Source organism: Pimephales promelas, chromosome 7 (assembly GCF_988280905.1).
Source record: "Pimephales promelas chromosome 7, fPimPro1.hap1.1, whole genome shotgun sequence".
Lineage (NCBI taxonomy): Eukaryota > Metazoa > Chordata > Actinopteri > Cypriniformes > Leuciscidae > Pimephales > Pimephales promelas.
This window is the reverse complement of record NC_142775.1, coordinates 19,595,980-19,867,852: the sequence shown is the minus strand read 5'-3', so window position 1 is coordinate 19,867,852 and position 271,873 is coordinate 19,595,980. Positions and strand designations below refer to the sequence as shown.

The 271,873-nt window shown below is 39.4% G+C and overlaps 5 protein-coding genes across 33 annotated transcripts in view; 3 read left to right on the top strand and 2 right to left on the bottom strand.

Annotated features, from left to right (window-relative positions):
- LOC148978330 (uncharacterized) overlaps positions 1 to 8,843 on the top strand; it is a 143,220-nt gene extending 134,377 nt beyond the window's left edge. For 14 of the 16 annotated variants that reach the window (XR_016169279.1, XR_016169278.1, XR_016169276.1 and 11 more), the window contains 2 exons: positions 7,213 to 7,346; positions 7,434 to 8,843. Coding sequence is in view for 12 of the 16 variants with exons in the window: in XM_089133196.1 (XP_088989322.1) it covers positions 7,213 to 7,346; positions 7,434 to 7,726 (427 nt within the window). In the remaining 4 variants the exon portion in view is untranslated. Of the gene's footprint in view, positions 1 to 7,209; positions 7,347 to 7,433 lie in introns of all 16 variants that reach the window. The other 2 variants (XR_016169277.1, XM_089133197.1) reach the window with 2 other exon arrangements.
- Positions 8,844 to 18,577: 9,734 nt separating this feature from the next.
- On the top strand, positions 18,578 to 20,176 carry LOC148978329 (SCAN domain-containing protein 3-like). The gene has a single exon (XM_089133646.1). It carries the CDS (start codon positions 18,578 to 18,580, stop codon positions 20,174 to 20,176), a length of 1,599 nt encoding a protein of 532 aa, XP_088989772.1.
- Positions 20,177 to 121,424: 101,248 nt separating this feature from the next.
- On the bottom strand, positions 121,425 to 135,561 carry tmtc4 (transmembrane O-mannosyltransferase targeting cadherins 4). Of its 5 annotated transcripts, none has more exons than XM_039655835.2 (18): positions 135,118 to 135,561; positions 134,816 to 135,011; positions 134,146 to 134,261; positions 133,418 to 133,634; positions 132,638 to 132,722; positions 132,398 to 132,492; positions 132,163 to 132,255; positions 131,923 to 132,084; positions 131,088 to 131,290; positions 128,669 to 128,843; positions 128,416 to 128,547; positions 128,067 to 128,146; positions 127,311 to 127,418; positions 127,066 to 127,207; positions 124,855 to 124,969; positions 122,059 to 122,171; positions 121,871 to 121,940; positions 121,425 to 121,648 (listed from the first exon to the last, which is right to left on the bottom strand). In XM_039655835.2, the coding sequence occupies exons 2-18, from the start codon at positions 134,975 to 134,977 to the stop codon at positions 121,500 to 121,502; spliced, it is 2,217 nt and encodes a 738-aa protein (XP_039511769.2). In that variant the 5' UTR covers positions 134,978 to 135,011; positions 135,118 to 135,561; the 3' UTR covers positions 121,425 to 121,499. The 5 variants fall into 5 exon arrangements, with proteins under 5 accessions (XP_039511769.2, XP_039511767.2, XP_039511770.2 ...); XM_039655833.2 differs by having other exon boundaries at positions 134,816 to 135,015; positions 135,118 to 135,558; XM_039655836.2 differs by having other exon boundaries at positions 135,372 to 135,508.
- A 1,270-nt stretch (positions 135,562 to 136,831) lies between these two features.
- On the top strand, positions 136,832 to 169,822 carry LOC120466845 (phospholipase D1). Of its 7 annotated transcripts, none has more exons than XR_016169275.1 (28): positions 136,832 to 137,056; positions 137,916 to 138,027; positions 139,296 to 139,460; positions 142,492 to 142,622; positions 142,876 to 143,021; positions 143,318 to 143,435; positions 144,331 to 144,396; positions 145,044 to 145,102; positions 145,192 to 145,284; positions 145,787 to 145,939; positions 147,287 to 147,436; positions 147,705 to 147,788; positions 149,792 to 149,873; positions 150,031 to 150,141; positions 152,288 to 152,497; positions 156,025 to 156,247; positions 156,449 to 156,577; positions 156,768 to 156,893; positions 158,530 to 158,648; positions 164,406 to 164,519; positions 164,683 to 164,793; positions 165,829 to 165,914; positions 166,017 to 166,130; positions 166,431 to 166,480; positions 166,611 to 166,745; positions 167,471 to 167,643; positions 168,020 to 168,134; positions 169,412 to 169,547. XR_016169275.1 is itself a non-coding variant. In XM_039655484.2 (28 exons), exons 3-28 carry the CDS (start codon positions 139,316 to 139,318, stop codon positions 169,634 to 169,636), a joined length of 3,246 nt encoding a protein of 1,081 aa, XP_039511418.2. In that variant the 5' UTR covers positions 136,834 to 137,056; positions 137,916 to 138,027; positions 139,296 to 139,315; the 3' UTR covers positions 169,637 to 169,822. The 7 variants fall into 7 exon arrangements, 6 of the variants coding, with proteins under 6 accessions (XP_039511422.2, XP_039511418.2, XP_039511416.2 ...); XM_039655484.2 differs by having other exon boundaries at positions 136,834 to 137,056; positions 156,028 to 156,247; positions 167,471 to 167,624; positions 169,412 to 169,822; XM_039655482.2 differs by having other exon boundaries at positions 136,835 to 137,056; positions 137,969 to 138,027; positions 167,471 to 167,624; positions 169,412 to 169,822.
- Positions 165,661 to 270,468, bottom strand: nalcn (sodium leak channel, non-selective). 4 transcript variants are annotated; one of them, XM_089133182.1, is made up of 47 exons: positions 270,337 to 270,468; positions 266,684 to 266,775; positions 266,464 to 266,525; positions 265,718 to 265,858; positions 264,996 to 265,178; positions 263,015 to 263,098; positions 262,764 to 262,903; positions 262,554 to 262,682; positions 260,106 to 260,260; positions 256,901 to 257,043; positions 256,476 to 256,580; positions 247,873 to 247,959; positions 237,497 to 237,628; positions 232,774 to 232,941; positions 228,191 to 228,382; positions 226,989 to 227,126; positions 221,807 to 221,881; positions 203,077 to 203,213; positions 202,437 to 202,578; positions 202,071 to 202,144; positions 197,693 to 197,794; positions 197,487 to 197,556; positions 197,309 to 197,400; positions 196,804 to 196,926; positions 196,562 to 196,618; positions 195,758 to 195,878; positions 193,740 to 193,871; positions 193,169 to 193,336; positions 192,663 to 192,767; positions 192,463 to 192,569; positions 187,972 to 188,092; positions 187,788 to 187,886; positions 187,608 to 187,701; positions 180,061 to 180,167; positions 179,902 to 179,976; positions 179,613 to 179,732; positions 179,021 to 179,089; positions 178,782 to 178,930; positions 178,458 to 178,551; positions 178,107 to 178,239; positions 176,604 to 176,719; positions 174,619 to 174,776; positions 174,248 to 174,398; positions 173,574 to 173,723; positions 173,362 to 173,476; positions 170,760 to 170,879; positions 165,661 to 165,900 (listed from the first exon to the last, which is right to left on the bottom strand). In XM_089133182.1, exons 3-47 carry the CDS (start codon positions 266,503 to 266,505, stop codon positions 165,887 to 165,889), a joined length of 5,229 nt encoding a protein of 1,742 aa, XP_088989308.1. In that variant the 5' UTR covers positions 266,506 to 266,525; positions 266,684 to 266,775; positions 270,337 to 270,468; the 3' UTR covers positions 165,661 to 165,886. The 4 variants fall into 4 exon arrangements, with proteins under 4 accessions (XP_088989308.1, XP_088989306.1, XP_039511425.1 ...); XM_089133180.1 differs by lacking the exon at positions 165,661 to 165,900 and having other exon boundaries at positions 170,010 to 170,879; XM_039655491.2 differs by lacking the exon at positions 165,661 to 165,900 and having other exon boundaries at positions 170,010 to 170,879; positions 173,362 to 173,473.
- Positions 270,469 to 271,873: the final 1,405 nt, after the last annotated feature.

The window sequence follows — 271,873 nt, the reverse complement described above, 5'->3', positions numbered from 1 at the left end:
TCTCCTTTGCAAATAAGTTGTCAGAACCTGTCTTTTCAAAGGCCAAAGCCAAGGGTGCTAACAAAGGCATTGGCTGTCTGTATCCACATAGTAACTATACATCAAAAAAAAAAAAAAAAAAGAAACTGGTCCAGGGCCTAATTAAAGGGAGAGATGAGAGTCTTCTGGCGTTAGCTCACAATAAGGGGCCGCGGCAAATCAATGGATACCCAACACTATTATTATCATCAACAGCAGTGAATTCAGGGTGATTTGACAGGGACAAAAAGACATTAAAGACAAGTCCAGGAAACTCCAGACACCTGCGTGGTTGAACAGTGACACTGTGGACAAACTGTTTGGCAAACAACATGTTCTGTGTGCTGGGGGGATTTTAAACTTATTTGTTCCAGTATTTAAAATAATAATAATAATAACTAGTTATTTTTTTCTAAGTTGCTGGGATCTCGCTGGTTACAGTATACATGGTGTATTTGTAAGGACATAAGTGAAGCTTTGTGTGTGTTTGAGGTAGTTAGTCTCAGTTTAGCTGAACCGGGTTGCTTTAAAAACATGACCTCTTGAATTCACTCTAATTCTTGTGTCTAGGATTGGGCATTACTCTTTTAGGTAGCTACTTAAAAATTGAATTTGACATACATTTATGCATATAACATGAGCATTTAAAATTGGTTTCTTTCATGAAAGTACAAGGCAGCAATGTGTTTAGGTGGCCCGTTTGATAATATTTTGGCTTGGTTTCACAGACAGGGCTTAGATTAAGCAAGGATTAGGCTTTAGTTCAATTGACTGTTCGCAAAAGCCAGGCCCCCTAGTTATTTGTATTATGTCCATCAAACAAATGGTCAAACATGACCACCGCGACAGATTGCCATGACAGGAAGAGGCATACCTGTGCGTGTCTGTGACCTTTTTTTGGAGCAACACCTCCGCGATATCCTCCAGATCGAGGCACAAGGGGTCACAGTATGCAATATTCAAAATATAAAAATACTCAATGAAGAAGACACGATTACTATCGAAGCTAATGCCTACCGGTCTCAAGCGAAATCTGAGAAACACCATGACCTATACCTCAAATTCAACCAGCACAGCCTTGAAGAAGATTTTATAAGCTGGTTCAGTGCCAAATGGTCTGGAGTTGGAAATATATAACTCGCACTGCATATTTAGTAATTTTGCCTGAGATACAGAATCATACAATCGCTTTAACAAGCAGGTTGTTCTTTAACTTACCACGGCAACCGCTTGCGTGTCATGCTGAATGTGATTTTCATGTTTAAAAAGTGTGTACCAAGTTGCAGATAACCATACATTGATTATTTCTTTTCATTACGATATTGATATATGAACTGATGTTGTCAAGTAAGCTTCATGCTTTCCCCGTTGCGAACGTGCACTTCTCTAAACTGTAGCCACGGGTGCTGCACTGCTAGTTGGTTGCTGCTCATTTTCCCCCGAAAATATCATGTTAACAACAACCCTTTAGAAAACATAATTCCTTTGTGGATCCTCTTGATCTGCTTTCATATTGCTTTGACTATGTTAATCTCAGTGTCTCAGTCTCACATAAGCTGCACGCGAGTTAACCATGTTCGACACATTTAACTGGGATTGTGGCCGTCCACACTGTGTTTTCGGCTTTGGAAATTTCTCCAGACAATCTCTCGGGGTACCTAGTGTCTGATTTACAAACGCTGTGGGCTCATCGCTTCACCATCTTGCTTAGAGTCAATGTTTGACGGACCTGCTCACATAGTAACGGTTGCTATGATGTGTGATTGGACAATGGCTGTTTTGGGGGAGGGGCAGGCGGAAGGTCAATTAGGACATTTACCCCCGGTTTTACAGGCTTCATCCCAGACTAAAATGCATTTGAGCTGTTTCAAATGAAAGCAACTTGCATCTTAAACTATGTCAGTGCCATTGTTTTATCTCAAGATGCACATCAGTAATGTACATTTTTCAGTGGTGGAATGAAACGAAGTACAAATACTTTGTTACTTTACTTAAGTACATTTTTCACGTATCTTTACTTTACTTAAGTAGAATAAATAGCGCATACTTTTTACTTTTACTTCGTTACATTTTGCAGCAATTATCATACTTTCTACTCCACTACATTTCTACAACTTCTGTTACATTTTCATTACATTTTCTGATCAGTTTTTCCCCTGCCAAAACGTAATCTGACCGTCTGTCCGTTGCACGTTTGTCTCACCAGTGACGTTTGGTTGCCATAGAGCCTCCATTTTTGCACTCAGGTCTAAGTCCCATGGCCCTCTATCAGAATCCAGAGTTTCAAGAAGATTGGAGAAACTTATTTTTTTGCACAAAAAAAAAAAAAAAACGACAGGGGTAACACTGTCGTTATTTTGGGGGGGTCGAAATTTTGAGTTTCTCTGATCTTCTTGAAACTCTGGATTCTGATAGAGGGCCATGAGACTTAGACCTGAGTGCAAAAATGGAGGCTCTAGACCCTTCCAGAGCTGAGATATTGAGATACCACGTAGCATTTATGCCATTATAAATATCTCAATATCTCAGCTCTGGAAGGGTCTAGAGCCTCCATTTTTGCACTCAGGTCTAAGTCCCATGCTCCTCTATCAGAATCCAGAGTTTCAAGAAGATTGGAGAAACTTATTTTTTTGCTCAAAAAAAAAAAAAAAAACCCTGTCGTTTTTTTGGGGGGGTCGAAATTTTGAGTTTCTTTGATCTTCTTGAAACTCTGGATTCTGATAGAGGGCCATGAGACTTAGACCTGAGTGCAAAAATGGAGGCTCTAGATATATCAACCCGGTCACACTAAATGCGTCTCGCACGCAATTTATACGCAAAAATTATTTTTTACATGCATAGGAAACGCATCGTGTGTAATATACGTTTGGTTAGGATTATGGCAAGCCAAGAGGTTCAGAATTACACCATAAATTAATCGCGTTTACTGCCATAGTTATTAACATATGGTAAGGATAAGCATGATGTGTATATTGCCTAATTGCATGCTTGTTTCAGAAATGGTGACATTTTTTTTCCATCATTATTGAACATCATTACAGGAGTTTAGGTTGAATGAGTTAGAATTAAATGTTTTATTAATCATTAGAAAATAGACATTAAGAAAATTAAATGCAAGTACTTTTACTTTTAATACTTAAAGTACATTTAAAATCAGGTACTTTTTACTTAAGTATGGTTGTCATTGTGTTACTTCTACTTTTACTAAAGTAAATATTTATCTGGTTATTTGTACTTTTACTTAAGTACTGAGATTCAGTACTTCCTCCACCACTGACATTTTTTTCAATGCATTTTTATAAAAGCTATTTATATGCCCTAATTTTACTGAGGCCTAATCCTCCCTGTAAAACTGTAAAAAAAAATATATACTGGTGTGCATCTTAAGACAAATCAATGGCAATTGCTTTCAGTTATAACAGCACAAACATGCGTTTTAGTCAGGAATAGGCTTAAACCTATGTCTGAGAAACTTGGAGTTAGTCATAGAATGAAATTCAAGAGCACCGAATCAACCTTGCTGAATTCTTTTTTCTGATCATCTTATCTAGTCCAAAGCCTAACACATTAATATGCATATGGAGTTCAGATTTGTCCAGCATAAAAAAAATAAAAAATAAAAAATAAAAAATAAATAAAAATCAAGCTTAATTTTAGCTAATGTTTTGTTTGTGAATATACCATAATTCAAGCATAAATTTAATACGGTGAATCATACCTTCAAACCAGGTGTTGATGACTGCAGGGAGGGAGTCACAGGGTGTTAGACACCACGTACCCCACGCAGGTGGTCATTGGTGCCCCCTGAGGTGTGCACAGCCTTGTTTAAACACTTTCTTCACTCCATGGTCCTTTCATCTGTTTTCACTGTTCCTCCCTTCCATATGACGAAGCCATCTTCTCCCTCTGTATTTCCTCGCTGCTTCTGTTCTCACTGGCCCTCCTCTCTTTTGTTCCATTTGTTTTTCTGTGAAGTGGTACATGAGATACCCTGGTTGCTACAGTAATGATGTTTTAAGCCTTGTGTACCTGAACTAACCCTTGTTTACCTTTGACTGTACACAGGCATATATATATATATATATATATATATATATATATAGCCTATATATTTACATTTATTTATTTAGCTGACGCTTTTATCCAAAGCGACTTACAATTGCTATATATGTCAGATGTTGCATGCCTCTTGAGCAAATAGGGGTTAAGTGTCTTGCTCAGGGATACATTGGTGTCTCACATTGGATTCGAAACTGGATCTCGAACCAAAGGCATGTGTCTTATCTACTGCATTATATACACAAGATTATTAATACAGAATCATGAATCACAGTATTCTATATGAAGAGTTCAGATGCAAAAGCCTCTAAGTGCCATTTGAAATTTTCTTCTAAAATTATCATTTTTATCAAGCTTGTATATTTAAGTTCAGTAATTTCACTTAAATGGCAATGAAGATTACCTATTAATTGTCATTTAAGTGAAATTACTGAACTTAAATACACAAGCTTGATCAAAATGGTCATTCTAGAACAAAATTTCAAATGGCACTTAGAGGCTTTTGCATCTGAACTCATCATATATATATATATATATATATATATATATATATATATATACTGGCCCTCCTTCCAGAATTAGCTGAACATATTTTTAAGTTTTGATATTAATTTGATATTCTGTTCTAAAGGAAAAGTCAGACATTTTGAGTGACACAATTTTCAGGTCAAGGATGCAAATTATTTTGGCCACTTTTTAGTTAGTTTTTTTTTTTTTTCTTTAAATCTCAAGATTACTAAAATAATCTTGAGATTTGAACACATGCCTCTGCGTTCATGGTTGACATAATTTACGGATCACATGAATCAAATCTTTTTTGGAAATCTGTCAAAAGTTATTTAGGTATATTGGGTATTACTGTAGTTGCCCCTTTCTTTCAAGTTTGTCACTAGTCTAATGACTTTTCAGCTTTTTGAGGTTAACTTAAATGTCCCTGTGGTGTAACAATTTTTCAATGGAGTAAAATGTCATAAAAATCATATGCATAATTATGCAAGAAACAGAAAAAAAATTGTTTAAAATATAATTTAAGTCACTGCTTAACCTTTAATGGCTATCTGTGTGCATTTTTCCTAATAAAGGAGGTTATTTCTAATAACCGAAGACCCTTTGTTTCTTTCACGTCTTTGTTGTTCATCACTGTGTTGAGTAGGCTACATATGGACACACACACATTACATCTGGTATTCATGCTTCACCACCCTTTTGAAGTGTCTTTCTCTTAAATTAAAAAATAAATAAAGTGTTACTAAAAAATTAATAAAAACCCCGCACTGTAAACTTATCAAGGAAAGTAGCGCTAGGCTTGTTGAGGAGTATTGAAAGCCATGTCATCTCCATATGGTTCATATGATAATTCCTCTATCTACCATCTACAACTCTCTCTCTCTCCTCCATGTTCTCGCCCGTGGCTACGTTTCTATCTCTGCATCAATTAGCGCTGTGATTAATACAACAAGCAAGCAGTTTAGAGGTAATGGCAGACAATTAACATCTCATTGCACCATAAAGGACTATGCTAACTACCCTGGCCACTGCTTTTCTCTGCCTGGAATTGAAATAAGTGTTTGTCTTCATTCGTACACTATCTAATGTGAAGCGGGCCCAATTTGTATGCCACAACACCATTAATCTAATTAGAGCGAGCTGAGAATGAATTCACGTCCCTCCAAAGAGAATGAATGCAGCGTTGTCACTGTTATTTAGCGCTGTGCCACCGTGCCACTTACAGCGGCTCTCTCGAAAATGAACCGTCTTCAGTGTGCGTACTGAGACTTGTTGCTGTTTTTTTTTTTTCCCCCTGCACCTCTCCACATCCTCTCGCTCACTCTAATTATTAGAACATTGCAAATACAACTGTGCACATCAGTGAATAGAGCCATAGCTGTGCTGTCATGGGCATTGCAGGAGAAAAAGTCCTTGGAGTGCAGTTGAATTAAATGATGCATTCTGATTGACAGCTACCTTGAGACTGGGCTGATGGAGTTGTCAAGGCAGAATGCTAACAGGCTGCCACTGCTCTGCCTGCTAGCACACACACACACACTAGCACACTGTGCTTTGAACAAAAGCACTCGTGGGTAAGTATAATCACACAATATATATTTGAAGGTTATTGGGGTGTGCCAAAGTTAACAAATGAAAACTGCTCCACCAATTAAAGAGCAACCAATTAAAAATAGCCTGGTGTTCATTCCGTACCATGCTAAATAATAATAAAAAAAAGCTCTTTATCTTTTTCTAAGGGCTTTCTAAACCTCATGTCATTCCAAATCCAAATATGTCTTTATTTCTTCTGCAGAACACAAACTATGTCCTTGGGAAGAATTGTTGGTGTTTGCAGCAGAGCAGTATTTCTAAATATCTTCATGTAAATCTGACATGTAAAAAGAATAATAGGGATTTATTGATGTATATGCAGGTTACTGGTGCCTTAACCAAAGTGCTTAAATGAATTAAGAGAGATGCTTTGGTTTCCCATGAGAGAATCCTGTGACTGTTCAAATAACCTTCATGGAGGATTTTGAAACCATATGAAACTTTTTTATTTCACAGGAACATAAAAAGCAGATTGAACAACAAGCAGTGGAATTCTGAAATTCTCTGGGCCCTCCTGTGACCTATGAGACAGGGCTCCCAACCACAAGTAGTGATGTCATGCACAAGGGGTCTTGATGGTTTTTGATCAAGGACTTTCAATATAACGATAGTAATAGGGACTATTACTATCGATCTAAACTAAGAGGCAGCAGTACTTTACAGTATTTTTAAATTCAGGTTATTAATAATGACATAGTTAACTAATATTCATTTGAACTAATACAGTTTAAAATGTCATGTTGTAAAAGAATGTTATGAATTAAAAATGAACTGAACTCTGAAAACAAGTCTAAATCTGCACAAAATATGTCTCTGTGAAATACATAAACAAAAATTGTATGAATGTCATTAATATAAATGTTCTTTTTTAATTCATGTTCATTCATAAAATAATTGTTATAAATGAACATTAACATTCAAGATTAATACATTCATGCATGTGTAAATACAGTCTGCATAAATTTACAGTATATAGGATTTAGATAGTGTAGAAATTGAAGTCCTATTATAACTGACTCATAATGTTGTTAGCAGGCCTCCTGCACAGCATGAACTGAAGGGGCCACCTGTACACCCTGGAAGGCTTCTACCTCAGTCTCCTGCTCAGAAGTCACCCAGTCCAGTGGTCACAGAGAAACTAGGGATAAAGACAGAAATCAATGAACAAGGTGAGAGACCCTTTTGGTTCATGTGATCCGGTGTCTTTAATGTTAACTGTTGGCTGTGTAACAGTCCCTTGATCATGTGTACACCAGGTCAAGGGTCACGGCAGCCTGCGAGTGACCACCCAGCCTCTTCATTCAGTTTCCGGACCTCAAGTGACCCCCCTTTTTCTTCTTTCTTTCATTTTCTGGCCCCTCCTCACAGCAACACTGGTTTTCATCTCTTGAAACAAAAGCTAACTGTTTTGCTCAGCGCTAGATCAAGGGCCTCCTTTTTCCTCCAGGAGAGGTGGAAAAACAAACATGTGTACGCCGATACCTTCTGTCGCTTCCAGATTCACATCTGCAAGCTCCACTACTCTTCAGCTCCTCCACCCAGCTGTTGAGAGCCTGCGCACACATACACATAATATCCCATAGGACAGGCCTGTTTATCAGCCAGCCTGCCAACCACATGATGGATCCTACCACGAGCATCAAACGTGAGACTCAGGAGGGTGGTAGCACGGGTTAGACCCCTGCATGAACCTACGGACCAGGCCTGGACGCTCACTCTGAGCTGTGGACACAAATGTGTACAGATGCCCTGGAGATAATGGCATTGTTTGTACTGAGACTGTGATTCCCCCATTAGGTGTTCCAGCTTTGATGAGAACATTTCATCTCATCAGAATGGCTGATCAATTGGAAGTCCTGTACACTTTTCTAAACACACATGATCGGCTCTGTTGGATCTGACGTACAATGGCATGTTTTGATCAGGTCTTTGATCCCAGACACCATCAGTTGTCATCTCTTGTCTCTAAACAGTGGTCTGCCACTTTTGATTTAAAGTCATGCACTGGCAAAGAACAAAGTATTACAGTATGTGAGGTTTTACATGATCAACTAGTATCACCAGAAATACAAACAAATGATTTTTCCTTATGCTATACACTAAATACTTGGTTAGCTAGCTTACATTTTGAGGGAAGGGCAATTTAGTGCAATTAAGTGTCTTCTAAAGCATATTGTGTTGGAAAGAAAAGTCTTTTGTGTATGCCAAAAGTCCCCGGATGGTCTTTTTGGTCAAACACTTACACTTTATAGAGAAATGTCCACCACACTTTTCCTCAAGGTACATTGTCTTGTTGCTCTTTTGTGTGAACTACTTGATGTAATGTATAGAGTAATGTAGAAGTAAGAAAAATGGGACAGTCTGTTTATTTATGAATGTTTTACTGAATAACAGTATGGCTATTCTACCTCACCAGCATAAACCAGCCTGGAAAAGCATTGGGATACTGACGACTTGATTTTTTTTTTTTTTTTTTTTAACCAGCACCATTTATTCCTCATTCTTTCACCTTCCACTCAATCTCGTCCTCCTTTAGTGTATTTGAATGAGCTCTGCTTTTCCACAAGCAGTCCATCCTTGGTGGGCTGCGTCTCCAGTGTGCTTTTTAATCCAGAGTGTCTTGATGCAGAGAGAGTCCGGCAGAGTAAAGTTTCATTCTAATTTGGTCAAGTCTCATGGTGTTGCATTTCAATCGGCCTGCAATCACAAAGTGACTATTCAACAGTATTGAACAAAACACTCTCTTACCTCAATGTTCCATGTCTCTGAGGATGATCATGAAGAGATCATTCCTTTTTTCAAACTGTACAGTACCTTATTATGGCTATTTTGAAAGTGAATGTTAGCCTATATGTGAACACAGACTATAAATGGCCCAATCTAGCATAATTATATGCTATCTATTCATACAATTACAGCTGGAGAGACTGACTTGCAAATGATTAAGTCGAGAAGTGAAAGTGACAAGTGGAGGTTTTTTATTTGATTCTTCCAATTGTATCTGGCCAGTAATCTCTCCTGGACAGCCAACACTTTATCATTGCATGTTCACACCGCTCATAAGAAAAACAAATGAGCAGACAGATCTCTTTTGATATCAAAAAGAATAGGCCTATGGCTAGCTGGGGCTGCAGCATGCATTATTAGCAACATTTACCAGAGCATTACCCTCCAGTATCGTCATAAAATATAGAACGCTTTGATAAATACTAAACAAGTGATCAGATGTGCATCAGAGATAGGTTGCCATCTTCTGGATTTTCTGCAAAACTTCACCAGACCTGCAAATGACGTTTCTGTCATTTCCCGCACCTGGCCTGTGCTGTAATTAATGTTTTGACAATCGAGGTGAGTCTTGGAATATTTATATTAAGAGAGCCAACAGAGGAGGATGGAGATACAGTGTCAGTAATATGTCGAATGTTATTAGAACTTTTAAGAGAACATTCTGGGAACAAAAAGAAAACTACTCGCTGAAAATGTTGTAAGAACGTCAGGGAATAATGTTCTAACAATGTTAGCACTAAACATATTTAGAATGTTTTTAGAGAATGTTATTAAAAACTTTTAAGAGAACATTTTAGGAACAAAAAGAAAACTACCCGCTGAAAACATTATTAGAAGACTGCATGGTAATAATCTCAGAACATTTTTAGAACAAAAAAATTCTATAGCTGGGATAGTCCACTTTGGAAAATGTGTAGATGTCACGGTTTAACCCCCTCAAACGTGAAACTTACACGTTTGCGTTAACACGCTCCATTGGAGAGATATCGGATGTTTATTCGCCTCTGCCATAACGATCTATTGGTTTTCATTAAACCGAGAAAATGGAATTTTGTTTTATTTACGATCACTGAGAAATGTTCTATTATTTAAAATGCAAAAAAAAAAAAAAAAAAAAAACATTTATTATTTTCAAGGTGAAAAGGATCCACGCCGAAGAAAACGTCTAAATGTCACGTTTTTAATGAAGCAGCCTAATGAGTAAAATGTCTATTTTTCCGGCGTCCCCCAGCTCCTTGTTTAAGTAAAAGGTACGCTAAAACAACGTATTACATCGACGTTAAACCACGTTAACCGTGTTAACCATAACCTTTTAAATACTCGACCTAGTTCCATTGCTTAGCAACGGGAAGAAACTCCTGTAACTTCAGTGCCCAACCCGTATCACAACAAGACGTGAAATAATGACGTTGGTCCACTTTGGAAAACGTGTAGATGTCACGGTTTAGTTTAAACTCAAAACCATAAATAGGGATATACTGCCCTCTTGTGTCAAATTATATTTCTATATTTATTTTTCCAACAAACAAAGCCAAACCTGCAATAAAACCCAGTCCAATACACCCTTGAACTCAACAGGTGCAGTGGCTCAGTTGAAAAAGCGTTGGGCTTTAATCAAGAAGACCTGAGTTCAATTCCCATACTTGCGTTAAATTGTTGTGATTATATCAAACAAAGTGGCCTAAACAATATTTCTTCAAACCGGTATTGTGAGACGCAAGTTGGTCCACTTTTGAAAACGTGTAGATGTCACGGTTTAAACCCCCACAAACGTGAAACTTACACTTAAAACTTACCATCAAAACCTATTGGTTTTCATTAAACCGAGAAAAATGGAATTTTCTTTTATTGACGATCACTGAGAAATGGTCTATTATTTAAAATGCAAAAAAAAAAAAAAAAGAAAAAAAAAAGCATTTATTATTTTCAAGGTGAAAAGGATTCATTTGCCTGGGTCCACGCCGAAGAAAACGTCTAAATGTCACATTTTTAATTAAGCAGCGTAAATAGTCCACTTTGGAAAATGTGTAGATGTCAGGTTTTCATTAAACCGAGAAAAATGGAATTTTGTTTTATTTACGATCACTGAGAAATGTTCTATTATTTAAAATGCAATATATATATAAATATATATATATAGTTCAGATGCAAAAGCCTCTAAATGCCATTTGAAATTTTTTTCTTTAATGATGATTTTTATCAAGCTTGTATATTTAAGTTCAGTGATTTCACTTAAATGGCAATGATAATTACCTATTAATTGTTATTTAACTGAAATTACTGAACTTAAATGTACAAGTTTGATAAAACTCGTCATTAAAGAAGAAAATTTCAAATGGCATTTAGAGGCTTTTGCATCTGAACTCTTCATATATAAATACAATTTTCAAGGTGAAAAGGATTCATTTGCCTGGATGCACGCTGAAGAAAACGTCTAAATGTCACTTTTTTAATGAAGCAGCCTAATGAGTAAAATGTCTATTTTTCCGGCGTCCCCCAGCTCCTTGTTTAAGCAAAAGGTACGCTAAAACAACGTATTACATCGACGTTAAACCACGTTAACCGTATTAACCATAACCTTTTAAATACTCGACCTAGTTCCATTGCTTAGCAACGGGAAGAAACTCCTGTAACTTCAGTGCCAAACCCGCATCACGACAAGACGTGAAATAATCACGTTGGTCCACTTTGGAAAACGTGTAGATGTCACGGTTTAGTTTAAACTCAAAACCATAAATAGGGCTATACTGCCCTCTTGTGTCAAATTATATTTCTATATTTATTTTTCCAACAAATAAAGCCAAACCTGCAATAAAACCCCTTCCAATACACCCTTGAACTCAACAGATGCAGTGGCTCAGTTGATAAAGCGTTGGGCTTAAAGAGAAACTCAATTTTTCACCGGAAAAAAAAAACGTAAGGGGTACCACTGTCGTTTTTTTTTTTTTTCGGGCCGAATATTTGAGTTTCGATATCTCAGCTCTGCAAGGGGCTAGAGCCTCCATTTTTGCACTCAGGTCTAAGTCTCGTGGCCCTCTATCAGAATCCAGAGTTTTGGGAAGATTGGAGAAACTTAATTTTTCACCCAAAAAAAAAAAAACGTAAGGGGTACCACTGTCATTTTTTTTTCGGGCCGAATTTTTGAATTTTGAATTTTGATATCTCAGCTCTGGAAGGGGCTAGAGCCTCCATTTTTGCGCTCAGGTCTAAGTCTCATGGCCCTCTATCAGAATCCAGAGTTTTGGGAAGATTGGAGAAACTCAATTTTTCACCCCCAAAAAAAAAACGTAAGGGGTACCACTGTCGTTTTTTTTTCGGGACGAATTTTTGAGTTTCGATATCTCAGCTCTGGAAGGGGCTAGAGCCTCCATTTTTGCACTCAGGTCTAAGTCTCATGGCCCTCTATCAGAATCCAGAGTTTTGGGAAGATTGGAGAAACTTAATTTTTCACCCAAAAAAAAAAAAACACGTAAAGGGGTACCACTGTGGGGTTTTTTTCGGTCCGAATTTTTGAGTTTCGATATCTCAGTTTTGGAAGGGGGTAGAGACTCCATTATTGCACTCAGGTCTAAGTCTCATGGCCCTCTATCAGAATCCAGTGGTTTCGGAAGATTGGAGAAACTTAATTTTTCACCCAAAAAAAAAAAAATGTAAGGGGTACCACTGTCGTTTTTTTTTTGGGCCGAATTTTTGAGTTTCGATATCTCAGCTCTGGAAGGGGCTAGAGCCTCCATTTTTGCACTCAGGTCTAAGTCTCATGGCCCTCTATCAGAATCCAGAGTTTTGGGAAGATTGGAGAAACTTAATTTTTCACCCAAAAAAAAAAAACGTAAGGGGTACCACTGTCGTTTTTTTTTTTTTCGGGACGAATTTTTGAGTTTCGATATCTCAGCTCTGGAAGGGGCTAGAGCCTCCATTTTTGCACTCAGGTCTAAGTCTCATGGCCCTCTATCAGAATCCAGAGTTTTGGGAAAATTGGAGAAACTTAATTTTTCACCCCCCCAAAAAAAAACGTAAGGGGTACCACTGTCGTTTTTTTTTTTCGGGACGAATTTTTGAGTTTCGATATCTCAGCTCTGGAAGGGGCTAGAGCCTCCATTTTTGCACTCAGGTCTAAGTCTCATGGCCCTCTATCAGAATCCAGAGTTTTGGGAAGATTGGACAAACTTAATTTTTCACCCAAAAAAAAAAAACGTAAGGGGTACCACTGTCGTTTTTTTTTCGGGACGAATTTTTGAGTTTCGATATCTCAGCTCTGGAAGGGGCTAGAGCCTCCATTTTTGCACTCAAGTCTAAGTCTCATGGCCCTCTATCAGAATCCAGAGTTTTGGGAAGATTGGAGAAACTTAATTTTTCACCCAAAAAAAAAAACACGTAAGGGGTACCACTGTGGGTTTTTTTTCGGTCCGAATTTTTGAGTTTCGATATCTCAGTTTTGGAAGGGGGTAGAGCCTCCATTATTGCACTCAGGTCTAAGTCTCATGGCCCTCTATCAGAATCCAGTGGTTTCGGAAGATTGGACAAACTTAATTTTTCACCCAAAAAAAAAAAATGTAAGGGGTACCACTGTCGTTTTTTTTTTGGGCCGAATTTTTGAGTTTCGATATCTCAGCTCTGGAAGGGGCTAGAGCCTCCATTTTTGCACTCAGGTCTAAGTCTCATGGCCCTCTATCAGAATCCAGAGTTTTGGGAAGATTGGAGAAACTTAATTTTTCACCCGAAAAAAAAAAAACGTAAGGGGTACCACTGTCGTTTTTTTTTTCGGGCCGAATTTTTGAGTTTCGATATCTCAGCTCTGGAAGGGGCTAGAGCCTCCATTTTTGCACTCAGGTCTAAGTCTCATGGCCCTCTATCAGAATCCAGAGTTTTGGGAAGATTGGAGAAACTAAATTTTTCACCCGAAAAAAAAAAACGTAAGGGGTACCACTGTCGTTTTTTTTTTTCGGGCCGAATATTTGAGTTTCGATATCTCAGCTCTGGAAGGGGCTACAGCCTCCATTTTTGCACTCAGGTCTAAGTCTCATGGCCCTTTATCAGAATCCAGAGTTTTGGGAAAATTGGAGAAACTTAATTTTTCACCCCAAAAAAAAAAAACGTAAGGGGTACCACTGTCGTTTTTTTTTTTTCGGGACGAATTTTTGAGTTTCGATATCTCAGCTCTGGAAGGGGCTAGAGCCTCCATTTTTGCACTCAGGTCTAAGTCTCATGGCCCTCTATCAGAATCCAGAGTTTTGGGAAGATTGGACAAACTTAATTTTTCACCCAAAAAAAAAAAACGTAACCACTGTCGTTTTTTTTTTTTTTCGGGACGAATTTTTGAGTTTCGATATCTCAGCTCTGGAAGGGGCTAGAGCCTCCATTTTTGCACTCAGGTCTAAGTCTCATGGCCCTCTATCAGAATCCAGAGTTTTGGGAAGATTGGAGAAACTTAATTTTTCACCCGAAAAAAAAACAAAAAACGTAAGGGGTACCACTGTCGGTTTTTTTTCGGGCGGAATTTTTGAGTTTCGATATCTCAGCTCTGGAAGGGGCTAGAGCCTCCATTTTTGCACTCAGGTCTAAGTCTCATGGCCCTCTATCAGAATCCAGAGTTTTGGGAAGATTCGAGAAACTTAATTTTTCACCCAAAAAAAAAAAACGTAAGGGGTACCACTGTCATTTTTTTTTCGGGCCGAATTTTTGAATTTTGATATCTCAGCTCTGGAAGGGGCTAGAGCCTCCATTTTTGCGCTCAGGTCTAAGTCTCATGGCCCTCTATCAGAATCCAGAGTTTTGGGAAGATTGGAGAAACTCAATTTTTCACCCCAAAAAAAAAACGTAAGGGGTACCACTGTCGTTTTTTTTTCGGGACGAATTTTTGAGTTTCGATATCTCAGCTCTGGAAGGGGCTAGAGCCTCCATTTTTGCACTCAGGTCTAAGTCTCATGGCCCTCTATCAGAATCCAGAGTTTTGGGAAGATTGGAGAAACTTAATTTTTCACCCAAAAAAAAAAAAAACACGTAAAGGGGTACCACTGTGGGGTTTTTTTCGGTCCGAATTTTTGAGTTTCGATATCTCAGTTTTGGAAGGGGGTAGAGCCTCCATTATTGCACTCAGGTCTAAGTCTCATGGCCCTCTATCAGAATCCAGTGGTTTCGGAAGATTGGAGAAACTTAATTTTTCACCCAAAAAAAAAAAAATGTAAGGGGTACCACTGTCGTTTTTTTTTTGGGCCGAATTTTTGAGTTTCGATATCTCAGCTCTGGAAGGGGCTAGAGCCTCCATTTTTGCACTCAGGTCTAAGTCTCATGGCCCTCTATCAGAATCCAGAGTTTTGGGAAGATTGGAGAAACTTAATTTTTCACCCGAAAAAAAAAAAACGTAAGGGGTACCACTGTCGTTTTTTTTTTGGGCCGAATTTTTGAGTTTCGATATCTCAGCTCTGGAAGGGGCTAGAGCCTCCATTTTTGCACTCAGGTCTAAGTCTCATGGCCCTCTATCAGAATCCAGAGTTTTGGGAAGATTGGACAAACTTAATTTTTCACCCAAAAAAAAAAAACGTAACCACTGTCGTTTTTTTTTTTTTTTCGGGACGAATTTTTGAGTTTCGATATCTCAGCTCTGGAAGGGGCTAGAGCCTCCATTTTTGCACTCAGGTCTAAGTCTCATGGCCCTCTATCAGAATCCAGAGTTTTGGGAAGATTGGAGAAACTTAATTTTTCACCCGAAAAAAAAACAAAAAACGTAAGGGGTACCACTGTCGGTTTTTTTTCGGGCGGAATTTTTGAGTTTCGATATCTCAGCTCTGGAAGGGGCTAGAGCCTCCATTTTTGCACTCAGGTCTAAGTCTCATGGCCCTCTATCAGAATCCAGAGTTTTGGGAAGATTCGAGAAACTTAATTTTTCACCCCAAAAAAAAAAACGTAAGGGGTACCACTGTCATTTTTTTTTCGGGCCGAATTTTTGAATTTTGATATCTCAGCTCTGGAAGGGGCTAGAGCCTCCATTTTTGCGCTCAGGTCTAAGTCTCATGGCCCTCTATCAGAATCCAGAGTTTTGGGAAGATTGGAGAAACTCAATTTTTCACCCCAAAAAAAAAACGTAAGGGGTACCACTGTCGTTTTTTTTTCGGGACGAATTTTTGAGTTTCGATATCTCAGCTCTGGAAGGGGCTAGAGCCTCCATTTTTGCACTCAGGTCTAAGTCTCATGGCCCTCTATCAGAATCCAGAGTTTTGGGAAGATTGGAGAAACTTAATTTTTCACCCAAAAAAAAAAAAAACACGTAAAGGGGTACCACTGTGGGGTTTTTTTCGGTCCGAATTTTTGAGTTTCGATATCTCAGTTTTGGAAGGGGGTAGAGCCTCCATTATTGCACTCAGGTCTAAGTCTCATGGCCCTCTATCAGAATCCAGTGGTTTCGGAAGATTGGAGAAACTTAATTTTTCACCCAAAAAAAAAAAAATGTAAGGGGTACCACTGTCGTTTTTTTTTTGGGCCGAATTTTTGAGTTTCGATATCTCAGCTCTGGAAGGGGCTAGAGCCTCCATTTTTGCACTCAGGTCTAAGTCTCATGGCCCTCTATCAGAATCCAGAGTTTTGGGAAGATTGGAGAAACTTAATTTTTCACCCGAAAAAAAAAAAACGTAAGGGGTACCACTGTCGTTTTTTTTTTTCGGGCCGAATTTTTGAGTTTCGATATCTCAGCTCTGGAAGGGGCTAGAGCCTCCATTTTTGCACTCAGGTCTAAGTCTCATGGCCCTCTATCAGAATCCAGAGTTTTGGGAAAATTGGAGAAACTTAATTTTTCACCCAAAAAAAAAAAACGTAAGGGGTACCACTGTCGTTTTTTTTTTTTCGGGACGAATTTTTGAGTTTCGATATCTCAGCTCTGGAAGGGGCTAGAGCCTCCATTTTTGCACTCAGGTCTAAGTCTCATGGCCCTCTATCAGAATCCAGAGTTTTGGGAAAATTGGAGAAACTTAATTTTTCACCCCCCAAAAAAAAAACGTAAGGGGTACCACTGTCGTTTTTTTTTTTCGGGACGAATTTTTGAGTTTCGATATCTCAGCTCTGGAAGGGGCTAGAGCCTCCATTTTTGCACTCAGGTCTAAGTCTCATGGCCCTCTATCAGAATCCAGAGTTTTGGGAAGATTGGACAAACTTAATTTTTCACCCAAAAAAAAAAAACGTAACCACTGTCGTTTTTGTTTTTTTTCGGGACAAATTTTTGAGTTTCGATATCTCAGCTCTGGAAGGGGCTAGAGCCTCCATTTTTGCACTCAGGTCTAAGTCTCATGGCCCTCTATCAGAATCCAGAGTTTTGGGAAGATTGGAGAAACTTAATTTTTCACCCGAAAAAAAAACAAAAAACGTAAGGGGTACCACTGTCGTTTTTTTTTCGGGCCGAATTTTTGAGTTTCGATATCTCAGCTCTGGAAGGGGCTAGAGCCTCCATTTTTGCACTCAGGTCTAAGTCTCATGGCCCTCTATCAGGTTCCAGAGTTTTGGGAAGATTCGAGAAACTTAATTTTTCACCCAAAAAAAAAAAAACGTAAGGGGTACCACTGTCGTTTTTTTTTTCGGGACGAATTTTTGAGTTTCGATATCTCAGCTCTGGAAGGGGCTAGAGCCTCCATTTTTGCACTCAGGTCTAAGTCTCATGGCCCTCTATCAGAATCCAGAGTTTTGGGAAGATTGGACAAACTTAATTTTTCACCCCCAAAAAAAAACGTAAGGGGTACCACTGTCGTTTTTTTTTCGGGACGAATTTTTGAGTTTCGATATCTCAGCTCTGGAAGGGGCTAGAGCCTCCATTTTTGCACTCAGGTCTAAGTCTCATGGCCCTCTATCAGAATCCAGAGTTTTGGGAAGATTGGAGAAACTTAATTTTTCACCCAAAAAAAAAAAACACGTAAGGGGTACCACTGTGGGTTTTTTTTCGGTCCGAATTTTTGAGTTTCGATATCTCAGTTTTGGAAGGGGGTAGAGCCTCCATTATTGCACTCAGGTCTAAGTCTCATGGCCCTCTATCAGAATCCAGTGGTTTCGGAAGATTGGAGAAACTTAATTTTTCACCCAAAAAAAAAAAATGTAAGGGGTACCACTGTCGTTTTTTTTTTGGGCCGAATTTTTGAGTTTCGATATCTCAGCTCTGGAAGGGGCTAGAGCAGGGCTATTCAATTGGCGGCCCGCGGGCCACATGCGGCCCGAAAGCAATGTCCAAATGGCCCAGCCCGTGGTTCCGTCAAAAACGCACCCCCCCTACATAAATTCATAAAGTAGTACAGACCACGTTGCCCGTAAAACGCAAACAATACAGAGCGTGCTGGTAGTAGCCTAGATTATTTTCAATATGTCTTTCTCAACACTGAAACGTAAAATTGCCAATGAAAACCGTCAGTTTAACCCTGCTTGGACTGAAAAATACTTGTTTATTTTACCGCCACACCCAAACGCCAAACCGATGTGTTTAATTTGTAATGAGTGCGTTGCCGTACTTAAAGATTACAATGTGCGGAGGCACCACGTTGAGAAACACCAGACTTTCCGCACAAATTTTCCCGAGGGATCTCAAGAGAGGGCTGCAAAAGTGCAGAGTTTGATTGCATCTTACAACCGGAGCAGTTCTACCATGGTGCGGTCATTCACAGCCCAAGAGAGAGCCACCGCAGCATCACTTCGTGTGTCCTGGATATTGGCAAAAAAGAAAAGGCCATTCACAGACTCGGAAACTGTGAAGGACTGTATGCTTGCCGTCGTGGATGAGGTGATAAATGACGATAAAATTAAAACGAGCGTGGCATCTGCTATTAAAAACGTACCACTGTCAGATACTTCCAACATTCGTAGGGTTGAAATTCTTGCTGCAGATGTGTATGAAACGCTGTTAGGAGACCTGATGAAAGCTGATACTATGTCTATAGCAGTAGATGAGTCCACAGACAAAACTGATACTGCTCAGCTGTGCATATATGTCCGGTTTTTTGACGGCACATGCTTCCGAGAGGAGCTGCTCGGCCTACTGCCGTTAGAAGGACACACAACGGGCGAAATAGTCTTTGGGAAAATTTCCGCTTTTTTTAAAGACAATGGTCTGGATATGACCCGTGTGTGCATGCTTGTGACAGATGGGGCTCCATCCATGACAGGGAAAGTGAACGGTTTGGCAGCGCGTTGGTCCACTGTTGCACCTCAGTTGATCTCCTTACACTGCATTGTCCATCAGGCGGTGTTATGCGCAAAATTAAGCGGGGCACTCAAAACGACAATGGACAGTGTGATGGCTATAATTAATTTTATTCGCTCCACATCAAGCCTCCAACACCGCTTATTCCGCATGCTGCTGTCAGAAATGTCCGCTGAGCACCACGACCTGCTTTTGCATAATGACGTGAGGTGGCTGTCTAAAGGCAAAGCACTCGAACGCTTCTGTGGTCTCAGAGAGGAGATCGTAACTTTCATCCGCAGCAGCAAGCAAAAGAAGGCTGAAGCACACTTGAGTCGCATACTAGATGACAACTTCATGGCCGATGTTTGCTTTCTGAGCGACATATTCAAACACCTGAATGATCTAAATTTGGCACTACAAGGCAGAGACAAAACTGTCATTGACCTTGTGGAACAGATGCGCGCATTCCAAGTTAAACTGGACATTTTTGCAACTGATTTGAGCACAGGCCGAATGCTGCATTTTCCGACACTCCGCACGCGCATCTCATCCCCCGCACAAATTACGGATGTAATGACAGATTTCATTGCGAAGTTGAAAAATAACTTTGCTGGTCGATTGGATGGACTTGTTCTGCCCACAGAGGTGGCCGTTTTTGTCAGAGACCCGTTCACTGTTGCTATAGAAGGGGACTTATCCGCCAGAGCAAAGGAAGTGGTTCCTTCCATTGACGAGGGACAATTTGAACTTGAACTTGCTGACATGCAGTCATCTGTTACCATGGCACAGGAGCTTCGTACTAACGGACATGCAGTGTTTTGGACTAATATCAACGTACATCAGTTCCCTAACATTAAGAAAGTAGCGATCGTCATGCTCAGTATGTTTGGATCAACATACACATGTGAGTCAAGTTTTTCACACATGAACTCCATAAAAAGCAACTCTCGTTGTTCCCTGACTGACAGTACTCTCCACCAATGCCTTCGGATTGCATTGACAACTTACGAGCCTAAAGTCACTGCTCTCGTTCAAAACAAAAAATGTCACTTCTCCCACTAAGTCAGCAGGTTAACTGTAGCCTGCATCAATATAATGTGGGATGTGTAGCAAAGGCATACCTAATATCAAATGTGTTGATTTTATATGTTCCTGCAAAATGTGCAGTAGTAAAGCTTTTTTACATGTGTCAGTTATAGTTGTGAATACCATGCACTTTTAATTTTATGCACTTTAAGATGTTCCTGGGTCAAATGTGATCGAGATGTTTATTTTGTTTCAAAAGGAAACGTAATGTTATTGCTAATGTGAATAGCCTACTACTGTGCACTATTTTGTTTTTATTACTTTATGATCAGATAGGTCAGATATGTAGGTATGTGTAGGCAAGAGGTGCCTAGGTTATTTTTTATTTTTATTTTTCATTTGTAAGCGGAAAAAGTTTCTGAAAAGACCTCAGATTCTGTTCAGGTCTTTCATTGTTTTTATGCACATTTTGCTGTGCAAACTGACCAAAGTTAAAAGAGAAACAATGAATAAACCTTACATGTTTTTTAACAAATTTGTTTGTGTTAGTTTAAAAAAAATTCATTACGAGCTGCTTCGCCGTTGAAATAACTGGCCCAGTTAACCTTCTTGGTTTGAAAATCTGGCCCAACTGAATTTGTAATTGAATAGCCCTGGGCTAGAGCCTCCATTTTTGCACTCAGGTCTAAGTCTCATGGCCCTCTATCAGAATCCAGAGTTTTGGGAAGATTGGAGAAACTTAATTTTTCACCCGAAAAAAAAAAAACGTAAGGGGTACCACTGTCGTTTTTTTTTTCGGGCCGAATTTTTGAGTTTCGATATCTCAGCTCTGGAAGGGGCTAGAGCCTCCATTTTTGCACTCAGGTCTAAGTCTCATGGCCCTCTATCAGAATCCAGAGTTTTGGGAAGATTGGAGAAACTAAATTTTTCACCCGAAAAAAAAAAAACGTAAGGGGTACCACTGTCGTTTTTTTTTTTCGGGCCGAATATTTGAGTTTCGATATCTCAGCTCTGGAAGGGGCTACAGCCTCCATTTTTGCACTCAGGTCTAAGTCTCATGGCCCTTTATCAGAATCCAGAGTTTTGGGAAAATTGGAGAAACTTAATTTTTCACCCCAAAAAAAAAAAACGTAAGGGGTACCACTGTCGTTTTTTTTTTTCGGGACGATTTTTTGAGTTTCGATATCTCAGCTCTGGAAGGGGCTAGAGCCTCCATTTTTGCACTCAGGTCTAAGTCTCATGGCCCTCTATCAGAATCCAGAGTTTTGGGAAGATTGGACAAACTTAATTTTTCACCCAAAAAAAAAAAAACGTAACCACTGTCGTTTTTTTTTTTTTCGGGACGAATTTTTGAGTTTCGATATCTCAGCTCTGGAAGGGGCTAGAGCCTCCATTTTTGCACTCAGGTCTAAGTCTCATGGCCCTCTATCAGAATCCAGAGTTTTGGGAAGATTGGAGAAACTTAATTTTTCACCCGAAAAAAAAACAAAAAACGTAAGGGGTACCACTGTCGGTTTTTTTTCGGGCCGAATTTTTGAGTTTCGATATCTCAGCTCTGGAAGGGGCTAGAGCCTCCATTTTTGCACTCAGGTCTAAGTCTCATGGCCCTCTATCAGATTCCAGAGTTTTGGGAAGATTGGAGAAACTTAATTTTTCACCCAAAAAAAAAAAACGTAAGGGGTACCACTGTAATTTTTTTTTTCGGGCCGAATTTTTGAGTTTCGATATCTCAGCTCTGGAAGTGGCTAGAGCCTCCATTTTTGCACTCAGGTCTAAGTCTCATGGCCCTCTATCAGAATCCAGAGTTTTGGGAAGATTGGACAAACTTAATTTTTCACCCAAAAAAAAAAAACGTAACCACTGTCGTTTTTTTTTTCGGGACGAATTTTTGAGTTTCGATATCTCAGCTCTGGAAGGGGCTAGAGCCTCCATTTTTGCACTCAGGTCTAAGTCTCATGGCCCTCTATCAGAATCCAGAGTTTTGGGAAAATTGGAGAAACTTAATTTTTCACCCAAAAAAAAAACGTAAGGGGTACCACTGTCGTTTTTTTTTTTTCGGGACGAATTTTTGAGTTTCGATATCTCAGCTCTGGAAGGGGCTAGAGCCTCCATTTTTGCACTCAGGTCTAAGTCTCATGGCCCTTTATCAGAATCCAGAGTTTTGGGAAAATTGGAGAAACTTAATTTTTCACCCCAAAAAAAAAAACGTAAGGGGTACCACTGTCGTTTTTTTTTTTCGGGACGAATTTTTGAGTTTCGATATCTCAGCTCTGGAAGGGGCTAGAGCCTCCATTTTTGCACTCAGGTCTAAGTCTCATGGCCCTCTATCAGAATCCAGAGTTTTGGGAAGATTGGACAAACTTAATTTTTCACCCAAAAAAAAAAAAACGTAACCACTGTCATTTTTTTTTTTTTTCGGGACGAATTTTTGAGTTTCGATATCTCAGCTCTGGAAGGGGCTAGAGCCTCCATTTTTGCACTCAGGTCTAAGTCTCATGGCCCTCTATCAGAATCCAGAGTTTTGGGAAGATTGGAGAAACTTAATTTTTCACCCGAAAAAAAAACAAAAAACGTAAGGGGTACCACTGTCAGTTTTTTTTCGGGCCGAATTTTTGAGTTTCGATATCTCAGCTCTGGAAGGGGCTAGAGCCTCCATTTTTGCACTCAGGTCTAAGTCTCATGGCCCTCTATCAGATTCCAGAGTTTTGGGAAGATTGGAGAAACTTAATTTTTCACCCAAAAAAAAAAAAAAAAACGTAAGGGGTACCACTGTAATTTTTTTTTTCGGGCCGAATTTTTGAGTTTCGATATCTCAGCTCTGGAAGGGGCTAGAGCCTCCATTTTTGCACTCAGGTCTAAGTCTCATGGCCCTCTATCAGAATCCAGAGTTTTGGGAAGATTGGACAAACTTAATTTTTCACCCAAAAAAAAAAACGTAACCACTGTCGTTTTTTTTTTTTCGGGACGAATTTTTGAGTTTCGATATCTCAGCTCTGGAAGTGGCTAGAGCCTCCATTTTTGCACTCAGGTCTATGTCTCATGGCCCTCTATCAGAATCCAGAGTTTTGGGAAGATTGGAGAAACTCAATTTTTCACCCGAAAAAAAAAACGTAAGGGGTACCACTGTCGTTTTTTTTTTTTGGGCCGAATATTTGAGTTTCGATATCTCAGCTCTGGAAGGGGCTAGAGCCTCCATTTTTGCGCTCAGGTCTAAGTCTCATGGCCCTCTATCAGAATCCAGAGTTTTGGGAAGATTGGAGAAACTTAATTTTTCACCCAAAAAAAAAAAAAAAACGTAAGGGGTACCACTGTCGTTTTTTTTTTCGGGCCGAATTTTTGAGTTTCGTTATCTCAGCTCTGGAAGGGGCTAGAGCCTCCATTTTTGCACTCAGGTCTAAGTCTCATGGCCCTCTATCGGAATCCAGAGTTTTTAGAAGATTGGAGAAACTTAATTTTTCACCCAAAAAAAAAACAAAAACGTAAGGGGTACCACTGTCGTTTTTTTTGTTTTTTTTTCGGGCCGAATTTTTGAGTTTCGATATCTCAGCTCTGGAAGGGGCTAGAGCCTCCATTTTTGCACTCAGGTCTAAGTCTCATGGCCCTCTATCAGAATCCAGAGTTTTGGGAAGATTGGAGAAACTAAATTTTTCACCCGAAAAAAAAAAAAACGTAAGGGGTACCACTGTCGTTTTTTTTTTTCGGGCCGAATATTTGAGTTTCGATATCTCAGCTCTGGAAGGGGCTAGAGCCTCCATTTTTACGCTCAGGTCTAAGTCTCATGGCCCTCTATCAGAATCCAGAGTTTTGGGAAGATTGGAGAAACTTAATTTTTCACCCAAAAAAAAAAAAAAAACGTAAAGGGTACCACTGTCGTTTTTTTTTTTCGGGCTGAATTTTTGAGTTTCGTTATCTCAGCTCTGGAAGGGGCTAGAGCCTCCATTTTTGCACTCAGGTCTAAGTCTCATGGCCCTCTATCAGAATCCAGAGTTTTGGGAAGATTGGACAAACTTAATTTTTCACTCAAAAAAAAAAAAAAACGTAAGGGGTACCACTGTCGTTTTTTTTTTTTCGGGACGAATTTTTGAGTTTCGATATCTCAGCTCTGGAAGGGGCTAGAGCCTCCATTTTTGCACTCATGTGCAAGTCTCATGGCCCTCTATCAGAATCCAGAGTTTTGGGAAGATTGGACAAACTTAATTTTTCACCCAAAAAAAAAAACGTAACCACTGTCGTTTTTTTTTTTCGGGACGAATTTTTGAGTTTCGATATCTCAGCTCTGGAAGGGGCTAGAGCCCCCATTTTTGCACTCAGGTCTAAGTCTCATGGCCCTCTATCAGAATCCAGAGTTTTGGGAAGATTGGAGAAACTTAATTTTTCACCCAAAAAAAAAACGTAAGGGGTACCACTGTCGTTTTTTTTTTCGGGATGAATTTTTGAGTTTCGTTATCTCAGCTCTGGAAGGGGCTAGAGCCTCCATTTTTGCACTCAGGTCTAAGTCTCATGGCCCTCTATCAGAATCCAGAGTTTTGGGAAGATTGGAGAAACTTAATTTTTCACCCCAAAAAAAAAAAAAACGTAAGGGGTACCACTGTCGTTTTTTTTTTTTCGGGCCAAATTTTTGAGTTTCGATATCTCAACTCTGGAATGGGCTAGAGCCTCCATTTTTGCACTCAGGTCTAAGTCTCATGGCCCTCTATCAGAATCCAGAGTTTTGGGAAGATTGGAGAAACTTAATTTTTCACCCAAAAAAAAAAACGTAAGGGGTACCACTGTCGTTTTTTTTTTGGGACGAATTTTTGAGTTTCGATATCTCAGCTCTGGAAGGGGCTAGAGCCTCCATTTTTGCACTCAGGTCTAAGTCTCATGGCCCTCTATCAGAATCCAGAGTTTTGGGAAGATTGGAGAAACTTAATTTTTCACCCGGAAAAAAAAAAACGTAACGGGTACCACTGTCGTTTTTTTTTCGGGCTGAATTTTTGAGTTTCGATATCTCAGCTCTGGAAAGGGCTAGAGCCTCCATTTTTGCGCTCAGGTCTAAGTCTCATGGCCCTCTATCAGAATCCAGAGTTTTGGGAAGATTGGAGAAACTTAATTTTTCACCCAAAAAAAAAACGTAAGGGGTATGTACCACTGTCGTTTTTTTTTTTCGGGCTGAATTTTTGAGTTTCGATATCTCAGCTCTGGAAGGGGCTAGAGCCTCCATTTTTGCACTCAGGTCTAAGTCTCATGGCCCTCTATCAGAATCCAGAGTTTTGGGAAGATTGGAGAAACTTAATTTTTCACCCAAAAAAAAAAAACGTAAGGGGTACCACTGTCGTTTTTTTTTCGGGCCGAATTTTTGAGTTTCGATATCTCAGCTCTGGAAGGGGCTAGAGCCTCCATTTTTGCACTCAGGTCTAAGTTGCATGGCCCTCTATCAGAATCCAGAGTTTTGGGAAGATTGGAGAAACTTAATTTTTCACCCGAAAAAAAAAAAAAAAACGTAAGGGGTACCACTGTCGTTTTTTTTTTTTCGGGCCGAATTTTTGAGTTTCAATATCTCATCTCTGGAAGGGGCTAGAGCCTCCATTTTTGGACTCAGGTCTAAGTCTCATGGCACTCTATCAGAATCCAGAGTTTTGGGAAGATTGGAGAAACTTAATTTTTCACCCGAAAAAAAAAAAAAAACGTAAGGGGTACCACTGTCGTTTTTTTTTCGGGCTGAATTTTTGAGTTTCGATATCTCAGCTCTGGAAAGGGCTAGAGCCTCCATTTTTGCGCTCAGGTCTAAGTCTCATGGCCCTCTATCAGAATCCAGAGTTTTGGGAAGATTGGAGAAACTTAATTTTTCACCCAAAAAAAAAAAACGTAAGGGGTACCACTGTCGTTTTTTTTTCGGGACGAATTTTTGAGTTTCGATATCTCAGCTCTGGAAGGGGCTAGAGCCTCCATTTTTGCACTCAGGTCTAAGTCTCATGGCCCTCTATCAGAATCCAGAGTTTTGGGAAGATTGGAGAAACTTAATTTTTCACCCGAAAAAAAAAAAAAAACGTAAGGGGTACCACTGTCCTTTTTTTTTTTTCGGGCCGAATTTTTGAGTTTCAATATCTCATCTCTGGAAGGGGCTAGAGCCTCCATTTTTGGACTCAGGTCTAAGTCTCATGGCCCTCTATCAGAATCCAGAGTTTTGCGAAGATTGGAGAAACTTAATTTTTCACCCGAAAAAAAAAAACGTAAGGGGTACCACTGTCGTTTTTTTTTTGGGCTGAATTTTTGAGTTTCGATATCTCAGCTCTGGAAAGGGCTAGAGCCTCCATTTTTGCGCTCAGGTCTAAGTCTCATGGCCCTCTATCAGAATCCAGAGTTTTGCGAAGATTGGAGAAACTTAATTTTTCACCCGAAAAAAAAAAACGTAAGGGGTACCACTGTCGTTTTTTTTTTTGGGCTGAATTTTTGAGTTTCGATATCTCAGCTCTGGAAAGGGCTAGAGCCTCCATTTTTGCGCTCAGGTCTAAGTCTCATGGCCCTCTATCAGAATCCAGAGTTTTTGGAAGATTGGAGAAACTTAATTTTTCACCCAAAAAAAAAACGTAAGGGGTATGTACCACTGTCGTTTTTTTTTCGGGCTGAATTTTTGAGTTTCGATATCTCAGCTCTGGAAGGGGCTAGAGCCTCCATTTTTGGACTCAGGTCTAAGTCTCATGGCCCTCTATCAGAATCCAGAGTTTTGCGAAGATTGGAGAAACTTAATTTTTCACCCGAAAAAAAAAAACGTAAGGGGTACCACTGTCGTTTTTTTTTTGGGCTGAATTTTTGAGTTTCGATATCTCAGCTCTGGAAAGGGCTAGAGCCTCCATTTTTGGACTCAGGTCTAAGTCTCATGGCCCTCTATCAGAATCCAGAGTTTTGCGAAGATTGGAGAAACTTAATTTTTCACCCGAAAAAAAAAAACGTAAGGGGTACCACTGTCGTTTTTTTTTTGGGCTGAATTTTTGAGTTTCGATATCTCAGCTCTGGAAAGGGCTAGAGCCTCCATTTTTGCGCTCAGGTCTAAGTCTCATGGCCCTCTATCAGAATCCAGAGTTTTGGGAAGATTGGAGAAACTTAATTTTTCACCCAAAAAAAAACGTAAGGGGTATGTACCACTGTCGTTTTTTTTTCGGGCTGAATTTTTGAGTTTCGATATCTCAGCTCTGGAAGGGGCTAGAGCCTCCATTTTTGCACTCAGGTCTAAGTCTCATGGCCCTCTATCAGAATCCAGAGTTTTGGGAAGATTGGAGAAACTTAATTTTTCACCCAAAAAAAAAAACGTAAGGGGTACCACTGTCGTTTTTTTTTTCGGGCCGAATTTTTGAGTTTCGATATCTCAGCTCTGGAAGGGGCTAGAGCCTCCATTTTTGCACTCAGGTCTAAGTCGCATGGCCCTCTATCAGAATCCAGAGTTTTGGGAAGATTGGAGAAACTTAATTTTTCACCCGAAAAAAAAAAAAAAACGTAAGGGGTACCACTGTCGTTTTTTTTTCGGGCTGAATTTTTGAGTTTCGATATCTCAGCTCTGGAAAGGGCTAGAGCCTCCATTTTTGGACTCAGGTCTAAGTCTCATGGCCCTCTATCAGAATCCAGAGTTTTGGGAAGATTGGAGAAACTTAATTTTTCACCCGAAAAAAAAAAAAACGTAAGGGGTACCACTGTCGTTTTTTTTTCGGGCTGAATTTTTGAGTTTCGATATCTCAGCTCTGGAAAGGGCTAGAGCCTCCATTTTTGCGCTCAGGTCTAAGTCTCATGGCCCTCTATCAGAATCCAGAGTTTTGGGAAGATTGGAGAAACTTAATTTTTCACCCAAAGAAAAAAAACGTAAGGGGTACGTACCACTGTCGTTTTTTTTTCGGGCTGAATTTTTGAGTTTCGATATCTCAGCTCTGGAAGGGGTTAGAGCCTCCATTTTTGCACTCAGGTCTAAGTCTCATGGCCCTCTATCAGAATCCAGAGTTTTGGGAAGATTGGAGAAACTTAATTTTTCAACCGAAAAAAAAAACAAAAAACGTAAGGGGTACCACTGTAATTTTTTTTTTCGGGCCGAATTTTTGAGTTTCGATATCTCAGCTCTGGAAGGGGCTAGAGCCTCCATTTTTGCACTCAGGTCTAAGTCTCATGGCCCTCTATCAGAATCCAGAGTTTTGGGAAGATTGGAGAAACTTAATTTTTCAACCGAAAAAAAAAACAAAAAACGTAAGGGGTACAACTGTCGTTTTTTTTTTTCGGGCCGAATGTTTGAGTTTCGATATCTCAGCTCTGGAAGGGGCTAGAGCCTCCATTTTTGCACTCAGGTCTAAGTCTCATGGCCCTCTATAAAAATCCAGAGTTTTGGGAAGATTGGAGAAACTTAATTTTTCACCCAAAAAAAAAAACGTAAGGGGTACCACTGTCGTTTTTTTTTTTTCGGGCCGAATTTTTGAGTTTCGTTATCTCAGCTCTGGAAGGGGCTAGAGCCTCCATTTTTGCGCTCAGGTCTAAGTCTCATGGCCCTCTATCAGAATCCAGAGTTTTGGGAAGATTGGAGAAACTTAATTTTTCACCCAAAAAAAAAAAAACGTAAGGGGTACCACTGTCGTTTGTTTTTTTCGGGACGAATTTTTGAGTTTCGTTATCTCAGCTCTGGAAGGGGCTAGAGCCTCCATTTTTGCACTCAGGTCTAAGTCTCATGGCCCTCTATCAGAATCCAGAGTTTTGGGAAGATTGGACAAACTTAATTTTTCACCCAAAAAAAAACAAAACGTAAGGGGTACCACTGTCGTTTTATTTTTCGGGACGAATTTTTGAGTTTCGATATCTCAGCTCTGGAAGGGGCTAGAGCCTCCATTTTTGCACTCAGGTCTAAGTCTCATGGCCCTCTATCAGAATCCAGAGTTTTGGGAAGATTGGAGAAACTTAATTTTTCACCCAAAAAAAAAAAAAAAAAACGTAAGGGGTACCACTGTCGTTTTTTTTTTTCGGGCTGAATTTTTGAGTTTCGATATCTCAGCTCTGGAAGGGGCTAGAGCCTCCATTTTTGCACTCAGGTCTAAGTCTCATGGCCCTCTATCAGAATCCAGAGTTTTGGGAAGATTGGAGAAACTTAATTTTTCGCCCAAAAAAAACAACGTAAGGGGTACCACTGTCGTTTTTTTTTTCGGGACGAATTTTTGAGTTTCGTTATCTCAGCTCTGGAAGGGGCTAGAGCCTCCATTTTTGCACTCAGGTCTAAGTCTCATGGCCCTCTATCAGAATCCAGAGTTTTGGGAAGATTGGACAAACTTAATTTTTCACCCAAAAAAAAAAAACGTAAGGGGTACCACTGTCGTTTTTTTTCGGGCTGAATTTTTGAGTTTCGATATCTCAGCTCTGGAAGGGGCTAGAGCCTCCATTTTTGCACTCAGGTCTAAGTCTCATGGCCCTCTATCAGAATCCAGAGTTTTGGGAAGATTGGAGAAACTTAATTTTTCACCCAAAAAAAAAAAAACGTAAGGGGTACCACTGTCGTTTTTTTTTCGGGACGAATTTTTGAGTTTCGATATCTCAGCTCTGGAAGGGGCTAGAGCCTCCATTTTTGCACTCAGGTCTAAGTCTCATGGCCCTCTATCAGAATCCAGAGTTTTGGGAAGATTGGAGAAACTTAATTTTTCACCCAAAAAAAAACAAAAACGTAAGGGGTACCACTGTCGTTTTTTTTTCGGGCTGAATTTTTGAGTTTCGATATCTCAGCTCTGGAAGGGGCTAGAGCCTCCATTTTTGCACTCAGGTCTAAGTCTCATGGCCCTCTATCAGAATCCAGAGTTTTGGGAAGATTCGAGAAACTTAATTTTTCACCCAAAAAAAAAAACGTAAGGGGTACCACTGTCGTTTTTTTTTCGGGCTGAATTTTTGAGTTTCGATATCTCAGCTCTGGAAGGGGCTAGAGCCTCCATTTTTGCACTCAGGTCTAAGTCTCATGGCCCTCTATCAGAATCCAGAGTTTTGGGAAGATTGGAGAAACTTAATTTTTCACCCCAAAAAAAAAACGTAAGTGGTACCACTGTCGTTTTTTTTTTTTCGGGCCGAATTTTTGCGTTTCGATATCTCAGCTCTGGAAGGGGCTAGAGCCTCCATTTTTGCACTCAGGTCTAAGTCTCATGGCCCTCTATCAGAATCCAGAGTTTTGGGAAGATTGGAGAAACTTAATTTTTCACCCGAAAAAAAAAAAAACGTAAGGGGTACCACTGTCGTTTTTTTTTCGGGCTGAATTTTTGAGTTTCGATATCTCAGCTCTGGAAAGGGCTAGAGCCTCCGTTTTTGCGCTCAGGTCTAAGTCTCATGGCCCTCTATCAGAATCCAGAGTTTTGGGAAGATTGGAGAAACTTAATTTTTCACCCAAAAAAAAAAAAAACTTAAGGGGTACCACTGTCGTTTTTTTTTCGGGCTGAATTTTTGAGTTTCGATATCTCAGCTCTGGAAGGGGCTAGAGCCTCCATTTTTGCACTCAGGTCTAAGTCTCATGGCCCTCTATCAGAATCCAGAGTTTTGGGAAGATTGGAGAAACTTAATTTTTCACCCGAAAAAAAAAAAAAAACGTAAGGGGTACCACTGTCGTTTTTTTTTTTCGGGCTGAATTTTTGAGTTTCGATATCTCAGCTCTGGAAAGGGCTAGAGCCTCCATTTTTGCGCTCAGGTCTAAGTCTCATGGCCCTCTATCAGAATCCAGAGTTTTGGGAAGATTGGAGAAACTTAATTTTTCACCCAAAAAAAAAAAAAAACTTAAGGGGTACCACTGTCGTTTTTTTTTCGGGCTGAATTTTTGAGTTTCGATATCTCAGCTCTGGAAGGGGCTAGAGCCTCCATTTTTGCACTCAGGTCTAAGTCTCATGGCCCTCTATCAGAATCCAGAGTTTTGGGAAGATTGGACAAACTTAATTTTTCACCCAAAAAAAAAAAACGTAAGGGGTACCACTGTCGTTTTTTTTTTTTCGGGCCGAATTTTTGAGTTTCGATATCTCAGCTCTGGAAGGGGCTAGAGCCTCCATTTTTGCGCTCAGGTCTAAGTATCATGGCCCTCTATCAGAATCCAGAGTTTTGGGAAGATTGGAAAAACTTAATTTTTCACCCAAAAAAAAAAACGTAAGGGGTACCACTGTCGTTTTTTTTTCGGGCCGAATTTTTGAGTTTCGTTATCTCAGCTCTGGAAGGGGCTAGAGCCTCCATTTTTGCGCTCAGGTCTAAGTCTCATGGCCCTCTATCAGAATCCAGAGTTTTGGGAAGATTGGAGAAACTTAATTTTTCACCCAAAAAAAAAAAAAAACGTAAGGGGTACCACTGTCGTTTTTTTTTTTTCGGGCCGAATTTTTGAGTTTCGATATCTCAGCTCTGGAAGGGGCTAGAGCCTCCATTTTTGCACTCAGGTCTAAGTCTCATGGCCCTCTATCAGAATCCAGAGTTTTGGGAAGATTGGAGAAACTTAATTTTTCACCCAAAAAAAAAAAAAAACGTAAGGGGTACCACTGTCGTTTTTTTTTTTTTCGGGCCGAATTTTTGAGTTTCGATATCTCAGCTCTGGAAGGGGCTAGAGCCTCCATTTTTGCACTCAGGTCTAAGTCTCATGGCCCTCTATCAGAATCCAGAGTTTTGGGAAGATTGGAGAAACTTAATTTTTCACCCAAAAAAAACAACGTAAGGGGTACCACTGTCGTTTTTTTTTTTCGGGCCGAATTTTTGAGTTTCGATATCTCAGCTCTGGAAGGGGCTAGAGCCTCCATTTTTGCGCTCAGGTCTAAGTATCATGGCCCTCTATCAGAATCCAGAGTTTTGGGAAGATTGGAGAAACTTAATTTTTCACCCAAAAAAAAAAAACCTAAGGGGTACCACTGTCGTTTTTTTTTCGGGCCGAATTTTTGAGTTTCGTTATCTCAGCTCAGGAAGGGGCTAGAGCCTCCATTTTTGCACTCAGGTCTAAGTCTCATGGCCCTCTATCATAATCCAGAGTTTTGGGAAGATTGGAGAAACTTAATTTTTCACCCAAAAAAAAAAAAACGTAAGGGGTACCACTGTCGTTTTTTTTTTTCAGGACGAATTTTTGAGTTTCGTTATCTCAGCTCTGGAAGGGGCTAGAGCCTCCATTTTTGCACTCAGGTCTAAGTCTCATGGCCCTCTATCAGAATCCAGAGTTTTGGGAAGATTGGACAAACTTAATTTTTCACCCAAAAAAAAAAAAAACGTAAGGGGTACCACTGTCGTTTTTTTTTTCGGGCTGAATTTTTGAGTTTCGATATCTCAGCTCTGGAAGGGGCTAGAGCCTCCATTTTTGGACTCAGGTCTAAGTCTCATGGCCCTCTATCAGAATCCAGAGTTTTGCGAAGATTGGAGAAACTTAATTTTTCACCCGAAAAAAAAAAACGTAAGGGGTACCACTGTCGTTTTTTTTTTGGGCTGAATTTTTGAGTTTCGATATCTCAGCTCTGGAAAGGGCTAGAGCCTCCATTTTTGCGCTCAGGTCTAAGTCTCATGGCCCTCTATCAGAATCCAGAGTTTTGCGAAGATTGGAGAAACTTAATTTTTCACCCGAAAAAAAAAAACGTAAGGGGTACCACTGTCGTTTTTTTTTTTGGGCTGAATTTTTGAGTTTCGATATCTCAGCTCTGGAAAGGGCTAGAGCCTCCATTTTTGCGCTCAGGTCTAAGTCTCATGGCCCTCTATCAGAATCCAGAGTTTTTGGAAGATTGGAGAAACTTAATTTTTCACCCAAAAAAAAAACGTAAGGGGTATGTACCACTGTCGTTTTTTTTTCGGGCTGAATTTTTGAGTTTCGATATCTCAGCTCTGGAAGGGGCTAGAGCCTCCATTTTTGGACTCAGGTCTAAGTCTCATGGCCCTCTATCAGAATCCAGAGTTTTGCGAAGATTGGAGAAACTTAATTTTTCACCCGAAAAAAAAAAACGTAAGGGGTACCACTGTCGTTTTTTTTTTGGGCTGAATTTTTGAGTTTCGATATCTCAGCTCTGGAAAGGGCTAGAGCCTCCATTTTTGGACTCAGGTCTAAGTCTCATGGCCCTCTATCAGAATCCAGAGTTTTGCGAAGATTGGAGAAACTTAATTTTTCACCCGAAAAAAAAAAACGTAAGGGGTACCACTGTCGTTTTTTTTTTGGGCTGAATTTTTGAGTTTCGATATCTCAGCTCTGGAAAGGGCTAGAGCCTCCATTTTTGCGCTCAGGTCTAAGTCTCATGGCCCTCTATCAGAATCCAGAGTTTTGGGAAGATTGGAGAAACTTAATTTTTCACCCAAAAAAAAACGTAAGGGGTATGTACCACTGTCGTTTTTTTTTCGGGCTGAATTTTTGAGTTTCGATATCTCAGCTCTGGAAGGGGCTAGAGCCTCCATTTTTGCACTCAGGTCTAAGTCTCATGGCCCTCTATCAGAATCCAGAGTTTTGGGAAGATTGGAGAAACTTAATTTTTCACCCAAAAAAAAAAACGTAAGGGGTACCACTGTCGTTTTTTTTTTCGGGCCGAATTTTTGAGTTTCGATATCTCAGCTCTGGAAGGGGCTAGAGCCTCCATTTTTGCACTCAGGTCTAAGTCGCATGGCCCTCTATCAGAATCCAGAGTTTTGGGAAGATTGGAGAAACTTAATTTTTCACCCGAAAAAAAAAAAAAAACGTAAGGGGTACCACTGTCGTTTTTTTTTCGGGCTGAATTTTTGAGTTTCGATATCTCAGCTCTGGAAAGGGCTAGAGCCTCCATTTTTGGACTCAGGTCTAAGTCTCATGGCCCTCTATCAGAATCCAGAGTTTTGGGAAGATTGGAGAAACTTAATTTTTCACCCGAAAAAAAAAAAAACGTAAGGGGTACCACTGTCGTTTTTTTTTCGGGCTGAATTTTTGAGTTTCGATATCTCAGCTCTGGAAAGGGCTAGAGCCTCCATTTTTGCGCTCAGGTCTAAGTCTCATGGCCCTCTATCAGAATCCAGAGTTTTGGGAAGATTGGAGAAACTTAATTTTTCACCCAAAGAAAAAAAACGTAAGGGGTACGTACCACTGTCGTTTTTTTTTCGGGCTGAATTTTTGAGTTTCGATATCTCAGCTCTGGAAGGGGTTAGAGCCTCCATTTTTGCACTCAGGTCTAAGTCTCATGGCCCTCTATCAGAATCCAGAGTTTTGGGAAGATTGGAGAAACTTAATTTTTCAACCGAAAAAAAAAACAAAAAACGTAAGGGGTACCACTGTAATTTTTTTTTTCGGGCCGAATTTTTGAGTTTCGATATCTCAGCTCTGGAAGGGGCTAGAGCCTCCATTTTTGCACTCAGGTCTAAGTCTCATGGCCCTCTATCAGAATCCAGAGTTTTGGGAAGATTGGAGAAACTTAATTTTTCAACCGAAAAAAAAAACAAAAAACGTAAGGGGTACAACTGTCGTTTTTTTTTTTCGGGCCGAATGTTTGAGTTTCGATATCTCAGCTCTGGAAGGGGCTAGAGCCTCCATTTTTGCACTCAGGTCTAAGTCTCATGGCCCTCTATAAAAATCCAGAGTTTTGGGAAGATTGGAGAAACTTAATTTTTCACCCAAAAAAAAAAACGTAAGGGGTACCACTGTCGTTTTTTTTTTTTCGGGCCGAATTTTTGAGTTTCGTTATCTCAGCTCTGGAAGGGGCTAGAGCCTCCATTTTTGCGCTCAGGTCTAAGTCTCATGGCCCTCTATCAGAATCCAGAGTTTTGGGAAGATTGGAGAAACTTAATTTTTCACCCAAAAAAAAAAAAACGTAAGGGGTACCACTGTCGTTTGTTTTTTTCGGGACGAATTTTTGAGTTTCGTTATCTCAGCTCTGGAAGGGGCTAGAGCCTCCATTTTTGCACTCAGGTCTAAGTCTCATGGCCCTCTATCAGAATCCAGAGTTTTGGGAAGATTGGACAAACTTAATTTTTCACCCAAAAAAAAACAAAACGTAAGGGGTACCACTGTCGTTTTATTTTTCGGGACGAATTTTTGAGTTTCGATATCTCAGCTCTGGAAGGGGCTAGAGCCTCCATTTTTGCACTCAGGTCTAAGTCTCATGGCCCTCTATCAGAATCCAGAGTTTTGGGAAGATTGGAGAAACTTAATTTTTCACCCAAAAAAAAAAAAAAAAAACGTAAGGGGTACCACTGTCGTTTTTTTTTTTCGGGCTGAATTTTTGAGTTTCGATATCTCAGCTCTGGAAGGGGCTAGAGCCTCCATTTTTGCACTCAGGTCTAAGTCTCATGGCCCTCTATCAGAATCCAGAGTTTTGGGAAGATTGGAGAAACTTAATTTTTCGCCCAAAAAAAACAACGTAAGGGGTACCACTGTCGTTTTTTTTTTCGGGACGAATTTTTGAGTTTCGTTATCTCAGCTCTGGAAGGGGCTAGAGCCTCCATTTTTGCACTCAGGTCTAAGTCTCATGGCCCTCTATCAGAATCCAGAGTTTTGGGAAGATTGGACAAACTTAATTTTTCACCCAAAAAAAAAAAACGTAAGGGGTACCACTGTCGTTTTTTTTCGGGCTGAATTTTTGAGTTTCGATATCTCAGCTCTGGAAGGGGCTAGAGCCTCCATTTTTGCACTCAGGTCTAAGTCTCATGGCCCTCTATCAGAATCCAGAGTTTTGGGAAGATTGGAGAAACTTAATTTTTCACCCAAAAAAAAAAAAACGTAAGGGGTACCACTGTCGTTTTTTTTTCGGGACGAATTTTTGAGTTTCGATATCTCAGCTCTGGAAGGGGCTAGAGCCTCCATTTTTGCACTCAGGTCTAAGTCTCATGGCCCTCTATCAGAATCCAGAGTTTTGGGAAGATTGGAGAAACTTAATTTTTCACCCAAAAAAAAACAAAAACGTAAGGGGTACCACTGTCGTTTTTTTTTCGGGCTGAATTTTTGAGTTTCGATATCTCAGCTCTGGAAGGGGCTAGAGCCTCCATTTTTGCACTCAGGTCTAAGTCTCATGGCCCTCTATCAGAATCCAGAGTTTTGGGAAGATTCGAGAAACTTAATTTTTCACCCAAAAAAAAAAACGTAAGGGGTACCACTGTCGTTTTTTTTTCGGGCTGAATTTTTGAGTTTCGATATCTCAGCTCTGGAAGGGGCTAGAGCCTCCATTTTTGCACTCAGGTCTAAGTCTCATGGCCCTCTATCAGAATCCAGAGTTTTGGGAAGATTGGAGAAACTTAATTTTTCACCCCAAAAAAAAAACGTAAGTGGTACCACTGTCGTTTTTTTTTTTTCGGGCCGAATTTTTGCGTTTCGATATCTCAGCTCTGGAAGGGGCTAGAGCCTCCATTTTTGCACTCAGGTCTAAGTCTCATGGCCCTCTATCAGAATCCAGAGTTTTGGGAAGATTGGAGAAACTTAATTTTTCACCCGAAAAAAAAAAAAAACGTAAGGGGTACCACTGTCGTTTTTTTTTCGGGCTGAATTTTTGAGTTTCGATATCTCAGCTCTGGAAAGGGCTAGAGCCTCCGTTTTTGCGCTCAGGTCTAAGTCTCATGGCCCTCTATCAGAATCCAGAGTTTTGGGAAGATTGGAGAAACTTAATTTTTCACCCAAAAAAAAAAAAAACTTAAGGGGTACCACTGTCGTTTTTTTTTCGGGCTGAATTTTTGAGTTTCGATATCTCAGCTCTGGAAGGGGCTAGAGCCTCCATTTTTGCACTCAGGTCTAAGTCTCATGGCCCTCTATCAGAATCCAGAGTTTTGGGAAGATTGGAGAAACTTAATTTTTCACCCGAAAAAAAAAAAAAACGTAAGGGGTACCACTGTCGTTTTTTTTTTTCGGGCTGAATTTTTGAGTTTCGATATCTCAGCTCTGGAAAGGGCTAGAGCCTCCATTTTTGCGCTCAGGTCTAAGTCTCATGGCCCTCTATCAGAATCCAGAGTTTTGGGAAGATTGGAGAAACTTAATTTTTCACCCAAAAAAAAAAAAAAACTTAAGGGGTACCACTGTCGTTTTTTTTTCGGGCTGAATTTTTGAGTTTCGATATCTCAGCTCTGGAAGGGGCTAGAGCCTCCATTTTTGCACTCAGGTCTAAGTCTCATGGCCCTCTATCAGAATCCAGAGTTTTGGGAAGATTGGACAAACTTAATTTTTCACCCAAAAAAAAAAAACGTAAGGGGTACCACTGTCGTTTTTTTTTTTTCGGGCCGAATTTTTGAGTTTCGATATCTCAGCTCTGGAAGGGGCTAGAGCCTCCATTTTTGCGCTCAGGTCTAAGTATCATGGCCCTCTATCAGAATCCAGAGTTTTGGGAAGATTGGAAAAACTTAATTTTTCACCCAAAAAAAAAAACGTAAGGGGTACCACTGTCGTTTTTTTTTCGGGCCGAATTTTTGAGTTTCGTTATCTCAGCTCTGGAAGGGGCTAGAGCCTCCATTTTTGCGCTCAGGTCTAAGTCTCATGGCCCTCTATCAGAATCCAGAGTTTTGGGAAGATTGGAGAAACTTAATTTTTCACCCAAAAAAAAAAAAAAACGTAAGGGGTACCACTGTCGTTTTTTTTTTTTCGGGCCGAATTTTTGAGTTTCGATATCTCAGCTCTGGAAGGGGCTAGAGCCTCCATTTTTGCACTCAGGTCTAAGTCTCATGGCCCTCTATCAGAATCCAGAGTTTTGGGAAGATTGGAGAAACTTAATTTTTCACCCAAAAAAAAAAAAAAACGTAAGGGGTACCACTGTCGTTTTTTTTTTTTTCGGGCCGAATTTTTGAGTTTCGATATCTCAGCTCTGGAAGGGGCTAGAGCCTCCATTTTTGCACTCAGGTCTAAGTCTCATGGCCCTCTATCAGAATCCAGAGTTTTGGGAAGATTGGAGAAACTTAATTTTTCACCCAAAAAAAACAACGTAAGGGGTACCACTGTCGTTTTTTTTTTTCGGGCCGAATTTTTGAGTTTCGATATCTCAGCTCTGGAAGGGGCTAGAGCCTCCATTTTTGCGCTCAGGTCTAAGTATCATGGCCCTCTATCAGAATCCAGAGTTTTGGGAAGATTGGAGAAACTTAATTTTTCACCCAAAAAAAAAAAACCTAAGGGGTACCACTGTCGTTTTTTTTTTCGGGCCGAATTTTTGAGTTTCGTTATCTCAGCTCAGGAAGGGGCTAGAGCCTCCATTTTTGCACTCAGGTCTAAGTCTCATGGCCCTCTATCATAATCCAGAGTTTTGGGAAGATTGGAGAAACTTAATTTTTCACCCAAAAAAAAAAAAACGTAAGGGGTACCACTGTCGTTTTTTTTTTTCAGGACGAATTTTTGAGTTTCGTTATCTCAGCTCTGGAAGGGGCTAGAGCCTCCATTTTTGCACTCAGGTCTAAGTCTCATGGCCCTCTATCAGAATCCAGAGTTTTGGGAAGATTGGACAAACTTAATTTTTCACCCAAAAAAAAAAAAAAACGTAAGGGGTACCACTGTCGTTTTTTTTTTCGGGCTGAATTTTTGAGTTTCGATATCTCAGCTCTGGAAGGGGCTAGAGCCTCCATTTTTGCACTCAGGTCTAAGTCTCATGGCCCTCTATCAGAATCCAGAGTTTTGGGAAGATTGGAGAAACTTAATTTTTCACCCAAAAAAAAAAAAAAACGTAAGGGGTACCACTGTCGTTTTTTTTTTTTCGGGCCAAATTTTTGAGTTTCGATATCTCAGCTCTGGAAGGGGCTAGAGCCTCCATTTTTGCACTCAGGTCTAAGTCTCATGGCCCTCTATCAAAATCCAGAGTTTTGGGAAGATTGGAGAAACTTAATTTTTCACCCAAAAAAAAAAACGTAAGGGGTACCACTGTCGTTTTTTTTTCGGGACGAATTTTTGAGTTTCGATATCTCAGCTCTGGAAAGGGCTAGAGCCTCCATTTTTGCACTCAGGTCTAAGTCTCATGGCCCTCTATCAGAATCCAGAGTTTTGGGAAGATTGGAGAAACTTAATTTTTCACCCAAAAAAAAAAAAACGTAAAGGGTACCACTGTCGTTTTTTTTTTTCGCGCCGAATTTTTGAGTTTCATTATCTCAGCTCTGGAAGGGGCTAGAGCCTCCATTTTTGCACTCAGGTCTAAGTCTCATGGCCCTCTATCAGAATCCAGAGTTTTGGGAACATTGGACAAACTTAATTTTTCACCCAAAAAAAAAAAAACGTAAGGGGTACCACTGTCGTTTTTTTTTTTTCGGGACGAATTTTTGAGTTTCGATATCTCAGCTCTGGAAGGGGCTAGAGCCTCCATTTTTGCACTCATGTGTAAGTCTCATGGCCCTCTATCAGAATCCAGAGTTTTGGGAAGATTGGAGAAACTTAATTTTTCACCCAAAAAAAAAAACGTAACCACTGTCGTTTTTTTTTTCGGGACGAATTTTTGAGTTTCGATATCTCAGCTCTGGAAGGGGCTAGAGCCTCCATTTTTGCACTCAGGTCTAAGTCTCATGGCCCTCTATCAGAATCCAGAGTTTTGGGAAGATTGGAGAAACTTAATTTTTCACCCAAAAAAAAAACGTAAAGGGTACCACTGTCGTTTTTTTTTTTCGCGCCGAATTTTTGAGTTTCATTATCTCAGCTCTGGAAGGGGCTAGAGCCTCCATTTTTGCACTCAGGTCTAAGTCTCATGGCCCTCTATCAGAATCCAGAGTTTTGGGAAGATTGGACAAACTTAATTTTTCACCCAAAAAAAAAAAAAAACGTAAGGGGTACCACTGTCGTTTTTTTTTTTTCGGGACGAATTTTTGAGTTTCGATATCTCAGCTCTGGAAGGGGCTAGAGCCTCCATTTTTGCACTCATATGTAAGTCTCATGGCCCTCTATCAGAATCCAGAGTTTTGGGAAGATTGGACAAACTTAATTTTTCACCCAAAAAAAAAACGTAACCACTGTCGTTTTTTTTTTCGGGACGAATTTTTGAGTTTCGTTATCTCAGCTCTGGAAGGGGCTAGAGCCTCCATTTTTGCACTCAGGTCTAAGTCTCATGGCCCTCTATCAGAATCCAGAGTTTTGGGAAGATTGGACAAACTTAATTTTTCACCCAAAAAAAAAAAAACGTAAGGGGTACCACTGTCGTTTTTTTTCGGGCTGAATTTTTGAGTTTCGATATCTCAGCTCTGGAAGGGGCTAGAGCCTCCATTTTTGCACTCAGGTCTAAGTCTCATGGCCCTCTATCAGAATCCAGAGTTTTGGGAAGATTGGAGAAACTTAATTTTTCACCCGAAAAAAAAAAAAAAAAACGTAAGGGGTACCACTGTCGTTTTTTTTTTTTCGGGCCGAATTTTTGAGTTTCAATATCTCATCTCTGGAAGGGGCTAGAGCCTCCATTTTTGCGCTCAGGTCTAAGTCTCATGGCCCTCTATCAGAATCCAGAGTTTTGGGAAGATTGGAGAAACTTAATTTTTCACCCAAAAAAAAAACGTAAGGGGTACCACTGTCGTTTTTTTTTTCGGGCCGAATTTTTGAGTTTCGATATCTCAGCTCTGGAAGGGGCTAGAGCCTCCATTTTTGCACTCAGGTCTAAGTCTCATGGCCCTCTATCAGAATCCAGAGTTTTGGGAAGATTGGACAAACTTAATTTTTCACCCAAAAAAAAAAAAAACGTAAGGGGTACCACTGTCTTTTTTTTTCGGGCTGAATTTTTGAGTTTCGATATCTCAGCTCTGGAAGGGGCTAGAGCCTCCATTTTTGCACTCAGGTCTAAGTCTCATGGCCCTCTATCAGAATCCAGAGTTTTGGGAAGATTGGAGAAACTTAATTTTTCACCCGAAAAAAAAAAAAAAAACGTAAGGGGTACCACTGTCGTTTTTTTTTTTTCGGGCCGAATTTTTGAGTTTCGATATCTCAGCTCTGGAAGGGGCTAGAGCCTCCATTTTTGCACTCAGGTCTAAGTCTCATGGCCCTCTATCAGAATCCAGAGTTTTGGGAAGATTGGACAAACTTAATTTTTCACCCAAAAAAAAAAAAACGTAAGGGGTACCACTGTCTTTTTTTTTCGGGCTGAATTTTTGAGTTTCGATATCTCAGCTCTGGAAGGGGCTAGAGCCTCCATTTTTGCACTCAGGTCTAAGTCTCATGGCCCTCTATCAGAATCCAGAGTTTTGGGAAGATTGGAGAAACTTAATTTTTCACCCGAAAAAAAAAAAAAAAAACGTAAGGGGTACCACTGTCGTTTTTTTTTTTTCGGGCCGAATTTTTGAGTTTCGATATCTCAGCTCTGGAAGGGGCTAGAGCCTCCATTTTTGCACTCAGGTCTAAGTCTCATGGCCCTCTATCAGAATCCAGAGTTTTGGGAAGATTGGAGAAACTTAATTTTTCACCCGAAAAAAAAAAAAAAAAACGTAAGGGGTACCACTGTCGTTTTTTTTTTTTCGGGCCGAATTTTTGAGTTTCGATATCTCAGCTCTGGAAGGGGCTAGAGCCTCCATTTTTGCACTCAGGTCTAAGTCTCATGGCCCTCTATCAGAATCCAGAGTTTTGGGAAGATTGGAGAAACTTAATTTTTCACCCAAAAAAAAAAACGTAAGGGGTACCACTGTCGTTTTTTTTTCGGGCCGAATTTTTGAGTTTCGATATCTCAGCTCTGGAAGGGGCTAGAGCCTCCATTTTTGCACTCAGGTCTAAGTCTCATGGCCCTCTATCAGAATCCAGAGTTTTGGGAAGATTGGAGAAACTTAATTTTTCACCCAAAAAAAAAAACGTAAGGGGTACCACTGTCGTTTTTTTTTCGGGCCGAATTTTTGAGTTTCGATATCTCAGCTCTGGAAGGGGCTAGAGCCTCCATTTTTGCACTCAGGTCTAAGTCTCATGGCCCTCTATCAGAATCCAGAGTTTTGGGAAGATTGGACAAACTTAATTTTTCACCCAAAAAAAAAAAAAACGTAAGGGGTACCACTGTCTTTTTTTTTCGGGCTGAATTTTTGAGTTTCGATATCTCAGCTCTGGAAGGGGCTAGAGCCTCCATTTTTGCACTCAGGTCTAAGTCTCATGGCCCTCTATCAGAATCCAGAGTTTTGGGAAGATTGGAGAAACTTAATTTTTCACCCGAAAAAAAAAAAAAAAAACGTAAGGGGTACCACTGTCGTTTTTTTTTTTTCGGGCCGAATTTTTGAGTTTCGATATCTCAGCTCTGGAAGGGGCTAGAGCCTCCATTTTTGCACTCAGGTCTAAGTCTCATGGCCCTCTATCAGAATCCAGAGTTTTGGGAAGATTGGAGAAACTTAATTTTTCACCCAAAAAAAAAAACGTAAGGGGTACCACTGTCGTTTTTTTTTCGGGCCGAATTTTTGAGTTTCGATATCTCAGCTCTGGAAGGGGCTAGAGCCTCCATTTTTGCACTCAGGTCTAAGTTGCATGGCCCTCTATCAGAATCCAGAGTTTTGGGAAGATTGGAGAAACTTAATTTTTCACCCGAAAAAAAAAAAAAAACGTAAGGGGTACCACTGTCGTTTTTTTTTCGGGCTGAATTTTTGAGTTTCGATATCTCAGCTCTGGAAAGGGCTAGAGCCTCCATTTTTGCGCTCAGGTCTAAGTCTCATGGCCCTCTATCAGAATCCAGAGTTTTGGGAAGATTGGAGAAACTTAATTTTTCACCCGAAAAAAAAAAAACGTAAGGGGTACCACTGTGGTTTTTTTTGGGGGGCCAAATTTTTGAGTTTCGATATCTCAGCTCTGGAAGGGGCTAGAGCCTCCATTTTAGCACTCAGGTCTAAGTCTCATGGCCCTCTATCAGAATCCAGAGTTTTGGGAAGATTGGAGAAACTTAATTTTTCACCCAAAAAAAAAAACGTAAGGGGTACCACTGTCGTTTTTTTTTCGGGACGAATTTTTGAGTTTCGATATCTCAGCTCTGGAAGGGGCTAGAGCCTCCATTTTTGCACTCAGGTCTAAGTCTCATGGCCCTCTATCAGAATACAGAGTTTTGGGAAGATTGGAGAAACTTAATTTTTCACCCGAAAAAAAAAAAACGTAAGGGGTACCACTGTCGTTTTTTTTTCGGGCTGAATTTTTGAGTTTCGATATCTCAGCTCTGGAAAGGGCTAGAGCCTCCATTTTTGCGCTCAGGTCTAAGTCTCATGGCCCTCTATCAGAATCCAGAGTTTTGGGAAGATTGGAGAAACTTAATTTTTCACCCAAAAAAAAAACGTAAGGGGTATGTACCACTGTCGTTTTTTTTTCGGGCTGAATTTTTGAGTTTCGATATCTCAGCTCTGGAAGGGGCTAGAGCCTCCATTGTTGCACTCAGGTCTAAGTCTCATGGCCCTCTATCAGAATCCAGAGTTTTGGGAAGATTGGAGAAACTTAATTTTTCACCCAAAAAAAAAAACGTAAGGGGTACCACTGTCGTTTTTTTTTTTCGGGCTGAATTTTTGAGTTTCGATATCTCAGCTCTGGAAGGGGCTAGAGCCTCCATTTTTTCACTCAGGTCTAAGTCTCATGGCCCTCTATCAGAATCCAGAGTTTTGGGAAGATTGGAGAAACTTAATTTTTCACCCAAAAAAAAAAACGTAAGGGGTACCACTGTCGTTTTTTTTTTCGGGCCGAATTTTTGAGTTTCGATATCTCAGCTCTGGAAGGGGCTAGAGCCTCCATTTTTGCACTCAGGTCTAAGTCGCATGGCCCTCTATCAGAATCCAGAGTTTTGGGAAGATTGGAGAAACTTAATTTTTCACCCGAAAAAAAAAAAAAAACGTAAGGGGTACCACTGTCGTTTTTTTTTTTCGGGCCGAATTTTTGAGTTTCAATATCTCATCTCTGGAAGAGGCTAGAGCCTCCATTTTTGGACTCAGGTCTAAGTCTCATGGCCCTCTGTCAGAATCCAGAGTTTTGGGAAGATTGGAGAAACTTAATTTTTCACCCGAAAAAAAAAAAACGTAAGGGGTACCACTGTCGTTTTTTTTTTCGGGCTGAATTTTTGAGTTTCGATATCTCAGCTCTGGAAAGGGCTAGAGCCTCCATTTTTGCGCTCAGGTCTAAGTCTCATGGCCCTCTATCAGAATCCAGAGTTTTGGGAAGATTGGAGAAACTTAATTTTTCACCCAAAGAAAAAAAACGTAAGGGGTACGTACCACTGTCGTTTTTTTTTCGGGCTGAATTTTTGAGTTTCGATATCTCAGCTCTGGAAGGGGCTAGAGCCTCCGTTTTTGCACTCAGGTCTAAGTCTCATGGCCCTCTATCAGAATCCAGAGTTTTGGGAAGATTGGAGAAACTTAATTTTTCAACCGAAAAAAAAAACAAAAAACGTAAGGGGTACCACTGTAATTTTTTTTTTCGGGCCGAATTTTTGAGTTTCGATATCTCAGCTCTGGAAGGGGCTAGAGCCTCCATTTTTGCACTCAGGTCTAAGTCTCATGGCCCTCTATCAGAATCCAGAGTTTTGGGAAGATTGGAGAAACTTAATTTTTCAACCGAAAAAAAAAACAAAAAACGTAAGGGGTACAACTGTCGTTTTTTTTTTTTCGGGCCGAATGTTTGAGTTTCGATATCTCAGCTCTGGAAGGGGCTAGAGCCTCCATTTTTGCACTCAGGTCTAAGTCTCATGGCCCTCTATCAAAATCCAGAGTTTTGGGAAGATTGGAGAAACTTAATTTTTCACCCAAAAAAAAAAAACGTAAGGGGTACCACTGTCGTATTTTTTTTCGGGACGAATTTTTGAGTTTCGTTATCTCAGCTCTGGAAGGGGCTAGAGCCTCCATTTTTGCGCTCAGGTCTAAGTCTCATGGCCCTCTATCAGAATCCAGAGTTTTGGGAAGATTGGAGAAACTTAATTTTTCACCCAAAAAAAAAAAACGTAAGGGGTACCACTGTCGTTTGTTTTTTTCGGGACGAATTTTTGAGTTTCGTTATCTCAGCTCTGGAAGGGGCTAGAGCCTCCATTTTTGCACTCAGGTCTAAGTCTCATGGCCCTCTATCAGAATCCAGAGTTTTGGGAAGATTGGACAAACTTAATTTTTCACCCAAAAAAAAACAAAACGTAAGGGGTACCACTGTCGTTTTATTTTTCGGGCTGAATTTTTGAGTTTCGATATCTCAGCTCTGGAAGGGGCTAGAGCCTCCATTTTTGCACTCAGGTCTAAGTCTCATGGCCCTCTATCAGAATCCAGAGTTTTGGGAAGATTGGAGAAACTTAATTTTTCACCCAAAAAAAAAAAAAAAACGTAAGGGGTACCACTGTCGTTTTTTTTTTCGGGCTGAATTTTTGAGTTTCGATATCTCAGCTCTGGAAGGGGCTAGAGCCTCCATTTTTGCACTCAGGTCTAAGTCTCATGGCCCTCTATCAGAATCCAGAGTTTTGGGAAGATTGGAGAAACTTAATTTTTCACCCAAAAAAAACAACGTAAGGGGTACCACTGTCGTTTTTTTTTTTTCGGGACGAATTTTTGAGTTTCGTTATCTCAGCTCTGGAAGGGGCTAGAGCCTCCATTTTTGCACTCAGGTCTAAGTCTCATGGCCCTCTATCAGAATCCAGAGTTTTGGGAAGATTGGACAAACTTAATTTTTCACCCAAAAAAAAAAAACGTAAGGGGTACCACTGTCGTTTTTTTTTTTTTCGGGACGAATTTTTGAGTTTCGATATCTCAGCTCTGGAAGGGGCTAGAGCCTCCATTTTTGCACTCAGGTCTAAGTCTCATGGCCCTCTATCAGAATCCAGAGTTTTGGGAAGATTGGACAAACTTAATTTTTCACCCAAAAAAAAAAAAAAAACGTAAGGGGTACCACTGTCGTTTTTTTTTCGGGACGAATTTTTGAGTTTCGATATCTCAGCTCTGGAAGGGGCTAGAGCCTCCATTTTTGCACTCAGGTCTAAGTCTCATGGCCCTCTATCAGAATCCAGAGTTTTGGGAAGATTGGAGAAACTTAATTTTTCACCAAAAAAAAAAAAAAACGTAAGGGGTACCACTGTCGTTTTTTTTTTCGGGCTGAATTTTTGAGTTTCGATATCTCAGCTCTGGAAGGGGCTAGAGCCTCCATTTTTGCACTCAGGTCTAAGTCTCATGGCCCTCTATCAGAATCCAGAGTTTTGGGAAGATTCGAGAAACTTAATTTTTCACCCAAAAAAAAAAAACGTAAGGGGTACCACTGTCGTTTTTTTTTCGGGCTGAATTTTTGAGTTTCGATATCTCAGCTCTGGAAGGGGCTAGAGCCTCCATTTTTGCACTCAGGTCTAAGTCTCATGGCCCTCTATCAGAATCCAGAGTTTTGGGAAGATTGGAGAAACTTAATTTTTCGCCCCAAAAAAAAAACGTAAGTGGTACCACTGTCGTTTTTTTTTTTTCGGGCCGAATTTTTGAGTTTCGATATCTCAGCTCTGGAAGGGGCTAGAGCCTCCATTTTTGCACTCAGGTCTAAGTCTCATGGCCCTCTATCAGAATCCAGAGTTTTGGGAAGATTGGAGAAACTTAATTTTTCACCCGAAAAAAAAAAAAAAACGTAAGGGGTACCACTGTCGTTTTTTTTTCGGGCTGAATTTTTGAGTTTCGATATCTCAGCTCTGGAAGGGGCTAGAGCCTCCATTTTTGCACTCAGGTCTAAGTCTCATGGCCCTCTATCAGAATCCAGAGTTTTGGGAAGATTGGACAAACTTAATTTTTCACCCAAAAAAAAAAAAAACGTAAGGGGTACCACTGTCGTTTTTTTTCGGGCTGAATTTTTGAGTTTCGATATCTCAGCTCTGGAAGGGGCTAGAGCCTCCATTTTTGCACTCAGGTCTAAGTCTCATGGCCCTCTATCAGAATCCAGAGTTTTGGGAAGATTGGAGAAACTTAATTTTTCACCCGAAAAAAAAAAAAAAAAACGTAAGGGGTACCACTGTCGTTTTTTTTTTTTCGGGCCGAATTTTTGAGTTTCAATATCTCATCTCTGGAAGGGGCTAGAGCCTCCATTTTTGCGCTCAGGTCTAAGTCTCATGGCCCTCTATCAGAATCCAGAGTTTTGGGAAGATTGGAGAAACTTAATTTTTCACCCAAAAAAAAAACGTAAGGGGTACCACTGTCGTTTTTTTTTTCGGGCCGAATTTTTGAGTTTCGATATCTCAGCTCTGGAAGGGGCTAGAGCCTCCATTTTTGCACTCAGGTCTAAGTCTCATGGCCCTCTATCAGAATCCAGAGTTTTGGGAAGATTGGACAAACTTAATTTTTCACCCAAAAAAATAAAAACGTAAGGGGTACCACTGTCTTTTTTTTTCGGGCTGAATTTTTGAGTTTCGATATCTCAGCTCTGGAAGGGGCTAGAGCCTCCATTTTTGCACTCAGGTCTAAGTCTCATGGCCCTCTATCAGAATCCAGAGTTTTGGGAAGATTGGAGAAACTTAATTTTTCACCCGAAAAAAAAAAAAAAAAAAAACGTAAGGGGTACCACTGTCGTTTTTTTTTTTTCGGGCCGAATTTTTGAGTTTCGATATCTCAGCTCTGGAAGGGGCTAGAGCCTCCATTTTTGCACTCAGGTCTAAGTCTCATGGCCCTCTATCAGAATCCAGAGTTTTGGGAAGATTGGACAAACTTAATTTTTCACCCAAAAAAAAAAAAAAACGTAAGGGGTACCACTGTCTTTTTTTTTCGGGCTGAATTTTTGAGTTTCGATATCTCAGCTCTGGAAGGGGCTAGAGCCTCCATTTTTGCACTCAGGTCTAAGTCTCATGGCCCTCTATCAGAATCCAGAGTTTTGGGAAGATTGGAGAAACTTAATTTTTCACCCGAAAAAAAAAAAAAAAAACGTAAGGGGTACCACTGTCGTTTTTTTTTTTTCGGGCCGAATTTTTGAGTTTCGATATCTCAGCTCTGGAAGGGGCTAGAGCCTCCATTTTTGCACTCAGGTCTAAGTCTCATGGCCCTCTATGAGAATCCAGAGTTTTGGGAAGATTGGAGAAACTTAATTTTTCACCCAAAAAAAAAAACGTAAGGGGTACCACTGTCGTTTTTTTTTCGGGCCGAATTTTTGAGTTTCGATATCTCAGCTCTGGAAGGGGCTAGAGCCTCCATTTTTGCACTCAGGTCTAAGTTGCATGGCCCTCTATCAGAATCCAGAGTTTTGGGAAGATTGGAGAAACTTAATTTTTCACCCGAAAAAAAAAAAAAAAAACGTAAGGGGTACCACTGTCGTTTTTTTTTTCGGGCTGAATTTTTGAGTTTCGATATCTCAGCTCTGGAAAGGGCTAGAGCCTCCATTTTTGCGCTCAGGTCTAAGTCTCATGGCCCTCTATCAGAATCCAGAGTTTTGGGAAGATTGGAGAAACTTAATTTTTCACCCGAAAAAAAAAAAACGTAAGGGGTACCACTGTGGTTTTTTTTGGGGGGCCAAATTTTTGAGTTTCGATATCTCAGCTCTGGAAGGGGCTAGAGCCTCCATTTTTGCACTCAGGTCTAAGTCTCATGGCCCTCTATCAGAATCCAGAGTTTTGGGAAGATTGGAGAAACTTAATTTTTCACCCAAAAAAAAAAACGTAAGGGGTACCACTGTCGTTTTTTTTTTCGGGACGAATTTTTGAGTTTCGATATCTCAGCTCTGGAAGGGGCTAGAGCCTCCATTTTTGCACTCAGGTCTAAGTCTCATGGCCCTCTATCAGAATCCAGAGTTTTGGGAAGATTGGAGAAACTTAATTTTTCACCCGAAAAAAAAAAAACGTAAGGGGTACCACTGTCGTTTTTTTTTCGGGCTGAATTTTTGAGTTTCGATATCTCAGCTCTGGAAAGGGCTAGAGCCTCCATTTTTGCGCTCAGGTCTAAGTCTCATGGCCCTCTATCAGAATCCAGAGTTTTGGGAAGATTGGAGAAACTTAATTTTTCACCCAAAAAAAAAACGTAAGGGGTATGTACCACTGTCGTTTTTTTTTCGGGCTGAATTTTTGAGTTTCGATATCTCAGCTCTGGAAGGGGCTAGAGCCTCCATTGTTGCACTCAGGTCTAAGTCTCATGGCCCTCTATCAGAATCCAGAGTTTTGGGAAGATTGGAGAAACTTAATTTTTCACCCAAAAAAAAAAACGTAAGGGGTACCACTGTCGTTTTTTTTTTTCGGGCTGAATTTTTGAGTTTCGATATCTCAGCTCTGGAAGGGGCTAGAGCCTCCATTTTTTCACTCAGGTCTAAGTCTCATGGCCCTCTATCAGAATCCAGAGTTTTGGGAAGATTGGAGAAACTTAATTTTTCACCCCAAAAAAAAAACGTAAGGGGTACCACTGTCGTTTTTTTTTTCGGGCCGAATTTTTGAGTTTCGATATCTCAGCTCTGGAAGGGGCTAGAGCCTCCATTTTTGCACTCAGGTCTAAGTCGCATGGCCCTCTATCAGAATCCAGAGTTTTGGGAAGATTGGAGAAACTTAATTTTTCACCCGAAAAAAAAAAAAAAACGTAAGGGGTACCACTGTCGTTTTTTTTTTTCGGGCCGAATTTTTGAGTTTCAATATCTCATCTCTGGAAGAGGCTAGAGCCTCCATTTTTGGACTCAGGTCTAAGTCTCATGGCCCTCTGTCAGAATCCAGAGTTTTGGGAAGATTGGAGAAACTTAATTTTTCACCCGAAAAAAAAAAAACGTAAGGGGTACCACTGTCGTTTTTTTTTTCGGGCTGAATTTTTGAGTTTCGATATCTCAGCTCTGGAAAGGGCTAGAGCCTCCATTTTTGCGCTCAGGTCTAAGTCTCATGGCCCTCTATCAGAATCCAGAGTTTTGGGAAGATTGGAGAAACTTAATTTTTCACCCAAAGAAAAAAAACGTAAGGGGTACGTACCACTGTCGTTTTTTTTTCGGGCTGAATTTTTGAGTTTCGATATCTCAGCTCTGGAAGGGGCTAGAGCCTCCGTTTTTGCACTCAGGTCTAAGTCTCATGGCCCTCTATCAGAATCCAGAGTTTGGGGAAGATTGGAGAAACTTAATTTTTCAACCGAAAAAAAAAACAAAAAACGTAAGGGGTACCACTGTAATTTTTTTTTTCGGGCCGAATTTTTGAGTTTCGATATCTCAGCTCTGGAAGGGGCTAGAGCCTCCATTTTTGCACTCAGGTCTAAGTCTCATGGCCCTCTATCAGAATCCAGAGTTTTGGGAAGATTGGAGAAACTTAATTTTTCAACCGAAAAAAAAAACAAAAAACGTAAGGGGTACAACTGTCGTTTTTTTTTTTTCGGGCCGAATGTTTGAGTTTCGATATCTCAGCTCTGGAAGGGGCTAGAGCCTCCATTTTTGCACTCAGGTCTAAGTCTCATGGCCCTCTATCAAAATCCAGAGTTTTGGGAAGATTGGAGAAACTTAATTTTTCACCCGAAAAAAAAAAAACGTAAGGGGTACCACTGTCGTTTTTTTTTTCGGGCCGAATTTTTGAGTTTCGTTATCTCAGCTCTGGAAGGGGCTAGAGCCTCCATTTTTGCGCTCAGGTCTAAGTCTCATGGCCCTCTATCAGAATCCAGAGTTTTGGGAAGATTGGAGAAACTTAATTTTTCACCCAAAAAAAAAAAACGTAAGGGGTACCACTGTCGTTTGTTTTTTTCGGGACGAATTTTTGAGTTTCGTTATCTCAGCTCTGGAAGGGGCTAGAGCCTCCATTTTTGCACTCAGGTCTAAGTCTCATGGCCCTCTATCAGAATCCAGAGTTTTGGGAAGATTGGACAAACTTAATTTTTCACCCAAAAAAAAAACAAAACGTAAGGGGTACCACTGTCGTTTTATTTTTCGGGCTGAATTTTTGAGTTTCGATATCTCAGCTCTGGAAGGGGCTAGAGCCTCCATTTTTGCACTCAGGTCTAAGTCTCATGGCCCTCTATCAGAATCCAGAGTTTTGGGAAGATTGGAGAAACTTAATTTTTCACCCAAAAAAAAAAAAAAAAACGTAAGGGGTACCACTGTCGTTTTTTTTTTCGGGCTGAATTTTTGAGTTTCGATATCTCAGCTCTGGAAGGGGCTAGAGCCTCCATTTTTGCACTCAGGTCTAAGTCTCATGGCCCTCTATCAGAATCCAGAGTTTTGGGAAGATTGGAGAAACTTAATTTTTCACCCAAAAAAAACAACGTAAGGGGTACCACTGTCGTTTTTTTTTTTTCGGGACGAATTTTTGAGTTTCGTTATCTCAGCTCTGGAAGGGGCTAGAGCCTCCATTTTTGCACTCAGGTCTAAGTCTCATGGCCCTCTATCAGAATCCAGAGTTTTGGGAAGATTGGACAAACTTAATTTTTCACCCAAAAAAAAAAAACGTAAGGGGTACCACTGTCGTTTTTTTTTTTTCGGGACGAATTTTTGAGTTTCGTTATCTCAGCTCTGGAAGGGGCTAGAGCCTCCATTTTTGCACTCAGGTCTAAGTCTCATGGCCCTCTATCAGAATCCAGAGTTTTGGGAAGATTGGACAAACTTAATTTTTCACCCAAAAAAAAAAAAAAACGTAAGGGGTACCACTGTCGTTTTTTTTTCGGGACGAATTTTTGAGTTTCGATATCTCAGCTCTGGAAGGGGCTAGAGCCTCCATTTTTGCACTCAGGTCTAAGTCTCATGGCCCTCTATCAGAATCCAGAGTTTTGGGAAGATTGGAGAAACTTAATTTTTCACCAAAAAAAAAAAAAACGTAAGGGGTACCACTGTCGTTTTTTTTTTCGGGCTGAATTTTTGAGTTTCGATATCTCAGCTCTGGAAGGGGCTAGAGCCTCCATTTTTGCACTCAGGTCTAAGTCTCATGGCCCTCTATCAGAATCCAGAGTTTTGGGAAGATTCGAGAAACTTAATTTTTCACCCAAAAAAAAAAAACGTAAGGGGTACCACTGTCGTTTTTTTTTCGGGCTGAATTTTTGAGTTTCGATATCTCAGCTCTGGAAGGGGCTAGAGCCTCCATTTTTGCACTCAGGTCTAAGTCTCATGGCCCTCTATCAGAATCCAGAGTTTTGGGAAGATTGGAGAAACTTAATTTTTCACCCCAAAAAAAAAACGTAAGTGGTACCACTGTCGTTTTTTTTTTTTCGGGCCGAATTTTTGAGTTTCGATATCTCAGCTCTGGAAGGGGCTAGAGCCTCCATTTTTGCACTCAGGTCTAAGTCTCATGGCCCTCTATCAGAATCCAGAGTTTTGGGAAGATTGGAGAAACTTAATTTTTCACCCGAAAAAAAAAAAAAAACGTAAGGGGTACCACTGTCGTTTTTTTTTCGGGCTGAATTTTTGAGTTTCGATATCTCAGCTCTGGAAGGGGCTAGAGCCTCCATTTTTGCACTCAGGTCTAAGTCGCATGGCCCTCTATCAGAATCCAGAGTTTTGGGAAGATTGGAGAAACTTAATTTTTCACCCGAAAAAAAAAAAAACGTAAGGGGTACCACTGTCGTTTTTTTTTTTCGGGCCGAATTTTTGAGTTTCAATATCTCATCTCTGGAAGAGGCTAGAGCCTCCATTTTTGGACTCAGGTCTAAGTCTCATGGCCCTCTGTCAGAATCCAGAGTTTTGGGAAGATTGGAGAAACTTAATTTTTCACCCGAAAAAAAAAAAACGTAAGGGGTACCACTGTCGTTTTTTTTTTCGGGCTGAATTTTTGAGTTTCGATATCTCAGCTCTGGAAAGGGCTAGAGCCTCCATTTTTGCGCTCAGGTCTAAGTCTCATGGCCCTCTATCAGAATCCAGAGTTTTGGGAAGATTGGAGAAACTTAATTTTTCACCCAAAGAAAAAAAACGTAAGGGGTACGTACCACTGTCGTTTTTTTTTCGGGCTGAATTTTTGAGTTTCGATATCTCAGCTCTGGAAGGGGCTAGAGCCTCCGTTTTTGCACTCAGGTCTAAGTCTCATGGCCCTCTATCAGAATCCAGAGTTTGGGGAAGATTGGAGAAACTTAATTTTTCAACCGAAAAAAAAACAAAAAACGTAAGGGGTACCACTGTAATTTTTTTTTTCGGGCCGAATTTTTGAGTTTCGATATCTCAGCTCTGGAAGGGGCTAGAGCCTCCATTTTTGCACTCAGGTCTAAGTCTCATGGCCCTCTATCAGAATCCAGAGTTTTGGGAAGATTGGAGAAACTTAATTTTTCAACCGAAAAAAAAAACAAAAAACGTAAGGGGTACAACTGTCGTTTTTTTTTTTTCGGGCCGAATGTTTGAGTTTCGATATCTCAGCTCTGGAAGGGGCTAGAGCCTCCATTTTTGCACTCAGGTCTAAGTCTCATGGCCCTCTATCAAAATCCAGAGTTTTGGGAAGATTGGAGAAACTTAATTTTTCACCCGAAAAAAAAAAAACGTAAGGGGTACCACTGTCGTTTTTTTTTTCGGGCCGAATTTTTGAGTTTCGTTATCTCAGCTCTGGAAGGGGCTAGAGCCTCCATTTTTGCGCTCAGGTCTAAGTCTCATGGCCCTCTATCAGAATCCAGAGTTTTGGGAAGATTGGAGAAACTTAATTTTTCACCCAAAAAAAAAAAACGTAAGGGGTACCACTGTCGTTTGTTTTTTTCGGGACGAATTTTTGAGTTTCGTTATCTCAGCTCTGGAAGGGGCTAGAGCCTCCATTTTTGCACTCAGGTCTAAGTCTCATGGCCCTCTATCAGAATCCAGAGTTTTGGGAAGATTGGACAAACTTAATTTTTCACCCAAAAAAAAAACAAAACGTAAGGGGTACCACTGTCGTTTTATTTTTCGGGCTGAATTTTTGAGTTTCGATATCTCAGCTCTGGAAGGGGCTAGAGCCTCCATTTTTGCACTCAGGTCTAAGTCTCATGGCCCTCTATCAGAATCCAGAGTTTTGGGAAGATTGGAGAAACTTAATTTTTCACCCAAAAAAAAAAAAAAAAACGTAAGGGGTACCACTGTCGTTTTTTTTTCGGGCTGAATTTTTGAGTTTCGATATCTCAGCTCTGGAAGGGGCTAGAGCCTCCATTTTTGCACTCAGGTCTAAGTCTCATGGCCCTCTATCAGAATCCAGAGTTTTGGGAAGATTGGAGAAACTTAATTTTTCACCCAAAAAAAACAACGTAAGGGGTACCACTGTCGTTTTTTTTTTTTCGGGACGAATTTTTGAGTTTCGTTATCTCAGCTCTGGAAGGGGCTAGAGCCTCCATTTTTGCACTCAGGTCTAAGTCTCATGGCCCTCTATCAGAATCCAGAGTTTTGGGAAGATTGGACAAACTTAATTTTTCACCCAAAAAAAAAAAACGTAAGGGGTACCACTGTCGTTTTTTTTTTTTTCGGGACGAATTTTTGAGTTTCGTTATCTCAGCTCTGGAAGGGGCTAGAGCCTCCATTTTTGCACTCAGGTCTAAGTCTCATGGCCCTCTATCAGAATCCAGAGTTTTGGGAAGATTGGACAAACTTAATTTTTCACCCAAAAAAAAAAAAAACGTAAGGGGTACCACTGTCGTTTTTTTTTCGGGACGAATTTTTGAGTTTCGATATCTCAGCTCTGGAAGGGGCTAGAGCCTCCATTTTTGCACTCAGGTCTAAGTCTCATGGCCCTCTATCAGAATCCAGAGTTTTGGGAAGATTGGAGAAACTTAATTTTTCACCAAAAAAAAAAAAAACGTAAGGGGTACCACTGTCGTTTTTTTTTTCGGGCTGAATTTTTGAGTTTCGATATCTCAGCTCTGGAAGGGGCTAGAGCCTCCATTTTTGCACTCAGGTCTAAGTCTCATGGCCCTCTATCAGAATCCAGAGTTTTGGGAAGATTCGAGAAACTTAATTTTTCACCCAAAAAAAAAAACGTAAGGGGTACCACTGTCGTTTTTTTTTCGGGCTGAATTTTTGAGTTTCGATATCTCAGCTCTGGAAGGGGCTAGAGCCTCCATTTTTGCACTCAGGTCTAAGTCTCATGGCCCTCTATCAGAATCCAGAGTTTTGGGAAGATTGGAGAAACTTAATTTTTCACCCAAAAAAAAAAACGTAAGTGGTACCACTGTCGTTTTTTTTTTTTCGGGCCGAATTTTTGAGTTTCGATATCTCAGCTCTGGAAGGGGCTAGAGCCTCCATTTTTGCACTCAGGTCTAAGTCTCATGGCCCTCTATCAGAATCCAGAGTTTTGGGAAGATTGGAGAAACTTAATTTTTCACCCGAAAAAAAAAAAAAAACGTAAGGGGTACCACTGTCGTTTTTTTTTCGGGCTGAATTTTTGAGTTTCGATATCTCAGCTCTGGAAGGGGCTAGAGCCTCCGTTTTTGCGCTCAGGTCTAAGTCTCATGGCCCTCTATCAGAATCCAGAGTTTTGGGAAGATTGGAGAAACTTAATTTTTCACCCGAAAAAAAAAAAAAACGTAAGGGGTACCACTGTCGTTTTTTTTTTCGGGCTGAATTTTTGAGTTTCGATATCTCAGCTCTGGAAAGGGCTAGAGCCTCCATTTTTGCGCTCAGGTCTAAGTCTCATGGCCCTCTATCAGAATCCAGAGTTTTGGGAAGATTGGAGAAACTTAATTTTTCACCCAAAAAAAAAAAAAACTTAAGGGGTACCACTGTCGTTTTTTTTCGGGCTGAATTTTTGAGTTTCGATATCTCAGCTCTGGAAGGGGCTAGAGCCTCCATTTTTGCACTCAGGTCTAAGTCTCATGGCCCTCTATCAGAATCCAGAGTTTTGGGAAGATTGGACAAACTTAATTTTTCACCCAAAAAAAAAAAACGTAAGGGGTACCACTGTCGTTTTTTTTTTCGGGCCGAATTTTTGAGTTTCGATATCTCAGCTCTGGAAGGGGCTAGAGCCTCCATTTTTTGCGCTCAGGTCTAAGTATCATGGCCCTCTATCAGAATCCAGAGTTTTGGGAAGATTGGAGAAACTTAATTTTTCACCCAAAAAAAAAAAAACCTAAGGGGTACCACTGTCGTTTTTTTTTCGGGCCGAATTTTTGAGTTTCGTTATCTCAGCTCAGGAAGGGGCTAGAGCCTCCATTTTTGCACTCAGGTCTAAGTCTCATGGCCCTCTATCAGAATCCAGAGTTTTGGGAAGATTGGAGAAACTTAATTTTTCACCCAAAAAAAAAAAAACGTAAGGGGTACCACTGTCGTTTTTTTTTTCGGGATGAATTTTTGAGTTTCGTTATCTCAGCTCTGGAAGGGGCTAGAGCCTCCATTTTTGCACTCAGGTCTAAGTCTCATGGCCCTCTATCAGAATCCAGAGTTTTGGGAAGATTGGAGAAACTTAATTTTTCACCCAAAAAAAAAAAAAACGTAAGGGGTACCACTGTCGTTTTTTTTTTTTCGGGCCAAATTTTTGAGTTTCGATATCTCAGCTCTGGAAGGGGCTAGAGCCTCCATTTTTGCACTCAGGTCTAAGTCTCATGGCCCTCTATCAGAATCCAGAGTTTTGGGAAGATTTGAGAAACTTAATTTTTCACCCAAAAAAAAAAACGTAAGGGGTACCACTGTCGTTTTTTTTTCGGGACGAATTTTTGAGTTTCGATATCTCAGCTCTGGAAGGGGCTAGAGCCTCCATTTTTGCACTCAGGTCTAAGTCTCATGGCCCTCTATCAGAATCCAGAGTTTTGGGAAGATTGGAGAAACTTAATTTTTCACCCAAAAAAAAAAAAACGTAAGGGGTACCACTGTCGTTTTTTTTTTTCGGGACGAATTTTTGAGTTTCGTTATCTCAGCTCTGGAAGGGGCTAGAGCCTCCATTTTTGCACTCAGGTCTAAGTCTCATGGCCCTCTATCAGAATCCAGAGTTTTGGGAAGATTGGACAAACTTAATTTTTCACCCAAAAAAAAAAAACGTAAGGGGTACGTACCACTGTCGTTTTTTTTCGGGCTGAATTTTTGAGTTTCGATATCTCAGCTCTGGAAGGGGCTAGAGCCTCCATTTTTGCACTCAGGTCTAAGTCTCATGGCCCTCTATCAGAATCCAGAGTTTTGGGAAGATTGGAGAAACTTAATTTTTCACCCAAAAAAAAAAAAACGTAAGGGGTACCACTGTCGTTTTTTTTTTTCGGGCCAAATTTTTGAGTTTCGATATCTCAGCTCTGGAAGGGGCTAGAGCCTCCATTTTTGCACTCAGGTCTAAGTCTCATGGCCCTCTATCAAAATCCAGAGTTTTGGGAAGATTGGAGAAACTTAATTTTTCACCCAAAAAAAAAAAACGTAAGGGGTACCACTGTCGTTTTTTTTTCGGGACGAATTTTTGAGTTTCGATATCTCAGCTCTGGAAGGGGCTAGAGCCTCCATTTTTGCACTCAGGTCTAAGTCTCATGGCCCTCTATCAGAATCCAGAGTTTTGGGAAGATTCCAGAAACTTAATTTTTCACCCAAAAAAAAAAAAACGTAAGGGGTACCACTGTGTTTTTTTTTCGGGCCGAATTTTTGAGTTTCGATATCTCAGCTCTGGAAGGGGCTAGAGCCTCCATTTTTGCACTCAGGTCTAAGTCTCATGGCCCTCTATCAGAATCCAGAGTTTTGGGAAGATTTAAGAAACTTAATTTTTCACCCAAAAAAAAAAAAACGTAAGGGGTACCACTGTCGTTTTTTTTTTCGGGACGAATTTTTGAGTTTCGATATCTCAGCTCTGGAAGGGGCTAGAGCCTCCATTTTTGCACTCAGGTCTAAGTCTCATGGCCCTCTATCAGAATCCAGAGTTTTGGGAAGATTGGAGAAACTTAATTTTTCAACCGAAAAAAAAAACAAAAACGTAAGGGGTACAACTGTCGTTTTTTTTTTTTCGGGCTGAATGTTTGAGTTTCGATATCTCAGCTCTGGAAGGGGCTAGAGCCTCCATTTTTGCACTCAGGTCTAAGTCTCATGGCCCTCTATCAAAATCCAGAGTTTTGGGAAGATTGGAGAAACTTAATTTTTCACCCAAAAAAAAAAACGTAAGGGGTACCACTGTCGTTTTTTTTTCGGGCCGAATTTTTGAGTTTCGTTATCTCAGCTCTGGAAGGGGCTAGAGCCTCCATTTTTGCGCTCAGGTCTAAGTCTCATGGCCCTCTATCAGAATCCAGAGTTTTGGGAAGATTGGAGGAACTTAATTTTTCAACCAAAAAAAAAAAAACGTAAGGGGTACCACTGTCGTTTTTTTTTTTCGGGACGAATTTTTGAGTTTCGTTATCTCAGCTCTGGAAGGGGCTAGAGCCTCCATTTTTGCACTCAGGTCTAAGTCTCATGGCCCTCTATCAGAATCCAGAGTTTTGGGAAGATTGGACAAACTTAATTTTTCACCCAAAAAAAAAAAAACGTAAGGGGTACCACTGTCGTTTTTTTTTTTTTCGGGCCGAATTTTTGAGTTTCGATATCTCAGCTCTGGAAGGGGCTAGAGCCTCCATTTTTGCACTCAGGTCTAAGTCTCATGGCCCTCTATCAGAATCCAGAGTTTTGGGAAGATTGGAGAAACTTAATTTTTCACCCAAAAAAAAAAAAAAAACGTAAGGGGTACCACTGTCGTTTTTTTTTCGGGCTGAATTTTTGAGTTTCGATATCTCAGCTCTGGAAGGGGCTAGAGCCTCCATTTTTGCGCTCAGGTCTAAGTATCATGGCCCTCTATCAGAATCCAGAGTTTTGGGAAGATTGGAGAAACTTAATTTTTCACCCAAAAAAAAAAAACCTAAGGGGTACCACTGTCGTTTTTTTTTCGGGCCGAATTTTTGAGTTTCGTTATCTCAGCTCAGGAAGGGGCTAGAGCCTCCATTTTTGCACTCAGGTCTAAGTCTCATGGCCCTCTATCAGAATCCAGAGTTTTGGGAAGATTGGAGAAACTTAATTTTTCACCCAAAAAAAAAAAAACGTAAGGGGTACCACAGTCGTTTTTTTTTTCGGGACGAATTTTTGAGTTTCGTTATCTCAGCTCTGGAAGGGGCTAGAGCCTCCATTTTTGCACTCAGGTCTAAGTCTCATGGCCCTCTATCAGAATCCAGAGTTTTGGGAAGATTGGACAAACTTAATTTTTCACCCAAAAAAAAAAAAACTTAAGGGGTACCACTGTCGTTTTTTTTTCGGGCTGAATTTTTGAGTTTCGATATCTCAGCTCTGGAAGGGGCTAGAGCCTCCATTTTTGCACTCAGGTCTAAGTCTCATGGCCCTCTATCAGAATCCAGAGTTTTGGGAAGATTGGAGAAACTTAATTTTTCACCCAAAAAAAACAACGTAAGGGGTACCACTGTCGTTTTTTTTTTTCGGGCCGAATTTTTGAGTTTCGATATCTCAGCTCTGGAAGGGGCTAGAGCCTTCATTTTTGCGCTCAGGTCTAAGTATCATGGCCCTCTATCAGAATCCAGAGTTTTGGGAAGATTGGAGAAACTTAATTTTTCACCCAAAAAAAAAAAAACCTAAGGGGTACCACTGTCGTTTTTTTTTTTCGGGACGAATTTTTGAGTTTCGTTATCTCAGCTCTGGAAGGGGCTAGAGCCTCCATTTTTGCACTCAGGTCTAAGTCTCATGGCCCTCTATCAGAATCCAGAGTTTTGGGAAGATTGGACAAACTTAATTTTTCACCCAAAAAAAAAAAACGTAAGGGGTACCACTGTCGTTTTTTTTTTCGGGCTGAATTTTTGAGTTTCGATATCTCAGCTCTGGAAGGGGCTAGAGCCTCCATTTTTGCACTCAGGTCTAAGTCTCATGGCCCTCTATCAGAATCCAGAGTTTTGGGAAGATTTGAGAAACTTAATTTTTCACCCAAAAAAAAAAAAAAAACGTAAGGGGTACCACTGTCGTTTTTTTTTTTTCGGGCCAAATTTTTGAGTTTCGATATCTCAGCTCTGGAAGGGGCTAGAGCCTCCATTTTTGCACTCAGGTCTAAGTCTCATGGCCCTCTATCAAAATCCAGAGTTTTGGGAAGATTGGAGAAACTTAATTTTTCACCCAAAAAAAAAACGTAAGGGGTACCACTGTCGTTTTTTTTTTTTCGGGCCAAATTTTTGAGTTTCGATATCTCAGCTCTGGAAGGGGCTAGAGCCTCCATTTTTGCACTCAGGTCTAAGTCTCATGGCCCTCTATCAAAATCCAGAGTTTTGGGAAGATTGGAGAAACTTAATTTTTCACCCAAAAAAAAAAAACGTAAGGGGTACCACTGTCGTTTTTTTTTCGGGACGAATTTTTGAGTTTCGATATCTCAGCTCTGGAAGGGGCTAGAGCCTCCATTTTTGCACTCAGGTCTAAGTCTCATGGCCCTCTATCAGAATCCAGAGTTTTGGGAAGATTCCAGAAACTTAATTTTTCACCCAAAAAAAAAAAACGTAAGGGGTACCACTGTGTTTTTTTTTCGGGCCGAATTTTTGAGTTTCGATATCTCAGCTCTGGAAGGGGCTAGAGCCTCCATTTTTGCACTCAGGTCTAAGTCTCATGGCCCTCTATCAGAATCCAGAGTTTTGGGAAGATTTGAGAAACTTAATTTTTCACCCAAAAAAAAAAAAACGTAAGGGGTACCACTGTCGTTTTTTTTTTCGGGACGAATTTTTGAGTTTCGATATCTCAGCTCTGGAAGGGGCTAGAGCCTCCATTTTTGCACTCAGGTCTAAGTCTCATGGCCCTCTATCAGAATCCAGAGTTTTTGGGAAGATTGGAGAAACTTAATTTTTCAACCGAAAAAAAAACAAAAAACGTAAGGGGTACAACTGTCGTTTTTTTTTTTTCGGGCCGAATGTTTGAGTTTCGATATCTCAGCTCTGGAAGGGGCTAGAGCCTCCATTTTTGCACTCAGGTCTAAGTCTCATGGCCCTCTATCAAAATCCAGAGTTTTGGGAAGATTGGAGAAACTTAATTTTTCACCCAAAAAAAAAAACGTAAGGGGTACCACTGTCGTTTTTTTTTCGGGCCGAATTTTTGAGTTTCGTTATCTCAGCTCTGGAAGGGGCTAGAGCCTCCATTTTTGCGCTCAGGTCTAAGTCTCATGGCCCTCTATCAGAATCCAGAGTTTTGGGAAGATTGGAGGAACTTAATTTTTCAACCAAAAAAAAAAAACGTAAGGGGTACCACTGTCGTTTTTTTTTTTTCGGGACGAATTTTTGAGTTTCGTTATCTCAGCTCTGGAAGGGGCTAGAGCCTCCATTTTTGCACTCAGGTCTAAGTCTCATGGCCCTCTATCAGAATCCAGAGTTTTGGGAAGATTGGACAAACTTAATTTTTCACCCAAAAAAAAAAAAAACGTAAGGGGTACCACTGTCGTTTTTTTTTCGGGCCGAATTTTTGAGTTTCGATATCTCAGCTCTGGAAGGGGCTAGAGCCTCCATTTTTGCACTCAGGTCTAAGTCTCATGGCCCTCTATCAGAATCCAGAGTTTTGGGAAGATTGGAGAAACTTAATTTTTCACCCAAAAAAAAAAAAAAAACGTAAGGGGTACCACTGTCGTTTTTTTTTCGGGCTGAATTTTTGAGTTTCGATATCTCAGCTCTGGAAGGGGCTAGAGCCTCCATTTTTGCACTCAGGTCTAAGTCTCATGGCCCTCTATCAGAATCCAGAGTTTTGGGAAGATTGGAGAAACTTAATTTTTCACCCAAAAAAAACAACGTAAGGGGTACCACTGTCGTTTTTTTTTTTTCGGGCCGAATTTTTGAGTTTCGATATCTCAGCTCTGGAAGGGGCTAGAGCCTCCATTTTTGCACTCAGGTCTAAGTATCATGGCCCTCTATCAGAATCCAGAGTTTTGGGAAGATTGGAGAAACTTAATTTTTCACCCAAAAAAAAAAAACCTAAGGGGTACCACTGTCGTTTTTTTTTCGGGCCGAATTTTTGAGTTTCGTTATCTCAGCTCAGGAAGGGGCTAGAGCCTCCATTTTTGCACTCAGGTCTAAGTCTCATGGCCCTCTATCAGAATCCAGAGTTTTGGGAAGATTGGAGAAACTTAATTTTTCACCCAAAAAAAAAAAAACGTAAGGGGTACCACTGTCGTTTTTTTTTTTCGGGACGAATTTTTGAGTTTCGTTATCTCAGCTCTGGAAGGGGCTAGAGCCTCCATTTTTGCACTCAGGTCTAAGTCTCATGGCCCTCTATCAGAATCCAGAGTTTTGGGAAGATTGGACAAACTTAATTTTTCACCCAAAAAAAAAAAAACGTAAGGGGTACCACTGTCGTTTTTTTTTCGGGCTGAATTTTTGAGTTTCGATATCTCAGCTCTGGAAGGGGCTAGAGCCTCCATTTTTGCACTCAGGTCTAAGTCTCATGGCCCTCTATCAGAATCCAGAGTTTTGGGAAGATTGGAGAAACTTAATTTTTCACCCAAAAAAAACAACGTAAGGGGTACCACTGTCGTTTTTTTTTTTCGGGCCGAATTTTTGAGTTTCGATATCTCAGCTCTGGAAGGGGCTAGAGCCTCCATTTTTGCGCTCAGGTCTAAGTATCATGGCCCTCTATCAGAATCCAGAGTTTTGGGAAGATTGGAGAAACTTAATTTTTCACCCAAAAAAAAAAAACCTAAGGGGTACCACTGTCGTTTTTTTTTCGGGCCGAATTTTTGAGTTTCGTTATCTCAGCTCAGGAAGGGGCTAGAGCCTCCATTTTTGCACTCAGGTCTAAGTCTCATGGCCCTCTATCAGAATCCAGAGTTTTGGGAAGATTGGAGAAACTTAATTTTTCACCCAAAAAAAAAAAACGTAAGGGGTACCACTGTCGTTTTTTTTTTTCGGGACGAATTTTTGAGTTTCGTTATCTCAGCTCTGGAAGGGGCTAGAGCCTCCATTTTTGCACTCAGGTCTAAGTCTCATGGCCCTCTATCAGAATCCAGAGTTTTGGGAAGATTGGACAAACTTAATTTTTCACCCAAAAAAAAAAAACGTAAGGGGTACCACTGTCGTTTTTTTTTTCGGGCTGAATTTTTGAGTTTCGATATCTCAGCTCTGGAAGGGGCTAGAGCCTCCATTTTTGCACTCAGGTCTAAGTCTCATGGCCCTCTATCAGAATCCAGAGTTTTGGGAAGATTGGAGAAACTTAATTTTTCACCCAAAAAAAAAAAAACGTAAGGGGTACCACTGTCGTTTTTTTTTTTTCCGGCCAAATTTTTGAGTTTCGATATCTCAGCTCTGGAAGGGGCTAGAGCCTCCATTTTTGCACTCAGGTCTAAGTCTCATGGCCCTCTATCAAAATCCAGAGTTTTGGGAAGATTGGAGAAACTTAATTTTTCACCCAAAAAAAAAAAACGTAAGGGGTACCACTGTCGTTTTTTTTTTCGGGACGAATTTTTGAGTTTCGATATCTCAGCTCTGGAAAGGGCTAGAGCCTCCATTTTTGCACTCAGGTCTAAGTCTCATGGCCCTCTATCAAAATCCAGAGTTTTGGGAAGATTGGAGAAACTTAATTTTTCACCCAAAAAAAAAAAAAACGTAAGGGGTACCACTGTCGTTTTTTTATTTCGGGACGAATTTTTGAGTTTCGTTATCTCAGCTCTGGAAGGGGCTAGAGCCTCCATTTTTGCACTCAGGTCTAAGTCTCATGGCCCTCTATCAAAATCCAGAGTTTTGGGAAGATTGGACAAACTTAATTTTTCACCCAAAAAAAAAAAAAACGTAAGGGGTACCACTGTCGTTTTTTTTTCGGGCCGAATTTTTGAGTTTCGATATCTCAGCTCTGGAAGGGGCTAGATCCTCCATTTTTGCACTCAGGTCTAAGTCTCATGGCCCTCTATCAGAATCCAGAGTTTTGGGAAGATTGGAGAAACTTAATTTTTCACCCAAAAAAAAAAAAAAAACGTAAGGGGTACCACTGTCGTTTTTTTTTTCGGGCTGAATTTTTGAGTTTCGATATCTCAGCTCTGGAAGGGGCTAGAGCCTCCATTTTTGCACTCAGGTCTAAGTCTCATGGCCCTCTATCAGAATCCAGAGTTTTGGGAAGATTGGAGAAACTTAATTTTTCACCCAAAAAAAACAACGTAAGGGGTACCACTGTCGTTTTTTTTTTCGGGCCGAATTTTTGAGTTTCGATATCTCAGCTCTGGAAGGGGCTAGAGCCTCCATTTTTGCGCTCAGGTCTAAGTATCATGGCCCTCTATCAGAATCCAGAGTTTTGGGAAGATTGGAGAAACTTAATTTTTCACCCAAAAAAAAAAACCTAAGGGGTACCACTGTCGTTTTTTTTTCGGGCCGAATTTTTGAGTTTCGTTATCTCAGCTCAGGAAGGGGCTAGAGCCTCCATTTTTGCACTCAGGTCTAAGTCTCATGGCCCTCTATCAGAATCCAGAGTTTTGGGAAGATTCGAGAAACTTAATTTTTCACCCGAAAAAAAAAAAAACGTAAGGGGTACCACTGTCGTTTTTTTTTTCGGGCTGAATTTTTGAGTTTCGATATCTCAGCTCTGGAAAGGGCTAGAGCCTCCATTTTTGCGCTCAGGTCTAAGTCTCATGGCCCTCTATCAGAATCCAGAGTTCTGGGAAGATTGGAGAAACTTAATTTTTCACCCAAAAAAAAAAAAAAACTTAAGGGGTACCACTGTCGTTTTTTTTTCGGGCTGAATTTTTGAGTTTCGATATCTCAGCTCTGGAAGGGGCTAGAGCCTCAATTTTTGCACTCAGGTCTAAGTCTCATGGCCCTCTATCAGAATCCAGAGTTTTGGGAAGATTGGAGAAACTTAATTTTTGACCCAAAAAAAAAAAAAAAAACGTAAGGGGTACCACTGTCGTTTTTTTTTTCGGGCTGAATTTTTGAGTTTCGATATCTCAGCTCTGGAAGGGGCTAGAGCCTCCATTTTTGCACTCAGGTCTAAGTCTCATGGCCCTCTATCAGAATCCAGAGTTTTGGGAAGATTGGACAAACTTAATTTTTCACACAAAAAAAAAAAAAAAAGTAAGGGGTACCACTGTCGTTTTTTTTTTCGGGACGAATTTTTGAGTTCCGATATCTCAGCTCTGGAAGGGGCTAGAGCCTCCATTTTTGCACTCAGGTCTAAGTCTCATGGCCCTCTATCAGAATCCAGAGTTTTGGGAAGATTGGAGAAACTTAATTTTTCACCCAAAAAAAAAAAAACGTAAGGGGTACCACTGTCGTTTTTTTTTTTTCGGGCTGAATTTTTGAGTTTCGATATCTCAGCTCTGGAAGGGGCTAGAGCCTCCATTTTTGCACTCAGGTCTAAGTCTCATGGCCCTCTATCAGAATCCAGAGTTTTGGGAAGATTGGAGAAACTTAATTTTTCACCCAAAAAAAAAAACGTAAGGGGTACCACTGTCGTTTTTTTTTTTCGGGACGAATTTTTGAGTTTCGTTATCTCAGCTCTGGAAGGGGCTAGAGCCTCAATTTTTGCACTCAGGTCTAAGTCTCATGGCCCTCTATCAGAATCCAGAGTTTTGGGAAGATTGGACAAACTTATTTTTTCACCCAAAAAAAAAAAACGTAAGGGGTACCACTGTCGTTTTTTTTTTCGGGCTGAATTTTTGAGTTTCGATATCTCAGCTCTGGAAGGGGCTAGAGCCTCCATTTTTGCACTCAGGTCTAAGTCTCATGGCCCTCTATCAGAATCCAGAGTTTTGGGAAGATTGGAGAAACTTAATTTTTCACCCAAAAAAAAACAAAAACGTAAGGGGTACCACTGTCATTTTTTTTTTTTCGGGCCAAATTTTTGAGTTTCAATATCTCATCTCTGGAAGGGGCTAGAGCCTCCATTTTTGCACTCAGGTCTAAGTCTCATGGCCCTCTATCAGAATCCAGAGTTTTGGGAAGATTGGACAAACTTAATTTTTCACCCAAAAAAAAAAAACGTAAGGGGTACCACTGTCGTTTTTTTTTCGGGCTGAATTTTTGAGTTTCGATATCTCAGCTCTGGAAGGGGCTAGAGCCTCCATTTTTGCACTCAGGTCTAAGTCTCATGGCCCTCTATCAGAATCCAGAGTTTTGGGAAGATTGGAGAAACTTAATTTTTCACCCAAAAAAAAAAAAACGTAAGGGGTACCACTGTCGTTTTTTTTTTTTCGGGCCAAATTTTTGAGTTTCGATATCTCAGCTCTGGAAGGGGCTAGAGCCTCCATTTTTGCACTCAGGTCTAAGTCTCATGGCCCTCTATCAGAATCCAGAGTTTTGGGAAGATTTGAGAAACTTAATTTTTCACCCAAAAAAAAAAACGTAAGGGGTACCACTGTCGTTTTTTTTTCGGGACGAATTTTTGAGTTTCGATATCTCAGCTCTGGAAGGGGCTAGAGCCTCCATTTTTGCACTCAGGTCTAAGTCTCATGGCCCTCTATCAGAATCCAGAGTTTTGGGAAGATTGGAGAAACTTAATTTTTCACCCAAAAAAAAAAAAACGTAAGGGGTACCACTGTCGTTTTTTTTTTTCGGGACGAATTTTTGAGTTTCGATATCTCAGCTCTGGAAGGGGCTAGAGCCTCCATTTTTGCACTCAGGTCTAAGTCTCATGGCCCTCTATCAAAATCCAGAGTTTTGGGAAGATTGGAGAAACTTAATTTTTCACCCAAAAAAAAAAAACGTAAGGGGTACCACTGTCGTTTTTTTTTCGGGACGAATTTTTGAGTTTCGATATCTCAGCTCTGGAAGGGGCTAGAGCCTCCATTTTTGCACTCAGGTCTAAGTCTCATGGCCCTCTATCAGAATCCAGAGTTTTGGGAAGATTCCAGAAACTTAATTTTTCACCCAAAAAAAAAAAAACGTAAGGGGTACCACTGTGTTTTTTTTTCGGGCCGAATTTTTGAGTTTCGATATCTCAGCTCTGGAAGGGGCTAGAGCCTCCATTTTTGCACTCAGGTCTAAGTCTCATGGCCCTCTATCAGAATCCAGAGTTTTGGGAAGATTTAAGAAACTTAATTTTTCACCCAAAAAAAAAAAAACGTAAGGGGTACCACTGTCGTTTTTTTTTTAGGGACGAATTTTTGAGTTTCGATATCTCAGCTCTGGAAGGGGCTAGAGCCTCCATTTTTGCACTCAGGTCTAAGTCTCATGGCCCTCTATCAGAATCCAGAGTTTTGGGAAGATTGGAGAAACTTAATTTTTCAACCGAAAAAAAAAAACAAAAAACGTAAGGGGTACAACTGTCGTTTTTTTTTTTTTCGGGCTGAATGTTTGAGTTTCGATATCTCAGCTCTGGAAGGGGCTAGAGCCTCCATTTTTGCACTCAGGTCTAAGTCTCATGGCCCTCTATCAAAATCCAGAGTTTTGGGAAGATTGGAGGAACTTAATTTTTCAACCAAAAAAAAAAAAACGTAAGGGGTACCACTGTCGTTTTTTTTTTTCGGGACGAATTTTTGAGTTTCGTTATCTCAGCTCTGGAAGGGGCTAGAGCCTCCATTTTTGCACTCAGGTCTAAGTCTCATGGCCCTCTATCAGAATCCAGAGTTTTGGGAAGATTGGACAAACTTAATTTTTCACCCAAAAAAAAAAAAAACGTAAGGGGTACCACTGTCGTTTTTTTTTTTCGGGCCGAATTTTTGAGTTTCGATATCTCAGCTCTGGAAGGGGCTAGAGCCTCCATTTTTGCACTCAGGTCTAAGTCTCATGGCCCTCTATCAGAATCCAGAGTTTTGGGAAGATTGGAGAAACTTAATTTTTCACCCAAAAAAAAAAAAACGTAAGGGGTACCACTGTCGTTTTTTTTTCGGGCTGAATTTTTGAGTTTCGATATCTCAGCTCTGGAAGGGGCTAGAGCCTCCATTTTTGCGCTCAGGTCTAAGTATCATGGCCCTCTATCAGAATCCAGAGGTTTGGGAAGATTGGAGAAACTTAATTTTTCACCCAAAAAAAAAAAACCTAAGGGGTACCACTGTCGTTTTTTTTTCGGGCCGAATTTTTGAGTTTCGTTATCTCAGCTCAGGAAGGGGCTAGAGCCTCCATTTTTGCACTCAGGTCTAAGTCTCATGGCCCTCTATCAGAATCCAGAGTTTTGGGAAGATTGGAGAAACTTAATTTTTCACCCAAAAAAAACAACGTAAGGGGTACCACTGTCGTTTTTTTTTTTCGGGCCGAATTTTTGAGTTTCGATATCTCAGCTCTGGAAGGGGCTAGAGCCTCCATTTTTGCGCTCAGGTCTAAGTATCATGGCCCTCTATCAGAATCCAGAGTTTTGGGAAGATTGGAGAAACTTAATTTTTCACCCAAAAAAAACAAAGTAAGGGGTACCACTGTCGTTTTTTTTTTTCGGGCCGAATTTTTGAGTTTCGATATCTCAGCTCTGGAAGGGGCTAGAGCCTCCATTTTTGCGCTCAGGTCTAAGTATCATGGCCCTCTATCAGAATCCAGAGTTTTGGGAAGATTGGAGAAACTTAATTTTTCACCCAAAAAAAAAAAAACCTAAGGGGTACCACTGTCGTTTTTTTTTTTCGGGACGAATTTTTGAGTTTCGTTATCTCAGCTCTGGAAGGGGCTAGAGCCTCCATTTTTGCACTCAGGTCTAAGTCTCATGGCCCTCTATCAGAATCCAGAGTTTTGGGAAGATTGGACAAACTTAATTTTTCACCCAAAAAAAAAAAACGTAAGGGGTACCACTGTCGTTTTTTTTTTCGGGCTGAATTTTTGAGTTTCGATATCTCAGCTCTGGAAGGGGCTAGAGCCTCCATTTTTGCACTCAGGTCTAAGTCTCATGGCCCTCTATCAGAATCCAGAGTTTTGGGAAGATTGGAGAAACTTAATTTTTCACCCAAAAAAAAAAAAAAACGTAAGGGGTACCACTGTCGTTTTTTTTTTTTTCGGGCCAAATTTTTGAGTTTCGATATCTCAGCTCTGGAAGGGGCTAGAGCCTCCATTTTTGCACTCAGGTCTAAGTCTCATGGCCCTCTATCAAAATCCAGAGTTTTGGGAAAATTGGAGAAACTTAATTTTTCACCCAAAAAAAAAAACGTAAGGGGTACCACTGTCGTTTTTTTTTTTTCGGGCCAAATTTTTGAGTTTCGATATCTCAGCTCTGGAAGGGGCTAGAGCCTCCATTTTTGCACTCAGGTCTAAGTCTCATGGCCCTCTATCAAAATCCAGAGTTTTGGGAAGATTGGAGAAACTTAATTTTTCACCCAAAAAAAAAAAACGTAAGGGGTACCACTGTCGTTTTTTTTTCGGGACGAATTTTTGAGTTTCGATATCTCAGCTCTGGAAGGGGCTAGAGCCTCCATTTTTGCACTCAGGTCTAAGTCTCATGGCCCTCTATCAGAATCCAGAGTTTTGGGAAGATTGGAGAAACTTAATTTTTCACCCAAAAAAAAAAACGTAAGGGGTACCACTGTGTTTTTTTTTCGGGCCGAATTTTTGAGTTTCGATATCTCAGCTCTGGAAGGGGCTAGAGCCTCCATTTTTGCACTCAGGTCTAAGTCTCATGGCCCTCTATCAGAATCCAGAGTTTTGGGAAGATTTGAGAAACTTAATTTTTCACCCAAAAAAAAAAAAACGTAAGGGGTACCACTGTCGTTTTTTTTTTCGGGACGAATTTTTGAGTTTCGATATCTCAGCTCTGGAAGGGGCTAGAGCCTCCATTTTTGCACTCAGGTCTAAGTCTCATGGCCCTCTATCAGAATCCAGAGTTTTTGGGAAGATTGGAGAAACTTAATTTTTCAACCGAAAAAAAAACAAAAAACGTAAGGGGTACAACTGCCGTTTTTTTTTTTTCGGGCCGAATGTTTGAGTTTCGATATCTCAGCTCTGGAAGGGGCTAGAGCCTCCATTTTTGCACTCAGGTCTAAGTCTCATGGCCCTCTATCAAAATCCAGAGTTTTGGGAAGATTGGAGAAACTTAATTTTTCACCCAAAAAAAAAAACGTAAGGGGTACCACTGTCGTTTTTTTTTCGGGCCGAATTTTTGAGTTTCGTTATCTCAGCTCTGGAAGGGGCTAGAGCCTCCATTTTTGCGCTCAGGTCTAAGTCTCATGGCCCTCTATCAGAATCCAGAGTTTTGGGAAGATTGGAGGAACTTAATTTTTCAACCAAAAAAAAAAAACGTAAGGGGTACCACTGTCGTTTTTTTTTTTTCGGGACGAATTTTTGAGTTTCGTTATCTCAGCTCTGGAAGGGGCTAGAGCCTCCATTTTTGCACTCAGGTCTAAGTCTCATGGCCCTCTATCAGAATCCAGAGTTTTGGGAAGATTGGACAAACTTAATTTTTCACCCAAAAAAAAAAAAACGTAAGGGGTACCACTGTCGTTTTTTTTTCGGGCCGAATTTTTGAGTTTCGATATCTCAGCTCTGGAAGGGGCTAGAGCCTCCATTTTTGCACTCAGGTCTAAGTCTCATGGCCCTCTATCAAAATCCAGAGTTTTGGGAAGATTGGAGAAACTTAATTTTTCACCCAAAAAAAAAAAACGTAAGGGGTACCACTGTCGTTTTTTTTTCGGGACGAATTTTTGAGTTTCGATATCTCAGCTCTGGAAAGGGCTAGAGCCTCCATTTTTGCACTCAGGTCTAAGTCTCATGGCCCTCTATCAAAATCCAGAGTTTTGGGAAGATTGGAGAAACTTAATTTTTCACCCAAAAAAAAAAAAAAACGTAAGGGGTACCACTGTCGTTTTTTTATTTCGGGACGAATTTTTGAGTTTCGTTATCTCAGCTCTGGAAGGGGCTAGAGCCTCCATTTTTGCACTCAGGTCTAAGTCTCATGGCCCTCTATCAGAATCCAGAGTTTTGGGAAGATTGGACAAACTTAATTTTTCACCCAAAAAAAAAAAAAAACGTAAGGGGTACCACTGTCGTTTTTTTTTCGGGCCGAATTTTTGAGTTTCGATATCTCAGCTCTGGAAGGGGCTAGATCCTCCATTTTTGCACTCAGGTCTAAGTCTCATGGCCCTCTATCAGAATCCAGAGTTTTGGGAAGATTGGAGAAACTTAATTTTTCACCCAAAAAAAAAAAAAAACGTAAGGGGTACCACTGTCGTTTTTTTTTTTTCCGGCCAAATTTTTGAGTTTCGATATCTCAGCTCTGGAAGGGGCTAGAGCCTCCATTTTTGCACTCAGGTCTAAGTCTCATGGCCCTCTATCAAAATCCAGAGTTTTGGGAAGATTGGAGAAACTTAATTTTTCACCCAAAAAAAAAAAACGTAAGGGGTACCACTGTCGTTTTTTTTTCGGGACGAATTTTTGAGTTTCGATATCTCAGCTCTGGAAAGGGCTAGAGCCTCCATTTTTGCACTCAGGTCTAAGTCTCATGGCCCTCTATCAAAATCCAGAGTTTTGGGAAGATTGGAGAAACTTAATTTTTCACCCAAAAAAAAAAAAAACGTAAGGGGTACCACTGTCGTTTTTTTATTTCGGGACGAATTTTTGAGTTTCGTTATCTCAGCTCTGGAAGGGGCTAGAGCCTCCATTTTTGCACTCAGGTCTAAGTCTCATGGCCCTCTATCAGAATCCAGAGTTTTGGGAAGATTGGACAAACTTAATTTTTCACCCAAAAAAAAAAAAAAACGTAAGGGGTACCACTGTCGTTTTTTTTTCGGGCCGAATTTTTGAGTTTCGATATCTCAGCTCTGGAAGGGGCTAGATCCTCCATTTTTGCACTCAGGTCTAAGTCTCATGGCCCTCTATCAGAATCCAGAGTTTTGGGAAGATTGGAGAAACTTAATTTTTCACCCAAAAAAAAAAAAAAACGTAAGGGGTACCACTGTCGTTTTTTTTTTCGGGCTGAATTTTTGAGTTTCGATATCTCAGCTCTGGAAGGGGCTAGAGCCTCCATTTTTGCACTCAGGTCTAAGTCTCATGGCCCTCTATCAGAATCCAGAGTTTTGGGAAGATTGGAGAAACTTAATTTTTCACCCAAAAAAAACAACGTAAGGGGTACCACTGTCGTTTTTTTTTTCGGGCCGAATTTTTGAGTTTCGATATCTCAGCTCTGGAAGGGGCTAGAGCCTCCATTTTTGCGCTCAGGTCTAAGTATCATGGCCCTCTATCAGAATCCAGAGTTTTGGGAAGATTGGAGAAACTTAATTTTTCACCCAAAAAAAAAACCTAAGGGGTACCACTGTCGTTTTTTTTTCGGGCCGAATTTTTGAGTTTCGTTATCTCAGCTCAGGAAGGGGCTAGAGCCTCCATTTTTGCACTCAGGTCTAAGTCTCATGGCCCTCTATCAGAATCCAGAGTTTTGGGAAGATTCGAGAAACTTAATTTTTCACCCGAAAAAAAAAAAAAACGTAAGGGGTACCACTGTCGTTTTTTTTTTTCGGGCTGAATTTTTGAGTTTCGATATCTCAGCTCTGGAAAGGGCTAGAGCCTCCATTTTTGCGCTCAGGTCTAAGTCTCATGGCCCTCTATCAGAATCCAGAGTTCTGGGAAGATTGGAGAAACTTAATTTTTCACCCAAAAAAAAAAAAAAACTTAAGGGGTACCACTGTCATTTTTTTTTCGGGCTGAATTTTTGAGTTTCGATATCTCAGCTCTGGAAGGGGCTAGAGCCTCAATTTTTGCACTCAGGTCTAAGTCTCATGGCCCTCTATCAGAATCCAGAGTTTTGGGAAGATTGGAGAAACTTAATTTTTCACCCAAAAAAAAAAAAAAAACGTAAGGGGTACCACTGTCGTTTTTTTTTTCGGGCTGAATTTTTGAGTTTCGATATCTCAGCTCTGGAAGGGGCTAGAGCCTCCATTTTTGCACTCAGGTCTAAGTCTCATGGCCCTCTATCAGAATCCAGAGTTTTGGGAAGATTGGACAAACTTAATTTTTCACACAAAAAAAAAAAAAAAAAGTAAGGGGTACCACTGTCGTTTTTTTTTTCGGGACGAATTTTTGAGTTCCGATATCTCAGCTCTGGAAGGGGCTAGAGCCTCCATTTTTGCACTCAGGTCTAAGTCTCATGGCCCTCTATCAGAATCCAGAGTTTTGGGAAGATTGGAGAAACTTAATTTTTCACCCAAAAAAAAAAAACGTAAGGGGTACCACTGTCGTTTTTTTTTTCGGGCCGAATTTTTGAGTTTCGATATCTCAGCTCTGGAAGGGGCTAGAGCCTCCATTTTTGCACTCAGGTCTAAGTCTCATGGCCCTCTATCAGAATCCAGAGTTTTGAGAAGATTGGACAAACTTAATTTTTCACCCAAAAAAAAAAACGTAAGGGGTACCACTGTCGTTTTTTTTTTTCGGGCTGAATTTTTGAGTTTCGATATCTCAGCTCTGGAAGGGGCTAGAGCCTCCATTTTTGCACTCAGGTCTAAGTCTCATGGCCCTCTATCAGAATCCAGAGTTTTGGGAAGATTGGAGAAACTTAATTTTTCACCCAAAAAAAAAAACGTAAGGGGTACCACTGTCGTTTTTTTTTTTTGGGACGAATTTTTGAGTTTCGTTATCTCAGCTCTGGAAGGGGCTAGAGCCTCAATTTTTGCACTCAGGTCTAAGTCTCATGGCCCTCTATCAGAATCCAGAGTTTTGGGAAGATTGGACAAACTTAATTTTTCACCCAAAAAAAAAAAACGTAAGGGGTACCACTGTCGTTTTTTTTTTCGGGCTGAATTTTTGAGTTTCGATATCTCAGCTCTGGAAGGGGCTAGAGCCTCCATTTTTGCACTCAGGTCTAAGTCTCATGGCCCTCTATCAGAATCCAGAGTTTTGGGAAGATTGGAGAAACTTAATTTTTCACCCAAAAAAAAACAAAAACGTAAGGGGTACCACTGTCATTTTTTTTTTTTCGGGCCAAATTTTTGAGTTTCAATATCTCATCTCTGGAAGGGGCTAGAGCCTCCATTTTGGACTCAGGTCTAAGTCTCATGGCCCTCTATCAGAATCCAGAGTTTTGGGAAGATTGGAGAAACTTAATTTTTCACCCAAAAAAAAAACGTAAGGGGTATGTACCACTGTCGTTTTTTTTTCGGGCTGAATTTTTGAGTTTCGATATCTCAGCTCTGGAAGGGGCTAGAGCCTCCATTGTTGCACTCAGGTCTAAGTCTCATGGCCCTCTATCAGAATCCAGAGTTTTGGGAAGATTGGAGAAACTTAATTTTTCACCCAAAAAAAAAAACGTAAGGGGTACCACTGTCGTTTTTTTTTTTCGGGCTGAATTTTTGAGTTTCGATATCTCAGCTCTGGAAGGGGCTAGAGCCTCCATTTTTTCACTCAGGTCTAAGTCTCATGGCCCTCTATCAGAATCCAGAGTTTTGGGAAGATTGGAGAAACTTAATTTTTCACCCCAAAAAAAAAACGTAAGGGGTACCACTGTCGTTTTTTTTTTCGGGCCGAATTTTTGAGTTTCGATATCTCAGCTCTGGAAGGGGCTAGAGCCTCCATTTTTGCACTCAGGTCTAAGTCGCATGGCCCTCTATCAGAATCCAGAGTTTTGGGAAGATTGGAGAAACTTAATTTTTCACCCGAAAAAAAAAAAAAAACGTAAGGGGTACCACTGTCGTTTTTTTTTTTCGGGCCGAATTTTTGAGTTTCAATATCTCATCTCTGGAAGAGGCTAGAGCCTCCATTTTTGGACTCAGGTCTAAGTCTCATGGCCCTCTGTCAGAATCCAGAGTTTTGGGAAGATTGGAGAAACTTAATTTTTCACCCGAAAAAAAAAAACGTAAGGGGTACCACTGTCGTTTTTTTTTTCGGGCTGAATTTTTGAGTTTCGATATCTCAGCTCTGGAAAGGGCTAGAGCCTCCATTTTTGCGCTCAGGTCTAAGTCTCATGGCCCTCTATCAGAATCCAGAGTTTTGGGAAGATTGGAGAAACTTAATTTTTCACCCAAAGAAAAAAAACGTAAGGGGTACGTACCACTGTCGTTTTTTTTTCGGGCTGAATTTTTGAGTTTCGATATCTCAGCTCTGGAAGGGGCTAGAGCCTCCGTTTTTGCACTCAGGTCTAAGTCTCATGGCCCTCTATCAGAATCCAGAGTTTGGGGAAGATTGGAGAAACTTAATTTTTCAACCGAAAAAAAAAACAAAAAACGTAAGGGGTACCACTGTAATTTTTTTTTTCGGGCCGAATTTTTGAGTTTCGATATCTCAGCTCTGGAAGGGGCTAGAGCCTCCATTTTTGCACTCAGGTCTAAGTCTCATGGCCCTCTATCAGAATCCAGAGTTTTGGGAAGATTGGAGAAACTTAATTTTTCAACCGAAAAAAAAAACAAAAAACGTAAGGGGTACAACTGTCGTTTTTTTTTTTTCGGGCCGAATGTTTGAGTTTCGATATCTCAGCTCTGGAAGGGGCTAGAGCCTCCATTTTTGCACTCAGGTCTAAGTCTCATGGCCCTCTATCAAAATCCAGAGTTTTGGGAAGATTGGAGAAACTTAATTTTTCACCCGAAAAAAAAAAAACGTAAGGGGTACCACTGTCGTTTTTTTTTTCGGGCCGAATTTTTGAGTTTCGTTATCTCAGCTCTGGAAGGGGCTAGAGCCTCCATTTTTGCGCTCAGGTCTAAGTCTCATGGCCCTCTATCAGAATCCAGAGTTTTGGGAAGATTGGAGAAACTTAATTTTTCACCCAAAAAAAAAAAACGTAAGGGGTACCACTGTCGTTTGTTTTTTTCGGGACGAATTTTTGAGTTTCGTTATCTCAGCTCTGGAAGGGGCTAGAGCCTCCATTTTTGCACTCAGGTCTAAGTCTCATGGCCCTCTATCAGAATCCAGAGTTTTGGGAAGATTGGACAAACTTAATTTTTCACCCAAAAAAAAAACAAAACGTAAGGGGTACCACTGTCGTTTTATTTTTCGGGCTGAATTTTTGAGTTTCGATATCTCAGCTCTGGAAGGGGCTAGAGCCTCCATTTTTGCACTCAGGTCTAAGTCTCATGGCCCTCTATCAGAATCCAGAGTTTTGGGAAGATTGGAGAAACTTAATTTTTCACCCAAAAAAAAAAAAAAAACGTAAGGGGTACCACTGTCGTTTTTTTTTTCGGGCTGAATTTTTGAGTTTCGATATCTCAGCTCTGGAAGGGGCTAGAGCCTCCATTTTTGCACTCAGGTCTAAGTCTCATGGCCCTCTATCAGAATCCAGAGTTTTGGGAAGATTGGAGAAACTTAATTTTTCACCCAAAAAAAACAACGTAAGGGGTACCACTGTCGTTTTTTTTTTTTCGGGACGAATTTTTGAGTTTCGTTATCTCAGCTCTGGAAGGGGCTAGAGCCTCCATTTTTGCACTCAGGTCTAAGTCTCATGGCCCTCTATCAGAATCCAGAGTTTTGGGAAGATTGGACAAACTTAATTTTTCACCCAAAAAAAAAAAACGTAAGGGGTACCACTGTCGTTTTTTTTTTTTCGGGACGAATTTTTGAGTTTCGTTATCTCAGCTCTGGAAGGGGCTAGAGCCTCCATTTTTGCACTCAGGTCTAAGTCTCATGGCCCTCTATCAGAATCCAGAGTTTTGGGAAGATTGGACAAACTTAATTTTTCACCCAAAAAAAAAAAAAAACGTAAGGGGTACCACTGTCGTTTTTTTTTCGGGACGAATTTTTGAGTTTCGATATCTCAGCTCTGGAAGGGGCTAGAGCCTCCATTTTTGCACTCAGGTCTAAGTCTCATGGCCCTCTATCAGAATCCAGAGTTTTGGGAAGATTGGAGAAACTTAATTTTTCACCAAAAAAAAAAAAAACGTAAGGGGTACCACTGTCGTTTTTTTTTTCGGGCTGAATTTTTGAGTTTCGATATCTCAGCTCTGGAAGGGGCTAGAGCCTCCATTTTTGCACTCAGGTCTAAGTCTCATGGCCCTCTATCAGAATCCAGAGTTTTGGGAAGATTCGAGAAACTTAATTTTTCACCCAAAAAAAAAAAACGTAAGGGGTACCACTGTCGTTTTTTTTTCGGGCTGAATTTTTGAGTTTCGATATCTCAGCTCTGGAAGGGGCTAGAGCCTCCATTTTTGCACTCAGGTCTAAGTCTCATGGCCCTCTATCAGAATCCAGAGTTTTGGGAAGATTGGAGAAACTTAATTTTTCACCCCAAAAAAAAAACGTAAGTGGTACCACTGTCGTTTTTTTTTTTTCGGGCCGAATTTTTGAGTTTCGATATCTCAGCTCTGGAAGGGGCTAGAGCCTCCATTTTTGCACTCAGGTCTAAGTCTCATGGCCCTCTATCAGAATCCAGAGTTTTGGGAAGATTGGAGAAACTTAATTTTTCACCCGAAAAAAAAAAAAAAACGTAAGGGGTACCACTGTCGTTTTTTTTTCGGGCTGAATTTTTGAGTTTCGATATCTCAGCTCTGGAAGGGGCTAGAGCCTCCATTTTTGCACTCAGGTCTAAGTCGCATGGCCCTCTATCAGAATCCAGAGTTTTGGGAAGATTGGAGAAACTTAATTTTTCACCCGAAAAAAAAAAAAACGTAAGGGGTACCACTGTCGTTTTTTTTTTTCGGGCCGAATTTTTGAGTTTCAATATCTCATCTCTGGAAGAGGCTAGAGCCTCCATTTTTGGACTCAGGTCTAAGTCTCATGGCCCTCTGTCAGAATCCAGAGTTTTGGGAAGATTGGAGAAACTTAATTTTTCACCCGAAAAAAAAAAAACGTAAGGGGTACCACTGTCGTTTTTTTTTTCGGGCTGAATTTTTGAGTTTCGATATCTCAGCTCTGGAAAGGGCTAGAGCCTCCATTTTTGCGCTCAGGTCTAAGTCTCATGGCCCTCTATCAGAATCCAGAGTTTTGGGAAGATTGGAGAAACTTAATTTTTCACCCAAAGAAAAAAAACGTAAGGGGTACGTACCACTGTCGTTTTTTTTTCGGGCTGAATTTTTGAGTTTCGATATCTCAGCTCTGGAAGGGGCTAGAGCCTCCGTTTTTGCACTCAGGTCTAAGTCTCATGGCCCTCTATCAGAATCCAGAGTTTGGGGAAGATTGGAGAAACTTAATTTTTCAACCGAAAAAAAAACAAAAAACGTAAGGGGTACCACTGTAATTTTTTTTTTCGGGCCGAATTTTTGAGTTTCGATATCTCAGCTCTGGAAGGGGCTAGAGCCTCCATTTTTGCACTCAGGTCTAAGTCTCATGGCCCTCTATCAGAATCCAGAGTTTTGGGAAGATTGGAGAAACTTAATTTTTCAACCGAAAAAAAAAACAAAAAACGTAAGGGGTACAACTGTCGTTTTTTTTTTTTCGGGCCGAATGTTTGAGTTTCGATATCTCAGCTCTGGAAGGGGCTAGAGCCTCCATTTTTGCACTCAGGTCTAAGTCTCATGGCCCTCTATCAAAATCCAGAGTTTTGGGAAGATTGGAGAAACTTAATTTTTCACCCGAAAAAAAAAAAACGTAAGGGGTACCACTGTCGTTTTTTTTTTCGGGCCGAATTTTTGAGTTTCGTTATCTCAGCTCTGGAAGGGGCTAGAGCCTCCATTTTTGCGCTCAGGTCTAAGTCTCATGGCCCTCTATCAGAATCCAGAGTTTTGGGAAGATTGGAGAAACTTAATTTTTCACCCAAAAAAAAAAAACGTAAGGGGTACCACTGTCGTTTGTTTTTTTCGGGACGAATTTTTGAGTTTCGTTATCTCAGCTCTGGAAGGGGCTAGAGCCTCCATTTTTGCACTCAGGTCTAAGTCTCATGGCCCTCTATCAGAATCCAGAGTTTTGGGAAGATTGGACAAACTTAATTTTTCACCCAAAAAAAAAACAAAACGTAAGGGGTACCACTGTCGTTTTATTTTTCGGGCTGAATTTTTGAGTTTCGATATCTCAGCTCTGGAAGGGGCTAGAGCCTCCATTTTTGCACTCAGGTCTAAGTCTCATGGCCCTCTATCAGAATCCAGAGTTTTGGGAAGATTGGAGAAACTTAATTTTTCACCCAAAAAAAAAAAAAAAAACGTAAGGGGTACCACTGTCGTTTTTTTTTCGGGCTGAATTTTTGAGTTTCGATATCTCAGCTCTGGAAGGGGCTAGAGCCTCCATTTTTGCACTCAGGTCTAAGTCTCATGGCCCTCTATCAGAATCCAGAGTTTTGGGAAGATTGGAGAAACTTAATTTTTCACCCAAAAAAAACAACGTAAGGGGTACCACTGTCGTTTTTTTTTTTTCGGGACGAATTTTTGAGTTTCGTTATCTCAGCTCTGGAAGGGGCTAGAGCCTCCATTTTTGCACTCAGGTCTAAGTCTCATGGCCCTCTATCAGAATCCAGAGTTTTGGGAAGATTGGACAAACTTAATTTTTCACCCAAAAAAAAAAAAACGTAAGGGGTACCACTGTCGTTTTTTTTTTTTTCGGGACGAATTTTTGAGTTTCGTTATCTCAGCTCTGGAAGGGGCTAGAGCCTCCATTTTTGCACTCAGGTCTAAGTCTCATGGCCCTCTATCAGAATCCAGAGTTTTGGGAAGATTGGACAAACTTAATTTTTCACCCAAAAAAAAAAAAAACGTAAGGGGTACCACTGTCGTTTTTTTTTCGGGACGAATTTTTGAGTTTCGATATCTCAGCTCTGGAAGGGGCTAGAGCCTCCATTTTTGCACTCAGGTCTAAGTCTCATGGCCCTCTATCAGAATCCAGAGTTTTGGGAAGATTGGAGAAACTTAATTTTTCACCAAAAAAAAAAAAAACGTAAGGGGTACCACTGTCGTTTTTTTTTTCGGGCTGAATTTTTGAGTTTCGATATCTCAGCTCTGGAAGGGGCTAGAGCCTCCATTTTTGCACTCAGGTCTAAGTCTCATGGCCCTCTATCAGAATCCAGAGTTTTGGGAAGATTCGAGAAACTTAATTTTTCACCCAAAAAAAAAAACGTAAGGGGTACCACTGTCGTTTTTTTTTCGGGCTGAATTTTTGAGTTTCGATATCTCAGCTCTGGAAGGGGCTAGAGCCTCCATTTTTGCACTCAGGTCTAAGTCTCATGGCCCTCTATCAGAATCCAGAGTTTTGGGAAGATTGGAGAAACTTAATTTTTCACCCCAAAAAAAAAACGTAAGTGGTACCACTGTCGTTTTTTTTTTTTCGGGCCGAATTTTTGAGTTTCGATATCTCAGCTCTGGAAGGGGCTAGAGCCTCCATTTTTGCACTCAGGTCTAAGTCTCATGGCCCTCTATCAGAATCCAGAGTTTTGGGAAGATTGGAGAAACTTAATTTTTCACCCGAAAAAAAAAAAAAAACGTAAGGGGTACCACTGTCGTTTTTTTTTCGGGCTGAATTTTTGAGTTTCGATATCTCAGCTCTGGAAGGGGCTAGAGCCTCCGTTTTTGCGCTCAGGTCTAAGTCTCATGGCCCTCTATCAGAATCCAGAGTTTTGGGAAGATTGGAGAAACTTAATTTTTCACCCGAAAAAAAAAAAAAAACGTAAGGGGTACCACTGTCGTTTTTTTTTTCGGGCTGAATTTTTGAGTTTCGATATCTCAGCTCTGGAAAGGGCTAGAGCCTCCATTTTTGCGCTCAGGTCTAAGTCTCATGGCCCTCTATCAGAATCCAGAGTTTTGGGAAGATTGGAGAAACTTAATTTTTCACCCAAAAAAAAAAAAAACTTAAGGGGTACCACTGTCGTTTTTTTTCGGGCTGAATTTTTGAGTTTCGATATCTCAGCTCTGGAAGGGGCTAGAGCCTCCATTTTTGCACTCAGGTCTAAGTCTCATGGCCCTCTATCAGAATCCAGAGTTTTGGGAAGATTGGACAAACTTAATTTTTCACCCAAAAAAAAAAAACGTAAGGGGTACCACTGTCGTTTTTTTTTTCGGGCCGAATTTTTGAGTTTCGATATCTCAGCTCTGGAAGGGGCTAGAGCCTCCATTTTTTGCGCTCAGGTCTAAGTATCATGGCCCTCTATCAGAATCCAGAGTTTTGGGAAGATTGGAGAAACTTAATTTTTCACCCAAAAAAAAAAAAACCTAAGGGGTACCACTGTCGTTTTTTTTTCGGGCCGAATTTTTGAGTTTCGTTATCTCAGCTCAGGAAGGGGCTAGAGCCTCCATTTTTGCACTCAGGTCTAAGTCTCATGGCCCTCTATCAGAATCCAGAGTTTTGGGAAGATTGGAGAAACTTAATTTTTCACCCAAAAAAAAAAAAACGTAAGGGGTACCACTGTCGTTTTTTTTTTCGGGACGAATTTTTGAGTTTCGTTATCTCAGCTCTGGAAGGGGCTAGAGCCTCCATTTTTGCACTCAGGTCTAAGTCTCATGGCCCTCTATCAGAATCCAGAGTTTTGGGAAGATTGGAGAAACTTAATTTTTCACCCAAAAAAAAAAAAAACGTAAGGGGTACCACTGTCGTTTTTTTTTTTTCGGGCCAAATTTTTGAGTTTCGATATCTCAGCTCTGGAAGGGGCTAGAGCCTCCATTTTTGCACTCAGGTCTAAGTCTCATGGCCCTCTATCAGAATCCAGAGTTTTGGGAAGATTTGAGAAACTTAATTTTTCACCCAAAAAAAAAAACGTAAGGGGTACCACTGTCGTTTTTTTTTCGGGACGAATTTTTGAGTTTCGATATCTCAGCTCTGGAAGGGGCTAGAGCCTCCATTTTTGCACTCAGGTCTAAGTCTCATGGCCCTCTATCAGAATCCAGAGTTTTGGGAAGATTGGAGAAACTTAATTTTTCACCCAAAAAAAAAAAAACGTAAGGGGTACCACTGTCGTTTTTTTTTTTCGGGACGAATTTTTGAGTTTCGTTATCTCAGCTCTGGAAGGGGCTAGAGCCTCCATTTTTGCACTCAGGTCTAAGTCTCATGGCCCTCTATCAGAATCCAGAGTTTTGGGAAGATTGGACAAACTTAATTTTTCACCCAAAAAAAAAAAACGTAAGGGGTACGTACCACTGTCGTTTTTTTTCGGGCTGAATTTTTGAGTTTCGATATCTCAGCTCTGGAAGGGGCTAGAGCCTCCATTTTTGCACTCAGGTCTAAGTCTCATGGCCCTCTATCAGAATCCAGAGTTTTGGGAAGATTGGAGAAACTTAATTTTTCACCCAAAAAAAAAAAAACGTAAGGGGTACCACTGTCGTTTTTTTTTTTCGGGCCAAATTTTTGAGTTTCGATATCTCAGCTCTGGAAGGGGCTAGAGCCTCCATTTTTGCACTCAGGTCTAAGTCTCATGGCCCTCTATCAAAATCCAGAGTTTTGGGAAGATTGGAGAAACTTAATTTTTCACCCAAAAAAAAAAAACGTAAGGGGTACCACTGTCGTTTTTTTTTCGGGACGAATTTTTGAGTTTCGATATCTCAGCTCTGGAAGGGGCTAGAGCCTCCATTTTTGCACTCAGGTCTAAGTCTCATGGCCCTCTATCAGAATCCAGAGTTTTGGGAAGATTCCAGAAACTTAATTTTTCACCCAAAAAAAAAAAAACGTAAGGGGTACCACTGTGTTTTTTTTTCGGGCCGAATTTTTGAGTTTCGATATCTCAGCTCTGGAAGGGGCTAGAGCCTCCATTTTTGCACTCAGGTCTAAGTCTCATGGCCCTCTATCAGAATCCAGAGTTTTGGGAAGATTTAAGAAACTTAATTTTTCACCCAAAAAAAAAAAAACGTAAGGGGTACCACTGTCGTTTTTTTTTTCGGGACGAATTTTTGAGTTTCGATATCTCAGCTCTGGAAGGGGCTAGAGCCTCCATTTTTGCACTCAGGTCTAAGTCTCATGGCCCTCTATCAGAATCCAGAGTTTTGGGAAGATTGGAGAAACTTAATTTTTCAACCGAAAAAAAAAACAAAAACGTAAGGGGTACAACTGTCGTTTTTTTTTTTTCGGGCTGAATGTTTGAGTTTCGATATCTCAGCTCTGGAAGGGGCTAGAGCCTCCATTTTTGCACTCAGGTCTAAGTCTCATGGCCCTCTATCAAAATCCAGAGTTTTGGGAAGATTGGAGAAACTTAATTTTTCACCCAAAAAAAAAAACGTAAGGGGTACCACTGTCGTTTTTTTTTCGGGCCGAATTTTTGAGTTTCGTTATCTCAGCTCTGGAAGGGGCTAGAGCCTCCATTTTTGCGCTCAGGTCTAAGTCTCATGGCCCTCTATCAGAATCCAGAGTTTTGGGAAGATTGGAGGAACTTAATTTTTCAACCAAAAAAAAAAAAACGTAAGGGGTACCACTGTCGTTTTTTTTTTTCGGGACGAATTTTTGAGTTTCGTTATCTCAGCTCTGGAAGGGGCTAGAGCCTCCATTTTTGCACTCAGGTCTAAGTCTCATGGCCCTCTATCAGAATCCAGAGTTTTGGGAAGATTGGACAAACTTAATTTTTCACCCAAAAAAAAAAAAACGTAAGGGGTACCACTGTCGTTTTTTTTTTTTTCGGGCCGAATTTTTGAGTTTCGATATCTCAGCTCTGGAAGGGGCTAGAGCCTCCATTTTTGCACTCAGGTCTAAGTCTCATGGCCCTCTATCAGAATCCAGAGTTTTGGGAAGATTGGAGAAACTTAATTTTTCACCCAAAAAAAAAAAAAAAACGTAAGGGGTACCACTGTCGTTTTTTTTTCGGGCTGAATTTTTGAGTTTCGATATCTCAGCTCTGGAAGGGGCTAGAGCCTCCATTTTTGCGCTCAGGTCTAAGTATCATGGCCCTCTATCAGAATCCAGAGTTTTGGGAAGATTGGAGAAACTTAATTTTTCACCCAAAAAAAAAAAACCTAAGGGGTACCACTGTCGTTTTTTTTTCGGGCCGAATTTTTGAGTTTCGTTATCTCAGCTCAGGAAGGGGCTAGAGCCTCCATTTTTGCACTCAGGTCTAAGTCTCATGGCCCTCTATCAGAATCCAGAGTTTTGGGAAGATTGGAGAAACTTAATTTTTCACCCAAAAAAAAAAAAACGTAAGGGGTACCACAGTCGTTTTTTTTTTCGGGACGAATTTTTGAGTTTCGTTATCTCAGCTCTGGAAGGGGCTAGAGCCTCCATTTTTGCACTCAGGTCTAAGTCTCATGGCCCTCTATCAGAATCCAGAGTTTTGGGAAGATTGGACAAACTTAATTTTTCACCCAAAAAAAAAAAAACTTAAGGGGTACCACTGTCGTTTTTTTTTCGGGCTGAATTTTTGAGTTTCGATATCTCAGCTCTGGAAGGGGCTAGAGCCTCCATTTTTGCACTCAGGTCTAAGTCTCATGGCCCTCTATCAGAATCCAGAGTTTTGGGAAGATTGGAGAAACTTAATTTTTCACCCAAAAAAAACAACGTAAGGGGTACCACTGTCGTTTTTTTTTTTCGGGCCGAATTTTTGAGTTTCGATATCTCAGCTCTGGAAGGGGCTAGAGCCTTCATTTTTGCGCTCAGGTCTAAGTATCATGGCCCTCTATCAGAATCCAGAGTTTTGGGAAGATTGGAGAAACTTAATTTTTCACCCAAAAAAAAAAAAACCTAAGGGGTACCACTGTCGTTTTTTTTTTTCGGGACGAATTTTTGAGTTTCGTTATCTCAGCTCTGGAAGGGGCTAGAGCCTCCATTTTTGCACTCAGGTCTAAGTCTCATGGCCCTCTATCAGAATCCAGAGTTTTGGGAAGATTGGACAAACTTAATTTTTCACCCAAAAAAAAAAAACGTAAGGGGTACCACTGTCGTTTTTTTTTTCGGGCTGAATTTTTGAGTTTCGATATCTCAGCTCTGGAAGGGGCTAGAGCCTCCATTTTTGCACTCAGGTCTAAGTCTCATGGCCCTCTATCAGAATCCAGAGTTTTGGGAAGATTTGAGAAACTTAATTTTTCACCCAAAAAAAAAAAAAAAACGTAAGGGGTACCACTGTCGTTTTTTTTTTTTCGGGCCAAATTTTTGAGTTTCGATATCTCAGCTCTGGAAGGGGCTAGAGCCTCCATTTTTGCACTCAGGTCTAAGTCTCATGGCCCTCTATCAAAATCCAGAGTTTTGGGAAGATTGGAGAAACTTAATTTTTCACCCAAAAAAAAAACGTAAGGGGTACCACTGTCGTTTTTTTTTTTTCGGGCCAAATTTTTGAGTTTCGATATCTCAGCTCTGGAAGGGGCTAGAGCCTCCATTTTTGCACTCAGGTCTAAGTCTCATGGCCCTCTATCAAAATCCAGAGTTTTGGGAAGATTGGAGAAACTTAATTTTTCACCCAAAAAAAAAAAACGTAAGGGGTACCACTGTCGTTTTTTTTTCGGGACGAATTTTTGAGTTTCGATATCTCAGCTCTGGAAGGGGCTAGAGCCTCCATTTTTGCACTCAGGTCTAAGTCTCATGGCCCTCTATCAGAATCCAGAGTTTTGGGAAGATTCCAGAAACTTAATTTTTCACCCAAAAAAAAAAAACGTAAGGGGTACCACTGTGTTTTTTTTTCGGGCCGAATTTTTGAGTTTCGATATCTCAGCTCTGGAAGGGGCTAGAGCCTCCATTTTTGCACTCAGGTCTAAGTCTCATGGCCCTCTATCAGAATCCAGAGTTTTGGGAAGATTTGAGAAACTTAATTTTTCACCCAAAAAAAAAAAAACGTAAGGGGTACCACTGTCGTTTTTTTTTTCGGGACGAATTTTTGAGTTTCGATATCTCAGCTCTGGAAGGGGCTAGAGCCTCCATTTTTGCACTCAGGTCTAAGTCTCATGGCCCTCTATCAGAATCCAGAGTTTTTGGGAAGATTGGAGAAACTTAATTTTTCAACCGAAAAAAAAACAAAAAACGTAAGGGGTACAACTGTCGTTTTTTTTTTTTCGGGCCGAATGTTTGAGTTTCGATATCTCAGCTCTGGAAGGGGCTAGAGCCTCCATTTTTGCACTCAGGTCTAAGTCTCATGGCCCTCTATCAAAATCCAGAGTTTTGGGAAGATTGGAGAAACTTAATTTTTCACCCAAAAAAAAAAACGTAAGGGGTACCACTGTCGTTTTTTTTTCGGGCCGAATTTTTGAGTTTCGTTATCTCAGCTCTGGAAGGGGCTAGAGCCTCCATTTTTGCGCTCAGGTCTAAGTCTCATGGCCCTCTATCAGAATCCAGAGTTTTGGGAAGATTGGAGGAACTTAATTTTTCAACCAAAAAAAAAAAACGTAAGGGGTACCACTGTCGTTTTTTTTTTTTCGGGACGAATTTTTGAGTTTCGTTATCTCAGCTCTGGAAGGGGCTAGAGCCTCCATTTTTGCACTCAGGTCTAAGTCTCATGGCCCTCTATCAGAATCCAGAGTTTTGGGAAGATTGGACAAACTTAATTTTTCACCCAAAAAAAAAAAAAACGTAAGGGGTACCACTGTCGTTTTTTTTTCGGGCCGAATTTTTGAGTTTCGATATCTCAGCTCTGGAAGGGGCTAGAGCCTCCATTTTTGCACTCAGGTCTAAGTCTCATGGCCCTCTATCAGAATCCAGAGTTTTGGGAAGATTGGAGAAACTTAATTTTTCACCCAAAAAAAAAAAAAAAACGTAAGGGGTACCACTGTCGTTTTTTTTTCGGGCTGAATTTTTGAGTTTCGATATCTCAGCTCTGGAAGGGGCTAGAGCCTCCATTTTTGCACTCAGGTCTAAGTCTCATGGCCCTCTATCAGAATCCAGAGTTTTGGGAAGATTGGAGAAACTTAATTTTTCACCCAAAAAAAACAACGTAAGGGGTACCACTGTCGTTTTTTTTTTTTCGGGCCGAATTTTTGAGTTTCGATATCTCAGCTCTGGAAGGGGCTAGAGCCTCCATTTTTGCACTCAGGTCTAAGTATCATGGCCCTCTATCAGAATCCAGAGTTTTGGGAAGATTGGAGAAACTTAATTTTTCACCCAAAAAAAAAAAACCTAAGGGGTACCACTGTCGTTTTTTTTTCGGGCCGAATTTTTGAGTTTCGTTATCTCAGCTCAGGAAGGGGCTAGAGCCTCCATTTTTGCACTCAGGTCTAAGTCTCATGGCCCTCTATCAGAATCCAGAGTTTTGGGAAGATTGGAGAAACTTAATTTTTCACCCAAAAAAAAAAAAACGTAAGGGGTACCACTGTCGTTTTTTTTTTTCGGGACGAATTTTTGAGTTTCGTTATCTCAGCTCTGGAAGGGGCTAGAGCCTCCATTTTTGCACTCAGGTCTAAGTCTCATGGCCCTCTATCAGAATCCAGAGTTTTGGGAAGATTGGACAAACTTAATTTTTCACCCAAAAAAAAAAAAACGTAAGGGGTACCACTGTCGTTTTTTTTTCGGGCTGAATTTTTGAGTTTCGATATCTCAGCTCTGGAAGGGGCTAGAGCCTCCATTTTTGCACTCAGGTCTAAGTCTCATGGCCCTCTATCAGAATCCAGAGTTTTGGGAAGATTGGAGAAACTTAATTTTTCACCCAAAAAAAACAACGTAAGGGGTACCACTGTCGTTTTTTTTTTTCGGGCCGAATTTTTGAGTTTCGATATCTCAGCTCTGGAAGGGGCTAGAGCCTCCATTTTTGCGCTCAGGTCTAAGTATCATGGCCCTCTATCAGAATCCAGAGTTTTGGGAAGATTGGAGAAACTTAATTTTTCACCCAAAAAAAAAAAACCTAAGGGGTACCACTGTCGTTTTTTTTTCGGGCCGAATTTTTGAGTTTCGTTATCTCAGCTCAGGAAGGGGCTAGAGCCTCCATTTTTGCACTCAGGTCTAAGTCTCATGGCCCTCTATCAGAATCCAGAGTTTTGGGAAGATTGGAGAAACTTAATTTTTCACCCAAAAAAAAAAAACGTAAGGGGTACCACTGTCGTTTTTTTTTTTCGGGACGAATTTTTGAGTTTCGTTATCTCAGCTCTGGAAGGGGCTAGAGCCTCCATTTTTGCACTCAGGTCTAAGTCTCATGGCCCTCTATCAGAATCCAGAGTTTTGGGAAGATTGGACAAACTTAATTTTTCACCCAAAAAAAAAAAACGTAAGGGGTACCACTGTCGTTTTTTTTTTCGGGCTGAATTTTTGAGTTTCGATATCTCAGCTCTGGAAGGGGCTAGAGCCTCCATTTTTGCACTCAGGTCTAAGTCTCATGGCCCTCTATCAGAATCCAGAGTTTTGGGAAGATTGGAGAAACTTAATTTTTCACCCAAAAAAAAAAAAACGTAAGGGGTACCACTGTCGTTTTTTTTTTTTCCGGCCAAATTTTTGAGTTTCGATATCTCAGCTCTGGAAGGGGCTAGAGCCTCCATTTTTGCACTCAGGTCTAAGTCTCATGGCCCTCTATCAAAATCCAGAGTTTTGGGAAGATTGGAGAAACTTAATTTTTCACCCAAAAAAAAAAAACGTAAGGGGTACCACTGTCGTTTTTTTTTTCGGGACGAATTTTTGAGTTTCGATATCTCAGCTCTGGAAAGGGCTAGAGCCTCCATTTTTGCACTCAGGTCTAAGTCTCATGGCCCTCTATCAAAATCCAGAGTTTTGGGAAGATTGGAGAAACTTAATTTTTCACCCAAAAAAAAAAAAAACGTAAGGGGTACCACTGTCGTTTTTTTATTTCGGGACGAATTTTTGAGTTTCGTTATCTCAGCTCTGGAAGGGGCTAGAGCCTCCATTTTTGCACTCAGGTCTAAGTCTCATGGCCCTCTATCAAAATCCAGAGTTTTGGGAAGATTGGACAAACTTAATTTTTCACCCAAAAAAAAAAAAAACGTAAGGGGTACCACTGTCGTTTTTTTTTCGGGCCGAATTTTTGAGTTTCGATATCTCAGCTCTGGAAGGGGCTAGATCCTCCATTTTTGCACTCAGGTCTAAGTCTCATGGCCCTCTATCAGAATCCAGAGTTTTGGGAAGATTGGAGAAACTTAATTTTTCACCCAAAAAAAAAAAAAAAACGTAAGGGGTACCACTGTCGTTTTTTTTTTCGGGCTGAATTTTTGAGTTTCGATATCTCAGCTCTGGAAGGGGCTAGAGCCTCCATTTTTGCACTCAGGTCTAAGTCTCATGGCCCTCTATCAGAATCCAGAGTTTTGGGAAGATTGGAGAAACTTAATTTTTCACCCAAAAAAAACAACGTAAGGGGTACCACTGTCGTTTTTTTTTTCGGGCCGAATTTTTGAGTTTCGATATCTCAGCTCTGGAAGGGGCTAGAGCCTCCATTTTTGCGCTCAGGTCTAAGTATCATGGCCCTCTATCAGAATCCAGAGTTTTGGGAAGATTGGAGAAACTTAATTTTTCACCCAAAAAAAAAAACCTAAGGGGTACCACTGTCGTTTTTTTTTCGGGCCGAATTTTTGAGTTTCGTTATCTCAGCTCAGGAAGGGGCTAGAGCCTCCATTTTTGCACTCAGGTCTAAGTCTCATGGCCCTCTATCAGAATCCAGAGTTTTGGGAAGATTCGAGAAACTTAATTTTTCACCCGAAAAAAAAAAAAACGTAAGGGGTACCACTGTCGTTTTTTTTTTCGGGCTGAATTTTTGAGTTTCGATATCTCAGCTCTGGAAAGGGCTAGAGCCTCCATTTTTGCGCTCAGGTCTAAGTCTCATGGCCCTCTATCAGAATCCAGAGTTCTGGGAAGATTGGAGAAACTTAATTTTTCACCCAAAAAAAAAAAAAAACTTAAGGGGTACCACTGTCGTTTTTTTTTCGGGCTGAATTTTTGAGTTTCGATATCTCAGCTCTGGAAGGGGCTAGAGCCTCAATTTTTGCACTCAGGTCTAAGTCTCATGGCCCTCTATCAGAATCCAGAGTTTTGGGAAGATTGGAGAAACTTAATTTTTGACCCAAAAAAAAAAAAAAAAACGTAAGGGGTACCACTGTCGTTTTTTTTTTCGGGCTGAATTTTTGAGTTTCGATATCTCAGCTCTGGAAGGGGCTAGAGCCTCCATTTTTGCACTCAGGTCTAAGTCTCATGGCCCTCTATCAGAATCCAGAGTTTTGGGAAGATTGGACAAACTTAATTTTTCACACAAAAAAAAAAAAAAAAGTAAGGGGTACCACTGTCGTTTTTTTTTTCGGGACGAATTTTTGAGTTCCGATATCTCAGCTCTGGAAGGGGCTAGAGCCTCCATTTTTGCACTCAGGTCTAAGTCTCATGGCCCTCTATCAGAATCCAGAGTTTTGGGAAGATTGGAGAAACTTAATTTTTCACCCAAAAAAAAAAAAACGTAAGGGGTACCACTGTCGTTTTTTTTTTTTCGGGCTGAATTTTTGAGTTTCGATATCTCAGCTCTGGAAGGGGCTAGAGCCTCCATTTTTGCACTCAGGTCTAAGTCTCATGGCCCTCTATCAGAATCCAGAGTTTTGGGAAGATTGGAGAAACTTAATTTTTCACCCAAAAAAAAAAACGTAAGGGGTACCACTGTCGTTTTTTTTTTTCGGGACGAATTTTTGAGTTTCGTTATCTCAGCTCTGGAAGGGGCTAGAGCCTCAATTTTTGCACTCAGGTCTAAGTCTCATGGCCCTCTATCAGAATCCAGAGTTTTGGGAAGATTGGACAAACTTATTTTTTCACCCAAAAAAAAAAAACGTAAGGGGTACCACTGTCGTTTTTTTTTTCGGGCTGAATTTTTGAGTTTCGATATCTCAGCTCTGGAAGGGGCTAGAGCCTCCATTTTTGCACTCAGGTCTAAGTCTCATGGCCCTCTATCAGAATCCAGAGTTTTGGGAAGATTGGAGAAACTTAATTTTTCACCCAAAAAAAAACAAAAACGTAAGGGGTACCACTGTCATTTTTTTTTTTTCGGGCCAAATTTTTGAGTTTCAATATCTCATCTCTGGAAGGGGCTAGAGCCTCCATTTTTGCACTCAGGTCTAAGTCTCATGGCCCTCTATCAGAATCCAGAGTTTTGGGAAGATTGGACAAACTTAATTTTTCACCCAAAAAAAAAAAACGTAAGGGGTACCACTGTCGTTTTTTTTTCGGGCTGAATTTTTGAGTTTCGATATCTCAGCTCTGGAAGGGGCTAGAGCCTCCATTTTTGCACTCAGGTCTAAGTCTCATGGCCCTCTATCAGAATCCAGAGTTTTGGGAAGATTGGAGAAACTTAATTTTTCACCCAAAAAAAAAAAAACGTAAGGGGTACCACTGTCGTTTTTTTTTTTTCGGGCCAAATTTTTGAGTTTCGATATCTCAGCTCTGGAAGGGGCTAGAGCCTCCATTTTTGCACTCAGGTCTAAGTCTCATGGCCCTCTATCAGAATCCAGAGTTTTGGGAAGATTTGAGAAACTTAATTTTTCACCCAAAAAAAAAAACGTAAGGGGTACCACTGTCGTTTTTTTTTCGGGACGAATTTTTGAGTTTCGATATCTCAGCTCTGGAAGGGGCTAGAGCCTCCATTTTTGCACTCAGGTCTAAGTCTCATGGCCCTCTATCAGAATCCAGAGTTTTGGGAAGATTGGAGAAACTTAATTTTTCACCCAAAAAAAAAAAAACGTAAGGGGTACCACTGTCGTTTTTTTTTTTCGGGACGAATTTTTGAGTTTCGATATCTCAGCTCTGGAAGGGGCTAGAGCCTCCATTTTTGCACTCAGGTCTAAGTCTCATGGCCCTCTATCAAAATCCAGAGTTTTGGGAAGATTGGAGAAACTTAATTTTTCACCCAAAAAAAAAAAACGTAAGGGGTACCACTGTCGTTTTTTTTTCGGGACGAATTTTTGAGTTTCGATATCTCAGCTCTGGAAGGGGCTAGAGCCTCCATTTTTGCACTCAGGTCTAAGTCTCATGGCCCTCTATCAGAATCCAGAGTTTTGGGAAGATTCCAGAAACTTAATTTTTCACCCAAAAAAAAAAAAACGTAAGGGGTACCACTGTGTTTTTTTTTCGGGCCGAATTTTTGAGTTTCGATATCTCAGCTCTGGAAGGGGCTAGAGCCTCCATTTTTGCACTCAGGTCTAAGTCTCATGGCCCTCTATCAGAATCCAGAGTTTTGGGAAGATTTAAGAAACTTAATTTTTCACCCAAAAAAAAAAAAACGTAAGGGGTACCACTGTCGTTTTTTTTTTAGGGACGAATTTTTGAGTTTCGATATCTCAGCTCTGGAAGGGGCTAGAGCCTCCATTTTTGCACTCAGGTCTAAGTCTCATGGCCCTCTATCAGAATCCAGAGTTTTGGGAAGATTGGAGAAACTTAATTTTTCAACCGAAAAAAAAAAACAAAAAACGTAAGGGGTACAACTGTCGTTTTTTTTTTTTTCGGGCTGAATGTTTGAGTTTCGATATCTCAGCTCTGGAAGGGGCTAGAGCCTCCATTTTTGCACTCAGGTCTAAGTCTCATGGCCCTCTATCAAAATCCAGAGTTTTGGGAAGATTGGAGGAACTTAATTTTTCAACCAAAAAAAAAAAAACGTAAGGGGTACCACTGTCGTTTTTTTTTTTCGGGACGAATTTTTGAGTTTCGTTATCTCAGCTCTGGAAGGGGCTAGAGCCTCCATTTTTGCACTCAGGTCTAAGTCTCATGGCCCTCTATCAGAATCCAGAGTTTTGGGAAGATTGGACAAACTTAATTTTTCACCCAAAAAAAAAAAAAACGTAAGGGGTACCACTGTCGTTTTTTTTTTTCGGGCCGAATTTTTGAGTTTCGATATCTCAGCTCTGGAAGGGGCTAGAGCCTCCATTTTTGCACTCAGGTCTAAGTCTCATGGCCCTCTATCAGAATCCAGAGTTTTGGGAAGATTGGAGAAACTTAATTTTTCACCCAAAAAAAAAAAAACGTAAGGGGTACCACTGTCGTTTTTTTTTCGGGCTGAATTTTTGAGTTTCGATATCTCAGCTCTGGAAGGGGCTAGAGCCTCCATTTTTGCGCTCAGGTCTAAGTATCATGGCCCTCTATCAGAATCCAGAGGTTTGGGAAGATTGGAGAAACTTAATTTTTCACCCAAAAAAAAAAAACCTAAGGGGTACCACTGTCGTTTTTTTTTCGGGCCGAATTTTTGAGTTTCGTTATCTCAGCTCAGGAAGGGGCTAGAGCCTCCATTTTTGCACTCAGGTCTAAGTCTCATGGCCCTCTATCAGAATCCAGAGTTTTGGGAAGATTGGAGAAACTTAATTTTTCACCCAAAAAAAACAACGTAAGGGGTACCACTGTCGTTTTTTTTTTTCGGGCCGAATTTTTGAGTTTCGATATCTCAGCTCTGGAAGGGGCTAGAGCCTCCATTTTTGCGCTCAGGTCTAAGTATCATGGCCCTCTATCAGAATCCAGAGTTTTGGGAAGATTGGAGAAACTTAATTTTTCACCCAAAAAAAACAAAGTAAGGGGTACCACTGTCGTTTTTTTTTTTCGGGCCGAATTTTTGAGTTTCGATATCTCAGCTCTGGAAGGGGCTAGAGCCTCCATTTTTGCGCTCAGGTCTAAGTATCATGGCCCTCTATCAGAATCCAGAGTTTTGGGAAGATTGGAGAAACTTAATTTTTCACCCAAAAAAAAAAAAACCTAAGGGGTACCACTGTCGTTTTTTTTTTTCGGGACGAATTTTTGAGTTTCGTTATCTCAGCTCTGGAAGGGGCTAGAGCCTCCATTTTTGCACTCAGGTCTAAGTCTCATGGCCCTCTATCAGAATCCAGAGTTTTGGGAAGATTGGACAAACTTAATTTTTCACCCAAAAAAAAAAAACGTAAGGGGTACCACTGTCGTTTTTTTTTTCGGGCTGAATTTTTGAGTTTCGATATCTCAGCTCTGGAAGGGGCTAGAGCCTCCATTTTTGCACTCAGGTCTAAGTCTCATGGCCCTCTATCAGAATCCAGAGTTTTGGGAAGATTGGAGAAACTTAATTTTTCACCCAAAAAAAAAAAAAAACGTAAGGGGTACCACTGTCGTTTTTTTTTTTTTCGGGCCAAATTTTTGAGTTTCGATATCTCAGCTCTGGAAGGGGCTAGAGCCTCCATTTTTGCACTCAGGTCTAAGTCTCATGGCCCTCTATCAAAATCCAGAGTTTTGGGAAAATTGGAGAAACTTAATTTTTCACCCAAAAAAAAAAACGTAAGGGGTACCACTGTCGTTTTTTTTTTTTCGGGCCAAATTTTTGAGTTTCGATATCTCAGCTCTGGAAGGGGCTAGAGCCTCCATTTTTGCACTCAGGTCTAAGTCTCATGGCCCTCTATCAAAATCCAGAGTTTTGGGAAGATTGGAGAAACTTAATTTTTCACCCAAAAAAAAAAAACGTAAGGGGTACCACTGTCGTTTTTTTTTCGGGACGAATTTTTGAGTTTCGATATCTCAGCTCTGGAAGGGGCTAGAGCCTCCATTTTTGCACTCAGGTCTAAGTCTCATGGCCCTCTATCAGAATCCAGAGTTTTGGGAAGATTGGAGAAACTTAATTTTTCACCCAAAAAAAAAAACGTAAGGGGTACCACTGTGTTTTTTTTTCGGGCCGAATTTTTGAGTTTCGATATCTCAGCTCTGGAAGGGGCTAGAGCCTCCATTTTTGCACTCAGGTCTAAGTCTCATGGCCCTCTATCAGAATCCAGAGTTTTGGGAAGATTTGAGAAACTTAATTTTTCACCCAAAAAAAAAAAAACGTAAGGGGTACCACTGTCGTTTTTTTTTTCGGGACGAATTTTTGAGTTTCGATATCTCAGCTCTGGAAGGGGCTAGAGCCTCCATTTTTGCACTCAGGTCTAAGTCTCATGGCCCTCTATCAGAATCCAGAGTTTTTGGGAAGATTGGAGAAACTTAATTTTTCAACCGAAAAAAAAACAAAAAACGTAAGGGGTACAACTGCCGTTTTTTTTTTTTCGGGCCGAATGTTTGAGTTTCGATATCTCAGCTCTGGAAGGGGCTAGAGCCTCCATTTTTGCACTCAGGTCTAAGTCTCATGGCCCTCTATCAAAATCCAGAGTTTTGGGAAGATTGGAGAAACTTAATTTTTCACCCAAAAAAAAAAACGTAAGGGGTACCACTGTCGTTTTTTTTTCGGGCCGAATTTTTGAGTTTCGTTATCTCAGCTCTGGAAGGGGCTAGAGCCTCCATTTTTGCGCTCAGGTCTAAGTCTCATGGCCCTCTATCAGAATCCAGAGTTTTGGGAAGATTGGAGGAACTTAATTTTTCAACCAAAAAAAAAAAACGTAAGGGGTACCACTGTCGTTTTTTTTTTTTCGGGACGAATTTTTGAGTTTCGTTATCTCAGCTCTGGAAGGGGCTAGAGCCTCCATTTTTGCACTCAGGTCTAAGTCTCATGGCCCTCTATCAGAATCCAGAGTTTTGGGAAGATTGGACAAACTTAATTTTTCACCCAAAAAAAAAAAAACGTAAGGGGTACCACTGTCGTTTTTTTTTCGGGCCGAATTTTTGAGTTTCGATATCTCAGCTCTGGAAGGGGCTAGAGCCTCCATTTTTGCACTCAGGTCTAAGTCTCATGGCCCTCTATCAAAATCCAGAGTTTTGGGAAGATTGGAGAAACTTAATTTTTCACCCAAAAAAAAAAAACGTAAGGGGTACCACTGTCGTTTTTTTTTCGGGACGAATTTTTGAGTTTCGATATCTCAGCTCTGGAAAGGGCTAGAGCCTCCATTTTTGCACTCAGGTCTAAGTCTCATGGCCCTCTATCAAAATCCAGAGTTTTGGGAAGATTGGAGAAACTTAATTTTTCACCCAAAAAAAAAAAAAAACGTAAGGGGTACCACTGTCGTTTTTTTATTTCGGGACGAATTTTTGAGTTTCGTTATCTCAGCTCTGGAAGGGGCTAGAGCCTCCATTTTTGCACTCAGGTCTAAGTCTCATGGCCCTCTATCAGAATCCAGAGTTTTGGGAAGATTGGACAAACTTAATTTTTCACCCAAAAAAAAAAAAAAACGTAAGGGGTACCACTGTCGTTTTTTTTTCGGGCCGAATTTTTGAGTTTCGATATCTCAGCTCTGGAAGGGGCTAGATCCTCCATTTTTGCACTCAGGTCTAAGTCTCATGGCCCTCTATCAGAATCCAGAGTTTTGGGAAGATTGGAGAAACTTAATTTTTCACCCAAAAAAAAAAAAAAACGTAAGGGGTACCACTGTCGTTTTTTTTTTTTCCGGCCAAATTTTTGAGTTTCGATATCTCAGCTCTGGAAGGGGCTAGAGCCTCCATTTTTGCACTCAGGTCTAAGTCTCATGGCCCTCTATCAAAATCCAGAGTTTTGGGAAGATTGGAGAAACTTAATTTTTCACCCAAAAAAAAAAAACGTAAGGGGTACCACTGTCGTTTTTTTTTCGGGACGAATTTTTGAGTTTCGATATCTCAGCTCTGGAAAGGGCTAGAGCCTCCATTTTTGCACTCAGGTCTAAGTCTCATGGCCCTCTATCAAAATCCAGAGTTTTGGGAAGATTGGAGAAACTTAATTTTTCACCCAAAAAAAAAAAAAAACGTAAGGGGTACCACTGTCGTTTTTTTATTTCGGGACGAATTTTTGAGTTTCGTTATCTCAGCTCTGGAAGGGGCTAGAGCCTCCATTTTTGCACTCAGGTCTAAGTCTCATGGCCCTCTATCAGAATCCAGAGTTTTGGGAAGATTGGACAAACTTAATTTTTCACCCAAAAAAAAAAAAAACGTAAGGGGTACCACTGTCGTTTTTTTTTCGGGCCGAATTTTTGAGTTTCGATATCTCAGCTCTGGAAGGGGCTAGATCCTCCATTTTTGCACTCAGGTCTAAGTCTCATGGCCCTCTATCAGAATCCAGAGTTTTGGGAAGATTGGAGAAACTTAATTTTTCACCCAAAAAAAAAAAAAAACGTAAGGGGTACCACTGTCGTTTTTTTTTTCGGGCTGAATTTTTGAGTTTCGATATCTCAGCTCTGGAAGGGGCTAGAGCCTCCATTTTTGCACTCAGGTCTAAGTCTCATGGCCCTCTATCAGAATCCAGAGTTTTGGGAAGATTGGAGAAACTTAATTTTTCACCCAAAAAAAACAACGTAAGGGGTACCACTGTCGTTTTTTTTTTCGGGCCGAATTTTTGAGTTTCGATATCTCAGCTCTGGAAGGGGCTAGAGCCTCCATTTTTGCGCTCAGGTCTAAGTATCATGGCCCTCTATCAGAATCCAGAGTTTTGGGAAGATTGGAGAAACTTAATTTTTCACCCAAAAAAAAAACCTAAGGGGTACCACTGTCGTTTTTTTTTCGGGCCGAATTTTTGAGTTTCGTTATCTCAGCTCAGGAAGGGGCTAGAGCCTCCATTTTTGCACTCAGGTCTAAGTCTCATGGCCCTCTATCAGAATCCAGAGTTTTGGGAAGATTCGAGAAACTTAATTTTTCACCCGAAAAAAAAAAAAAACGTAAGGGGTACCACTGTCGTTTTTTTTTTTCGGGCTGAATTTTTGAGTTTCGATATCTCAGCTCTGGAAAGGGCTAGAGCCTCCATTTTTGCGCTCAGGTCTAAGTCTCATGGCCCTCTATCAGAATCCAGAGTTCTGGGAAGATTGGAGAAACTTAATTTTTCACCCAAAAAAAAAAAAAAACTTAAGGGGTACCACTGTCATTTTTTTTTCGGGCTGAATTTTTGAGTTTCGATATCTCAGCTCTGGAAGGGGCTAGAGCCTCAATTTTTGCACTCAGGTCTAAGTCTCATGGCCCTCTATCAGAATCCAGAGTTTTGGGAAGATTGGAGAAACTTAATTTTTCACCCAAAAAAAAAAAAAAAACGTAAGGGGTACCACTGTCGTTTTTTTTTTCGGGCTGAATTTTTGAGTTTCGATATCTCAGCTCTGGAAGGGGCTAGAGCCTCCATTTTTGCACTCAGGTCTAAGTCTCATGGCCCTCTATCAGAATCCAGAGTTTTGGGAAGATTGGACAAACTTAATTTTTCACACAAAAAAAAAAAAAAAAAGTAAGGGGTACCACTGTCGTTTTTTTTTTCGGGACGAATTTTTGAGTTCCGATATCTCAGCTCTGGAAGGGGCTAGAGCCTCCATTTTTGCACTCAGGTCTAAGTCTCATGGCCCTCTATCAGAATCCAGAGTTTTGGGAAGATTGGAGAAACTTAATTTTTCACCCAAAAAAAAAAAACGTAAGGGGTACCACTGTCGTTTTTTTTTTCGGGCCGAATTTTTGAGTTTCGATATCTCAGCTCTGGAAGGGGCTAGAGCCTCCATTTTTGCACTCAGGTCTAAGTCTCATGGCCCTCTATCAGAATCCAGAGTTTTGAGAAGATTGGACAAACTTAATTTTTCACCCAAAAAAAAAAACGTAAGGGGTACCACTGTCGTTTTTTTTTTTCGGGCTGAATTTTTGAGTTTCGATATCTCAGCTCTGGAAGGGGCTAGAGCCTCCATTTTTGCACTCAGGTCTAAGTCTCATGGCCCTCTATCAGAATCCAGAGTTTTGGGAAGATTGGAGAAACTTAATTTTTCACCCAAAAAAAAAAACGTAAGGGGTACCACTGTCGTTTTTTTTTTTTGGGACGAATTTTTGAGTTTCGTTATCTCAGCTCTGGAAGGGGCTAGAGCCTCAATTTTTGCACTCAGGTCTAAGTCTCATGGCCCTCTATCAGAATCCAGAGTTTTGGGAAGATTGGACAAACTTAATTTTTCACCCAAAAAAAAAAAACGTAAGGGGTACCACTGTCGTTTTTTTTTTCGGGCTGAATTTTTGAGTTTCGATATCTCAGCTCTGGAAGGGGCTAGAGCCTCCATTTTTGCACTCAGGTCTAAGTCTCATGGCCCTCTATCAGAATCCAGAGTTTTGGGAAGATTGGAGAAACTTAATTTTTCACCCAAAAAAAAACAAAAACGTAAGGGGTACCACTGTCATTTTTTTTTTTTCGGGCCAAATTTTTGAGTTTCAATATCTCATCTCTGGAAGGGGCTAGAGCCTCCATTTTGGACTCAGGTCTAAGTCTCATGGCCCTCTATCAGAATCCAGAGTTTTGGGAAGATTGGAGAAACTTAATTTTTCACCCGAAAAAAAAAAAAAAAACGTAAGGGGTACCACTGTCGTTTTTTTTTTCGGGCTGAATTTTTGAGTTTCGTTATCTCAGCTCTGGAAGGGGCTAGAGCCTCCATTTTTGCACTCAGGTCTAAGTCTCATGGCCCTCTATCAGAATCCAGAGTTTTGGGAAGATTGGACAAACTTAATTTTTCACCCCAAAAAAAAAAAAAACGTAGTCAGAATATGAGTCTGATACCGCTCCGTACCCTTACGTTTTTTTTTTTTTTGGGTGAAAAATTAAGTTTCTCCAATCTTCCCAAAACTCTGGATTCTGATAGAGGGCCATGAGACTTAGACCTGAGTGCAAAAATGGAGGCTCTAGCCCCTTCCTGAGCTGAGATAACGAAACTCAAAAATTCGGCCCGAAAAAAAACCGACAGTGGTACCCCTTACGTTTTTTTTGGGGGGGTGAAAAATTAAGTTTCTCCAATCTTCCCAAAACTCTGGATTCTGATAGAGGGCCATGATACTTAGACCTGAGCGCAAAAATGGAGGCTCTAGCCCCTTCCAGAGCTGAGATATCGAAACTCAAAAATTCGGCCCGAAAAAAAAAAACGACAGTGGTACCCCTTACGTTTTTTTTTTTTTTGGGTGAAAAATTAAGTTTGTCCAATCTTCCCAAAACTCTGGATTCTGATAGAGGGCCATGAGACTTAGACCTGAGTGCAAAAATGGAGGCTCTAGCCCCTTCCAGAGCTGAGATATCGAAACTCAAAAATTCGGCCCGAAAAAAAAAAACGACAGTGGTACCCCTTACGTTTTGTTTTTTTTTTTTGGGTGAAAAATTAAGTTTTTCCAATCTTCCCAAAACTCTGGATTCTGATTGAGGGCCATGAGACTTAGACCTGAGTGCAAAAATGGAGGCTCTAGCCCCTTCCAGAGCTGAGATATCGAAACTCAAAAATTCAGCCCGAAAAAAAAATCCACAGTGGTACCCCTTACGTTTTTTTTTTTTTGGGTGAAAAATTAAGTTTGTCCAATCTTCCCAAAACTCTGGATTCTGATAGAGGGCCATGAGACTTAGACCTGAGTGCAAAAATGGAGGCTCTAGCCCCTTCCAGAGCTGAGATAACGAAACTCAAAAATTCGTCCCGAAAAAAAAAAACGACAGTGGTACCCCTTACGTTTTTTTTTTTGGGTGAAAAATTAAGTTTCTCCAATCTTCCCAAAACTCTGGATTCTGATAGAGGGCCATGAGACTTAGACCTGAGCGCAAAAATGGAGGCTCTAGCCCCTTCCAGAGCTGAGATAACGAAACTCAAAAATTCGGCCCGAAAAAAAAACGACAGTGGTACCCCTTACGTTTTTTTTTTTTGGGTGAAAAATTAAGTTTCTCCAATCTTCCCAAAACTCTGGATTCTGATAGAGGGCCATGAGACTTAGACCTGAGTGCAAAAATGGAGGCTCTAGCCCCTTCCAGAGCTGAGATATCGAAACTCAAAAATTCGGCCCGAAAAAAAAACACAGTGGTACCCCTTACGTTTTTTTTTTTTGGGTGAAAAATTAAGTTTCTCGAATCTTCCCAAAACTCTGGATTCTGATAGAGGGCCATGAGACTTAGACCTGAGTGCAAAAATGGAGGCTCTAGCCCCTTCCAGAGCTGAGATATCGAAACTCAAAAATTCGGCCCGAAAAAAAAAAACGACAGTGGTACCCCTTACGTTTTTTTTTTTGGGTGAAAAATTAAGTTTCTCCAATCTTCCTAAAACTCTGGATTTTGATAGAGGGCCATGAGACTTAGACCTGAGTGCAAAAATGGAGGCTCTAGCCCCTTCCAGAGCTGAGATATCGAAACTCAAACATTCGGCCCGAAAAAAAAAAAACGACAGTGGTACCCCTTACGTTTTTTTTTTTTTTTTCGGTTGAAAAATTAAGTTTCTCCAATCTTCCCAAAACTCTGGATTCTGATAGAGGGCCATGAGACTTAGACCTGAGTGCAAAAATGGAGGCTCTAGCCCCTTCCAGAGCTGAGATATCGAAACTCAAACATTCGGCCCGAAAAAAAAAAACGACAGTGGTACCCCTTACGTTTTTTTTTTTTTTTTTCCGTTGAAAAATTAAGTTTCTCCAATCTTCCCAAAACTCTGGATTCTGATAGAGGGCCATGAGACTTAGACCTGAGTGCAAAAATGGAGGCTCTAGCCCCTTCCAGAGCTGAGATATCGAAACTCAAAAATTCGGCCCGAAAAAAAAAACACAGTGGTACCCCTTACGTTTTTTTTTTTTGGGTGAAAAATTAAGTTTGTCCAATCTTCCCAAAACTCTGGATTCTGATAGAGGGCCATGAGACTTAGACCTGAGTGCAAAAATGGAGGCTCTAGCCCCTTCCAGAGCTGAGATATCGAAACTCAAAAATTCGGCCCGAAAAAAAAAAAACGACAGTGGTACCCCTTACGTTTTGTTTTTTTTTTTTTGGGTGAAAAATTAAGTTTTTCCAATCTTCCCAAAACTCTGGATTCTGATTGAGGGCCATGAGACTTAGACCTGAGTGCAAAAATGGAGGCTCTAGCCCCTTCCAGAGCTGAGATATCGAAACTCAAAAATTCAGCCCGAAAAAAAAATCCACAGTGGTACCCCTTACGTTTTTTTTTTTTTGGGTGAAAAATTAAGTTTGTCCAATCTTCCCAAAACTCTGGATTCTGATAGAGGGCCATGAGACTTAGACCTGAGTGCAAAAATGGAGGCTCTAGCCCCTTCCAGAGCTGAGATAACGAAACTCAAAAATTCGTCCCGAAAAAAAAAAACGACAGTGGTACCCCTTACGTTTTTTTTTTTGGGTGAAAAATTAAGTTTCTCCAATCTTCCCAAAACTCTGGATTCTGATAGAGGGCCATGAGACTTAGACCTGAGCGCAAAAATGGAGGCTCTAGCCCCTTCCAGAGCTGAGATAACGAAACTCAAAAATTCGGCCCGAAAAAAAAACGACAGTGGTACCCCTTACGTTTTTTTTTTTTGGGTGAAAAATTAAGTTTCTCCAATCTTCCCAAAACTCTGGATTCTGATAGAGGGCCATGAGACTTAGACCTGAGTGCAAAAATGGAGGCTCTAGCCCCTTCCAGAGCTGAGATATGGAACTCGGAGACCAAGGCCCGAAAAAAAAACACAGTGGTACCCCTTACGTTTTTTTTTTTTGGGTGAAAAATTAAGTTTCTCGAATCTTCCCAAAACTCTGGATTCTGATAGAGGGCCATGAGACTTAGACCTGAGTGCAAAAATGGAGGCTCTAGCCCCTTCCAGAGCTGAGATATCGAAACTCAAAAATTCGGCCCGAAAAAAAAAAACGACAGTGGTACCCCTTACGTTTTTTTTTTTGGGTGAAAAATTAAGTTTCTCCAATCTTCCTAAAACTCTGGATTTTGATAGAGGGCCATGAAGACTTAGACCTGAGTGCAAAAATGGAGGCTCTAGCCCCTTCCAGAGCTGAGATATCGAAACTCAAACATTCGGCCCGAAAAAAAAAAAAACGACAGTGGTACCCCTTACGTTTTTTTTTTTTTTTTTCGGTTGAAAAATTAAGTTTCTCCAATCTTCCCAAAACTCTGGATTCTGATAGAGGGCCATGAGACTTAGACCTGAGTGCAAAAATGGAGGCTCTAGCCCCTTCCAGAGCTGAGATATCGAAACTCAAACATTCGGCCCGAAAAAAAAAAACGACAGTGGTACCCCTTACGTTTTTTTTTTTTTTTTTCCGTTGAAAAATTAAGTTTCTCCAATCTTCCCAAAACTCTGGATTCTGATAGAGGGCCATGAGACTTAGACCTGAGTGCAAAAATGGAGGCTCTAGCCCCTTCCAGAGCTGAGATATCGAAACTCAAAAATTCGGCCCGAAAAAAAAAACACAGTGGTACCCCTTACGTTTTTTTTTTTTTGGGTGAAAAATTAAGTTTCTCGAATCTTCCCAAAACTCTGGATTCTGATAGAGGGCCATGAGACTTAGACCTGAGTGCAAAAATGGAGGCTCTAGCCCCTTCCAGAGCTGAGATATCGAAACTCAAAAATTCGTCCCGAAAAAAAAACGACAGTGGTACCCCTTACGTTTTTTTTTTGGGTGAAAAATTAAGTTTCTCGAATCTTCCCAAAACTCTGGATTCTGATAGAGGGCCATGAGACTTAGACCTGAGTGCAAAAATGGAGGCTCTAGCCCCATCCAGAGCTGAGATAACGAAACTCAAAAATTCGTCCCGAAAAAAAAAAACGATAGTGGTACCCCTTACGTTTTTTTGTTTTTTTTTTCGGTTGAAAAATTAAGTTTCTCCAATCTTCCCAAAACTCTGGATTCTGATAGAGGGCCATGAGACTTAGACCTGAGTGCAAAAATGGAGGCTCTAGACCCTTCCAGAGCTGAGATATCGAAACTCAAAAATTCGGCCCGAAAAAAAAAAACACAGTGGTACCCCTTACGTTTTTTTTTTTTTGGGTGAAAAATTAAGTTTGTCCAATCTTCCCAAAACTCTGGATTCTGATAGAGGGCCATGAGACTTAGACCTGAGTGCAAAAATGGAGGCTCTAGCCCCTTCCAGAGCTGAGATATCGAAACTCAAAAATTCGTCCCGAAAAAAAAACGACAGTGGTACCCCTTACGTTTTTTTTTTGGGTGAAAAATTAAGTTTCTCGAATCTTCCCAAAACTCTGGATTCTGATAGAGGGCCATGAGACTTAGACCTGAGTGCAAAAATGGAGGCTCTAGCCCCTTCCAGAGCTGAGATGTCGAAACTCAAAAATTCGTCCCGAAAAAAAAAACGACAGTGGTACCCCTTACGTTTTTTTTTGTGGGTGAAAAATTAAGTTTCTCGAATCTTCCCAAAACTCTGGATTCTGATAGAGGGCCATGAGACTTAGACCTGAGTGCAAAAATGGAGGCTCTAGCCCCTTCCAGAGCTGAGATATCGAAACTCAAAAATTCAGCCCGAAAAAAAAAACGACAGTGGTACCCCTTACGTTTTTTTTTTTTTTTTTTGGGTGAAAAATTAAGTTTGTCCAATCTTCCCAAAACTCTGGATTCTGATAGAGGGCCATGAGACTTAGACCTGAGCGCAAAAATGGAGGCTCTAGCCCCTTCCAGAGCTGAGATAACGAAACTCAAAAATTCGGCCCGAAAAAAAAACGACAGTGGTACCCCTTACGTTTTTTTTTTTTGGGTGAAAAATTAAGTTTCTCCAATCTTCCCAAAACTCTGGATTCTGATAGAGGGCCATGAGACTTAGACCTGAGCGCAAAAATGGAGGCTCTAGCCCCTTCCAGAGCTGAGATAACGAAACTCAAAAATTCGGCCCGAAAAAAAAACGACAGTGGTACCCCTTACGTTTTTTTTTTTGGGTGAAAAATTAAGTTTCTCCAATCTTCCCAAAACTCTGGATTTTGATAGAGGGCCATGAGACTTAGACCTGAGTGCAAAAATGGAGGCTCTAGCCCCTTCCAGAGCTGAGATATCGAAACTCAAAAATTTGGCCCGAAAAAAAAAAAACGACAGTGGTACCCCTTACGTTTTTTTTTTTTTTTTTGGGTGAAAAATTAAGTTTCTCCAATCTTCCCAAAACTCTGGATTCTGATAGAGGGCCATGAGACTTAGACCTGAGTGCAAAAATGGAGGCTCTAGCCCCTTCCAGAGCTGAGATATCGAAACTCAAAAATTCAGCCCGAAAAAAAAACGACAGTGGTACCCCTTACGTTTTTGTTTTTTTTTTGGGTGAAAAATTAAGTTTGTCCAATCTTCCCAAAACTCTGGATTCTGATAGAGGGCCATGAGACTTAGACCTGAGTGCAAAAATGGAGGCTCTAGCCCCTTCCAGAGCTGAGATAACGAAACTCAAAAATTCGTCCCGAAAAAAAAAACGACAGTGGTACCCCTTACGTTTTTTTTTTTGGGTGAAAAATTAAGTTTCTCCAATCTTCCCAAAACTCTGGATTCTGATAGAGGGCCATGAGACTTAGACCTGAGCGCAAAAATGGAGGCTCTAGCCCCTTCCAGAGCTGAGATAACGAAACTCAAAAATTCGGCCCGAAAAAAAAACGACAGTGGTACCCCTTACGTTTTTTTTTTTTGGGTGAAAAATTAAGTTTCTCCAATCTTCCCAAAACTCTGGATTCTGATAGAGGGCCATGAGACTTAGACCTGAGCGCAAAAATGGAGGCTCTAGCCCCTTCCAGAGCTGAGATAACGAAACTCAAAAATTCGGCCCGAAAAAAAAACGACAGTGGTACCCCTTACGTTTTTTTTTTTGGGTGAAAAATTAAGTTTCTCCAATCTTCCCAAAACTCTGGATTTTGATAGAGGGCCATGAGACTTAGACCTGAGTGCAAAAATGGAGGCTCTAGCCCCTTCCAGAGCTGAGATATCGAAACTCAAACATTCGGCCCGAAAAAAAAAAACGACAGTGGTACCCCTTACGTTTTTTTTTGTGGGTGAAAAATTAAGTTTCTCCAATCTTCCCAAAACTCTGGATTCTGATAGAGGGCCATGAGACTTAGACCTGAGTGCAAAAATGGAGGCTCTAGCCCCTTCCAGAGCTGAGATATCGAAACTCAAAAATTTGGCCCGAAAAAAAAAAAACGACAGTGGTACCCCTTACGTTTTTTTTTTTTTTTTGGGTGAAAAAATACGTTTCTCCAATCTTCCCAAAATTCTGGATTCTGATAGAGGGCCATGAGACTTAGACCTGAGTGCAAAAATGGAGGCTCTAGCCCCTTCCAGAGCTGAGATATCGAAACTCAAAAATTCAGCCCGAAAAAAAAACGACAGTGGTACCCCTTACGTTTTTGTTTTTTTTTTGGGTGAAAAATTAAGTTTGTCCAATCTTCCCAAAACTCTGGATTCTGATAGAGGGCCATGAGACTTAGACCTGAGTGCAAAAATGGAGGCTCTAGCCCCTTCCAGAGCTGAGATAACGAAACTCAAAAATTCGGCCCGAAAAAAAAACGACAGTGGTACCCCTTACGTTTTTTTTTTTTGGGTGAAAAATTAAGTTTCTCCAATCTTCCCAAAACTCTGGATTCTGATAGAGGGCCATGAGACTTAGACCTGAGCGCAAAAATGGAGGCTCTAGCCCCTTCCAGAGCTGAGATAACGAAACTCAAAAATTCGGCCCGAAAAAAAAAACGACAGTGGTACCCCTTACGTTTTTTTTTTGGGGTGAAAAATTAAGTTTCTCCAATCTTCCCAAAACTCTGGATTCTGATAGAGGGCCATGAGACTTAGACCTGAGCGCAAAAATGGAGGCTCTAGCCCCTTCCAGAGCTGAGATAACGAAACTCAAAAATTCGGCCCGAAAAAAAAAACGACAGTGGTACCCCTTACGTTTTTTTTTTTTTGGGTGAAAAATTAAGTTTCTCCAATCTTCCCAAAACTCTGGATTCTGATAGAGGGCCATGAGACTTAGACCTGAGTGCAAAAATGGAGGCTCTAGCCCCTTCCTGAGCTGAGATAACGAAACTCAAAAATTCGGCCCGAAAAAAAAACGAAAGTGGTACCCCTTACGTTTTTTTTTTTTTGGGTGAAAAATTAAGTTTCTCCAATCTTCCCAAAACTCTGGATTCTGATAGAGGGCCATGATACTTAGACCTGAGCGCAAAAATGGAGGCTCTAGCCCCTTCCAGAGCTGAGATATCGAAACTCAAAAATTCGGCCCGAAAAAAAAAACGACAGTGGTACCCCTTACGTTTTTTTTTTTTAGGTGAGAAATTAAGTTTGTCCAATCTTCCCAAAACTCTGGATTCTGATAGAGGGCCATGAGACTTAGACCTGAGTGCAAAAATGGAGGCTCTAGCCCCTTCCAGAGCTGAGATATCGAAACTCAAAAATTCGGCCCGAAAAAAAAAAACGACAGTGGTACCCCTTACGTTTTTTTTTTTTTGGGTGAAAAATTAAGTTTGTCCAATCTTCCCAAAACTCTGGATTCTGATAGAGGGCCATGAGACTTAGACCTGAGTGCAAAAATGGAGGCTCTAGCCCCTTCCAGAGCTGAGATATCGAAACTCAAAAATTCAGCCAGAAAAAAAAAAACGACAGTGGTACCCCTTACGTTTTGTTTTTTTTTCGGGTGAAAAATTAAGTTTCTCCAATCTTCCCAAAACTCTGGATTCTGATAGAGGGCCATGAGACTTAGACCTGAGTGCAAAAATGGAGGCTCTAGCCCCAGAGCTGAGATATCGAAACTTAAAAATTCGTCCCGAAAAAAAAAAACGACAGTGGTACCCCTTACGTTTTTTTTTTTTGGGGTGAAAAATTAAGTTTGTCCAATCTTCCCAAAACTCTGGATTCTGATTGAGGGCCATGAGACTTAGACCTGAGTGCAAAAATGGAGGCTCTAGCCCCTTCCAGAGCTGAGATAACGAAACTCAAAAATTCGTCCCGAAAAAAAAAAACGACAGTGGTACCCCTTACGTTTTTTTTTTTTAGGTGAGAAATTAAGTTTGTCCAATCTTCCCAAAACTCTGGATTCTGATAGAGGGCCATGAGACTTAGACCTGAGTGCAAAAATGGAGGCTCTAGCCCCTTCCAGAGCTGAGATATCGAAACTCAAAAATTCGGCCCGAAAAAAAAAAAAACGACAGTGGTACCCCTTACGTTTTTTTTTTTTTGGGTGAAAAATTAAGTTTGTCCAATCTTCCCAAAACTCTGGATTCTGATAGAGGGCCATGAGACTTAGACCTGAGTGCAAAAATGGAGGCTCTAGCCCCTTCCAGAGCTGAGATATCGAAACTCAAAAATTCAGCCCGAAAAAAAAAAACGACAGTGGTACCCCTTACGTTTTGTTTTTTTTTCGGGTGAAAAATTAAGTTTCTCCAATCTTCCCAAAACTCTGGATTCTGATAGAGGGCCATGAGACTTAGACCTGAGTGCAAAAATGGAGGCTCTAGCCCCAGAGCTGAGATATCGAAACTTAAAAATTCGTCCCGAAAAAAAAAAACGACAGTGGTACCCCTTACGTTTTTTTTTTTTGGGGTGAAAAATTAAGTTTGTCCAATCTTCCCAAAACTCTGGATTCTGATTGAGGGCCATGAGACTTAGACCTGAGTGCAAAAATGGAGGCTCTAGCCCCTTCCAGAGCTGAGATAACGAAACTCAAAAATTCGTCCCGAAAAAAAAAAACGACAGTGGTACCCCTTACGTTTTTTTTTTTGGGTGAAAAATTACGTTTCTCCAATCTTCCCAAAACTCTGGATTCTGATAGAGGGCCATGAGACTTAGACCTGAGCGCAAAAATGGAGGCTCTAGCCCCTTCCAATGCTGAGATAACGAAACTCAAAAATTCGGCCCGAAAAAAAAACGACAGTGGTACCCCTTACGTTTTTTTTTTTTTGGGTGAAAAATTAAGTTTCTCCAATCTTCCCAAAACTCTGGATTCTGATAGAGGGCCATGAGACTTAGACCTGAGTGCAAAAATGGAGGCTCTAGCCCCTTCCAGAGCTGAGATATCGAAACTCAAACATTCGGCCCGAAAAAAAAAAAAAACGACAGTGGTACCCCTTACGGTTTTTTTTTTTTTTTCGGTTGAAAAATTAAGTTTCTTCAATCTTCCCAAAACTCTGGATTCTGATAGAGGGCCATGAGACTTAGACCTGAGTGCAAAAATGGAGGCTCTAGCCCCTTCCAGAGCTGAGATAACGAAACTCAAAAATTCGTCCTGAAAAAAAAAACGACAGTGGTACCCCTTACGTTTTTTTTTTTGGGTGAAAAATTAAGTTTCTCAAATCTTCCCAAAACTCTGGATTCCGATAGAGGGCCATGAGACTTAGACCTGAGTGCAAAAATGGAGGCTCTAGCCCCTTCCAGAGCTGAGATATCGAAACTCAAAAATTCGGCCCGAAAAAAAAACACAGTGGTACCCCTTACGTTTTTTTTTTTTGGGTGAAAAATTAAGTTTCTCGAATCTTCCTAAAACTCTGGATTCTGATAGAGGGCCATGAGACTTAGACCTGAGTGCAAAAATGGAGGCTCTAGCCCCTTCCAGAGCTGAGATATCGAAACTCAAAAATTCGTCCCGAAAAAAAAAACGACAGTGGTACCACTTACGTTTTTTTTTTGGGTGAAAAATTAAGTTTCTCCAATCTTCCCAAAACTCTGGATTCTGATAGAGGGCCATGAGACTTAGATCTGAGTGCAAAAATGGAGGCTCTAGCCCCTTCCAGAGCTGAGATATCGAAACTCAAAAATTTGGCCCGAAAAAAAAAAACGACAGTGGTACCCCTTACGTTTTTGTTTTTTTTTTGGGTGAAAAATTAAGTTTCTCCAATCTTCCCAAAACTCTGGATTCCGATAGAGGGCCATGAGACTTAGACCTGAGTGCAAAAATGGAGGCTCTAGCCCCTTCCAGAGCTGAGATATCGAAACTCAAAAATTCAGCCCGAAAAAAAAACGACAGTGGTACCCCTTACGTTTTTTTTTTTTTTGGGTGAAAAATTAAGTTTGTCCAATCTTCCCAAAACTCTGGATTCTGATAGAGGGCCATGAGACTTAGACCTGAGTGCAAAAATGGAGGCTCTAGCCCCTTCCAGAGCTGAGATATCGAAACTCAAAAATTTGGCCCGAAAAAAAAAAAACGACAGTGGTACCCCTTACGTTTTTGTTTTTTTTTGGGTGAAAAATTAAGTTTCTCCAATCTTCCCAAAACTCTGGATTCCGATAGAGGGCCATGAGACTTAGACCTGAGTGCAAAAATGGAGGCTCTAGCCCCTTCCAGAGCTGAGATATCGAAACTCAAAAATTCAGCCCGAAAAAAAAACGACAGTGGTACCCCTTACGTTTTTTTTTTTTTTGGGTGAAAAATTAAGTTTGTCCAATCTTCCCAAAACTCTGGATTCTGATAGAGGGCCATGAGACTTAGACCTGAGTGCAAAAATGGAGGCTCTAGCCCCTTCCAGAGCTGAGATATCGAAACTCAAAAATTCGTCCCGAAAAAAAAACGACAGTGGTACCCCTTACGTTTTTTTTTTTTGGGTGAAAAATTAAGTTTCTCCAATCTTCCCAAAACTCTGGATTCTGATAGAGGGCAATGAGACTTAGACCTGATTGCAAAAATGGAGGCTCTAGCCCCTTCCAGAGCTGAGATATCGAAACTCAAAAATTCGGCCCGAAAAAAAAAAACCGACAGTGGTACCCCTTACGTTTTTTTTTTTTTTTTCGGTTGAAAAATTAAGTTTCTCAAATCTTCCCAAAACTCTGGATTCTGATAGAGGGCCATGAGACTTAGACCTGAGTGCAAAAATGGAGGCTCTAGCCCCTTCCAGAGCTGAGATAACGAAACTCAAAAATTCGGCCCGAAAAAAAAAACGACAGTGGTACCCCTTACGTTTTTTTTTTTTTTTTTTCGGGTGAAAAATTAAGTTTCTCCAATCTTCCCAAAACTCTGGATTCTGATAGAGGGCCATGAGACTTAGACCTGAGTGCAAAAATGGAGGCTCTAGCCCCTTCCAGAGCTGAGATATCGAAACTCAAAGATTCGTCCCGAAAAAAAAACGACAGTGGTACCCCTTACGTTTTTTTTTTTTTGGGTGAAAAATTAAGTTTCTCAAATCTTCCCAAAACTCTGGATTCTGATAGAGGGCCATGAGACTTAGACCTGAGTGCAAAAATGGAGGCTCTAGCCCCTTCCAGAGCTGAGATAACGAAACTCAAAAATTCGGCCCGAAAAAAAAAACGACAGTGGTACCCCTTACGTTTTTTTTTTTTTTTCGGGTGAAAAATTAAGTTTCTCCAATCTTCCCAAAACTCTGGATTCTGATAGAGGGCCATGAGACTTAGACCTGAGTGCAAAAATGGAGGCTCTAGCCCCTTCCAGAGCTGAGAAATAGAAACTCAAAGATTCGTCCCGAAAAAAAAACGACAGTGGTACCCCTTACGTTTTTTTTTTTTGGGTGAAAAATTAAGTTTCTCAAATCTTCCCAAAACTCTGGATTCTGATAGAGGGCCATGAGACTTAGACCTGAGTGCAAAAATGGAGGCTCTAGCCCCTTCCAGAGCTGAGATATCGAAACTCAAAGATTCGTCCCGAAAAAAAAACGACAGTGGTACCCCTTACGTTTTTTTTTTTTGGGTGAAAAATTAAGTTTCTCAAATCTTCCCAAAACTCTGGATTCTGATAGAGGGCCATGAGACTTAGACCTGAGTGCAAAAATGGAGGCTCTAGCCCCTTCCAGAGCTGAGATAACGAAACTCAAAAATTCGGCCCGAAAAAAAAAACGACAGTGGTACCCCTTACGTTTTTTTTTTTTTTCGGGTGAAAAATTAAGTTTCTCCAATCTTCCCAAAACTCTGGATTCTGATAGAGGGCCATGAGACTTAGACCTGAGTGCAAAAATGGAGGCTCTAGCCCCTTCCAGAGCTGAGAAATAGAAACTCAAAGATTCGTCCCGAAAAAAAAACGACAGTGGTACCCCTTACGTTTTTTTTTTTTGGGTGAAAAATTAAGTTTCTCAAATCTTCCCAAAACTCTGGATTCTGATAGAGGGCCATGAGACTTAGACCTGAGTGCAAAAATGGAGGCTCTAGCCCCTTCCAGAGCTGAGATATCGAAACTCAAAAATTCGGCCCGAAAAAAAAACACAGTGGTACCCCTTACGTTTTTTTTTTTTTGGGTGAAAAATTAAGTTTCTCGAATCTTCCCAAAACTCTGGATTCTGATAGAGGGCAATGAGACTTAGACCTGAGTGCAAAAATGGAGGCTCTAGCCCCTTCCAGAGCTGAGATATCGAAACTCGAAAATTTGGCCCGAAAAAAAAAAACGACAGTGGTACCCCTTACGTTTTTTTTTTTTTTTTGGGTGAAAAATTTAGAGGCTTTTGCATCTGAACTCTTCATATATATATATATATATATATATATATATGAAGAGTTCAGATGCAAAAGCCTCTAAATGCCATTTGAAATTTTCTTCTTTAATGATGATTTTTATCAAACTTGTATATTTAAGTTCAGTAATTTCACTTAAATAACAATTAATTGGTAATTATCTTTGCCATTTAAGTGAAATCACTGAACTTAAATATACAAGTTTGATAAAAATCATCATTAAAGAAGAAAATTTCAAATGGCTTTTAGAGGCTTTTGCATCTGAACTCTTCATATATATATATACTCGACCTAGTTCCATTGCTTAGCAACGGGAAGAAACTCCTGTAACTTCAGTGCCCAACCGTATCACGACGTGAAATAATCACGTTGGTCCACTTTGGAAAACGTGTAGATGTCACGGTTTAGTTTAAACTCAAAACCATAAATAGGGCTATACTGCTCTCTTGTGTCAAATTATATTTCTATATTTATTTTTCCAACAAATAAAGCCAAACCTGCAATAAAACCCCTTCCAATACACCCTTGAACTAAACAGATGCAGTGGCTCAGTTGATAAAGCGTTGGGCTTTAATCAAGACGACCTGAGTTCAATTCCCATACTTGCTTAAATTGTTGTGATTATATCAAACAAAGTGACCTAAACAATATTTCTTCAAACCGGTATCGTGACAAGACGTGAAATAATCACGTTGGTCCACTTTTGAAATTGAAAACGTGTAGATGTCACGGTTTAAACCCCCTCAAACGTGAAACTTACACTTAAAACTTACCATCACGACCTATTGGTTTTCATTAAACCGAGAAAAATGGAATTTTCTTTTATTGACGATGGTCTATGGTCTATTATTTAAAATTCAAAAAAAAAAAAAAAAACCCGTATCACGACAAGACGTGAAAGAATCACGTTTGTCCAATTTGGAAAACGTGTAGATGTCACGGTTTAACCCCCTCAAACGTGAAACTTACACCTTTGCATTAACACGTTCCAGTGGAGAGATACCGCGGATGTTGACATATTCTACACGCAATCGTCACTGAATCCTTTTCACCTTGAAAATAATAAATGTTTTTTGCATTTTAAATAATAAAACATTTCTATTATTCGTCAATAAAACAAAATCCCATTTTTCTCGGTTTAATGAAAACCAATAGGTCGTTATGGCAGAGGCCGGCGATTGCGTGTAGAACATCCAGGTATCTCCACTGGAACGTACGTGTAAGTTTCACGTTTGAGGGGGTTAAACCGTGACATCTACACGTTTTCCAACGTGAACCAACGTGATTATTTCACGTCTTGTAGTGATACCGGGTTGCCACCCGTTACCTCAGCGCTTGGTGAATCATGCTGTGGGTGGACTTTAATTAGCATCGCTCGCGCTGGAGTCAGCCGTCAGCCGGTGACAAGAGGAGCAAATCTCGAGCTCGGACTCGGAGCGTGTGCTTGCCTGTGTGAGTGTGTTCTGTGCGACTGAGTCTGGTGTGAAGGTGTCTGCTGAGTAAGTCTGTGACCACGCTGAGTCGGCTGTGGCCCCAGGAAGTGCCAGAAGACAGCGCTGGCGTCCTGCGTTCAGCACTGTGGTGGTAGTGTCCGTCGGGCTGGGAGACGCAGAGAGAACACAACCCCTCTGGCCCTGCTCACTCGTGTCTGACTGAGCTGAGCTGCCAGGCTAGCAGAGCACCTTGGCGCCTCCAAAATATGTTTCTCCAAGCCTGCGGTGAGAAAGAGGCCTCCTTTTCTCAATGTGTGAACGTTGTTATTGTTTTCATAATTTTACCAATCAATAGATTACACAGAGAACTGCCAGCTTACATTATGAGTGTTTTGCTGACTTCATTTTTTTTTTTTTTTTGTGAAGGATTTGACTTTGTGAAGGCTTTTACATTTGTAGTTGTAGATATGTTATATTGTCGCTACAAAAAGTAAAAATGTAAAGAAAGTATTCTGAAAAACTTAACCTCCTCTTTGAAGTCTTCAGCAAGTCTACCGAAATTCAGTCGTCCCCAGATCCACTGAAACAAATGACATTCAATACCTCAATGAACATATTTTAATAGTCCTCTATTATGAAATAGATCTATTATAATAAACTATAATCTAGGCTATCAAATTTAAATAACAATAAAATAATATTAATGGCAACTACAGTCAAGATTTGTGTTACTTGAAATATTTCACTTTCATGTTCAGTTTCATATCAGTTTTCTGTAATTGGAGATAGGTTTAAAATAGACATTCAGCACTGACAAATTCTGAATCGAATAATAAAAAATATGCTAAATTAAATTTCTATCATATTTTACATAAACCTTTCTGTTAATAAATTGTTTACATTTGACATTTTGCCCAATAGTGGATGATTTATATAGGTTCAGATAGGTTCCTGTCATTTATCCATGCAATTGATTTTTTTCTGTCCATTGTAGGACTTCAGATACTGGCATGTGGGCTGCATTATTGTTCTATGAATGCTACATCTCATAATATCTGCTTTTTAAGCAGAAAATTCAGCTGTCGCACTGAAGTCCGTCGGGCCCTCAAAGTCTTTCAGAAAGTCTTGATTTGATTGCTGTTTATTCCTTCCTTTTGCGTGTTTTCCCTGTGTTTTTAATCATTTAATGGACTGTGAAACCAAGACACAGAGTGACACTGTTCCTTTTTGTATTTTAGAACAGGTTACTTCATTTTTCTTGTCTTTTTGGAAAAAATGAGTAATTTATCTGGTCCATGACTTCTCCCTGAGACCACCCATCATTAACTCTTTTATGCTCTTTCATGAACATGAACACGTTGTAATCTATTTTGAATGTTTATTCACACTCTTAACATTGAACTTATTTTCTTATTTATATTGGTGCAGCTTTTAATCATTGTTATTAAAACGCCTTTCCATTTCTACATGACTGCAGTTCGTATCAGCCTCATTTGCCCTCTGATGATTGACAGGCTGTTGACAGGAGTATTGCCGTAGTATTTAGCGGGGTCTCGGACCCCCCGCTGCTAAAGTGAATTTTATGGAGTCGTCGGTCAGTCACACACATAAAGCAAAGTCAAAGCAGTCTCTAAATTCATGCAAATGAATGTATTTTACATCCTGTCATGTGCGATATGCCACTTGATTGCTTTGTTGAGAGAAAAGAAAAAAACAAAGGGTGCACGGAGAGTCAAGAGGACAATGTGGCCCGTGGTCTCTCCCAGCCCCGACGCAGGGGCCCAGGCCGTGTGGAGTATATCATCAGACCTAATTTACAATCTATGGATTCCACCGGGTGGAACAGGGGCAGATAAGAAGTAGTTAAGCGCTTGGCTAGCAATGCTTAGCATTCAGTCGGAGGGGAATCTGTTGTGGTTATCTAATGCCTGCAATTATGACTTATTAATGAAGAGATTAGCCAGTGGAGTGAACAGAGAAATAAACATGTAACTCTTTCACAGGGTTATGAAGAACAAATGAACACATTAAAGCAAATAAGGCAAAGCAATTAAGACTGGATTGAGATGGTAGGCCTTTAATTATTTTATTTTTATAAAAAAAAAATATTTAGTGATGCATGTATGAAATATAAAGTATGATTCATATATATTGGATTGAAATGGTAGGCTTTTAATTATTTTTATTTTTTTCAAAAGGTAGTGTGAGCACTAATTTTACCCTTACTATGTTATATTATCTAACATTATGAATTCAAATTGGAATACTTTTCATGTTATATCTTCAAACATGCAGAGGCACAGAATTATAATAGTCTACCAACAGATGGAAAGAATGCTCATTTAGTAAATGGCTTTCTGATTTTACATGTAAATGCTTTGGCTCTGATGTTATACATCTGCATAATTAGCCTTTTTAGTAATAAGAACACAGTGAGTGAGACATTAATTAGACCCATTTAAATGTTTGGGAATCAAATAGTGCATTAACACAGAAAGCAGGGCCTCCTTGGCTCCAGTTTGACTGTTTATTTGTTTAGATATGTGTTAATTATTTAACACTTCCTCCCCTTGTATTCTTCCTTTTTGATATGCTCATGAAAGTTTTCAGTCAGTGTCGTTTGTTCAGGATTTTGAACAGAATACAAGATTATGGTTTTATTAGTGGTCAAATAGCATTATTTGTATTAGTATAATTTCATGTCATTCAATTTTTTTATGAAATAATATTATCTAATTTTTTTGTTTGAGTTTCACAGTTTGGTCATTCTGATTTTTTAGACAGACTTTTATTACATTACAGTTATTTTAAATAAATACATATTCTGATAGGCTTTTTATTTTATTTTTGTTAGACATAGACATTTTAAAAAAGCTTTTCATAAAAATGTCTAATTTTATATTTTTGTAGCTATTTTTTTAATAAGTAGTAAGACATCTTATTTCATAGAAGAGATATTTTTTTGGAAGTGAGGTTTTGCCTTTTTTTTTTTTTTTTTAGGAGAGATTGTGCAAGTAGTTTGTTGGACAGCACTGCCCCCAGTGTTCAGTTCTTGAATTGCAGACTTGTTTAGCAGAAATGCATTGCATAATTTGTTGGCCTTTATTAATTCTCTGTAGGCTGATTTTTTTTTTCTCTCTTTTTTAAACCAAGCATAGTTTCATTCATACAGATCTAGTATTTAATTAATTAAAAAGTGTCATAATGAATACATTCCTTAAAACATTTAAGAGCTGCTTTATTAAATCTACACTCTAAAAATGCTGGGTTGTTTCAACCCAGATTTGGGTCAAATATGGACAAACCCAAATGTTGGGTTAAAAATGTAATTAAAAAATGTACAGTTGAAAGTGAAAGTTGAAGTTGGGTTCAAATTTTAAATTACTTTTTTAACCCAACATTTGGGTTTGTCCATATTTTACCCAAATTTGGGTTGAAACAACCCAGCATTTTTAGAGTGTATTAAATGTGAGTTTTGAATAATAAATAAATAAATTAAAAAACATTTGCATTTGCTATTTTTTTACATAATGGTATATATGGAGAAAAATAATTGTACTTTAAGCTTGATGCTTAATCATAATCCAGCAACTCTGATCGAGAATGTTTAAAATGGAAGAAAAATAAAGGTCCAATTAAAGGATTTTCACTTTGTGGTGCAGGCAGCAGGGTTCTGAGCAATTGACCTTGCTGGGTAGTTGCTCAGCAGCAGAAGGTAATAGTGGGGTGGACCCCCTTTACCCTCAGAGCCTTCTGTTAAATTTGGCAGAAAAACACCGGGCCCAAGTAGGAACAAAGACAAACCTTTCCACATAGAATAGGGAAAGGCTTTGAGAAGAATGGTCCAATTTGACCCAATCTTCTAACCAATTTGGTGCCCTCTCTTGCAACGGAAACATTTGGCCTGAAATTACCAGAATCGAACCAAGGCTCCTCATATGCATTCCCTCTATGGCAGATGTTGCGTATTAATTGGCATGTGTGCGGCTGTGACCCAGGGTCCCTAACTGTGGGTTTAAATGACTTATCTATTATTTGTTGTAACTCGGCCGACTCGGTAGGCACTTCCAGACGTGGTGTTTCACGCTTTGCGGTTTCCAGTGTCGGCGTGGGCTTTTGGGGGAGCCCAGTGTTTCAGTGGTGATGTCGTAACAGCAGGTAAGCTCTAAACACCATCTATCAGGCACCCATCCTCTCCTCTCACACGGCCGGAGCTGTGACTGATGGACCTGTCTGTAGTATGGATGTTTAGCGCAGTGGCAAGCCATATGCCACTGGCACCGTTTCCTCCTCGCTGCCCTCGCTGAGCTAAAGAGGGGTGGTGCTGAGAGAGAGACCAAGAAAAACACACAGACACAAAGAACGCAAAGAAGCCCTCCGCGATTGACATGAGACAAATACCTTTCTCTGATTTCTGGAAAACAAGATGATAAGAAATTACCCAACAGCCATTCCATTCGATCCTGTTCCGCCCTTTTCACCCCCATCCGCCTCAAAGCCTAAAAAGCAAAGGATATTGTGTTTTTAATAACAGTGAGAGAGCTCTGATGTATTTTTCCATCTGTTCAGAGCGGCCCACCGCCCGGCCGAGTGGCCGCCCCCTTGTGAGAGGAGCACAGCTGTTACTGTAAACCTTGTCCAGAGAGCAGCTCACACCCCTCTGCACCTCTAAAGGATCAAATGAACAAGTTTGGCTCGGTGCAGTCAGCCTTTGCAGCTGCAATTTCAAACCTCTTTAAATAATTTTTCATGCTTACCAGAAATGAATAATGCACACATTAACTGGTGCCAGTTAATAAATTTCCATCTCAGTGCACCATTTTTTTTTTTCAGTAAGATCCAGAGCATCTCATTTTGTTGTGCAAAACAGCTAAGAGGGCTCCCTCATTCTCTCCCTGAGGAAATACTGTTTTTTTGTTTTGTTTTGTTGTTTTGAAACAACCAGACTGCGCTGTAAAAAAAATATTGTTGGTTTAACTTAAAAAAAAAAAAAAGTAACCTGGTTGCCTTAAAAATTTAAGTTCATTGAAATGGAAAAATTGAGTTAATACAATGGAGGAGATTGATTTAATAATCAGAAACTCGAAATATGATGTTATCTGAATACATAAATTATCTAAATTGATTTGACAAAAGAAAAAATGTTGTTATTACAAATCATGAAAATAAATATATATTTTTTTACTTTTATACTGGCATTTATACTTTTGTTTTATGGTATTAAGTTGTCAACTAGATCAATATGGTGACCCTCATTTTTTGTTCTATGTAAAAAAAAAAGGTATTTTTCAAAGTTGTAAGAAAGGTATGAAATTTAACATTATTTTCTCTGAATTCATCCAGAAATACATCAAATGCAATCATTTGAATAACCTAAATGTATTAAAATTGATTTAGATATTTAGATATGGGGGCTTAAAGGCTCCCAAAATATAGAAAAAGAATGATTTCTTTGATTTGAATTACAAATTTTGATTATTATTTCTTAAAAATATTTTAGTCAAAGGTAGGCTATGTTTTTCTAGAAAATACTATTTCAGTCTTTTTTTTTTTTTTAGCCATTTAGTTAGTTTGAGTTTAACTGAATAAAATAAATACATAAGGAATCAGAAAATATTTAAAAAAAAAAATACACCCAAGCATGTCTAAACTTGTTTCATGTCTCAAGGACTTGTGAATGACAGGGCAGTGTTGGCAGAAAATGTCCATGATATTAATTCAACAAACCCAGACCAGCAGCTGGCTTCAATGGCCTCTACTTGCCCATCGCGAACAATTAATCACAGTAGGGCAGAGGTGGACGCAGGGACTGGTGGTGGTGGTGGCGGTGGCATCGCGTGTGACAATCAGTCCTTTTTTAAAATGCTGGGCAGTGTATCGCTGTAATTCGTGGAGTGCTCCTCAGAGCGGGGCAGCGACAGTGTCAGGCAAGATGCTCCCTAATGAGTGCCATCCTAATAATCACACGTATGCGTGAATCCTGACCCGGTGTCAGAGGAGCGGATGTACCGTGCCGGACGGCGGCTACCGTTCTGGGAAGATCTGCAAAATGTACATCAATTAGACTGGAAGTCGGAGAGCCGACATCACAACCCATTAGTTTTGTTTAAAGGACTGCAGGGTGGGCCAGGGAGCATGTTAGAAGAGCAACATTGACAACATCCTGTCAGATTGATTAGCAGTCTGTCAGAAGAGCTCTGAGGTGTAAAATGTGATTCAGGGCTTGTTCATCTAAACATACTGTGGGGCCAAGCAGCTAATAACGTTCACAAAGCGGCACGTGTCAAGTGCTACACTACGAGCTAGCCAAAGTGCTGAAGCTTAAATAAACCTCACGTCACTGACTGAAAAAAAAAAAAAAAATCTCCTTGTTTTCTCTTTACTGAGTCTGGTAATACTACAGACTCTTGGAATCAAGGGATCACAGACAACTCCTAGAACTGCTGGTGTGGAAACGACGAAGCTTAGCCTAATTGTTACGGGTTTGAATTGGAGAAGGGGTCTCAAATGAAATTGATTCATAATGGTTTGATAGATAACGTCAAAATATGGAAAATGTTTTCTATCTCATTTAGTCACTTAGTTAAAACATCCTAGAGCCATTTTATACAGTATAAAGCACCTCAGATCAGGAATTAATGAAATGCTGAGATATCCTTATAGCAACATACTTTGAGTATAGGTTAAAATTAGCACGCTTCATAAGTCATGATTTTTTTTACAGGTTTAAAAAAAAATCAAGCAGCAGAGCTGTTTTTCACATATAGCCCTGTGTTTGTTGTTGTTAACTCACTGTATTTTTCAAGAACCAACGGACCCCCTATCCATGCAATTTAGTACAACTGTTCACTTTCTCTGAGACTATAGGGATAGCTCCAATAGATTCCACACTTTTAAACTCAGTAATGTGTAAAAACAGAACTGACACAGTAATCCTATGCAACACTATGAAAATATTGCGGGTACATCATGTGTGAAATTCAAGCAAAGATGGAAAGACAGCTGTGCTATATCTATGCTGCATATGTCTATGCACTAATGACGCTGGAACCTGGGGGCGCCAAGTCCCCAAATTCTCCGGACTTGCCGCCCCCAGGTTCCAGCGTCATTAGTGCATAGATATATGAAGCATAGATATATACACAGCTGTGCAGCTGCAAATGCATTTTACATCTATGCTTCAGTAAATCGAGTAAAAGGAGCTTCCGAAAACAAGTGTAAGCTATGATGGTGGCAAGGAACCCAAACTCCATCTGTGACAAAAATGGAGAGGAAAAACCTTAAGAGATGATTGTTACACGGAAGAAATGACCCATGAAATTCATACATTATGCCATATTATAATGCACCTAATACTCGACAATAATTGTCAATATCAGAGTTAGGGGTTAGGGTTAGCTATCTCTGCTGCTAATACATTTTCAACTAGCAGAATAATAATGCATCACGATGCACATAGTTGACTGCTTGTATGTTGTGAGAAATGTGTGTGATCTGTGTTATGTACTTGATGCTCTTAACTAATTGCCCCTTGTGAGATTAATAAAGTTGATAAAAAGTAAAGTAAATAGTCTCACTTTTAGTTACGTCTTAACTATTATAATATTTCAAAGGGCAAAACATGAACTTTAACCATTGGCTTTACTTTTTTAATCAGCTGTCAATTCAGCGTGATGGCAGTAGCATAGGACAAAGCGCTTATGCGCATCCCGAGTGGAGAATGATGCGCTTAAAGCCACATGGAGTTACAGTCGAGTCCGCATTGATGCAAGCTCTACAGCACACTTCTTTTCAACAGTCAAAGCGGGGGTTACGTTTTTGCACGTCGTGCAGAATAATCCTAAAGGCACCAAGGTGTCGGTGCCACCGGCTTTATATATATATATATATATAGCTGCGAGCAACAATGAAGGGCCAAAGCCGGCGGTACCGCCATCCCGGTGCCTTTAGGTAACTAAAAGGCACCAGTGTTGCGGTGCCACCGGCTTGGGCCCGCAATCGCTGCTCGCAGCTATATATATATTTTTTGTTGTTCTAAAGAGTGATTCTAGTAATACCTTTGTCTATATATTATATTTGAAGGCTAATATTTCAGATCTAAGGATGGTATCGTTAGAACCAACAACCCTGTCATCTTAGCAGCATCATCTTTGCGATCCTTGGTCTTCAAAAGTGTCCCGTTGGCTAGAGGAAGCAGGTGAAAAAATAAAAGCACGATGCACTTTAAACTAAGGAGACTTGTTGACTGAAGTTGTCTCGAGGTCAGCCCTCGCTCAGCTCACTAACTTTCAAGAGCAGCCAGCATGTGTGAGATGCCCCTAGGGACTGCGTTCCATCTCCTTTGAAGCCCCCATTCTGAGCTTCACTGTTTTCTTTGCTGTCATGGCTGCCGGCTTCCTACTTCGGGTGACCCTACTGGCCCCGGCCTCGGCACTTCAGAACAGTGACTCGCAAAACACCTTTCCGACATTAACAACAGAGGACTTGGAGGAACAAAAGGCCATGATCCAGTCCTTGAGACACATATGTCAGATACCAAACAAGGCGTGTAAACAAACATGCTAACAAAAACCATTGGCCTATTATAACAGTGTGTGTGACTCATGGTAACTCAACATTTTAAAACGCAATTTACTGCAATGTCCTCAGTGGGGTACGTTCTTGGTGAATAGCCAAGAGTAACATACTTTGCAATTACAAAGTGTAACAGACTAATAAATAGAGGCACAGCTGACATAACATGAGGTCAAAGATGAAAGTCAAGATAGTGGATATGTTCCATATGTCTTGAGACTACAGTTACACGTGACAAACTCATTTGAGCCGGTTAAGAGACCGCAGCCTTGACCTTAAAAAGACTACAATGTGGCCAGAATCGAAGCAACCATGTGAGGTGGGAATATTCATAATAGACAAAAGTAAACATTAATTAGGTGAATTAATTTATTTAGTTATGTAGAGGCCGTACAAAGACTTCTGTGGCATGCAGTTATCAAAAACAATGTTATCCAACAGTCCTTTGCTTCTGTTCTATTTTGCGTTTCAGCATGTTGTAGTTTTCCTTGGTCCCTGGAGCGCTGGGATCCAGTCGAAGAGACAATTCATAGTGCCGCTTTGCCAAGTCTAGTTTTCCCCAACGGTGATAAAGAACAGCTGCGGGAACACAAAAAAGACCTGTCACTTAAATCAAGGGACTGTACAGTAAGTCAGCATCGGTCCCCAGTGAATGGGAGACGAATCATAGCCACTTCGCTTTGTTTACTGATTCAATCGCACCGATTTATCCCTGTATCGTGTAACATTGCAGGAGTCAAAACTTACACAACTGTTTTTCGTGACAATACTGAAGTGTCAGCGGGATCCTGGGAGACTTACCAAGATTACCATGGCAACTGGCAACGTTTGGGTTGATCTTCAGAGCGTTAAGAAAGAATCCCTCCGACTCCTGGGAGCAAAAGGAACATTGGTTATTATAAAGTTCCTTCTGTGTCAAACAAAGAGTTTGAGTAACATTTTCACAGAAAAAAAAAAATCACACTACATGGAAAAAAGTTTGTATTAACCTTGTATTTTTCCTGTTTCCCAAGGACATTGGCGAGGGAGAACATGATGGTGTGATCTTCTGGCAATATCTTTAATGCTTCCTTTCCAATCAGCTCAGCCTGAGCCAGATTGCCTTTAATGAAAAGACCTTAAACAGTTAACTTGCTTAACCCACTGAGCATTTGCCTTTTCCAAAAGATTAGGCATAATGTTTTTTGATTGGTGATAGTTGCTGCGCCATCAAGACTAAAGGCGGAAACGATCATACATAGCGTCAGGTACACTGAAGGACGAACCCAAGCAATAGCCAGGGACCAGAATTTCATAGTGACTCTTTTGTGGGGTGGGCTCTTTTGACTTGAGCCTGTAAGTAACCACCTAGCAACCACTCAGAACCCTAGCAATGTACTACAGTTGCATATCATGCTCTGGCTATCATTTGGAACAGCCTAGTATGGATTTTTGCACAGGTAAACCGCTCACATTTTCTTTATAAAATGCAAAAATCTAGCCATTTAAAATAAAGAACATTTAATTAGTGTTCAGTGCCAGACCTTTAAGTCTCTGTCACAGAAAAAAGCGTGTTAAACTGTGTGTTGCAGTAAAAGCAATGTAATAATTGGCCAATTAAAAACCTAAAGAATTATGAAGGAGAAAAATGTATTACATTTTTATATTTAGTTCAAAATGTCACAAACGGAGAATTGTATACCGTCCTTCTGTAATTTCTGTTGACTTTGCAGAGTGGATTGCTCTGGTGTGTCAGCAGACTCCAGAAGAGAGTTTTTCCACTCCACACATGACTGATTCTTTTAGCTTCCTAATTAGAGGGCAATACAAGGGCTACTGACTTATTGATCTGGATGTCAAAACTCCCTCTGACCACAGACTCAGATAGATCTTCTCTCACTGGCTGGCCCTTAACAAATTCATGAGCTGCTGAGGATTATTCCTCGCTGTTGAAACCTAAATATGACTCATGTTTTATGTTCGCTCACTTTCCTGATACTTTTTCAGTTTAATCTTACAAGGAAACAATAGCAGGAGAAAACTTCAATTTCCTGGTTGCAATAATTTACTTATTTTTTGGGAGGGATTTGGGGATCAATTGGGACAGGAAAATGCAGAGGGTGAAGATGCTGGTGCCAGTTTTTTTTTTTTTTTTTTTTTTTTTTGTCAAGGAAAATGGACCGTGCCAAGACTCTCCAGGGAGGGCCAACCTGCCTGGGAGACGCGTTTGAATAAACGGCTTCTGTCAGGGAATCGCGCCATTCTCCACACGGCAGGGAAGAGTGGCTTTAAAACAACACACAAGGCTTTTAATACATAAATTTCAAGCATTGTTGATTCTTGCTCTTCCGGTCTAATCATGTTGGGTTCTTATGCCGGCATTTCCCAGAAAAGACATCCTCTGTTTATCCTGTAATATCTCATCAAAACGGAATATTGGGGAAAATTGTTCCCTCAAAATAATAATAATAATAATAATAAAATAAAAAAAAACACAGAAAAATATGCATATTTAACTAAAAATATATATTTTTAAATTATTTTTAGTACGACTGGTCAATAAACAAAAAATCTAAATATATCTGCAATAATTTTTGATGGTGATACAAATTCAAGAAACACAGTATATAACATTTTCATGTTTCTTAATTGACAATTACTTTTTCCAAAGGCTGTCATTAGACTACTTTCATGAATCGGAAAATTTGAATCAGTTCTTCTGAACTGTTTCAATGAATTAATTCAATACACAGATTATATGATTCATTTGCATCATCGCAGAAGTCTTTTTGTGACATTTTACATATATTTAAATGTTTAGTAAAATATATGTAGGTAAATATTGTTATTTATTAATATTATATATGAACTACATTTCTGTTTTGGTTAAAAATGTATTATTCTGAATTCTACTTTTGTTTGAAGTTATGGTTCCGATTGTAAATTGTAACATCACAAAGTATGTTAATCTTGCCCAACTATATTACTCAATGTGTTAAATATATCAAACAAAGAAAAAAAACATTAAAAGGTTACCGGACAATTCTAATAGAAACTAAGTTGCTATGGTATTCGTGTAAGGGTCTCTGACGAGAAGAGGGGGTGAAGATTGGGTGCAGGAGTTAATTGTTGTAAAGGGTGAACTAATTATGCAGCATGGCCCCATGTGGCAGCGTGCACCTGACGCTCAGCATCTGCAGAATGGAAGTTCACACCTCTCTCTCTCCTTCTATCACACACACCGCTATGAGCCACGGCTATACTTGGGACACACCAGACGAAAAAGACAAGGCGGAAAGAATTGGGAGGAAGCCAAGATCATCTGTTTACCCCCAAGGGCAGGGTCAAGGTCACGTTTAATGAGATCACTCACTCAGCTTATACATACACGACTGGCCCTGTCTGTACGTAACAATACGAATCTATACGGCATTGTTAAACTGTGATACATGCAAAAGACTATGTACGCCACAAACTTAACACTGGCGTGTTTAAACGTAAGGCTCACTATCGCACATATATACACCATTTAAACAAACAAATAAACATAAAAGTTCATTATTTTAGTATGCAAGAAGAAAGAGACTGCACAAGTAATACAAGGCACTATGTTGCTATGTAGGGACAATGTATTAATGAAATACTTAGCAGTCATTATTTAAAATTATTGACCATGAAATGCAGCAACAAACCAATCAGAATCAAGCATTCCAGACTACATCAGCAACAAGTATACTAATTTCCCTTTTTGTGACAGGATGAACTGACCTTTTAATCTAACCCAATACATTCTAACTCCACCTTACCAGTGTTGTCCAGCAGTATGACCATGTTGTTCCACGCCAGGCTGTGGTCAGGCTTCAGCATGGTGGCGTTCCTCCAGGCGTTTAGAGCGTCAATGCTGCGGTTCAAGTCTGCATACTAGAAATAAAACAGACAAGCACCATAAAAAGTCTTATGTTGCCATCACTGTCATTTTTTAAATAATTTTATTCTAGGAGTAAAAAAAGGGGGAAAGGTCAATGAAATGATTTAGGTGGCATTTCCTGCATAAGCAACAAGGCTCAACACGACTCTGAAGCATGCTGATTAACCACTAGTCCACATCTTTAATAAAACTAATACATCGTTATATCGAGAAATCGTGATGTGAAAATGCAACAATATGTATTGTTGATGTAAATGACGATTTGAGTTTTATCCAAGTCTCAGCTTACTTCCTTCCAAGCACAAATAAAGATATTTTTATGAAACCTGAGATATTTCCGTCCCTCCATTTAAATTCCTCAAAAACTTCATTCATAATGGAATCATCAAATAATCAATCGAGTGGTCAAATCCAAATCCAATGAAATCACATACAGTCTGAGTAGGTACTACATTAGAATTTGAACTTACTTCACGACCATTAAAAAAAAAAGTATGTTCTATATAGTATGAATGTAATCTGGATGTACTACCAGCATCATTTGTGTCGCTTCCCTTCCATTCATAAATCCCCTCTAGTGGCTTCATGGGATAGTAAAGCATCCATTTAATGCGCACTTCAAAATCTCGTCGGAAGTAGTACGTCATCCGGGGACTTTTCGCCTAATGTTCATCCAATACTATAGGTGTCAATTCACATACTTTCTATGACGTTTTATGTATAAATTGTACAAATAGAGGTTCACACTGAAAATCACCAAAAAACCTTTTAATGCATTTTAAATACCTGGATAATGCACTAAATTGATGGAAATGGAACATAGCAGAGGGGAAGGGGCATCAGACTCCGTTGCTGAATGCCAAAATAACCTTATAAAAATCATACACTACACAGATGAGTACACAGTGCATACAGTAAGTACATAGTGTACACTGTGTAATTTGTGACGCAACAATGTATTCTGTTGGTGTTGATTTATAGCGGAAGTTTTAGATTTCGGATGCAGTGCAAGTCTTTTGAAGAGACACGATGAACAGATTTACAACAATGCGCATACTGTAGTAAATGGTAAACACGGATGTTCAAATAATGCTTGCGTGACATGCGAAAACAGCATGAGAAAGAATAAAAGCAGAATTAAAATGTTTGTATGAACTAACCATTGACAGTTTGGGAATAGGCATTTTGACACGCTTTCTTGCGATTAGAACTGTGATTGATTGCATCGATCATCTGAAGCCATTAAACAACACTCCTCAAAGTGAAAGCGCAAACATAATTTAAATCACCATATCACAATTAGTTTTAGTGAAACGCTTATTAAAAACGTTTTAGATGGTTTATTCTTAAATATATAGTGCATTAACAGCAGGAGAAGCGGGACAAACTCCGGGAAAGTCTGTGCAAGAGAGCCAACGAATGCCTGCATTGAAAGCACAAGTACCATGTAAAATGTTTTAAGTTAACAGAATTTCAGTGCCATTACTACATTAAACTACTATATATAGCCTAATATTAAATATAATGTATAATAATGCAATGGTGGGAATATTTGTGGGTCCTGATAATTCTGAATAATAATAATAATAATAGTATTATTTTAATAACAATAATAAAGTAAATATAATAATAAAAAACCCTATTCTTTATTTTGGCTTAAAAATATCATGATAGTATTGTATCATGAACTCAGTATCGCAATTTCTATTGAATCGTGACATGAGTATCGTTACAGCCCTGGATAAAACTGCTTTGAAGTTGATCATTCATAGAGTACAGGAATCAAATCTTCATCAACACAAAAATAGCATGTCATTACACATCAAATTGGCAATATTTAGAGCGGAATAGCCAATTTCTTGCCATAATTAATAATAAATTGCACCATGTTGGTTTGTACTCATACAGGAAGAGTGAATATAATAGCTAAGGACAAAAACCACACTAGACATAATAAAAATTCATGCTGTTCAGATTAATGAAATTGACGTTTATGGGAAATATGGAGAAATGTCTATCATAAGAACGAAAACATGCTTTAAATGCATTGAAGTCTGTATGCAAATTACACAGAAAACAAATCGCTTACCAGACGTCCCAAATTATAATAACAGTCTGGGTACTTTTTCCTGAATCGAATGGCATTCCGATAGCTCTGTTCAGCCTTGTCAAACTTTTTCAGACTGTTCTGAACAATACCCAAATTCATCCAAGCTGCAGCAAAATCAGGCCTAAACCAAATCAAAGAAACACAGAAGAATTATTTACAAGGATGATGAATTAAGGCTTCATAACAACAGCACCGATTTAACAAAAAAAAAAATCGTCACTCACTGGATATAAACCGCAGCTGACAGGAGCATTTCGGCTTCACTTAACTCATTTCTTTCCTTTAATATATTGCCAAGATTGTTCATAGCATGAACATACTTGGGGTGTAATCTGTACCAAGAACAAACAGAAAAAGCATATATAGACACAAAACCTATACGTCACATAATAGACACTGCACTGCACAGTTGAAAGTAGGGCTTTCACTTTCATGAAAAAAAAAAAAAACTGTTCTATTTTTGAGACATAAGAGTTAATTGAATCGATTGTAAAATCGATTTTTCATGTCTAAAGACGTTTCCATTTTCAACGCCAAATATAGGCAAATCGACGGACAACAAACAGGCATTAGGACAAACCTAAAGAGAGCACTTGAGATGCGCACAAGTCAGAAATTCTTCTGATTTGTTGGCATGAAGTTTCGTGCACAATGACAAACAGGAGTGCAACATTCTTGAAAAACAATGAGCAGAGTAGACTGCCAAAACATCAATTAAAAATATTACTGCAGGCTTCAACATGGCTGTGACGTGCGTTCACTGTGGGCGTATCGTGACGAGCTGGATGAGCTCCGAGAGAAGCCTGTTAAAATCAATTCCCTATTTTCGTTTTCGAAACTTGTGTTGGTTGGTCCGATCGATTGTGCAATCGATTTTCGAACGTAAAGTGACAGGCCTGGTTGAAGGTGCTGAAAGTGGAAAGATTTGAGTGGTTTGCCAAACCAAATATGTTTTGTTTGTTTGTTTGTTTGTTTTTTACCTCACTGCTTCCCTGTAGTACTTGACAGCAGCACTCTGGTTGCCTCTGTCAGCAAGGCTTTTGCCAACATTATAATGCACCTGTGCAAGAAAGGACAACGTTAGAGAGCTCATCAAGCTAATGAACTCACTGGTGTGCAAAACTGGACTCAATACAATTGAGAACAAATATTTGATTTGCTTTTCTAAGTCATTTTTTTATTTAGCAATATAGCTGATGCTTCAAATGCTTCAGTTCCTTTTCCTCAAGGCATTCTGTGTGTTGATGGGTAAGCTGACGTTACCATAATGGATTTCACCAATGGAGTAGAGTTAAACTGCAGTATGAAGGGGCAGGTGAGCAGTCTCACCTTGGCATTGAGCGGGCAGACAGACAGGGCGCTGGTGAAGAGACTCTGTTCAGACCTCCACTGCTGACTGCGATGTGCAGAGCGAGCCACGTTCACACACAGCAGCGTCAACGTGGCCGCTCTCAGCAGCCTCTGCGGTCATCCCACAGACACGAGACGTGAACACAAACTCAACGGAACATTAGTTACAGTGAATTATGGTCTGATGGTGGATATTAGGAGGTGATAAGCGGGGAATTGGTGTAGAACATACCTTGTGTTTCCTCCAGTGGCAGCAACAGTAGCCCACAGCGTAGGCAAGAATGAGGCAGTAGCCCGCTGAGGAGAGGTACAGCACCCGCTCGGCTATCACAAACCCCACCCTGAAGAACACATTACTGGCTGGCAAGAATGGGATCACCAGCAGTACCAAGCCAAAGGTCAGAGTCCTAAACGGAACACATCACATTGATTAAAATAAATGCTGTTCTTTTGGATCTTCGCCCGTTAACAGAAAGTTACTTAGTTCCCTGTTTGACAGCATGTGTAGGTAATGTGATCCCAGTGATTTTCAAAATGGATACAGGGTTTTACACCAATAACATAATTGATTTTGTAAAGTTTGTTTGTAATACACTGATGCCATTCAGCTTGCCATTTCTTGCAGATATAAGTGTTTATAATATGTTTGAGCTCTGAAGATGGAATTGGGGATTTTTTGAGCTCTGAAAATGAAGCTTCCTTAGTAGCAGCATCAGATTGATCATTTCATAGAATTTCACAATGCCTTGTTACTAGGGGTGGCACGGTACATGAAAAAACACCCGAACCGTTCGGTTCGCTTGTCTCGGTTCGGAGCGTGTGTGCGTCTCACGGTTCGACGCATGCGCAATGTAACCTCGTGCCCGTATGTGACGTGTGTTTTCTTTTCGCGCGACATAAGCTTGTTTGACTTGGACCGGCGCTGCACAGAGCGACCGGTAAATAACATCACACTAGAGCGGGAACGACGGCTCCGTCACTCACTTTCGCGGTATTTGATGTCATTACCGATCGCTCTGTGCAGCGCCGGTTCAAGTTAGTAAACAAGCCAGTAAAAGTGGAGTATGGAGCGCTGCAGGTCACGGCACGCGGAGAAATGGCAAGTGGGAGAGATGAGGGAGTTGGAGGATGCGCCAGCGTCCTATAAGTCTATAAGTCCGGTGTGTGGGGACATTTTTGATTTCATGTTATGGTATTTTAATATAACGTTACAGTGGCACTTTATGTTTAGATAAGAGCTTCAGTCAAATGTTTCCAAATCCTGCACTTTAATTTAAACTGAAAAAAAGGTACCCTCACTTTTTGGGAATAGAAGCATTGTTGATACTGTTTTTTGTGTTGAGGTTGAACTTTTCACTTTATGTTTATGGCCTTTGCTATTTCTATAGCCTAATTATAGGCAATAAGGTTTCATGTATATTGACTTATTCATAAAAGACAGTGTAGTTCCTCTTTTTTTCTTTTAAAAGATAGAATTTTTGTAAGAGCTACAAAAGTTGTCAGTTCATAAATGCAAGTTAATTTCTTTGTGTAAATAAGATTTGTGTGATAAAAATGCACAAGTTCTTGTAGAGATAGTGATACACATTCTCCTTTTTTTTGCCAAATAAACGAAAAGCATGTCAATTTCTTCTCTCTTGCTGTATCTAAATCTCACCTAGCTTTCCTCTGAGATAGTCCCAACATGTGCTTAAAGTCAAAGAGTCAAATTCAGTTTGTGCATGATTGCATGAATATAATTTTTTTTATACTGTATCCTAAAGTGTGGATAATTAAGCTATATATCACATGCTGAAGTACATTTCTGAAGTGTTAAAGATTAAAAGAAAAAAATAACAAGAACCGTACAGAACCGAAAACCGTGACACTAAAACCGTGATACAAACCGAACCGTCGGTTTCGTGAACCGTGCCACCCCTACTTGTTACCCAACAAACAATTACATTTAAATTATGTGCCTCCAAGGACCGCACATTTCAAACTTCCACACATGCTGGGTGTTCATATTTCAGGACAAATCCTGACTCCTTGTTTTTTTTTGTCATACAGCAAACAGAACTGGAGTGCAAAAACTGCTTGATAAGCTGGATTGTTTTTGTTGGTCGCTTACTTTGTTTATTGAAGGGCTATATTGATAATAAGAAATGTTTCTTAAACACCAAATTAGAATTTTAGAAAGATTTATGAAGGATCATGTGACAATGAAGACTAGAGTAATGGCTGCTGAAAATTCAGCTTTGTATAAAAATTGTAGCATTTATTTTACAATACTGATTTTACTGTATTTTTGCTCAAATAAATTCAGCCTGGGTGAGTATGAGAAAATATTATAAAACATTAAAGACATCTTACTGTCCAATCTTTTAAATGGTAGTGTTTATATTGATATAAACTATTGAAGCAATATTTTAATACAAAAATGTGATTGTATTATCACAGCCCAAACTTAATGTATTACCGGTAAACACAAAAGAAATATTTGCCTATGATTTTACTTGACATTACTTTTCCATAAGGTTAATTTGAAGAGTGTTTTTGTATTTTGTGTTTCAGGGGGGACAACAAAGCATACAAGAATGGACTTAAATGACAGTCTTCTTCAAATCATCACAACACAAAGCATATCTTTTTTGATACAGTGCTGCTCCTACCTTCTTTTATTGCTGTCCTGTGAGCACAGAGCTTGGCTTACCAAGCCCATCAGACAGCACCAAAGCACAAGAGGCCAGACAATCCTCCAATCAGTGGCTGATTTAATCAGAGGCACACAGCCCATTGACCAATCAAAACACAACCACCAGGGACACAGCAGCAGCCAAGCATTCAAGGAGTAGTAGTAATTATAGTTCACAATCTGAAGAGAGAAGGAGAGCAGACAAGAGGAACATGAAAACACAGTCTGCATGGGGGAAATGATTAAGAAGTTATATTAAAGAGTACAGTTTAGGAATACGTTTTTTTTTTTTAAATGATTAGTATATTACTAATTATTTTTATAATTATGAATATACATGTACTATATTTCAAAAGAGTATGAAAAAAAGTTTTAGGTTGACACAGACAGCAGAAAATAGACTAAACATATATACATACATGTGATAAAGCGAAGTACTCATGTGAACAGGAAGTAGTCACTAGCACAGCACATAATTGTGATTTCAATTCTCTTTCGCAGCCAAAAACACATAAATTATGCAAATTGCCCAACTTTGTGAGTATTCACATTGACAGTCATGTATGTCTTAAGTGGAGTTAAAAGTCAAGAAAGCACACATAACAATATCTAGGACCAATGCAGCTCTTAAAGTGTAAAGTGTACATATTTAATTCACACAGTGAAGACTAAGCAATGTTTTATTTTTACATGTGATTATTCGGTTTCTGTTGTTTAATAACATTATCGTATCGCATTTTGAATCGCATATTAATATCGTGCAGCCCAATCAAAAGTGCTGTTCAAAAACCCAAACTGAAAGGACTGCTTACCCTTAATATAACATTTTCAGCAAAGGATGCTGGATTATCCACCTCAGTGAAAGATGGAGGCCCAGTTCCCATGATCCTCCATCTTGCATACAAAAGAAAGGAACCACCAAGAAAGAGAAGAGCCAACCTCATAAGCAAACCGCTCTGCACTAACCCAGCAACCTGGGTGTAAAAAGAGAAAGTATATATCAATCCGAAGTTTGTTTGGGTCTAAAGAGCGACTGTGAATAAGACACTTACATCAGCCGATTTTCTCCTGGACAGCAGCCGGTGAGCAAGCTCATATATGTTCAGATTACAGACCATGAGAATATCATAAGCAGCATTCACTCCCTTCGGACACGGAAGAAATGAACAAGGATGTTTCATAGATGATCAAGGATATGTATTGTAAAAATATATGTGGGATTATTTGACATATAGATGCTACTACCATATACTGTATTTGATCTCAAATGTATACATGTTCACTCACCAAAACCGTAATGCCTTGCTCCTTGCACAGCATGGCTACTGCACAAAGAAGAATGCTGCCAAATATCCACAACACAGAGAACTTTCTATCACCACCTACAGAGAAAAATTCAAGGGCAACTAAATGAAACAGTATGCTTGGTACAAAGAAAGATTCCTTTCAAATTTTATTGCACTAAATTCAACATAATAAAATCAATATAACTGTAACAAAGCCTAGTGCTTTAGTTTATCAACTGACCTTGAAACGCTCTGCAGTAAACCAGAAAAGAGAGTTGAAAAAAGAGGGCACACAACAAATCTGCTCGGCCAACAATGCCAGCCACCTACAAAACAAAGACGATTATTCATAAGATCAACTATATACTTCAGAGTGCTAAAGGACACTGTCACATCAAGCATCATACATCATCAAGCAGTTCACGGCTGTGAAATCCACCCCGAGGGCATTCGTTTTAATAGCAGCTACACATTCTACACCTAAACTAATGAAATCCTGCTTGTACATTAATGATAAAAATGGGCAGCATAAAAACATCCTTTCGTCTGTGAAATTGCCTGGATTTCTGGCAGTGGCAAATTAACAGTGGAGGCAGGAGGCAGCACTCATTACAGAATTGCAGTCGGCCCTGGCTGGAGTCCTGGGGCCACCACCTTCTTTGATACATCCCGTAGGCCTAAGTCAGTGGTCTCTCTGAACCTCACCCCCTCCAGGTCCAGGGCCGGTCTTTCTGAACCTGATTAAAGAGAAGATACCGGCGCATCGCCAGCCTCTATCGTGCTCGGACGCATCCGTGGCAGGTCAGAGCGAGCGTTCGGTAACTGTTAATAGCCACGGCTGACTGTAGAGCCCACCTATGTGATGCACACCAGCTGCGTGAAGCTTTCTTCTCCATAGGCCTTGTAATGTACTGTATATTTCATGCAACATCAATGAACATTGTGGTATGGAGCATTGTAGTCAGAGATTGTTTCCCGGGCAAAGACAGCCTGCTGAATCACGTCTTCCCACTCTACTTACACTTTCCGTGTGAACTGGATGTGCAGCAAAGAAGAGCGCAGCCAGGAAGGAAGCTTTCGGAGAGAGATTGAGTTTTGCCCCTCTTCCATCGTTAACCAGGCCGCCAATTAATATTGCAAACACGTCGATCATTAACACAGAAATAACACAGTGGAGGGCAACATTGAGCATGTGGAAGCCGATTGGATGCAATCCACTGGCCAAGAGGTAGTTGATCCTGGGAAAATAAATAACATCCAGAATAATTACAACCAACTTTGACTACAGTGATCATAAAAGTTTTGTGTCACAAACCAGCAGAGCTATGATGGCATACAGACATAGCAGCATTATAGAGTGACTTTTATGGTTGAGTTGGGATAACGGGCCATTACTGATGCAAAACGATGTCATTCTCATTAGCAGCATGCAGGACATGAATTATGCCCCCTATATAGTTTCCTCACAGTAAGCAGTCAAATGCCAAAGACAATTTTGAAATGAAAAAAAAAAAAAAAAAGAAGCAATATATGCATCCAATTTTAATGTCAATTATTGTTGTTTGGTGAGGAAGCACTTGAGGGACCTCTTTTGATTTCCCACTGAGAATAAAATTACAAGTCCACACATCTAATGCATGCAAAGAGGTTTGACAATATTCACAATAAGTAAATTGGCCTATTACCTTGTGTTAATCATCGGTCACACAGCAGTAATTGAAAGACATTTTTGTCTTTGTGGTAACGTACCTGAAGGTCAGGACAGTCAGCGGCCGGTAGGATTTGTGACTGGAGTTGCTACTCAAGTTACTTCCCCAAAAGTCATTTTTCCAGATGTTACTCAGAGGAGTGCCAGGATTTAAATCCTACAAAGTGTAAAAATCACAATGGCTTGCCATACAAAAATACTTACATTTATTTATTATAATATAGCAGAAAAAAAATAATAATTTCTTTAAATATTTTGCAAATATTACAAAAGTATTATATATATATATATATATATATATATATATATATGCACAAAATATTGCAAGCCAATTAACAAAACAACAAAATCGGTTGTATACAAGCAATGTTAAAGTGTGCAAAAATCACAAACTAATGTAGCAACACGATTTGTATGTTGAAATCACAATTGGCCAAAATTAAAAGGTGGGATTTTTTCCAAAATTTAAAAATTATATTGTCATTTACTCAAAACGGTTTTGTTTTATCCAATGAAAAAAAAAAAAAAAAAAATTAACAGCCAATCCTTGGTCACCATCATTGTCAACTCAATGTCAACTCAATGAATTGGGTTTGGAACAAGATGGGGGCAAATAAATTAAATCAGAATTTAGATTTTTGGGTAAACTATTCCTTTCAAAATAAACATCTGAATAAACAAAGTAACCAGGGTTTAGGGAGGGGTTAATACCTTGTTATTGATGATGGCTTCTGAATCATCAAAGACAAAGTCCCCATCATGGCTGTTTATGAAACAGATCAGGGCAACAAAGGCAGTGACCAGCCTGGAGTGCAAGAGTCCCAGTTTTGGCAGGGGGATGTGATGATCCCAGTAAGGCTCAGAAAGCACCATCTTTCATGAGGTTTTTGTTCATTCTGACCCACCACTGTCTTGCAGAACAAAGAAAGCAAGTGGAAGGTTAAAAAATAGCAAACGAGCACCCCCAAAATCAAATAATTTTAACGAGAAGGGTGCACAGACTGGAAACATACCTACTGTATACACTAAAGAGGTCTGTTAGGAAAGGCAGTGTGACATCTCAGCACAATTGCATGTTATGCTGCTGCATGGTTGTAAACACAGATGCATGCAATGCATAGCAACCGGCTGTCACGACGAGCAAAGAAGTATACTAAACCATTCACACTTTCTACGTTTTCTACACATATATTCTACTCGCGAGCGAATGACAATCATCAAAACATGATTCACAAATATTAATAGTAAGTTATAAACGTGCACTGACGTCAATAACTGTCTGCCGCCGAAGAAGACGATGTGCAATCTGCAGGAGACTAGCAATAGAGGTTTTAAAAAAACGGTGTCACATAAACACAATGCACATATCGCTAAACTAATGTGAAAATAAAGGCTTAATACGTGGCTAAACGATGGCTGATTCCAGAATGAGCCTCTCTCGCTGTACTTCCTGGTAGCGCGCGCAGAAGAATAGACTGTGATGTCACGTGACCTGAGCCTGAGCCAGCCAAGTGGATATAATAATGTGAGATGAGGGCTCACACAAACAAATACTTCACAGTAAATGGCTACATCACACGAAATGTTATGGGGCAGCAGTGCGATTTGGTATACTTTATCTTGGCATACTTTATCTTTAACTTATTAAACAACATCCTATATGGTCCTAAATGAACGATGGATTAATGCCCGGCTTCATAATTAGCTAAGTTAGTTAGTTTAAAAAAACACCCTCAAGTCAAAATTTGAATCAAGACTTCAAAAATGGGTTGGGTTGCCATTTTTGAGAAATATCATTAGAATTTAGACATAGGCATATTATTTTCAAAATAGTTTTCTAAAGGATACTTTATTGTATGGAGTTCCCACTTTTTACAGTTCATTCCTATGGCGCCACCATTTTTAAATTATCACTAAGGCTACAATGAATAATAATAATAATGCTTATTATATATGTTTTATTTTTTTTAAAGCATAACTTAAAAGTATGGGTGCAGTGGCTCAGTGTTTCATGTCTGTTGTCTACAAACCGGAATTGGTGGTTCAATCCCTGGTACCACCTGCCCAAGTGTTGAGATATCCATGAGCAAGACACCTATCCCCAGCTGCCGGAACCTTAATGGCGCCTTGCATGGCTGATACCGCCGTCGGTGTATGAATTAAGATTATGGATCAGACTCTGATGTTTAATGAGAAAATAACCTTTCAACATTTACGTCAGTAGTGCGTAGTGTAAGTGTAATGGTGCGTTATGTGGGCCACAACTTGTGAGTGATCAAAATTTAAATTGTGCTTTTGTAGCCTTTATGTTCTGTCATTGTGTAATTTGTATTTCTCTGTTTGGCTTTATAATTGGATAAAGGCCAGGAACCTAAACCTAACCCTAACCCATATAGGCCTACTTGCAAATTTTGGATCATTGTGAAAGCTAGTCTTTACCTTGTGAGATACAGTATTTAAGATTTTAGAATGGTGCCAACATGTTGTAATAATGATTGTCCAAATATCCTCTTGAACCGCTGACACATCAGTCAGCAACACAAATACCACCGCAGCCAGTAAGCTGCACCACCACGCCAGTCCCCATGTCATGAGGGATGACATCACAGAGATTAGCTGTAACTCTCTGATTCCTGGTACAAACATTTCAAACACAAACACTCTCACCAGAGGCAGAGCTTTCACTATCAATAGAGGCTTTGAGCATGCAGTGAAACCATTCCCTTGTTCCCCTATGGTGCAATGATACATTGTAAGAGCTGTGAATGGAACTGTCCAGTCATACTACTAACATAATTCAAAGAGGGTAACAGCACTGAAACTCCTCAAATTAACAGACACCAGTTATTTGAATTACCACAGAGATTAAGACTGAGTAAACAAAGTATTTACAACCTGTTGTAATCTCGAGAATCAGAAGAAGCGTTCCTCCTCCACTGGCTTCATAACGAGGTAAGAACTTAGATATTTTCTTTAGTTTGCCTTCCTGCAGTTCCAAGCTCTGGTCTTCTCCCCTCTTTCAGCATTGTAATTCACTTTAATGAAAGAATGTGCAGTTATAGTGGTGATTGATTTAGTCTGAAGCAGAACATTTGCACAATAATGTGCTCTATTACCTGCTTAATGAATTGCCTCTGTCCCGTTTGTACCGTCATAGAGACTCACATCCTGTCTAATTACACCACAAAATAATAACCTTATTTACATTGCAGTTGTCACACATGCGATTATTTTCATGAACAATTTGTGGCCTAAATAAATGTATGAATTTGGAGCCCCCACAGATCCAATCTAATCCAGTAAACTCTTTGAATGTGTGTTTCTAATTTGAGTGTATTGCAGTAAATATGACATATTACCCAAATGACCACAATACAGATAAAGTTGATGTAATGGAAATACTTTCTTTTAACTTAGCATTTGAGCAGACAATAACAAAGTTTAACAAAATACATTTTAGCTGTTGTTACTGAGGATTTATCAGACTAAATAATTTTTAAATCAGTGACAGAAGTAGCTATAACAAATAACTAAAGGTCAATTACAGTAGGCTGTTTGTGGAGCATTATTACAGCTACAATCTTTTTTCTTCGTAATGCAACATTTTTATTACAAAATACTGTATGTCATAATTTGAATAAGAACAATAATTGTATTGAAAAATATGTTTATTAATAAATATGTATTTAAATATGTAAAATTTGCATATTTTAGTAATAACAACACTTGGCTCTTGTCAAGATAAGTTTAGTGATTTTTCTGTTGTACCTGTTTTAGCTAAAGAATTAACACCTTTGCCCGCTGTCCACAGTCTTGTTGGGAGAGGAAATTACAAGTGTGTTTGACTCTGCCCCCTCATTGTAGCCGTTGGCCCCTTGCCGTGGCCATTAGGAAGATTCTTAGTCTTACTGGAGCAATGACAGGTGAAATGAAGCACAAAATACTCTCTGTTTCTTTTTTGCTTTCTCTCTCGCTTTGACACAAATTGGAATGAAAAGTATAAATATTCATAAGTAAAAATGTGAAGCAGGCATAAAATAAGTGCAGTGAAAAGACAAAATATTATCTTATTATCACTGGCTTGTTATACTTTTTAACATCTCACCCTGGATATATATATATATATATATATATATTATACTGTATGAAGAGTTCAGATGCAAAAGCCTCCAAGTGCCATTTGAAATTTTCTTCTAGAATGATCATTTTTATCAAGCTTGTATATTTAAGTTCAGTGATTTCACTTAAATGGCTTAATTAAATGGATAAATTAAATTCTATAATTCTATAAACATGCAACAAAAGTAATAAATTTTTTCCAATATGCATATTCAAATAATATAAAATGAGTACAGGCAATATTATGTACTAACTACATTTTTTTTATATGAATGACCATACCCTCACATAACACAGTTTTCACATGATAAAGTTAATATTATGCGTTTCTTGCATTGTTTAGTTGCGGAAAAGGTTTGTGGCCCGTGACATTGCGTGATATCCTGCCATTTCCTCACTTTCATGCCATTTGACCCTGACCTTTCCTTTCTTTTATCATTACATGTACCGTCAGGTTGCAAAAAAATCAATGTCTGTCACCCTTTCTGGGATCACAAGACATTACATCCCCATGTTCTTTGATGACTTGTCTGTCACTTTGCATTTGGGGCATTGGCTCTGGAGCCGGTGAGGAGAGAGGGGAGGAGCCCCTCATTAACAGATTCCCCACCCCCCTCCCAAATTATATAAATACCAAAGTGCTGCAACCAGCCAACTGATATTAAATCCATTTTTCATGCATTTCACATATGGGGGCAATTATCAGTGACTGAATTTTTTTTTTTTTTTTGAACATTTATGCATATTTAGTAGACAAAAACACAGAAATGCAGCTAAATGATTTGAAGGGGTGCCTACATTAAGTAGATGGTAATAGGAACAAATACTAATTGTTGGATTTTTTTTTTTTTTTTTTTTTTTTTTTACATACCAAAATATAATTGCAATATGGTACTGCTATATCAAAACTGAGGAAATATCTTTAACTAATTACATAAAAAAAAATCTTCATAAAATAATGTATTAAGGATTGTGTCATCACAAAAGCACTATACAATGCTTTATTCATTGGTCTTGTATTTGTATATCCTTTGTTGAATAGAAAAATAATAATTTGTCATTGTATTTGTAGACAAAAGCCGTTAAGAGAAAATGTCTCTGAGGGGCCATCAGAGACCTCCTAAACTGGAGCGACTGGAGTCGGTCATGAGCCGGTTCTCTGGCAGCTTAGACCAAGATGATTTACAAGACGACCCAGAGGAGCTTGACTTAAGTGGCCATACTGAGCTCTGTGGTGGTAAACTGCTGCTTCAATGTGTCTTTGTGTCTATCAGTTACCTCATAGGACTGCTGAGCTCTCAGAATACTGCTTTCATAATGTCAGTAGGAAAGTGAGTTGTACGATCCTATATTGGACTTTTTGGAGCAGCATAGTGCAATAGAAACATCATGGTCTCTGCACAGCTGATACTGAATCTAATGTAAGGAATATGATTTACATAATGCAAGCATAAATGTAGGTGTCTCACTGGTTACAGCAAGGAGAGTTAAGAGGCAGGATCTACAGTAATTCTGCAGTCCATTTATTTAATACAATTGAAATGAGAACAGACAAGGATGCACAGAAAATGAGGGCTATATATTTGCTGAGCAAGACTGTTCCTGGATCAACATATTTTGTTGATGATGAAAATTTTGTATATAAACATATAACCTAACTCTACCCATAACATCCCTAAAATCAGGAAATGGTAAATGAATAACACTGATGTAGATGCACCTAACTCTTGTTGTAAGCCTAAACTTGACAGAATGTGGAAACTTGTCTCTCAAATCTGATTGGTTGATTGGAATGTTGTGCAGGATGCAGGAACTTGTTACACTTGGTGAAATCACATGAAGAGTTCAGATGCAAAAGCCTCTAAATGCCATTTGAAATTTTCTTCTAAAATGGTCATTTTTATCCCTGGTGGAAGGCCGGGGGAGAACCTCTTATCCAAAGAACTGGCATCCCATCTCTGAGCCAGAGAGGGCGCGGGTGGCAGTGCGCAGAGCTTACGATCCTCACCACTCTTGTCCCCCTCTGTCGCCAGACCCCTGACAGAGAAGGCCCCTGTGGAACGCTGGTCCTTACCTGGCCTTCATCTGTCAGGATGCAGCATATGACCCCCACATCGGGATGCTCCCCCAAACACATTCACCAGATTCTACATCTCTGAGTGGAGCCAGTGTCCTTTCGTGCACTAGCTTCAACTCCGCCTCACCTCGTGAGTATAAAAGGAGGATGCTGGCAGAAATACAGACATGTTTCTTCACTGAGGAGCCAAGACTAAGGTCAGGCGATCCCCGCTGCACATTGGACAGTGGCAGGAAGACAGAACCTCCCCGTTCCCTACTCAGGGAACGAAGGTTACATCCGTTACCAATACGTTCCCTTTCGTTGTCACTCCGAGTTCTATCGGATGCCGACGAATGGGAATACTAGTCTAATCACACCACCTTCTCAGCTTCCATTGCCCTGCGTAAATCTGAGATCCCTGTCCTGAGACTGGCACGGACAAATTACTCCTATTTAGCACGGGAATACCAATGTACACTGGGGAGCATATCCCATAGCTTGGAGGGGATATGCAATTACTGCCAGCCCAACGGACTTAGAGAAAACACATATGACCCGAAGGATGCATATGGGGAATCACTGGGGTGTCCAGCCGCAGGTGAAATATTTCAACCCCAGGGCTGGCAAGGTGGCTTGCAAAGGGAAAGACATAAGCTCAGAGAGGCTTACAGTGGAAATAAACATGTGGGGGTGGCTCAGGTTGCTCACGGGAGGCACGGAAGAGACCAGGGAAGGACAAACGTTCCACAGGGGTCTGCTCTGCCAGGGGGCTGTCGACAAAGGAGGATGAGACCGGCTCGGTCTCGGACGTACCGCACTGTCATCCGGCTCTGGGACAGAGGAGGACGAGGGTCACACGGCCTGGGGCGGTGCACCGTGTCGTCTGAGAACTCTGTGTGCTCAGGGATGGACATGTTATTTCTTTTTTACCAGGGGTGAGCAGCGGGGAGAAGAGAACAAAAGATTCTTCTCCTCCGGGGGAAGGAGTGGTCCTGCAACCAGCTCCTGAGAAATAACACTCAACATCCCTGAGCAGCCCATTTTAGGAGCGCCACTTGGCCCGGCGTTTAGCGGGGAGTGGGGCTGGAGAGGGCTGGGGCGCCTTCTTGCGTCTTTCTCCACGACCAGGCCCGGGTGAAGGCTGCTGCTTGAGACGGATGGGAGGGGCTGGAGCCGCAGGAGACCTGCAGAGTGGCCATAGCATGCAGCGAAGCAATTTCCTGTCCCGCCGCTCTGTAGGACTTAGCCACTAATGTAGACGAGTAGGCTTTGGATGGATGCTTATAGGCTCGCCGCGAGAAGAAGCGTTCTGAGGACACAGTTACATCGCAACAGAGCGTTCATCTTTAAAGGGTGAGGCCTCTTTAAAAAGACGTGCCATGTGCAAGCTCTTTTAGAGAGGAAACTCGGTGCTGAAGCGCCCGGGGAGAAACACACTCACTGGCAAAACCATTGCACAGATAAGCAGGAATTGTGCACTCACAGGGAGATCACCGTCACATCAAAACTGAGATTCTTGCTCGTTTAGAAAAGCTGATGATACAGGGATGGCTTGTGGAATGAAGAATGAACTTGGCTCTGAAGCGAAAAAATGTCTGTTTAGTGTTGCAAAAATTACAAACATCATATAAAATAAATAGGAAAATTCATCTCATATAATATTTATTTTGATCTCCTGAGATCCAGTTTTTCCCTGAATGGTAAGCACCTCACTGACCATTTATTGAAAATGTTTTTTGGCACTATTTTTTACCGTACAAAGTGCTGTAAATGCTCACTTCTAAATCAGTGCTTGTTCATCAGTATTTCCAGGAACAATATTTCAGCAGGTAAAAGCTTTGCTAAAATCATTATCTGATACAGAGCAGATTTAGCCTTGCGAAACTTCAGAGCACACAGCATACTATACACCTCCAGCTGGAGCCTTCAATCGCTATCCTGCTGACAATCAAATGGAGCCTCTGCATGCCATTACTGCACAACTTCAAAAGATAAAAAGCCAAACAAACTATATCTAAAGTAGCTGTACTTTTTGATTGTTATGATGTTATCAGCCAGTTTAAAATACAAGGCTAACATGAATCAGAATGATTACTACAACGTATGTGTGTGTTAGTGTTTTCTTATTGATTTCAACCAGCTCATATGATTATTATGTTGAGAAAAAAATCACTACAATGTCTCATTTCAATATTATGATTACTTTCAGAATCAAGGAACATATCATTTCAAGCAATATACAACTTTCTTCCATTCAAGTCCCTGGATGGTGTAATATTTCTTGAAGAAGTGCCAATCCTGGTTCAGGTGACAGAGGTGGAGAGATTCACGTCTACTAGGGTAATGCAAATTTAAACACTACCATGTTTAAATATAAGTGAACCATGTACATATTTCTTCAACACTAAAAACATTCTGAAACAATTTTTGAACTATTGTAATAGTCAACTGAATTATTTGCTAAAGAACAAAAATAAAATAATACTATGTATTATTTAAAAATATATCTATACATTAGTACCATGTGTAATCATTAGATTAGTACCGAAACATATTCAGTCAGTTCTTGTTTCTCGAAATTATCCACTCAAAGGTGCTGAATCCCAACCTGTATACTATAGAATTGAGCCACGGAAACTTCAAGTGGAAAATCAAGCGTCGTTTCAAGCACTTCCAGGCACTTCATCAGGAACTGCTCAAATTCAAGGCCCTCTTAAAAATCCCCCTGCCAAGCCGAATGTAAGATGCACTGTGTTAATTTCATCTTTATATACATACAGTACGCTCCTACAAACACACCACAAGTCTTAGAAAACAAACTTGCTTCGTTGCTTTTTGAGTGTTTTCATTTTTCAGTTGGGTGTACTCAATTTGTCCCAGATGTATTCTTGTTAGCGCCCCTAAACCCTACGAAAAACTCTTTTCTCAGCCTCACTGCACTGTTATCTCTCAGTTAATCAAATCAGAGGTGCTTTCACAGACACGCAACCCAAATCTTTTCCAATATTGACAGTCAGATTTCCTGTTTTTGACAGACACTCAGTCAAAAGGAGGTCATTCAAAGGCCGCAAACGGTTTCACGGAGGACACATACCAACATTACCACGAAGACCTGATGCTCTTGTCAAAGAGGAGCAGCTCATCAGTAGAAAAGTAAAATTATTTATTTTAATTATTGTTTGAACAACTTAAATTGATCTTGACACGCATAAGCGTCCCATATAATATCAATCAACCCTTTATTCAAACTCTGCCCCAAAAAAAAAACAACAACAAAAAAAAACACCTAAAGGATTATTAGGAACACCTGTTCAATTTCTCATTAATGCAATTATCTAATCAACCAATCACATGGCAGTCGCTTCTGCATTTAGGGGTGTGGTCCAAGACAATCTCCTGAACTCCAAAATGAATGTCAGAATGGGCACCACTCATCTCCACTACAAATAGAAAAAAAAGAGGCTACAATTTGCAGGAGCTCACCAAAATTGGACAGACAAAATTTTGCCTGGTCTGGCGAGTTGGCCAATTGGGCATCATTTAAATGCCACAGCCTACCTGAGCATTGTTTCTGACCATGTCCACCCCTTTATGTACCCTATCCTCTGATGGCTACTTCCATCAGGATAATGCACCATGTCACAAAAATCATTTCAAATTGGTTTCTTGAACATGACAATAAGTTCACTGTACTAAAATGGCCCAGATCTCAACCCAATAGAGCATCTTTGGGATGTGTTGGAAAGGGAGCTTCATGCCATGGATGTGCATCCCACAAATCTCCATCAACTGCAAAATGCTATCCTATCAATATGGGCCAACATTTCTAAAGAATGCTTTCAGCACCTTGCTGAATCAATATAACATACAATTAAGGCAGTTCTGAAGGCGAAAGGGAGTCAAACACAGTATTAGTATGGTGTTTCTAATAATCCTTTTGGTGATTCACAGTATATGGAGTAAAAAGTTAAAAGGCATAATTAATGCTTAAACACTTCTATATTTTAGCTTTCTTTCTAGCATTTGAGTCTTCGTTTTGTTCTAACAGTTGCAACTTGAGAACTACCTGAGGGATATATTGAAAAGACCCTTATATAGGACACACCCTACAACGGTACGTCACATCTCAAGATTTTTTCCTTGTATTTGCTCTTACGAAAAAGTACTGTGGCAGTACCATTTGATGGTAATATAATGTCATTGTCATGATATATAATGATACTGAATGATCAAAGAATGAATAAAACTTTACTCATATCATCTATGTGCCGTACTATTGTCTGCCAATAGCCCTAGCATAAAAAAGAATGGTTCCATTACCATTGTGGCAGAATGCAGGTTCTGGAAGGATCTCTACCTGCTGTGTCCCCACTCATTAAAACAGGCTCTTTGGTAGAGAACGCCTCTGAGATGTGATTCCACACTTAGCTCAGTGCTTCACAGGCTAATTCTCTGACAGTCACATAATTAGCAATGGTTTGCATAGCTAATTAAAGAGTACCTGTACCCAGAAACATTTTTCCCCTGCTCCAGTTTTCACCTCACACTTCCCTGACTTATTATTAAGGTAGAACTGGACTGTACAAAGCAGAAGCCAATTTGTGGTTTTGTCACCATAACTAAAATGATTCAAAGAACCATGCTTAACTGAAATAAAAATAGGCAAATTTTAAAGTAACTGGTTTGTGGCTCATACACATTTGCCTTAAAGCTGCTTTGAGGCTTATTGATGCTAATAATGCTAACTGCATTTTATTTCAGCTTGAATTTTTGGAAGTGAGTCAAATCTCATTTATTCAGGATATGGGACCAAAGGGAATGTAAGAATGTACATAGTAACAATACAATAAAACAATCCTTGGCTTGATTAGCATTTGTTCATTCATATGTTTATTTGCCTTGACAAAAGTGAAGGTCTGATCTTAAAGAAATCAGGAGGAAACACATTCCCTGTATGTTACTGGTGCGGATCCAACAGTGTCTGTTACCGGTGGTCCAAAAGGTGAGAGCTCCTCTACAATAATTTACTAGGAAATCATAATACTGTGTCGAAAACCAACCTTTTTATTTTTCACCTTTGTTCACATCGTGGGGACAGAACATACTATCTTTCTGAGAAAAACACTTCAATCAGTAGTGTGTGATCTCAGTCTCTTGGTTTCATAAGTAAGAACATCAAGCCCTGAAATGAATACTGGTGAATAACAGATGCTGATGTTGAACTTCATCTGTGCAGACGGGGTTGTTATTGTTTTTTCTTTGACAAGCAAATACAGTAACATTACACTTACATAATTCACATAGCTCTTAAAAGCAAACACTAGAAGACTCTGCCCCAATTGAATTTTGCTCCTCGGATTGCGGCCTTGCTGAGACTTTGGGTCGTGGCATGTCTTCTGTTGCGGTTGTTTACTTATTTAGGTTATTATGATGTTTTCCCACAGCTGATAGAATGGCGCTCCCCCTTGTTTTAGCTCTCATGTGGTGACTGCTTCATGTTTCAGGTGGCTGGTGGTAAAAGACTCCTTTGTTCTCTACATGAGGCCAGAGGATGGCCAAGTAGGCACCGTGATTCTATATGATAAGGGATTTCACATCAAAATTGGGACCCGGGAGATCGGAGTGAGGCACGGAGTCACTATTGAGAATCTTTGCAGGCAGGTTGAGATAAATGTGTTTTATACTGCAGATTATTCATCATGCAGAAATTGTTAGATAACATGCTTTTAAACTCTCTCTCTCTCTCTCTCTCTCTCTCTCTCTCTCTCTCTCTCTCTCTCTGTATGTATTTCTCTGTATATAAGGATTTAATACTATTATTTTTTGTGTCAATAGGAAATATCAATTTTCAAACATTCCTTTAGCCATTAATTGTAATAATCCAGTGAGATTTTTGTTGGCACAAGGAGTCTGACAACAGCTGTCATGATCCACGCTGAGATCTGATCTCACCATCATTGAGTCTGTCTTGGTTTACATGAAGAAGCAGAAAAAAAGAAAAAAAACTAAACAGAATAAATCCAGAATAACTGTGGCAACGTCTCCAAGACACTTGAAGAAACGTCCCTTCAAATCTACCTGTAAAACTGTCTAGAAGAGGGAACAAGTACTGCGTAATGAGCCCAGACCAGGAGGCCTTCCGTCAGCCTCTAAAGGTTTCGGGACCTGATGCCACCCTGGCAATTTATGTAGGCCACCAGTGACATGTTGTCTGAGCAGACCAATACGTGGAGACCTTTTATTCGGGGACAAAAACGCCAATGTGTTGTCAACTGCTATCATTTTTAGACAGTTTATGTCTAGAAATGTTTAGTTTGTCCCGTTCTAATCACTGGCCAAAGAATGGTCTGCCCTCAAGCAGCGCTCCCCGTCCCGAGGTGGAGGCATCCATGGACACCACTTTCACACTGTAGCGAGTGGAAGTGCAGTCTCGGTGAAGGATGCCAGGTGAGTCCTCAAAGTCACCATGGGCAAAAGCTCGCAGTGAGGGCAGTTGCCGTCAGTGAGCGCGAGAGCTGCATGATCCTCTCCCAGGCAGGAAACTCAGATGACATGGAGGTCCCTGTCGCTGAGTGCAGCTCGGCACGAGCGGCAGGAAAGAGGCATTTTAAAAAAAAATGCTAGATCTTTTAGAGAGAGTGTGCATGAAGGTTTCTTCAAGCGTCTTGGAGACATTGCCACACTTCTTCTGGTTTTAGTCTGTCTCTGCTGTTTCTGTTTCTTCAAATAATCACAGATATAATCAATGATGGTGAGCTCAGATCATTCTGGCTGTTATCAGACTGGATTATTACAATTAATGGCAAAAGCAATGCTTGTCAACTGACATTTCCTATACTGACACTACAGCAACATATTCAGCATTTGAATACAGCAGCATTTTCAGTATTCTCTATAACAAAAAGTATAATCTTAATAAAATTGTAAGATAATTGCACTTTAAATTAATTTGTTTTGTTTACAAGGTTTTTTTGTTTGTTTGTTTTTTGTGTTTTTTTTGACAGGTCACTTACTATCAAATGCTCCACATATAGGCAGGCTCGTTGGTGGGGGCACTCCATAGACGAGTTTTCTCAAATGTTTGGACAGGACTTTCTGAGGGAAAACCGCCATGGGTCTTTCACACCTGTTCGAGAAAACACTACTTCAAAATGGTGATGAATTATGCATGCACAATAATTACTTAAATATAATACTCCAATTAAAACTATAGAGGACAGAATTCATACTTTCTAAATAAATTTGAATGTGCAGTATATAATTTAATTAAAAATATTACATTAATCTCATAAGTTAAACTAGTCCCTTATTATGTTCTTTTTATGTCAACGTGAGCAACACTTACCAGAACATTTTCTCTCAAATCTCTTTGAAGTACCCTGACACAGTTCTTAAATGTGGCACCCCGTGCTCCTTTTAAAGGTTTGTCAACGCAGCTGGATACTTTGATGCCCTAGCTGATGCCCTGGAAGGAGCAAAGGAGGAAATCTTCATCACAGCCTGGTGGTACAGATTCGAATCAGCATCAATTACTTCCCATGGTCCTTGCGGTCCTAGCTTTTACAATTTAATGAGCAATGTTGCAGCTCTTAATGTCGGCAAGTGGTAGCCAATAACCACTAGCTAACCAAAACTGGCAAGTACAACCCTTGCAGTGTTTATACCATAGTTCATTAAAATTAATTATCAATGAATGGACCAATTGTCAGCACAATTTTGATGCTATGATGATGATGTGAAATCCAGACAGTCAAACATGATGTGAAATAGCCACATAAACTAAAAAATATATAGTTTCGCTTTATTTTGATGGTCCCTTCAACACATTCAAGTAACTTTCCAACTACATGTCAACTAACTCTTAGTAGAGTATTAGTAAACTGTATCTACTAAGAGTTAGTTGACATGTAGTTGGAAAGTTACTTCTAGTCAACAGAATGTTAAAAAGTGACCTCAAAATGAAGTGTTACCAAAAAGACTGACGAAAAGAGGAGAAAGCCATCTTGCACCAACATAAATTAGCAAGCTTTTTAAACTACTAAATACCACCAATACTAGAATGTATCATGTTTTATTTGCCTAATATGCCAACATTGGCCTAATGAGGATCCATCAATGGTCTCACCTAATTATAACTTTATTATAACAAATGCTACTGTAATATAATTACAAGAACTATGGTGCAAGGCAAGTACTAGGTAGAATCAAAGCTTTAAAGTCTGGACCTTCTTGAATTATTGACCAAACAATCAGTTTCCTCCATGTGTAAAATGTGTAATTATGACTAATATTAGGAAACACCTGGCCTTCAGATACTCCAAGAGCCTAAATCGTTAAGAGCCTGAGGAACTGTTAAGGAGAAGGAATTAAACAAATTCAATATAAGACAATGTTAAGGAAAAATAGTATGACTTCCCATGGTATTTTAAAGAAGAAAATCAAACTTATAAGGGTCCAGATGCTTAAATAATATTTAACCCTTATGCTGCATTAGGGACATTTTTGGTCTTTTGCAGTTTAATTTCTTTGACCATTTTGGCTGTTTTAATGCAAATGGTATGAAATTTGGCAAAATTGTGACTTTTTGGATACATGTAAAAAATGTGATCCCATTTTGCAAAATATGTATAACACACACTGTGTAGATCAAACAGTAACACTCAGCACCATAAAGACCAAAAATGGCCCATTGAAACCCATTAAAACGTTGTTTAAATCTGAGGCTGTCAGTAATACATGAAACATGATTTTTGCACAAACATCCTTTCATTTTGAAGCAAAAGCATTATATTTGCATTATATAGTGTATTCCACCAGATGACGTCACTACATATGTATTTCCTATGGGTGGAAATGCACCTTATTTTAGGCAATAGGCAATGTTTAATAGGTGGCCATTTTTGGTCTCTAACGCGCTAAGTGGGATTTTTTGCAAAGTGGGACTGTGACAATCCAAATCTAAAGTTTTCTCTTTGCATTTAGTTTATTGAAAATAATTGAATTTTTGTGTTTTTTCCTCTTATACAAATCGATGGTTTCGCAAACAAAACTGGTAATTAAAGGGTTAAAATCCTGAAATTGAATACATTTTTGGTAGTTATGATGAGGACTGATGCTGGTTAAAAGATTTAACTTGGTAAAAGTGGAAAATAATAATAATATATAATATTTTAGGCAATGTTTAATATGTGGCCATTTTTGGTCCTTAATGCACTCAACGGTGTTAAAAATCTAATGCAGCACAAGGGTTAAGTAATTGTTAACTAGGCCCCACTGAAATGGTTCACAGTTCAAACTCTCCCCAATGTTCAAACCAAAACACATTCTTGGCCAGGATATTCATAAACAAATTCACCTATCATAGTATAAAGAAACCCATAAATGTTTGGGACAATGAGAGGATGAATAGGTAATTTGGGGGGAATTATGCCTTCAAAATGACAGAAATAAAGAATGAAAGTTGTGTGGAAATTGTTAAAGAAATTGATTGGTTTTGATATGGCCCTCAGGTTAAGCCCAGAAATCTTCCTCAAACGACCAGTAGTAGATGGGAACATGTGGAGATTAGACCACGTCCTCAAGCGAAAAGCAGTGAGTCTGAACACCTGCTCAAATCTGGACTTCAGCCAGTTTAATTTTACTTCTCACACATCCATATATTGTGTTGCACCTCACAGTTCACCTAGTTCTCTTTGGTTTTCCCACTCCGAACGTTGTTTTAACATCATTTTGTCTTTTGTCAACTCAGCAACAAGGAGTGAAGATCTTTGTCCTGCTCTACAAAGAAGTCGAGGTAGTGATGGGTCTCAACAGCGAGTACACAAAGAAGACCCTGATGGGACTTCACCCTAACATCAGGGTGAGTCGATCAGAATGTCAAACATTGTCAAAAGCACATTTTATGCCCAGAAATGACAGTCTTAAAGAGGAGACCCGTCCCTCTGAATCAGCTTCCCACTCTTACGTTTACCCATATCTCTCCAAGAACTAAGGCTATATCAAATCAAATCAAAGGAAACACGAGAACACCTAGTGTGCGCACTACTTCCCCTTAAGACAAAGGAGTAGCATGTTACTGAGATCGTGTTTGGACATTGCCAAAATACTCTGTAGTAGAATGTCAGGGATCACTCTGTTGGGAACCCAACGGATTGTATCTGAAGATGGTCAGGTTCTCCCTTGCCGATTGTCTCTATAAGAGCTTGGGGCTGCAAGTCTGCTTTCTCCCCTGGTGCCACAGAGCTTCTATGGCACCATAGCGCTGTGGTATTCATCACCGTAGCACCCCAGGCCGGTGTGTGATTGACATGCCGTCACATTATCTTATTGGAGCGCTGGTTGAATCTGGGCAGAGGAGTGACACTGGGAAGTGGCTTGGGATCCACACCCCAAGGACGTGTGCGGCAAAGCAGCTGGATGGAGGTATTCCTGGGCCCTGCTGGTGTAGAAACACCTGCCAGGGGCGGCGTCCTCTGGAGGCTCTGCCAAAGCTGGTGGAGACGCAGCTGCTTCACACAAAAGTTGACACCATCTACATTGTGGTGTTATTTTTGGCTGAGAGCCCGCTGTATTTCTTTAGCTTATATTTAGGAAATTTGGTGAATCAACGAAAGTTAAACTCTAAAAACGTACGTTAAACCAACAAACTATACTGAGTTAGAGGACCTTGTAACATGAACACAATTTTTTCAAACTCAAAAAATGTAGTCACTCCAACTACTTGAGTTGTAGCCCTGGAACCAATTTATCTTATCTGTTTCAGTTATATAAACTTATTTATTCCACAGCTATTATAGCAGATACTAATTGAAACTTATGTAATGTAATGTAATTTAAGTACTTAATTTCGTATACTCTTCTGCAAAATGGTAACCACACAAATTTCAGCATTACAGAAAGCATTACTCTTTTAAATGTACAACATAAAAACATTAAACACTAACAGGTCTTTCACTAAAAAATACATAAAATACACTTAATTGCAACATTTATTCTCCTTATGCAGTCTTATGCAAAGCATGCTGGGAACTAGAACTACCACTATCCACTACCTAAGTTTCAAAGACAATTTCATTAAGTTACTCCAACTTAATTAAAAAAATCAATCAAAAAAAAATGTTTATGTTGCATGCAATATGTAATGTAATGAACAACATTATTATGCCGAAAAAAAAAATGTTTAATTAAATCAATACTTTTTTTTTTTTTACTTGCAACCATAACCATGTATTTACTTAAGTTGTGGTAACAGGTCCTCTGATTGATTCAACGAATTTTCAGGCAATCCACATTTTCATATCTGTTCTGATTGAATATTGTATATTTTGGGACATATTCAGAAGTACTTGTATTTCATGTACACTACCGTTCAAAAGTTTGGGTTTGGTAAGATTTTTTTATGTTCATATTTTTGAAAGATTTTATGCTCACCAATGTTGGAATTATTTGACAAATACAGTAAAAACATTTTCATTGTGAAATATTATTACAATTTAAAATGTTTTCTAGTTTAATATATTTTAAAGTGTAATTTATTTCTGTGACGACATAGCTGAATTTTTATCAGCCATTACTCCAGTCTTAAGTGTCACATTATCCCTCATTTGCTCGCTTAAGAAACACTATTTTTTATTAACAATGAAAACACTTGTGCTGCTAAATATAACCCTAATAAAAAAATGTGATTGATTATTTGATAAATAGAAAGCTCAAATGTACAGCATTTATTTGAAATAGAAATATTTAGTAACATTACAAATGTTTTACTGTCAAGTTTTTTTTTTTTTTTTTAAACAAAACAAAAACGTACTGACCCTAAACTTTTGAACATTTGTGCATGTATAGTAGTATTTTAGTGTTGTGCATAACAAACATACAAGAAATGACTGAGCAGAATTGTAGTATTCTGAACACACCCTTAGTCTTTTTTCTTTAAAGAATTTCCCAATGCCTTGTGCATTTGAGAAAATGAACCTGACAAGCTGTCCATCTCTACTGATTGACAGGTCATTCGACACCCTGATCACATGCCCTCCACTGCTTTGCTCTGGGCACACCATGAGAAGTCGGTGGTGATTGACCAGTCACTGGCCTTCCTGGGAGGGATTGACCTGGCCTACGGAAGATGGGATGATTCCCAACACCGACTGACTGATGTGGGGAGTGTAAGAAGAAGCCCTCAGCACAGTCCTGCTCTATCCCCCAGCCTCACTCATGTAAGACCGCCACTATTTTTAGTGGTACTTTCTGTGGCAAAAAATCACTATTACTATTCTACATTCAGTTATAACCCATTCTTCTCCCATATACACTACAGTTCAGAAGTTTGCGGTCAGTATGCCCACAAAAGCATTTATTTGTTCAAAAATATAGTAAAATAGTAATATTGTGAAATATTATTTTCACAATTATTATTTGTTTTCTGTTAATGTATTTCTGTGATGGCAAAGCTGAATTTTCAGCATCATTACTCCAGCCTTCAGGCTTCATCATTACTGATATGCTGATTTGGTGCTCAAGAAACATTTCTTATTATTATTAATGATAAGAACAGTTGTTCTGCTTAATATTTTTTTATGGAAACCATGGTACATTTTTTAGGATTCTTTGATGATTAGAAAATTTAAAAGAACAGCATTTATTTGAATTTTTACATTATAAATGTATATGAAGAGTTCAGATGCAAAAGCCTCTAAGTGCCATTTGAAATTTTCTTCTAGAATGATCATTTTTATCAAGCTTGTATATTTAAGTTCAGTGATTTCACTTAAATGGCAATGATAATTACCTATTAATTGTTATTTAAGTGAAATTACTGAACGTAAATATACAAGTTTGATAAAAATCATCATTAAAGAAGAAAATTTCAAATGGCATTTAGAGGCTTTTGCATCTGAACTCTTCATATAATGTCACTATTAATAAATGTAATGCATCCTTGCTTGATTAAAGTATTAATTTCATCATCATAATTTAAAAAAAATAAAAATAAAAAAATACGGACCCCAAAACTTTGAAGGACTGGACGTTTACCTGACTATTATCACTCGATATTTTCACCTTGTGTATGATAAAACGGGGGGAAAAAATCCCTTGCATTCTTACAGTGTCAAAAAGCATTTTTTTAGGCCAGTAATAGCTCTTTTCCCCCAGAATGGTTAACGTTCTGGAGCTAGAACCCATTTTTGGCCAGTTCTTAGCAAGGAAAACTGGAGACAGTTGCAAAGCATGTTTCCATAAGGTTTTAGAAATGACTGGTGACGTACTGCTTCTACGCGCTGTTTAGCTGCGTAACCAATATAAATATATTAACATTGTGCGTCCCAGTGTTTGTGTAGGCAGTGGGGTAACTGTTTTTTTCTTTTTTTTCTTTTTTTATACAGTACAGGGAGTGATTAGCAGTGTACCACATTCTGTGACCCATCAAATCTTGTAGATTTTTACTAGTTATTAGTCCTCTTTTCAATAATGGACTAAACAAACTTAAAGTGTGAGCAATAAAGTTTTGATGAGTCCCTTGAGATTAATATTTGTTGGATTTAAATAATAATAAAAAAAATAACAATCCTTGTTATTCCCTATATGGATTTATATACTATATCAGAAATAGATGATATCACTTCTTCACAGAGGCATAAGTGAATTGGACAGGATTAAACTTGTAAATGTGACCCATTGTGAGTGATAGCCCACAGTGGCTTTGCAATGTTTGTCAACATGCCATTGCTAGCTGGGTGTTTCTGATATCTGTCAAAGAACTCAATGGGGAAGTCGACAGACACACACCTGACAGACGTCTGCTAAAGCTTCCTCTAAACGTGGACTAATGCGCCAATTCAATTCAGTTTTTTTTTATATGTGCTTTTCACAAAATACTAAATTTAAAACTGGTAAATGGATTTAAAAATAACACAATGTCATGTAAATGTATTTTTAGGACCACTATGTATTTATCTGTTGATTTGTGATTTATACTTGAAAGTATTGACAGCTAACCTGAATTACAATTGTAGTGATTTATGTTTTGTATAGCTGTTCAAACAATGGTGATCATAAAGGACTGCAGGTCCAGACTGCATTTCAGTCGTATGCTTACTGGGATTGATTTTGCGGCTGGTGATTCAGGGCCTCTGCCTTCTTATTCTTTTCTTTTCCCAACGAGCTAATGTAAAATTGCAATTACGGAGCATCTGGGGCACCCTTGAAGGGCCTGCGGTTGATAATTCCAGTCCTTTTCGCTGGGCCTTTCCTTCCCCCCAGAGAGCTGCATTAAACAGAAAGGCCCTACATGGATGAGTGAGTCAACAAATGACTGGGGCCACTAAATGGGAGCTTGATTTCGTCTATATGCCACCTCTCCCGGCCTGCCGCCTACCTGCCTGCCGTTGTGTCATTAAATATGGGTCTGAGCTTTTAAATAAACATGATTTGAACCCTTCAGATGAAGGCACTTATTGCATTTACTAAGGGGCTTCTCTTTGCATGCTTGAGTGACTGTATCTATCAATGCGGGGCTCCTCAACTGTAAAATCTTTGCTAATATACATGAAACTGTTACAGCTGTTGGTCTAACCTTTCAAAACTGTCTCCTAAGGAGCACAGTGATATTTGCACTTAATAAAATTATGCCCACCAGGAGAATAGTGCTCTGACATTTGCCATTTGTCAAGTCGAGGGCACTATGATCCCCCATGAGCCATTAACTCGCACACATCAGAGGGCATTTTACCCTCGTTCAGACGCCGCTCAGCAGACTGGAGTCACTTACACTATCGTTTAAGTCATAGCTTCCCTGGGCTGATGCCGCACGGGTGGCCATTACCACTCCCTACATATTGCAAGCTGACAGCTAGCCCGATTCATCAGCCACATAGATAACGTTTTCACTAATTCATTTTTCAAAATGTATGAAGAAAAAGATGGTCTTGGTTCTTTGGCCCTCTGTTCACCAGTTAGAGACTAATGTCTCTGTCCATTTTTTTATATATTTTTTTTTTATAATACTAAACAGTGTAGATAGAATCAAGACAGCCCAGACATTGCATGTGAGAAGTGCTCAGATGGTATAATGTTTAGGGTGAACTATCCTTTTATGCTTAATAATTTAATGTATAGTAATTACTCTTCTTGTGTGAATACAATTTCTATACATTTAAAATCTTCTCTTTTTAAATTGAAATTTAATACTGCAGTCCGTAACTTTTGGCGCTATGGTGGTTAATAAACAGTGCCGCATGCGTCTTGCAGAAGAACATTGTAGCCGGATCTACTTGTCTTTGTTTATGTCCATGATGAGTCACACAGGTATTTCGCAGCGGTGCGACCCGAACCAGTCTAAAATAGTCCGAATATAAACACTTATTAGAGGTGTACGGTAGGGATTCAGGATGAGACACACACACGGGTTGGAAAATGGATTGAAAATGTACTTGATTAATTAGGTTTAAATTTAATTGATTTTATTATCATATAAATTATAATTCTATTTTTATTCATGCATTGTCAAAAGGTGTGGGATCCCTGATTCATGCATTTGTGGGAGGCTAATATTGCCCACAACACTTTGCACCACAGAACAGTATTAACCTAATAGTACAATTAAATACATTTTTGATCAACAGTCATGTACATATTTTTGGTGCATAAGATTTATTGTGATGCAGGAATGAGCTTAGTAAATAGCAAAACATACGTCTTTTCTGTCTTTTCAATGTTGTATAAGTGTTCATTTTTGTTCTGATAGCAGTCAGTTGCCACAGTGGAGGAGGGCGTTGAGATGAAGTTTAATTTGAGAGTTGAAGAAGTTCAGAGTGGAGAAGAAGGAGATTCAGGCTCAGTGGAGGATCCAGGTGAGATCTGTGTGAGCTTCGCTTTGCCCATAGAGGAGGAACAGGGAGAAAACAGCAGAAGACTGCTAAGAACGCCATCAGAGAAAAGTCACCACAGCTCTGATGGAGCAGAGTCCAGTAAGAGAAATTCGACAAAATAAATGGCTATATAGATATGATTATATTTCAAATATTCTCTATTTATTTTATTTTGTATTTTATTTTATCTATAAATTTATAAAGCTGATTTTTTTTCTAGTTTATTTCACTATTGTGTTTGGTGCCGATATTGGTGCAATTAATTACATAAGATTGACTGTGTTTGTGTTCTATGTGTAGAACAACACAGTAGGAATAGTCTTAATTCCAGGACACCTCTCAGTCGGGAATGTTACACCAAGAGCTCGTCTCTGCATTCCAGCGATTCATACTATCTGGGCCTGCATCACTCTCTCCCTTTGCCTTATGGTTAGTACACACACATTAAAACCAAACACAACTGTATGACATGCAACATAAATCCAGTATTCATACACAACTAAACCTTATTATTCATTCTCCGAAGCTGACGTTGACTGACACAGCTATGAGAACTAATCAATCTTTAAGTTTATAATTATATGAATTGCTACGTCTGTGTAATGTCGATCTGTTTTAGAGACCAGTTCCCTGAGAAGTTACATAGGCAGTACTGAACTCTGTGGAGAGACTCGCTTCTGGCACGGAAAAGACTACTGCAACTTCATCCTCAAAGACTGGGTCAAACTCAACAAGCCTTTTGATGGTACGGAACAGCTGATTTAAACCCGATCTGTAATATCACAACCACAATTTGTTTTTAAACAGACCTCGGCTGATTGATTTTGCATTACAAAAATGTCAGCACACATTCATATTTCTGTTTCCCGACACAGTGAAGCTTTAAAGGTGCCATCTAACATAATAAATCAAATCCTACTCCATATTCCATAACAGATGGGGGCAGTATACCTCCAAAAAATTACTTGTGCTCCTACCATTGCGCATGTTATTCAAATCATTTGACATGATAGTAAAAGGTTGGAAGACTGAAGTTTCACGTGGAACATTTGGAGATTTTTAGAGATCAGAGACTCAATGAACTAAACACTAGAGTGAACTAAACTAAACACTATGAATCTCAACACTAAATGATGAAGACCGCCTCATAGATCTCAAAAACAAGCTGGTGCATTTCGACGGTATGGGAAAATAAAAGCTTGGGCAATTATTTGAAGTTTATGGTATTCGTTTTGTTCATATTACACCTTTATTGTTAGTGAATTAATTTGACAGACAGCATTCGCTGATGTTGATCAAGCTAGCGCCGTGAATTCACCGTGAGACACACGCAATTGACACTTAACAAGCAGGTTAGTTAAGCTCTCAGATTCTGTCAATTATATTTCGCAATTCAAAGAATAAATACCGTTTTGGCGCTTGTACATGTTACACTACAGATCCCTAGCGCACGTGAACCGATCGTCTCTACTAGCTGGAAAAAGAACATGAACTCTGTTGAAAGATACAGTATGCTACAACTTACCAAAATGTATTCCTCATGCATAATGTCGACCAATCATTTTTTGAACTCTTCCCTGAACTGAAATGTAGTAAGGGGCTGTATTTCCACACGACTGACATCAGGTTCAAGTACACACAAGCCGGCGCGAGCGCGACTCACTCGCGTATTGCAGTTTGGCTGGTGCTAACGTTGCCCGCCCGCATACCGCCTCCCATGGCCGGAACTGGTATTACGATACCTGCCGGGCCGGGGCTAGTAATTTAGCATGCTAATTCAGGTTAATATCTCGGCAGCACTATAACTTGTCAGTTTTTTAATGACATCTTTGCACTTATTTCTTCTCATTCTTTTGATGCGTGTAGCTCATTTTTCGTATATTGATACCTCAATTATTACATATGGCACCTTTAAGACAAAAAACTAGCAGAATAGACAAAAATGACAACGACTCTACACATTCTTTGATATACTAAGTCAAATTCATCAAATGAAGCAATCTCTCCAACACAGGAGTGAGGGAAAGAAAACATAGAAGTAGTTTCCAACAATCCCATTCTGTAGCCAGTATGGGGTTATTTTCCCAGCTCTATTCTCTAGCCAGAAGGAGATAACTTTATTTTTGCATCTCTGCTTTGTGAATTTGAAGTCCTGGTTTTGCACATAGTGCCAACTGGGCAGGACACAGCAGGAGAATGGAGGAATCTGATATATGAATGTAGTGAAATACTCTAAGATGGTTGTGCATTGTCAAAGACGGTGAAAGAGAAAAACCACACTGGGATGCCTTCAAAAGGCCTGTCTTTTGTCTCTGCATATTGGTTTGGTTAATGTTATTATGCATTATAGCAGCTGTTTGTTGTTTATTTTTCTGGTTAAGACTTCATTGACAGGTACAAGACACCTCGGATGCCCTGGCATGATATTGGGGTGGTGGTTCATGGAAAGGCTGCAAGAGATATTGCACGACATTTCATTCAGAGGTGGAACTTTACAAAGGTAGGAGGTATTGGATATGTTCTTGGCTATCTTACGGTGTGTCTGAAATTGTGTACGGTCTGAATAGGGACTACTTTGAATTTGAACTTACTTCACAACTATTAAAAAAGCACATTTTATATAGTTTGAGTATGTGCAGTATGAATGTAATCCGCACAAACTACATCCACCATGTTGTCATTATCATGTGACCTACCAGTTAGTTGCGTCACTTCACTTCCATTCATAAATCCTCTCTTGTGGCCTCATGGGATACTAAAGTAAGTGTCCATCGAATGAGCACTTGAGAATCTCGCCGGAAGTAGTAGGTCACCCGGGGACTTTTCACCTGCTGTTTTTTTTTAATACTGTGTTTTTCAGACATCTGTTGGTGTACTGTTTTTCGCATGCTATTAGGGAAGTGTTCGATTTCGGGCGCTGCGTCCTTCTCTTGTGAACAAGAAGATTAAATGCAAATTAAATCCTGAGAAAAAGACTCCAGTAGTAGCCTCCCAGGTAGCAAACTGACATTGAATCAACGTGGCAACATGACATCGAAACAACGTTGATCTGACATTGTTTTGCTCATCGAATTAACGTTGAACCAACGTCAGACGAGTCATTCTTTCAAAACTAACGGAAAATCAACTTGAAATCAACGTTGTTTCAACGTTATGAAAGCAAACCAATTTTCGATTTTCATTTAGCTTTGAAGAATGCCGCGTCTGACGTTGGTTCAACGTTAATTCGATGAGCAAAACAATGCCAGACCAACGTTGTTTCGATGTCATGAGAGACGTTGTTTCCACGTTGATTCAATGTCAGTTTGCTGTCTGGGCTGGCTAACGCCAGACCCAATTCTCATTGAGACTTGGGTCTGGGAACCACATTTTCATTTTCTCGTATTTGAGGCGTGGTTTACAAATGCCCGGCGTCGTTTATTGAGTGCTAAGAATGTCTATGACAGGGGTTCTCAAACATTTTGGTGCCAGGGACCCAGGGACCCCTTTCAGGGGAAAAAAAATTCCAAGGACCCCCCTGATATTTATAACAGTTATTGAGCACAAAGTTAATGTGTGAGCGGCAAATGAAATATTTTTGCACAAAATGAATGGTCTCCACCCAGGGTACTATGCAGGAATTTCTAAATAGCCTACTGAGGTAACGAAAGTGATCTTGCTAGGAATCACTTAGGATCCCTCACTTAGGAATTTTTGATGTTCTTGATCTACACATGTGCATTTTAAGGTGTTTTAAGGCCCCACAATTGGATAACTATAGATTTAGTAGAAGCATGTCAGTCAGTGGCATACATTTTTTTTTTTTTTTTTTTTTTGTCAAGATGTCACGAAACACAATCACATATTCCAATCAGGAATGGCCTTAAAAGAGAAATGTTTCGAAAATTAGGCCTATTCTGCACACAAATAAAGCCCATAAGCCTATAAATACAATGATAATGGCATTATGTTTAATAGGTGCGTGCGTTGTTAATTTGAGCTATACTGTAATTAGCTAAAAAAAAAAACATACAGTATATGTTAAATATATGAATCCATAATGTTAATCTCATGGGCACAGTATGTTTCTATTGACCTGCTTTTTCCTTTGTTAAAGTTGAGCTTGATTAATACTTTGCAAACGGATTGTTTCAGTCGTTTTTTAAAACTTTTATCTAAAACAGCTGTTTAGTTTATGTTAATTAAGGCCTACATCTTATCTCGCACTTTATGACCGTTGACTGAAACGTCGTGCGGGGAACTTTGAGTTCACTCCGACTCAAACATTTTGACATTGACGAGCTATCGTTGTTAGTCTGCTGAAGCACCTCAGACGAGAAGGATCAGTATCATCTCGATGTGCATTGCAACCTCAGTTGTGGGTACGGCCCTGTCACTATGCACTTTTATTTTGATAATGATCAGACTTCTAATGTCAAATCTACAGTAGCAGTGCTAGAACTGACTATTGTGCGCGCACGCGAGACGCCGGCGCGCAATTACATGGGAATTTTTCCTCAGCAGTGGAAACAGGAATACTCTTATTTATGGTCATAGATAAGACAAGAGTGCATCATCCGAAACGGTAAAGTGTCCATTTTTTTATTTGTGTATAGGCTACATTATAAATGACAACAAAATGTCATGCCTTTTAAAAATACAGAAAAGAACCGGATGCGGGTTCATGCCATCTCTCTGTCTCCTTTCTGGCGCACGTCCCGCAAAATCAACAGCAGCGAATAGTCTACTTGACGCAAAGACATAGATTATCTATCTATAGAAAACTTTAAGTGTCTACTTTGTATTGTTTTATGTTAAATGCTTTATATAAGTTACTTAGGAATAAACAGCATGTTTTCAGATGATAAAGAAAACATGACTCATAGCATGGAAAAAAACGTTAGGTTGTAGGCCTAAATTATTTCGCGGACCCCCTGGCTTTAGCTCGCGGACCCCACTTTGAGAACCACTGGTCTATGAAATGCGCCTGTACGCATCATAGCCAATCGTTTCAATTAGAAAGACACAAGTATTAAGTACAGTTTAACATAGACGTTGAAGTTGTTATTTGCATTAGAAATTGTTTGCGCTTGTACTTCACAAGTTTAAAAATATTAACATTTAAATTTAATGACTAAAGTGTCAACAACTTTAATCGGGTATGTGTGCACAGCTGAAAGTTATGCTACTAAAGCGGTAGCTGTATATTCATATTGAAAAGCAACACAACTTAGTTGAACTGTGACAACCACAGTAGGTAGTCTACAGGCATGATGGCAATATGACATTAATACCACTTACCATTTAAGTTAAATGGACTTTGTCGAATGACGATGCCTAGCAGGTTGGTACTTTACAACTCCGCGGCTAACATGTCTTGCCACTTTTTCCCTCATCCAGGCCTCGGGACTGCCAAACAGAAGTTGGTATCGACAATTCTTTATCGCATTTTCTTTTTCGGGACACAGCTGAGCGGCAGATATTCCAAGGTTGACCGCCTCCTGTACTGGTACTCCATTAAGGCGATTAATGGCGAGACAACGACTGCTCTAAAAGCTGCTCTTTTTTCAAAATAAACTTGCATTCTAAACTAACGTTACTTAGAACAATGTATAAGGCTGCATCAAAAGGTAGCTTCGCGTCTGCTGCCATGTTGAAGATATAAACAAATGGGTCGCATAGATGTCGTCATCGTCTTGCTGCTCCCTCCCCATTCTGTGATTGGTTCCCTAAATGAGGGCCATGGTATCCAGACTGCCTAGGCCTTTCAGCGTGAATAAAATCGCGCTGCGGTAAGGCAGCATGGGGAAACCCAGACTACTCCAGTAGGGTAGTCTCTAGAGTTTCAGGAAATTGTGTCTCAGTATTGTCAAGATAGCCTATTGGCGTCAGATTATTTCAAAATCAAATGTTCAGAGCTGTAAGATCTACGTTTATTTCATAACTCCAGTCTTACTCTGACACTTTTTAAACAACTTTGAAGTAAAACATCAGAAATGAGAACCTGCTGAGCTGAAAGAACAACCTATGAGCAACATAATTTTCATCTGGGGGAGTTTTACATTTGAAAGCATATTATAAGAGTGTTGCAAAGTGTATTGCCCACATATTGTAGCCTATTGTCTGCTGCAGTAGCCTATGACTATAATGCATATCCTCTTGAATGTCCAGAAAAATCACTTTCTTAAATGATTAGACGGTGCACAAATACCACCTCCATTCAGATTTCTAATTGTAAGAACTAAAGATCAGAGCGCATGCATGAAGCCGAGGTTTTCACCCTCTCTCAAGTGTGTTTGAATAACCATCTTTATTAGCTTGAGCTTAGCACCCCCTGCAGTTGCCCATTGTGTCCTGTTCTGTATGCCGTCAGCATTCAATGGCCGCCCGTACTCTCAGCCCCCTTTTAGAGCAATTAGAGGCCTTTTTACTTTGATTGTTCAGTAATTGAATTGGTTTGAGGCCTGTATGATTTCCTTTGGATTATGCCAGTCATATTTCAGGCTTGGCTACCGATCAGACACTCTGCTGGTGAATAATTAAAGGAGAGGAAGCCAGGTGTGTGTGTGCGGCAGACGAGGACAAACAAAAGAAAGTTGAATGCCTCTGATGAGGTGTTTAGTGGAAATGAGAATTTACGGCTCAAAGACAGACCAGTCTCATTTATATCTTTTGCTGTTGATTAGGGAACACCACTTGTCACATTCACAACAAAGAAAGTCGAACTGGGAACAATCCTGTCAGTGATTTGTGTGGATTGCATTATAAGATATATTACAGGACTTTTCGTACATAGATAGTGTATATCAAAAGTTTGGGGTCTTTTCAATGCCTCTTAAGCAAGTTACTATTTTCTTATTTTAATATAAAATGTAATGTAATGTAAATCTAGATGAATTTCCAGCATCATTGGTGTCACATGATCCTTCAGAAATCGTTCTTATAACGATTTGCTGCTCAAGAAAAATTTCATTTGAAATAGAAATCTTTTGAAACATAAGTGTCTTTACTGTCACTTTTGATATTTGGATCTGTTTAATGCATCCTTGCTGAATAAAAGTATTATGATTTAAAAAAAGTATTAAGCTCTTAATTACAAAAAAAAAAAAAAATGTTTGAACGGTATTATACAGTATACTGTAATACTAACAATAAAATTCTGAATTAAACACGTATAAAAAAGGTATAGTAGGCTATCTTATCATTGGACATTTTATTAAATATAACATCTGAGTTTTATTTGCCCTTTATTTATGAATAATCGATTTTTTACACCTGTGCTAAACTAACTTATCACAAAATTTTCCATCTCCAACCCTATAATCAGTGTTTTATGAGCTGCACCTGTAATACGAAGAGAAAAAAAAATTGAATTAGTTTAAGTCAAGCTTTTTTTAGAACTGGTGATTCAGACATGTGATTCACTATCAAGGTCACTGGTGTTATAAGTATCGCTTGGGCAGATGCCAACAGCCCGTGAGCAGAGTTAATGTTAGTTCTCCCTCATCAGGGCTCAATGGATTTTAATCAACACATTATGCCAGTTGTTAATTGCCTGAGAACCATCTGTTTATAACCACACGGCCCAGATTACCGCTTGCCCACAGTGTAAGCTGACATGGCGTACAGTCTAATTTGCACTACGAGCACTTCCTTCAAGAGGGGTGAAAACGTCAAGTAAAATAAAACTTCCAAAGAAACTCAAACTTGAGCGAACAAATCTTTTTTTTTTCTCGCTTTGTTTTAATAACACTGTTTTACAGTACAGTCTAGATGAATGAAGAACACATTTGTTTTTAATGTGATCAAATATCATGGAAAGCACAGAAAATGCTAAAAAATATATATATTGTTTCTCCCATATGTAGATAATTGCAAGTAGCAACATCATTTTCCTTTGTTTCCCAGGAAACAAAGCTTGTCTCATGTTCAAACAACCTTTGAACCATGTGCCGGGCCCAGTTGAAAACAGTCTGAGTGTAGTCTAGTTAGGACAATAGCCATTAAAAACCTAGTTTCGGAAACCCTTCGCACACACGGCCATCAATTTACTGTAATCAGCGGCACTGTCTAAGATTAAACAGAGGAACAGAGACTTGTATTCCGCCTCAAACAAGTGCTCTATCTCTGGGGAGTGGAGGTAGCAGGCAGAGGTTGATGGTCAGCCCAACAGGCTATTTGGATGTGGCACAGTAATTAGCGCTCTTTAGGGGTGTGATTTTGGAGTCGGCGTCGGGCATTCTGTCTGATCCCAATCAACTCTTCTTTTATTTTCTAGCTGGTGAAGAAGCGGTCGGGGGTGACGTGCTACCCCTGCCTCATGCCCAAGTCTCTCTCCGCACCCATGGTGCCAGCTGAGCACCATGGAAAAACCACACAGGCTAACGTTCAGGTGAGTTTTCAACAACAAATTACATGAGTTCCTGCTTTGTACTGGCAATATTAAGTTATCCATATTTTTTTTTTTTTTTTTTTTTTTTTAGAGAAATGTGTGTTTTGTGATAAGTCATTCTTTGCTATTCTATTCCTTTCCTCCCCAAACAAACTAAAACAAGGTTTTGAGATCTGTGTGCCAGTGGTCTATTGGGTCAAAGGTCCATGAGGAGTCCATTCATTTGGCCTATGTATCAGCCATCCAGAGCAGCAAACATTTCATATATATAGAGGTAAAATACATGATCACAAGCAGTTTTGGGGGTAGTGAGTTGTGTTATCAGATACTTACTACAGTTACTTTTAAATGTATTCTTTGACACCTCTCCTGTCCCCATGTTGAAATAAAAATCAAGAGTGAGATGCAGAGGTGTTATGTGTACTGTGTAAACATTGTAGTTCTAGACTAAATATGAGAAGACATGTACTCATCTCACTTGCACAAAACCAGATGCAGTATTCCTCAAATTGAATAAAACAACAATAAATTAACAATAAATGAGTTACTTTTTTAAGGGATTAACACAACATTGTAACATTACTTTTAAAAATAACTTCCCCCAACACTGAAACAAGTATACATCCGCTGCACATTTGAATTTGGGATAGGGCCTATGCCTGGTCATGAGTGCAGAATATTTTTTTATTTTATTTTTTTTTTATATATATATATGTTCATTTACAGTATATTATTGTTATTTCAAATGTAAAAATAAAAAAAATAACATAAAAATCCTTCCAAAAATGTTAAACAAGCAAAGACAATTATGTTTTTATTAAATCATAATATTTCAAATAAGTGCTGTTCTTTTGAACTTTCTATTCTATGAAGTATATTAAAATAGAAAATAGATATTTTATATTTTAATAATATTCCACAATATTACTAATTGTAGTGCATGAATGCAGCCCTGGTGAACATAAGAAAAAATCTTACAGACTCTGAATTGAAGTGTGTATATGTATATTTCTGTTGCAATATATATATATATATATATATATATATATATATATATAAACTTTATAAATATATAATGCATACATGTATTAAAAAGAAACTACACATTTTTTGTCATTTATATATATATATATATATATATATATATATATATATATATATATATATATAAACAACTGACCCTGAACCTAGTTTGTGAAGATTGTGATTCTTGCATAATACTTCAGATGCAGTTTCTTTGCCATATTTTCAGCTTTCAGTCTTTCCGGCATTATCTTTTTCTTCTCCCTTTTGTCTCTTTATCTCTCAGAACCAGTTCTTCATCAGTTGTGCTGACAAATCCATCCACAACAGCATTGGAGATGCGCTCACGGAGAGAATCCTGCGGGCATACAGGTGCATCATGACAAAAGATACACTTGTATATGAATTTGAACACAAAAAACATCGACGGGCACACCAAACTCCTATTCATTTCTGTTTATGACTCGGCCACAGGGAGGGAAAAAAATTTCGGGTCTATGTGGTGATGCCCCTGCTGCCCGGCTTTGAAGGTGACATCTCCTCAGGGGGGGGACAAGCCATCAAAGCAATCATGTACTTTAATTACAGGTAATTCCAAACATGCGTCTTCTGTAATCACCAAATTGCCACAATTAAAGGCAAAAATGCAGCAAATTACACGTGTGTAATGTGGAAACAACGGTCCCCACTACTCACGAGAGAGACGCAAAAGACGATTACAGCCAGCTTGGAGGCTCAACACTATAGGCTAGATAAGGGGAGTAGAGAGGAGGCTGTGGTAATTGGGGTTCAGCAAGCGTTGTGATTGGTCGGTGAAGGAGAATTAAGACACACAATTGGTGCAAGACAGACAGTGGATGAAATTAAACCTTTCTTTCTCCATTACAGGACAATGTGCAGAGGGGAGCGCTCCATTATTGAGAGGCTCAAATGTGTGAGTAAGTAGACTAGTATGCAGAAATAGAGATTTAGACTATAGCTGTCATATTTGCAGAAATCATGCCCATCAAATGTGGATTGCACAATTTTAATGTGTTATAACATGATCAGGATGATTTGTCTGTGCAGTGGCAGATTGCTGGATCAAGTACATCTCATTCTGCGGTCTGCGCACTCACGCTGACCTGGATGGGCGTCTGGTCACTGAACTCATTTACGTGCACAGCAAGCTCATGATCGTGGATGATTGCACTGTCATTATTGGTCAGCCAATCTCCCCTCTCATACATATAGAAAAATAAAATCGGGTCGTTCTCAGGAAATGGTATCATTTGTGCCAGAAAATTTAATAAATTCATTTCATACACAATTTAAGACACAATATTTTCCCACGTTTTAGGCTAAATGAACCAATAGGTGGAGGTGTCTTGCTTGATATTCAGATTAGTGGGTGACAAATATGATTTTTTATTATTATTATTATTGGCTGATACGCACTACTAAGATATATTTGGATAAAAAGCATATATATATATATATATATATATATATATATATATTGAAACGCACCCGGTCATGTTGTTTGAAATCTTTAAACTGTAAAACTATTATTCGCCACTAGGGGGCACTGCACTCATACAAAACACTTCTTGTGTGGACATGAGCAGAATAACAAACACCAACAGATGTTTATGAAAAGCGAAGTCACGCCTGTCTCCTCAATCCACACAAATGCATTATTAAAATCCCATTAACGTCGCTCAAATCCTGTCTGTCTTTATCAATTCCAATTATCCTCTTATCTTTATGAATAGGCTTTGAAGAAGAAAAACATGAAACCACTGTTTTTCACTGATATGTCCTTGAGGCTTTCAGTAGAGGTCACACCCAAATACAGATCCAGAACACGCATCCTACACTCCCCAAATGCATTAACCATGATAGTAGGAAAAGGAAAAGTGTCTGATATGTATCTGTGATCTGCTTAGGCTCAGCAAACATCAATGACAGAAGCATGCTGGGAAAGAGAGACAGTGAAATGGCTGTGGTTGTTGAAGACACAGAATTCCAGCTCTCTGTCATGGATGGAGAGAGTTATCAGGCTGGCAGGTTCGCCCTGTCTCTACGGGAGGAATGCTTCAGGTCTGCTTTTCTGTTACACGTGAGCGACATGGCAACAGGATTTTTATTCGCTGTGGGAGGTTTTACAGTCCTGTGACATACATTGTTGATATTTATTGGATGAATCTCACAAAGAAAGAAATGTATAGACATACTAACATAGACATTAAATTAAATTAATGTTTTTTTTTTGCATTTTTGAAATAATTTTGCATGGGAGTATTGTTCTCAATTCTAATGAAAATAATACAGATATACTTATAAAATGTTCTAATCGTAAATATCTGTCCTAAAATCGGGTTTAAGGTGAAACATTTAAATAGGTTGCATTAGGCTGTATTTAATCTATTAAATAATGCTTTATGCTCTATTAAAAAAGGTTTAATTTGGAGTCTGAAAATAACCTCTCATTCTAGACTTGTTCTTGGCTTGCTGGGAGACAACATTGACATCAGTGATCCCATCAGTGACCGATTCTACAAGGAAATCTGGATGGTGACAGCAGCCAAGAACGCCAGTGTGTATGACAAGGTAAATATGTCACTCTGACCTTCCTCACCAAATGCTCTAAATAGCCCTCGATTTATTTTTATTTATTTAATTTTCTTATAGAAAAGACTGATCTTAGATATTTGATTAACCCGGCTCACTCAATAGAGCCGGATGTTTACTTGTGCTCTGATTCTGCCTATTTCCCTTGTCATTGAAATGCTTCAACAATCCAATATACCATAAATATGCTTAAAGGGTTAGTTCACCCAAAAATGAAAATTAAGTCATTAATTACTCACCCCCATGCTGTTCCAACCCCGTAAGACCTTCGTTCATCTTCGGAACACAAATAAAGATATTTTTGATTGAATCTGAGAGCTGGATCAGTCCTACATAGACTGCCTAAGGGACTGGCTCTTGACGGCCCATAAAGTCATTAAAGAAAAGGTTTAAATATTCCATGTGCCTACAGCGGCTCAATTATAAGTTTATCAAGCGACGAGACTACTTTTTGTGCGAAAAAAAACATAAATAACGACTTTATTCGACTATTCTATTACTTCCTTATGGGCGCATGCGCGAGAACTGAGACGAGGACGTTCTCCTTCGACTACTTCTTGTTACTGGCTGCTCACCGCTTAGGAGTATTACCGCCACCTACCGTATAAGATGATGTGCTGATATAGCTGGAAGCGCAAAACTTTCTGTTTACAAGCAGAGGAAGATGCGCGCTGTACATACGCTTTTCAATTAGCGTATTTTCCGCACTATAAGGTGCACTTAAAAGCCTTTAATCTTCTCAAAAAACGACAGTGTTCCTTATAACCCGGAGCGCCTTATATATGGATCATCATCTTATACGGTAGGTGGCGGTAATACTCCTAAGCGGTGAGCAGCCGGTAACAAAAAGTAGTCGAAGGAGAACGTCCTCGTCTCAGTTCTCGCGCATGCGCCCATAAGGAAGTAATAGAATAGTCGAATTATGTCGTTATTTATGTTTTTTACAAAAAGTAGTCTCGTCGCTTGATAAACGTATAATTGAGCCGCTGTAGGCACATGGAATATTTAAACCTTTTCTTTAATGACTTTATGGGCCGTCGAGAGCCAGTCCCTTAGGCAGTCTATCTAGGACTGATCCAGCTCTCAGATTCAATCAAAAATATCTTTATTTGTGTTCCGAAGATGAACGAAGGTCTTACGGGGTTGGTACAGCATGGGGGTGAGTAATTAATGACTTAATTTTCATTTTTGGGTGAACTAACCCTTTAAGCTATAATATTAAGTAGGTGTATCACCATCACCACCTCTCTGTGCAGGTCTTCAGATGTTTGCCCACTGATGCAGTCCTAAACTACAAGATTCTGAAGGACTACATGTCACGCCCATGCATGGCTGCAGAGGACCCTCCACAGGCCTTCACTGAACTGAAAAAAATACGAGGCTTTCTGGTCCAATTTCCCTTGTATTTCCTGTCTGAGGAGAACCTTTTCCCTTCCTTCAACTCTAAAGAGGGAATGATGCCCATCGAGCTTTGGACATAGACTCAGAAACTGTAATGGCTGCCCTTTCTTTTGATGCTTGTCATCTAATGATGCTATATGTGCTGTAAGTAGCATGCATACATTTGTAGAGCGAAAACTACCTCTGAGCTATCCATAGACGCTAGCTTTCCATGTTGCTGTGAAGTCTCAGACAGTCTTAGTGTATATAAACCTTCATTCTTCTGCTGTGTGCGTCCTTTGTCCCTGCAGGTTTATAACTGAACTATTTTAATGAAATATACATGGACACTGCAGCTGTTGTAAATAATTAACTTTGTTCTTTCAGATTATTTCTTTATGAGTGCATAGTTCTTTTCATTTGTTCCTGAAAATGCAGGCACAAATGCTTAAAATAACAACACAACCACTTCAGTTAATATCACAGTGACTTTAAATTTAAAAGCATGCGATAACTTGCTGAAATTCTCAATTTTACAAAATATATTAAGTACACTATTTCAATATATTATTTCAATTATTCTTATAACTTACATATGTATCTTTATTATAATACTTAAACTGGAAAAGTCACAGTCACATAGACACACATATAATATGGTAACATTAAATGTATTGCAACAATGGCTGCAAGTGTTTGCATTTTGTAATTCGTAAGTCCCTAGACTTACAACACAAGGTAATTGTGGACCTTACACACTCCCATGTAATGAAGATGAATTGTGGTGGCACAAAGACAAACATAGAGAACGCTATGGCTTTGGTTAGGTGCATCACATTAAGCATGTGCATTTACCTAACCATTACATCTAGATTATTAGCTTCTTAAATTACATTACATAAACTTCCTGAGGACACATTTCAGCTGCTCTTTCATCATACATATTTCCCATTGACAAAATAATGCTCACTGAAAATTTTCCACACAGTAGTGATCATTAACAATGGTTTTAACCGGTAATGTTTTTGAATGAGCAAAAGGTGGCTTGAACGGGTGCAGGTGGCGCTTTAAGCGACATAGAAACACCTACGTGAAGCCAATACAAAGGATCGCGGCTTACGCTAAGAAGCGAATACAAAAGATTTAGCCGAAATATCCTTTCTTAAGTGGAAAATCTGGAAAATATATGGGCAGTTTTGCTTCAAATATCAATGAGGTCATCACCGCTTTCATCACTTTCCACTGTCAGTTGACGAGTCCACCACTTTTTGACTTCAGACCCTGAGGAGGCCTCGTCACTCACGGGGTTCATCTTACACACCATGGACTTCACACTCGTGCGGCCTGCGGGAAAAACACAGGACTGTGATGTGAGTCACAGGTTAACCTGGCACACACAAACAGGAATATTATATAACATATAATAATTATGTTAAGCGAATGCATGGATCCAATATACTGATACATGTTTTCTCTCTCAACAGAAAACATACAGTAACTGACTATGTTTACACGGATTCTTGCCAAGATGGACATTTTGTTTGAATATGTCTGTTCGAACGTAAGAAGACGTAAAAGAGAGCTCAATTCAGTATTCATGTGCTGTGTGAACACACGAACCCTCACACAGAAAAAAACAAATTGATTTACATTTTGCGTCTTCTTGTGCTTTCATCAACAACATTGCTTTGTTAGAATTCATAAAGAATGTTACCAGCGATTGACACCGTTTCATAAACTCACCGAATTTTTACCAGCATTTGGTGCTTGGCGAGTGTTCATTTTAGGCCCTGACAGGAAGACATTTGATAAATTGTTTATACCAAAACAATTTGGTATAAACAAATGAAGAGTTCAGATGCAAAAGCCTCTAAATGCCATTTGAAATTTTCTTCTAAAATGACCAGTTTTATCAAGCTTATATATCCAAGTTCAGTAATTTCACTTACATGACAATTAATAGGTAATCTTCATTGCCATTTAAGTGAAATTACTGAACTTAAATATACAAGCTTGATAAAAATGATCATTTTAGAAGAAAATTTCAAATGGCACTTAGAGGCTTTTGCATCTGAACTCTTCAAATATTATTTTATATTCGCTGCAATTTTAATCATGGCATATATATATATATATATCAAATCATTTGTAATAACTTATAATGTATAGTTAAAATATAATCATTTTCATTTTTACATTTTGAATTGGTTTGCTTCATATTTAAAGGACCGAACCTTCTCAGTAGAGACAGGCAATTATTTATCACCTCGTGCACCACTTTCATATGGGATTCCGCAGGGCTCGATCCTGGGTCCTGTTTTATTTTCCTTACACACGCTTCTGTTGTATACTATTTTTACCAATTATAATGCATCATACCACTGCTACGCAGATGATACTCAGTGTTATGTTCCTTTACATCCAAAGGATGGATAGCTTGCAGTGTTTATTTGATTATTCGAGGGAGGTTAAACAGTGGATGTCTGCCAACTTCCTTCAGTTAAATGATTCCAAGATGGAAGTCTCAATTTTTGGCTCATCTAAGTTCACAGAGGTTGTCGCCAGTAAATTGGGACCTTTATCAGGCAATCTCCATACACATGTTAGAAATCTGGGTGTTATTTTTGACTCTGCTTTGACTTTTGATAAACAGATCAATGGTGTGGTCAGAAGTTGCTTTTATAAGTCAAAGAATATTGCGAAAATTAAGGCATTTTTATCACCCAGAGACGTGTCTGTGATGCATGCTTATATTTCATCAAGATTGGACTACTGTAATGTACTGTACTTTGGTGTCTCACAGTCCCTACAGTCACGTTTTCAACTGGTCCAAAATGCTGCTGCTAGATTTCTGACAGGAACGTGGCAAAGGGAACATTTTTCGCCAGTATTGTTCTCTCTCCATTGGGTTCCACTTAAACATTGTATTGAGTTTATAAGGGATTGCATGTACTGGGTCCTCCATACAGCTCTGATCTCCTTTCAGCCCACCATAATGTTTTTATAAATCTCAGGTCAACCAGTAGACTACAGCTGACTGTTCCAAGGATACGTCTAAAATTAAAAGGAGATTGTGCCTTTTTTTTTGTGGCCACTTCACAGCTTTGGAACAATCTGCCATCTTATATAAAGACTGCACCTTCATACATTGATTTTAAATCGTTGCTTAAAACCCACTTATTTACTGCTGCTTATGGTCATAAGTGGCTTTAGAGTTATTGCATTGTTTTGTGCATTGTTTATTTGTGGTTTTATGGATACTTGTTTACCGTTTGTACAGGACTTTAGCCAACAGCTGTTGTTTTTAAATGTGCTCCAAAAATAAATATGACTGACTGACTGATTTTGAACATATATTTTAAATTTTCTGCAATATATATATATATATATATATATATATATATTAATCTTTATTTAAAAATAATCTATTATATTAACTTAAAATGTATATTATATTATAAAATATATTATAATATAATATACATTTTATAATATATAGAATAATATTTTTATTTTTTACATTTTGCACTTTAAGTTTGCCACAATTTTCATTTTTACAAAATATATCAAGTACATTATTTCAATATATCATTTAAATGAGTCTTATAACTTATGCATGTTTTTAAAAAAAAAAAAAAATTATAATACCTAAAAATCTGGAAAAGTCGCTGTCATATAGACATATACTATGGTTATATTAACTGTCATAATGTCTGCAATTGTTTATTTTTTATTATCATTTGTAAGCTGCTTAGGATAAAATCAATAATTTTGTAAATGTAACAAGCATGAATAATAGTAAAAGTATATAAAGTTTGGTATAGACCTGCAGGCAGTCGCCACTGTCCCAGCTTCCTCTGGGGTCGGTCGGCGGAGTCCTGGCGGTAGCCGCTGCGGTCTGACAGAGTGGGGCTCAGTAATGTTTGCAGACCACTGTTCTGCTGGGTCAGGACCAGGAAAATCATTTTAAATCATTTCATTAGAATGAAGACTCAACGACACACAAAATCTTTCAAGAATAGACACTAGTAAGGTTACCTCTGGCTGAGTGGGATTGTCTTGGTTATGTGCGTTGGTGTCCTCACTGGGGACGGTGGTCTCAATGCTGGGAGGGTTGAGCAGGCGGCGTAGATCCTGCTGTTGGCTCTCTCTCAGACTGAGAATGATGCTACATGACTGCTGCTGTTTCTGAAGAGGGAAGGTGATGTCAGTGTTTTCATTCGGTTCATCCTGCATGTCTAATATCAGGATCTATCGCAGTGCCAGTGTGCCAATATGGGACTAATTCTATTGCACAATGACAATAAAGGAAAGTGAGCTGAATATGCAGTTATATCCGTAATCCTATCAGTGGATCTGTGAGAGTTTTATAGCCTTGACTCTGGCCCAGATTTCTTTTTGAGAAGAGATATCAAAGTTCTTTTTAAGAAAAGTCAGTTCACGTGGCTATATATGCAATGCCTCCAAGCAGCTATTTGGGGCATGCAATTCTTACAACCGTGAGTGTTTGGTTATGTTGATGTTTGGTCTAGGCAGAATAGATCTGCAACGCTGCTTTTGCTGCTGCTGTTGGTTAAGACCAATTATAGGACTTTCTACTGCCAATAGATACACGACACATACAATACAATACGCTAAACTGATTTCAGTTAAGTCAGGTAAATGTCATGTTTCTCAGGAGTGTGAGAACCATGGTGTTTGTGTGGACTCACGGCTCGTATGCGTTTCAGGCACTTCTTTAACCACATGCGGATGGTTTGTTTGGCCACCTCCTCCTCTATAGTGTATTCAAGCTGCTCTCGTGCCAACAGCTCCTCAAGCTGAAGACTCTTCCGGATATCAACCGAGCGGTATGACAACATGCTGAAACATACACAACCAACGACTATAGACTATAGAACAAGCTTAGGGACCAATGTGAACAACATAATAGCAATTAATAGACCCTTTCAGATTTTGTTGTTTTTGGGCTGGGGAAGAAGATTATAATAGTTTTGATAGTAGAACTCTATTACAAAATAGGACATTTTAATTTATCATGATATGAAAATGTGCTCTAATAACTATCACAGTTCTTTCTAACCTCAGTACATCATGGAAGGTGACATCTCCTCCATTGTGCAGACGCTCCATCTCATAGCACATGTGTTTGAAGAGGAGCTTATCTTTGTCCAGGTCAACTTCCAGACGACCTCTCAGCAGGCGGAGCAGAAACTTCACCCGAGAGGTTGGAATCACTCCCTATATCAAAATCAATATCATACAGATCTATTGCTGATGTTGGTTTCAGAAACCTTCATATATCATCATAAAAGTAAATACCTGCTCAAACAGCCAAGAGAAAAAAAGAAACTGTACTGAAAATGATCTGTACTAAAAGCACTGTAAGAAAATTATCAGACTATTAGCTACTCTGTTCCTATAATAATAATAATAATAATTTGTTACATTTATATAGCGCTTTTCTGGAAACTCAAAGCGCTTCACATAGAAGGGGGGGATCTCCTCAACCACCACCAATGTGCAGCATCCACCTGGATGATGCGACGGCAGCCATATTGCGCCAGAATGCTCACCACACACCAGCTTACTGGTGGAGAGAAGACAGTGATGAAGCCAATTGGTGTATATGGGGATGATTAGGAGGCCATGATGGACAGAGGCTACTGGGCAAATTTGGCCAGGATGCCGGGGTTACACCCCTACTCTTTCGAAAGACATCCTGGGATTTTTTATGACCACAGAGAGTCAAGACCTCGGTTTAACATCTCATCCGAAGGACGGTGCTCTTTTTGACAGCATAGTGTCCCCATCACTTTACTGGGACACTAGGACCCACACAGACCACAGGGTGCTCACCCTGCTGGCCTCACTAACACCTCTACCAGCAGCAACCTGGCTTTCTCAGAAGGTCTCCCATCCAGGTACTAACCAGGCTCAGCCCTGCTTAGCTTTAATGGGCAACCAGTCTTGGGCTACAGGGTGATATGGCTGCTGGCTATAGTGGGCTGTCTATCTAGACAGCATTTTAAGGGATCAAAGGCACCTTTCTTTTATTAAATTCTAAGGGAGCATCATATGTATCCTTAAAGTAGGCAATCCCAGAATGCTTTGTGATAAACTATGAATGCTGAAATAGAACTAGAAATATATTTATTATAAATTATAATCAAAACAAATTGTTTTAGAGGACCAAAATCACTGACCGAAACAGTGACATTTAATTAGCACTTCTCTGATGATGCATTTTAAAATCCGCCGTTGTTTGAAATAGGGCTAATTCACATTCTTTCCTACATTTAGATATGTGTGAAAATGCATTTTTGTCTCGTTGTTTTAGTTTGACAGGGTTGGCACTAGCTTAGCTTAGCACAATGAATGGAATCCTTTGTTGCCAGCTCGCATGTCCTGAGTAAAAGCCCTTCGATATTTTCAGCCTGTTTGGCTGAAATATCGAAGGTGGGCAGCTTAATGTCAAAGAACTTTACTATGGTTTAATTTAACACAAGAGAACAAGACATTATTTTCAATTTTGGCTTTTGAACAAATGTTTGCCTATGCAGAATTACAATTAAATCAGCTTTGTGAGGTTCCATCACAGTCAGGATGATTCCGAAGCAGATCACTGGATTTTGGATCAGAGCTCACATGTCTCTAATTATGGACCTAGTCCTTCCTGTGTGCTCAGCTGTTACAGTCTTATGGTTTCAAGTGTTTCTAGCTGATCCCATCATAACTCATTAAGGCCAGAAAATGACTGGTGTGCCTCATTTAACTCATATACAGGAGCAGATATTACTAATCCTACAGGGGGAGGTCAAATCTGCATGCACTTCTCTCTGCTGCTCTCAATAAGGCTGTTTCCACCTAATGAAGATGACAGCTCAACACCTCTCACTATCTGTGACAGGCAGTAATAACCTCCAATTACTCTGGAGGTGAGAATGTCGATGCGTGTGATTCATTCATTTGCAGCTTCAGAGTCGGTGCGGAGAGCACACATGGGTATTAACTCAAAATCATCCCCACTGACAGCCGCTGATCACAGGCATGTCCCCTCCTCCTCACCTCCCGCTTGTCATCCACCATGTTCCAAATTATCTGGAAGTGACGCAGGTCGTTGTAGCTTAGCAACTGGTCCTCCTCGGTAGAGTAGAACAAAGAGAAATTCTCCACAATGATAGCTGAGGGGGAGATAAAGTGATTAGGGTTGGGTTAGCTTTCAGCTAGGCTCTCAGTGCTTGAGTATAAGGTTGAAAACACTCTAAACAAGTGTGCAAATGCATATAAATACTTGGCTTATGCATTGCAAGGACATGGTCCTATTGTACACACTTTGTGTTCTTGCATTTCTGTGGTGGTAATAAACCTCAAGGGGGTGATAGAGTAAAGGCCTGGGTATACTTTATTTTATATAAGCAGAGTGTTTTTTTCAGCATTTCTTTCAGACATACTGCTCATCAATAGGACCGAAAAGTTTCAGTTTTGTTTCATTGCTCCACAGAACACAATCCCAAAACTTCTGTGGCTTATTTATATGAATTTGAGCCGGCTTTTCTTGAACTTTTGGGTCAGTGGTGTACGTCTTACACGATATCTGGCATGGAAACTGCATGTGTTTTTGTGCAAGCTGAAACCTCAGTGCCTGTTGACTACAAAAGACCTTCAAGTCTTGCTGCAAGGTCTGTTGCAGTCACTCGAGAGTTTTTCTAAATCGGAGGTTTCTCAGAAATCTGGTTGCAGCCATCAATAGCTTCCTTATTCTGCCCTGTCCAGGTAGTGTAACCACTGTTAATTTATTTATTGATTTCATGTTCTGCAATGAGGACCATCTCGATTATTTGATGACTAGAAACTTCAAAAGAAACACATTATTTGAAACTTTTTTTAACATAAAATATTTTCTGGGCTTTTGGCGAATTCATTCAATTTGGCTTTTATTCAATTTCTGAACAATCAATCCTTGCTAAATAAAAGTATTAATATTTCAAAAATCACAATGACCCCAAATAGATAAATAGTAGTGTACATTTTTATACATTTAAAAAACAGAATTTCACCTCAAAGCTCCATTCGTTTTTTTATCAATTATTTCTATCAATTTTTTGCAATTCTGTATCTTGCTTGCTACATCACTTCAAACCAGAATAAGTTATATTTTGAATAATTAAATTTTGACTGTTGCACAAGCCAACTTGCAATTTAAGCAGTCTGATGTGAAAACCAGCACCCCACAACATATGCTGGTGACCAGAAAGTGTGCACATCTGTATAGTCCATAAACTAAGAGCAATAGACACAGAGAATAAACTGGCTTTGATTCAAAGCCTCATTCATATTCAGTAGTGACCAGGGCTGAGCTACGAGATAAAGTCTTTCATAGGGAGGAACCTCTCTGTTCTGGGAAAAAAAGGGATAATACACATAGAAGGACGTCAGGAAGAATAATGAGCAGCGATATTGCATTTTATGAGCTAGTTTAGCTAGCATCTAAAGCGGGAGGAAATTAGATTGGACCCTGGGAGATGGAACAGGATATTGTGCCCGCAGTCAGGAAAAAGAGGTGCTTACCTACGAGCAGGTTGAGCATGATGTAAGCAATGATGACATAAAAAGAGCAAAAGTAAATAAGGGCGCCAGCATAGTTTCCACAGTCCGTCTCCCAGTAACGATGTTTGTCTGGGGTGCAGAATGGCGCCTGCACCTGGGGAACAAGGCAGACAAACAAACATAATCAACACATGGGGCTCGCAGCTGATGTGTTTTGATTTAAATAAATCATTCAAAAGTATGTTGAATTAAACAATATGCTGTTTAGTTTTATTTGCAATTCTATTTGATACATTTAAATTCTTTGTTTATGATTTTCACAGCAAGGACACTTGCTTGCGGGCAAAATGGATCTGCCATTCAATCTCTTACCATGCAGTCATGCATGATCTTATTCCAGTCTTCACCTGTGACTATTCGAAAGAGTACAGTGATGGCTTTCCCCGCAGTGGAGAAGTTTGCGTGCCTGTTGGCGAGAGAGGAAAAGGTAACAGCTCATGCAGAGTCATTTCCACTCATGCTGTCAGCTTCACCTGTAAACTGATTCTCCCAAATTCAAGTAGGGCCTTCAAGCAAAACGTTTAGACAACACCAATTATATCAGTGCTGTGGGTAGTAGTAAGTGTGTTACAAATCTTGCCTCTGGTATGCTGACAGAGTTAAATCAATGCCTCTGTGTGACATAAGACGGCTCACCTGTTAATGTTCTCGCCATATTTGACAGTGCCGAATAGGACAACACCAGCGAAAGCGTAGCACAGCAACAGCAAGAACATGCCCACGATAATAAAGAAACTCTTATACATGCTGACGACCACAGTTAGCAAAAGCATCTTTAACGTCACCTGTAAAAAAAAAAACAGTTCAGTGGGGGAGGAAATGCTTTGTAAAAATGTTTAATATTTTTACAAGCATTATCATTTACGCATACTCACATGCTTCCCGCATATGGTGAAAAACCTGAATACTATCACACATGTGCCCATCATGTATGTGTAAGCATTCTAAAGAAAGAGAAATACAAGTAATTTCTTTGAAATATAACATTACATTTAAAGTCAACATAGGTTGAGTCAAAGAGCTTTACTGTACATCACAAAACAAAACCATGAATGTTACATTTAAATCATAATAATTGTAGCTTTTGTGAATCTGAATTCTAACAATAGATCAGATTATTGGTTTTCTACTGTTTAAAAAGTAGTGCATTTTCGGTCTGACACGTATAATAGGCCTCAAATTTCAATTGATTTGGTATTGGAGTTTACTAGAAATGATTTGTATAACAATTGAAGATGTACAAAAATTAAAAAAAAGTAGAGGAAGATTGTTTCCTTTAAGACATGTAATTCATCAGAAGATCCCAATATATAAGCTGTTATTTTCCTTAATTATTTTGTTCATCTGAAAAAAACATCTTTTTGTTAGATTTTGTATTGCCTAATTGTAATCGATCAAGAAATTAAAAAAAGAAAAACATACAAATAAAATTCCATTGATGAAAATGCATGACATTTTAGTGTGTACCAGTAAAGCAAAGTGCAAAATGATCCATATGACTCCCAGGGATGTGACGAGTAGGTCATATCTGTTTCTCCTGCTCTGCCAGTATCCGGCTGGTGACATAGCTATCAGCTTCATAGTCACCTGCAGCAGAGGAATTCATTATGTCATGACTGTATAATACTTCCAAAAAACCTCACGAACTGCAAAGCCTATGGTGAATTGTTAAACTTTTTTTGTGGCTGTAGATAAAGAAGAAGAACTCATGAAAGAACAAGAAACAAGATTTTAAAATGTACAGTAACATATTTACCTCCAGAACAAAAATAAAAGTGAAAACCACAGACATTGTGGCCAAGGGAAAAGTAACCGGGTCAAGTACATCCCACTGTAACACATACACACTAATTAATTTGTTATGCTAATGCTAAAATAGAACAAAAATGTGTTTTGTTGCTGTAACCTTCCTCACCTTAACAGACAGAAGGACAGATTGTGCTAACACCAGCACTGCAATACCTCGCTTAAAAAAAGGGTGCTGGGTGATGTCGTACATTTTTGCACGGAATCCACCATTTTCTGCAAATGCAAGAGAAGGAATTTCAGTTTTGAAAGAACAGAAAATTGGGGCTTTTCAGCATGAACTGATACTGTGGTTATAAAACAAAGACCTGGTCAAAACTCCCTGACCTTCAGAATAATTTCCGTGCTCTCTTTTATCATCAATTAAAGGACTCACTGAGAGAAAATAGTCTCAGCTGTTCATTCAATGCACTCGGTAAGAGCTTTACCCTTGGCCTTGCTTTTACAGATTCGCCACATCATCGTTTTGGTGTCTTTTAGCTGGTCACATGGTCTGAGTGTCATTTATCATAAACGTCTCGGGTTATGACTATAACCCTTGTTCCCTGAGAAGGGAACGAGACACTGCGTCGATAAAATCGACTCTTTGGGGACGCTCCCTAAGCGTGCGCCTCTGAAGTATGAATGAAACTAATCCAATCCTGATTGGTGTTGCGTCGTGACGTAACATGTGACGGCATACCCGGAAGTATAAAAGTGACGCTGTCACAACACACACTAGCCTCGTGATGAAGCAAGACGCTCAAGGGTCTGAAAAGGGGGCGTGGCAACACGACGCAGTGTCTCGTTCCCTTCTCAGGGAACAAGGGTTATAGTCATAACCCGAGACGTTCCCTATCGAGGGAACTCAACACTGCGTCGATAAAATCGACTCTTTGGGGAACGAGTACCCACTAGGCCACGCACCGAACAGACCCGCCCCAGAGTGAAACTGATTAGGCACTCAGCAAGGGCCGAGTACGTGTGCACCGGGCGTACTGGGAAGGCTGAGACTGTAAAACCTGATGAAAGTATGCGGGGTAGCCCAGCCGGCTGCCTCACAAATCTCCTGCAGAGGTACTCCCGACAGAAGGGCCCTAGAGGAAGCCATGCCTCTAGTCGAGTGAGCCCTTAAGGCCAAAGGTGAAGGAACCCCACGCACCTTGTAAGCCTCAGTAATAGCCTGGACAATCCAGTTACTTATAGTTTGTTTGGTCGCCGGGAGCCCCCTCTTAGGTGACCCAAAGCATACTAACAACTGGTCAGATCTTCTCCAAGAAGCAGACTTTTCCAAGTATACACTCAAAGCTCTGACGGGGCAGAGCAAGTGAAGCCTCTCTTCTCCCGCCGACACATGAGGTGGAGGATGGAATGCCTGAAGGACTACAGAGCGAGCCGTACTCGAAGGAACTTTAGGCACGTAGCCCGGACTCGGGTGCAAAAAGGCCTTTACTTTGCCAGGGGCAAACTCCAAGCAAGCTGGCGTTACCGCCAGGGCCTGGAGATCTCCCACCCTCTTAAGAGAGGTAATCGCTAAGAGAAAGACCATTTTCAGCGTTAAGTCTTTAGGCGAAGCCGACTCTAAAGGTTCGAAGGGAGCGAGGGACAACCCTTCCAGAACTATTGCCAGATCCCAGGCAGGCACCCTGGACCTGATCGCCGGCCTCATCCTCCAAGCACCACGGAGAAACCTAATGACCAATTGGTGCCTCCCCAGAGGTCCACCATCTACTGGCGCGTGGAAAGCCGAAACGGCAGCCACGTACACCTTAAGAGTGGACGGGGAGAGACCCGCAGAGAAACGATCCTGAAGGAATTCCAGAACTGAAGCCACTGGGCAGTTTACTGGATCCAACCTTCGTTCTCCACACCAAGTGTGAAAAACCTTCCACTTGAGGCCATATAATCTCCTGGTAGATGGGGCCCTAGAGCTAAGTATGGTTTCAACCACCTCAGCTGATAAGCCAGCATTTAGGTACTGAACCCCCTCAGAGGCCAGACCCACAGCTTCCACAACTCTGGGCGAGGGTGGAAGATTGTGCCCTCCGCCTGAGACAATAGATCCCTCCTCAGAGGAATCGGCCATGGCGGAGCTATGAGGAGTGATATTATATCCGAGAACCATACTCGTGTCGGCCATCTCGGGGCAACCAGAAGTAGACTGATGCCCTCTTGACGGACCCTCTCCAGGACCCCTGGGAGCAGAGCGATCGGGGGGAAAGCATACAGGCGAAGCCTCGGCCAAGCCTGTACCATGGCATCCAACCCCAGCGGGGCTGGATGTGAGAGGGAGAACCAAAGTGGACAGTGCGACGTCTCTCGAGACGCAAACAGATCCACTTCCATCGGTCCGAACCTCTCCCATATCGACTTCACCACATCCGGATGAAGTCTCCATTCCCCGGGCCTCAGCCCCTGCCTCGACAGGATGTCTGCTCCCCGATTCTGAACCCCTGGGATATACATTGCCCTTATTGACAATATCTTTTCCTGGGACCAAAGGATAATCTGATGCGCCAGTCTGCACAGAGGGCGCGATCTGAGTCCCCCCTGTCGGTTCAGATAGGCCACCACTGACGTATTGTCCGTCCGTATAAGGACGTGGCGACCCTCGATGTCTGGGAGGAAGCTCCTCAAAGCCTTGAATACCGCCATCATCTCCAGGCAATTTATATGCCAAGTGCGATGATGGTCCTGCCACAGACCCCTGGTAAAGCGGCCGTCCATGACCGCGCCCCAGCCCGTAAGGGAGGCGTCTGTCGAAACGGTTTCCCGGCGACATGACACCCCCAACACTGGCCCTTGGGATAGGAACCAAGGCTTCTTCCATATTTGCAGAGACTGAAGGCACTTGCGCGTTACTCTGATCATACGGAACGGATTCCCTTTGGGTGAGAACCCCTTGGTCTTCAACCACCACTGGCCTGACCTAGCCTCACCCTGGACACCATCGCCAGAATTGACTCGATACGTGCGGGAGACATATGTGCCTGCATTGTAATCGAGTCCCACACGACTCCCAAAAAGGTCGTGCCCTGGGACGGTTCTAGCACACTCTTCTTCAAATTGAGTCTTAACCCCAATTTTTGAATATGGCCAAGAACGACATCTCGATGCCGAACTGCCATCTCCCGAGACTGGGCCAAAATAAGCCAGTCGTCGAGATAATTCAATACGCGAATCCCCTGAAGTCTCAGTGGAGCAAGGGCCACGTCCATAGACTTGGTAAATGTGCGGGGAGAGAGTGCTAGGCCGAACGGAAGAACCCGATATTGGTATGCTTCGCCCCCGAAAGCGAACCTCAGGTACCTCCTGTGACAAGGAAGGATGGAGATGTGAAAATAGGCGTCTTTCAGATCTATCGTGACAAACCAGTCCTCGGATCTGATTTGACTCACGATTGTTGGAATGGTCAACATTCTGAATTTGAACTTTCTCAGAGACCGGTTCAACACTCTGAGATCCAAAATTGGCCTTAACCCCCCATCCTTCTTTGGAACTATAAAGTACCGGCTGTAAAACCCGGACTCCCTGTCTACCGGAAGAACACGTTCTATGGCTCCTTTCGACAGCAGAGTCTGTACTTCTTGTTCCAGCACCTGAGCCTGCTCTGGGACCACCGCAGTGAGCACCACCCCAGAGAACTTGGGGGGGCGGTGCGCGAACTGCAGTCTGTACCCAACTCGTATTATCTGCAGGACCCATGGAGATATGTTGGGAAGATGATACCATCCCTCTACAAAATCTGCTAAGGGTACCAGCCTCTCGAGGCTGGCCTCTGGTGTCTTTTCGCTGGAAATTGATGCGGCCCGAAGCGCTGTTAACGGCGGACCTGCATCTTTTCCTAGAGGGCCCCGTTGTGAGAACAACCTCGGTTGTCTCACTGCGGAGGGGGCAGCCCTCTGAAGTCCTGCCTTGGCTAGGACCTCTTTTCCGAAGTCCTCTTAGCCTGAATGACGTCCCTCAGGTCGCCCCTCTGGCTGGAGGACTTCGGTTTTTGGGAGCGTTTCCTCTGTTGCCAAGACCCCGGAGGGGGGGCTCTAGAGGAAACGCTCTCCTTCTGCTCTGCCCTGTGGGAGGAGCTGGCTGATGGCTGGGGCTGATTGCTTTGCCCCCCCCTACTAGATTTGGCCTTCGCTTTCCGGGGGAGGTACTGCTGGAACGCCGCAGATTGTTTTCTCGACTCCTGAAACCTGTCGACAACCGAATTAACGGCGTCGCCGAACAGGCCAGAAGCCGAAAGCGGCGCATCCAGCAGGAAGGACCTATCCTTTTCTTTAATACCGGATAAGTTCAGCCACAGATGCCTCTCCGTGGCCACCATGGCCGCCATAGAGCGGCCAATAGCGCTGGCCGCTTCCCTAGTGGCCCGGAGAGACAAATCTGCGGCCTTCCTCAACTCCGCGACATCTTCAGGAGTAGGCCCCTCCCCCTCATCCAAATCTTTCAGGAGGTCGGCCTGGTATGCCTGCAAAATCGCCATTGAGTGCAGACACGAACCAGCCCGACCCGCCGCCATGTAAGCCCTGCCCACCAATGCAGATGTCTCTCTGCAGGGCTTACTAGGCAACACCGGGGTCTTTAGGGAAGACGCCGATTCGGGAGAGAGATAGCTCGTTAAAGCCTCCTCCACCTTCGGCATCTTCCCATATCCCATATCTCGAGCCCCCATAACATTGCTGTAATCTATTACATTGGGACTCGAAATACGGGACGAATGCGGTCTTTCCCACGTTCTCGAGATCTCTTTATGGAGATCAGGGAAAAACGGCAGACCCCGGCGGTGAGGCTGTGACCTGCGCTGCAGGTAACGCTCGTCCATTTTACTGGTGACTTGCGTTTCCTGCTCATGTTGTGGCCAGCTGATGTTTAGTCTGGCCACAGCGCGTGTTACAACCCCTCATAACCCAGGCCGCGTGATGGCGTGCTGAGATCACGGTCGTCCGCATCGATGCTGAGCACGTCCCCTTCCTCAGAAGTAGACAGCTCAAGCACCGGGACCTGATCGCGGGTAGGAGAAACCGCAGCGCGGGCTCCCACACCACTCTCAGAGGCTGCGGGATCAGCCGATGGCGAGCGAGAAAATGCCTCAGCATTCTCACTCTCCTCCGCCAGATCCCGCTGCGAACCCCAGGATCTCAGTCGCCGCATCGCCTCGACATATGCGGGACCGGAACCCTGGGGAACGCGAGCCTGACCGTGCTCGTCAAAGCACGCCAGCCGGGAGCGCAGCACTCTAATAGGCAAAGCCTCACACATTTCACAAGCAGCCCCCTCGAGAGCTGCCCGTGCGTGCTGCACTCCCAAACAATACACACAGAGAGAGTGTGCGTCCCCACCCGTGATGTAACGAGGACAGGGATGCACACACCTCTTGAATTGTTCACTGGCCATACTTTCTTTCAATAATAAGACAAACAACACCAAATAAGACAGACAGTTTCAACATAAAGCGCTTGCTGAAGAGCGAAAGCTAGTGTGTGTTGTGACAGCGTCACTTTTATACTTCCGGGTATGCCGTCACATGTTACGTCACGACGCAACACCAATCAGGATTGGATTAGTTTCATTCATACTTCAGAGGCGCACGCTTAGGGAGCGTCCCCAAAGAGTCGATTTTATCGACGCAGTGTTGAGTTCCCTCGATAGGGAACTGTTATCACAAGTTCATTTCAACAGCCACAGAATGCAGACAGATTATTTGAAGTTGGTTTCTATAAGAGTTGGAATTGATGTGGTTTCTCTGCCGAGTGCTGACTAAGGTATTGATCTTTCTGTTATATCCCTTATTTTAGTTCTTATACGGCATGCACTGAAAATTATTGCAGTAGTATTATTTTAGCATTATTTACATACTATTATAACTTTTATCACAATTTAAGGTCTGACGCCCATACACGTTTAAAACTACACTGTGTGATTTTTATCCCCATCTAGGGGTGAAAAGGTATATGACCATCCAGTGAATATTAGTTTCTGTTCCTCTCAATTCCGATTTCGTTTTAACTCCTACGGTGGCCAATGTAGTCCAAGATTAACATGGCTTCCAGTTCGACCTCATCCATGGTTGTTAACTCAAACGTTAACGTGAAAGGCGAAGCTTGAATTAACGGGTATGTCCCTCTTTCTCTTTGGCTAATGTACATTCAAGATGGAGGGGCAACATGGCGACCGACATTAAAACCCCTTACCCGTATGTATTTTCAATAGCATATTATACACTCACGAGAATACTTTATTACTTGAACGAAGTAAATATACATTAATGAGCACATATATTTTTGAAAGAACTTAGTGTTTTTTGCCAAGAATAAACTAAAAGAGTTACACAGTGTAGCTTTGAGGCAGAAAAATAAAGAAGAACCTTCGATGCTTGGATCCCTAAATATTGTTATTAGTAGTGGTAGTAATAGTAAGGATGTTTGCTTTTTGAGACTGCTAAGACGAGCTGAACATGTGAATGTTAATTATGCATGATAGTGGTAGAAAAAGTAAAAAGAAAGGAAGTAAACAACTATTCACAGTTGATTACGATTTGAGTGAAATTAAATTTAAGTAGGAAGGTTGTGTAACTTGCAGAGTGGCTTACAAAATGCATTTTGTTTTGTTTGAACAAAATTAGATTCCAGTTATCAGTATTGGAGGAAGAGCATGCTGCCTCCATGTTGATAGTGAAAAGCCATTGGTTCAGCCCATTGTTTACAAAGGCGGCATAGATGGACTATTGTTTTGTAATTTACAAAGAACTGTCGCGTGTTTTTCTATTGGTTAAAATGATAATTGAACAAGTAAGACGTACTTAATGAGTAGAAAAGAAAAGTACTGAAAATCTGCCTATTGCAGCCTTTGGAGTTTGGTTGAAAAACATATCAATCAAACATGTCAGTAGATTGGAGCATTTTTTTGTGTCTAATTGCCACATAAAATATTCCTGGATAATTGCCTACTATGATAATTGTGTTTATTCTTTCCTGCTGTTATGAAACAAGTCTTTGAAGTGTCTGTTTCCAGGCGAGCCAACGGCAGTCAAACATAAAAACATAACGGGCTACTGCCGTCACTGCAGAGCCTGCGACTGCCAAATCAATCAGTCAGTCAATCTACAGGAGACACGGGGAGAATCGCTCTTCTCTCTTTGGCTCTAAGGTGCCCACAGAGCACAAAGTCATTCATACTACAGGCAGATATAACTTCTGACTCAGAAGTGGAGTGGTATTATTAAGTGTGTGATTGCCTTGGGGGAGTACCCACCGCTGAAAGCTTAAATTTAGTTTGTTCTCTACTATGGCAGAAGAGAGATGATTAAATGCTTCAGGAAACACATGCAAAGCAGGGATGGCTCATTAGCGGAAGAAGGGGAGATGAAGGGAGGGAAAAAAAGGGAAAGAGATGAGAGACTGAGAGGTTGCAGCTGAATAATACACTCGCTGCTTTGGTGACATTTATCTGCGCACCACCGAAATGTCTCTTTGTGGCTGTCTGATGATTTTTGGATTCAACAAAATATCAAACAGTGTGATGTAGTTTATACTTCAATGCAATTCAAATTTAGTAATATTCTTGCTACTTATATATCTCTGTTGCTCAAGCCTACGATGGCGTCCAAAAGGTAACAGAGCGACATTATGGTGGTGCACAAATACACTTTAATTGTGGAGACTTCCAGTGAGCACTTACCTGGGCGAGGGGGGAGGTGGAGTGGCTGAGCAATCTTCAGACGACTTTTCAAATCTTCCCATCTTCTCTGATCCACAGTCAAAAGAGCAGTGCCCTAAACAAACACATTGAACACATCTGATCAGGGAACATCCAACAAACATAGCTACTAATAAACCAACAGTAAGAAAACTACCCTACCTTATTTTCATTAAAGTTGGCTATGACAACACCAACAAAAAGGGTGAGCCCAATCATACAGCCCAGGAACACAAAGACGTGGATATAGATGCCATGAATCTGAGACAATTAAAGGTCCTGATCAGTCCAGTCCAGATTAAGCAGTTTGGTAGTATAGAGGTCACTGTTAAAAAAAGTAACCTACCGGTCCCACTCGGTGTATGATGACGTCTCTCACCTCCACCCAACCCTTCAGTGACAGCACCTCAAACAGAGCCAGCATGGCATTGCCCACATTATCGAAATTGAAGTTTCGAGGGTTTGCCCTAAAAGCAGAAGCACAAAATTGTATTTGGGTGAAAGATGAAGCAGCCATTTAATTGTTATAATCCCTGTAAATCAATACCATGTAACCAAGTAATGTGTTCAAAATGCATTTTTAAAATATGTCTCTTACAAGCAACGCATTTTTGTCAACTGTTCTTCTGAGTTGGTTAAGGTCAAGAAACACTGATTAAATGCACCAAAATGTTATGGCTTCTGCCTGCCTGTGTGTGTGTATGTGTCTGCGTCCACGGGCTGAACACAAACACAATACCAACTGTAGTGAAACAAATGCCTTGTTCTTTTCCTTTTACCACACAAAGTGCTCAAATATAAAAGTGTGACAACCCCTCTCTCTCTCTCTCTCTCTCTCTCTCTCTCTCTCTCTCTCTCTCTCTCGGGAGTGGGTTGTTGTTGCGTGAGATTGCACGTGTGAGAGAGCCAGTGCCTTTTTCTTGGCTTATCTGTTTTCCCCTTCCTGTTAGCTAGTGGATTGTAAAGTAAGGAAAGATGACTTGTTGATAAAAAAAAAAAAAACAGCCATGTAGTGTGGTTTGCTGGAATTGCATCTCCTCCTGTACAGAAAACACACAGGTAACACCACCATTATGGCTCCAGAATGGGTGCAGGTGTGTATCTGAACCTGGTTTAAATGTTGAAAATGTGCTTTTGGCAGTAGAATAAATAAGATTTGATCAAATTGTTTCTGTGTCAAGTATGAATACAGCAGAGTGAAGTGCTGGTTAATGAGTTAACTGCGTATAGAATTCAGGTGAAGAAAACATTTATTTCGGTGATCACCTGTAATCAGAAGTAATTACAAAAGAACTCTTTTGGATTTAGAAAGACCGTGACCCCAATGAGATCAATTCCTAGGATTTAAAAACAGTATGCTGAATCATGTTTTGTCCTTTAGAGGACAGTTGTATATGTTTTTGACTGCACCAGAGAAATCATTGGAAATCTCTGTAACACCTTATTTTATGGTGTCCGAGATACAGAGTATTACTTACTTAGTAATGAATTACTTAGTAGTAGACGTTGTAATAACATGTAATAAAATGTAATTAACATGTAAAAGTTATGGAACAGCCTGTACTTACAGATTGTAATTACACACATGTAATAGGCAGCTACTGTTACACATATGTAACAGGCCGAGTCGGTTACATACGTGTTACCAACTTGGTACAATGTAATTACTCAATGTAACAACAAGTATTTAAATACGTTACTAAGGTGTGAAAAAAGCCTGCATTTTGTACCTTCTAAAATAGTGTATCAATATAGTACTTAAGTGTACTTCATGTATATAAGGTGTGTAGATACACAAGTACACTTAAGTACAATCTTTATACACTTTGTTTTACATAGCTTATCCCTGTGTAATAACGCTTCCTTTTACAGTCCAGTTACCCATGTAAATACTATGTACTTATTTTAGTAACTACAATTACTGGGTAATAACTAGTACTAACCCTGAACCTACCCCTAAACCTACCCCTGTTCCATGTACTTACCTTATCTTAGCCAGTACTTTCTAGGTAAGTATACTGTAAGTACACTGTAAGTACTGTACTGTAAAAGGAAGCGGTGCCTAATATTATGTGATTGCAATGTAATTAGGAAGCTACCGCATGGATTTATGCTGTGAACGAGGGAGTTAAGCCTAATTTAAACTAAATTACATGTGGATACGGTATGTAGATACTTGTAGATTCCGCAAGTACGACGCGATGACGTCACAAATATGATAATTAACGTATGACGTCATTTAGCGACATTTAGCGACTTTTGTGGAAGGCGTTAGGTATTTTCATTTGAAAATAGTTGGCAACACTGGTCTGCTGAGAAATGATTTGCGCAAAAATGAAAGCATCGACGTTGATCGTGGGGAATATTCCCTTCGAAAACAAAACTCAGCCACCATGTCTTCAGCGGTTCGGATTTAGGAACATCAAAATTAGGGATGCACCGAATATTCGGCCACCGAAAATTTTCGGCCGAAAATGGCCCAAAAGTGCATTTTCGGTTTTCGGCCGAAAGACTTTTATCACCGAAACAATACGGCCGAAATGTTGTGATGACGCAAACTGAAACCGCGACCTGCACGTGCTTGTCTGAAGCAACATGTTTGCGGTGCGGACGTATTTCAGTGAATCTGAACCCGCGAGGAGACGGAAGCCTTGTTTATCCACCTATATCTGCTCTAAACAATGCGCGCCGCCATGACAACGACTCCGGATGCGAGCGGGTCAAGTATAAACTGTGGAGACTCGCGCTGCGGAGGTAGGCGAAAGTATGCGCGAGTCTCCTCAGACAGCGCGCACACCGCTCCAAACGGTCGAGGCGTTTATACTGGACCCGCTCTCCGTCGTACTATTCCTTGAAACGACAGGGGACGACTCAAGTAACTGTCCTCTAACCATTAGGAATCGGTGAGAAGAAGAATAATCATGTAAAACCCAGTAAACTCTGAGATTATTACTTGTGTGACATTACAAAAAAATATATATGGGAACATGTATGTATAGAACTAAATTAATGCTCTCTTAAATATTTTCTACATTCACTAAACATGTTTCGTTAAGTTTCATGTACATTTGTATTAATCATGGACCTTTGTTCATTTAAAAAGGCTTTTTATGCTATTGTATGCTAAATTTTTAAAATGTAAGAAACTAATTTAGACGTGCAAAGGGTGGTGGTGTGATGAGAAGAAGTTCGCACTCGGCTTTGTTTTTATGAGAGAACATTTAATTTTAAAACCTTTCTGCAGGCCATTAGATTATTATTTAATGTACACATGAGTGGGGTCAAAAACATTTTAGTTTGAATTTTATTTTATACTGTGCATTGTGCTAAATAAATATTTGCATAATTTGTAATTGATTTATTCTTTGAAAATTTTATATTAATTTATGCAATTGCAATGCCTTGATTTTAGTAACGTTTGTACACATTCATAGCCATAAATGCAATGATACTGATAATTGGCATAATTTCTTTCGGTGTTTCGGTTTTCGGCCTTGGTTTCCTCTTTTTCGGTTTTCGGTTTCGGCCAAGAATTTTCATTTCGGTGCATCCCTAATCAAAATGACTGCTGTGTTTGTTATTACACCCAAGAACAGAACACCACAATCGCTTAGACGCCATTCTGATCCAGTGTATCAACAATGATGGACTATGATGACAGCTCAGGCTGTGCTGAAACACTGCTCTCAATCAACATTCGTGGGAGGGGCGTCCGACCGTGTGACGTCACACGGTCAGACAGCTCGATTTGAGACAGGGGAAAAGGTGATTAAAAATAAAACACTGGATGGATTTTTATCATTATATGATGGTTGTGTACAAGCACTGGCAACACACATTTCAGTACAACCAACATGTAAAAGTGCATATGACCCCTTTAAGAGTAATGTAGTTGTGTTTCTGTTCATGATTCAGGAGATTATTTATTGTAAATAAAAGAACTTTAAAGTCTAACAAATAATTTGCCATTGTGTTGCCACAAATCTCTAGAGCAATAACAGACTCATTGGTGTGTGGGTGTATGATTGCGTTTATGCCTGACGGAAAGATATATCAGCCCCCTGCTCTGTGCCCACGACAAACCGTACAACTGTACTGGGAAAATGCATATGAAAATGTGGTGCTGTTTATACGATGAGAGCATTCATCATACTGGTTTGTGCTGTCACAGATGAGACGTTACCACAGATATTTCTCAAAAACACCTTAGTACTAAAGGTGTAACAGGTTCAATTTGTTTTGAATTGTTCAGTTTTCAAAATAAATTTTATTTGGTTTGTTTGTGAAAAGCAAAAAAAAAATAATGACCAAATACATGTTCTCTTTAAATGTTCTGATTTCATTGGTCAAGTTGATATCAAAAAGACCATTTTGTTTTGCTTTAATTGGATGTTAATTTTTTTTTTAAAAGTACAAAAGTCCCATACAAAAGTCACTGGTAGCCAGAGCATTCCTATGTGGTTATTTTGTTCTGTGCAGTTGCTAAGGTGTTCTAAGTTGTTGCTAAAGTATGTAGCTATGTTGCTGTGGAGTCACTGTTTTCTTCTGATGAGTTCTTAGAGTATTCTGAGTGGTTGTCAGGGTGTAACAATGTGTTTGCTATTTTGTTCTGAGGAGTTTATAGAGAGTAAGTGGTAAGTGGCTTGATGAAATTTTGGTCCCTACACATGACTCAGGTTCTTTATTAAATGTGCTTCTATTGGTTTGTATTCCCGGTTTATCATTAGACACACACACACACACACACACACACACACATATATATATATATATATATATATATATATATATATATATATATATATATATATATATGAGAGAGCATTCTTGTTCATACCAAACTCTTGGCACCCAGAATCCTGGTTTCTTCTCCCCTGCCCCGAGCTTTAAATTCAGGTTTTTTGAAATGCTCACATTGATTCTAAAGATGCCGTGGCAGTCTTCCTGAAAAAGTCCACAAAGCACAACATTTTAGTGAAGTACAGAAGAGCCTCAACTCTTAACACAATATAAAAAGTTGCAAGAATTGCCTTGTACCTTACTAGAGATATGGGGATCATTACATTTGGCAAGTTTTCCAGCAAATAGTTGCACCCCAAAGGTTGCAAACACCAGCATCAGTGTCAGAAGAAGAATGGAGACCTGTTTGGGAAATCAATAATCCAGTCTACGGCAAAATGGCTTTCCCACAAAATCTGGTCAATGCATTACTTTCATATACAGTAACACTATAATAAGCTCACAGGAAAGTACCCGAGGGGAGCAAAGCTTTAATAAAGAAGGTCCATAAAGAAATCTCCAGGACAAATACTGCTGAGTTAGTCTATTACATTCCACTACTGCAAAGAAGAGAGCTTCTTATCACGACGAATTTAAAATGAAAGAGTTTGACGTACTATGTAAACATACACTATTATCTACTGAAACAATGCACAACCAGTATATTTATCTTAGTAGAATGAACAATCAAATAACCAGTCATCTCTGCTTTCTGCGTTTACAAAGTGACTAAAGGCAGGAAGTGGACCTGTTTGCTTACTCACCAGGAAGATCTCTTTGAAACCCTTGAGGACTTCTCGAACCACTTTCCTCATTTGCGGCACCAGTTTAAAGATACGCAGTGGGCGTAGGCAGCGTAGCATCATGAGAAGCTGGGCACCAGACTCAGGGGGCACATTGTTTGGTAGCCAGCATAAAAAGATCAGACTGACCTACAGAGTGTGCAGAAAGATCACCTTAAAGGGCACATCTCTTCCATGATTCCAGATCTTGAATGTGAAATGACAAACTGCAGATGATTTTGCGATGGTTCATTTATATTGCTTTATTATAAATGCAATAAGTATTTCTTATGAAACAGTCAGCATTGGAAGTGTAGGCTGTTCTATTAAATGCAAACAATGTTTATGTGAAACTGTCAGAATTCTTTTAAAATAAGTAAACAGGATGAAATTGATGTGACTGGGTCATTTAAGTAAAGTACTGTTTGGGGTAATTTAAAAAGGGATCTTCAGAGCCTCGTTAGAGAAGTGAGCAATCAGATCAAAGGCTGCCATTCACATGCATCAGAAAAGTGGGTTTTTCACAGGAGAGGAGCTGAGATTGGAGTTTTACTAAATAGATGAAGATGTCCATGACGCCACCGAAGTCTCGGATGACTGCAGTGGGAGTGAAGAACAGACCATCTGCCATGATCTTCAGGTTCAACTCAATGCTCATGAAGATGACGAAGACATATTCTCCGATCTGCAAGGAAAGTTGTTGTTTGGTTTACATACAATGAAAATTAGTGGTATTTCATGCATTTCAGTGATTTTACCACAGCTATGTGGTGTTCTTAGCACAACTATGGAGTGAATTATGTGCCAAAAATTAAACAAACAAATCCAGCATTTTGCAAGCAAACTCATTCTGCAAACTCATGAGTAACTTCATCTTCTAAAACAGTAGTGGGCGCTAAAATAGGGGATTAAGTTAGCACTAGTCTCCCGGGAGAAGCATTGATTTGAAACCTAACTCATGATTGCTCTTGGCGCCGGGGCCACCGGCCCTGGAGAGAAGTGTTACTAAGTGCTAATGTGGATTTCTATCTAGATATGTAATAAACATTTAGCAAAGGAAAACCTGAAGATGTTCATTATAGATAAAGACAGAAACCTTTCCCTCAGCTGTAAAAATCAGTGCTTCTCCCGGGAAACTAGCACTAAATTAATACCATATTTTAGCACCATCTATTGTTTTAGAAAAGGAAGTTACTCATCTGCATTTGTGAGAAAATCTGCCTGGACACATTTGTGAGAAAATCAAGCCAAGAGATCTCACAATCATAACAGACAGATATGCATTTGTATACACTAGATTTGATATTTGTTCAAAGGTTACATGCAATTTGTAGGATGTTTTGTATTTATTTGAGAAATATTATCAAGGATCATTTATTTATATTTGTAAAACACAATATTGGTTACTCCACTTAATTTTCGCTCAAATTGACCTTTGTTTTTGCAAATTGCATTCTGTTTGTTTGGAGTCTAGTTTTCCTTAGCAAAGTAGATCAAGTTTGCTTGCAAAATGCTGGATATGTTTGTTTAATTTTGGCACATAATTCACTCCATACACAACACAAGGCAAAGTGCCAAAAGCCTGTGTTAAATTCCAGCAAGATAGAGCTTTGAGTGGCTTATTTATTTTAAAGTTAATTTATTTGCACTTTATCAACAATTCTTCTACAAAGTAATATTAGTTAATCAGTCTTACAGTAAGCTATATATAGTTGCTAAGCAATGTAGCAGCATTAATAAAGAGCATATGATCACAGGTCACCTATTTTAACGGTTTGAAACGCAGGTATCAAGCGCGAAGCGCAAGTAAAGGGGTTTAAAAGGGGTTGATCTGAAGTAGCTTCATTATTCAGGTGTGGTTTGGGCGTAATGGGAAACAAACCAATAAGAGCGTAATATCACATTCCCTTTAACTGCATGATGAATGAGGAGTGCTTTTTCCATGGCGCAATGTTATTATAACAATGCATTTACCAATTGTTTATCATTTTGTAATTATTTTTACCAACAAATCAGTAAATATTAAAGTGAGTTTCTATGTGAAAGTGTAAATGACACACACTAGTACTATTGAAATGATTTTGGGGAACAAACAAGCTCTATATTCAATTTGTAGCCAGCAATGTCAATAATATTTCCTTATAACAAAAATACTCTAACTATAGGTCATAACATTTCCTTGTTTGTTAGCCAGGTTTTAAAACTGGGTGTCGGGACAGAACTAAAAGAGACAGAAGACTATCAAGAGCAGCAGGTCAATCAGTTCAATCTTTCTGTATCATAAATGACAGCACAAAATCTTTGAAACAGAGGCACCCTATAAACACTCACATTCAAAGTCAACATAAGTGAATTCCAAAGTAGCCTAAATCAGTGAGAATCATGACAAAATGTGCTCAAAAGTAAAAACGCAAAATTAGTTGGGAGTGGCAATCAAAAGGTGCTGGACTGCAACAGAAATGAGACATGATGACCAGCCTTCAGGAAAGAGATGAGGAATATTTGCAGGTTAAAAAAGTTAGTCAGATGTTTTGTGTGGGATAGAATGGTGGCCGGTTGGGTTTAGAATACCTGCAGGGTAGGGACATGCATGACCCTAGTAAAAGGGGACTCAAACATCATGGAAATACAAGAGCAGATGGTGACCACGATCATCACCCAGTCCAGATAGGTTACCAAGCCCAGCAAATCACTGGAGAACACACAGACACACACACACACATGCAAGCTTTAGTGTAGGTTGAATGTGCCAAAACGTGTTTTTTCTACTCTGCATTTTTCCTACTCTTTTCCTACAGTCTGAGTTTGTGTAAATTTGTGTTTTGCTTTGTAAACTGTCTTAATTTTGCAGATCTTTGGAACTGGTGAAATCCTTTTTGGACAATGCAGCTGAAAAGTTTTCATCTAATCCCACACTAACTCACCATGGCAAAACTTAACAAAGCCAATACTCATATTCAATTTCTAGTATCAAATCAGACATATAAATTAAGAAATCTTAAGGAAACCTTTTCGACCCCAAACATTTGAAAAAAAGAAGAAGAAGAAGAAAAAAAAAAGAAATGCAACCATTTTAACATTATTCTTATGACAATGAAGCACATTTCTCCTCCATATTTTCATTGATGTAATGCTTCCATTTGTTGTTTAACTTTTGAGTTTTTTGTACTTTTTTGGTATTTTTCACTATTTCAAAATAAATTAAATAAACAGTATTTTACAATTATATAATGTATTATTTCATTTGCATTACATTTCAGTAATGTAAGTGTATGCTAAATTTCACTAAACTATTGTAAATATGAAAAAAAAAAATACATTGTGTATATTATCAGGCTATCATAGTGCAAAGGCCCTAAACATTTACAGACTTACTATAATTGATGGTATTTTGTGCTGTTCACTGCGCCTGTATTGGGATCCGTTTTAGACCTATTCATAAAAAGCCCATTAACACAGTGTCAGCAAAGAAATGGAAAACACACACACACACAACAGTTTGTGAAACAACATGGCATTATTTTCTGTGATTATGGTACAAAGGGATTAGTCATCTCATTGATGCAGATGAAAATGCTACTGTATCTAATAATAATTTATATTAGCTTTGGGCTTACACATTGAAACGGGCCCGCACAATCATTCGGCAAAAGTTTCGGAAGCGGTGCTCTCTACCAACGATGAAGAGTGGCTTGTCAAAGTATGGATGGTTTTCCCGAAGTTCCTCCTCTTGGACTTTTCTGTAAATTAAGAAAAAAGAAGCCATATAGTTAAATCTATTTGAAATCTCATCTGCTGCAAACACTGTTTTGATCAAAAATAAGTATAAGTTCTTGGGTGCACAGAAGGGACCTTATTAGTTCTTAAAGCTTGTCAGAATATTTGTTATTTGTTTTTTTTTAAATACAACCAACCAGAAACAAAAGCTTTGCTTTATTGTAAAACGTATTGATGTCATATACCAATGGTACTGTGCCACCATCAGCATACAGTACGAGAGAACGATATCATAGGGTGCAATAACTCTCACATGGCATGTTTTGTTTGGGGAGAGGGGGATATTAGATACAATCTGTTCAACAGACCACATGCCAAGGCAAGTGTATGGAGTAGCAGAAATACCGTTTCATCTCAGCCTGCTCCTTTTTCTCTTGTATCATCTTGATTTCACTGTCCTCACGCTGAGCGTTACGGTAACGGACCGTGCTGGAGTGCTGCAGAGTTCACAAGCATGTCAGAGATAGACACAGATAGCACTGTCAGCTATTACTCAATGATATCTGAGTGTTTGTGTACTCACATCCTGAGTGAGTGTTTCCAGGGATTTCCCTCTGCTGATTCTCTGGCTGGTAGAGCCATGTCTGAGGGACCTGTGCCAAAAAGAGCAGGTTAATGCAGTGCACACTAACATATTGTAGTGCACTTTATTGATATGCATCCATCCAGTGCTTCTTTAATAAATGAAACAGCTGAGTATGTGAAAGCATGTTCATGTGCTTTCCTAACCGGCGCTCTTGTCGGATGTGATGCTGGACACTGAGTATGGATCTCTCTTTAGTTGGCTGACCCTCAATGGAACCACTCAGCATACGTTGTCTGGTGCAGGCTCTGAAAAAACAAAAACAACAACAACAAAAAAAAAAAAAAAAACCAGACAATCATAACTAGGTCAAGTTAATAAATTATGACTGTCCAGACAATATTAAGATAACTTTAACGGTTAACTAACTTTCATTAGAACAAAGTTTTCCTTATCAAAAACAAATAACTTTCTCCGTTTAGATGTCACATCCTAAATTATTTTCGCTGAGTTTTCTGTTTCACTCAAAAAATAAGTCACATTACAAAAGCTCATGTCGTTTCTAAACTAACACATTTGTTTGGGTACAGTACTCTCCCTGCTGAAAGAGTTTTACTAACTTTGAACGTACAAGATTATGTAATGATCATCAGTGAACACCCTGTAAGCTTTGGCACTATTGGTTGTCATGTACCCTGTTGCACATCCAACACAGCAGATGGCTCTTATTTGCTTATACTGTGTTGTGCAGGTGGAAACAGTTCTAAGGAATGGGGTGCCCAAATGGTAGGATTCTGTTCTGTTTTTGTTTGGTTCTGTCATACTAAGGCCCTGTTTACACGAGAACGCTCGCGGGTGAAAACGCAAAAATATTTTATCGGATGTGCCTTTCGTTTACACGGCCACGGCTTAAAAACGCAAAAAAGTGAAACCACCCTCCAGAGTGGAAATCTTAAAAACGCTCCACCGCCGCATTCCCGTGTAAACGGTAAAAACGCAAAAGTCTGCTTGACAGTGAAGGTTGTACGCAGGCGTGCGGACTCGCCTGAAGTGCATACTACATTGAATTTCACACACTTTTGCGTCACCATTTGCACGCGGATTTCCCACACAAAACCCTCATCTAAACGCAGAATAAAAAGTGATGACACAACGCCACTTTTGCGTTTTCTCTGTGTAAACATAGCCTAAGTATCCATGTCTGTGCCTGTTTAATTCTGTTCACCTGTTGCTAATTAACTCGTTAGTTCCCTTGTTTAGTCTTTTTTTAGAGTACGTTTACACGACAAAGATATGCTTAGAACGGAATAGTTTTTCATTTGAGTTATCCGCGAACAGACGAAACCATGTGAAAACGATCCCCATTCACACGAATCCGTGAACACGAATAAAACCCTGTATTGAGCTGCCATTAGATGGCGATGAAAAGGACATTAGATGACAATGAAAGCCTATAGATTCAACACGTAATACGTGCATCGTCTTTGGAGATTTGCGTTTTCGTTGTTTACACAGAGAGCGTTTTCAATTTGCCTGTTGAAAAAAACCCAAAACTAATCACTGTAATTTAAAAGAACGACCAAAACGCATAAAAAGTTAAAAGTTAATTAAAAGTAGTTGAAAGTAGTTTGTATTAGTAGAAAACCTGTAGTATTTTTGAATTGCCATGCTTTCCACCCTCATATCCCCCGAGATGAGAGATTTGTGTGTTTTTTGTCGGCAAAAAATCCTCAGATGATGCAAAATCATCATTATATCATCGCCCATAGACGGTGGGATCTCACTCACAGAATGTACACATTGTGTCAGCCATCTTTTTTTGGAAGCTAAGCTAGCAGGCTCTTGCTCTGTGGAGAAAGCTGTGTAGTAGGGGTTACTATCCTCTTTTTCCTGGCTGTCGATGTCCGGGATTCAGCTTTTGCTTTCTGTAGTCGCCATTCATTGTTTACATGCACACCTTTTGTTTCAATCTAACTGTATTCATTCCGATTGGTGAATTTGAATGTAGTGTTTACATGAACGCTAAACAAGTGATATTCTCGAAACACATTTTCCGGCAGACTCATCACGGAGACTCACTAGTAGCCTAGACTTGTTGTTTAACTACTGCACTCTGTTATGAGTAGGCGTGGCCTCCTAGGGTAGTGAAGTGCATTCTGGGAGTTGTTGTCTTTCATCCACATACATTTTCTTTCTTTTCTCAGTCTAGAAAGCTCCAAATTCAAAAAATAATTTCATATTTCTTCTAGATAAAAGACCCATTTTATATACACATTCATCTTTCCAGAGGTGAAGTATCCCTTTAAGACTACGTTAAAGGGTCATGAAACCCCAAACCAAATTTTCTGAGATTTGAACAGAGGTATGTGTATTGAACACCATTGAAGACAATGTTAGCATCTGTTAGATTTAATAGTAGGGCTAAAATAGTTAAATTAGTTTTTTCCCGTTTTTTTCGTCTTCCGGTTTTAAAATCTTCATCGTGTCCAGGTCACAGGCTGTGACGTAGCCATGCACTGTGAGTGCGTTGATGACTCATCGGTGTCTCATAATTATTAATGAGACGGAGTTTTCATACTATGAGAAGAAACAGTCTCTTAATTATTCATGACACCACGTGGAACTTTCCAATGACAGACATGTCAAACTGTGATATATTGCATATAATAGATGAGAGAGGCAATCATGGGACGCAAGTGTTTGTTTTCAAGGAGCAAAAGTCCAAGTGGGTTGAATATGAATATGTCCCCGCGATGCTGCAAGGGCTAGACTGTGGCTCTGGACAATTGGTTTGCCATCAACCACTGACACATCTAAACAGTCTATGATCTAAACTATAGTGTGTGCTGCAAGCATTTTTTTGAGAGAGCTGCAAGAAGAGGAGAATGGTGGACTTCGCCTTGTTGACAACCAATCCAAGTTGCATCTTGCGAGTGATGCGGTACCAAGTCCCGAGGACTTTTCTCTCCCTTCCGAGGTGTGTGTGTGTGTCTAAAATGAGAAGTCATCCACCTCCGCAGAGCTATCTTTATTATGGGGGTTTAGGGGGCATGTAGATCTAGGCTATGCATGAAACAATTTCTTTTTAAGGAAAATTCATAATTTTCAAATGCATTTATAGAGTGTCTATATAAACCACTATATATATTTTATAATGACATTAGAATTATACATGTAGTCTACATTAATATGTTTTAAATAGAATTACGATTACTGTAGACCAATGGGCATTCAGTTACTTTTGAAAGGAAAATAGCCACTCAGGCTCAGCCACTCAGAGGTGTGTGCGTGTGGTGGGAAAATAAAATACTGCTTTTGCACAAGAATACTTACAATAAATAATGTGATGTGATATGAACTCTAGATTTGAGGTGTGAAATTCTGATTTCTGGAAAGTCCAGCAGGAATAGTAATTTTCCTGCATTTTTGTACCATATTTTTGAAGACCCATATTTTGTGTTTGTGACAACTGCTTAAACAGGTAACAAAACCTGCAAAAGCAAAAGATATGTTGAGATGAATTGTAACTGGTGTAGCTATTGCTATAAATGGTATTGGGAGATTGTACCGCCGCTGAGATCCCATTGGCTGTTTATGCTCTGAATCATCTATGCTTTAAAAACCCTCCTGCTCACCACCGCCTCTATATTGTCCATTAATTGCAGAGTCATGTACCAGAACACAGCTAATGACAATTTCAGCTTCAAGAGAACATGTCACCCTTATTTATGGCCACTCAGAGTGATGAGTGCCTGGCTGATGAAGAGTGTGTGTGCGTGTGTGTGCATGTGTGTATGCAGACAGACCGAATGCCCCAGACGGCACAGACGACGTGGGATGGCTACTGATGTGCCGTCTGTCTGCTTAGCAGCAGGAGGAGGGGTGGACAAGGTGAGGTGTATGAGTGTGTGTAACACAAGGGAGGTGGGGGACGGCATCAACGTGACCTGAAACTTAACGACAGAGACGAGAACGGTCGAAGGAAAGTGTGGGAATATCTGGCTGCATCGCTGCCAGATTTTAATATCTGAATATGTTCATTCACGCTCACAGGTGACCCACTAACAGTAACAGTGATACGGAGACGGCATTATCTGCTTTGACTGCTGGGCTGGCTGGATGACAAACATGGAGTCAAAATCATGGAAATTGAGGGTTGAAATGAAAACATATGTATCCTGTATAGGAATTAAATGTTGTTGCCTATGGCAGCCAGAGAAAAGCAATGCTGTCCATTTCAAATCACAAAGAATTGCATGTCTATATTATGACTAAATATCCTAATACAAATTCATTTCAATATTTCTGCTTGATAGAAAAACCACTGGGTCTCATTCACTAATTGTCTGTATGTCTACATGAACAAATCTACACATTAAAATGACAAAAATCATGATTCATTCATACTGTAAATAACATTGACATTATTACAGATCGATTTGGACTTTTTAAAATTAATATATGGTGTTCATTTTCTAGCCCTGCCAGGATAATGCTAAGCATAATATCAATATCAGCCACAGAAAAATCATAGAATAAAATAAAGCTGATAAAAATCAATTTGCTGAAAATCAGAAATCTCACCGCAGGATTTTATTGACAGTGGTTTCCTTTTCTATGAGGTTACGGGCCCGGATGCTAAATACTGACTTTCTGAGCTAGGAAGAAAAAGAGGTTTACAAAGTAAGATGCACACAGATCAATAAGCAGTATAATTCAGACATATACATTTACAAACAACTACTGTATTATTATGTGGGTAAAGCTCAATTTTATATCAGCAAATAAAAGCATCCCAATATAATCAACAAAATATTGTTATATAACTGCAGGCTATTTAATTCTTGTTGCGTGGGAAACAGATCTGTTCCTTTCAGAGCATTCATAAGCTTATTGTTTAGTCCCTGTGTAATGAGGGGGTGGTTATGTGGGAGTTATGGAGTGTGGTACCTTCTGATCTATGTATTTATTATCCTCAATGGCAGACCTCTTGGAATGGTCGCAGGATGAGGACGACGCTGAAGGAAGGCGACGGAACAGACAGCTGGGGTCCTGCTGCTGTCGGTCGATGAACTGCTTCATGAAGCTCTCCCTGTGGCACACGCCCACGGGCACACACATAACGAAACAGACACACGCAAACACACAAGGGACTTTATGTTTTCAGAGGATTCTTGAGGACGAAGTAGGAGGCATTCAGTGTAAAGGAATAAGTATATTTGCAAGGATGTGGGTTTGTTTTTAGAAGATTAAATCTTGTTTAAATTTGTTTTTTTATTTTCTGACAAAGTTCTGATTGATGGTTTCCATGGCATTTCTATGCAATTGACAAGGCATTCTAAAAAGGCTTTTAGCATGTAGCCACAGTAGCCGATTGAAAATCCAGATCTAGTTGCTTGATAGTCGAAGACACCACCATGGAAGCCCAATGATACTTTGGCTCATATATATATATATATATATATATATATGATACAACTCCTGTAATGAGTAATCATCCATCAAATTAAAAAGTCTGATCATTATGAAAAGTTAGCACACATGTATTCAACAATTCACTAGATGAGGTATCATTCAGTGCACATAGTACCTGATTCTGGGCACAGTAAAGTCTGAAGGCAGCTTGGATATTTTCACCATCTGTGGTCGATTGGGGAACTTCTCAAAGATCCGTAATCTCAGAGGAAGTTTCTCTTTCGTATCAGCATTGGCTTCGCTCTGTTTCAGCTGTAGAAGCCAAGAGACTCACTTGAAACAAATGTTGCATTCTGTGACTCAACCGAGAGACACTGATACACATTGTGTTTTCACACATAGCTTTCAGACATTTGGTAGACAGTCCAAATTTGACATAAGTTATCCATCTCTACTTCTGATTACCCCTTTAGAAAACTCAGCCTTCAAGTAGAAAGCAAAGAGTGTACTGTATTTTAAATTCAGTTCCTCACTTCTGCTGGTGAGAGAGCAAAGGGTTAGCCTGTATGGTACAACGCTCTGAATTAATGTGCCCCTCTGAGGATTAACTGACTTCATGTGCCATAACCTTTTATCTTTCCCCATGTCTATCAAGCAACATAAAGGCCTTGGATGATTAGGCCAAAGCACACTAGAGGACCACTTCTCATTCTCCTGTCAGAAGAGATGCATAAATTAAAGTGAATAAGATAAAACCAAGATGACAGATTGCGTCATATTTCCTAAACATGCATATGAATACACATTAAAAACATCTACAGAATGCATTGATATAAAAAACAAACAAATGAAAAACTACAATTTGAACATGTAACTACAATTTTACTCACTAAAACAATAACACTAATGCAAACAAAACCCTAACCATTATCGACATTTGTTAATTGATTTTTTATTTTTTTTTTTAGAGAGAACAAGATGTCTGTTTGACAGATTTTAAAAGCGAAACATAATGTCAACAGAGTGCTGTTCTGCTAGGCTGTCCAAAGATGGCAGCAGCGCACAGCCTCATCGCAATTATCCATCCATTACCATTTTCCAACAATGACTGTCAACTTATATATATTTTTTTTTTTTCAGGACCCAAATTTTACATAGACATCAAGTGTAAACCCAATACAGCAGCAACACTGTTTACCATGCAAAAAATAAATCAAACAAAAATGTCATTATAACCTAATGTTTATTTATTTATTTTCATTATTATTTTTTTAAGCCAAAAAGGCACAAAACAATGATTGGCCCAAACTATGGTTTTTTTTTTTTTTTTTTTTTTTTTTTTTTACAGCAAATTGTGAAGTTTTGTTTAAACGATATTGATGATGCAACCTATTTATGCTGGCATCTTTCTAATTTGTAGCTTCTACCTTGTGACATAAATGTGTGGCAAAATACCATAGAGCAAAATAAGTCTATTTATTTTGTTATGGGCATGATTTTATAGTTGGTTGTATTTTTTTTTTTTTTCATTAGGACCCTCAAAATAGACACATAAACCATTTTTGCTTCACTATCTACCAAAATATTAACATATTAGAGCCTGGAAGTAAAACAAAACCAAAATGAGGACACATTCACACAAGCAGGCTAAAACTTGTCAAGCAAACAGAAATGTCATGGATAACGGAGAGCAATCAATTTAATTACATATGAAAGGATACACTGAAATTATGTAAAGAGTTAGTTCACCCAAAAATGAAAATGCCCTCATGTCATTCCAAGCCCATAAGACCTTCGTTCATCTTCGGAACACAGTTTAAGATATTTTAGATTTAGTCAGAGAGTTTTCTGTCCCTTTATTGAAAATATATACACGTATACTGTCCTTGTCCAGAAAGGAAATAAAGACATCATTTAAGTAGTCAATGTGAGTGGGTTAGTTAGAAAGTTTTGAAGCATTGAAAATATATTTTGGTCCAAAAATAACAACAACTATGACTTTATTTAGCATTGTATTTTCTCCCGGTTCTGTTGTCAATCCGCGTTCACGAGTCTGCAGTGTGCATGCTGATGACGTAAGACGCTGCTGACGTGTTATCTGTTGTGCCAGATAACTGGTTACCAGATACACGTCAGCAGCGTCACTGCGGACTCGTGAACACAGATCATGAAAAAAAAAAACTTTTCAATTATACCATTCCAGACCCTTGGTATTACCACCAGGCTAGTGTCTGGGCGGCTGTTGATAAATTATGCATTTCTGAAGAGTCAGAAACACCAAAATTAGGTTATCTGATGACTTTATCTTTAGAAATAAGCAGGTGACCTTGACCCTTCAGAAAAATAAAAGAATTTGGCAAGAGGAACTGACAAAAACAGAGACAATCTAAAAATGTCTTTGTATTATATTATTGTATTGTGACTCATAATTTTTTTTCATTCATCACTTGAATTGTCCATACATTCAGACATTAGCAGTTCACCACACATGCTGTTCTTTCATAGAGTTACAGACAGCAGGTCATGTTCTGGGCTGGAAGGGAATGGAAGGGAAGCACTACTTTGAAGAGGTTGTGCTAGTGTTTCTGGGAGGTTGCTTGAGCCAAGAGGAAATGTGCTCAACAGGGATCTTGAAGTTTTCAGATGAGAGTAATAACCAACTCAAGCCAAATGTGACATGCTGATGTTAGGAAAAATAGCTTTAGCACCACCAACATGCAGGGATGAACTTTTGCTTTGCTTAGGTCCGAATGAATGTTTGTGGCCATTGTGAAATGAATCCATTCTTAATATACAACAAACATTCACAACAAATATTCAGACTTGGTATGAATAGTACTTAAGGGAACAAGGATGCATTGGGAAACAGACCGCTTGCTGTGCTTTCATATTCTTGGCTGCTTGGTGGAAAACATAAAAACCGGTTAAATCTGCACAGGAGCAAATTTGGATTTCCCTGTCTCCTATCCAAAACAAAGTCTACAACTGTTTCCGGGCAACTTTATTGTAAGAGTGTGTGTTTGAAATCTCACAAGTCCCAAAGGCTCCAATCAATAGCTCGGCACTCAGCAGGGTGGCTTCAACTTTGCGTTTTACTCTGCAACAGCCTCTGATTAGCTCTCACACAAAGACACACGACACGGAGCACTGCGGAGAGAACAGGCGCTTCTGAATAATAGCAACACAATTGACATCCCTCAAGTACTGTATAAGTAGTTACAGGGAAGAATCCTCCCTGCTTTGCAACTCCACACACAGCCCCCTGTTTATTCCAATCAGGTAGCTAAAACATGTGTTTCTATAATTTATCACAATGGATTCAAAGTTTGAAGACATTTTAGTTAACTAAAATTTTAAAGAAAAATTTCACCCAAACAAAAATGATTTAATCTTTTACTGACCTTCATGGTGTTCCAAACCTGTCTGACTTTCACCAACGGTGTTGGTGTCATTTTCAAAATAATATGTTGTTGAATTCAAAGATTTTCTGAGTAATAAATTAATTTCGGGCTGTAAATCACATACATGGCAGATATTTTTTTTTTAAATACTTGACATTCCTGGTCCAGTGTTGTTATTGTTAACTAAAAATAAAAATAAAACGTTAATTGATACTAGACGAAAAACTTAAAATGAACAACTTAAAAATCTTAAAAATAAAAATGTTGCCTTGGCAACTAGATGGCATGATAGGCTGCGCATGAACGATTGGACGATGAAGGAAAATAACTGACAAATTACTTACAATATAACTCTGTAACACAGGAGATCTGGACAAACAGTAGGATGCAACTACATCAACATAAAATTGGTAACCGGTACAGAATTCAAATCAGGAATTATTGACATGTCTCTGGTTAGGAATGTAACCATGGTTCCCTGAGAAGAGGAACAAGACACTGCATCCTAGGACTCTAATGATGAGGGCCTCCGACATGACTGGCGTCTAAAACATGTCAAAACACAACAACATTGGCCGACAACAGCCTATGACGTCACTAGAGGTCCCTTCCTTCCTGAATCCATACACTCTAGAACCACATTTCCCATAATCCTTGTTTGTTCCCATCACTTGTGATTGCACCCAGCTGTTCTCATTTATGTTGTTAGTGTCTGTGCATAAATACCCTGGTTTCGTTAGTTCATGTCACGGAGACATTGTATTCTATATCACATGTCACCTCCAAGGTCTGTTTCTAGTCTGTTCTCATTTTTGATCTTGCTTGTTTTGTTATTTGTTATCTACCTGATTAAAGGGTTATCGACGATGTAATGGAGGACTACGATTCTGATCCTTTGGATTGCATGGATGAGAACTATTTGGATTGCCCAGACTATCAAGTTGCCCTGACTATCCAGCCAATTCTCCAGTAGAGATCATGACAGAATGACTCCGTCCTCAAATGAATCCAGCAGCATGAACATTTTGCAGGCATTTGCTTTTGTGGCTCAGCAAAGGGAGGAGGCCATGGCGCTCAGATTTCATAAAGACTTCTCGTTCGACGAGAGAGAGTCCTTTAGAGGAAAGCGCCAGGCCAGATTTTGGGGAACCATGGAGCACGCAGAGGAGGAAGTACAAGAGGTGAGTCCTGGACTCAGTCTTTACTTCGGTCTTCCTTCGACCATGATCTGGTGATACGCAGCCTAGAACACCCTTCGCCGCGGGTCCTGTCCCATCCTGAACCTGCATGACGGAGGAGGTGTGCTTCTCTTCTCTTTAACCTTTCCCGAGGTCGTACAGACCGCTGGGATACAGAAGGTTGTTGCCATACAATCCGTGGTCATCTCATTAACGTTTCACGTCTCATCTTCACTGCTGGCCCCATCCAGCCCAGAGCCTTCACTGCTGGCCCCGTGCAGCCCAGAGCCTTCACCGCTGATCCCGTCCAGCACAGTGCCTTCACTGCTGGTTCCAGTGGTCCCTAAACGAAGGAAAAGGAAGACTTCCTCTGTGACTGTCTCGGTAGTCCGGAGTCCGGTGGTCCCGAGTCCATCCCGAGTGGTCCTGGAGGCTGTGCCCGAGAAGCCCATCATCAGTCCTACAGTTCTGGACGACTACGATTCTGATTATTTGGATTCCGACTCTTGCATGGATGATGACTATTTGGATTTCCCTGACTATCAAGTTTCTGCATTTGGACCCACCCAATTCTCCAGGAGCGATCATGACAACATAAGCCAATGACTTCTGGAGTACAGTTCCAATCCGAGTGGTATGCAGCAGCGGTCATCTTGACTCTATTGCTTAGGGCCAGAAACCCTGGCAACATAGGGCAGCTTAGCTCAGGGCCTGGTATACAAAGAATACCTTAAAGGGGATTTGGCCATGGATTTAAATATATCCTGCCAGTTCCCACAGGACACACCCCTGATGAGTGGAGGTCCCACGAGGAAAGACCTAGCAACACTCAGGGAAGCTCTAAAAGTGGAAGCCTCACCAAGCGAGAGGAAGCCTAGGTAAGTTCTATGCTAAGAACTGCTTATCAAGGAGGCTAAAAAGGAGCCTAACACTTGATACTGCTATCCAGGTGGAGCTCTGCTGGCAGATGCCTTAGCAGGACAACTCTCTAAAGAGAGAGAAACTCTAGTAATGCCACCTTTAAGACAGTTAAACAGGCTCCAAAAGAGAGCCTCCCGATGAAAGTGAAAGATCTGCGTGAAGGCATTTTTTTTGTAAGAATGGTGTATGGCCGCAGCTCTTCATAATGATGAATCATATGTCGCATTTTACATAAATCATAGCAATGAGAGCCATGCATCTTAAATATGTGTGTTGGCATAAGGACACATTAGGGTGATCCATTCACTCCTATTCACATATTCTTTCCAATTTCAGGCTCAGGTGAATCATACTAGACTATTCTCCAAGTCCCCTGCCTTTCTAGAAGACAAGGGTCTCGATTATTGACCAATTGCTGCTTGGTCTGAGGCACATCCACAAAGGAGCTTGTAATAGTGTGTTGTGCTCCCAGCAACACAAGTGATTGGTCGGTCTACAAATCTGTATGTCACCATTCAACAGATTTACTCTACAGGCCATTAGGCACATTTATGCTCCAGTTAGGTCACCATAATACAGTGGAGAACAAATTTAGACACAGCCAATAATGTCTAATGGTGTGTGTGTGTGTGGTGACCTTCAGAGACTGTGTTGGCCCCACTGACTTTCATTGTATAGCAAAAACACAAATTTTTCATTAAAAAAATTACAAATTAGAATAGCATGAAGATGAGTAAATGGTCTAGTGCAGGACTACTTAAAAAAACAAAAAAAAACATTGTGGGTCTACATAAACACACAAGACACATCATGTGCCATTTAGTTCTGCATTTTTAACAGGCTTTGTTAATGTTAAAACAAGGTAAGAAAAAGGTGAAGTTTCAAAAATGCTTCAGACCAGTAGAACACATCCTGCGTAAAAGACCCCTGAGTAGAGAATTTCACTTTTCAGGTTCCATTTCAGTTAGGCTGCTGATTTAGTTGCATGCCTGATAAACATATATTACGCATGCCGCTCTGCTCTGCTCCAGACTTGGTGAACTTCCATAAGCAGCTCAGGGGTAGAGGGGTCATTCTCTTCTTCTCATTTAGTATCTAATGAGGCATGGTGCTGCATAGGCCATAAACTCCCAGACCTCTTAGAGGCACACCTTTGCCACCTGAGAGACTGACTGGCTAAAACTTAGCATGGGGAGAGTAATGCAGCATGGCAAGGCAAACTGACTGATGTTCCTCAAAAAACTCCTGTGCGTATATGGGCAGTTCTAATGACTAGCCAAATCCCCCACTGGAGTTTCATTCATGATGAACATAGCTGGATCTGACAAGTTCGGTATTTTACAATTAAAGCCCTGTTTTAAAGGGTTAGTTCACCCAAAAATGAAAATTAAGTCATTAATTACTCACCCCCATGCTGTTCCAACCCCGTGAGACCTTCGTTCATCTTCGGAACACAAATAAAGATATTTTTGATTGAATCTGAGAGCTGGATCAGTCCTACATAGAATGCCTAAGGGACTGGCTCTTGACGGCCCATAAAGTCATTAAAGAAAAGGTTTAAATATTCCATGTGCCTACAGCGGCTCAAATATAAGTTTATCAAGCGACGAGACTACTTTTTGTGCGAAAAAAACATAAATAACGACTTTATTCGACTATTCCATTACTTCCTTATGGGCGCATGCGCGAGAACTGAGACGAGGACGTTCTCCTTCGACTACTTCTTTTTACCGGCTGCTCACCGCTTAGGAGTATTACCGCCACCTACCGTATAAGATGATGTGCTGATATAGCTGGAAGCGCAAAACTTTCTGTTTACAATCAGAGGAAGATGCGCGCTGTACATACGCTTTTCAATTAGCATATTTTCCGCACTATAAGGTGCAATTAAAAGCCTTTAATCTTCTCAAAAAACGACAGTGTTCCTTATAATCCGGAGCGCCTTATATATGGATCATCATTTTATACGGTAGGTGGCGGTAATACTCCTAAGCGGTGAGCAGCCGGTAACAAGAATTATACCATGGTCTGGGTGAATACTCGATTCTGATTGGCTGCAGGGTGTCCGTTAAAAAGTGATAGAGGACACCTAGTAAAGTAGTTCTGGTGAAACTGCCTGTTTACCATTCGAAATTAATAAATAAATGCGCTGCCTACAACGGCTGTGAGTAACCATAGCAACAGGCAGTCACATGCTCTATCATCTAACGTTAGATATTATAGCCTAATACAACAATGAGCGACTTCGTGCTATTTCTTTTAACATTTATGGAGAATATGGCAACTTTGACGACTGGTATGCTGCTGAAGAAAGAAAAAATGTAAATAAAACGGAGAAAATTACACCGCTGCTGCTCTGCTCCATTGAACTCTATTGGTAACGACGTAACTTGCGACCATAGTTGGATAACGATGCTTTCGGGAAACGCACCCCTGAATGAGACCCTGCGGGAGTTTTACGCAGCTGTCCTCCAGACAACCAAGGCAGGAGAAGGCTGAACGTTACAGCGTTTCAAGCCTAAGGAGCCTGAGGCAAATGACCCTCTCTTTGATCTGATTAATTTATTGCCCTCTATAAGCGCAAATCGCTGGAGCTCAGAGCTAATTGTTTTTTTATTGTTGTTTGATTAATTGTTTTATGTGTAATAAAAAAAAACTATGCCTACCTTTATGTTTCATGAAAAAAAAATGCATTTGTGAACCTGAAGGGATACGAGCTAAGCGGACTATAAATATCTCCGGTTGCTAGATAAACAGTCAGTCAAGTTATTATTTGTAAAAACTAGATTTAGCCTAATTAAAATATAAACTGATGTTTTAAAAATGTTTTATTTGGCAAGTGACCATGGTATAAGCGGGTTAATGTCCTCCGAGGTGTCCATTGTCAGGTTTTAATGGACTTCGGCGGAGGCAACCGTCCTCCGCTGCGCGTCGGCCGGTTTACGCCTCGCCGTCGTCCATTAAAACCTGACAATGGACACCTCGTCGGGCATTAACCCTTACGTAGCAAGTCGAAGGAGAACGTCCTCGTCTCAGTTCTCGCGCATGCGCCCATAAGGAAGTAATGGAATAGTCGAATAAAGTCGTTATTTATGTTTTTTTTCACACAAAAAGTAGTCTCGTCGCTTGATAAACTTATAATTGAGCCGCTGTAGGCACATGGAATATTTAAACCTTTTCTTTAATGACTTTATGGGCCGTCAAGAGCCAGTCCCTTAGGCATTCAATGTAGGACTGATCTAGCTCTCAGATTCAATCAAAAATATCTTTATTTGTGTTCCGAAGATGAACGAAGGTCTTACGGGGTTGGAACAGCATGGGGGTGAGTAATTAATGACTTAATTTTCATTTTTGGGTGAACTAACCCTTTAAGATTGTTTCTGATGAAATAGAATGGTTAAGTTTGTTTTTTAGACAAATGCTGCTGTCCCGAGAATTTTCGGATTCTGTGGTAGCACCCCCCAACCTTCACAATGGTAGTATAGGTTCACAGGAACAATCCTTAATAAAATGAATAAAACTTTAGTTTACAAAGACGTGAAACTCACCGAGTGGTCTGGGGTGTTCACTGATGTGTTCACACAAAAATCGCTGCAAAAGATGCTTTCCAATAGGTGTTTTACCATTCGTTGTAAAACCGGAGACCTATTTTTCCGAACGACTCACAACATTCTTCTGTTGAGAGCTTGAATAATAGACACTCCAGCCCAGTTGGTGGCGATAGTGCACCCTTGCCAATTGCATGCAAACCACTTGTATAGTGTAGCCTACGATACGACGACTGCATAAGACTACAGAAAGAATACAAACAACCCCATTTCCGTTTCGGGCGGCGGAGTAATACCGTACATCACACAACATTCAATACAAGTCAATGGATTTGTACAAAAACTATGATAAAACCTGTTGGAAAGCATCTTTTGCAGCAATTTTTGTGTGAGCATATCAGTGAACACCCTAGACCACTCGGTGAGTGGTCCAAAATGTACCCTCAACTGTTGTCAAGGCAACACTCTACATGCGTTGTGTCAAAACACCCCACAGAACAGAAAGGCGGGGTGACGTAGCTCATTTATCAGGACACAGGCACTTAAATGGCGTATTGTAAACAGATCTGTTTTTGACCAGGTAAAATGAGTCTTTTCTCAGCGAACGAGGAGGCAGGAACTGGCGAATAACAAACGTTATTTCAAAACAAAAGTGAAGCAACAGCCCCTAACGGATGACTGTTGAATTAAAGAGAGAAAAAAAAAAGTTCAGGCCTGGTCCTCACTTGTCTTGCACTGTCATCACTCCTCCTTTTATCCTTGTGGAGCTCCACTGTGAGACTTGAGACCGGTTTGCATGGAGCGAGGCCGGTGGCTGCTCATTAGCACTCACGTCACCACCTCGCTGCATTCCCATGGCTCTCGGCCCCACCCTACTTGCCACAACCAACCACCAATGCAGTAAATTGTAGAATACTTGTCAGTGGAATGTCAGTGGTCGGTCAGTGCAACCTAGTTGACACAATTACAACTACAATGTAACAATAATGTAACAGTTACATGTACAGAAATGTAACAAATACATTTTGATGAAAGGTATTTTTTTTTTCTTTTTTTGGAATAACGCAAACTGAATCATGCATTATACGACCAAGAAAGTCTCAAAGTAAATAAGGTCAATTTTGATTTTATGTTGAAACCCCATTATAAAAAAATGGGTGCTGAAAGGATGAAAAAGGGTCTATGTTGAAGATGGAACACACACACAGGCACAGTGTCTGGGGCAGCAGGCATCTGGATCAAGTGCAGGTGTGTGTGGATGTGACTATTAGATCAGAGGATGGTGCACTGGAAGGCATTTGATGGACAGGGCTGTGACTGAGGGTCCTTTATGTCTATCGCAGCCAGAGGGAACCAGCATGTGTGTTTGTGTGTTTGTGTGCCTGTGTGACAAATTGTTGACGCCACACTTTTTAGTCTGGGTGTGATGATATACAAATCTGTGTGTGGGTGTGTGTGTGTATGTACATCTGAGCCCCATTGCAATTTTTGTTAGGATTTGTTTGTTAGGACCAGATGTGCTTTGTGCAGATGAGTGCAAGAGAAATTACCAGAAAAAAAAAAACAAAATAAAAAAAAAACCCGGAGATGATATTATCTCATGTGAAAAGTGTGCTCTCATTGTGTGCTTCAGCTGCTGGAAGCAATTTAATACCCTCAGAATTGTATTTTTTATTATAAATTCCTGCAGTTTATCTTTGTTTCATCCATAAACGCAGCAATAATTGCATACTCGACTTTTTTTGTCTGTTACTAGACCTGGCTGTATACCACCAAACCACTTCTTCTTACTGTAAACTGACTCCAAGAAACCAGGCAGTGAAGTTAAAATATCAGTCGCACAGGCACTAGCATATTCTAGCATATTATTCTGTGAAGGGTTAAGAAAACGGTTAAGAATATTTCTAGGTCATATTAAATCTATTTTTTAGGACCATTACGATTTGTTAAATTATTTTCATGGTAATTAAAGATACCCACACAAAACAGTTATTGTTTTGTGTGGTTGTTTTTGTATTGTTAATAAAAAAATAAATAAAAATAAAAAAAAATATATTATTGCATCCATACAGGATGAATTTGATTACTGTAGTTCATTAAAAAGAGAATAAATAATATAAATATATATATATATATATATATATATATATATATATATATATATATATATATATATATATATATATTCCATAAGGAGTGGTAGCAGTAGGCACTAGATGGCAGTGTGGTAAGACCCAAAAGAACATTTGGCACCAAGCACGTACACAGTAGTTGACACTGTGACCTTTTCCTAAGTTCAATCTTTACATGGTTCTTTAATGTCATAGAAAACATTCCATTTAACCAGCTAGCCTCTACCAATAGGAAATAAGACTGTTAAACAACCTTATCACTGCCTTCAGGACAGCACCATTCCTTTGTAAAAAAGTATTCATGAATGGATGCATATACTCCGCAATATGACTCACAATGAGTGTATCTATTAAATAGTGTTTCTTGTTAAAGTATAGTATAGCTCATCATACTTAGGGTTAGGGGTTTTGGAAAAAATATTTTTACTCTAAACTGTTTTAATTATTCTTATTTATATTGATTGTTTTAATTCCTTCTATGTACAGCACTTTGAATTTCCATTGTGTATGAAATGTGCTATATAAATAAACTTGCCCTGACTTGCCTTGCCTAAACTGTTTGAACTTTAACACGCTAGAAGGTTTTGATTTGAAGCGTGTAGTATGTACTTTTTGAAAGAGTACAGGACCTTAGTTGACAAACCAACCATGGTCCCACCACCAGACCCTCCCTCTCCTTCCCTTAGGGAAAGTCCTCCCTTTGATTTCTGTCAATAAAAAGATAAACATTTCCCCTATCAGCTCTAGACACTACTCATTGCCATTTAACCGGAGGAAAGTAATGATTTCTTGAGCCGTTAACAACCATCAATCTCTGCCATCAGAGAGTGAAATGGCTTGTGACCAGACAAATGAACAGACTGCATCAGGAGATGTGGCACAAAAGGTGATGTGTAACAAATGGTGGTCAGGTGTCACAAGGGAGACCGGCTTATTCAGGTCATGATTTGTACCACCAGACTTTTCTTTCAACATTTGAAATTCCACTAACCACTTTTGCACCTTTGATTCAAATATGCACAGAATAAATTAGGCTGAAAATTTCGATTTATACTTTGCAACAATTCGGTTAATCGACTAAATAAAATATGTTTACATTTACATATATCAAATTTTCGTTGTGCTTTATGAAATCATTGCAATATTTCTACTGGCAGCAATAAAAACTACTTTGTATATAGGTTTGTGCAAATAAAACTAAGTGTTAATCTCTCTGTTACATGTATGCTCTGTTTTGGCTTACTAGTTTCATTGTGTTTTGGTTCTGTTCCTGTTAGCCCTGTCATTTGACCAATAGTGTCCTAGTGTGTTTGATTAATGATTCCGTTGACCTGTCCTTCAATTAATCAACTCATTATAGTTCCCCTGTGTATTTAATGCCCGGAACATACAATGCCCGGCATGATTTTGGGCTGTCCTAAACTAAAGATAACTAATCGTGGCGGTTTCTGTGGTCATGGCTCCTAAACGGTGCAATAATTTTCTAACAGAATTGAAATTGAGCACCAAATCAGCATATTAGAATGATTTCTATAGCAAGTGATGTGACACCAAAGGCTGGAATACAGCTTGCTATAAATTCAGCTTTGCCAAATATTAAAATAGAAAAGTTTAAATAGAGTTGCTGAGCAGAAGAGACATTCAAAAAATTACCTTAATCTTACAGTAAATCATATTTAGTGATCCTTGGCATCAAAATGTTTGAACACACTTGATATAAAACATTTCCATCTCCTTATCAATCATCACAAATCATCTCATATGCAAAGCTGTTTGAACAATTTATTAAAAATTATAAATGCATGATTTCAATCCGTGCTAATGGGAGAAGAGTATGGACAAGTTCTGACAGAGGGAAGCTCATTATACACTTCCTCTTATCACTGGCTGATCTGTAACGTGTGGAACACACTGGATATTCATTAGCTCTCCCTCCTCTTATCCTGTCGGGTTTAATTGCCAATAATCCTTTCTGTGTGCTTTTGCAGGTGCCTGCCACGACGCCTGACAAATTGAATCTACGCTTACAAAAATGAGACTTCTGTAGAGGGGTGTGTACAATTTCCGAGGTCTTTCCTTCACCCTGGTGGTGGTTGCTTATAGTATCTCCTTCCTGTCTGTTGCAAACTATGCTCTGATCCGATATTTATCGAGTATCGGCTCCAATATGGAGTAAAATTGTAGATCGGGGATCGTGACAATGGGCCCGATCCGTAGGGGCATCAAATTACAGCGTGAGTGATTCAAAAGCTTACAAAGCAGCCAGCTCTCTAAACGCTCTCGCGGTAATCGCTGTGCGCAAGTGTGTGACATCACGTGTTAGCTAACAAGCTAACGTGCACAGCATGGAGCGATCACATATTTGGAGTTATTTCACGCTAGCTATGCCAAAAAGTTCAACAGCTGTTAGATATATGCAATGTCAATGTTTCAAGGGGTGGTGATAAAGTTTCCAATTATAACACAACCAACTTAATCAGACATCTCCAGAGATTTCATTCTAAAGGGCATTAGAAAGACAGCTGCCTGAATGTGTACTAAGCTGTGAAGCTTTTTTGTCAGTTTCAGCTCTCTTGTTTATTGTACTGTACATTGGATTGAAAATGTATGTTTGCACTAACAAAATTATTATAAAGAGTTTTTGCTTCTGTTTATTTATTTATTTATTTATTTTACATGTTTTACAAAGCTTCTGAAGCTGTTGGTTTATTCTGCTGCTTTTGTATTGGATGTTAAATTCCCAGTTTCAGTAAACCATTACAAAGATCTACTGACTCCCGTTTATTTTGAATGTGTACCAAGCTAGTGAAGCTATTGGTTTACTTGCAGTTGGAGCACAATTAGCTATTTTATAAAATAATTCACTACATGTGTCTCTATTTCTTAATTTGCTTTACAAAGTTAAGAAACTAATATTTAAGTCAAGCCTGCCTGATGCCTTTCACAAAAGAAGAATCCCAGTCTGTTCCACACAGTGAGGCATACTGTTTATTAGGTAATAAACTGTTTTTATTTTAGTATCTGAAAAATGCTGATCTCAGCATCCCTATTGCAAACCACAGATAAGGATACGATGTGGAGTTCTGGCTAAAACACTAAGCATCTGTGACCTGTACTGTTGATGAGGGAAGCAATGTCTGACGAAATTGTGCTGAAGTGAGTCGAGACTTGTGGAGAGTCAAAATGGCCCTCCTGGGGCCATAAAGCAAGAACTAACCCGTCTATCCATCAATGTCTGCAAATCCACAAATGTCCAAGCCATTTGTGTCCATGGTTTTGAAATGTACTTCAAATAAAGACAAATCATCTGCCAGTATTGTCCAATGCAAGCCATTTTCATGAATCCCATTTATTGCAATAAGCAAATGATGACTAATGTCACCATGGGAAAAAGGGATTGATTATCTCGTTGTTTGGTAAAACCACCAACCTCTGTGCCCAGTGAAAGACTTTTCAGTACTGCTGGGGACATTCGTTCCCACACTCGCAACCTGTTAATGCCGAGCATCCTGTTTTCCTGAAAGGAAACTCTCATTTCATGTAAAAGGTTAGCGGTTATAGGTTAATTTAATTATGATGCAGGAGATGTGTGTTATTTTACTGTTTTAATCATATAGCCTACTGTTATAAACGAAACAACAGCCTACAATCCATGTTTGAGTAAATGTTAAATAACATTAATTTCAGTTAAATTACCAAACATATTTTGATAAAAAAAATAAGAATAAAAACACTTTTCTTTGCATTGTTGCACTTTTATTGAAAGGTTTTGCTTTGTATTTGGGGGTAGCCTGCTTTTGATTATAAATCTAAAAGGCTAATATTTTTTTATATTGATTGGATCTTGGGATAGCCTACTGTATATGGTAATTGTCAAAACAGTTTTTCCGACTTGTCATCCTGGTATGATGTTGCCTATTCTTTTTTTTCTTTCTTTCTTTTACTTTTTTACAGTTAAAATAAAATAAAAGGAAAAATACACTGTTGTGTACGTTGTTTAATTCATTAATGTGTTTACTGTGTTAATGGACTGAGGATGGGAGTAGGATTCGGTATTCAGTTCGGCAGAATCTTAACCAGTGGATTTAGTATTCGGTATTATCTGACTATGCATTTATAAAGTCATCTTTTTTACAAATGTGCACGGAAAACAAAAACTATTGCAACTTTTGCTTAAAGTATGGTGCTTGTTACCCCCTTGTTCCATGTAGTTACAGGGTAAGTGTGACATTGCGGGCTGTAAATTAACGTGGTGCTTGTTACTGTCGTAGTTACAGGTTAAGTACAATAAAAAATGCATACACAGTTTTATATCACTGACTTGGAAACCTTTATTTATTATACAAGCACCACTTACCCTGTAACCACATCAAACAAGATATATTTCCCAGTATTTAAAAAAAAAAAAAAAAAAAAAATTGCAATAGTCTTAGCTTTTCTTGCCTTGAAACATGTAAGCCCAAACTTAAACATCTGCACTTTTGCTATCAAAAAAAATAAATAAATAAATAAATAAATACAAAATAAAAAAAAAGAATTCTATAAATGCCTATATATGTACCCTGTCATGTTAAAAAGCCTATACAGTATGTATTGGTACACAATTATTGCAAAAAGGTTTGCAGTGCATGTTCTTGCTAAATTGCTCTCAAATGTAAGATTGTTGTATCATAATATATTACCCCTTAGTTCTATAATACTTGCAGTATAAATATATATATTTTTAATTCTCCTGGTTGTTATCCCTTTATTCCCCAAACTTTACCCTTAAATTACATTCAAGTACTTTATAGGTACACTATTACAGAAAGTTACACTGTAAATTCCTCTTAATTAAACAGTACATTCCGGGCTGTAATCTAAAGCGTTGCCATAAAAAGATAAAAATAATCAATTTTGGACCCAGTCTTGAGATATTAAAAGGGATACAGCTTTAAAGAGAATAATGCATTGTATCACATCATGACACAAATTGTAAAGTGAAAATTAGTGGTGAATGAATGTGTCTATTTTCAGTATGGATGTGCTTTAATGACACAAAGCTAAGCCTAATCAAACAGACAAACAATTTCCTGCCAAGCTTTGCAATAAAAAAAAATTGTATGTGAGAATGCAAGAGATTGAAGTTTAAATATACTGTCTTGATTAATGTTCCATTTTCAGAAATCATTAATCTAGCAGTTGGCCAAACTTTTTAGGAGACAGTTACTTATGACTTTATTACAAGGTAATGGAGGTTCTGGGGAAGCAACGGAAAATTCTACAAAAAAACAAAACAAAAAAAAAACCTACTGTAGTAGAGCTATCATAAAGCCACTGTGAGGGAAAGGGTAAAAACATGTCCAGTTGTTATTTGTTCCACATCAGCTAGAAATGGTTTTCCTTCAATTAAGGTCAGCTGTTGAATTGTGCTTTATAAAAGCCACCTGTATACTTGGAGAGCAATCACAATCTAGTCTATTTTTGGATTGCCCCCATCTGTGCTTGAAGCACCTATAAAATAGGCAATTTTACAGGTGGAACCGTGAATCAGTCAGCTGTGTCTGAGAGATAACCGATCTGGGCATGTGAAGATGCCTGCAGCTTGACAGCCTGGTGGATTGAAGGACCACACAGCTCATGTCATTTACTTGGAATGAAAAAAAAAACACTGAGAAAAAGAAAAATCACAGGAAACCAGTGGCTTTTGCTTTTCAATTTACACTTTTACTTTAACAATTTGTTCTAGCATATCTTGTAACAAAGCAGATTGTTATGAAAAATTGCAAAAGTAATCATGAAAATTGTGATTTGTTTTTTTCCCTCTCAAAATTTTCAACAACTGCTGAACTATGTTGCTGATGTGCTCAAGGAGAGGTGACATGCTGTTATCCACAGAGAAATGCTACCTCTAATTGCTTTCAAAAGCCATTTCCTATGATACTTGGCCGCAGCAGAAGTTCATTTGCATCCTATGAAGAAGGTGCCTTATTTTTTCTATGTGCGCTTGCCAAACAGGTCACGCTTTCTAGCGCTAATTATCCTCTGAGTCATTATTACCTGTGCATCATAGCCCCACAAAAAAGTAAAAATAGACAGAGAACAAGATGGAGAACTGTACTAAATAACATGGCAGGCTCGCACTGTTTGCTGATTTTCCTCAAATGCAGAAAAGGCACACCAAACTTTTTTAAGGCTATTATTTTTGCTTGTTGACAAAAGTTTTTGGATATATTTGATTCCGTGGTTCAGCAAATCTAGAAAGCACATTGTCAAAGCATTATAAGATAATTCAGTTTTGAACTTGATCCTATTAGTTAGGGTAGGTCTGACAGCTAATGGAGGGATTTAACAAGTTTTTTTTTTTATTTCTTTGATAATTGTCCTGTTCCAGAGTCATTCCCCCAGAAAACGAGGACAGGTTTAAATGTTACCAACTGCAACAAAATGTATATATATCCAAATAAATGCTGTTCTTTTGAAATTTATATCCATTAAAGAGTTCTGAAAAATTTTATGCAGCACATAATAAGCAATATTAAGCATTAATAATCAGTCCCTCCAGAAAAACGCGATTATGCGATCGCTGAATTCAATGCAAAATCAGCCAAAGTCCGCATATTTATGCGGGGGCCGCATTTTTTCAAATACGCCACACTTTTGCCGCAAAATATGCCGATTTCCGTGCAAAATATGCGGGTTTGCATAATTTCATAATCCTCGCATTTTCGTTGCAAAAAAAGTCACATGTATCTTAGCAGAAAGTTGAAAAATGTTGCGTTTGCTTCACACAAGAGCAGCCATTTCCCCGTTTCCATGGGAACGTTATGAAGTGACGCAATTACGTGACGGCAGACAGACTCACGGAGGCGATTGACATCTCACAAATCGAACTCGTATAACTGTCTGTCACACATTCTACCGTCACATCGTTACTTAATAAACAACATATGATAAAAGAAGTAGCATCAAACACACATGGGGTGTTCGAGGGGCACATATGACACTGCAGAGAGCTCTTAAAGGGGCCACACCTTATTTACACTCGTTACAGTCTGAAATAAAACAAGATGAGAAATTAAATATTCCCAGCACTTTCTATGATGTAGTATGCTTGCTTATCAAAGGAAGTAATAAGAAATGACTCTTACATTAGCCGAGTGAGAACAGGATGTTGGGGGAATCACTTTTTTTCTCTTTTTCATCAAACCGCAATTTTTGCAAGTTCCCTCAATTTTTGCAAATTCCTGCAATTTCATCGCATAAAATTGCATAAATATCCCGCATATTCCATCGCATTTTTAAAGAAAACGGGCCGCGTAATCAATCAAATTTTGCCCGCAACAATCACAAAAAAACTACGCATTTTTCTGGAAGGACTGAATGCTATTATGGTAAATGTTATATATAAATCGCAAATTTTTTCACAAATTTTTGGAAATTACCACCACAAAATCAGTCATTTTGATCGCAAAAATCACACAAAAAAATCGTGAAATCCTGGAGGGACTGAATAATGAAACATGTTAAGTTCTTATGTTACAAAATCATTATTTTAGAATCATTTCTGAAGGTTCATGTAACACTGAAGACCGGAGTAATATTTCACAATTATTACACTGCTTTTACTGTAATTTTGATCAAATAAAGGCAGACTTCTTTCAAAAACATTACAAAATCGTACCGACCCCAAACTTATGAACGGTAGCGTATAATATAAGCAAAATAAATACAACAATGTCTTACCTGTTTTAACTTTTTCAGGTCTTCATCCAACTCAAGATTGTCCAAAATAACAGCCACAAAAAGGCTCAGAAGGATCTAAAACACAAGAGCATTTTGAATTTACAAAATGACCATTCATTTTTTTAGACCATTTTTTTTAATCAGACACGCATCTTAATTGAACGTCTGAAGGTCACAGCAACTTAAAAGACATAAACATGGTGATGTGGCTTCAATAGTCTCAGTCATTCATGGTCTATAGGTGTATTGTGCTGACAGGTGTTGAGAAATTGAGAAACTGCCATGCAAACGTGAGTTCTGTCCAAGATGTAGTTCTGAACCCAACAATAAAAATAATGTTCGATAAAAGAAGTGTAGTGGCCATGCCATGTCAGTGAGAGAGAGAGAAAAAAAAACAAAAAAACAACAAGTGTCACCATGAACAGCACACTGTACAACAGGTACTGTATATAATGCTCAGGACAACAACAAAATAATAATTTACAGTAGATCAATAATGGATTCAGAGCTAACTGTGGCTTAGGTGTTATCAGTGCTTTGATATTAAATGACAAACTAAAGCTGTCCTCAAATGCATTAGGCGTTGCTTCTTTTCTTTTCATCATATTTTCTTTTTTTTTTTCATGACAGGAAATGAATAAATGATTCAGCCGTGTCTTGATTACATGCTCGATCTGTTCTGTCATTAGTGTGCGCTCTCATTCAAATGTCAAATTTAAACGGCTGCGCCTCACTCACTCAAACTTGTCAAAAGAGCAGAGAACATTTTGTTCTCCACAGAGGACATTTCCAAGAAATGGTAAACACGAATCTATAGTACTTCACACGCAAATATGTTGTAATGTTGGTAGTGTGGTGCGGTAGAAGCACGGGAAGGAGGCTGGATCCAAACGCACATGCTTTATTAACTACAAACTTAGACAAGGACTCAGAATCAGGAGCGATCAACGTCAACATCAAACATTCAACAACTCACCAACTTAGGGCAGAAACACAGGGCTTAAATAATCGGACAAACGAAACGAGCTAGGCAAGGTAACAAGGGGGCGTGAGTAATCAGAAACACCTGGAATAATAAATAGACAGGGAACCACTGATAACAAAAGGACAAGACACAAAACCACATTATGACATGTAATTATTTTCACAGAGTACATGTGCATTGCATTGTGAAGCTTTATCATGTTAATAAACTGCTCCATTGGTTGGTTCAATAAACAACAACAACAAAAAAAGCAGGTAAATTTGGATGCCGTGCTTTCTTTCACAACTGTTTACGTTCACTTAAAGGTGCATTGCGCAACTTTTCATGTTAAAAATAGCCGTTTTCTAACCCATACATGCTTAAACAATCGCCTGATGGGCTGAATGAGCCCTTCTTTGATCACTGCGATCGCCTCTATAACCCTGTACAGTGAAATATATAAGAGGGATTCGGGCTCGAATCTGAGACTGGGCGTGACGTCATGCGCGTTCACGCTCGCCTGGCTATGTCTGGCAGGTTCGTGTAGCTATTCGCCGCCGTTCTCCGTATCAGAGAAGACAACTCGAGCGACACAACTCTAGTCAGCTTTCCACAAAAGTAGACGATGGATTCAAAGGGGCTGTTTACACCTGGTCACTTCATGTGTTTTCTGTGATCGGATAGCTATTCGATCGTGAAAAGACCAGGGTGTAAATGCCCTCCGAAACGCATTCGAGACGGATTTGAATTCGATCGCTCAAACCACTTGAGGACGTGGTCTGTGCCGTATTCCAGACGAAACTGGACAAGTGTAAATGCATCTGGTTGTTGAAACCAAGCTATATGTCATGATATTTTAGTCATATATGAATGACGACGCGCATCACCTGAGCAGCTGAGCTGAGCCCCTTCATCAAGCGCCGCAATCTATCGCAAATCAAAGTGAATTAGTGAAAGTAAGTCGCAGACGCTTAACACTACCATCTTCATTAAAAGTAAAGAAATGAAATGATCTTACCAGTTCTGTTGCCGATCTCTCTTATTGCTGTCTTTGCTGATTTTGAAATTAGCCGATGATTAATAAAATCCAGCTCATATCTGTTGCTTTCGGTGACGTGCACTTCATTAAATCTGTATATGGCGCGGAAAGAGACCGGCTTGTAGCTCATTACAAACCCCAACGCAAACTCCACGTGAGACAGAAAATAAAACTTCTGTCTGTCCAGTGCCATGCGTCGGAATAAGACGAGAGTCAACATCGGGAAGCTTTCAACAAACGGAGAGATCTCCGGTCGTCTCTAGGGCTCAAACGGGTAATAGCCTATACAAAGTGATAACTGAACGTGTTTCCATAATAATTCAATCATAAGTGGATACAGTAAGCACAGGGAGATAGATGGAAACAAAAACCGAAGTTTTCTACTACCCCCGTTTCCCCCTCTCACACAAGTGTGTAATTTACTCGAATGCCTTTCCTTTCATATATTTTAAATGACTTGCAGATTTATTACTGTATTACCTCATTATGACTGTAACAAAAGATGTGTGCCGCACAGTGTGCGGCTGATGCTCCTTAGTTATGAACAGCTCGTGCAAACGTGCGTATGTGTGTGTGTGTTCCTCCATGAACGCGCACAGCTCTGGTTGCAGTTTCGCTTGTCGCCAGAGGGGGCGTAGTTCTGCAAAAACTCAGAGACTTGCGTTTAGCTCCTTTAAGACATAAATGAGTGTGTTTACTTGCAAATTAGTTTATTAGTTACTCATTTTGATATTTTTGAATGCAAAAACCAAGCGAACGTCATAATTTCACCTCAGACAACAATATAATAAAATTTAAAAGGCCAGTTCATGACCCCTTTAATAAAGTACACAGCCACTCGCCATACACAAGAATCTGCTTAAAATACACAGCAAGTGCAAAATTGACACACTTGTGAAACAAAAACTAAAGCCCGACACTGTCAAAGACAGCATGCTGTGCTGGAAGCGGCTGTATTTCTACAAAAAAAATTCAAGTCTCTCTGCTATTCCAGACTATCTGCATGGTTAAGGTAGCCCTCGGCCGTTCCCTTGAAACGTGACACTCGTCTCATAGAGAAACAACCGGTATACCATCAACAAGTCACCAATGGCTACCAATATTTGCCTGTAAAATCTGTAATGGGGAGTGACAGGGGCCGTGATGTGGCTGTGAAATGCCCCAAAGACGTGTTTTTTAAAGATAAAAATATGGGTGAAGGGAATGTGTGATGTCAGGTGACAACTGGAAAATACATGTGTGTTAGGATGTTTTCAGAGGCACTTCACTGTCATTTTTCCTAAGCAAGTATTGTTCCTCTTCTTTCTGTTGATGGCTGGGAGGCAGCAAAGGAATTTAACCATATCCACTCCATACACTACTTGAACCAGGCAGTTTTTCAGGCTACAAGCAGTCTGATATTCACAAAACAAACCAGGATTTTCCCCCTTGAGGTTCTTATAGTATCTGCTTAACATACTGTCAGTAGCAGGCAGTTCTCAATATATGTTCTACAGAAAGTCCTACACACAGACTGATCGCCTTTATTCTCACTCACAAAGTACCTGAGTACTTTAGACAGCAGCTCGAGTGCCGTATCTCTTCAAACTGCACAAAACTGGCCATTAGAGGCTGGAAAACTGCTCTCACTAACATCCAACCTGCTGCAGGATCTCTGAATATGTTCTCTTGATGGGTAGGTAAGCCAGAAGATTAAGAGAAGCAAAGGAGGATGAAGGATTATTCATTTTCTAACAGTCTGGTTGGCTCCCAGTGGCATAAACACAAGCTGTCTTCATTTTAGATGCATTTGCTTTGCTGCTGTGTCCCTGAAAACATAGTGCATGTGCAACACATTGAACTGGGGACCTTTACAAGAAGCCGAAAAATAATGGCAAAAGTGATGAGGAAGAACAGGCTTCACACATCTTCCATCACACACTGCCAACTATCTTATAAGTGTAAATCCCATGACCACATGCTCTCAAAGTTTTACCTAGCACCAAATATGCCAGAGCAACAATTGTGAGCTGATACGTCACCTGTCATTTTATTTAATTTGATTTAATTTTATTCAAGAATTACATTTTAAAAACCCAATATCTGTCCAAAAACCAACCCTCATTCACGCAACATACACAGGAGCGTAATAACTGTAATTACTATGCAAACTGTACAAATATACCAACAGACTCTTCAAGAATTCTGTGAAACCGTAGCGGGGGACCTGTACACAGCCAGCCAGGATATTTCCATCTCAACCACAGCCAGTTGCAGCTCTGCGTAATTTTGCCAGCTTATCTTTAATGGCCATTTGTAAGAGATTGAGTCCCTCCTTCTTACATTGTTCTGCTCTTTTCCAGTGCTTCCTCAGCTGTCTTCTTTCTCTAACTAACCCTTCAATTTTCTGCTGCCGTCTAGACATTCCAGGTGTAGATTGAACCTTTTCATTCCTTTTTTTCACACCAAACCTCTCACTTTCATATGCGTACATGATGTCCCCAAATTTATCCAGCTTCTTTTCAACTGTACCAGTTAATCTTTCCAACGCAATGCAAAGACCTGAGTTTACCGTATCTCATGCAGTTTTCTCACAAGCTCTTGGGCATCTAACCCCAGGCCTATGCCCGTTGAGGTTCTTTTCTGTCTTATGCAGGTTAGTCTGACTGGGTTCACAAGTATCAATACGTTCATCACTAACTGTGCCAACACTCCTCTCCTCTATGACAGGGGTTCTGATATCCTGCGAGTTGTGGTTAGCTTCCTGTCGCTAGATTTCATTCAACTGACTTGACTGACTTTGTACTGATCTGATCAATGTACAAGTCCTGATCAATGTGAGGCCCTTGTCCCTTCTCCCTAAAGCATTTCATTTTCCCTTGATGAACCTTCAAACCCCTGACCATTGTCGCCTTGCTCCAGCCACACAAGGCGCAAACTTGGAGTTCAATGACTTTACTAACTGCAGATCTTGAACTAGTCTTACAAGATCTTGAAGACTAGTATGATAAATAAAATGTGTAAGTATCATAAACTTGTCAATAATCAAAAAGCTAATGAAAAAATCATATTGGGCTTTTGTCGAGGGAGCCAGGGTGACGCTAACTTCTGGGTTGGCCGACAAAAATACGTCATCATCGCAGCACTATCGAATCCCTTTTGTTTTATCTTATAGAAAAAGTACAACAAATTCTATTTACCAGTGTGGCAAAAAGGTGGTAGAGAATGAAGTATATGGCCACGATTGGAGCCCACATCGGTCCCACCGCCACCAGCGTTTGGTCCATGACATCCACCCAACCCTCCTGAGTAAGAATCTGGAACATGGACATAAATGCCTGCAGGATAGAAACAGAGAAATGATCAGCCTGTTTTCTTTTATTATTTCACTTTTATCAGAAAATAACAATATGTCCTTTCTTAAAAACACTTCAAATAACTCAAAGAACTTATAGCAACCCCAGTCAGTCTGGATACGTGAAGGAGAAAAGAAAAACGTTTGAAAGTTAATAGGCATAACAGATGACAAACATGAATTTGACAGATGACGTTAATTGTCCTGGCTCTGATTTGACCTCTCTAATCACCCAAACAAAATGGAAATTTGAAAACTAACAGAGCAGAGTAACAATTTTGCGTTTGTTGCTTTTCTTAAATATATTCTCATGTATATACAAGGATTTTTGACTAATGCAGCGACAAAAATAGGACGAAGCAGAGCACAACATTCACTGAAATGGATGCAAGATACACACACACACACACACAAAAAAAACAGTGCGCCCTCGGTCCCAGAATCCTATGGCGATATGAGACCACATTTTCATGGTTGTTTTTCCATGGAAGTCAAATGAAGGTCTAAACTGAGATGGTCTCAAGCCTGGTTACAGTCACAATGTCTCTGAGTGACTGCAGATGAAGATAATTTTGCAACAGGTCTATTGACAAGGGAACTGGGTAAACATCATTATCTTCAATGGTTATCGTGCCACCCGCCTTGGAAATGAGCGGCATCTGTTTATGTGAGCCCCTCCAAATCCCAGTACGCATTGGGATCAGTGGAGTCCCACTAATAACGGAGGATAAAAAGACTCCACTAATGAGAACCCCTCTCATGAGCACATAGTATCAAAAGAAAAACTGGAAGAGATTCTTGTATCTACTGAAAAATTAGGTATTATAATAGATTAAGAGATTTTTTGGTTTCTGAAATCTCTAGCTTTAACCTGTGTTTTTCTGATGTGATAATTGTAAGTATTTTAACATTTGAGCAATGTAAATCACAAAAAAGATTTTTAGAATACCAAAATGTTCCAATCAAATGTCACAGACCAATTTATTTTAGCATTTTGTCTTTTGATCCACAAGTACATTCAGTGTATCAAGAAAGAGGTAGCTTTACCCGTGGAAATGTTGTGAAACGATCCAAGTCTTCTACAAAGCAGAACATCTGCAGACTGATGGCAGACATCACTATGAGCAGACTGGCAGTGAACACCACTAGACTGCCGAGTTTCTTCCCTGGACCGAAGATTTTATACACAAAATCCTCTAGTGCTGGGGAGATCTTTATTAGACGAACCACTCGCAAAACCTGCAGGAAAGGAAGCAAGTATTTTAATTTGAGGTATTTCCTACTTAATATTTACTTAAAAAGCTTCTTAGAATAATAAATCAAGTGTTAAAAGCACTAACCAACTAATATATCCGCCGAAACATCTCTTTACACAATTTTGGCACAAATACCATCATGAAAACTTTCACAAGAAGAAGGGCTACAGAGCATAGCGGTGTTTGTTTCATTGATATTTAATAAGAAAATGCTGATATTGGAATCTTCCTCAAGTAACTTGCATAGTTGCTCAAGCAGTTACTAAATTACTCTAAGTGACAACAAATTCGAGCAATGAAGCATTGATACTAGATTGAGTTTTTATCAAGAACAGAGATTAGATATTGATCCATTTGCTTCAAGCAGAGTGCAAACTGTTGTTACTTTTAAACCTAGAAAAATCATCCAGTATTCCTCAGGAGGAGGTCTTTCTGCACAACAAATATTTGTGAGAAAGCCCTAACCACGCCCTCTGAGTGATCTGTATTATACGCTGCTCAGCCAGGTATGGCCATGCAAGGCCATGCAAAATTGACAGCTGAGTTACAAATCAGGTCGGCTGGTATGTTATTCAACAATGTATATGTTTTTTTTCTCAGTGCGTAAATGATTACGGGTGAGTTTTCGTATATATATTTTGTCTTTGTCATTGATATTATTGTTCTGAATGTCAAATTTGCTTGTAAAATTAACACATTTTAAACTGCGTCACAAGTGAAACCAAACCATTTTCATATCAGCTCAAAAATGATTATAGTTATTTTAGATTATAACATATGAAGAGTTCAGATGCAAAAGCCTCTAAATGCCATTTGAAATTTTCTTCTTTAATGATGATTTTTATCAAACTTGTATATTTAAGTTCAGTAATTTCACTTAAATAACAAAGTGAAATTACTGAACTTAAATATACAAGTTTGATAAAAATCATCATTAAAGAAGAAAATTTCAAATGGCATTTAGAGGCTTTTGCATCTGAACTCTTCATATTGTACTCACTTCCTAGTTACAGATCACCAGGTTTGTTCAATATTGTTTGGAAATGTTGAGCTGCGTTTAAATCGGCCCTGGTTAGCTCTGGTAGACTGGTACCAGCGGGGGGTGACGATGGGAGCTGTCTCTTATCGAAAGGTCCTCTCAACGCATGCTTTTAACTTAGGTTGGGGTGCTCTCTTTCTCGAGAATATAGCAGTCGAAAATGCACCGAAGCACTTCCTCCCGTTCATACGGGACCACCATGTTCTAGTCCGCTCGGACAACATCTCGGATACCCGGATGAACACGATAATGCAGTCTAGAGCTGTTTCTACGAGAAGGCTTTATGCATCTAAATGGTCTGTGTTCTCCAAATGGTCCACCAACAGAAATCTGGACCCATGAACGTTTGGGGTCTCACAGTTGCTTAGCTTACTTCAAAAGCTGTTGGACAAGGCAGATCCCCCTCCACGATTAAAGTATATGTGCCGGTCGCTGCAGCGTTCGCTGAGTCGACGTGCAGCTAGTCAATAGGAAGAAACAAGCTTGTCATCAGCTTCCTTAGAGGAGCCAGGAGGATGAATCCCCCACGGCCCCCGTCGGTTCCAATGTGGGATCTTTCTTTGGTCCTAGAGGCCCTGAAAACATATTCCTTTTAAATGTTAGATTCCGTGGATCTAAAGTACCTCTTGCTAAAAACAGCTATGTCATCATTCAAACATGTGGGGGATTTACACATGCTATCCGTTGGACCAAATGACTCTAAAGTCATCCTCAAGCCAAGACATGGCTATGTCCCTAAAGTGATAGACACTCTCTTCAGAGTGCAGGTCATTTCTCTATCGGCTCTGCCAGCATCCGATAGGGCGAGTGATGGCCTGGTCCAGCGGGATTTCAATTTATGACGTTTGTGTGGCGGTGGGCTAGGCCTCCTCATCCCCATTTTGCCCCGCCTTGCAGGCTAGACTTCTGTCAGTATAAGTGGGATGGATGTTCTGCCCAGATGTTATCATGCGCAGGCTACTCTTACGTGACTTTAGCTCTCTCGGTTGAGCTGTGCTATTTGGATTGATATGCTTTATATAGACCGGCAACGCCACTCTGTATTTCCTATGGGTGATTTGCTGCGTTGCTGGCCGCCTGTTTTCCGCTTATCTGTGTTCCCTGGGATCCCCTGGGATTTATGAAGACGACACTGCGTTGACAAAGGATTCCCGTAGAATAAGCAACATCTGCAATATGAGAGAACCTCTCATAAGAGAACGTACTCGGATTCCTAATGTAAGCTTGGTTCTCTCTAGAAGAGTGAACGAGTATTGCGTAACCTGCCGAGCTCGCACCACTAGCAACTTTCGTTTCAGTCGATAAAAACCAGGGTAGCAGCCTCCGAGTCTCTCTTTTATATGCTAGGCCACACCAATTCTGGCGGGCTGTGACACAAAGCCCCCTCATTGGGCATGATGTCATGCGAGGCTCAGTGGTAGGCTGCTGCAGTAGCTGTAGGCCAGCCAATGAGTACACTAGACAGCCTGCTCTAGGTCTGCTAGCAGCTGCACTGCATTGACAATAAATACAAAATTAAGGATAATTTCTCAAGAAAATATGACTTTACCCGTAGCGTAAGGAATTTAGGCACTACTCATTCCATCTTCTAGAGAGAACTGAGGTTACATTAGGTACCCAAGTATGTTATGTGTTGCTAATACAATTGGCCAGATTTACTAACAGCTTGCGCCAGCCCAAGCCCTCTTTTGGCATTAAAAAACTACTGTCAGGATTCACAAAAGACACGCAGAAAAAAGAATTGCGCTGAAAAGGCGTGGATACAGTTATTTTTGCGGCTGACTTTATTGCATGTGCATTTGAGTTTCCCTTTCAGGCACACAATTTATATGAGACTATTTAAACGAATCACGCAAGGTGTGGGTGTGGTGATGGTGTGGTGGATAAGACACGTGCCTTTGGTGTGAGAGACCCAGGTTCGAATCCACTGCAAAAGACACCAATGTGTTCCTGAGCAAGACACTTAACACCTAGTTGCTCCAGAGGCATGCAACCTCTGACATATATAGCAATTGTAATAGTTTTGGATAAAAGCGTCAGCTAAATGAATAAATGTAAATGTAAGATGATTTACTAAGATTTGCGCTCGTCAATGTACTGGTGTTTACGCCATTATTTACCGTCCCCAAAAAGAAGGTCTTAAACAAGATACTACCTGGTAAATTGCATTGGTCATTATGGAAATGATCTGACTGTGTCAGTGTTCTCTAATTTGTCCGGCGTAGTAGATCAGGCACAGAACTTTCCACTCTCATCTGCACTGTTTTGGAATTGCGCTCTCACGCTACTTTGCCATAGTAAATCTGCCCCATAGTGTACAAAAGTCATATTGGTACAAAAATATTCTTCAGGATATGAATGTCTACAATACACATAAATGACATCAATGAAAATGTAAATATAAGCTGTAAAAACAGATTACAGATTATTCAATAATACAAAGAGGTAATTATGTTTTACTTCTTCAAAGAAGGTTTAGAATATGAGTTTGAAGACAGACTATTTCTATTTGCGACAATGATTCATTTTACTAATGATGGAAAAATATAGAATGCCATTTCCAAATTACATTTAACATGGTCACTGCTCATGGTAAATCATGTGAGTTTTTTTTTTTTTTTTTCATGTCAGCTTCATAATCAGTCCAGATATGAATATTCACAGTTGGAGTTCCGCCCCGCCTGCCGAGAGAAAACTGGAGGGAGAGCGCAGGTTGTGTCATTAATGAGGCTTGTCAACATGAGTGGGTCTCATCCATTCCCATTCCCTGCAGCTGTCTGGAGATGTATGAAAACAGCTCTGCCATGGTTACCAGCATGCGTTTTTATTACCCTGCATTAGTGCATGATTAGCATCTCAGAATCTAGCAAGTGCTGCACTCATGCAAGGAGCCTTTGGCAAATGCTTTGGCTACGCATGTCATGGTGTCACTAAAATAAAAAAAAATAAAAAATAAACTTTTCTGTGCATAATTTCTCAAAACGCTGCTATCAGAGTGAATCATATCTGAAAACTAATCTGAACAGTTTGAAATATGATAGAGAGCTTATTGATTTACAAACACTGTAAATTTGTATTAATGCAGAATGGTCACATATTGGTAGATGAGTACTGATGAAAAATTGAATTAAATAAAGTCAACATGAGTTTCTACTCTCAAATGACCAATGTTTTTATTGGGCTCACATCCTAAGCTTCCAACGCTATTAATTTAGGCAGTAGATTATTTTAGGCAGTATTGAGCATCATGTATGCAGGTTTGCTTGAATACTTGCATGATACATTTCAGCAATGACTAGTTCCATATGATCTTTGGATCAGTAACTGTCTCTAACCTGGAAGTAGGTGAACTGCGAGTGGTAAAGATCAGGATATATGTGCAGGGTGGTTCCCACTACAAGCAGTGACTCAAACTTGTGTAGAGAGGAACTGATGTAGCCATTGAAGCCCAAACACCAGATTTTCAGCAGAGCCTCCAAATCAAACAGCACAGTGAAAGCGACCTGAAAACAGCAGAGAAAGAGGCAGGAAGTATGATAATGGAGAGCCATTCCTTGGTTTTGCAAAGGGAATATGCATGTGAATACATGGACATTCAAACAAAGAAGACTGAAGAACCATTTCCATTCACAATAACATCACTTTTCATTTAGAAGACAGTATATAATGTAGGAATTCAATCATAGTGAGATGCATTTAGACACAGGAATGTCAACAGAAGACAGAACACAAAACTAGTGTTCCCCAGTTTCCCCCCATTTGGTTTGATCCAAATAAAGAGCAGTGTGGATTAATGATGAGATGGATCAGCCTGTGACTATGTGGGACGTCTTTTCCTCCTTATCTCCGTCTTTCAGCTTGGAGTGGGCGGGTGGCCACTGTGCCACCTGCATACTGATTGCAGAGGCAGTTCATGGCAAACAGGACACATACACACACACATATGTACCTATCGGGCGCTAGCTAAAATGGAATGTTGCCCACAAGCTGTTTGCGCCCACGTTGCCACTCATTTGATTTAATCTCAGGGTTTTTAAGGCGACAGAAAATGATGAGGATTTGTTTCTATGAGCTTTCAGCAAAAGTCTTATCTGCCGACCCATTTGGGTGGAATAACAATATGGTTCCCTTTCAAGGGAACTCGAGCTGCGTCGAGACGTGGTGGGAACGCCCTGCGTGATTGCGTTGTGAAGCAAGTGTATAATGAGTCCAATGGAAAAACAAGATGTCATAGGCGGGTGACGTCATCGACCAGGAAGCTATAAAGCAGCCCTGAAAACAGACCGCATCAGCTTCTGTGCATTGAGCAAGCAATCTGTGTATTCTGTCTTTGTCATATTTATTGTTGTCTGTCAAGTTGCAATATATATATATATATATATATATATATATATCCCTGCTGACATTACATCACGGGTGGGGACACACACATCAGCTTTCTGTAGCTGTTTAGGAGTGGAGCATGCCAACAGTCAGTTTTTGAGGGGGCTGACTGTGGGCATTGCAAGAAGCTGTCAGTGAGGACACTTCGTTCCGGGCGTTCTTCGAGGAGGACCGGGCGTTCTTCGAGGAGGACGCTTCGGTTCACATTCCGCGTGCGGGTCCCGCTGTTGCCGAGGCACGGCGGCGACTCGCATTTTGGGGTTCACAAACGTATCAGACAGCGGGAGTTGGGACTTTCACTTGCCAGATCCAGTGTGCTGCGATTTCCAGTTCCACCAGTCTAATGTTCCCGAGACTGCTGGGCGGGAGCAGTCTCGGCCTCATCATAGCTGCCAATTATTTCCGATGATGGTGCTTGCTTCGAGGTTAGGCATAGACATATACACTAGACCTTACCTTGGGGTTCTAAGCATGCGTCAAAACCACCGCCATCTTGGAACAGGGGTCTTGTCATAGGAAGTAGCTAGGTAACGCTGCTATCTCTGCCTTTACTTCGAATTCATTGATGGTGACGGACTTTTGTGCAGCGTATGATGTTCACGGATGAAATCTGAACTAGGAAGAATGTTTTTTTTTAAAAATCAATGGTATCAATGGAATCAATGATAAATACATGTCTGACCGTTGGAACAAACCAAAAAAACAAGAAAAATCGCATTCATGATGATTTATGGTGATTTTATTTCCGTTAGACCTGTGTCTACTACATTGACGCTGATGCATTAAAGTGGAGGGGCTCCCCTGTTTCAAGATGGCGGCTCTATTGACGCATTCGTTCCAATGAACTGCCGTATCCAAGGTGAGGTCTAGTGTATATGTCTATGGAGGTTAGGGAGGGGATCAACGACATTGCCGATGGTGCCACTTCTCGTGGGCAAGGAGGGCGATCCTTGAGCCACACACTCGTCCACAGATAGAGCAGGGGAAACCCTGCTCAGAGCAGGTGTGTATTTCCATATCAAGGGCAAAAGGGCAGAGTTGAGCAGCAAGAGGACAGAGTTGAACCGAGGTAGGTAAACTGATCTACATTTTTAAGTGTAAGTCTCGGCCTACTAAGCTCCTCGCAGCACTGAGTGCAAAACAGAGCGTCACCATTTGGTCAAAAGGATCTGTAGAAGGGGTTCCTGCTCCCTGCAGACAGTCAGGGTTTTACAGCCCTTACCTAGTTGTTTCCGAAAGAGGATGAGGGGTTGCGTCCTACTCTACACCTGTGTCAATTAAACAGCAGGTTTCAGAATCTCAATTTTAAGTATGATTACGCTAAATATGATTGTGTCTCAGATTCAGTCCGAGGACTGGTTTGTCACAATAGACTTAAAGAACACTTATTTATCTTTCCATCCTCATTACAGGAGGTTCCTAAGGTTTGCTTTTGGGGGCGAAGTATACCAATATCGGGTTCAATGTCGTTCTGTCTCGTTTAAAGATGTTGGGGTTGCCATTCAATGCCAAGAAGAGAGTAGTCTGAGGACTACTTTTCTAGGTGTAGCGATTCTCACAGGCGTAAATGGAGTATATCTAGGCCAATCAGTCAATGTGAAACAGTTTCAGACTGGTGGGTCTCATGGCAGCTGCGTCCAAAGTAATTACTTTTGGCCTTCTGTACATGAGACCCCTGCAGTGGTGGCTCAGGACCAAGGGGTTTTCTCCGAGGGAAAATCCGTTTTCGCATGATTAAGGTCACGCGGCTATGCCTACATGCCTCGGTTTATGTGGAAGAACCTTGGTTCCTCCCAGGCCCAGTGCTGGGGGCTTCTTGTCGATGCATAATGCTATCGACGGATGCTTCCCTCACAAGTCGGGGGTGATCATGGACATTTGGCAGGACCATCTACCTTTTAGCACATAACTGGCTAAAAGTGATGGCGGTATTACCGAGAATCTCAATACTTCCTGCCAGACTGAGAGGTCACCATGTGTTTGTCCTTCCGAACAACACACTGATGGTCTCGTATATCAGAGCAGATATCCTGTTGAGGCGGGGGCTGAGGCCCAGGGAATGGAGACTTCACCCCGAGGTAGTGGAGCTCCCTCCATAAGAAGACTAAATATGCATTGATATGAAAACTGTTCTCTGTCTGGTGCAGAGAACGCCTTCTGAATCTTGTTTTCTGCCCTGTTGGTACAGTACTTGATTTCTGTAATGAATGCTTCTTTGCTGGGTTATCTCTGAGGAGAGATCTTTAATTTCATCTTCTCTGTGGTACATGAGGCTGAGGCCTGCACATACTTATTTGCTCCTGGTGTAGTGATAGTATTTCCTCACCCCAGATGGGTTGTATTCCTAGGTCCCTACTAAGTCATTTGTGCAGCAGGCCTTCTGTCCTCCACCTTTAACACCCCAGATCAGGAATAACTTAATCTGTTATGCCCTGTTCGGGCTTTGGATACGTATGTCCACAGAGCTGCTCGGTGGCGTTTATCAGATAAATTATTTGTCTGCTTCGGGTCACCTAATATAAGTTGCCCTGCATCTAAACAGATGCTGGGCAAGTGGGTAGTTGAGGCTATCTCACTTGCTTATGAAGCAGCCGGGCAACCTTCACCTTTGGCTGTCCAGGTTCATTCTACGAGGAGTATGGCTGCCTCTATGGCATTATTCTTGGGAGTTTCCCTTCATGGCATTTGTGATGCGACAGGCTGGTCCTCACCACTTACATTTGCTAGATTTTATTTCTTGGATCTTGGCTCCACTCCAGGGTCTAGGGTGGTTGCTTCTTGTGTGTGCGCATTGACTTCACACAGAATAGGCATTTGTCATATGGTGTCGGTATAGGGTTGCCACTGCGTCTCGATGCAGGAATGTCTCAGGTTACGTATATAACTGGCTAACTGGTTCCCTGAGAGGGAATGAGATGCTGCATCTCCTTGCCATACTCCCTGCATGCCTGTGATCGACTTGCTTCGGCTTTTCAGAAGCTGACATGGTCTGTTTTCAGGGGTGCTTAATAGCTTCCTGGTCGATGACGTCACCCGTCTATGAAGTCTTGTTTTTCCTGATTATACACTTGCATTTACATTTGGACTGATTATACACTTGCTTCACGACGCAATCACGCAGGGCATTCCCACCGCGTCTTGACGCAGCGTCTCTTTCCCTCTCAGGGAACCAGGGTTACATACGTAACCTGAGACATTATTCAGTCAATCTCACAACAGATGACAGTGTAAAATTGTGTCTTTTAAAACTAATACACATTGCCAAGACAAAGAAAGCGCAGAACACCCACCCTGGAATGCAATAATATGACAAGAAATGTATAATTTTCAAATGTTCATTATCAAGTAGCATTTGACACTCCAATAAATATCTGTAAAAGATATGAAGACTTTCACAGTGGGATTCAAATTATGCAGCATTTGTAGCACCTAGCATAAAAAGTGATCAGGGTGTGACTAGTAACATCTGGGGCATCCATTTAAGGAATCAGATAAATACTCCCTAGTGAAAAATGTATTTATTTTTATTCCATATATTAAAATATTTAATAATTATAAAGAATAATTACTTTTTAAGTGCAATCTCATTGCTGTACACACATACACACACACAAAAAACATAAAAGAAAATAAGGTCCAGGGCCATTTCTAAGTACCGATTTTGACAGGTCTCACCTCAGCCAGGTAGAACTCGTCATTGGTAAGTTTATGGTCCTCGCCCTTGTGGTAATTGCTAGCAGCTACAATCACGTCAACGGCCACCATACTGAGGATGAACATGTGAAAAACTGAAGATCGCATCAGTTTCTGCAGAGATGAGAGAAAAGATCAGATTGGTGAAACAGAGAAAACACAGTGTTGTTATTAGCTTTGCCACATGCAAACAAAGTCCAAATGAGACTTTCATTCAGTGCAGTCAACTTTTTTGTCAGCTGTGTGAATTATTTAAACTGTGCACGACCTCCATTCCTAGAGCTGCCATGCTGAGCATTATGATTTCTGCCATTCATTTTTATATGTGTGGTCAATCTCCTCTCCCTTTTAATGTCTCTGGATGTACACTCACCTAAAGGATTATTAGGAATTATTAGGAATTTCTCATTAATGTAATCTTCTAATCAACCAATCACATGGCAGTTGCTTCAATGCATTTAGGGGTGTGGTCCTGGTCAAGACAATCTCCTGAACTCCAAACTGAATGTCAGAATGGGAAAGAAAGGTGATTTAAGCAATTTTGAGTGTGGCATGGTTGTTGGTGCCAGACGGGCCAGTCTGGGTATTTCACAATCTGCTCAGTAGATGTTGCTCATCGCAAATCACATCACCGGCCTTGGGCCGTTCTCCCGGACATTTTGGGTGATCTTGAAACATATTTTCGGGCAGGCTCATCATGGAGACTCACTAGTAGCCTAGACTTGTTGCTTAACTACTGTGCTCTGTTACCGGTAGGCGTGGCCTCCTAGGGCAGCGAAGCAAGTGCATTCTGGGAGTTGTTGTCTTTCATCCACATAAGCCAAAAATACATTTTCTGGTTTTTCTCAGTCTAGAAAGCTCCAAATTCAAAAATAATTTCACATTTCTTCTACATAAATGACCCATTTTAAATACACATTCATCTTTCCAGAGGTGAAGTATTCCTTTAAGGCAGTTCTGAAAGCATAAGCGGGTCAATCACAGTATTAGTATGGTGTTCCTAATAATCCTTTAGGTGAGTGTATATCCTCCATTATGAACAAGCAGGCTGACCACACTGAGTGTAGTTGCTGGAAGAACATTATTTTCCACTTGATTCTCCACTTTTGTATGATTGAAGCTTTTAATCACAGTAGTAAGGACTGAGCCAAAAATGGACCCTTCGTCCCTGAGCCCTCAGGAGGCCAAATTAACCCATCTCAGGCCCATTACAGACCCAGGAACATGAGGCAGGAAAAATAACTTTAATCGTGCAACACTGGATGAATTATAATGTAGGTATTTGATATGACAAAGAACCTCATTAAATCCAAATTGCATTATAAAGAAGCTTTCTTACCAAAAATCATGATATCTGGAATACTGTAATTGCATTTTTTCTCTCATTTTAAAGATTAAATTAAATCATATTACTAATGGTAAGCACTGAAAGGTTTCCAAAACCTGTTTCCTCTAGATCCGACACAGCCAAGTTTCTTCCAGTGAAACACTGACTAATAATAAGACATAATCATACATTTGTACAATAGTAATACATTTGTCTGGAAGCCAGCATTCTAGATAAACAGTTGTCAGTGGAGCTGATATCATTCGTCTCGGAGTACAACCTACAACAAATAAGCAAGCAAACAGAATATGAAAATAACTCCCTGACAAAATGAGAATGTGTTTATTAATATATATTTTTACATCTACCTAGCATGATTTTATTAGAAACAGCTTTGCTACAATACATTTCTATTATTGCCAACACACTGATATTTTCTCAAATCACCCTATCACTAAAAAGTGAATAAAACCAAGTGAAATTTGTATAATAACCTGCACTTTTTATTAAGGCGAGTAAAATATGTATTGCCTATTGAGTTGTCTGCTGTTTAGCAAGTTATATTTGTATTATCAGATGGGTCCACACCCGCTTTATACCCATGTTTTTTTTTTCCTCTATAATTTAAAATAAAAACAAAACCCAATCAATTACTGTGCAGAAAACAAGGACAAGTTCAAACAAGGTTGTGTGATGACATGCTTCAACTACGTAAATAAATAAATACGTATTATTGTGGAATTCCTGAAAAAACTACGCTACCCATAATCCTGAAGGATATCCATCAACCAGAGAAGTAACTGTTACCATGGAAACAGGAATCATGGGAATAGTGCTCAACAGTGACCACCCACTCCCATGAAGCATTGGAAATGATGTAACTGAGTATAGTCTCTTTGCACTCTGAAACATCCTATATTTATATACATCTAAATAGTTTGCAATACATATAAAATATACAGTAATATGACTGTAGAGGAAGAGTAGTAATAGTAGTGGAAGACACAGGGCAGGATGGAGTTTAGGGAGACCTGTTTGGAAGATATATATATATATATATATATATATATATATATATATATATATATCAACCCGGTCTCACCCCAAGACGTCATATAACTGACATTTTGGGACGTCTTTTGACCATACGTCAATATTCGCCTTTTTAGGGCCCCCTTAAACGTCGGTAGATGAGGTTATGGGATCCTAACTCTACCCCATACCTAAACCTAACCCTAAACCTAACCCGTCACCTAACTGACGTTAAAGGTAAAGCGTCAGTTGTATGACGGCCCGGGATCGCCATCTACCGACGTTTAAGGGGGCCCTAAAAAGGCTGATATTGACGTATGGTCAAAATACGTCCCAAAACGTCAGTTATATGACTTTTTGGGATGAGACTGTGTTATATATATATATATATATATATATATATATATATATTTCAATTATGTTTGATGCCCCTAATGGCACAAAAAGTGCATGCTGCACCTTTAACTCCAATTCATTAGCATACAGAGGAAATATGCTACTTGACTAATGAGAGGACCAATTTCTCTTTCATTGTAGTATCAAGACTTGTACAGTATAAGCAATCACAGCTTGGGTGCATTTATGTGTTATAAAACAATGAGAAGACACACCAAAGAGGTGTAGATAAAATGCAACGTGCAGTCGGCAGTCCAAATACATGAATACAGCTTGTGGGTGGGTGGAAAATCTCAAACTGGAAAATAATCTGGAGAAAGAGGAAATGGAAACAAAAGGGAAAAAATGAGGAAGAGGAGAGAGAAAAAGAGAACAGAGAAAGGACCTTTTGGAAGACCAACAGAAAGAATCCCAAATCTTTTGGAGCAGCCAAAATAGTCAATACTAATTATGTAAAAGCAATTAAACATTCTTTAATAAAGTTAGTGTAACTTTAATAACCCTCTTTATTATTCTTTAATAGAGATTGAGCAGAACCAGTCTACAACAGCATTAATCTGATATATCTGATACATCTAATAAAAGTAAAATGTAGTAATATTGTATTACATTATATACAGCTAAAGCAGAATATCTCCTTGTTCCAAAATCAGTTTTTTTGGCTTCCTTACAGACCACGTTTTTCACACTAGTCAACTAGTCAAATCGCTGAAAGCAAAAGAGAGTAAGAAGAAAGTAAATAGGAAATGATCTACTAAGTAGAGAGGTGAAAGACTGAAAGATTCTGTGTCAGGGTTCATGGGCAGATACAAAAAAAAATAGACATTCTCCCTCCGGGTTTGACAGCCAGACGGCCACATGTGGAACAATGTGGCCCCATGCCACATACAATCTTCAAAATAAAGCTTGCCTTTGGAAGGACAATGTGAAAAAGGGCATACAAGAAGAGATTATCTGAGAACAGATTTTCTCATGTGTCCAGAGGCTGTTCATCTGCCCAGAGATATATATATATATATATATATATATATATATATATATATGGACAACGGTTCCTTAGACTTGACTATGCTGTAAATAGAACATAACATTTTTTTTTTTTTTTTTTTTTTTTTGTATTTGGCAATAAAACCATCCCTAAACATGCTAGGGCTCTGTTTGGATTGCAGCAAAGTCATTTAAAACATCCAATGCTTGAACACTATTAAATTCTCATTATACCATATCCCAACAACCAGCAACATGAAACCCAGAAAAATGTATGTAATGTAATGTTATGTAATATAAAATGTTATGTAATAGGGCTGGGCAATATGCCTGAAAACAGTATCACGATATAAGCGTTTCATATTGGTCGATATCGATAATTATTGATATTTTTCATGCCATTTTTCATGACATATTTAAAATAAGGACCAATAGAAAAATAAATTACATTTAAACATTTTTATTTTAAACCTAAAAGGATTATTTCACCTCAAAATGAAAATTTCCTAATCATTTACTCATCCCAATGTAATATCCATATTTGTCTTTCTTCAGTGGAAAATAAATGATTTTTTTTTTTTTTGAGGAAACAATAGCAACTAACTGAGTTGAAGTTAAAGTTGAAGTCCATCAAATGAAGATAAAATCCTGAAATGTTTTCCTCAAAAAACTGTATTTTCCACTGAAGAAAGAAAGACATAGATATCTTGTATGGCATTGGGTTGATTAAAAAATAACCCAGAATATCCCTTATACCAATTCAAACTATACACACCTTCAAGATGCAAATGAATTTAAAATGATCTGTCAAATCTGTAAATGGAAAGTCTGTAGTCATACAGGACTTGTAGAGCTCAAAATATATCTAAAAGAATATCTCGAGGGAGAAAGGTGAAAGGACAGTCTGCTGGTCTGGGATCACAGCTCAGAATTCAACGAGAAGCCTCCATGACCAATATGGGACATGACAATGCAGTCTGACATTTTCAGCTTCTCGATGTTGGTTTTCCCTCGGGTGTTGCGGCTGAAGGGGGACTAACAGGTGATTTTCTCAGGGCCCTTGACTACACCTAAAAATGTTCCTAGCATTCTGAGGGTTTGAAAGCAAGCTTGTGCAATTCATCCATTATCTACTTCAAGACATGTCTGTGATGTGATGCCTATTTCTCTTGTATGGAACAGCACTGTCAATGCACTGAAGGTGTGGTGGCCTACTTCTTCTGATGTTGCTGGTGCCACATGAATACCTAGCCGAGCTGTCGCAATCAAATAAAAAGCAACCTTTGTAAGGGCAGGATGCATCTCTCTCCTTCTCTCCATTTCATTGCATTTGATGCAGCCCAATTTGTATGTTCCAAATCTTCCTCCAAACAGACATTCAGAGCATCTTGTTACTGCTCCTCCATGTATGTTTGAATCTTCTGGCTTCACACCTGCCAGCTGACACACAATTAGTGTTCTTTACAGTAAGGTGCCTGTCGTGCTCCATCAGTTATGTGCCAAAATCAAAGACAGCAACAACTCAAAGGGTAGAACATTTCCTTATCATTCAGCGCACGTCAGCAGCATTTGACCAAACATTTACTGATTCCTAAAGGAATCATTGCCCCCAAAATTGTCATTTTTACTCACCAACGTCATTCTACATCCATATGACTTTATTTTTTCTTTGAAGCACATAAGAAAGTCTCAAGACTTTGCTACACTCTTTTACATGCCATTACAATAAATGGGGACTATACTGAAATAAAATAAAATCTTTTTACAGGTTTTCCTTTATGAAGTTTGAACGCATTTGTTGTCATTGCATGACGAAACAACTTGTGCATGTCTTTAGAATTTAATTTGCACCACTTTTATTTTGCTCTTTTGCGTACATTTCCATGGAATAAAAATAAGCAGTATTAACACTCTGCTAAACGTATCCTTATATGTTTCAAAGAGGGGGACAACATGCAGATTCTGAACTATGCAAAGTTGAGTAAATAATGATAACATTTATTTTTTGAGGTAAACTATCCATTTAAGCCTAAATTAATTTAAAGCAAAAACTCCAGCTTCTATTTATTCCAATTAAATGAAAGAGGTGAACAAAGAACAGGAAGATGAAGTAGATGCAGCTTATTCTTTAAAAAATATATTTTCTTTCAGGACAACTACACACAGACTGTTTGAGAGTTCTGTCTGTCAACAAGCATCAGCAAGGACCAATGAAGCATCTTATAGTACTGTACATCTAACACACCAAATTTAAGTCATCAGCAAACTGAGTGCACCAAATGCACTTTTTGTGAACTTCATAGGCATTCCCCACCACTTTTGCTCCATTGTTTAATTAGAAAACAAGAACAAAAATAGCTGATAGGAGACCTGCAGTGTTCAAATCCCACTGCTTATCAAAGTTATTACTGCAGTGAGGTGATTCATGCTCTGTCTGGGACCTGCTAGTTAATTAAAGCTGACTGTCCTCTAGAATTCTCCAGCCACCATTAAATACCAGGTTAGGGATGCAGACGGGCTGGGTCGGGAGTGTAGCGGTTGCGGTTGTTGATTAGGCACACTGATGGCTGGAAGAAATCCCTTGGGAGAAATAATTGTTGTAAGGTCAGAGTTGGAGTAATGGAGTATTTCCTTTATATAAATAATCTTGGTGTGGGAGTGGGGCCTCAATTGGCAGCACCTTCAGTTTAACAGCGTTATCAATCATGACGTCCAGGGTTTACAACACAGATACTGAACGATCAGGGAACTGCTCTTCATTCAACTGTATTGTAATTCTAAATGACTAACCAACTGTGTTGAGCTTTATCTAAGTTTAGCAACACAAGCAACAACACATTATCTTATGAACATGGTCCCAAGACCATGTCCAAGACCAGACTCACAGTCTGAAACAAAAATATATATATATAAAATCTGTAGAGAAAAAAAAAAAAGCAGACTCAACTGTGTTCAATTTTAATGCTATTAAAGTAAAATTGCAAATACACTATTGTAAAGGTCAGGTTTTAAACTGTGAATGAAACATTTATTATTTTTGAGAGATTTTTGAGAGATATTTTTATATCTAGAGTCTGAATTGAAACTGATGAAAATGATTTATATAAGACTCTAAGACAAGAAATCTTTTATTTGAGGAACTTTCTTAAAATATCCATTAGAATAGCTGTCAGGCAATTATAACATAGGTTAACCGTTAATGCAAAGGCCTAATTAACATCAAGGTGGCCTTTAGAGAAGAGATCAAACAGACCTCATTAACCCTAACCATATAATAAAACACAACCAAATACAGAATAACCACTGCTTCCAAGAAGAAGCTAGTGTCTGCCCACAACAGAAACATGCAAATGTTAGTCTATGCTGAGTTATGACATCAAGACTGATTGCACATACTGTACAATGTAAAAACTAAACTTCATGTACGTATCTATTTGTCTTACTGTCTGGTAGACTGCATGGTCTTATAACCTAAACTTCAAGCTTTTAAAACCACTTCAAACATACATCTTCACACTTGTATTTCTATTTTCTTTTAAATCTATTTCAAACTTTCTGCTAAGGTGTTCTCAAGCTAACAATGGTAGTTGTGTAGTTATCACTACTATGATATACCACCCTAAAATACAAAATAAAATGCACTGTGACTGTAAATAATTACAGTATGTCATTGAGTACATAAAAAATATTACTGTTATTTACAATTATGAGCACAGATTTTACACTAAAAATGTGTCTAACTGCTTCAGATTTTATTCAGATTCAATCTATCATAGGCGGATTTGAGCGATTTATTAAAATGAACTGCTCAAAGTGATTTGCTGTATCATTTTTTTTTTCCTCTGATACATTTCGAGAGAAGCCAGTGGAAATCCGATGATTTTCCAAGTTGGACCTTACACATGTCTTCAGAACAAGCTTGATACAGAGTAAGTGTGACATTTTATATTGTGAAAGTGATTAGCAAGTTTTTAGTTCGTAATAAAGGTAAGCCTTTTATAGTCTTGTGTTAACTAATAAGATTTGTAAAGCACACAATTACATGTTTGTTAGTCACAGTGTAAATATTTTTACATACATTAAATTCATAAGTAAAAATGTCCTTATAAAAGCTTTTTTTCAGAATTATATTATCCATTTCGAGTCAGAGTGTTTTGCACATAAGTGATTCGCTGTTTGTAGTTTCAATCAAGGTGATTAGCTGCTGGGTCACCATCTGGCCCAAACCGGATTTTTTACCTCAATCACTTTGAACATCAGTTGCAGAGCGCCAAATAACGTTAGGTACGTTTTCACCAGAATTTTTAAATTAAAACAAATACCTGTAAAATTGAATGGTTGATATAAATAACAAATAATATACTGTGGTTTGAAATTTCACACGGTTTTCCATTATTAACGTTAATAATCAGAGTTTGGATCTTGCTTTTTACTGTCTATGGATCTTGCCGGCCTCGCATCATTTCATTTTGTTCATGTTTTAAGAAATCTTGAAATTAATAGGATGAATTACACACGATGGTGTCACGAATGTAAGATTATTGAGTGTATTTCTGCACATGGAGGATTCGCTCATGTTCTCACTTCATGTTGACTCACTGGCCCAGTCAAACCGGATTTTTTACCTCAGTAACTTCATCTCAGTTGGAGAGCGCCAGATGCAGGTAAGTTCTCTTACGAGAGGTTCTCTTGCTTCGACCAATCAGAAGCTGACACTGCTTTGTTCTGGCGTCCCTTTATAGCTTCCGCTCACCATCACATGCGACGTCACGGCTGACATCATGACGCAACACCAATCAAAATTGGACTAGTTCCATACAGGCTTCAGACGCGTCACACTGAGTGCGTTCCCCAATGTGTCGATTTCCGACGAGCTTTTCATAACCCGAGACATTATGTTTGTGATTAAGTTAATAAAACTTGTGCACAATACGTATTTGTTTCTGATTCTCTGCTTGCAACAAAGTTTATTTTACGATTTAGATTTTGACTACAGGCTCTTGGTAGTACTGTAAAGTAAGAAAGATTCCCAGCCCTGGAATTGAACATTTCTTAGAATCAGGCTAATAAACAATTAAAACAGGTGGATTGATTGTAATATTAATTTTATTACTACATTAAGTTAATTTTATTAACTAATCCAAATATGAATAATCAATCATAACTTGTTATGATTATTAATATTTATTTAGAGCTAATTTTCTACATCATGAAAATAGTAATGTAATGGTCCAAAAATGTTGATTCATTTTGTTAATTTTGTCTTATTTTGGAGTGAACATCACATGATTTTTTTTGTGAGATTCACTCAGTAATCTGTTCAAAACTGAAGTGCCCTTTAAGGCAAACCATTTTACTTTTCTATATATCTTTTAGCTGAATATACCCCGACCAACCTTTTTTATTACAGCATCATTTTACTTCAAGTAGCAAGAGGTAAAAATCAGTTTCCTTTCATTTCTGTCAAGGATAGAGTTCAATAACAGTTCACAATATTGAACTGAAAGCCATTGTGATTGAAGTCTATATGATGAACTACACCTCCACCTCCAGTACTTGCTGAGTTCTCTCTCTTTCGTTCAACCCATCCTACCCCCTGTAAACTTCGCCCCTCTCTGAGGAAATACAAAAGCCTTCCTTTACCTGATGGGATCACACATGGCCCCAGAAATGTCATTAAATGCCAGTGTTTGGTCTTGTTTCTTTGTTGTTGTTTTTTGCACTGAATATTTTCAAATGCTCCCTACCATGGGAACAATTGAAAAGCCATGTGAGACGCAAACCTTTCACCAGGATTAGACTGTTGAATCTTAACCCAAAAAGTGTGATTATGATGCATTAAAATGTATTTTTGCATATTAAATTCTATGTGACTCTGCTGAAAGCCTATTTTAACTATTCATTCTCTCCCTCTGTGTAGGCAGATGTAAAAGTCAGGACTGTTTTTTTAAAGGCAAGTGCCATTAGACTCTCTCCAGATGCTGCCTTTTTTGTTATTATTGTATTATTAACCATCAAAAGCCCACACTATTCTATTACCATTCAAACCCAATTCACAATTTCTCTGCAGTGCTACATTAATAAGCCATTTAACTTTTTGTCCATTAAAGTCAAACAAAAAAGGGTATTAGCAGTCCTTTTTTTTTCTTTTGAAAAACATGTACTGATAAATCCAGCAGAATCGGGAACATGGTAAATTGAAAGTAAATGTGTTAAGTATTGATTTCATGTTGACTTCAAAACTAATATTCACTGATTTAAAATAAAATAGGATAAGTGAAAAAAATTGTGGGCTTATGCAAAGATATTTATATTATCTGAGTGTGTGGGTATGTGAGTTATGTAGAAAGCATACTGATGTACATATTGTGCTAAATTGGGCTCACAAAAGGGGAAGACAAACTTTGCTGTGTTCATTCCACGGTCTATTCATTCTCTGTCAAATTCATACCAGCTAGTTTGAGCGAAATCTAAATGTGGCTATTGCGTTCAGGCCGCCTGCAGCACATTTCTTGCACTCCCACACAGCAGTGTGGCATTAAATGTGGCAGTCAGGCAATACTGAGGGTGTACTGACGGTCGGGGCGTCAGTGCCATTAAATCGCATGTCTAGTACCTGGAGGCAAGCAGGCGCCTGGCCATGTGGTTTATTCACGTCCACCGCCACGAGCTGCCATCCTCCAGACGCGTCCTCGTGAAACATCTGCCACAAGGAGGTGAGATGGAGAGAGAGGGGAAAGAATGAAGGAGAAAGGGAGGACCAATTGTTAACAAGTGTGAATGACTGGTGGTTTGTCAGTTAACATGCAAAGTTAAATAACACAGACATTGGGGGGAGGGGGGCTAAGCAAAACAGTTGGCTACAAAGACAATTGGCAATCTCAAAAAAAATTGGCAATTATATTATAATTCTTCACCAACTTCATAATCATTTTATAAACACAGGCAAGGTCACAAGAAATTGACTTCATGATACAGCGAGCATCCATTCACATTTCAGAATCTAAATGCACCATGACTTCACTATGACAGATTCGAGGAGACAGCGGCGGAGACAGCAGGGACTAGAGTAGGGAGGCGATGCTACAGCAGGCACCTTGAATCTGGCAAACAACAGAGGCTACTCATATCCATATGTACACAGCCTAGAACTATCAAACGGCTCTATGCTCGAAGCCTTTTTATCATCTGCCTAGTGAAAATCGAAATAAACTGGATTGTTTAGAAAACTAACAGCCCACCACTGTTTAACATTATTAATTTCCATGACACAAAAAGTGTGGGATGCTTGTCTATGTGCCACATTAAATGTTGCCGTACATTTTACGACTATATATTGAGCTTCAGACACTTTGTGCCCACTGTTTGCATTCCCACCCTAAGCACAAGAGTGAAAATCTGCCAATGGCTGTTCCTAATGTGCACTGCTGCTGTTCCACTTATGTCTGTCTTTTATCAGTTCGGAAGAATAGATAACCAATTAAACCCATGAGAAATGACAGTCATTAAGCTCACAATGCCCCCTCGGCTCTGACAGATTAAAAAGGTTACTACATAAATAGATATTTAAAAAGTTTCCCCTCATAGTCTTGTAATTATAACTTTGCAATTCATGTGGTAATCTTCTTAAGGGACCTTATTGTATTATATTACTTTTTATAAGACAGTCAAAAAAGGGATGGTGCAAATCTTGCCAAAAGAGTATCATCAGGCCCCAGGAGAACCTTATTCGTTTTATTTCTTTCAGATTAAAGGCATCATTCCGAGTTGTATTGTCTGACACTCAATAAACCAAGGTTTTCTGTAACTTAAGAGATTTTTCTTCAATAAGACAATTCAGCTTAATTAAAATTGAGACATAGAAATGCTATTTGTTTTCATAGTCACAACAATTAAATTTGTTAACTCAGGGTCATTTTTTTTAATTCTGATAAGTCGGGGGTTAGCGTTTTCACACTTTACATTTACAAACCCTGGGTTATCATTCTAATTTGCATATTTATGAGGTCACACTACTTTCTTATTACAAATGGATAAAAAAGACAACGTTAATTAACTTTCAAAACAATAACAGACTTAAAGGGTTAGTTCACCCAAAAATGAAAATTAAGTCATTAATTACTCACCCCCATGCTGTACCAACCCCGTAAGACCTTCGTTCGTCTTCGGAACACAAATGAAGATATTTTTGATTAAATTTGAGAGCTGTATAACTACCACATTGGCTCCTAAAGGACTGCCTCTTGACGGCCCAGAAAGTCAATGAAGAAAATGTTTAAATATCCCAAGTGACTACCGTGGCTCAACTATATGTTTATCAAGCGACGCGAATACTTTTTGTGCGAAAAAACAAACAAAAATAACGAGTTTATTCGACTATTTCTTTTCTTCCTTGTAGGCCAGAACGAGACTTCCTTAGATTTCCACGACGCATGCGCGAGATTTGCGATCTGCTCACACCAGCTTACACTACTTCAGATCGCAATTCTCGCGCATGCGTCGTGGAAATCTAAGGAAGTCTCGTTCTGGCCTACAAGGAAGAAAAGAAATAGTCGAATAAACTCGTTATTTTTGTTTGTTTTTTCGCACAAAAAGTATTCGCGTCACTTTCTGGGCCGTCAAGAGGCAGTCCTTTAGGAGCCAATGTGGTAGTTATACAGCTCTCAAATTTAATCAAAAATATCTTCATTTGTGTTCCGAAGACGAACGAAGGTCTTACGGGGTTGGTACAGCATGGGGGTGAGTAATTAATGACTTAATTTTCATTTTTGGGTGAACTAACCCTTTAATAAGCTGATGCTTCTTGCCCAATATTTCATGACTGAAAATAGCCAACCAAGATTCCCACACACATTCCTAAGCTATTGTGCAAAACTATTCCTAATATCTCTCAAAAATCTCTTCCTAAGCTATTTCTATTTACCTGTGATGTTTTAGCCACACAAAATAGCCTTACCTAGAGCAAGAGCAAAAGACTATACCATTTTCGTTGCAGACATTAAAGATAAGGAATTGATTCTAAAAGTTTCGTAAATGGAAATGGACAATTCAACTTTGTGTCCCTAAGAATGAGATTTGCCTTATTGCTTTTAGAAGGCTTTACTGCAGATTGCAACAGAACTGTATTCCATTTTTAAACCTGCGGCCATCCTTTTCTCATTTCTTAATTATTTATTTCATTGTAGTATGGTATTCTTTGCTATAGTAGAGTATTGTGAAATCTGTCAAGAACATGTACAGTTCACTACCATTTAAAAGTTTAGGGTCTTGAAGATTTTGTTTTTCAGCATTAAATTGATTGTAAATATTGACAGTGAAGACTTTTACATACAAAAAAATATCAATTTGTACATCATAACATTATTTAGATTCTGGAGAAAAAAACAAACAAATCCAGAAAAGTTGGGACATGTTGTAAATTGCAATAAATAAAGAGTCTGTGATGATTTGTTCATTCTTTTTAATCTTTATTTAACTGACAAAAGTACAAAGAAAAGATTTTCAATTTTTTAACTGTCCAAGCTAGTTTTGGCAGGAGCTTTAATTCAGCCATTTTTTGATTATGCTTGTGGTGCATGGTACAATGGTCTCACAGTAAACCTGAAACATAGACTTCAGACGTCTCAAAATAAATTAATAAGGCTAATTTTAGACCTCCCCATTAGAACTCATCTGGAATCTTCCCACTTTGAAAGGGTGGGATGGTTAAAAGTTGAGGATCGGGTGTCTCAGATGCAGCTGGGTATGGTACAAAAAATTGTTTATGGAGATGTTCCTAAATATTTTAGAAATTATTTTAATAGAGTAGACGAAGTTCACAGGTACTCCACTAGGGGTAGCTCAACTGATTTTGTTCCCCCCAGATTTAAACAAGGTCTGAAATTATGGTTTAGGGGCCAAATGTAGTTTTTATAATACTAAGTTTATTTATTTATTTATTTATTTATTTATTTATTATTTTTTGTATAATATGTATGAATTTGGTTTATGTATGTGAATGATTGATGTGTGATGTGTTGCCACTTGACTTCTTCTGCTGCCTTTATAAGGGACCACAATGGAAATAAGTCTTCGGCTTTATTGTGTTATCTCTGACTACTTTTGTATTTGTTTTTAATGTATGCAACAGTTTCTTACTGTTCTTCATATTTTTATATTTAAGTGGTCAAATAAATCTAATCTAATCTAAATCTAACTTTCGTGTATTTTGGAAAAAAAAATGTTTCAAAAAAAGTTGGGACAGAGGCCAAATAAAAGTGAAAAGCTAATAGAATATCCAAGTTAAACTCTTTTAAAACAGTCCACAATCAGTAGGTGAATTGGTAATAGGTGAGGGTATCGTGATTGAGTTTAGAAGGAGCATCTCAGTCTTTGCAAGCAATAATGGGCCATTGCTCATCATCACTTTGTGCCAAATAGCATGAGAGAATTGTTAAACAATTCAAAAATCACATTTCTAAATGCAAGATTGCAAAAAGAACCTTCTACCATACATAATATTGTGAACAATTCAGGGAATCTTAGCATATGCAGGGCAGGGCAGGAAACCTCAGTTGAATGTGCATGACCTTTGAGCCTTTAGAGTCATGCTACTATTTACTCATATTAAATACAGCCATATGGGCTTGGGTTCTTTGGAAAAGAACTTGACAAAGCTATTGCATCAAGAAATGCCACAAGAAATTGCCACTTGTCTGTTACACAGGTATAAAAGTAAACATCTGCCATGGTATGGGATGCAACAGTGCACTTGTGTGAAGTTCCCACTGATGTGGAGGCATATACCTGTATTGGTATTGTATAGACTAGAGACATCTGTCTAGTCTGTGTCTTACTGAAAATGTATGGCACATCATGAAAATAAGAATCAGACAATGATGACCACAGATTGTTGAGCTGCTTGTATCAGGCAAGAATGGACAAAAATTACAAAAACATTTGTAAATATTTGCATTAAGCTATGTATCTTTAGAAACCCAGTTATATTATTTAATGGTCATGGTCTATTCCCTTATTTTCCCCTGAGATTAGAGAAATAAGGATTTAAGTGTTTTACTTTTACTGCTTACTATGACGTGAAAATCGTAATTTTGTGTCATTATAAGCAGGAAGTCCCATTTCATTGAAAAGTGTAGAGACTACAAACATTAGCTCCTCATTATTGATACTGAAATCAATATCAGCCATCTTGTTTGGAAGCTAAGCTAACAAGCGCTGTGGAGATAAGTTATGACAATGACAGAAGAAACTAAACATGATATGGAAGAAGAGGATTTTTAAATTCTGATGCTCGAATCCGATGTTCGTGGCTATCTTTACGAGCCACAGTAGTGAAGAGCAGCTGAGGCTGATAGAGGAACAGGAGGCGGCTGCCTGTCGCGGTCGAGGAGCCCGGACTGGCTCGAGTTGGGCGGAGAATTTCAACGATGGCAATTTCTCCTGGACGAAATCTCTGAATCAGACGAGCACTGATGTAAACCATCCTAGTTTCGACTGACTGAACATCCAGGTATCATGCAGTAATTCACCATATATAAATAAATAAAAACGAGGAGTAATCCACTAATGAGTTTGCCAATGTAACGTTAACAGGCGTCATTGTTGTGTGAAGGAGGAGGCAGGAACCGGCGAACATTTAAATATTTTGATAGTAAAATTAACAAATACTAGGGATGTAACAATTCACTCAACTCACGATGCGATACGATTCACGATGCCGGTTTCACGATACGATGTTCTCATGATTTTTTGAACAAATCAAATTTAAGACAAATTATAAAGTGTCTCTTTTATTATTTCTCAGACATTTGTCAAATAATAACTGCATTGAAAAAAAAATCCTTTCAAGGTTGTTTCATCTGTTTCTGTCTGTCTGGTCAAGAGGCTGGACACTGGTACCTTCGCACACTAGGTAAAGGACTGTAAAATTAGTACCACATTGACAGGCGTTTTACATTGTAATAAAGGAAAGATTTTAATTTTGTCATAATTTGCATCATTAAACTAGAAAGAGTTAAAAAAACAGAACACATTTAGTAAAATATGCCACAACCATCAACAAATTATTTAAAAAATAAATAAATGCATACATTTAGAGAAAGAGTAAAATAAATACAACACATGGTTGCCATGGAAACACTGACCCATCTTGTTTATCACGATTCGTTTAACATTTCAACCGACTTGAATGGTCACACATTATTATCGATTTCCAACCGGTTGTGAGTGAATCGTTACATCCCTAACAAATACAAAACAAAAGTATAAGCCAGCAGCCCCTCATTGACGACTGCTGTAACGTTGCATACAACAGAAACAAAACACAACATAAAATCAGGCCTGTTTTTCTCTCTTGATCTGCCGTCTTTGCTCCTCCTTTAAGGCCCTTTCACACCGGATGCGTAACGGAAAAGCGAAACGAAAAAGCGAATAGTTCGCGTGAGAATATTTCGCGTCAAAACCATTCACATCAGCCGCGACGCGAATTTGCGACGTTCAGAACTTCAACATTCCAAAACATTCGCGCCGATGAAAGCAGACCTGATTTTCATCAGAAAACGTAGGCTAGCCTACTCTATACTTATTATTATAGCCTATAGGTGAATAAATATAGATTTTATATTAGATGTCTTTTTGAAGTGATGTTAACATGATGCTTTAATAGGCTTAATAAAATAAAAAAAATCCCAATCTCTAAATAGCACATTTTCAAATAAGCACATAAGTCCATTAGGAAAGATAAAGATGAATGCGTTCTTACCGGATTCGATCAGTGCATTTTGAATTTATATTGTTTGTCTGATGATCTGGCAGCTTCGACTGGACCTTCTTTTTAATTATGTGCATGTCAGTAACTCGCAGTAACTACTGGCAGGTGGAGCTCACTTTCACCAGTTCACTTTAGGTCCACAGTTGCCTGGTTCCTTGTCCACGCAGCATTCATCAGAGCACTCTCTCCACGAAGAGTTTGTTTGTTTGTGATGGCTCCATTAACGTCTGTGCTGTGCATTTTCTATGTTTTCTTATTACATTTTTTTAAATTGTAGAATTGTTATTTAAAGGACGATTAAATAAAACGATGCAGACAAAAAAAATGCGGTACAGTGCTATGACTTGCGGGACGTGGCACATAGCTTCTTCATCACTATCATTATCATCCAGTGAAGACAAGCTTTTTATTTTATTTAAAAGCAGAAAAGAAGGTTTGGGGCACCCACTACCGGAGCTAGAAACATATGGCAGAAGGTGAGCTGTCCCATTCATCAGGGGCTACGTTTACATGCAATCAAATAAACACTTTTAGTAAACGTATTGAAGGCTCAAATGGACTGAAAAGCCTTGTAAACACCCGGTTGGGCTCGATACGAACGAACGAGCACAACGTCCCACCAGTCCTTGTTTCAGATATTCATTCACAGACTCGACACACAAGCAATCAGAAGGTCCGTCCGTCATTGCTGCGGTCACGTCACCTTTGTTTCCCTGTATATGATTGGCTGAAGCCTTTTCTTTCGCCTCAAAAATCGACATCGAAGCGAAAAAAATAAAAGTCGTTTTTTCGCCGCAGCAGATTCGCGTTCGGTGTGGAAGCACTCATTACACAAACAGCTGATCAAAAAATAAAACCATCGCGCGAATTATTCGCGCGTCAAAATCGCGTTCAGTGTGAAAGGGCCTTTATGCGTCTGCTCCTCCATGAGAGATGCGGGACCGTTTTGTTTCACAGGTGTCGTTCATTATCACTCCTGCCTCGCGCCATCCTCTTATATCCCTCGCCCTCGTCCTGCACGCCACAGCCAACTAACTAGTCATTTTATGTGAAATGAATTTCAAACTCTAGTGGCAGCTAAAGTTAGCCTTGTAGACGAAAGAGTGATTTCTCTGAGGTTTTTGTGCTGTTCTGGATTAATGGGTGTGGCTTGCAGAGCCGTGCAATGTGGTGCATTGTGGGAGTTGTTGTCTTACATCCAAATGCGCTCTTCAGTTATTTTCTGTCTTTTCTCAGTCAAGAGGGCATCAAATTCAAAAATTATTTTACATTTCGACTACATATATGATCCACTTTCAATAAAGATTAATGTTCAAATGTGTGAAATGCTCCTTTAAAGAGAATTAACAAATCATAGATTCTTGATTTTATTGGATTTTACAAAATGTCACCACTTTTCTGGATTTGAGGTTGTATAAGACTTGACAATTTTCATTCATGTATTCCAGTAACAAGATTTGTTTTGGATTTTAGAAATGAGAATTTCAAAAGTCCTTGGTTTTCTTCATGATTTGTTATTTTTGTTTGTTTCATTTTGAGATGACATATGCATCAGACATTTCTTTCATGAGATTTACCCCACTAAAGCAGTTATGGAATAAATGTTGTGTGCTATAGCCGTTATTTTTCCAGAGTGCACTTCTACAATCATAAGACTTGAATAACGGTGGTCAGGTCACTCCTGTGCTACCAAAAAAGAGCTGCCAGCTCCACTCATGCCAACCTACAAGGCTTTGCTCCAGGACTGGCTCTGGCACCGTGACTGGCACAGTCAGGGAGACACTATGCCTCAGTTCACACAATTACACACACAACTTTTCACACCACGCCTCCGCTCCAGATTTTCTGTGCATTTGCACCATTAGCTTGGTAAGTGCGAATTTCTCACTAAACATTTAGGTAGGCGATGGTTGTATAAAATCATCAGGACAGGTTTTCCCACAGGAGAGCTTTGCAGGCAGTAAAGCAAGAGCATTTAGGGTTAATTGATTCTCTCGATCAGTCACATCAAATCCAAGCTGAATGACACGTTCTCTGTCTTTTCCTTTCTTGCGGCCTGCTGCGCTTTCAGCCACGTTCCTCTATGACTCACCCTTGAGTCTGCCAGCCGCCCAATCAGATCTCTCTGTGCTGTTCGGGGCCCCCAACTGACAAGCAGCCAAATTTATTTAAAAAAAAAAACAGCTTGCTTTTGGGTGTATCCTGCCTGCTGAAGGCCAGAGAAACCAGACTCACAGCCTCCAGGGAATTATGGGAAGAATTCCTTCAGATGTCTGTGCTGGTGTGCATCAGTCTGTGCTTAATCATAAATGCTGATTTTGATATGGTTTAATTACATCTGCCTATATATATTTTGAAAAGAGGGATGATCAAATAGACTAACAAATGTGGAAAATGAATCACACACCAAGTCTTGCAGTGCAGATGTGCGTAAGTGTGTTTGCATTCACCTGTGTAGTAGCTGTTGACGTGGTGCTGCTCCGGGATCCCCACATTTGCTGGAACTGCACTCTGATCTCAGCAAAGGTTTCTATAATCACAGCGATGAACACATTCTGGGAAAACAAGCAAACAAAATGAATAAATGCCCATGATTGATGAGATGAATGATATAGAAATTATATATTTAATATATTTAGAAAATTCAACCAGGCCATCACAGAAATAAATTCAAAATCAAAGTAGAAAAGTAATTTTAATATTTACTGTTAACTGTTTTACTGTATTTCTGATCAGATAAATGCATTAAAAAGAGCATAACAGAGATCCCGAATAACCCTGACATTTCTATAACTAGAAATGAAGGATGACCCATGTTCCGATTATCACTATGTTTTTGCAGATCACTGGTGTGAGAAGAAAAGGCTTTTTCCACCTTGACCAGCCAGGCGAGGAAGAAGATGAGTGTGATGAAGTAGAAATATGAGCGCCAGCGTGGGAAGCTGTCGATGGCTCGATACATGATGAAGACCCATCCCTCTTGAGACGCGGCCTCATATACTGTGAATATACTGGTGCCTGCAAGAGGAGATGACAAGAAGGGTCATGATGGGGACAAGAGAGGACAGAGGAGGGGGAGAAGCTCATGTCTGAGATGTTCCTGTGCCCTCAGAGTGGTCTGACTTGGCAATGAGACACAAAAACTCAGACATAAACACAGTCTTGGCATTAGTGAACCTTGTCAGGTGCTTTCTATTACCCAGCTATGTGTTTCTGTCTCCAAACAGCTAAATGAGATGGTTATCCCCACTTCTGAAGTGCGCTTTGGTTCCATGTTGAATCAAAGAGGACAAATCCTCAAGGAACTTATATGAATAGTCTTGTTATTTACAGTTTTAATTCTTTTATTTAGCCACCCTCACATTGTTCAACACCCCGTTTTACACAAAAGATGTTTAGCAGACTATTCTTTTCCATACAATAAAAATGAAAGGGGATAAATGTAATTTTGGCACCAGCATGGCACAAAGCATTTTTTCTGGAAATGCCAACGCAGACAGCGGTCTCAAGGAATCATCTCCTTCACTGTACATTAAATGTTTCTGATCAAAGATCAATTCTTTGCCAATCAAAATTCTAAATAAAATGTAATGGTTTGGCCTTGACAACTTTTTAAAAAATAATAAAAATAACACAAGCACATAACAACATGACTAAAATAAAACTAATGCTGCGTCCCAATTTGCATACTATTCATCCTTATTAGTATTCGTAATTAGAATTAGTGTGTCCCAAATCCTATTATGTTGAAATGAGTATTCCAAATGTACCTGGATGGTCTACTATTTCCAGTTAGAATTCAAAGAGCAGATCCATGCACTCTAAACAGCTAATAATTGCTCACAACACATGGTGCGTTGCACGAGGATGCGATTAGAACTACAAACACATAAAAACTGCATTGTGAACATATACACAGTGTATGATGTGCTCTCTACTTCCAAGCCCTCAATGATGTTATCTCTGCACTCACAGTGACCCATGATGCCATGCTGCGATATGGCTATCAAAGGCCAGCAGGAAGCATGCCACTCAGTTCTGCTTCCTGCCATTTTCCACCAGGTCCGCCAGGGCAAAATGGGCCAAGGACACTGGCAGGGCACTGTAAAGGTTAGCTTTATCACCAACCATAAACATATCCTTTGCAGGGACCCACGTTGATGAAATACACTATTTAAGTAGGCTTTTTAAAAAATAATAATAATAATAAATAAAAAACTGTTAAATCTACATGTAATTCGCATTAGATAAAGTACATGCTTTAGTATAAACAGACTTTCCCTGGATGAAATTAGAGGGGAAATGCACTTGGCACTAAAGACTAAGACTTCCATTAAAAATCTCTTAGGCATAAATCATTGTCTCCAGAGATGCCTAGCAAAGAAAGCTCTTTTCACATTTCTTACTGGATGGCCTAAGAAGAGGTATCAAGACTAAAGACCAAGTGGCATCAAGACTAAAAAAAGACAATAGTATTCAAAAAGACTTGACTCTGTTACTAAAAAATAGAGATTTAATTTAAATAAAAACAAATACATTAAAATAATGAATACAATTATAAACTTGATCTAAAAATGTGATCTATGATAAAAATGTGTTTTTTGTTTTTTTGTTTTTAAAAAGCGTTGGTCCAAGTCCAACTGGATCAGCAAAAAAAAAATATATTAACCCTGATATGGGACCTTTTTCTAATCATACTTTATGTTTCTGCCTCCCTGAATCTTGGAAGCCAAAATAAGCCATTGTTGTTGAGGCTGCAATCTGCACTGTGAACACAGATGAATGGATGACAGATCACTGATGCAGGAGCGGTTCTGGTTGACTTACACATGACTTATCTGTGTACTGAACTCTATAAAGAAAACGAAGGAGGGCCCTTTCACAGATCTCAATGTTCTGTAAGTCAACAGTTCAAAGCCACAACTGTTTTTCTAGGGAAAAGCCTCCCTTCATGGCTACTTGGAGATAAGTGGCACTGCTCTGTGCACCTTTCTAGTGGATTTATCTTAAATGAAAGCGATAAAAATATGGCATGCTGCTCCATACAGATCAAGGTGCTTAAATAAACTGGTCTATTAGTGAAGCTGCCTTCACAATGCTTTGAAATAATAAGCTTTGCTGAAAATATTACATTTACAAAATTGCAGAAAGAGAGAGAGAGTGGGGGGGGGGGGGCATTTATCTGTTAATGTTTGCTTGCACATAATGCATAGATCAACTCAAAATGCTTCAGCTAAAAATGCTACAATTAATCACACTTTGTCAAAAAATACATGATTGTTCTTAATCACTGTACATAATTACAAAGGGCAGAGATGGTATAATTTTCCACAATTAAAACTAGACCAATCAGGCTTATATTTCCTAGTAAAAAAAAAAGGCCAGAGACAATGTTTTATTGAAGTAAAAGAAAAAAAAATAATATTCATATTAGGCCTATCATTTAAAAAAGTGAAATATATGGAAGATAGTTCTAATTCTTTATCTTAATTTGATGAGCTGTGTTTATTTTATATATATATATATATATATATATATATATATATATATATATATATATATATATAGAAGAGTTCAGATGCAAAAGCCTCTAAATGCCATTTGAAATTTTCTTCTTTAATGATGATTTTTATCAAACTTGTATATTTAAGTTCAGTGATCTCACTTAAATGGCAATGATAATTACCTATTAATTGTTATTTAAGTGAAATTACTGAACGTAAATATACAAGTTTGATAAAAATCATCATTCAAGAAGAAAATTTCAAATGGCATTTAGAGGCTTTTGCATCTGAACTCTTCATATATATATATATATATATATATGCATTATATGTCGCATTATTATATGCTTGGTAACGATTTTTGGTAATTATTAACTGATATAAATTATTATTACAGTAATATGTTAATATGTTAGTCAGGTTAGGGATTTTATGTTTGAAGGAAAATGTGAGCTGAAATATTGCATTGGCAAGCACTACTCATATATTCTTCAGAGAACAGCATAGATGAAAATGAACAGAGAAGAAACAAGATTTCAAACATCATTTCATCATGCAAGTGCCGCAATGACTCACCAAGCTCATTGAAGCCACTATATCCGAGTTCCTGTCTGCTAAGTCCCAAGTCTTCCATCAGATCCATACACTTAAAGCCCGCTGGACACTGATAACCCTCCCCGTTTGGAGAGCAGTGTGTATCAGGAATTGCAAGGCTGTTCCATGTCACATTACTGGAAAAAGACCAGAGTGAGTTTTCAAAGAATTATTATCAAATTTTATATCTTATCAAATCAATGACTATATTGTAACAGGCCATCTGGTGGTTTCACAGACTAGTAGTGTTATTCTGGTGCTCTTTGGCAACACAAAGTCAACATTACTAATTGCATCGACAGGAGTTTTAAAGGAGAATATACATCTGTCTTCATATGTATTCATCATCAGGCTAAGCAAAAGCTCGGTAACCCAGTGTAAATTAAATGGTTCTAAATACAAACATAATTGAACATTAATTGATATCTAAACACTAAGTTTTTTTTTTTTTTTCATTTTCTCATCTTGATCAGAGACATTTTTACTCTTCATGTTACAGTAAGTCCCATGAAAACCATGCTAGGAGTCAAGTTTCAGTAATGTCAACAGCAAAAATATTTTTTTTCTATTACTTACTACATTTGACCTACATAATTGAATCTATTATATTGCATATCTTAGAGAATTACATTAATCCAAAGCAATCAAGATTAGAAAGATAACACAAAATGTTGTGCTTTCCTGTTTTTCTTTACACACACACACACACACACGCTACTTTTTATTCTCTCAGATTTTCATGTTTAGATCTTATAGACTGTATCCACTCTATTGCATAACTAAACTTTATTTAGAACTCTAAATAAAACCTTAATTAAATGAAAGACGATAAAAGATATACCTATTCTAACACTATTCTGACACGCATGCACATGCAGACAGCTTTAGATTGGACCACAGGTGTTACTTTAGGAGGCACTTGATGTCTCTAATGAAAATTAATGCTTTCAAATTGGCTTGCCAGACATACTTTCAAATTGTTTATTAAAGACTGAAACGAGTAGGGATCATTGATTGCAGTATCACAAAGGCCAATCAGAGGCACAGCGGCGAATAATAGCTTTAATCATATGGTGATAAATAATCCGCCAAAGAGATCATCCCTTTGAAGAAACTGACAACAAACACTAGTCAAAATATACCGATAACATCAATGAAATGACCAATTTTAGTTAAGTATTATATACTTAAATGTATACAAAATGCTAGGAAATACAGACGGAAACAGAGATTGTATTATATTGATCACCTGTCATAACTTGATGCCTGTAGTTGAGAGAGGAATGTGTGGGACATTTTCTAAACAATGTGATAGTTTATGATTGGCAAGGTCACAAGGCCTGTGCTCATCATCCATATTCGATAAGCACCCAAAAAATAAAACGACATGACATCAAGTTTAAAAATATATCCCCAATAGACACAAGTCTGGCAAACTCCCTAGCACATTTATCCAATTAAATCCTTGTGTAATTCAACTATCCAATAACAAATAACGTAGGCTAGTTCTGCACGATCATCAACACTGAGTTTTTTCTGAAATACTTGCATGACCTATGAAAATACTGCCTGTCTGCATTATATATTACATGACAGACAATATTTTTTAACTTCTGACTAACACCTTTTGAATAATAATATGTTGAATGTCAGTGCAGTGAGACATCTCACAATATAAGAGCTCTTTTCTCTCATGCACATATAGACGGATTGAGGCCAGGCAGCTGAAAAGAGGCGAGCATGTGCGTGATGCCCAGGAAACACAGGAAACGTTAATTATTGTGATTAGTGCTCAGCACACTCTTCTGTTGCTGATGGTTTAGGTTCTTTGTTTTAGTGCCGGCTCTGACACGCCACTCATCTGCAACAGAATATTAAATAGGCCAGGGTTTTAAAAGAGAACCACCTCCACAGCTCCATACACACACACTGCATTAAGACTGTGCTCAACCCTGCTTTCGTCACGCCCTCAAGTTGGGATGTGTGCGAGTGTTCCAGCAAGATTTACTGTTCATTTTTAGACATGAATTTCTGTTGGCTTTTCAAGCGCCTCCATGTGAAATTCAGACAAACGTATCATGTAATGTGGCTTACTTGAGTGTTTAAGAGGCTGTGACATCACATGACGAAAATGGTGATCTGTAATTAATTCCATTTACAGCTGCTGATGGGATTTGTATTCCAAATAACAGATGTGTGTGGGAGGTGTACAGCAACAGACGCATACTTCTTATCTTGCTCTGATGCCAGGAAAAACTTCAGCATTACGTTAAATCCCCTTGATTCATCCCAGCGATGATAAACCACAAGAATTATGATAAAACTTACCACACGGAGAGAAGTTCTTAATTTATTGGGCTATTAGGTTAAATGATTTAATTGGATTTAAAGAGAACAGTTGAGAGAATAATGATGATGAAACTTTCTTACTCTCTCTGAGTATCATTGGTGACACAGTGAAAATTGAAGGTGCCAAACATCTGAACCCCCAGGATTCCATACAGGAGCAGGAAAAACAGCAAAAATATGGTCACACTCCAGATCTGTTCCCCCGACCGCCTGAAAGGAAGTGAATTTTAAGTGGTTGATATGTTAACAAGATTACATTTCTCACATTATTTGGACTTGCGGGGTTCTTACTTAAGAATGTTGGTTATCCTGGTGCGCGGCAGTTCAAATCGGAAGTAGATTCGGAAGGCTCGGATCATAATGAGGGCCCTCGGTATGCGTAACATTCCCCAGGGTGACATTTGGTCCACAATCTCTGCTATTTCAAACACCTTGAGACCATTCAGATGAACAAGCAGATGAGTGGATTTACATATGAAGCTCACTCCTTTTTAATTTGAAACAATTAAATTTGGAAATAACACTAAACACAATTTGCCTACCTGAAGCACAAGAGAGACCCAGAGGAAGACCACCATGAAGCCATCAAACATGCACCAACGGTCTTTAACATAGGAGTTCTCTCCCTGGAAACAAGAGGCAGCTGATAAGACACAGGCTGCAAATGAAAGTCCTGCAGGTGAGTGGCAGCTGGTCTACCGGTCTAATGAAAGATTGTGGCAGCTGTTAACAACAGAGCCAGACAAATTCTGTAGTGTGAGAACTTCAGAGTATTAATCCTGCCAGACATTGCCTAAAAAGTACCTAGAAAAAGTAAACATGGCACAAAAAAATAGGTAATGAGAACAATTAAACTATGGGAGTAAATATGCAGGTAGAAGATAACTATATAAAAATAACTATTTAAAAAGTTAACTTTATATTTTCGTTCATGTAACTGGTTACTTTTAAGCATTTATTTTTAAATGTTGAACAGTTTATTTTAGATAGTCATGTTGAGACTGAAAATTTCTGGTTGAAAAAATAAAGACATATTGTCTTTCTATTCTGGTTGAAGAAATAAAGGTTGTTAATATAAATGTTAATTAATAATGTTAATTAATATTCAAAAATATTAAACAAAATTTGTATTAATGAGAAATGTTTCTGAAGAAGTTGGTTATCTAATTAGAATGATTTTTGAAGGATCGTGTGACTGATGACTGGAGTAATAGCTGCTGAAAATTCAGCTTTGCCCATCAGAAGAATAAATTACATTTTAAAATATATAAAAACATAAAAGAGTGTATTTTCAGAATATTAGGTTTACTGTATATTTGATCAAATAAAGGCAGCAGAGGTGAGCATTAAAAACGTCTTTAGAAAACATTTTAAAAATCTTACTGACCCCAGTAGCATATATATATATATATATATGAAAGTACATATATTCCATATAGTCTTTGATTAAATATGAGGCTAGAAAGGGTTTGTTTCAAATAGAGTGTAGCATTTCACTCAGCATGTGACACCACAGGGTTTATCATGTCAACTACCTATTCACACATGTAGCTGTTGCACAGGAAATGACATCAGAGGTGTGACGTGCACAGGTTTGTTTGTTTGCAGACTGTCTTCATGCTCCAGTTGCTTTTCTTTGATTGAGACAGATACTTCAGTGGATGAAACACTTGTTCTCCCAAGACATCTGTCCAGAAATACCCTGGGATTTCAGAGCCTCTCATCAGCTCCAGTGATCAGATCACATGTAATAGTAGGCCACAAACATGATTTATTTAATGGATGGCTTAAAATTTGTGTGAAGGTCTGACTTTATTAATGGCAACTAGGAGAGACTGAATTTGAAATAGTTAATGCTGATGAATGAGTTACTTAAAAAAAATGAAAAATGAAAATGGCCTAATTCGCAACAGATAATGAATTATTAAATTAAATAAATCAACGATCAGACTACTGCATTAGTACATGTTTATAATGCTGTGTTTGAGTGCAGAATATACCTAATGACCAAAAAGATGCCTGCTAACAGTGATAAAGAACAACACAAGTCTGATTTTCACAGATCATAATCACTCCAAAGATTGAAATACAAAACAAATATACTGGCCTAATTAACTGAGTTGAGGTCATTGTATAATGATGTGAGTTCCTCTCCTTCAATAAAATTAAAATGCATGTGTTAACTTAGCATATAATTGCTGCAAGGTTAATCACCCTGTCCTCATAAGATCTCAGGGCAAAAAAAAAAAAAAAAAAAATTAATTACTCTTCTACATAAACCTTCCTGCTTTCCATGCCAGAGGAAAGATAAAGAAAATCATGTACGCATCTTGTGGCTGGTTCAGAAGGCAAATGACTCGCTATTAAATATCTTTCTATGGGGCTGTTATTCCTGATTCACCAATTAAACTGACCACAGGTTATTCAGCCACCTGCCTATTTTATTCACTTTCAAAGGACTTCACTTTTCTCCCTCATTCTATTTCCGCTATAAATCATGACAATGCTGATTGAGTGTGTTACCTTGATAATGCCCCTTATATGCATTTTGGCGATCATCTCTGCAGTGTAGAGGAACATCAGTAGCGTGTCCAGGGTAAAGGTGACATATTGCAGGGGCGGGTAGTGCTCGAAGGTCTTAGGTGTATTCATACAGACCGAAATGACACTGATTATAGCACAAGCCCGCAGGAGAGAATGAACCCACTGAAGACAAAGAACACAATCTGTTTAAAAGTGTGGCACATACTCAGGATTTCAATTTTGCACCCTGTCCTGACTGGGGCTGTGTCTGTCCACTATACATTCAGCAAAATAAATTAGTTTAAAGAAATAGTTTAAATGAAAATTCACTATTCACCATCCAAAGTGACTAAAAAAAATCTTTAAAATATTGTATAATCTTTATTTGTTCTTTTTGAAGCTTGAAAGTCCAGTACAGTGTGAAGAAAGAGCAGCATTAACATTATTCTGAATCTCCATTTGTGTTCAGCCACTTACATCTATAATCTTGGCGGTACATAAAAGCATGTTATGGTGATTGATATTGAAAACAGGTCTACCATTTACTGTACTTTCTTTTTCTTCTAGTTATCTATCTATAGCGGCTAATGAATGGGAAATCTTACACACATTCACAGGAAATTGCGTATGACATTGCACCTACTTGGGAAAAAGTTTGAGCTCTTTTTGTGGGTATGTGGGTCAAAAATTATTACTCAGATATCAGAGATTTGTTCACATACTGGTTTGTTGATCCAAAGAATGTCAGCACTGTCTGTCAGAGTTTCATCTGGCCCAAAGTCAGTCATGGGCTGGGCCTCGACCCGCGAGCTCTGCTTCCTCTTCAGCATGCTTGGGCTCGCTGTGCTATAGAGAGAGTGGATCTGAAAGACAAAAGCACATCGACCACAAAAGCTAACTTAAACAACATATCAGGCAAAGCTCAAATTCTGTTTGTAGCCATGAGATTTATTCTTTATTGGATCCTAACTCGATTGTATATGTGTTCTAAGCAATTATATTACAAATTAAATATTAGAAAATGAAAATCAATTTAGTTTAGCAAAATTTAGAAACAGTTTTTGCAATTTAGCAACAGGCTAAATGCGTATCACTATAATTATGTTTACCAATGATAAAAAGCACAGAGAGGAAGTGTCAAATCAAAATTCCTAAGCAAAGTAACTACAGTGGCATGCAAACAGATTTGAGCAATGTATTCATTGTGGGTGGCTGTACAATACCAGGCAGTATGTATCGTAGTGTTGCAGTCACACAATCAAGCACATGATGTACATAAAACACAGACTGTTGACTTTACACAGAAATGCTGACTTATATTCTGCAAAGATCACAATGGATCTTCAGTGTAACACAAACGACAGGCGACCGATAATGAGACTGCATAATATTGGCATTAGAGCTATTCTTACCGAGGACAATAATAAAACATGGATATCACACACTCACTGAAACAAAGCGCACATACCAACGGGAAAAGTAAAGCTGAAATTGCTCCAGCACTGCACATAACATGCGATCAGGCATACCCTGTAAATAACACACAACAGTTAGTCAACATGGCATATGGTGTACCAAATGGGTACAATTATATCGACAAATAATGTCCACCACATCAGACAAGGAATATATGCAACACTGAGTGGCGGAGTCATGGACGGATGGGATTGTGGGACCAGGTTACTCACGGTCAGGCTCCTCATTGGTGCATTCATCCCCGGCATAGAGAGGAATTGAATTCAGTACGAAAAACAGCTGATCGGTGGAGTTGAGGCCTGTCCTGCAAGAACATCATTAGCCTTTTATTCTTATTTATTAAGGAGTCCAGTCAATGAATGCTGCATCTCATAACAGAAAGCTTGACCTTTACATGTGATATCATCACAAAAGCAACAAATCAACTCCAAGCAACTGTCATGCCCAGTAAAGTCAGGCTAACATGATGAAGTCAGATGTAACACAAGGTCGTTCAATGTCAATTTGGATCAATGGCAAGATGCACACAAAGTGTGCGTCTGATAAAAATGTGAAGTCTACAAAGGAAAGTTGAATCTTAAAAGTTCTCACATTAAATGTCAAGAACATAGTGATCTGCTAAGAACAGCTTCCACATAGTCACAGGCAATTTGTGAAGTAATTGCTACAGTTAGCATTTGTTGATAGATAGAGGTTTGAAGACAAGTGAAAACTAAATTATAGGGTGTAAGTGCAGTAATGTAGGAGTAAGTTGCAGAAGACTACAATTACTCTCACTTCTTCAGAAAGGACTGTAAGCCTAAAGGCAGGATGTCATCACTAAACACTTTAATGGTGGCTGGTGCCGTTTTTTTAGGCTGGCTTGTTACATAAATGTTTTGTGTTTTAGATTAGATTGTATAAGCTATAGGCAATGAGAAAGGATAATTATTCCCCCAAAGGCTTTTTTGGTTCAGATTTGGGGAGGCCAAATTCCCTTATTCATCCATCACAATGAGTAAAACCAAAGATACTCACCTAAATGATTATTAGGAACACTTTACTAATACTGTGTTTGACCCCCCTTTTGCCTTCAGAACTGCCTTCATTTATACGTGGCATTGATTAAACAAGGTGCTGAAAGCATTGTTTAGAAATGTTGGCCCATATTAATAGGATAGCATCTTGCAGTTGATGGAGATTTGTGGGATGCACATCCAGGGCACGAAGCTCCCATTTCACCACATCCCAAAGATGCTCTATTAGGTTGAGATCTGGTGACTATGGGGGCCATTTTAGTACAGTGAACTCATTGTCAGGTTCAAGAAACCAATTTGAAATGTTTCGAGCTTTGTGACATGGTGCATTATCCAGCTAGAAGTAGCCATCAGAGGATGGGTACATGGTGACCATAAAGGGATGGACATGGTCAGAAACAATGCTAAGGTAGGCTGTGGCAATTAAACAATGCCCAATTGGCACTAAGGGGCGTAAAGTGTGCCAAGAAAACATCTCCCACAACATTACACCACCACCACCAGCCTACACAGTGGTAACAAGGCCTATTTTTTGCTGGAGGTCCTGGGCATCTTGTCCCTTCAGATACAGTACATGCTATCATGGATTCTAATATTACGGATGTGCAAGACTAGTCGACTAAATGGTACAGCTGCTACTAGTCGACACTAAAAATAATAGTGGATTACATGGAAAAAACAAGATTTTATCGTTCAAATTACTGTTGTTTTAATGTTACTGTGAAGAGCAGGGCACGAGCTGTGGAAACGGAGTGAGGCCAGTGGTGCGACGTGCGAGTGTTAATGAGCGTCACTGCTATGGCTGCTGCCGTTTACTTTCATTTTATTTATTTTAAAACTTCGGTTGACCATCCACTGGTTCCCCCTTCTTACGTGCCTTGAAATTTAGTGATGAGCATTTCCTTTGGTTGGTCTGTTTGGCTTCTTGTGTGAATATGTGTTCTTTGTAACAGTATTTAGAAAAACACATAATTTGTTGCTATAAAAAAGAAACCAAGATGATCAAGTTTTCAGCCTCATAAACTAGAATAAATTCCTAATCTTATTTCTCACCATAAGTGATTTTTTTTAAAAAGTTTACCAGCAAAACTTTGCAGCAGATCAGACATTCTGGATTCTGATTTTAAAATACATTATGGGGAAAAAAGTATTTTGACACACACACAGACATCAAGAATCAGCATATGAATCTCAACAATGGTGACATGCTTCATGCGGCAATGCATGCTGGGAGCCACCATAGTAAGAGTAGTGACCTATTCCCTTTTTGGGGAATAGGACTATTGGTAGAGATTTTCTACCAATACACCAATATTCCAGTGAAATGTTAGATATTTATATAAAAGGTATAGACTATAGACATTATTTAATGAAAATGTCAATCAAAAGGATAAACAAAGCATATTTATTTTTACAGCCATCTTTTGATCATATTTATTTACCAAGGGTGCCAATAATTCTGGCCATGACTGTATGCAAAATATTAATCTGTAACTGTCTGTATTTGAAGCTCATATGATTTTCTTTTTCATGGAGAGAAAAAAATAAAATATGAAATAGCCTAAGCTCTAAAATAGCTCTCACTGCTCATGAAATTACACAGTCCAAACCAACTCTGCAACAGCAATTACCTCAAATAATACCGTGACAGTTCAGAATCCAATCAAATGTAGAGACAAATGATTTTTTAATGAATTTCTAGCAAAGCATCTGTTGTGTTGGGATATCTCATTGTTTAAAGTTACTTTTGTAATTTAAAAAAAATCCCAGGGGGCAAATGTTGTTAATGACAATACTGCTAAATAATTCCTGGTGGGGACTCCCTAAAATTAAATCAATAAAGTATGTATCTTTCTCTGTCTGTTTCTCTCTCTCTCTCTCTCCATGTTTAGCCTCTTAGCCCTGTGTTATTACAAACAACCACCCAGACATTTTCAAAATCCACAAAATCCGAATCATTAATCTTAGGTTGATCCAAATAACACTGTATGATTATTGAACACCCAGCATCTGACAGGCCTATTTAATGCAAGACCTCCATTTTTACTGGCCATTACCAAAAACCACCTGTCTTCAAAGATTTATCATATTTAAAAACAAAACATCCAAATAAAACTGACTTGAGATCATGTCAGTCAGTATACATTATTCGTTACAGCAATATCATTGATTTTTAAAGCAAGGCTGTGATGGATGGACCTACATCTCTTCAGTGGGTTGTTCTGTTATTTAATGGGTTTTTGGATTGTTCTGCTGACGAAACATTGCAAAATATCTTTTTACGAATTTTCAGTAGACAAAAAAAAAAAAAAAAATTTCAGACAACATGAGCTGTGGAAAATTGTATGTGATCTAGGAGCTCTTATGCAGCTTTTTAAAGCGGACACCGTTGAGATACCTCACAGCCTCGCTTCCATATACCTGCCATGGTCCTGCTCTGAATTAGCTCTAACTTGTGGCACAGAGTGACATCAGCCATTATGCAGGGAGATTCCTCCTGCTGCCACACGGTTACCATGGCAACAGATGAGAGCAGAGCTGCTGCTGCTAGCTCTAGCTAAATAACCTCTTAAGCAAAAACACACGAATTGCACAAAATATAGAGGCATGTCGATTAGGAAAATGCTTGAATTATTGTCTACATTTGTCATAAGCGTATACAAAAAAGCTTTTTAATCTTTGATAGTGCTGTTTTTTTTAACAAAGGCCTTTTAGCTGCGCAGTCGGTCCACACACTTCCTGGTAACATTAGACATGCAAACAAGCCGAATAAAACACAATGCATCTCTTATGCGACACTCTAATCGAACTCACACGCCGAAACGACAGAAAAACGCTCTTTGACTTACTGGTTATTGAAGTTTGGTCGTTAACGCGATGTATAGTCCATTTCTCGTTGTACTGAGCACGAGGTTCACAGTCACAGCAGCCGCTCGACAGATGCGCATCAGACGCGCGTGACCCGCTAGAGCGAAGCTCGTAGGATGAGATCCCGCAGGCCTTGACATGGCTATATATTGATCTAAAAAAAATAAATAAATTTAGCTTTTTTGTTAATGTTGGATATTGGTTAAATGCTGGTGAATTGAGAAAAAAAAAGAATTTGAAATCGCATTTTTAGTCACTGTTAAATGTTATTGAATAGACAGTTTTGAATAGGAAGAACATTGATTAAAATTCAATAGGCCTATAACAACATATCCTAAAATTATCATTGGAAATAATAAATATTAGTATTATATTACTATTATCACAAGGATCTAGTTTTAAAATTGTTTGAGTGAAAAGACCAATTACCCAAATGCTTTTTGCTATTAAAACAACAAACAAAATCAACAATGATAATCATAATAAAACAACAAATAGTATTACAAATGGACCAAATATTAATTCTCATTTATCATCATTTGAAATAACACAAGTCAAGGGGTTTTTTTTTTGTTTTGTTTTTTTTATTATTATTATTGAAACAGTATCAATTTACAAACTCAAATAGGGAACAATACTATGTATACAAAAATAAACCATTCATATCAGTGCATATGCACCTATGATTACATAGGTTAGAACAAAAAACAAACAAACAAAAAACAATTGCATAATTAGTACAATAATCAAAAGCAATATTCAAACATTTAAGGGGTTACAAATTGCAAGGAAAAAAATAAAATACATTTTAGACAAAAAAAAAAACAACCAAAAATTAGAAAGAGATACATACATGTTTTATACAGTTTACAGAGGGACTGATTATCTTTGGATAAGTATTTAATGGATGCTAAATAAATCTTAAATTCATTTTTAAAACAAGTTAAAGAGGGTTTACATTCCACTTGCTTTTATGAATATGATATACCAATGAAATAATAACGTTTAACATCAATGACAAAATTTTTAGAGAGACCGTAGATACATCAAAACCTGAGATACATTGAGTGAAGGAATATCAATACCAATACTTGTCCTGCCAAAATTGCAGTGTGACCGGACAAGAAAAATAGATGTTCAATGCTTTCAGGCTCTTTTGAGCAAAATCCTCTTAAATCGACCTACTTCAAAACGGAATCTTTTCCTTAAGATTTAAGCAGCAAGATAAACATTATTGATGATTCTAAACTGCATCTCCTTTATTTTAGGTACAATTGGCCATTTAAGATAATAACAATACTTTTTACTGAATGTTTAATTTTCATTAATTCTAATTTTTGTAGGTATATTGAAATCATAAAATATTTTACTTTTAAGTAAATTTCCAATTGCTTTATTATTACACTTTTTATCCAAAATGTACACTTTTCCAATCTTTAGCTCACATGTCAAGGGTTGAATGACGCAAAAATATGGTGGGCCTATGCAGTTCATAGGGCTTCGGACGAGAGGGGGGCG

Coding starts and splice junctions, on each gene's coding strand:
- LOC148978329 (XM_089133646.1), top strand. CDS start 18,578: ATGGTGCGGTCATTCACAGCCCAAGAGAGAGCCACCGCAGCATCACTT.
- tmtc4 (XM_039655835.2), bottom strand. CDS start 134,977: ATGGTGCTTTCTGAGCCTTACTGGGATCATCACATCCCCCTGCCAAAA. Junction 128,844..131,087: donor CAGGACAGCAATAAAAGAAG/GTAGGAGCAGCA, acceptor TGTTCCGTTTAG/GACTCTGACCTTTGGCTTGG. Junction 127,419..128,066: donor TACTACAGGGAAGCAGTGAG/GTAAAAAACAAA, acceptor TTCTTGGTACAG/ATTACACCCCAAGTATGTTC.
- LOC120466845 (XM_089133184.1), top strand. CDS start 139,316: ATGTCTCTGAGGGGCCATCAGAGACCTCCTAAACTGGAGCGACTGGAG. Junction 145,940..147,286: donor ACTATTGAGAATCTTTGCAG/GCAGGTTGAGAT, acceptor TTTTTTTGACAG/GTCACTTACTATCAAATGCT. Junction 167,625..168,019: donor CTACGGGAGGAATGCTTCAG/GTCTGCTTTTCT, acceptor CTCTCATTCTAG/ACTTGTTCTTGGCTTGCTGG.
- nalcn (XM_089133180.1), bottom strand. CDS start 266,505: ATGTGCAGTGCTGGAGCAATTTCAGCTTTACTTTTCCCGTTG. Junction 232,942..237,496: donor ACGAGTTCTACCTGGCTGAG/GTGAGACCTGTC, acceptor TGCTGTTTTCAG/GTCGCTTTCACTGTGCTGTT. Junction 188,093..192,462: donor TTCTGGGTGCCAAGAGTTTG/GTATGAACAAGA, acceptor TTCTGCTTTTAG/GGCAAACCCTCGAAACTTCA.